The following is a 288,358-nucleotide window of genomic DNA, read 5'->3' as shown; positions in this document are numbered from 1 at the left end:
GGATATAGTTACGATACTGTTGTCAGGTCATTAAAGATTGCATATTTTGGCGTTAATATTGATTCATTTTGCATCGGAACTAAACACATTTATTATTAATAAACCAGTTGTTGGCATGACACGGGTTATGTTCTTCTCATATATGTTATGATGGTATGATACTAAACCCCTCACGTGGAGGATTGTGCCTGATATTCATATGATGAAGACATAATTTTTCAATCAGTTTAATTGAGGTCCGGAGCTGGCATGTCAGTTAACTGCTAGTAGTCTGATTTTATTTATGTATTATTGTCATTTTGTTTATTTTCTTTAGTTACATCTTCTAACATCACACTCGGACTTCTCTTGAACTGAATTTTAACACGTATTGTTATGCGTTTACTTTTTCTGCATTGGCTAGAGGTATAGGGGGAGGGTTGAGATCTCACAAACATGTTTAACCCCGCCGCATGTTTGCGCCTGTCCCAAGTCAGGAGCCTCTGGCCTTTGTTAGTCTTGTATTATGTTAACTTTTAGTTTCTTGTGTACAATTTGGAGTTTAATATGGTGAATATTTGTTTAGAGGCCAGCTGAAGGACGCCTCCGGGTGCGAGAATTTCTCGTTGCATTGAAGACCTGTTGGTGACCTTCTGCTGTTGTCTGCTCTATGGTCGGGTTGTTGTCTTTTTGGCACATTCCCCATTTCCATTCTCAATTTTATGGTGAGTGTATACTGAATTGTGATATTGCTCGTTAGAATTCCATGGTGTTTAGCTGACAATGGAAAAAACTGAAGTTGTCATGTTCATCATAAATCCAAGTTATAAGTTAACCTTAACTGTCCAGTATTTAGATTTTTATTTTGGGTGGGATTTTTCTGTTTGCTTGGATGTATGAATACGCATTCACGTCTGAACAAAATGGGAACATCCGCGCCGCAAGGGTTTAATGCTCTTGTATTATTTTGATTACAAAATAAGTGTGCGTAATTGACCGATTACTCTCCAATGCGCCTTTTTATACGTGTCCGTTCTAATTCATTCATTTAATTTCTCTTTGAAAAACATTCCTAGTTGATTGAATTTAGACTCGACCTGAAATATGATTAAATATTGGTCACTGCAAATTAGGCAAGGTGCAGCTCTCAACGTCTTAAGAATTATTTCTCTTTTTAAATATTTGAGTAAGATTGCTGTTTGCCCTTTACAAAATGTTTATTGAACAGCATATTTTCTTATGTGACTGTATCTGTGAAATGTTCACCTCGTTCCTCTGTTGATTAAAGTTTACCATAGACGTGCTTTTCTCGACATGGATTGCTTCGAGAGTAATTTTAACAATATTAACCCTTACGATATTGGCAAATACTTAATTTGACAAGGAAAAACATTAGCGTCAAAGAAAATGACTAAATTTGGGTTTTTTTAATCAAGAAAATCATTCATGAAGGGATTTGTTTTAAAGCGGATACGTTTCCATACAATTTCGCTTATAGTATAACGAATTTTCGTGAAAAGTTATACTAGCTGATAAATTAATGTTTTGCAGAAACTGATCACCAAATATTTCATATATTCTAGATTATCTAAGATGGAATCAATGTCAATAGGAGTAGAAGAACAAATTATACATGATACATAATTAAATAAATATCATGTTGATGACGCCACTGTTATATGTGTATAAATATCATACAATCTTTTTAAAGGTATTTAACCCTTTACAGTGAAGCTTTAAAAGGACATCTATTACGACTTTAACAAAGATTTGACATTCACATACAATTCATAAACAAAAACAGGAAAAATGAGCATGAACCAAAAGACTAATCATTTTATAAGATTCCTGCCTAAGTACTAAAACTAGCATGTGGCGAGTGACAATAACTTTTAAAGGTCCCAATTCTCAATGCTCACCTCTACAGAAAAGGTTATTAACATATAATGACATATACTCATCCTATGTAGGACGCAATGGAAAGACCTTAGTTTCTTATGGGAAATTGAAATAATTTAAATTTGTTTATTTTGTTCTTGATTCAACTAGATAAGAATCAAGCAGAATTAAACCAATCTTCCTAATGAATGTCATTTTATCACAATATTGACGACTATAAAAGTTAATATTTTCGCTATCTTTTTATGTAACAACTGAAAAGGATGTTATATGCAACAACTAAAAAAGATGTTTTATGCACCAAATAAAAAGGATGACTTGATTTTATTTTCCTGCAATGTCATCGTTTAGAAAGACTGTTTTTCTCTTCGTATATTTCCAAAGAAGACCCAAAATAAGTGTGTTAAAATTCATTTTTATCATTAGCAATGATTAAAACAGAATATAGATATCTACCAACGATACAACAAACAAACGATATTAAAACAAATGGTATAAATCAGCCATAATATTGGTTTTATATCATCTTTATTAACAAATTAAGTGTCTGACTAACATTTTCAAAACAATATATCAATCTCCAAAATCAGAGAGAAGGTCATAATGTGTAAATTCTGATTGATAACAAATGGAAATTATTAACGACCTTGACTGGCTATACAGCCCTCGCACGGTCGGTCGGAACAATATACCAAGTGATCATACTATTATACAGCCGTACGCAGCGAAAATTCTTACACGTCTCATCAATCGATGCAATTAGTAGTTAATAAAGTTATAAAGTAATAAATCAGATTTATTCCAACATAACCACGGCTTCAGTGTTATCTATACAAAAGAGAGATATGCGTCTTAATACGTTTATAACAGATCATATTAGCGCAAAATTAATGGTCTTAGAAATAAACAATATATACAAACATTAATCAGACGCAAGACTAACAAGTCTAAATGTAATATTGCTAATAGACTGTTGAAATGTAAATTTCTCTTTTCATATTAATAAATCAAAACTGACAAATATACTGAAAGGTTTCCATTAATATTATCAACATTTTCTTCCACAGAAAATATCATTGATCCAAGTATACAATCATATAAGACATTTAGGCATTTTTATTTGATGTAAAACATATCATTCCATGCTCTTGAAAACACATCCTGGTTGGATTTATTCATTTCGAGATGCCCAAATACTTTAAAGATAATTTAATTTTGTTGTATAAAATTGTTTTTATATGTTTTGCGGTTTTTAATTCAACAACTAGCGAACGATCTTGTTATGAAACTTTTAACCAGTGCGGATCAAGTTTTCTGCAGCTCTATGGAAAACAGTTATCAGTGAACACCAATAATAGTTATACTGCTAATATGATGACAAACAATATCTTTCGAATAGGTGGACTTTTCGAAATAGATTCGACCAGAAAACAAAATGCAATTTCAGAATATAAGGCTGTACAAGTTGCTTTAAAACATGTTAATGAGAACAGAGTCTTAGACGAGTACATGCTAGACATGGTTTCCAATGATTCAAAGGTAAGACTTTTTTTAATGCATGTATTCATGTTGGAATATAAAATAGTTAACTGAATTGCAATTCGACGTATACTATAAGATTTCTGTTTCAGTAAATATAAAGAGAGATCCTATAAGATTTCTATTTTAGTAAATATAAAGAGAGATCCCTTAAGCTAGAGCGAAATATAAGGCTATACTCTGAACAATCCTGATTATTATTTTTGTAGTATAAATTATCAATTATGAAGTCGAAAACATCTGAAACTCGTTAAATTATTCTTCTTGTTTTGAACATTTTTGACTCGTGTTAATTTTGTTCACTCTAAGTTGTATATTGTTCAGATTCAGTCACATGATTTGATACTCTTCCAAAGGATTAGGTATATTTAAGAACAGTTACAAAACATAGTTGTGGGGTTCATTCATCTTAGACATACATTGTTTCGTTTTTTGTTTTATTAATTTTCTTTCGCTTCTATCAGATGATACATATAGGCAGTATACCGAATGTGTTATATACTTTATAGATCTCATTATGATATATGAATGATAACTGTTGGAAGTTATTTCAACAACGTGATGTAATGTAAATGGCGTTATAGCAAAAACAGTTGTAAAAGCTTTGTAATCTTAACTTTGATTAGCTTCCTGTCAACAATGTAAATACGTCGTCATTCAATTGTAATTTGAAACTATAAGAGTTCCGTAAAACATACTCAGGTCTTTTTCATTTATGATTCTTGTTATGTTGTATTTGTAATCGCCTCTACCTTTTAATGCATATTTATTGTTTAAGAGAGAAGAAGCATCTACTAATTACGCGTTTTAATCCAGCACAAGGAGCGATTGGGGTAACTATTTCGATGCTGGCTTCGTTACTTGTCAAAATTCCTGTAAATAGCACTAAAACATACCCGTAGTAAACACAATTTTAAAAAAATGAATCCACATTATCTCATTTCTTTAATTCTGTAAGAATTATTTGTTATTGCGCACGAAATAACACATAAAAAATTTCATGTTCCGTCTAATTTGAGGTTATTCCGAAACAAAATTATATATAAAACCATATTATGAAAGTTATCGATACAACACATATCTATTATTTTATACTATTAATAGGGCGTAAAGAGAACACACAAATCAGTCTAATGTCAACTTTTCATGAGGGTGTCATACACCATTTCTTATCTTATGCATATTCGTAGGTAGGTTCTGACAGATGGGCTAACGAGATGATTTGTTGGTAATGCAGATTTTGTTTTGGGCTCTTATAAGGTATAATACCTTCATTTTTTACATCTATAAGTATTTGTTAATATGCCTTTTTAAACAATAATTATTCTTAGAGTTTATCTTTGATTCAAATTAAGAAATACTTAGGCAAAAATAAAGTTTCAATTAAATTCATCGCATATAAGATAATAAACATCACTGGCCATATTTTATCGCATATAAGATAATAGTAACCATGACTGGAAGATAACCTGTCAAATTTCACCCCAGTTGTTTCTGTGTACAAGCTTTAGTAACCATATAACCTCAAGTTTTCATTATATTATGTAGAATAAACACATAAAAAATAAATGATGCTAATTTGAAACTCCCAAGATACATGTTAAACTCAGAAACTCAGAAATTATATAATGCGATGAAACATATGATTATTTTCCTACAATTTTCAAAATTCAAAACCAAATTAGACGTGCAACTGGATACGACGTACAATGATTTAATTGTATTACATATTTGAATTGAAAGGAAAATATTAACATTCGAAAAGACTAGCAACTTCTCTACATTAGTTTTCAAATAATAACGAACTTACACAACGAATGTGGCTGGGCAAATACATATAACCAATACAGTCGAACTGACGACCCTTGAGGGAGATTACACGATATGAAATACATTGAATGACAGATACAAGTATTGTAGCAGTTACTAACAAAAAAATAAACAGATAAAGGAAGATGTGGTATGAGTGCCAATGAGACATCTCTCCATCCAAGTAACAATTAATATAAAAAAAAAGAAGATGTGGTATGATTGCCAATGAGACAACTGTCCACTAGAGACCAAAATGACACAGAAATTAACAACTATAGGTCACCGTAAGGCTGTTTGTCTCAAATTTTATCACATGCACAACTGTGCATATACATTTTTCTGCCTTTGGTTTTTGACTGCATAAATAAAGGTACAATCATTTCAGTATATTTAAGAATAAATAGAGATAAAGGACTTTTTTATACAGTTAAATCCACTGCGTTTTGAAAATGATGTCAGAAGAAAACGTTTTAATCACTTGACTATTATAAAAAGCAAACAAAAATCATTCGCCACAATTAATACTCATTTTTTTTGCTCGGAGCTAAACTATACGTGTAGGAAATACCTACTATAGAAAGTGTTTATCGTCATTTGTTCTCGAAGCTAAACTATACATGTATGAAATACCTACTATAGGAAGTGTTTATCGTCATTTTTTCTCGAAGCTAAACTATACGTGTATGAAATACCTCCTATAGGAAGTTTCTATCGTCATTTTTTCTCGGAGCTAAACTATACGTGTATGAAATACCTCCTATAGGAAGTTTCTATCGTCATTTTTTCTCGAAGCTAAACTATACGTGTATGAAAAACCTACTATAGGAAGTGTCTATCGTCATTTTTTTTTAAGTTAAAGTCAAAGTTGAAAAGTGTTCATGTTCACAGTTGAAATTGAGTCGAATTTGAATACTTATAGTATTTCCACTACTTAAGCTGCAGCTCTTTATAACGAATGGTATGAATAAATTTGGAGTAATGCATTCAAACTAAATAGGCAATTCTTGTGATGATCATCAGTGCAACCGAGGACACATTGAATCAAAATGAAGAAGATTATAGAAACAATGTCAATGATACCATCGCTTCTAAATTGGATATTGACTTAAATACATTCATAGTGTCGCTTGTCCGTTAATACGACAAACAAAGCTTAAATCAATTCAATTTTCTTCCCTATCATGGATAAATCTTAAACACAAACTCTTAAATTATAATTGAAGTGTCTTGTGTCTTTTGATTAAATTGTATTTTCATGTTGTCAACTTTGATACTATCAGACCAAACAGCCAATGAAGATGCCTGAGGAACAATACTATGTTTCTTAATGAGAATGTCGGGTCTGCTTACAGCTTTCTTCATCTGGATTAGTTTATTGTGTCGTGTGAAATTACCAACACAGGTTTCCTATTGAATATATCAGGATTACTATACTATTTCTGAATGATCCGAGGTACAAAATCTACGTGATTGGATTTTTTAAATATCTGTAGTAAACAAAAAAAACATTTTTTGATATATAACTAATACTACTAAAGCAAGGAAGCTAAAAGTTAATCCAATTGCGTACAATCCTGATGAAAGTGAAAGTGCTATTTTTCCTTTATATTACAAAGTAAATCAACTGTTTAATCTTGAATATCATGTGTAAAATTGAAATCAATGGGAACTGGTATCAAAATCGAGCACTGTTAAATTGGATAATTTGCATATATATTCACGTTACTGTTCTAAATCAGTCAATTTTAGGACATGCATGCAGTTCTAGTCTAATTGATAACGAAACGTGCTCTAACATTGTTATCAAAATTGGAAGTTTATTTGATATAGATGGTAGAAGACCGGATTGGATGGGGTTTTCAGAATTAATTGCTGCAAAAATAGCGGAAAAACATTTTAATGAAGCTTCGAACCATTACAAAATTGAACTGTTAGTCAACGATTCAAAGGTAGGAGTATAATCAATATAGGTCCAGGCATCAATAGAAATATAAGGATAAGTATTTATCCTCTGTTATAAAGATAAAGGTACTTCGTTCCTTCCAAACTTACTATATCAATCCAATATATTACAATCTGCCTCCCTTTTTACACGTCTTTAAGTCATTGGAATATTCGTTTAGTTTTGATGTTATTTGTATTTATCATTAATGTATATTCTGTTTTACTATTCATAGCTTTTATCTATGTTGCGAAGTTTAAAACATGAATATGTGTATGGAGAATAATGCGTACACAGACTCGAACCTTCAGAATTGTATAACTTTTCTGCTTTTGAGAAGCAATACTTTCATCTCTCTTACAAACTAGAAGGGATTTACAATCCATTAACTGTTAAACCAAGTTCAAACTATTATTTTCTTCATTCACACATTAAAAACAATTATTTGGATCATAGGTTGATTGCCGATCAGGGCTTTAAATTATTGTGAAACAACCTACTCTAGAGGTGGCGTTAATCAGATGTAGATACTAAAAATATCAAAAGATCCTTGAGGGTACATGCAATTTAATCAAACTGAGAAAGGAAATGGGGAATGTGTCAAAGCGACAACAACCCGACCATATAGCAGACAACAGCCTAAGGCCATCAATGGGTCTTCAATGTAGCGAGAAACTCCCGCATCCGGAAGCGTCCTTCAGCTGGACCCTTAAAAAATATGTATACTAGTACAGTAAGACTCTTTCATCTCGCAATAGTATAAAGACGTTTGAATTGTTTTCATTTTACTCAAATATTCCCGATTCCAAACTAAGAGACAAATAAAGGAATTTGTTCTGTTTTGTTTCATAAAAAGAGTATGACTTGTGATTCTAATTGTTAAATTTCCATTTCTATGTAGCAACCTTCCAGCAGCGCCTTCATACGGGGTACATATCTCCCAGTTAATACGATACCTAGACTTTGTGTTTCCTATCATGGTTTTCTTGTTAGAGGGTTGATACTAGCAACGAAGCTATTAAACCAACTTCTAAGTGGGGAAGTTTAAATTAAGTTTTACAGACGCCATCAGGAGTTGGATGACCGTTTTGGTATATCCGTTTCACAATGGATATGTTCATAAACTACAATCCTATCCCCCTTTTCTTGAATGTGACCAACCGAATAAGATTCATTACCGGGGTTGTACTTACATAAGTAACACAAATGGTGCCATGTGTGGAGCAGGACCTGCTTTCCCTTTAAGAGCACCTACGATTAGTGATACCAACAGTTTTTTGTGCTGTTCATGTTACCCAATTTATAGTTTTCTAAATTGTGTTTTGTGTATACGTGCTATTGCTGATCTGTTTGTCTGTTAACACTTTTAAACCATGGCATTGTCAGTTTACATTCGACTTGAATTCAATTTTAATGTACCTCTCATTTTTTGCCTCTCTTTTGCTTTTGTCCTCCCTTTATCTATACTTCAAAAGATTCATAAAAATACTAGGTATACATATATATGTACAATTTTCAAGAAAGCAACACTTCAAATCACTTTTCAAATTCTATAGATGTTGTGACTCTGAATCCATCCGGAAACTATATAAATACAAATAAATGGTGTAAAATATTAAATCCCAGAAAGTAAATAAACTCATTATAGATACCAGGACTCAGATTTTATATTTACACCAGACGCGCATTTCGTCTACAAAAGACTCATCAGTGACGCTCGAATCAAAAATGTTTAAAGGCCAAATAGAGTGCGTAGTTGAAGAGCATGGAGGACCGAAATTTCCTAAAAGTTTTGAAAAATACAGTTAAGGTAATCTATTCCTGAGGTAGAAAAACCTTAGTTTTTTCAACAAGTTTTGTTAACAGTTAATGTTTAATTATAATCATATCAATGATAACTCAAGTCAAAACAGAAGTGCTGATTACTGGGCTGGTGATACCCTCAGGGAAATATATTTCCACCAGCAGTGGCATCGACCCAGTGGTTGCAAATAAACTCATCATAGATACCAGAACTAAACTTTTATAATTATGACAGACGCGCGTTTCGTCTAGAAAAGACTCATCAGTGACGCTCGGATCAAAAGTTGTTTAAAGGCCAAATATAGTACATTATAAATCGTTTCTAAACGATCTCTATGAATTTAAACGTTCCGCTCTTCAAAGTCCAGATGTGACTAGTTTAGTACTACATATGAATGGAAAGGTTTTTTCCGTTCTGAACTGTTGTAAATGTTCTTTATAGACTTGGTAATGTAACCATCGATATAGATATATATATAAGAAATATCTGTCTCTGTCAACAAATTGAAGCATTTTGTTAAGTCTATGAAAAGCACAAAAAAGTGAGCATTATTCTTAATTGCACGATCCATTGAAAACATATTGTCCCCAGACGAACTGCTTCCCCTAAAGCAGTTTTGTTTGTTAGATAATATGTGGTTATTCCCTAAATAGTTCACAATCCTCTTACTAATGAACGCACCGTAAAATGTATTGATGCATTATATTAGACTATCATATTTATAATTTATAGGATCTGTAGCGTCTGTATTATAATCTTTTAAAAGATTATTCGCGTAGTGGGTTATTTAAAAGTGAGCACCTCATTTTGTATGTTATTACGAATAGATAGAAAAAAATATTACAGTTAATCCTTATAATTTAATTTTAAAAAGGAGTAAATAATGACAAAAACGTTAATGACGTCGCGTTCAAATGACAAAATTATGTCTATGAGCTGATATACAAAACACTTTTAGCCAACCACAAGACATGTTAGATCCAAAATTATTGAATCACAAAAAATCAGAAATATCTGCACTTCCATAAAATATCAGTATCATTGGTGGGAATGTTTTTTACAAACTTATACATAAAAAAACTCATTGAGATAATTTGAAAACTATGTAATTAGTGAAACATATATCAGGTTACGCTGTCCCTCTGGTATCTTTCGCACCTCTTTTACGGGTGTCTGTTGCGGTGTATGTTGCAAAATGCAAAAATTGCAATGCTTTTATACGTGTGATGATATTATTCATTTCCATAAGTTCTATAATATAGGTAGCTCCAAATCTGAACATTATGGTACAAATATAGCATAAAGTAATGACAGTTTATAAGGATTCTAAAATAAACTGGTTCAATCATTATCAAAATGATTTCAGTTTCCCTATTTTACAGAAATGTGCAATCAATAACCCAAGTTTTGCTGGCTTGCTTTAGAATAAACGTGATTAAGATATGAGTAATAGATTATGAACCCAAAATAAAAATATATTTGGCTTGTATTTGTTCATCTGCAATGTAAGTTATTGTAGATTTTAATGCGGTTGATTTGAACTTATCGATGCAGCACAGAGTAAGAAATTACATGAATCATTTAAATGAACCTTCAAAAAACAAGTGAAAAGGTTTCGATGGCGCCTATACGAATATACGTTTAATGAGAAATGTGCCAAACTGTATCGACAAAAAAGTACATTAAATGAACATGACTGACACTTAGTTTGACCTTATTGAACCTATAAAAGCAATCAGTTTCAAAGAACTCGTGTTAACATTAAGACATGATACGATTGGAAGTTTATTTATTAGTTTATTTGATGATTTTTGGATAAGTGTATTAAAATTCATCCGAACGAGAAAATGTAATTAATTTTTGTCTATCAAATCTCGTTAAAATTGACATGAACGCTTCTTTTCTTAAATTCTAACAAGATAAGAATTTATCTAGTTAGATTTAACTGTTAATATAACATCAATTAATTCATTTTCGGCAAAGAACGATAGGTTCGATTTTAAAGTATCAAATCAAAAGGTCGCTAACTAGATCTTAGTACATTTAGTACCACTCTTTATTGAATTGTATATACATCAGGAATTACTTGAAGGAATACATGTTATTTCTTTTTAAAAGTTCAAAAATTCCTTTTTCATTAATCGCTTCTATGTGTATTTATTGATATACCGTACGCGTGTTCCTCGGTTTTTTTGCCATTGTCTTATAAAATTATTCTAAATGATGCAAATGGAAAACATAATATATTGTTTTTCTTTAATGTTTATTTTAACTGTTTATTCTATTTGATACATATGACGTGCTCTGTACTTATACATCCCGTCATTGTGTTATTGATCCATGATAATTTTTGTATTATTGTCATTCATATTTGATTATATGCTTTATCTGTATGCCTTTTAGTGTTTCTGTGAAATATACGACGTCGGTCTGTATTACTTGTACATCCCTTCATTGTGTCATTGTGCTATGGTACGTTTTTGTGTTCTTGTCTCTATTTTATGGCGAATGAGCTTTGCCTGTATGCCTTTTTGTGCTTCTTTGCTACATATTTTTTTTGTTTTTATAGTGATTGAAATTATAACAAAATGTTGCAATTGACTGCTATACCCCTATTTAAACAAGTTTACGTATTGTTTTTGCTTGTTTTGTTCACACATCATTGTCAATATCATGGAAGTTGACTGTCATACAAGTGAGAGGTTAAGCTAGCTAATAGACCAGGTTTAATCCACATTTTTTTACATTAGAAAATGCCTGTACCAAGTCAGGAATATGACAGTTATTATCCGTTCGTTTGATGTGTCTGAGCTTTTGATATTGCCATTTGATAAGAGGTTTTACTTTATGAATTTTCCGTAGATTAAGTATTTTTGTGATTTAATTTTTATAGTGTGATCCAGGTGTAGCAACAGACGCACTTCTGGATTTGATATATCGAAAACCACAGATACTTATGGTCATGGGAGGCGCATGTTCAGAGGTGACAGAAACTTTGGCAGAACTGTCTCCATACTGGAATTTAATATTAGTAAGTTATTCGCCGAAATTAACTTTTCTTCAGAACACCAAAGTCTATCGTAAACATAGACATGAAGATTGAACCTGAACTTGGATATGTAAATGCTTGAAGATTAATACACGAACCGTGGCTTTAACCTACACAAAGCTGCACGGTTTTTGGTTTGTTGTTCTCGATATCTAACATATGAGAGCTCGAGGTACCGGGGTGAACTTGTAATATTCCACTAAAGTGAGAGGTATAAGAGGCTGGGTTTGTGGCCTGATATTAATATAATGCGAACGTTCCCGACCTCGTTTGTCATATCAAATTATCTTTGCGATATGTTAGATTTTCCTTTCATCCCTTTTTTTGTTTGTTTTGTGGATGAATGAATATGTGTCCATATGAAAAACAATTTTAAGTATTGTTTTGGTCGGATATATCCACTATAGCATTACTTGAAAATTGCTATATATGTTGTATAACAACGACAACATGACATGTATTTTTGTTCTAAATCTACCATAACTCGAATAATTCAAGCCTTTAGAATATCTCAAATAAGTAAACAGCCTTCTGATTTTCTCATATCTGATAGATTATATATAAAAAAAAAACTTCTCCATTACTGGTCTCGTTTTGTTATAACTAAAGCATGTAAGAAAATTTTGCATTTTAATGGTCGTTTGAAGGTTGTCCCCAGGGGTACTTTCCCTCCTGTTACTGCTGTGTTTTTCCACCTGTGGACACGTTTGAAAAATGGTTAATGTAGCCATCGTAGATCAGCGGAATATAACGACTGAATTATTCGGATTAAATCTCCATTAATACCCGCAGCTATTAGCTATGAAGATGAATAAGCTTTAAATCGCCATGAATAATCAGATAAGACATTAACATTTACCATAAGGTTTAATCAGTAATTGGAGCAACACTGCTGTTGATTATTCCATATATCCTAGAATTAGTGCATATAGATCCCAACACCTAATGATTCTACAAAACACGAAAAAACCGACTCATTTGATAAAACCTTATTGACAACACAGTTCTCAAGCTTGACCCAACATACGTATTGTGTTTTGTTTTTGTTTTTTTTTTTGTTTTTTTTTTTTGACATTTGTGTAACAAACAGCCCAAATAACTGGTAACTCCTCTCTTAGCTTGGATATTACTTTCATATTACGTATCGTTATGATTTCTCAGATATATGTATAAGTTTTTGCATCCTGTAACTTCATGGGTGTAATTGTTTGTTTAATTGCAGTTGTGTTTTTTTTTTATTTTTTTTTTTTTTGTTTTTTTTTTTTAATGGTGGGGTTTAACTTATGTTTTCTCTTTTAATTATTTCCTTAAATTCTTTTTTTTTCAGTCCGTTTCATTCCTGACTCAAGAATTATAACCTGGCTTTGTTGTATTAATTACAACCTTCACCCACTTGCATTTGATGACAATTTACACACAGGGCATGTCTTTGTCATATTCCATATGCTTATGACCTTCACCGCAAACTCCAATCAACTGACGAGACCACAAGATGACCGTGTTATCTTATATTCGAGGCACCCAAGCTTGAACTTGTAATACTGTTTTTACGGTTTGTTGTTCTCCATATCTAACATATGAGAGGAAAAGGGGTGAACTTCTAATATTCCACTAACCCATGAACATTTAGTATGAGCTTATTTATAAATATGTAGAATGAAATTTAACATAAAATTTTAACACTATTTACGAATGAACAAGGTTATGTAGTGTTAACTAAAACCTGTAATTTATATCAACGCGCTTTGTGTGCATTAATATCGTTATCGGACATTTCATGACATAAGTTAAAAACTTTTTGTAGGTTTCCTATGCATCAACCTCTCCAGCATTAAGCGAAAGAGAAAAATACAAAACTTTCTTCAGACTGGCGTCAACTGATTCGTCTAACAATCCAGCGAGAGAATTATTTATTCAGCATTTTAGATGGGATACTGTAGCTACTATATATGAGAATAAGGAAATGTTCTACCTTGTAGGTGAATATAAAACAGTTGTGTATTATGTTGTTTATATATAATTATCATTTATTTATATCTCATTATGAATACTTATGCATAAGCGGTCCCATCTTCAGTTACACATTTTACTTGACCTTTTAAGAGATACATGTATGTCATTATATTTACAAAACAGTATTACGTGTCTCACTTTATATAAATTTGAGAAAAAAAGTAAAATCCTAAAACTACGGAACCCCTGGTTCACACTTTTCGAAATACACACATGAAGAAAACATGTTACTTTGTAGATCTATCATGAAATTCAACCAATATTGTTTTTCAACTAGGATAAGAGACCTATTGTTGTAAATTCAGACACAAATAAGTTTTTTTCATAGTTTGTTTTATATGTGTTGCCAGATGGCTTTTCAAAAGTTTTCTCCTATTTTTTTGGTATACCAAGGCTGTACGGGAATCTTCTTATTTTACAGCCTAACGATTTGTCTTTTTTCATTTGTTGTCTCAATGGCATATTAAATATTTTTTCACTAAATACACTCGGAAAACAATTTTTATTAAAATATGGAAGAAACAGATGTAAACAAATTGCAGAAAACTATGAAAAAAGACACAATTCCCTATTTTCGATTTTAGAAATAACATCTGATATTATCACGTACAATGAGTAAAGTCTTTGAATTCTTTGAAGCAATGTATTTTTTACAGAAGAAAAAAAACATCACCTAGAAGGCGAAATGTGCAATACTGAAAAGATATGACGTTAGTTATTCTATTATATTTCTAGATTAGAATTCTCCCTGGAAATGAAAACATCGTTATGATTTATTTATGTCATACAATTGATTTTAAAATTTTTCAATGCAACACTGGGTGTTTTATCAGTATTTGCATGCACAATATTTATAAAATAAAAAAAACACTTTTATTTCAGAGTACTTACAAAGAGGACAACAACAAATTAAAGTTTTGCTTTTATATATAAAGTTACATTGACTGTTGATTGTCTTTTTGAACTTTTTCCTTTCTTAACATATCTACTGTCTTAAGCATTTACATACATTGAAAGCAATAATCAACACAGTGACATTTGAAACTTTATATTACATTTAATTCAAGCATGACAATACCCCCTCCCTTTTCCAAAATCTGATATTACATATGTTTATCAAAATATCTCTTATTTCATATAGGGTATTTCTATTGATCTGGTAAGTTTATATGATTCAGCTAAGGTACAACAGATTGTTTACTTGTATAAAAAATGCAGTGGTTGCAAAATTGTAAAAGAAATGCTGAGTTTTATCTCGTATTTAGTTTATTTTGTGTAGAACATCTTTTTTACTTTCTATACGAGGTTTGAAGACTAGGATTTCTGATTCTGTTCATTATTTGTCGGCCATGATGCAGTATTATTTTTCTTTGATCCTGGTGGATAATTGTCTCATTGACAAATTTCCTTATTTTTATTTTGTTTTCAGGCTATTGATGGACTTGCAAAAATATTAGAGGAGAATAAAATAACAATCAAAAGATCAGTTTCATTCAACACCAAAGAAACCGAAATATCATCAAAAATCCTAGAACTTCAGGTATTTTTTTTTTATTTTTTTTTAAATTCTCAATTAACTGTGATCAAATTTGCAAGAGACAAACTAAAAACATATGGTTAAGCTGCATGCATTAATAAATGTCTGCACAAATTCGCAAATGAGAAAAGTAAAGTGTGTCAAGAACACGTTTATTTCTTCTTTCTAAAATCGATCAAACCTTTGTGATTTCGAATAAACTAGAGCAAGCACTTAATTGGTATTGATGTTGTGTGGACTGTAACTTAGTCCATATGAATAGCCATTCAGAAGCTAGCTACATATAGTCATTCATAATCGTCTTTATCTGGTCAATTTTAACAGTGAGTATTCAGTTTAAAATCAATTTGATTTAAATTATTAAAAACGCATTCCGTTAAGACGCGAATGCTATTCTGTCTAGGGCTCTCAATAGTGAGGCTCTCAATAAAAAAAAATATATTTACTCCCGTTTCCGTTTTGTACAATGGTACATGACAAGCATTATTTCAGAACCATTTGTCAATTTGGTTACTTGTAAGTTGATAAACATCACTCGATCCATTTGTTGAAGAGTATGTATATGTTCCAGACCATATGAGTATTTGGACCGTACGCGTATGGTCGGACGGTATGTGTATACGCGTCTGGTCCAGTACGAGCTGACCATACATGTAATTGAATAATATGGGTTATATTTAAACAATTTATCACATTTTTTTATTTTTAGTTTTACAAATTGTTATTATTACAATTAGATGGATAAACTGAACAAACGAACAATTAAAATTAAACATTAGTTTAATTGTACAAATGTATATCTGAATCCTATTTTGGTACACTCGCCCAAGGTGACACTTGTTACAACAAATAACGTAATACATGTATTTTTCACATTTAAAAATGTAGATTTTTGCAGTTTATGCATGTTCCTTTGCATTTGCATTTATTTTTGTAAAGTTGCTAAACATTCTAAAATAACTGTCCTCCCATATTATGCTTACTTCAGACATCTTCAATTTCAGTGATCATAATTCAATGATGTACAACTGATCGATATGCTAAATACAAGAGATTGATTTAACAGAGTTGATTAGTGTGATTTTTTTTTTAGAATATAAAATTATAATTTCAATTACAATCGAACTTTTTTATATTAATTTGAGAGTTAAGTTATGTTGATCTGTAATATTCATTTGTATCTAATAAACTTGACCAAGTTCTTAATATTAGTCAGACCGTCCAGACCGTACGCGTACGGTCAAAATACTCATACGGTCTGAAATTAAAGTACAATGATAACTATTTTACCAATGAACAATGCCGATAAAAGAATAAGACAAATATGGTACATCAAACACACTTCTACCTTTTTTTTCTAGCGAGCGGATATTCGAATCATAATTGGAGGTTTTTCTGAAGTTGCAGCTCGAAAGGTTTTCTGTCAGGTTAGATTAATATGAAATTACTTGTAAACGTTTGTGTGTATCAAATATTGTTTATTTTACTATTAAAATCTCGTTAGATCACAAGAAAGCTGAGAAAATGTTCCTTTCCAAACAACAAAAGACGCTAGGCGAAAATAATAACAATGAATCCATATGTTAATACTGTAATTGAAAACAAAAATATATTACACTCGTTATAGTTGCGTTCTCAAAACTAATTGAAAGGCTTTCGACTAGTATAAACTGTAAATGATTCTGATGATAGCAACTTTAAATCAAACAGGTCACATTATGATCTTGAACTCTGAATGAGAGCCGAAACCATACTAGCTATGAAATAGCGTTTTTCGCTTAGCTTTAGTACTTCAAAGCTGTCGAGACCAGTGGTATGATTACAGATAATGTACAAAACGGTGCATTAAGGAAATTAAATTGTAGGTTTCTGTTTTTTTTTTAAATAGGTTTTGCGTGTGAAACAAAAAAAGATGATTTCAGTTTCAAATTGTGTTATACAGATGATATCGGATATGTTCCTTATGTCATAAATACAATCCCATTCCCTTTTCACGAATGTGACCCACCGAATTAGATATTCACAGGCTTTGTAATAACTTGAACAACATGACATGTGCCATATGTGGAGCGAGATCTGCTTATCCTTCCGGAGAACATGAAATCAACCCCACTTGTTGGTGGGGTTCGTGTTCCTGTTGTTAATATATTTGAAAATGCATGTACCAACTCAGGAATATGATAGTTGTCCATTCGTTTGATGTGTTTTATCATATGATTTTGCAATTTATTTAGGGACTTTCCGTTTTGAATTATACCATTCTATTCAATACAGAAAAAAGTAAATGTGTGTTTAAATATGTTTAGGCGTACAAGCATGGTATGTTTGGTTCCCGTTTTGTATGGATACTGATAAAAGAGACCGTTGAAAGATGGTGGGAAGCCTCAAATGATACTGAATGTACCGTAGCCGAGTTGCAGCTAGCGACAGAGGGATATTTCATTGTTACAAGCTTGAATACATTCAATAATAACCAAATGTCTGTTTCAAACATTGTGAGTAATATAAAACAAAATCAGTACATAGCTCAATAATTTAAAATGAGCCTCTTTTTTCCGTTTTTTTCCCTAATTTTACTTTTCTTTTTACTTTTTCCTTTCTCGGAAATCTGAAAATTACAAAGGAGAATTGACATTTATAGAAACGAGCCATATGCATTGGATTTCAGGTTGATTAAAAATTTTCTATTCTAAAAGATTTTTTTTAATTTAAATTTAAATCTAAATTTATCTGATGGTATTATTGAACCTCATTCTACTACATGTATGTTAACCCTTTTAAGTCTTATTAGTAAAAAAGTGAAATAAATGATAGGTTTGTCTCAAAAAGAGGACATATTTTACTGCCACATACCAGACAAAGTATTTGCAATGTACCTAAATATCACAATACAAGACATACTTTGTCTTATATCATTTCTAGAATAATGCTATAATGATAATAATGTAAACCATTAAAAGAGGGACGAAAGATACCAAAGGGACAGTCAAACTCATAAATCTAAAACAAACTTACAACGCCATGGCTAAAAATGAAAAAGACAAACAAACAACAGCACACACGACACAACATAGAAAACTAAAGAATAAACAACACGAACCCCACCAAAAAACAAGGGGTGATCTCAGGTGCTCCGGAAGGGTAAGCAGATCCTGCTCCACATGCGGCACCCGTCGTGTTGCTTATGTGATAACAAATCCGGTAAATAGTCTAATTCGGTAGGTCACATTCATGAAAGGGAAAGGGATTGTAGTTACGACGTAAGGAACATATCCGATATCATTTGTGAAACGGTTATTCCATAACGGTCAACCAACTCGTGAAGATATTGTTTACCATTAGATAAAAAAAAAAAAATTTCAAATCGTGGATTTAGTTAAGTATACACTAAAGCGTAAATACTAAATATACAGGGCTTATTTATTTAGATGAGGAGTTGTCGTATTGGAATTCATACAGCATCTTCTTTTTTCTACCTAATATCATCAAACTTTATGATTGTTAATTGCCCTTGTTTAGTTTCGAAATTGAATTTCTGTGAACATATAATTTTAATTTTATTTTTATTTTTATTTTTATTATAAAAACTATAGACGGCAGATAAATTTCTGACAGATTACAAAAGTATAAATGGTACAGTGCCTCTCAGTCCATATGCTACCAGTGCCTATGATACAGTTTGGACCATGGCGTTAACCATCAAAGAAACTTTACGACACTGGAAAGAAAATAGCTCATCACATAACATCTCACAATTTGATTATGATGATGGAGAATATATTATGGCAGATCTGCGACGTGTTATGCAGAATTTGAGTTTTGATGGTCTATCGGTAAGTTTAAAGAAGTTGAACAACAATTAAAAGTATTGGAACATATTCAAGACCCTGTTAATAACCGTCCTGTCATGGTTTAGTTTTGAGAACGGTGTCTACTTTTTTTTTACATATATCTTAACCTTTTGATGATACTATTGTATATAGATATAAGATGTGATATGAGTGCCAATGAGACAACTATCCATATCAGTCACAATTTGTAAAAGAAAAATCAGTATAGGTCTAAGTACGGTCTTCAACATGGAGCTGTGGCTTACACCGAACAACAAGCTATGAAGGGCCCCAACAATGACTAGTGTAAAACCATTCAGACAGAAAATCTACGGTCTACTCCATATAAAATAAAGAGAAACAATTATAAACCATATCAACAAACGACAACCACTGCACATCAGGTTCCTGACTTTGGACAGGTGCAAACTAACAACATCTAAATCCCCAAAGAAAAAATACGGAAAAATCAATGACAAACGGCAACGAATGATGAACGTGCACACAATGCTGTGTATGCAAATTTGTTTTTCTAAAATGACACAAATTAAGTTATTTTGTAAATTTTCTTGCTGTCTTTTTTTAAAACACCAATTACTGCTCATACCTGAATTCAACACAAATTTAATTTATCAAATTATATATTTTATTATATATTGATTTATGCACTTACCTGCTTGGGACTTTAAATGAGGGAGACTCATTCCACTTTGTAGACAACAGTTTTTGTTTTATTAAGTCATCTATATCAAATAATTTAGTAATGTCAAGGTATGGAGGTTCGTATTTGCTGTTTAGACTTAGAGTGAAATTTGAACTGGAGCTACATGTAGTAGGCGTCAAATCGGACGTAGCTGACTGTCCTTGTTTCACCTAAGTCAGTCTGACTCTAATCCATTACAACTGTTTCTTCTTTTTCGTCACTTTCCGGGATTTGTTTGATAGTCCAGCGGCGTTTCATTTTGACTTTCTGGAGATTCATTTTCTCTTATTTTCTTAAACATTTCGTCTATAGTTCTATTTTTTATTTTGGGTTTTTCTTTGGGTTCTGACATTTTTTCACAACTGAATTCAATTACTGGTAAATGTCTGACTCGATCTCTATAGTTAAAATACAGTTAACTTAATTACTGTCTGCACATAAATTATTCTTTCAAACTTCTTCAATCATCAACAATAATCAGGACATACTAGATATTTATATACAGTGTCATTTGACACGATGAATATAGAGTTGTGATGACTTCTCGTGTATCTCGAAATGGATGGGGAAGGAATTTAAAAGTCAGATGATTAAGGCCGTAAAGAGTAAGAAAAGTGTAGAATAAAAAAAAATCGATTAATAATGTGTAGGCACATGCCTATAGTATCTAACGGCAGCTACCCTCCTGGCTCAAGTCAAGCAAAAAACAGTAGTTAATAAATGTTGAAATTGCAGAAATTGATTGAAAAGACACAAATTAAAGTGATATACAAAATCTGAGAAAATCGGCTGAACTCTAAAAGAATTGATATATGGTGCGTCTCCTGCTACGCTAGCATCACCCGCCCTGTGGATCCACAATGAGTTTTAATGTCATAATCGGGAATGGACACTTCAGCATTTCATGTTTGGAATCCGTGTGATGGATATTTATTATACTGTTTACCCTTACTTTACACATTTTCAATAGAAATGATGGGTTTGCTTTTTTTGACATTCAAAATCAGTATAAATATTAATGAAAAATAAGTAATTCATACCGTTACATACAAATTATTATTAGTTTTGATCGTGACATGTGCCCAAACTCCATCTGTCTGATCCTTGTTATATTTCTTGTACACATTTGGTCTAAGAAAGGTGTGTTGGCAAAAAGTCCAGTAATAATCAATTATCACTTATACAATTAGTTTCCATGAAGATTTCGTGATTACAAATTAAATGACCATTTCTCAACAGTACTTGATATATCGATTACAGATCATGTATGTGACTGTACAGAATTGATGTATACATTATGTAACAGACTAGTAGACTGTAGTTACGTTGTCAATGAGTTTGTAATTGGTTAATGGCCAATATATCTTTCTTGTTTTGCACCGTTTTAGAAAAATTACTGAAATAAATCTTCATTATATTAAGTCGAGGCCAATAATTATGAAAAGCAATTAACCAACTGAAATGTGGTACCTCAATCATGCCACTACTATGTCGATTGGATTGATTGAACTGATAGTCCTTAGCTGTACTACCATAGAGGTTGTAAATGAAAACAATTCGGATATTTCGCAGAAAATTAAAAAAAAAAAAAAAAAAAGCAAAACAAAACAAAAACAACTCGACCTTACAATACAATGACACAGCTAAGATTCAAGGGTTATGTAAGCGTGAACAGATTTAATTAAAATCTCCCATAAAACCATAATAAAAATGGAACGAAATACGATACAATGGGTCGATAAACAAATTGTATCAAAAGGCTAAATTCAAAAATAATATATTCAGCGATACAACTTATATTATCTTGTAATGTTTATGAATGCAGTTTGAAGAATCAACAAGTATAATACTTCAAATTTTACAGACAAAATATCTATCAATCAACTATACATCACCACAAAGTGGCATACAGTTTCTAGTTCATTAGCTGTGATGATCATAGCAAACCACATTTGTCTCCCTTTGATAACATCGGAGTGTCATAAATAAAATATATTGACAACTGAAATGATTTATAGTGTTCCATACAATTCACTTTGCCCCGATAGATATTACTTCTGTTAAATGGTTACATTATTGTTTGTCTATTCAATTAGATGTAAGCAACCACAAATAATCTGTGACACTTTTGATTCTTAGACTCTGATTTATCTTGTTTTTCATCACTAAATAATAAAAATCACTCTGAAGCAAGACAAACGAGTGGGCGGAATTAGTTTGGAATGTTTTGATCTGTTGTACAGAAAAAGGTTCAGGAAGGTGGTTAGACAATATACGTAGAACGTTTTCATACTACTTCGTTGAAGTTAAAATTTTGAAGAAAAAAGTATAATCCTAATTCACATTTATAATGAAAAACTCAATACTTCTTTTTTTTGTGTGAAATGTTAAGTAATAACGGCAGTTCTCATTGTTTACTTTTATATATTTAAAGTGGGCTTGAAAAGAGTTACAATAGGTTCTCTCCTATATCCTTTTGAATGTAATTGTTTGAAATAATGCTGATGATACCGCTTGTGATTGGGGCATGTACTGCTTCATAGAAATAAAGTCTATAACTGTACAACTTCGTGGAAATCGAGTCAAACTGTATTGTTTTATTGTATATATATATATATACGTCTGAGTCAGTGACAACTCTACAACAGATGTATCCATCGGATCGCCATCAATGATGGTGATACATGGCTGTGTACATAATGTATATACAACTCGTCTAAACATCAACCCAACAATGTTGGGTTGATGTTTAGACGAGTTGTATATAATATATATATATATATATATATATATATATATATATATATATATATATATATTCTTTCTTAGAATTTAAAATGAAACTCAAATTAAGTTACCACTTTATTAATTGAAAAATATCGTCCTTTTAAAAGAGAACTATAGATACATTTTGTTTATTTTGATTGCAGGGACCAATATCATTTCAAGGCCCAGACAGACGAGGTATATCGGTTGTCTCACAAAATCAAGGTATTCGTTCTATTTTAATATCGTCATGTTTTTTATGAAGCTTTAGATCTTCATCGAAGTTTTAACACTTGTGAAATTATTTTGATTTTTCACTTCACTTTTCTTATCAGTATCCGTTTACAAATTTTATTAATGAACAACTAAACAATAATGATTGATAATAAACTCATCATAGATACCAGGACTAAATTTAGTATATACGCCAGACGCGCGTTCGTCTACAAAAGACTCATCAGTGACGCTGGAATCCAAAAAAGTTAAAAAGCTCAAATAAAGTACGAAGTTGAAGAGCATTGAGGACCAAAATTCCTAAAAGTTTTGCCAAATACAGCTAAGGTAATCTATTCCTGAGGTAGAAAATCCTTAGTATTTCAAAAAATTCCGAAATTTGTAAACAGTAAATTTATAAATATAACCATATCAATGATAATTCATGTCAGCACAAAAAGTGCTGACTACTGGTATTTCCATCATTTTGTCAATATTGATATTCATTTTTTGTTGTAGTCGGAAGAATGAAAACAGTTGCTATGTACGACCCTGAAAATCGAATTTTGAACTTCAATTGTTCCCTATGCGACAATATTCTGTGGAAAGGTAAATATAAGATTCTGTAAATTTTAAAAAAGTGATGCAAATTTGCGTTTAAAGGACTGGTGTATATTGAATTTCATTTTTCAAATCCACTATAATACATTAGAGAACAAGATTTGTGAAAATAGCGATGCACCAAATCATGGTACGTCACATCCGGTTGTATACGAAAGTTGGTAAAAAAAAAGATTCCCTTGAATTTGACAGTTGTAGGTTATCAATCCAACATTTTATCTCAGTAAAACATTTCTGTGTCATAAACATATGTCTTGGGTATTTCAAAACACCATTATTTTTTATTTGGGATTTCTATAGAATATATTGAAATCTTCAGGTTACATGGTGACTAAACCTTGTACACAGATAAAATTAGGGGAGACATTTGATTGGTTAACTTCCAATGATGGTTATTTTCTAATATGCTATGAAATATGTGATTTTTTTTTCTATAGTACTGGAAAGCATACAACTTTACTCATGCCAAGTATTTCTTTATTTGAAGCAAAGATAAATTCTGCACATTTTGTTTGAAAAGTGCAAATTTAACAAAGACTAATAGGAGAAAATCAATGGTGGTATTACACCTTAAGAGGAAATCGACACTACATGAAACCAACATTCCAAGCGACTACTTCTTGTTTCAAGAATAACCGGTCTAAGATCTCAAGTTACTAGACAAATGTTAAATATAAAGCATTTTCTTAAAGCAAATCTTGTTACTTCTCCGTTTATCATTGTTGTCATTACTTAGTTCAGAAACACACTTATATCAAAACTATCAATAAAATGTCCTAAAAAGCAAACAAAAAACAAACGGTAAATGATTGATTTACAAATGTTATAACGTGAGCGGACGTAAAAGCTTTATCTGACAAATATGAAAAGTTCGCATGTTCATCATTTGCATTTATTTCAGGAAACAGATTTCCTAGAGATAAAGTTCTGTTCATCATTCGACAGAGAGGGATAAATGATCATGCATTTTACGCCATAGTATGTGTCTCGCTGACAGGAATTATCTTTTCCGTTTGTTTTCTGCGATTCAACTATCATTACCGTAAACTAAGGTATAAACATGATTAACAAGCTTAACGATTTCATTTTTTTTTTGTTAATGGAATTTTTATTTGGCCATTTAATCATAAGAAAACGTGTGTTTGGTTGATATAATGGTAAAATACATTGAAATTGAGTATTGTACATTGATGTACTGGAGTAATGTGACTTAATGGAATAACCGTTTCACAAATGATATCGGATATGTTCCTTACGTCGTAACTACAATCCCCTTCCCTTTCATGAATGTGACCTACCGAATTAAGACTATTTACCGGATTTGTAATCACATAAGCAACACGACGGGTGCCACATGTGGAGCAGGATCTGCTTACCCTTCCGGAGATCACCCCTAGTTTTTGGTGGGGTTCGTGTTGTTTATTCTTTAGTTTTCTATGTTGTGTCATGTGTACTATTGTTTTTCTGTTTGTCTTTTTCATTTTTAGCCATGGCGTTGTCAGTTTGTTTTAGATTTATGAGTTTGACTGTCCCTTTGGTATCTTTCGTCCCTCTTTTAATGGTTTACATTATTATCATTATAGCATTATTCTAGAATTGATATAAGACAAAGTATGAGTTGCATATAAAATAAATACTGCATGATTGGATTTAAAAAAAAAGCGATGTTTCTATTTGACATTTCAGGTACATCAAACTTTCCAGTCCTAAACTGAATAACCTTGCCGTGTTTGGATGTATTTTGGTGTATAGTGGGATTTTACTATTAGGTCTTGATGATAACCGCCTGCAACAGAAAAATTATCCTGTTTTCTGCACGGTAACCACAGGAAATTATATTATTTATAATTATTATATTCAAATAAACTCATTATATATTTGGATTAAAATATGTTTTTATGCCAGACGCGCGTTTCAAAACGGTCTCTCTCTTTTTGGAGTTTGTGTACTCCCCTAAGTTTTTGTTTGTTTTCTTTGGTTTTGCCACTGACATGTCGATTTGCAACATCTGAACATCGATAAACAGCTGTCGGCTTTTCTTTATGCAAAATATAATTGGCCAAATTTTTATTTGTCTGCATCTTAACATTGAAAAATATCAGCTGCAAGTCACAATATGAAGTTTTTTGTCGAGTGAGTGCAGCGAACGAGATTACAAAGCCTTCAATTTATGTCGAGCAGCTAGTATTTTACAATATCAATATACAGATAACCTAATATCCGATCTATCGTGCTTTATTTGCGCCTATTGGAAGTGTTGTGTTTTTTTTTTTTTTTTTTTTTTGTTTTTTGTTTTTTTTTGGGGGTTTTTTTTTTTAAGTAAATCATATTTTATTGATCGTTTTGACTTTTTTTAGTGGATGCATCAAATATCGATGCCTTATCCCGGCCTCGTTAACCGTTAGTAGTATATAATAAATTTTGTAATACATACATTTATAAATTATGATATATCCAACTAAATGTTGTAATTAACTAACATTTAGTTGGATATATTATGGAAGTGTTTTCTTAGATTCACCAGCAACCGGAAGTTGACTTGATTCTGGTCAAACTTATCGACGTCGGTTCAAACATTATGACGTCGCTGACATGTCCGGGTCAACGTATTGGACGTCACAAAGCCGATATATGCAATTTTATTTAGAGCTGAGCAACGTGATATAGACAGTGGGACGACTATAGTTTATCTACTTATGTTTACACATTCGTCCGTTAACATCGCGAGATAGATTTGTAACATAAATACATTTGAACAATTTCACTTATGAAATACATTCAAAATGCTAATGAATCACCCAAAATATGCCAGTATGAGTTACAAGTCGAATGGTTCTCAAAGTGACTGGCAGCACACAAAAATTGAGATCGCGCATGGGACAAAAACTCCAAATAAAGATATTTTTTATACGTTTTCATTTTTAATTCTTTATTTATACTTTCAGATGCGTTCATTTATGTTTGCAGCAGGATTTTCATTAGCATTTGGATCAATGTTTACCAAAACCTATCGTGTACATCAGATTTTTACAAGGGCACACAGCGGATTAATTAAAAGTAAAGTAGGTTTCGTTATGAAAATTATTATCAGATCATTATTACTTCCAATTTCTAAGATATAAAATAAGGAGATGTTTGTATTTAGACTTAAGGAAAAATAAGAACTGAAATTATACAATCATCGTGAAAATAAACTAAGTAATGCAAATATAAATTTGGAGGTCAGTGCACTAACAAATTAAAAAGGATATCCGAGGAAACCAGACAGGTTTGGGATCAAACATGGGAAACTTTATTAAAACGAAAGCTTAGGGAAATACGACCTGCGATCGAATATTTATAAATAATATCGTACTTGAAATTAATTTATATGTATATTTTTTCCGGAAGGCGGGCTGCACTAATCCTATTCTATTTCCATATTGCGAACGTATCAAGTTTGGTATTTAAATTAACTTTGTGTATTATACTTTCAAAAGAAATGCTTACTATATCTTTAAAGGGAATTATAGTCATGAAATACTGCTTTATAATTTGTAGTCATATTTTTTATATTTTGTACATTCAGATACTACTAAAAACCCGTTTAAACTTTTTATGCCCCACCTACAAAAGTAGAGGGGCATTTGTGTTGGTTTTTTTTTCGTTCTTTCGTCCGTCCGTCCCGCTTCAGGCTAAAGTTGTTAATCAAGGTATTTTTTGATGAAGTTGAATTTCAATCATTTTAAAACTTAATACACATGTTCCCTATGATATGACATTTATAGCGCAAATGCCAATTAGAGTTTTATTCATATTGCACGGTACACTAAACACAGTGCGAGTTTGTCATCCATGTACTGTGGACACATTCTAGTTTTTAAAATGTAAGCCAATTTGTATATATCTTTTTGACAAGTGGTAGTTTTGCACAAGTACATGGTTTTTGTACATGTTTTCAGTAGTTTAATTAGTACATACCTGTTTTTACCAGATGATTCACTTTTATCGTCAATAAATAACACTCATACTTAATATCTGTCATAAATGTATATATCTTGTTATTTTTCTAAAGTAAAGATGTACCCAATAACCTAACGCACTGTCCTAGTGAGGTCCATTATTGTGATTTCAGTTGTTACAGGACAAACAGTTGATTATAATCATATTCGCCTTGCTATTTGTTGATTGTGCGATGATGGTGTTGTGGGTATGTGTAGACCCTATGCAACGACAGATATCAAACTTGACAACAGAGGTAGTTTTACAAAATAAAACAATTTTGAAAGAAATCTTAAAAACATCCACTTGGTACAGCAACATGACAACATTAATAGGCAATCGCAAACGCAAAACAAAAAAAAACAAATACAGTCACGGTGGATGTTAATCCGATTTCTCCGAAGGATGAACACTTTCAACTAAAAAAAACATGATTATCGTTGTTTTGAAACAAATTATTTATATACAAACGTATGCATCAATAAGCGTACAATTGATACTCTATTGGGTGCCATCTATCTGGCTTAAGAATAAATGCATATGAAAACAAACATAAGGTGTGGCATATCTCGCATAAATACGATACATATAATTGACCATAATTGTTAACAAAATATACAGAAGTATGTATTTATTTGACAAAATATCAAGAACAAATAACATCTATAATACAGTGTTTACCGAGTACTGGGGTGAATATAACCGTTTATAAAGCATAATTCACACAAATGACTTGCTACACAGTCAGTGTACGTGTAGCATTGATTGATTGATTGATTGTTGGTTGCTTAACGTCCAGTAGCAAATATTTCATGTATATTCAGGACGAGAACAAGTTCACAATAAACAAAATAGGTAGGTGGATACAGTAAAGGCCATCTGGGATGATGGTCGGGGAAATTCGGACTGCAACTGGAAAATGAGGGTATATTGGATAGGGACTGTACGTGTAGCAGAGTGAACACAAGTTCCATCAACAATATAAAAATCCCCTGATCTTTATGCATTACTCAAGATACGATTCCCGTCTTGACCAGTAAACACTTGCAATATGCTCACCAAAATTAGTCCTTGCTTAAGTTGTATTAGTAATCAAACAACATCATTTCACAGAACAAAATCATTATCAAATATTTGCTGTAAAACAAATTCTAAGGTATGATAAGTGCTTTGTTATCATGCTTGATAAATGATATTTATTTGATACAAAAAAGACGTACGAACCAAATATGGATCAAGTTTTAATTATGGTATCATATTGTGTTGAAGCCATCACCCGAAGATCCAGACATACTGTATATATATCAGTCCTCAAGCTGTCAATCCGTCCATATGGATAAATGGTTGGGATCATTTTATGCATTTAAAGGCTTCTTACTGATATTTGGCGTCTACATGGCATGGGAGACACGGAACGTGAAGATTCCAGCATTAAACGACTCCCAGTATATTGGAATGAATGTTTATAATGTTGTTACAATGACAATTACAGTGGTGGTAATGTCAAACATACTATCAAAGTCACCAACTTTGTCCTACATCATAGAGTCGACAATTTTGCTTGTATCAACAACTGTCACACTGTGTCTTTTATTTGTACCAAAGGTATGGATATTTTTAAATCAAATCGTCATCGTAATCAACTTTAGATTGACTTAGTGTTTTGTAGTTTTGTTATAGAAATGGTATACCATACTACACTATCCCAAGAACAGATACGGTCATACCTTTGATTTGCAGATCCTACAGTTTGACCATTCACAAATGAGATTTCTGTTAGACAGTGCATAAGATAGAAATACACAGCCACGTCTGGTTGGAACGGACACGTTGAATACGATTTAGCTTCCTCTTGTGTCGATATTTGTTTGTCCGTCACAAACCCTTTAACAACACCTTGAAGGGTCCATAATTTAACAGATTGTAGTCGGAATTGTAGTTTTCAAATGCCACATAATATTTCTTTTTTTTTTTCACATTCTCCAGTTGCATTTAAAATTTCCCGCCCTTCAGCCAGATCGATCTATTTTGACTTTTCCTATCGTATTGATTGTTTAATTGTTCTGAATATGTATGTAGAAAAAGATAACATATGTACCAGTTACTGGTCGATCAACAAATAACAACAAACCGGTCAGATTTAAGTCTGTATGCCGTTAGGTTGACGTTGGCTGTAATTTTACTGACAAAAAAAATGTTTTGAGTTATTTAACTTTTAGTAATAACATACAATTAACTTTATATGTGTTCATTTTGTTCCATTACAAAAACATAATTATTTTATCAGCAATATGAAACATATATTTTCTAAACATTTCGTTGCTGAATCTTCTACAATGTAGTGTTCGATGTCACTTTGCACAACAATTGAGTTAGAATCATATTTGATGTTGCAGTGCAATGGTATATCTTCATATATAACTATAATACAAGATTTTTACTATCTACAGTGTTTTTGCCAGAACTACACTGTTCTATCTTTACACTCGCAGTAGACAATAAAAGCCTAGTTGTATGTTCGTACAGAGAAAAATATTTGTATAGTTTTGTATCGCATGGTATTTCTGCTGTAACATGATCTTAATAACAATGATCTCAAAGTACTATTTTTAAATTGTTTGCAAACTCTTAGCAAAGCAAGCCGTCCCGAATTTAGAATAATACACAGTTAAAAAAATGTTGTTTATCTCCAATAAAAATATATATTGTTTTCTAAATGTTTGACTTCGTTTAAGCATCTGGATATTTATAACTCTTACAGTCTGTTTGTCTGTCTGTTTCATTTTTAGCCAGTTTATTTTTGATTTATGAGTTTGACTGTACCTCTGGTATCTTTTGTCTCTCTTTTACAGGACACGTCATGCATATGAAAGCATTAAATAATTGTATTCTTTTCTCTCAAGATTCTTTTTTCATATACCAGTGTTTAATTGATATACATGATATATATGTTTGTGATGCTATTTGTCCAGTTGCTCTACTTTTTAATGTGCCGATAATTTCTCCTTTTATGCATGAGAAAGAAATTTATATAGAATAACAGTTTTTTCATGGTTCTGCAATCAAAAGTTTGTTCTAGTTTTTGATTTCTAATATCGTGGCTTCAACCATTTTTTTAATATCCATTATCCAAGTCAAACTACAAATATTATCTATTTAATGAATTTATGATTTTTAATTTATTCGAGATTTTAATTAAATACGTTGTACTTTAGATATACTGTATTGTTATGGCAAAAGGAGCCCCAGTGATAGCTTCTTCTGGTATTCTAGTAGAGGATAAAACTAGACGATTTATTGTTAATGATAAAAGAGAAGTATATTACAGAGCAGAAGTCCAGAACAGAGTTTATAAAAGAGAAATTATTGAAGTAAGCCATGAATGTCTTTCTTGTTTACGTTCCGTTATCTACTTATATGAGAATATGCCACAATTAGTATCAGCAGCTATGCTTAAAGATCAAAAGTAAGGTACGATGAAATCAAATGATATCGTTGGCGTATATATACAAACCATTTTCTTCAATCATATTTATTACACGTCTTAACATAGACATAGAGGAATTTTATTCGAGCCTTTTTATCAAACGTTAACATTTACACCATAAAAAAGACAACAAAGAGACTTCAGTTATGTGACAATTGACATTTTTCGGGATTTCTTACATATGTAGGCTATAAAACATTAAGTCCCGGTAATGACAAATATTCAAGAGGAAAAGGTGGTTTGCTATGACAAACAGAATGTTAACACAAGAAATATATATACGTAAAGATCTCACAGATTGCCAATATACACAAAAGAAAAAGAAAAACATGGCATTTCTAAACGGATAATCATTCAGTCTATGTAGAATGTAAACTCAAACAGTATCACAAAAGCATTGAGAAAAATGGAAAGAACTTTGTCAACATAAAAGTAAATAATGGTATGTGTTTCAATTCTATGTATAACTTGGTATGCATATTTTTTTGTATGAAAATGTTATTTACAAAGTACTTTATGCAACATTTTGTATTTTTGCTAGCTAGAACAAGAGATTACAAGGCTAGAGAGATTACTTGAACAACCCCTTGAACCTTATCCTAAGATGACGCCCGGCCTTATGAAAGTCCTACCAGAAACTCGTATTGATTCTTTATCTCCTACCCAAGATATAACAAGGCGAATAAGAAGGTGAGTAATTCCATAATACTAATGATAAAAAGAAAAATCACAAAAATACTGAACTCATAAGGAAAATTTAAAACGGAAATTTCCTAATAAAATGGCAAAATCAAATGATAAAAAATATCAAACGAATGGACAACTGTCACTTTCCTGACTTGGTAAATGCATTTTCAAATGTAGAAAATGGTGGATCGAATCTGTTTTTTAGCGCTACACTACTCACTTGTATGACAGTCGTATAAAATTCCATTATATTTACCACGAGATGAACGCATAACAGTGTTGACAACATATTTTGTAGGGGAAAAACGACTTTTGTAATTCTTCTTCAAACAGTGTTACAATTATCAATCACTTAACTTGATATTTGTGGTTTGAATTATATATTTACTATTGAATACTCATATTCCCATCTTTGAACGAGCACACAAATATGACATCTTCCCTTTAAAATATGATCATCATCAGTTTCCCGAAAGGTTTGTGGTAGGTTTGCTTTTGTAGTGACACGTCTTACTCCTATTACATTAATATCCTTCCAATTTCAAATAAAAGGTTAAATACCTTAAGTAATCTGCTGTCGTCAAGTCGAAATAAGGAAAATCAAATTAGGTGTGTTCATAAAAAGATGCGCGAATGCAGTCGTCTTTGATGATAAAATAAATTCCTTTGTGTTAAGTTCAGTCAGCAACAAGACGAAACACGGACCTAACTACATAATTTAACCGATTATACCAAATGAAGAAGATTCGTAAAATTATTAACTCATGTTGTATCATTTTGTAGACGTTCTATTATTGTAAACGGAGAAGAAGTCAGTCTTGATGGATTTGGTTCCGACTCATCAGATAGTAGCTCCTCAGATAGTGATACTATTGCTTCTGGCAATATAGTTCAGCCATTTGCTAACAGACGAAATCCTTTGCGTATGAGCATAAAGAACGCGGCAGCATCAACTGCAAGACGATTGTCACTTTGGCGAAAAGCAATTACCGAAAAACATAATAGAGAGAAGCCGAACGCAAATAATCTTCAACAACGAAATCAACTTACATTAGACATCAAAAAACCTAAGAGAACTAACTTAGAAAATGATATTAGCATATCGGATAACCTCCAAGTTCCTAGTATTGTAAGTTATTCACATTTGGATGATATGAATCCTAGACAAAAATGGAGAATAATGTTAACACCAGAATCAGAAAGTGAAGATGTTATTGAAATTACTTCAATCTCTCCAGATATGTCTATTGAGACCTGCATTGCAGAAGATACAGAAAGCAGAATCGTAAGAGCGAACTTGCTAAAAGGGGAGATAACCCCTCGACGAATTGACAGAAAAGATGAATTGTTAAGTTTTCTTTTACTAAATGAAAGACGGAAAAGAATACAAAAATTACAAACTGATATTAAGCACATTCATGAGGAGCTAGTTAATTTAGAGGAATTGGAATACGTAGTTTCTAATGTTTAGAATCGTGAATTTACTCGTTATGTTTTGTATCGAAAAACACATGCCTAGAACATTGAACAAACAGAAATAATTAACTAGATAGTTATACAATATAACATGATTTGTAATTGTCATGTGACAGTTGTTATCGAATAGTCAGGAATATGGAAGTTGTTATCATATAGTCTGTTTCTATGTATGTTGGCGTCTATGTTTGTTGCAGTTCAGTGATGCTGTTGTTTTTTCTTAAAGTTGGTGTGAGCGCTCGTGTTTGGTTTTTGGACCCGTATTTGTGTTCAATTAATCGACGTATGACTATTGACAAAGGTATACTATTGTGTGTTTGTTTTAAATGTCACATCCTCAATAAGATCATTTGATTAATCCCTGAGTGTTATTTCAAACTTACATATCGATGAAAGTAGGTACTTTGATAACACTAAGTAAAAAAAATAGTTTACTGCTTTGGTTTCTTACATTTGTAAATCATAACAAAGATAACTAAAAGAGGACTAAAAATAAAATTAAAAACAGCCAACTTTCCCAGACGTTTACAGACCTTCAGTTTCTAAATACTTCTAATCTGTTTTGAGGCGATTTTTTTTTAACTAATGTTTTTTTTTTATATATAAATCAGTTGCGAGGCATTTATTTATTTATTCAAAAAAAAAAGTTCGGCAAGCCGCCAATCTATATCGAGTGGAGTAATGCCGTGTGAAAATAAAAAGATGGCTAAGAAAGAAGTTTGATAGTTATCCCTTGAAACAAAAAACGACTAGTCTAACATTTGAATACTACAATTAAAAAAAAACATCTTCACTTCCCCTCCCTTCACTACTGACAGACCCATCAGTACCTCTAGTACCAGAGTCAACTTGTATATGTGGTACATTTGTATTAGCCGTCCTCCTGAAATGAACAAACAATATAATAGTAATGACATACATGGAGACATAAACTAGATGTAAGATATATGTTTACAGAAATGAAAATAATGGCCAAAAGGACAGATTAAAGGTAAACAATTTACGAATATTGTAAAATAATCCACAAAAATAGGATATACAATTTTAAGTGAGGTGCTTCAATATCATTTTTTAATACAGTTTGTTTCTTGAAAAATATATTTACAAACACTGAACATTTTTTATAATTCTTAAATCGTGGATGATTAAAAACATGCAAAATGGAGGAAATTTAAAACATAAAAAGTGTATCGAAAAGAGTGTTTCGAAGTAAGGAGTAACACATGCGAAAAGTTTAAGGTGTTTGGTGTATGGGGTAATGGCGTATGTTATAACGGAGTAAGGTATATGGTGAATGGTGTATAGTGAATGTTTATAATGTATAGTACATTGTTTATGACGGTTGGTGTATGATTTATGGTTTAATGATGTACGGTGAAACGGAGTAATGTGTATGGTGTATGGTGTATAATGTATGGTGTATAGTTTAAAGTGCATTATGTATGGTGAATGATGTATAGTTTATAGTGTATGGTATATGGCGTCTGGTGCATAAAAAGTAAAAACTCAAAGGAAAATTTAAAATGGAAAGTCCCTAATAAAATGGCAAAATCATAAAACACATCAAACAAATAGACAACAACTGTTATAATGTAATAGTGTAAATGTGCATGGTATTAAAAAAAGTGGGAAACTTATACGAACTTAGACGAATTTGGCTATTTATTTTAGCTATTTTTTACATATACGGTTTCGGTACTTATACATCCTCGGATTTCAAATGTTTGGCTTTGAGCGTTTCTGATGAAGGTAAATCCAGAAAAGCGCTTCAGGCGCATGAAATTATCAAACATGTTGTTTTCAATTTTTTTTTATTATTTTATACAATATGAAAAACAATACTGTCGAATTCAGAACTTACATCATAGACATTATCATCATTCTACCCATCATTATCATATCCATCGTAGCAGCACTTGAGCCAACCGCTGTCCCAGGTGACGCGGCTGCTGTCATTGTTCCTTGGTTATTATTAACAGTCTGTGTCATCGTCATCATTATTGGCATCATTGCTGGCATCATCATTGGAATGAAAAATGCAGCAAGGACTAATAAGGGTAAAATTCCTAAAACTAAAACAATAATATATTTATTTATTAAACTGAAATTGTGTCATCGTAATGTGAGATTTGCTAGAATTTTTATTACTTCTCCGTGTTGTGATTTTTGTCGGACATAACCAATAAACTGTAAAGAAAGAAACTACAGCAATATAAATACATAAAGATGTTATGGTTGCATTTAACAGCAAATTTTCTTTATTTTAAGATCTAATACTCCACTGAAGACTTGAATGACTTTTAACTTGGCATGAGACTAGGGTTAATTAATTTTCGAGTACTCCTATTCATTCCTCCTCCCAAAAAACTTAATGACCGTTCGTGAAAGTCCTCGAAGACAAACACTTAATTGCAGCCAAATCCCTGTTTGTAATATGTTATCAAAAGAATTCCGTTTTTTTTTTTTTTTGGCAAATTTTAAAGTATTTTACAAAATTCCACATACATTTTTGTTATACAAAGACCTGGGTCCCTTCTGTATGTTCGATATAATATTTTATAATTAAATCATTTTTACAATCACCATCGTTTACTGATTTTGAAGAGTTTCTTTTAAATTAAAGCAACATTAATACGCATAATCTATGATAAAAATACATTATACGTGTAAAATCAAGGTTGACATTGATGCATATGTTAGCTAATACTATTAATTGCATGATGGTTAAACTGATCAATTCACTTACATAATGATTGTTTAGTTTTAATCATGTGTTCGTTTTTTCTTACAGAAAACCTTTTTTTTTTTGTCGAATTTAAAAAAAACGGTTAAAACAATTAATGATGACTATTACCTGTTTCATCCGTTCGTCCGTCCGTCTGTCCCGTTTTAGGTTCAATTTTTTGGTCGAGGTAGTTTTTGATGAAGTTGAAGTCCAATCAACTTGAAACTTAGTAAACATGTTCCCCATGATATGATCTTTCTCATGTTAGAGATTTTACACCATTTTCACGCTCCATTGAACATGGAAAATGATAATGCGGATTGGGCATACCTGTACTATGGACACATTCTTGTTGGTTCTAAAAAGGGATAATTTTAACTTCATTATATTAACCGGTCTAACAAGTTTGCTTCATGTACAGTACAAATGTATAAAGCTTGTTATGATATCTTTTTCAAAAACTAACGATTTTCTCATCCCAGGAATAGATTACCTTAGCCGTATTTGGCACAAGTTTTGGAATTGTGGGTCTTCAATGCTCTTCAACTTTGTACTTGTTTGGCTTTATAACTATTTTGATCTGAGTGAAGCTGCTGAGTCTTATGTAGACGAAACGCACGTCTGGCGTATTAAATTAGAAGTCTTGTACCTTTGATAATTATTGTTTACTATTGTTATAAATAAGTGTCTATTAGGTGTCCTTCATTTTTGTAATCTTTTATTTTAAGGTATTTTTCTATTCTTTATATTTTTGACTAATATTCTCTATTCCTTATATCAAAACACCTATCATTCACAACTGGTTATCGTTTTTTGCCTATTTTTCACCATTCCTCATGTAATGTCAACCTTTCCTAAATATTGAACCGTTAACCTCTATTCTATATTTCCAACCCAGACCCTCATAGCGTATGTGTTACTTACGCCCACTTGAGCCAGATGCAGGACGGCGTCCAGAATTACTTATTACTATTGTTGCTGGCTCTTGTGGTACATCGGGGACCTGAACTGGATATGCATAAGGGATTGGAACCATGTTCAAGGAATCAGTGCCGACTAATATACATGACAAGACTATGAAGCATGACATAAGGTAAGCCACCATTCCTGTAATATAGTTGAAATAAATTTACTGTTACGGTGAAATAGAATTAAAAGCTAATTATTTACAGTGCATGTATATATGCGATAGAAAAGAGGGAAAAGACACCAAAGGGATATTCAAACTCATAAGTCGAAAATATACTGACAATAACATGGCGAAAAATGAAATACGGTCAAAAGACAAACAGTATATATTGTACAAAACACTACAGAGAAATCTAAAGACTCAGTAACAAGAACCCAATCAAAATACCCGGGGTGATATTAGGTGTTCCAGTAGTGTTATCCTGCTTAATTTGTGTACCCGTCGTGTTGCTGGTTATAAAAAACAATGAAAATACAAAAATAAGGAGATGTGAAATGATTCCCTATGAGATATATATCACCAAAGTTCAAATGAATTGAAATCAATTAATTATAGACAATCGTACATCCTTCAACAATGAGCGAAAAAACCATACCGTATGATCGGCTTAAAAAGACCCTGACATGAAAAGAGTGAAAAAAGTTAAATTCAGAAAACTAACGGTATAATGGTTTCGACATCTGGAACATATCCGTTGTCATCAGTGAAACAGGTATTCGTTATATTTTAGCTAAGGTCCCTTTAAAGTTATAAATAAGTTTTGCCAAAGCCTTCTGACTTTATCTGGCGCTGCCAAATTCGCCTTTTTGTGCAATCGAATTTGTATTTTAATGTTGGTAGTGTGCAATCGAATTCATTTTTCGTTATTGCGTTGGGTTTTTGGTTTTTTTTTGTATTTGCCACGTGGTTTGCGATTTTGCGTTTTTGCGTTTTCTTTGTTTTTGCGATTTTTGCGTTTGTCAAATACTGCTTTGAATCATTACGTATGTTCAATCTCTAAAATTGGTATACCCTAAATGAGTCAATTTGAAAATAACTTGTCTGGATGATATAATTTTCAAATACTGTTAATTTTCCAAATGAGAACTTACATATGTAAGCTAATTAGTGAAATAAATGTTAATTAGCAGCATTAAAAAATGCTGAAGCAATAGTGAGGCCAATTTCTTGATTTCGCGTTTGACGTTGTCGCCTTGAGTTTTATAAATAAAAACATGAAAAGTAGAAAATCGCTTATTCGCGATACATAAACGCGAAAGCAAAAACGCAGATTCTATATCGCGAAAACACGAAATAACAAAAGCAAAAGCACTCAAAGAATTAGATTTTCGTTTTGGTATTATAGCTATCGCGATTTCGGGATTTTGAAAGAATATTTTTTTTTTAACCAAACTGTTGAAGGCCGTACATTGACCTATAATGGTTTACTTTTATAAATTGTTATTTGGATGGAGAGTTGTCTAATTGGCACTCACACCACATCTTTCTATATCTATCTTAAAAAGATTATATAGACAGAATAAGAAGTATACCTTACAACAAACTTATTTTCATTACCTGTGTATTATATGACGTATTTTTTTCCAAATTTGTTGTTTTTCTAAAATTGTTTAACATTTCACAGCAGTTTTTTACTTTTACTTTAATAATTCATCCCTTATTTTTATACTTATTCTGTATTTACATTGTATCACATATCACATTTATTCGTTTATTGTGTGTTTATTTGTGTCACTTCGTTTTTTGATTGAGTTAAATCATGCCAATTGATATTTTATAGTGTCTTTCTAGGTTGTGATGTTATACTACTGTTTCAGAAAAGGAAGAAGGTTTTGGTACCATTACAACGTTTAATCCCGCTGTATTATTTTGCATCTGTCCTAAGTCACGAATCGGATGTTCAGTGGTTGTCGTTTGTTTATGTGATTCATAAGTGTTTATCGTTTCTCGTTTTTTTTTAAGATTGGACTGGTGTTGTTCCCGTTTGAATGGTTTCACACTAGTAATTTTGGGGCCCTTTATAGCTTGCTGTTCTGTGAGAGCCTAGACTGAGTATTGAAGACCGTACCTTGACCTTTAATGGATTACTTTTATAAAGTGTGACTTGGATGGAGAGTTGTCTCATTGGCACTCATACCACATCTTCCTATATCTATCCTATAACTCTTGGGATATTTCAAGACTTTTGAACTAAATTATTTTAATACACCTCAACCTGAATATCTTTTTATTAAATAAGTTTAATTCGACCAATGCTTCGACTATTTGTTCATTTTTCTCTGTTTGGAACCCGATTTTTTGAAAACATATCCTCACCCCTATTAAGCAAAATAATGTTTCCCTAAAAAGATAGAGGACAGTTAATTTTTAATTACAACAAAACAAATTTTGTTCGTGTTAATTTTATTAGATTTAAGTCTTCTTTTTTTTGGTAAAAAAGAATAAATACAATCAATTGGTTTTTTTTCAAAATTAAAATATTTTTATTTTGATCTAAATAGATTTTGCATCAAATATATATTAGAAGATGTGCTATGAGTGCCAAATAAAAAACTATTTAAACGAGAAAACCAACGGTGTAAGTTCTCGAGGGTATCTTCAGCCCAGTGGTCAGCACTTCGGTGTTGACATGAATATCAATTATATGGTCATTGCTATAAATTTCCTACGGAAAAACTACGAATTTTCTTATGCAAGGAATAGATTACATAAGCAGTATTTGTCCCAACTTTTTGGAATTTTTGGTTCTCAATGCTCTACAACTTTGTACTTGTTTGGTTTTATAACTATTTGATTTGAGCGTCACTGGTGAGTTTTATGAAGACGAAACGCGCGTCCGGCGTACTAAATTAAATTATAATACTGGTACTTTTGACAACTAAATATAACTATATAAAAACGAAAAACGCTTATAAACCACCTCACCAACAACGACAAAGACTGCACAACAGATTCCTGACATGTGAAAACAAATACAGCGGGTTTAAACGTTTTGATAGGTACCGGCATTCACTTCATCTGAAACAATAGTGTCACATCACAACATAAAAAAGGCGTACTATGAAATATCAATTGAAATGACTTAACTCAATCAAAAGACATATGAACACAGGTAAACATACACTGAACGAATAAAATTTATCTATGACACAATGTTAATACAAAATCAATAAAATAAAGGATTATATGTTAAAGCCTATGAAACGAGTGACTTATGAAAAATAATGTTTATCCAATTCTTGAACCAACGCATAAATATATCATAAACTTAGTCTTCTGTGCACAATTTTATCATTTTTTACGCAAAAATACGCAAAAAAAAAAAAGTATAATCGTCATTTTTTTTCTCTGTCTGTAATGATCTAACAAATACGGCAGCTCATAAAATGCCGTGTTTTGAATCCGACGTTTACCGGTTGTCACCTCATACTGAACAATCAACAAACACGCATGGATATTGAGCACGTGTATAACATCTACAATCAGATAATAGCTTATTTTAATGATAGATCCACGTGTATTGTTATCACCGGATTTTTACGAGAGGGTCACACTAAAGTCACTTGCATATACGGAATATATATCAACGAATTGCTTCCTAGAAGCAAGCAATCAAAATAATGTAAGCTTCTTCTAAAGGGGATTAATTAAATGCTTTTCGTTAAAAGTATATGTACATAAGTTTGCATAATGAAAACTATCCATTTAGTTATAAAAATCATATACATCATTTTTTTTTAATTGAGGTTTCCTATGACTTTAAACAATGACAGAAAAAAAATGTCACACAAATAGAATAATGTACATAGATAAATGAAAATAATTATGTTATAAGGTATACAGTAAAACGGAAACGGTATTATTTTTCATAAAATAAATAATTTTGTTGTTCATATGTCATAGAATAGAAGTTAAAATTTAAAGTCATATCAAAGCTAATATATATTAAAAATAGAGAGACGAGATTTAACCCTTATCGAGTTAACCATTCAACAACAAAAAAGCATTACACATTGTATCAACAGGTCAAATTAACAATAACATACGATTTAAAGTATTGCAGTAACTGAAAGTGTGTTAAAAGCCAAACACAACAAACAATAAAAATCATGCAGGTTGTCGTTGGTTGCTGTATGTCTTATTTGTTTTTCGTTGGTTTTTTTTTTTTTTTTTTGTGCATCGATCAGCTCGTTAGTTTTTTCGTATGATTTGTTTAACTTGTTCATTGCGGGATATTTATAGCTTGCTATGCTGTATGTATTACTATGCTAACTATTCAAAGCCAAGGATGTTCTTTGGACTATTTACTCTTCATGTAAAAGGATAAAAATATTAACCCCAAAATTTTAGCAGCACATGTTACTCACGGTAAAAATAGACGCACGCACACAGACGATAATAAACGAAGATTTGAATTGATGGACGATTTAATTTTCTTAAATTGACTCGCAAATACGGTTTAAATATTAACTGACAAGATGTAACTAAAAAAGACTTGTATAAGTAGTTTTGATAAAAGAGTTCCAAATATTATTTAGTTGTGCAAATAAACAATAAACGCCAGCACATCATGGACAAACAAATGCGTAATTTATGCTCAAAACCTAGACATAAAAAGTTTTCAAATTATGACTTGGATGGAGAGTTGTCTCATTGACGCTCATACAACATCTTCTTATATCTATTTACACTTTTAAAATCACCAAACTTTCTGTAATAAAGTCTCTTTTTTTATATATTAAAAATAGAGAGACGAGATTTAACCCTTATCGAGTTAACCATTCAACAACAAAAAAGCATTACACATTGTATCAACAGGTCAAATTAACAATAACATACGATTTAAAGTATTGCAGTAACTGAAAGTGTGTTAAAAGCCAAACACAACAAACAATAAAAATCATGCAGGTTGTCGTTGGTTGCTGTATGTCTTATTTGTTTTTCGTTGGTTTTTTTTTTTTTTTTTGTGCATCGATCAGCTCGTTAGTTTTTTCGTATGATTTGTTTAACTTGTTCATTGCGGGATATTTATAGCTTGCTATGCTGTATGTATTACTATGCTAACTATTCAAAGCCAAGGATGTTCTTTGGACTATTTACTCTTCATGTAAAAGGATAAAAATATTAACCCCAAAATTTTAGCAGCACATGTTACTCACGGTAAAAATAGACGCACGCACACAGACGATAATAAACGAAGATTTGAATTGATGGACGATTTAATTTTCTTAAATTGACTCGCAAATACGGTTTAAATATTAACAGACAAGATGTAACTAAAAAAGACTTGTATAAGTAGTTTTGATAAAAGAGTTCCAAATATTATTTAGTTGTGCAAATATTGTTTAAAAGGAAATTATCGTTTTGGAAACAAATCAAAGGCTGTTGTTTCTTATCATGTTTGTGTAAAACATAATTAGATCAACATTTAAGTTGTTCACGAAACCGTTAGTTCTGGTTTGATGTATATAAACAAAAGTGAAAAAAAATAAATTAATGGGTTCACTTTTGATGTGTTAAAAACAAGTGAAAAAATACATCCATGTGTTATCTTTGATTATAATTACTACTTTCAAGGATAAAATTATGATTAATCTGTTAAAAATTAAAATAAAATAATTTACCTTATTACGTAATGCAACCAATGATTAAATTACTAGATTGTTGTAAATGTCAGTTTTTTTTTATAAATAGAAATTAATATTTATTACCTACTTTTTCTAGTACAAACATCCAAAGATGTTTTCCTTAATCTATATTTACTTTATCGTTCTACATTTTATGAACTCAAAATAACCAATTGGATATTACAAAACATGCATTTTACAGATCGATAGAGGCAACATCTAGGTGAATTGAAAGACAAAAAAAGGTATATTCTGTCAAAAGTGAGTACACTCTTGTGTGTGGTCTTCATGGTGTCAAAATGTCAAGAAAAAAGTTTCAAATAAGAAATAATCTTTTTGTTACTTTTTAAGAAGCAGGAATTATACCTCCTTATAATATTGAACTGTTTTTGATAATAAACACAATTTACAGCATTTCCCATTGAAGTTATATATTTTTAATAGATAGAGTAATTGCATGCAGTGCTAGCAAATAATTCCATAAAACAATAATATAAATTAAAGATATTGATCAAAACAAATATACAAATGGACTTACTCAAGTACACCTTCTTACTATATATTAGATGCTCTAGATCTCGACTTTAGTGGATCAGTAAGATATTTTTGTATAGTAAAGTTTGCCTAGACAATAAACGCCAGCACATCATGGACAAACAAATGCGTAATTTATGCTCAAAACCTAGACATAAAAAGTTTTCAAATTATGACTTGGATGGAGAGTTGTCTCATTGACGCTCATACAACATCTTCTTATATCTATTTACACTTTTAAAATCACCAAACTTTCTGTAATAAAGTCTCTTTTTTTAACATAAAAACTTGTCTTTACTTGCCACCGTATCCCAATTTTCTATTAACTGCAATATAATATTTGACCGTATTCAATTGAACGTTCCCATTGGTAAAGGAAAAAATGGTAGTTCACTATTATGTATTTTTACTGTTCTGATATTTTAGCAATGTGAATATATCGTAATACAAAGGTCTACAGAAGGGGTCATTAACAGTAGCCTACATCCTGCTGATGCCTTCAATGGCAGAACCAGAGGTCATTCTTGTTCAGACTAGTGTTAATGACTGGTTTCTACTGAATCTGTTGAGTGTGTTAGTTGTAGTGTGCTCTTCAATTCTGTGCTTTATTTGGCCTTTTTAATTATCTCGAGCGTCACTGATGAGTCTATTGTAGACGAAACACGCGTATGGCGCAAAAACTTAATTTTAATCCTGGAATCTTTGATGAGTTTATTTTGAACGGATATTCAGTAACTGCAAGCACTTATACATCGGTTGTCTGTGTATTTTGTTGTTGCTTCGTGTTGATCCAACGAAGTCATCCTTTCCCAACTGATGTGTGAGGTTTGTGATTAATCTTACCTGTTCTACCAATAGGTTAAACGAGAATCCTAATAATGTTTAACCCTACCTTATGCTTTAAGTGTTCAATGCCAGGGGCCTGTAATTCACTGGTTTTCGTTGATTTGTTTCTGCAATATATTTCCTTTAAATCGCGCCGGAACAAATTAATGTTATAATTTACAGTTTGGTCGATGCCACTACTGGTGGACATTTCGTCACCGAGGGTATCACCAGCCCAGTAGTCAGAACTTCGGTGTTGACATGAATATCAATTATATTGTCCTTATTTTATAGATTAACTGTTCACAAAAGTGTGAATTATTCGAAATACTAAGGAGTTTCTCATCCCAGGTATCGATTACCTTATCCGTTTTGGCACAACTTTTAGGAATTGTGGGTCTTCAATGACCTTTAACTTTATACATGTTTGGCTTTATAAATATTTTGATCTGAGCGTCTCCGATGACTCTTATGTAGACAAAACGCGCGTCTAGCGTATCAAATTATAAGCCTGGTATCTTTAATGACTACTTATACCACTGGGTCGATGTCACTGCTGGTGGTCGTTTAGTCCCCGAGGGTATCACCAGCTCAGTGGTCAGCACTTCGGTGACGATATGAATATCTATTTTATGGTTCTTATTTTATAAAATAACTGTTTACAAAAGTATTAATTATTCGAAATACTAAAAACTTTCTCATCTCAGGTATAGATTACCTAACCGTATTTGGTACAAATTTTAGAAATATTGGGTTATCCATGCTCTTTAACTTTATACTTGTTTGGCTTTATAAATATTTTGTTCTCACCGATGAGTCTTATGTAAACGAAACGCGTGTCTAGCGTATCAAATAATAAGCCTGGTGTCTTTAATAACTATTTACACCACTGGGTCGATGCCACTGCCGGTGGTAGTTTAGTCCCCGAGGGTATCACCAGCTCAGTGGTCAGCACTTCGGTGACGATATGAATATCTATTATATGGTTCTTATTTTATAAAATAACTGTTTACAAAAGTATTAATTATTCGAAATACTAAAAACTTTCTCATCCCAGGTATAGATTACCTAACCGTATTTGGTACAAATTTTAGGAATATTGGGTTATCCATGCTCTTTAACTTTATACTTGTTTGGCTTTATAAATATTTTGTTCTGAGCGTCACCGATGAGTCTTATGTAAATGAAACGCGTGTCTAGCGTATCAAATAATAAGCCTGGTATCTTTAATAACTATTTACACCACTGGGTCGATGCCACTGCTGGTGGACGTTTAGTCCCCGAGGGTATCACCAGCTCAGTGGTCAGCACTTCGGTGATGATATGAATATCTATTATATGGTTCTTATTTTATAAAATAACTGTTAACAAAATTATTAATTATTTGAAATAGTAAAGAGTTTCTCATCCCAGGTATAGATTACCGTAGCCGTATTTGGCACAACTTTTAGAAATTTTTGGTCATCAATGCTCTTCAACTTTATACTTGTTTGGCTTCATAAGTATTGTTGATCTGAGCATCACTGATGCGTCTTATGAAGACGAACTGCAAGTCTTGTGTATCAAATTGTAAGCCTAGTACTTATACAAGTGTTTGTCATCCTGCATCATATTTAAAAGTCGTGTACCAGTAACTGAAACTGCCAACTAAATTGAAAATATTGATTCAATATGAAATTAAAAAATCATCAATTACAAAAAAACACTTGATTAACATAAATAGCAAAAGAAATTATTAAGAAGGAGTTCAATCTTGTTCATAGCTAAAGGGTTTACAAATAAAATGTCTGATATGTGTGACTCTAACAGCAGATAAACTGTCTTTATTTACAATTTATTGACATGAGGAAGACAAAGTGCGAAAAAAATGCACAAACAAGGTGATTTGCAGGTGTTAAGTACAAATATCGTGTCGCTGTAGGACACCCACAAGAATTTTCTATTTACCACACATTCTGACTCAAATAATATGTTTGTCAAATTTATGATTATAAGTCAGCACAAACGTGAAGGTTAATCTTTGCCTTTTTCTTTTTAAATTATTTTTCTCTTTACATCTTCACAATATAAACGAAAAGCGTTGAAAAAAGGGTTTAATGTCATAATCTATACCCATTTTAACATGGGTAGGCAATAAACGTGTCAATAAATATTAATATCGAGCGTTATGAAATGGTGACGCATATTACGTTACCTATGATAAATTAGCATAAGAATGGCATAATAGAATAATTTCGATTTGTTGTTGTATTTTTTTTTTGGGGGGGGGATGGGTTTATCCAAAAATTGGTTAAAATATTCCTTACAGTGCAATAACTCATATATTCACTCGTCTGGCAACATTTTTACAAATTTGACATTATGTAGTTTTTGAAATTATACATTTTTGCCTAGTAGGTATTTTTTTTCTTTCTATTTGTAACGATTTTCGAAATAATATACAATAGTTGCGATTTACTAAAATATTCGATGTTAGTCCTTGGTAGCCGTCAATGTTATATGATATGTTTTTAAGCTAAATTACCAAAGGATGTTGCAATTTGGGTTCATTTTAGCCCAGAAAATATAGAGGAAAGGATTCGAAAATTAACTGTACAACGACAGACGACAGACTCCAAAGAGAGGGACGAAAGATACCAGAGGGACAGTCAAACTCATAAATCGAAAATAAACCTACAACGCCATGGCTAAAAATTAAAAGGACAAACAGACAAACAATAGTACACATGACACAACATAGAAAACTAAAGAATAAACAACACGAACCCCACCAAAAACTAGGGGCGACTCCAAATGATTACACGAAATCGTGTGGACCCATATGTGCAGGTGAGGTAAATGTTAAATGGATAACCAGAATTTCTGAAATAATAGGCATATAACATGCAACTAAACATAACAGATGCATGAACAAAAAAAAACATACAACAAAAACGCAAAGCCATTAGAAGTGATAACAGATTCATTTTTTTTATTAAATTAGCTCAGGAAGATGGTTTAGTTATGAACATGCAAAATATTACTTGTAGTTTGAAACAGTGCTTGTGTAATTTTTATCAATATTGAGTTATAAATTTGATATTGCGTAAATTATTTGAAAGAAAATATCTCATCTGTTGAACGAATTAAAAGCTCTCTTGGGGTATCACGTTTGACAGACATTAGTTATCTTAAAATTTAAGATGTTCATGTTATAAAACTACGAACATTTGCAATGGTAGTTTTCTTGATATTTTTAGTAGTGGCACAATAAATTATTGCGTTCACTTTTGATTACATTAGAACTGAGTTGATAATTTTAAGGCTAGGATTATGAGCAATCGCATTCAAAACTAAAAGAAACTAAGAAACATAAATACTAGGAAAAAACATGAAAAACTTTAATCATTAATGCAATAAATGACTTTTATTTAATTACGAGTTGATTAATAAACATCACTTTACCTTTCTCATATCAGCCACAATCCAAGGATGTTTTCTCCTAACCATCTTTACTTTCATAGTCCACATATCATGAACTCAAAATAAATGATAGAATATTATAGAACATGCATTTTACAGATCGTTACAGGCATATCAAGGATAATAATTGAAAGGATAACCTGGAATATATTCCAATGCATGATTATTTGTTTTTATAAAATTGTTACCTACCTTATCTGTTGCAACATTTCAAGGATGTTTTCCCAAATCTATATTTACTTTAATATTCCACATTTTATGAACTCAAAAGAACCACTGGAATAGTATGGTACATGCATTTTATAGATCTTTAGCGGCATATCAAGGTTCATTGTAAAAGGGGAAGCAGGTATATTCCGTCAAAACATCGTTACATTCTTATGTGGTCTTCATGGTATAAAAAAAAATGTCATGTAGCTTCCAATAAGAATCTATTCTACATGATTCAAGAAGCAGGAATTATACATATATATTGAAATATTATTTTTTTAACAGACGTGTCAAATTCCTTCACAACTGATGTGCAATGTTTGTTATAATGCTTTCCTGTTCCCAACTGCCCTAGGTTTAGGAAGGATCAGAATCATGTTCAAACCCGCCTTATTCTTTAAGTGTCTTAGTCATGAGCCTATGATTCTGTGATTGGTGTCCAAAATATATTTGTTTTATAACATTCATCGATTTAGCATAAATCTGGCCACTGGGTTTCTCACAGTTTCAATATCCCTCCTTCTGATTTGTAATGGACAGCATGCTTTCATACCAGTTCATTAAGTACACTCAGTAACTGTGCACATGTCTTTTAGTATTTACTTTTGATTTACATGTCCGCATGCATCAGCCAGTGTTTTCTTTTAGATCGATATCGTTAGAGTTGAGTACTAATTCTTGTTCACGTAGCTACCTTTCTTTCTCTGACTGACGTTTAAAAAAAGTTGACCGAATACTCAGTATTTTAAACATAATTTGAACAATGGCGGAAGAGCATGTGCCTCTCAAAGATTTAAACCTCCGTTTTTGCGATAATGTTATGCTTTTAATATCTTATAGTTTAGTCCTTGAGGGATTACACGTTGATGGCTGGTCATTTAGTTTATATTTTGTTTTATCAAAATATCAGCATTTGAAAATTTGCCATACTTTTCAATCAAATAAAGGCAACAGTTGTATACCGTTGTTCGAAAGTCATTAAACGATTGAGAGAAAACAAAACTGGGTTACAAACTAAAACCAAGGGAAACACTTCAACTATCATAGGAAGACAAAGAAACAACAGAAACACTGATATGCAACAAAAAACAAACGACAATGCAACACACACAGAAACGAACTTTAAGATAACAATTGCCATTTTCTTGACTTGGTACAGGACATTTTAAGAGAAAATTGTGGGTTGAACTTGGTTCTGTGGCTAGCTAATGGCAAACCTCGCGCTGTTATGGCAATGTTAAATATATAACACTAAAATGACATTACATGACAAGAATACAGTACAAATAAATGCAAGAACATTCAGGGCAAAGAAATACAAATAAACAATATAATAGTACATTTCGACATGTTAACCACAGAATAAAAACAAACACGTAAAACAACATAGAACAGCACATAAAAACAGCACAACAGAACCACGAACTATCCGTCACACGACTGGATCAACGCCGCAAGAGTGACGTCACAGGTAAATTTCTCAAAATTGGATATGAATCAAGATCAGGTTGTAATTATGGTTATGTTGATGTATTTTGTAACAGTAACAAGAATTTTAGTATAAATTTGTGTTAGTTATTAGTTAATTAATTTTATTATCTAGCTATGTCGGTATTTCTTCTAAATCAATGCAAACTGTTTAAAAAATAAATCGTGTACATATATATGCTTTAAACTAAAATCTTATAAATGAACTGGGTGATTAATTATCTACTTTTACATACAAATAGAAAATTAAAAAATTAAAATTACAACTACATACGATAAGACATTTAACAATATCCGATCAGAATTACGAATACAACATCATAACTAAATACATGAATGTTAGATAAACAAATACCGTGACTCGTCTTATAGCAATGCGAATTCACACTCAGCAATTCAGTTATATTTGGGAATAGGTCATGTTCGGTATTTAAAAGACCAGACGACGTAAATGGTAAACTACAATCAAAGACGTGGTAAAAATGTCCTTAGTTATAGACACAAACACATCGTATGGATCAACCAATTTGTGATGGTGTCCATTAAATTTACGGAGTGTCATTTTTAATCTTTCTTCCTCATAAAAGAGGGGCGAAAGATACCAAAGGGACAGTCATAAATCTAAAACAAACTGACAACGCAATGGCTAAAAATGAAAAAGACAAACAAACAACAGCACACACGACACAACATAGAAAACTAAAGAATAAACAACACGAACCCCACCAAAAAACTAGGGGTGATCTCGGGTGCTCCGGAAGGGTAAGCAGATCCTGTTCCACATGCGGCACCCGTCGTGTTGCTTATGTGATAACAAATCCGGTAAATGGTCTAATTCGGTAGGTCACATTCATGAAAGGGAAGGGGATTGTTGGAGCAGTTTCTGCGTAAGGTGCACACTCCTGTACATGACGTCCGTATAGTGTGAAAATGCACGAGCATAACGTATCAACTTAGATATGTAAACACCATACGATGGGGCAGAGGATATTTTACTGCTAGGAAATGGGAAATTGATAAGTGGGAAGTTGAAATCGTCCCGATTTTCATAGATTTTAGGATGAAGTCGTCCATCTATGTCAATATTGAGGAAAAGATCAAGGTTCGAAGCATCACTTCTGGTATCAGTAGTATCCTTAATTTCAAGTTCACTGGGATATATGAGATGTAAATATTGACTGAAAATGGGGTCATTCAGTGATAGGACAACATCAATATATCGGAAAGTAAAATTAAAGAATATTACCATGTGCTTTTTCTTTTTGTCTTTTAGAAGGGTCTGAATGAATTCTGATTCATACGAGTACAAAAACAAATCGGCCATTGGGAGTGCACAATAAGTACCCATTGGAAAACGACTGTCTGTTGAAATATTAATCTTCCAATCTCGACAAATACATTGACGATAAAAAAATGCAGCGTTTTGATAATTTCATCTTCAGTATATTTTCTGGTAGATTTAGTGTGGTTCATCACGAAATAAGCAATATTATAACCCAAAACAAAAAATGTGTATCTACGATTCCCTTTCATAGAAAAGCTCTGTTTAATGAGATGGTGAAGTTGTTCTTTCAATCAAGCATGTGGAATATTAGCGTAAAGCATACAAAATTGCAGAGATTGTGATCTAAGAATAAGCAGTAGATCTTTAGAATTTTTGAGTAAATATTTATCTCACTTTGTCAGTTTCGCTGTTTTTCTTGAAACGGCATTGTGATTAAAGTTTACAATCTATAATTGTCAATACGTACAATTCTCTAGTCGCTCTGTTGCATATTTACAGTCGTATACTAGAAATCAAAACTGTACCAACTACATTGAAATATGGATTCAATATGCATGTAAAATAAAGATTGCAAAAACCACTCTATTAAAGTATTGCCGTAAAGCCTAAAAAAGGAAAGGAATTCAATCTTGATTATAGCTAAAGGGTTTACAAATAAAACGTCGGATATGTGTGGTTCTAACAGCAAATAAACTGTCTTCATATACAATTTATTGACACAAGGAAGACTAGGTGCAAGGAAAAAGTAAAATCACAAAAATACTGAAATCCAAGAAAGGTTTATAACGGAAAGTCCTTAATCAAATGATAAAACACATCAAACGAATAGCCAACAACTATATTCCTGACTTGGTACAGGCATTTTCAAATGAAGAAAATGGTGGATTAAACCTGGTTTTATAGCGCTAAACATCTCACTTGTATGACAGTCGCATCAAATTCCATTATATTTACAACGATGCGTGAACAAAACAGACATAATAGGTAAAAGAGTTAATATATGGATACAGCAGTCATCAATGTGTCACAATCTCAAAACAAACATCAAATATTTAACAAAAAAGCACAAAAAGTGTTTTTGAACAGAAAAAACTTCTCAAACGAGCAATAAAATGCAGCTGTCGAAACAATTATAAACCAAATTTTAATCTATATATTCAAATAATTCAACATTACAACAATTAGTAGTATCGAAAAAAACAAAGAAACATACCATTTGTGAACAGCTACATGAAGTCACTGTTCGACTTTCAACAATAAGCAAAGAGTGTTATTACTTGAATATCAAAAGCGATAACAATTATAAACCAAATTTTAATCTATATATTCAAATAATTCAACATTACAACAATTAGTAGTATCGAAAAAAACAAAGAAACATACCATTTGTGAACAGCTACATGAAGTCACTGTTCGACTTTCAACAATAAGCAAAGAGTGTTATTACTTGAATATCAAAAGCGATACACCAAGACAGTTCATATGAAAGTGGCGACCAATTTATTGAATACCACAAATACAGAAGTATTAGTATTAAAGCAGACAAGGTTTTCTTCTTCTTAGAAATATAAGACACAACACTTGTCGCTCAGTGATATTGTATTCTCTACAGATCTAAACAATATAATTTTTATCAGGTTTTCCCCTCCACATAGATATTGATTCCGTTTCATAAAATTCTTTGATACAGTATATAAGACATTTCCAGCTTGGGACCCTCTATCAAACATTGGATAAGGTAATTTTTTTCAAATATTTGTTCAGTAATTTCGGGAAAAAATGCTTTCTGACAGATATATTTGACATCCAAAGAGGTTGTAAATTTCCGTATATGCAGATAACACATCAGTCAATTGAATAATACTCTCCGATACGCCCGAATCTCGTACAACAGATTTTTACAAACATATGCTGAGTTGTCTTGTCTCTATGTCTACTTGGAGATGATACAGGTGATGTAGATAGGTTTAACGAAATATATACAAAGCACGGTGTATGTATTAAGAAGACATATATAGAGTTCCTAAAAGCACGATGTATGTATAGTGAAGATGTGTACATGTATAAGTTTTTAGTTCCTTTCTAGATATAAACATCTTGCAACTTTTACGAATGATCGATCATCGAATTGTCTGCAATAATGAGTTAAAGCCATTACCATACAACATTAATACAGTGCTATAAATGGCGCCATTATGACATTTATTCTGTTCTGTGAAGCCATATATCTTCATCGTGTATGTTCAATGTACACACATATAGAAGATGGTTTCCTCTATGAGTTTGTATAGTCCATCTAGAAAATCAATGCATGAACAAATGCAAATTATGTTACGGTAGCCATCACAACAGTTTTTCGATAGTTCTGTGGCGAGATTTGCAGACATTACTAGTGTTCGTGTATTGATTATGGTCCTTTTTTAATCAAAATAACTCGTAATTGGCTTTCATTCAAATTCAAATTTCGAACAAGTCAATGTGCGTAGGCTTTTCCTAGTGAAGTGTTATTGTCCCTTTACTGGAAAGGCAAATAACAAAAACTAAACTAAACGCAATTGCTTTAACGATATACAATTATTTTAAAACAAATGATATGATCAATGCACAATTTAAACATATGCTAGGATCAAATTATGATCTAAACTAATGCTATGATCAATGTTATATGATCTCATGACAACATAGATCTGTTATCTAAGCAAATGCATATACATGTACCATGAATGTTTAATCTACACTTCCAAACGGTGAAGTTGAAATAATCCCGTTTACCGGATTTATAATAAAATGTGCAACCCGATAGGTGCAACATGTAGAGCAGGATTTGCTTAACCTTCCGGGCACCTGAGATCACCCAAGTTTTTGGTGGGGTTCGTGTTTCCTGATCTGCTAGAATGTTCATTTTTTAACGCAGTAGTCAATTAACCTTGAAATCAAAAAAAAATATTTGGTTCGTATTGATAAACTAAAGCAAATTAAACAAAAAGTCAAAGCTAAAAAGATTATGCAAGTTCATTAAATTTGTAAAGAAACATATGAGTCCCTGGATCAACGGTATATTATTTTGAAACCACTTTATTAGGTCTTTCCACTTTTCCGTGGAAAGACCTATTGATTTTGTTCTGATTATTAGGTCTTTCCACTTTTCTGTGGAAAGACCTATTGTTTTTCTTCTGATTATTTTTTTTTCTTCCGCCTAATTTTGTTCTTGCGATAAATATTTGTTTCGGAATATGTCACTTAGATATTTGATATATGATATCGAACAGTTTATGCGCTTTTGAAATTTACCCTGCGTAACCGAATACTTTTCTTTGTAGGAGTTATCTCCCCAAACACTGTTTTCCTTGTGTCCACTACTGCTTCGCAACTGTAAAAGATTACGACAAATTTATTTTACAAAATTGCTCGTTAAATCCTTTGCATGATTTGTCCAATTTTGACTGAAGCAACATGAACGCTCCATATGGGAGTTATTTCCCCTTTTGTATTTGAAATTTTGAAATGTATTTTAAACTGGAAAACCATAAGTGATAGAGACCTAGGGTGTTTTGATTTGACATCCTTGGTCCAAAAAAATGAAAATAAGGTCAAGGTCAAAGGTCAAGGTCGTATTTTAGATTTGTATTTGCCTTTGATTTCCCTATAACTTTGGAATGGTTATAGATACAGAAAATTTACATAGTGAAAAATGTTTGGTACTTCAAGGGGCAACTTTGTTACATTATGACTGTATTGGTTTTACCATTGTGTAAGGGGCATAATCCCCATTGATGGTTTATATAAAGCCATTATTAGGCATAACTCTTAAACAAAATGTACTTGACCCATAGGGTCTTTTGCAATGACATTGTGGAGCAATGACCTTGACAAGTCACAAGGTCAAAGGTCAAGGTCATGTACAAAGGGACAAATTATGTGGTTTTGGCACTACTTGAAGAGTTTTATATGTTTGAATGCCAACCAACCAACCAACCAATCAATCAATCAATCAATCAATCAATCAGTGCATGCATGTTTCCGTCTCATGTGTTTAATATAGGGTCCAAGATCTTCTTTGTTTCTTTTTCGCGGTTTCAAGAGACCCCATCCCAAGTGTTTAAGTTATAAACCAACCAACCAACCAACCAATCAACCAAACAAATCAATCAATCAATCAATCAATCAATCAATCAATCAATCAATATGTATGACAGTTTATTTATGACAGTATATTTAAAACAATATGGAAGAAAAAAACTCAATTATTCAAGAAGAATTGAATTTTAATATTGTTCTTACATCTCTTCTGAAAAAAAAATCCACATGTACTCTGAAACTACAAGTCCAATCGACCTCAAAATTTGCAGTCAGCAGGGCATACATGTACTAAAAGTTCATAAAACAACGTGCTGCAGCTACCTCTCAAGAATTTTCCTAGAGAAAAGAAATGGCAATGCCGTAAAAATCGCTTGCTAGGTCCGTAAATCTCAGTGAAATCCTACAATGAAATGTCCGCTCCTAGATTGAAATACTTATCTGTGTTACAAACAGGTGCTGAAAAATGTACATTATCAGAAACTTATCCTTAAATGTGTTTTAAAGTTACACCGGATCAATTAAATCCAAATCATGCACTGCTGGTGAACTTTGATAAAAAATGTCAATTTCCTACAATGACAAAAGAAATACATTGTGTACATTCCGTCTCTATACATGTTGTCTGTTCAACGTCCCCACCTAAAATTTAAAGGAATAAAAATACTAAAAATAGTTTTCGTTATTATAAACCCGTGTCACGTGATGTCTCCTCAATCTGGCGCGAGAGTCGCGCGCTGGACCTACCTGAAATAAATAAAAACTTTCCAAACTAAACATGAAACTTCTCCGGTAACATAATAATATAGACCCTTTACAAAAACAAACAAACAAACAAACAAACACCCCCCCCCCCCCCAATCAATCATTTTTCAAAGGGGGAAAGACCGTCTACAATTGCTTTTTGAAAGCAATTGATTTATATTTATTATTTTTCTTTTTCCGCCTAAATTTTTTTCTTGCGTAGTTTTGTTGTTTCATAAGATGTCGCTTAGATATTTGAAATATGATATTGTATAGTTTATATGCTTCAAAAATTTACAACCGCGTAACAAAATACTTTACGTTGTAAGAGTTATCTCCCCAAACACTGTTTTTCTTGTGGCCACTACTCCTTCGCAACCGTAAAAGATTACGACAAAATTATTTTACCAAATTGCTCGTTACATCATCAGGATTAGGATATTCATTGGACCGAAGCTTTACGGAGACTCCATATGAGAGTTATTCCCCCTTTTCCATTTGAGTTAAGTGATATGCATTTCTAAATGGTAAACCATAATTGATAGAGACCTAGGGTATTTTGCTTTGAGATCCTTGGTCCAAAAAAATGAGGTCAAGGTCAAAGGTCAAGGTCATATTCTAAATTTTGATTTTGGCTTGTTTTCACTTATTTTTAAAACCTTATAAGATTACGACAAATTATTTTTACTAAATTGTTAGTTGCGACATGTCCTAACACTTGAATTTTGATAGTGAGGGTACGTTGACCGTAAATTTGAGTTTTCTCCCCTTTTATATTTAGAATAATGTGTAAAGTGATATAACTCATTAACTATACATATTACAGACCTAGGGTCTTTTGATTTGAGGTCCTTGGTTTATGACCTTGAAATTCAGGTCAAGGTCATAGTCAAATTGGACAGTCTAGATTATGACCTTTGCTTTAAATTCATATTTAAAAATTACAAAGCCATCGGAACTGAAATTTAAACTGAATTTCAATGTTTTCATATAGAAATATATTGTAAGTGGTGGAAAGACCTTCAATTGTTCTCTGAACAATTGGTTTTTAATTGTATATATATTTTTTTGTATATAATCAGGTGCATATTCCTGTACATATTTTGCACTCTACATGAACTTTATATGTATTTGCATTGGTTATGAGAATAGCATTATTGCTATGGTACACATTATAATTTATCATATAGGCATGACTTTTGAATATACAGTATTATAAAAACATAAACACCTTCGATACAAATAAAAATAAACAGTACTAAGAAAGATAATTCTGTTAATTTCGAATGGCAATATCAAAACTAGAGGCTCTAAGAAGCCGGTGTCGCCAACCTTTGTCCATGTGCATATTCAACAAAGAGCACTCTTCAGCTTTGTAGGCGAGAATATAATTCATGACAAAAATCTTTATTTTGTTGATCTTGTATTGCTGATCATTTTGCTCCTCTCTGTCGTCTTTATTTTTTGCTCAAAACACGAAAGAAAGTAAACAAAATGCTCATTTGAGGACAATCACTCCTATAAAGACTGACAGTCTTCTAAATAAATAGGCAAAATTTGACTTGTTATGATTGTAATAGGTTTATGGCAAATCAGCATATATAAGATAATGCTATAGCATCAACTATATGTAGTATAGTAAGCTACATAATATAAATGAATTATAAATATAAACAAAAAGCAAAATAATAACACGAAAAAAAAACATATTAAACAAATAGTACCTTATAATCTACTTTATCAATTGTGATTGTAGTTTGCAGTTTTCATTTAACAGACAATAAAATTTTAATAGCAAAGTTCTTGAACAAGTTTGAATATTAAGTGATAAACATTTTGACATATTAGGCCAAGAACAATAATATTCAGGTAAAAGTCTTAATTAGATGCTAATGTCTGTAGGCTGGACAAATCATTATAAATTTTATTATGAACCAGTTCAATGTCCTTGGCATGAAGAAATCCCTTTATCTCATAATCAAAGCTCACTATCGATTCAACAAAACTATCGAACATTTCATAGTTTTGTTGAGTTGATATATATACAGCATCTTAAATGAATTAACAGGCGCGTAGCTACGTTTACGTCAAAACGCCCGGGCGTACACTTGAATTTTGATAAAATAAATATTTTATATCTGAAGAAAATAAAAAGAACTGGTTGAAAGAACATTAGCCTGGCAATTCTTCTTTAAGTGACTTGTCTTTCTTTTTTTTTTCGAGTCTGTGACATTTGTGTTGCAAAAGCAAGACGGAGATCATAAATTTCGTTGGCGACGTAAATAATAAGGTTCAGTTTGCGGTTAAAAAATTCAAATACTAGTATCAATAACTTTGTCAAATCTTCGTGAAATTATACGATAGTTGGACAGAAACTGTTTTTTGATCAAAAGAGTATCCAGAGCATAATGATAAAATTATATATTTACTTTTCCCGAATATTACAGATAAAATGAATTTCGTTTTGCAATTAACTAGTGGATACAGAGAGTGGTTAGTTTGTAACGCATCAATTTCTTTGTCAAAACTTCATCGAATTTTATCAAAGTTTGGGCAAAAGCTTTTTTATGATTAATGTCTGAAGCAAAAAAAAAAATCAGTATTACATTGACAGATATTAACAAACAGTCTGTGTTTTTTATTACATGATTTTTTTTAAACCTGTATTGATAATGTTGATTGTCATGAAACTTTGGCAAAAGTAAACATTACAGCTCAAGAAAGGTTATCGAAAGAAAATGTTTGATTTTTTAAAATGCTGTAAAGAACTGATAACTGCCGGATTCAGCTATTGCAAAACCCTTAACTAACTCTCATGTTGCACCTTAAAAACGTTTTTAATGATAGGAATGATATTTCTTTCTCAATAATTCGTTAAAATTCCTGGGGTGAATGCTAAGCGTCATTTTTGGTATTTAGCTGAATTTTGTCTCCAAATGACCTTAGATCGCCTCCGAATAACCTTTTGACGTCAAGCAACAATCATTTTTTTATTGTGACGTCAAATTTTTTGAATTGTTATGTCAAACTTTACGGGAACCTGTTTGATTCTACGTAATGGCATACAAGTGTAAATACGACCCGCTTGGGACCATCAGAACCCCTCACCAAGGTTCGGGCGTACACGTAATAAAGACCTAGCTACGCCAATGATTAAAGAGTGACGCAAGAGCTTTAATATCTTGTTGAGATAATCTCTTTTGGGTTGAATGAAATTTTTCTGCATTTTTAGTGAAATAAATTCCCTAGGTAAACAAAAGAGTTTTTAAAAACTTTGAGCTCGTGTTTTGTCGTAATACAAACTATGATTACGGAATACAATTATTTCGGTTTTATCTTTTTTCACTTCAATGTTCCATTTTGAACAACATTTTTTAAGTTTATCAAGAATTAAGTGGCTGCAGTGCCTCTGGTGTTTTACTAATTTTTCTCTTATTCTTCGTCAATTCAAGTTATCCCTTTCTGCACCCATAGTATAAAAAAAATTTGATCTCAGTACTTCATTGGTTAAAATCCGATTATGACGTCGAATTTTCTTGCTTTCCTCTGAAATTCCTATTGTGACGGCATGAAAAAAGGCGACCATGCTCTGATGACGTCACATAGAAAGAACAAATCTTTTTGCAGATCATTGGAAAAGAAGGAATAAGTTTGCCTGCATAATGTTAGAAAATCATTAGAGAAACAGATTCTACCACCAAATCTCGTGTAATACGATATTTATCCACTCTCGACAGTTAAATTTTAAATATTCAAAACGCTCAACAAGCCTCGCGTTTTAAATTTGAAAATTTAACTGTCTCGAGTGGATAAATATCGTATTACACTCGATGCAGTGGTAGAATCTATATCAGTTATCTTATTATTTGTTTTGCTACTTATTCCAGAGTTATCAAGCTTATATACCATAATATTCGTCTGTTTACATTGTTAAATGCTTTACAAAAGTCAGCAATGCCCAGAAAAAGTTTTCTTTATTTTGTAAAGTATGAGAAACATTGCATCAAATGTTGATTTATGCGGTCAAAATTCAAACTGGTTCGCTAATAGCTTTTCGTTCTCTTCAGCCAATGTTATAAGACGTTTTTTCAAAATATATAAGAAAATAGGTTTGAAAATATACTGACAAGTATGATTGGTCTAGAATTATTCTGGTTTGACAAATCGCCTTTTTCGGCACCGAAAGAACAATTCTATCACTCCAATTTTTAGGATAATAACCATTATAGAACAAAAAGTTTAAAAGTGTCAGTAGAATAGGCACAAAAATTTCGGAATCGGACATGAACATTTATTTCTCCTATTATAATCATTATTGTATCGAATCCAGGATTTTTAACAGCTCTGAAACTGCATTTTCAGATTCCTTACACGTTTTTAAAATTAAAAAAAAATCTTCATATATATTATATATGATAAGTGTTTAAGTTGGACGACAGATAGTACAAGTAATTATGACGCCTTGGATAGCTCTTTTTCTCTCTCTGACGTCTTCCTACTATACATAGTACAAACAATTACGACAGCTTGAAAGGCTTTTTTCCCTTCCTGTAAGATAGCCTTTAAGGCCTAGGTGAAAGAGTACATCCTTAAAGAAAAATGTTGAGGAATTCGTCTCCAGGATTTATTTCATTTATAACATTTATAATTATTTGCTTATGTTGCTTATATGATATGCCGTGGTAATCTAATATAATGTATAACATCCAGGGCCGTAACTACATTGAGGCAAATGAGGCAAATGCCTCATGTTAGATATTTCAAAAAAAAAAAAAAAACTTAAACAAAAGATTGTCTTAATATCAAATTGTTTTCACGGAAAGTGTCTAGCAAGAAGCAAGTTCTCTTCACTCTCTGGAGTCGCCCCTGCATGTTTTTGGTGATCCATGTTTCTATTTGATGGTCTATTGTTTGTACTTCTATGTGACTGTCCTGGGTTTTTCTTTTGTTCATTTATTGTCCTACTTTATGACTATAGTCTGAGTGATGATTTTCATTTGTAAACGTGTGGTTTTGCAATGTTGCATGCCCACCGATGTCCAGATATTGTTCGAGAATATATCTTAAGAATATACGATGCTGCAAGACACAAAAAAAAATGGTCGTTTCTGCATGGAGAATTGAACTGAACTTGATATCAAAGAATACAAAACTGGCTTTTTTTTTTTTTTTTTTTTTGGGGGGGGGGGGGGTAGATAAAACTAGAAAGCTTACATGGTTTAAATTAAAGTAAGGTCACCAATTTCCCGGATTCAAATAATTTGAAAAAAAAACGATAATGTATTGCCATATGACCTTTTCCATTGAAGGGTTTAACTTGCATTAAGTCATGTTCAGACCCTCTAACAGAAAATAAAGGAATATGGAGCAAATGTACACGAAACATAATCGCACAGACACAATGCATAGAAAAAATGCGTTATTTTCCTCAGAGCTTCTGGGGGCCTTGAGCAGCCCCCAAACCCCTCGTCAATTTTTTTTGCCTCCCTCCGCTCAGCGAATATATCTTGCCTCACTATTAGAAGAGGCTAGTTACGGCCCTGACATCTGGTATATATATATATATATATACAACTCGTCTAAACATCAACCCAACAATGTTAGATCTGTAAATTTGCTTTCGCAAATTTTTGTTCTTCCCTCGCCGGGATTCGAACCCATGCTACTGTGATATCGTGACACCAAATCGCCTGCACTGCAGCCGTCCCGCTAGACCACACAACCACCTGGGCTTTCAAAAAAAGAGCTTTCGCTGGCCGTGTGTTACCTTTCCTCGTCAGTTTTAATCTAGCGGCGTACTACAGTACATAATATATAAGGCATAAAGATGTTATTGTTACAGATCAGCTAAATTATCTATAGTAAAGGATCCTACAAATTAATGTAATATACAGTCACAGAAAATAATTATATTTATAAGTACGTCTGAGTCAGTGACAACTCTACAACAGATGTATCCATCGGATCGCCATCAATGATGGTGATACATGGCTGTGTACATAATGTATATACAACTCGTCTAAACATCAACCCAACAATGTTAGATCTGTAAATTTGCTTTCGCAAATTTTTGTTCTTCCCTCGCCGAGATTCGAACCCATGCTACTGTGATATCGTGACACCAAATCGCCTGCACTGCAGCCGTCCCGCTATACCACACGACCACCTGGGCTCTCAAAAAAAGAGCTTTCGCTGGCCGTGTGTTACCTTTCCTCGTCAGTTTTAATCTAGCGGCGTACTACAGTACATGATATATAAGGCATAAAGATGTTATTGTTACAGATCAGCTAAATTATCTATAGTAAAGGATCCTACAAATTAATGTAATATACAGTCACGGAAAATAATTATATTTATAAGTACGTCTGAGTCAGTGACAACTCTACAACAGATGTATATATATATATATATATATATATATATATATATATATATATATATATATATATATACAACTCGTCTAAACATCAACCCAACAATGTTATATATATATATATATATAACTCGTCTAAACATCAACCCAACAATGTTAGATCTGTAAATTTGCTTTCTCAAATTTTTGGTTCTTCCCTCGCCGGGATTCGAACCCATGCTATATACAACTCGTCTAAACATCAACCCAACAATGTTAGACTGTAAATTTGCTTTCGCAAATTTTTTTGTTCTTCCCTCGCCGGGATTCGAACCCATGCTACTGAGATATCGTGACACCAAATCGCCTGCACTGTAGCCGTCCCGCTAGATCACACGACCACCTGGGCTTCATATATATAAAAGTCCAAGGAAGACATTTGAATTCACATTGATGGTTTTTTTTTTGTAGCTTCAGCAACATTTCCAATGATACTTCTATCTAAAATTTAACATTGAAAAGTAATTAAACGTTTATAATCATTAAATAGTCCACACTTTTTTTAATACTTGTCTGGGTTGACATAAGATGGTCCAACGAGTCAAGGTTTTTTTTTTGTGACTTCAGCAGTATTCAGCGGATACTTTTATCTAAAATTTGACATTTTAAATTGATTAAAGTTTAATGTTTATAATCATTTATGTATTACCTATACTTTTATTGAATACTTGCTAGGTTGACTTGGATGGTTCAAAGTTGATTAAACAAATTCGGTCCAAAATTTCTTCGGACCGACTTGCACAATATTCATCATTAGAGCTTTTGGCAACTCATGATTATTTTGTCTGGTATTCTATTAAAGCTAAAACATTGGTGTTTATCTTTATCATTTAACCCGGAAGCCTCTTTAATAATGAAAAATGATGTATTCTATTATTAATCATGTAAATATTAAACAGAGACAGTGGTGGATCCAGAAATTTTCATAAGAGGGAGCCCACTCTCGTCATGCTTCAGTGATTCCCTATATAATCAACTTTTTTTTTTGCATCGATAATCAGTCATATTAATAGGGGGTAGGAGGGGTCCTGATCCCGAAATCCCGGGCTTTAAAACACCAGATCCCGGGCATAAAACACGAAATCCCGAGGTCCCGAAATTCGAAAAAAAAAAGAATTCCCGGATCCCGAAAGGGTCAATCCCGAAATCCTGAGCTCAAAAACACCCGATCCCGGAGTCCCGATAAAGATCCTATCCCCCCTCATTAAGATATTAGACAATTATGTAAATTAAGGGGTCCTACTAAAATGCGCCCGGGAGCGCCCGGGAGCGCCCGGGGAAAAGAAAAGGCGCCCGGGGAAGAACAAATAGCGCCCGGGGAAAATATATAGATATTTTATTGGCATGAGACAACTTTGTGACGATGAAATAAGTTATGTACATTGATTTTTTTTTAAATTTTAGACAAGTAATTTGCAAATTCAGATAATAGACATTTATAATAAAGCACAAAAACAAGTATGAATGTTTTAATTTCTATAACAATAATATATGAATACTATTTCGAAAGTCAGATAATAATAGATCACACTTTATGCGGAATATTTATAAAATGTTAAACTTCAAAAGACATGTTTTTCAAAAACGATATTATTGTAAAATGAAAAATGTAATTTTTTATTAAACAACTTAAATTTCACAGATAAATATTTATCTAATCAAAATTAAAAGAGTTACACATAATAAATCAGCAAATAAAGTAGTACTATACATGTACAGTAGTTAAATGAAGGGGGTAAAAAAACAGGAGTTTGGTTGAATTCAAAACTAAGCATTAAATTCCTGATAAGCATAGACATTAAAACAGTCAAAGTTTTAGTTTTATAAAAAGATATAAACAACACTTTCGATGTAGCATCGTACATATCCCATTAATCATAGTAGTGGGGAAACTACCGGTTCTGGCGACTTTTGTCTAATGTTAACCCTATGGGGAAAAGGTAGCCTCCTGAGAGGTAGCCTCCCGATGTGAGGCTAATTTCTATGACGTCAATTTAAGTATTTTGAAATTAATTAATTAAATTAATTAAATTAATTACTTTAGATAAGGTCATTATTAAGTGTTACTAATTAATTGGCGTTATTGAATAAGTATATATATATATTTTCTTTATATTTGATGAAAATTCCCAGTCTATAAATAGATACACAGGAAAACCCCACCTTAGTGTGTATTAACAGATCATTAATTATTGTATTATACATGTTATATGTCTCTGGTATTATTTATTCACCTACGGCTATTTATCTCTGATAACATGATTATTAAATCAATATTGAAAGCGTGTTGAAACTTGTCCAGTAGTGTACGTAGTGACCTTTAACATGTTGATACGTGTCAATACATTTAAATCCGCCATATTGAAAAATCGCGTTGATCTTTTGAAATCATTAAATCGTTATATTGTTGGCACTAATTAAAATAGTATAGCTTCATATTTATAGGATGATTTTTTTTTTTTTATTTTTTTTTTTTTGAGTATTTGAATTTTTAATATAATTGCTAAATCACTGAAAGCGTTCGTTAACTTGTCTGTGTCATAATCAAGTTTGGACTTGTCAATAATCCGATTTAAATGTAATCGCCATGTTGAAAATATTATAAACATAGTTATGCAGTCTTTTGAAATAAGTAAATCATAATATTAATTGAATTATATAGTATTATTCTTACAAAGATGAGATTTATCAAGTAGTTAATTTTAATGTGTTCGATGATACATACTGTTATTTATTGTTTTAATATCCAACTATAATCCCTCCGTTAATCATATAATATATTGTATGAATTGAAAACTTATTTTATTATTTCCTCGATCATATTCACTTTTAAACTGAAATCCTTTTACTATAAAATGCCAAACTGATAAACAAGACATTTCAACAGTTACTGTTGACCCCAATAACCTGGTGTGATTAAGTACATAGGTGAATGACCATTAATGTAAACATGTCAAGTAATTCTTATCAAATAATGATTATTTCAACCTTTTTTTTTTATTAGGCTGTACTTAATCTTTTAAGTAATATTAATTTTTGATAAACTTATTCATTAATAAATGCTTTTATTTGAAGTTATTTTGTATAACATCAGGATCAGAAATACAAAGAAAACTACGTCTGATCGCTCCAACAGGTAAATTAGACTGAACTGATGATCGATCGAAAAAATTTGCCGGATTTGAAATTAACCAATCAGATTACGTAAATTACGGAATTTCAACAATTCATGAAAATTCTGCTATATAAACGCTGTGAAATGCGGGACTCGTACAGTCTGATCGAAGACATTCTAAAGGTGAAATCAAGTTTACATTAACAGTATCTTAAGGATTTAAAGGTTTGGTATGGCTTATAATTTGTTTATTTTAAACAACTTTTAACGTTTAATAGTAAAGGATTATATGATACAAATTAAAGTTTTCTTGATAATTTTGTTTTTAAATTTCAAACTTATTTTACGAATAACAAATAAATGGAATAGACATATGCTTATTTTCAAAATAATGGGGGAAAAAGGGGGAGACCGAATTTTAATTTTGAGTTCTCGAAAGTTTGAAGTAGTCTCCTGCACTGGTAAGGTGTACTGACTTAGGGCAGTGTCATTTAGCTAACAATGGAGAGGAAGTGTCATGTGGCATGCCCCGCTATAGTCAGGAAGACCTCTCCGACCAAAACCTTTGCAGTCTTGCTTAACTGCGAGAGCAGCTCTGTTTCCAGTGATGGAAATGTTGACGGGCGGTGACTACTTTGGCGAAAGCCTTAGTCAAACATTCTTGAATATCAATCAGATCGTTATTCATTTCAGTATCAAGACTGGGAACCCATACGGTCGGTAGACTGAGGAGTCGTTTTTCCGACCCGTGGGCGAGTACCAGTGGCGATAGGCTCCTTTGAAATGAATAATAACTGGTTGTCCATATCATATTATGATGAATAATAAAAATAAAAGTATTGAGCACACTTTCACTTTTCAGAAAAAAGATGGAACCAGCGTCGAAAAAAGTCAAGATGGCAAAATCTCCAATCAAATGTGGTGTATGCGGAAAATCGTTTTCCCATAAAGAGAGTTTAATGCGCCATAAGAGATCGGTTCATACTGGAACGAAATGGCATTGCACCACCTGCGATGTGGTATTTTCAAGAAAAGACAACTACCAACGCCATAAGCGAAACCATGATAAACAACCAGTCCAAAGTGGTGCTGGTGTTACTATGACTAGTACAGAAACAAATGAAAACACGGATCCATGCAACTTTAAAGCGCTAAATGGAACAGTTGAAACACATACGATCGATGCAAAAGGATTGAATAAATTTGATCCAATGTCATTCCTAAAAAGCCAGTATGATGTTGTTAAAAATGTCATCAAGCGTAAAATTAAAGAAAGAGGTGGATTGAAGTGGTATCTATCCATGAAAGTTAAAATGAGCAGACGAAAAGAAGATGCCATAGAAACTGCAGAGCCGCATTTCCGGGGGAAATGCCAGACCAGTTTAAAATTGGAGGATATCGATACCGGATTAAAGGAATCTATCAAAAAGATGTATACATCTTTCATTGAATACCAGAGACAAGGGAGCAATTGGACGGTGGATAAAGTGGTAGATCTTACCATACATATGGCAAGGTACAGACCACTAAAAGGCTCAAGTTATATTCCTCTTCCAATTAAACTCAGATCTAAACATGCAATAGTCAATGTCAAAAACAAAGACAGCAAATGTTTCATGTGGTCGATTTTGGCAGCATTATACCCAGCAAAACGTGATGCAGAACGAGTTTGGAAATACAAGGAACACACTTCAAGCTTAAACTTTGATACCATCATGTTTCCTGTGAAATTAGCCGACATACCAAAGTTCGAAAAGCAGAATGAAATATCGATCAATGTGTTTGGGTTTAACAAAGGCGAAGTATTCCCTATACACATTTCAAAACATCGATTTGAACAACATGTTAATCTACTCATGATATCGGACAACAAGAAGTCACATTTTTGCTGGATTAAAAATCTTAATCGATTATTGGGCGATCAAAAGTCTTCTGAACATAAGCATTTTTACTGTCCATACTGCTTGCATGGATTTACAAAAGAAAGAATATTAAACAATCATCTACCAAACTGCCAGACCTATGGACCACAGAAAATCGAACTTCCTACTGAAGACAATAAGTGGTTACATTACAAAGATATTCGCAAACAGCTCAAGGTACCATATATTATATATGCAGATTTTGAATGTCTTCAAGAACCTATTGTTGATAGCAACAAATGTGACCAAAAGACGAAAAAGACTACAAAACACATACCATGTGGTTTTGCATACAAAGTGGTAGGTCTGACACCTGAAATGTCAAATGAACCAGTAGTATATCGGGGTGCAAATGCTGCCGATAAATTTGTGGAGTGTATGGTAAATGAACAGGAAGAAATAGAACAACGATTTAAACATTGCGAGCCCATGATCATGACAGGGAGTGATTGGCAATCGTTTAAGAAGGCAACTCTTTGTCACATATGTAAAAAAGAACTAGCAGACATTAGAGTTCGCGATCATTGTCACGTGACCGGAAAATTCCGAGGGGCAGCTCATAACGACTGTAATATCAATTATAAGTTTACAGGTCGAATTCCAGTGGTATTTCATAACCTTCGGGGATATGATAGTCACTTGATTATGCAAGCTATTGGAAAAGTTGAAGGAAAGCAGCTGAATTGTATCGCTAATAATATGGAAAAGTATATTTCTTTTTCATTAGGATGTATGGATTTTATAGACTCGCTCCAGTTTATGTCTTCCTCATTACAAAAGCTCGTGGAAAACCTTGCAAAAGAAGGTTCGAGTAAATTTAGACACATGACCAGCCACTTTGGAGAAGAACGGATAAGCCTACTTCTGCGTAAACAAGTATACCCATACGAGTACTTTGATTCCGAGGCAAAGTTTTTAGAATCTCAACTTCCACCGATTGAATCTTTTTACAGTACATTATCGGGAGAAGGTATAACCACACTGGACTATGCACATGCACAACACGTATGGCAATTGTTTAACATACAGAATCTCGGACAGTACCACGATCTATACGTACTATCAGATGTTCTTGCATTAGCCGACGTCTTTGAAAATTTCCGGGAGATCTGTCTCAACTACTATGGACTGGATGCTGCACATTTTTATACATCAACCGGTTTAGCCTGGCAAGCTGCCTTGAAAATGACAGGTGTTAAGTTGGAATTACTCACTGACATAGACATGCATTAGTTTATAGAGAAAGGTTTAAGAGGTGGAATATCAATGATATCCCATCGCCATGCCAAAGCTAACAATAAACATGTACCAAGCTATGATCAAAATCAACCCATTAATCACGTGATGTACCTAGATGCCAACAACTTATACGGATGGGCCATGTCACAGGCACTCCCAGTTGAAGGTTTCAGATGGATCAACGATTCTGAAATTGAGAACCTAAACATATGTGACATTGCAGACGACAGTGAAAATGGTTATATATTAGAAGTTGACTTAGAATATCCAAGAGAGCTACACGACGACCACAATGAATATCCACTTGCTCCAGAAAAATTGAAGGTCACAAATGATATGTTATCACCCTATGCGAAAAAGCTATTGGACGATTTAAGCTTAAAAGGTACCTCGACAGAAAAATTGATACCAAATTTACATCCAAAGCAAAAATACGTGGTACATTACAGAAATTTAAAGCTCTACTTATCACTTGGAATGAAACTAACAAAGATCCATAGAGTCATGACATTTGAACAACGACCCTGGCTAAAGACATATATCGATTTCAACACAGAGAAGAGAAAGCTTGCAACAAATGAGTTCGAAAAGGACTTTTTCAAACTCATGAATAATGCAGTCTTTGGAAAGACGATGGAAAATTTAAGGAAGAGAACAGATATAAAACTTTTGAATGACCAATCAAAGGCCAGAAAATTAATCAGTAAACCAACATTTCATGCCTTCAAAATATTCAACGACGACTTGGTGGCTGTTCACATGCTGAAACAACGATTATACTTAAACAGACCCATCTACGTGGGATTCACTATTCTCGATTTGTCAAAGACACTTATGTATGATTTCCATTATAATTACATAAAGGATAAATATGGATCTAGAGCAACACTTTTGTTTACGGACACTGACTCGCTATGCTACAACATCAACACTGATGATATATATCAAGATATGATGGAGGATAAACACTTGTTTGATACGTCAGAGTATAACCCTGAACATCGTCTTTATAGCACTTTAAATAAAAAGGTGTTAGGAAAGATGAAAGACGAAACTCATGGTATTCCCATACAGGAATTTGTTGGTCTCAAGTCAAAGATGTACTCATTGATATATGAAGAGAATAAAAAACTATGCGAGAAGAAGACAGCGAAGGGTATAAAGAAGAGTGTGATCAAACATGACACAAGACACGAACATTATAAACAAAGTTTATTCAACAAAGAAATCCACATGTCTACCATGACACAGATCCGTTCATATGACCATACGTTATATAATATATCAATCAACAAACTGGGCTTATCCCCTTATGATGATAAAAGATACCTACTAGATGATGGGATACAAAGTTTGGCCTATGGACATTGGAGAATATAAAAAGGATGAAAATCAATGTTTTAGTCACTCTAAGTCTGTCATTCGAAGGAAGTAGACGTGTTTAAAGAACTCTCAAAGATGTCGAATACTTGTCCAGATTGTGGTTCAGAATTTTCGAGAAAAGACGTCATGTTGCGACACCAAAGAAACAAACATAGAATCAGTCAACCATATCCGCAGGTCAATGATGCATATCCACCGCCGCCTCCGCCACCGCCGCCGCCGCCGCCGCCAAAGAATGTGATACTACATCATCCGTTCACTATGATGCTGGCTGGACCTACTGGTTCAGGTAAGACGTTTTGGATGAAAACATTATTGGAGCGAGCACGGACTATGATTACACCATCACCTGAGAGGATTGTCTGGTGTTATAAACGGTGGCAGCCACTATTTAGTGAACTGCAACAAACCATTAAAAACATTTTATTTGTTCAAGGTTTACCTGAAAATTTGAATGATGACTCATTCATTGACTCTAGATATCCAAGTTTAATCATCCTAGACGATTTAATGAGAGACGTCACCAATAGTAAGGATGTTTGTGAACTCTTTGTGGAGGGCAGCCATCACAGAAACCTAAGTGTAGCTTGTATACTGCAAAATGCGTTCTCGAAGGGAAAGGAGAGTAGAACCATGAGCATCAATAGCCAGTATATAGTCCTATTCAAAAACCCACGTGATCAAGTTGGGCCAGCCATATTTGCTAGACAGATGTATCCTAATGATCCGAAGAAATTCATGAATAAGTACAAAGAGGGGACACAACAACCATATGGGAGTCTATTCATTGATTTGAAACAGAATACACCGGAAGACGACAGACTAAAACTTAATATATTTGAAAACAAGAATATGATTGGTGGAGGTGTTTCTGAAGAGTATATCAGCAGAAAAGAACTAGAACCACCTCAGTTTGAAGAATCATTTCAAAGTGAACAGACGTATTTACCGGACGAGAAAGAAATCATGCCTTCATGTGATGATTGTGGTGTAGTCTTTGAAAGCGTTCCGGATTTAGCTAGACATATGAATAAGTGGTGCCCGGAAAATAATGATTTAAAAAGAAAAAGGGAATTTGAGGATGAAGATATACCCTCAAAGAAGTCTCGTGTAAACGAAATTGATATAGAAGATGGAGAAGATATGGCTTTTATAAAATTAGCTGAACTTGCCAGAGAGGCAAATGCAGATATATGGGAAGAAAAAGTTGATAAATACATGGATGGTGACATGAAAGAAGACCACGCCATGAGTAAGGCTAATCGCAAACTAAAAGACGAGGATATGGATCAGTTTTTGTCCAGATATAGTAGTTTAATTGAGTATTTAATACAGTTGCAAAATGGTAAACTGCATGGCAAAGTCATGAAAATGATTACAGGATTAGTTAACGATGGCATGGACTACGAGAAAGCCATTAAAATAGCCATCAGGAAATATAAACCTATGTTGGAAAGTTTTCTAGATGAAGCTATTGATAACGAAACAAATATTGATGGTTCTGAAAGTGAAAATAGCATTGATGACGATGAAGAGGAAGAGGAGGAGGAGGATGAAGACGATGAAAGCTCAACTATATAAATATGAGAACGTTGTACTCTGTATATTATTTTATAGTCATCATTCCATGTGTAAAGATGGCCTCTTGGGAAAAGTACTTGAGGAATATTTATTACAATCCAGCTAACCCAGCGAGTTTTGCAGGGCCTGATAAACTGTACAGATTTGTTCGAACAGATGGAAAATTCGTTCTCAGTAAATATAAAATAAGAAAATGGCTACAACGACAGGAACCATACAGTTTACAAAGACCATTAAAAAGGTCGTTTCAGCGGAACAGAGTCATCGTTATTGGAATAGACGACCAATGGGATGTCGATTTGATGGACATGTCTAAATTTTCGAAATTTAACAGTGGATATAATTTCATATTGGTGGTGATTGACATATTCTCTAAATATGTATGGCTAAGACCTCTAAAGAATAAGAAAGGCGAATCCGTGGCGAATGCTTTGAAACATGTTTTATCAGAAGGAAGATCACCAAACAGAATAAGAACGGATAAAGGACAAGAATTCAGATCAAGATTAGTAGAATCTCTCCTAAAACAGAAAAATATCCAACATTTATTTGCACAAAATACAGAAATCAAAGCTAATTACGTTGAAAGAGTTATTAAAACTATTAAATCAAAAATCATGAGATTTATCACCAGTAAGCAGTCATATGACTATGTGGATAACTTACAGAATTTTGCTAACAGCTACAATAAGACCTTCCATAGAACGATTGGCATGGCACCAGATAAAGTCAACATATCTAAAGAGACCAACCTGTGGTGGAAAATGTATTGGCCGAAAAGATTACAACCTAAGACAGAGAAAGCACGAAAACCTTTCCGTTTCAAAATCGGTGATAAAGTTCGGATTACATACATAAGAAATCCTTTTACCAGGGAATACGATGAGAAATGGAGCGGAGAGATATTTAAAATATCTCAAAGAATATTACGTGGTGGGCTTCCAGTTTATCGACTTATTGATTTTCAAGACGAAGAAATTTCAGGAACCTTCTACCAATCAGAAGTTCAGAAAGTGGATGTTCGGGAAGACGATATGTGGAAAGTTGAAAAAATCCTCAAAACGAAAGGCAGAGGACCCAACAAACAATATTATGTGAAATGGTTACACTGGCCAAAGAAATTCAACTCTTGGATTAAAGCTCGCGATTTATCTGATATTTGAGAGAGTTAACTATCCCGGAAAGACTAACTTCAAGTCTCGACAGTTTACACACCTGCACGAAAGATAGCATACTGTTGGCCCTTTCGTGAGGTTAGAGATACTGTTGAGTGGTAGACGATTCTCTAATCCTTTTATTTTGATGTATAAAATAGTTATATATAATTTTGTTATTTTGTAAAGGCACCATGTGGATGGCTCTCCGACCCATGGTTGTCTGAATTGACGGGGATATTAAATATTGTACATACTATTGTTATTATTATTACAAGTGTGGTACCAAGAAGCCGAAACTTAAAGGAATACAATCACACAAAAGGAGAATCAATTTGGATAATTCCTTGCTCATATTTACATAAGCAAAACTTTGAATCGATACATACAAACACGCACACACACACACACACACACACACACACACACACACACATCTATAAATTATCCAATAAAAACAATTAATTAATGTCAGAATACTTAAATTGACGTCATTAAAATTAGCCTCACATCGGGAGGCTACCTCTTAGGAGGCTACCTTTTCCCCATAGGGTTAACATTAGACAAAAGTCGCCAGAACCGGTAGTTTCCCCACTACTAATCATTGTTAATATTAAGGACAAAACAAGCTAATTTTTTTTTTAAGGAAAAAAATTATTGTTATAAAATATTATTATTTTATTCTCCCGGGCGCTAATTTTCCTTCCCCGGGCGCTTTTTCTTTTCCCCGGTCGCTATTTCTTTTCCCGGGCGCTCTCGGACGCTTTTTAGTAGGACCGAAATTATGAATTTCTAACCACAATTTACACATTGAAAAAGGATAAAAGAATATGTAAACATTGTATTGATAACAAATTGAAGATGAGTTTCATTTTATATGTGAATGCAACCTCTATCAAGACGAGAGGGAAACGTTTTATGATGACATTGTTAATACTATTCCATGTTTTTGTAATTTAGATCATTTTGATAAATTTAAATATTTAATGAAATGTTCGGAGACTGATGTTCTCACCAGATTTCTCATATATATATAGACAAATGTATTTTGAATAGACATTCATCAGTGGGAATAATTGCATAATATTGAAGTGTGAGTTTTATCTCTTGCTTGTTATTTAAGTGTAAAAATTGTTGGCTGTTATGTTTTATTTTTGTTTTGTGTTGTATATGTTTTTTTTATGTGTTCATGTGTTTCAGCGATAATCCTTTTGTACTGGATTTTATACTGAATAAAATTAGTTAGGTAGTTAGTTATTAAGATGTACAACAATATATATTATTTTCTCCGATAAAAAAAAAAGTTCATGTATTGCATTTCTTTCCTTTAAACTCGCCTGGTTGTAAGAAGTGCGCATGTTTCACTTTGTCTTTCCGGTTCTATTTTTGACTTTAATAATACAAATACGTAAAAAACATGTTTAGTTCCAAATATGAGCAACATAAATAGCGAGGACTGTGACAATAGCTCTAGGTTTGTAATCATAATACGTATATTATTTTATTTCTTTATCGTTTTACGCAATGGATCAAACTTTCCCATGCAGAAGAGCATTTGGTGATTTCTATGGGACGATTGTAAATAAATCATTGACATTTGACCTGCTTTCATTTTTCGGTCAAATATTGTAATACGACATATTATGTTTATCAACAACTTGAACCTATACATCACGATACGGTTATATATCAGTACAATTGAGGTACAAAAAGTATATTTCCTTTCAGTTTTCTAATTAAAATTCAGATTCTTGTTTATTTTCGGAAGTCTATATGGAAACAAGTATTAGCTTATGGAAAAGCTTTTCCTTATTAAAAGGTTTATGACCGCTTTGTACCCAAGTGTTTTACTAAATTTTCAGACCAAGAGCATCAAAAGAACTAAGATTATGATTAATAGAGATGTGCAATTTTGGGCATATACCATAGGGAAACTTTGACTAAAGCAATAATATTTCTTGTTTTATTGCAATTTAAGGATAATGAGGATTTTGTACCAAATAAAGCCAGAATTTTTGCAGAGAGTACACAGCATTTTATGCAGAATATTTCATTATGAGCAATTAACATACTCACTTGTTTGTCCATGATTGTTATTTACCAAAAGTCCTTAACAGCCTTTAAATTCCAAAAACATTGTGCTACATTTTGTAAGTCACTAAAGTCAAGCGCACCTTAGAAGGTATACTTGAATTGATCCATATTTATATTTGTTTTAACCAATACTGGTATCTTAATTTATAAACTTGTGTAAAGAAATCATTGCTACATGTAGCACTGCATGCAATAATACTATATCCATCAAGCACAGAATTGTCAAATATTTAGAGTACAAGTGTAAAGTCTGGATTTTCTATGAAATTTCCATTTAAACATCAGAAGGGTGCAATTATCCTTAATTATCAAATACAAGTGCATACTAAATGTTAGTGTGAGTTATGATAAAGGTATTTTAAAAATTGATAATTAAAATGTATAACTGGCAATGACTGGATTGTTTGAAGGAGATAAAGCAATAACAGGTCACATTGTACAGTTGTATTCAAGGTATTCTTTCAGCTCCATTGAAGACCTGTTGGTGACCTTCTGCTGTTGTCTGTTCTATGGCCGGGTTGTTGTCTCTTTGACACATTCCCCATTTCCATTCTCAATTTTATTTCAATTATTTACTTCTCAAGTATTACTGCAATTGTTTGTTATATTTTCTCTTTTAATTTATAGAGCTATCAATAACTCTAACCATACATCTCCTTTCCAGTGTTGTTCATTTCAATTAATAAGTTGGCCACTAAAGATAAAACCCCAAATCTTGACATCTGAACAATGTTTCAACTACAAATGTACAAGGATATTATTATAACTGTCACATGTGTCATATGAAATAATATATGAATAGATTCTTTAACATGTTTAATGATCATACCAGTGGCGGATCCAGAAATTTTCATAAGTGGGGGCCCACTGACTGACCTAAGAGGGGGCCCGCTCCAATCACGCTTCAATGATTCCCTATATAAGCAACCATAATTTTTTCCCAAAAAGGGGGGGCCGGGCCCCCTTGGGCCCCTCTAAATTCGCCTCTGCATACATAGAAATGTCCAAAAAAATCCCTAATTTTCCTTAATGAAATCTTTGAATGAAACAAATGCATTGAAAGTACCAAAACTTTTGTAAAACAAATAAACACACAAAAAGTAAGCAAAAGTTGAAGGAAAAATAGGACCATACAAAAAGGTATCAAATCTGCAATCAAATGACAAAAATATGAAATATACATGATTTCCTCAATATTTACCTAACACTTTCAAACATTTAAAGTACCACCCCTCCAACAAAAAAAAAACATATTTAGAAAACTAAACATGCTAAATGTAGCTATTTAGAAAAACTTTTATTGGTTCAGCTTTTCTAAAAAAAAAAAAACCAACATGCAATTTGTAAATTGTGCAGCTTTTTTAGAAATGCAGAAAAAACTATATCATGTATACTACCTTCATCTTTCATGTTCGTCTTCAAGAATTTAAAATAAAGTCCATTGCTGATATGCCAGAAAGAAATTTAAAAATGATTTAGAGTTCATGTCAATGTCAGGTAAGTCATTTCAAAAAACTCCATGAACAATTATAAAAATATTATTGGATTATTAAATTATTAAAGCATCTGAATAAGTGCTCTACTGATGATTGAAACAAACATATAAAATTACGCAGAACCATTCTCCTTTCAGACTATCAAGAAAGAAAGGAGAGAAACTTAGACGTGACAAATTGAATACATTATTTGCACAGTTAGCTGAAGAAAATCCATGGAGTGCCAAGTCAGAGAAAAGAGTTGACAAAGCAGCAATATTAAGACTAACAGTCAGCTATCTCAAATTTCATCATGGTATGTTTTATTTTTTGTGGTAGTTGCATAGATCTGTCATGTCTATTGGCATCTTACATGTATAACAGTTGCAATTTTGTAATGTAGATAATAGACAATGCAATTTCCATAGGAACTCCCTTTAACATGTTTACAGCTATAACTTCCACTTTTACCATGACTAGGAAGTTTCGTGAAAAATAAAGGTTACCAAAATAAAACCTAAAATGGAAGGTTTATATACATGATAAATCATGTATATATATACTACAATTTTATTCAATTGAAAGGTTAAAAACATAGGGCTGTGCAGCATATTTTCAAAATTTATATGCCCCGAAATTCATGAACTTCTAAGAGTTTTAATAACATATAATCATGATAATTAAATACTGTACTATCCCTACCTTCAGAATTCAAAATTCTCTGCAACTATGTGTATACATGCATATACTGGTAATTTTCCCAAGTTAAATCTCTATGAGCAGATGAGATGAAACATAGAGATCATATCTGAGAACCAGTATGTAAACAAAACAATATATCATATATCTATCATGTCTATGAATTGTTATAACAAATTACATATTTTATATCTCCCCAAAAGAGGTGTGGTAGCTATATTTTCAAGGTGCAACCTATAGAAAATGACACCATCAAATAAAATATTATTATCAATTCAATTTTGAACATGAAGGAGATATTGATACAATGTATGGCTGACTGTCTGAATAATCTGAATCAAAAGTTTTTTTCTTTATAAAGTTGTCCTTTTTCCCTCACACCAACATAATTATTTCCATAGAAGCAAAAAAATAATTTTGTTGAAATTTGAAAGGTTTTTATCATCTTTACTGGCCATTCTTGTCATGCATGTTAGATGATATATATGTGTGACTTGTATTATTTTATATACCTGTATATATTGGAAATACATGTACTAAAGAAATTTATTGATAAAATAAGTTATGAAATATTATATTTCTTTACAACAGTTTATGACTACTTGATGTACTTGAACATGTTGAAGAAAACTTGATATATATTTGCTTCCTGCTCCCTACATGTCCTACTGCAACCAAACTAAAAGTAGAATCTTTCGCCATAAAATGTCTTATTTCTAAAATAATTCTGGAATTTTTAAGACATTTTTCAAAAAGCCCTTTTAGTGGAAATAAATATGACAGTTTAAAAAAGCAATATTAAAAAAGATGTGGTATACTTTGCCAAAATGTTGCATCTATTCTTGTCAGTGTATGAAGTGCACCATTTGGATCTGGAATTGGTCCTGTTCAATAGCACACTAACCATGCTGACATACTTATTGTAAATTTGATGATGATGAATATGCCTGTTTCATTTTGTAGAGTCAAATAATGAGTTGTAATAATGCTAGAAGGGTTAAATGTTGATACCCTGCTGTTGTCATGGTTGTCTTTTACAGTAACATAATAAATGTTTTGATTTTCTTTGCAGGGATAAAGAAATTGAAAGTATCTGATGGTAAAAGTTCATCACATTTAAACAGTACCAGCATACTAGCATGTTTACAAGAGGTAAATACAAATTCAATATTCATTTGATAGTTATTTATACATGTACAAAAAATTAGCCAGATGGATAAAAATACATGTGTCTTAGTCTACCTATGACACATGTATGACATGTGTGAGTTAGAAAATAGCTCTTATTAGTGTTAATGTTGAATGAATCTTTTTTGGGCCCCCCCCCCCTTTTGTGGGAAAAATTTGGTTAATTATATATAGGGAATCACTAAAGCATGACTGGAGGGTTCCCCCATTCCTTAGGTCAGTCAGTGGCACACCCCCTTACAAAAATTTTGAATCCGCCACTGATATCTATTGGCTTTGATTGCCAATACCTGTCAACTTTTGCAAAACCCCATGTTTGTTTTAGTGAGTGACAACAGTTTCAAATTAAAGGTTATAATTTTTGCAGAGTGAAGATTTTTGTGTTAAATGTTTAAAGAGATGTGACTTTTGTAAACCATTAATGGTCAATGTACGGTCTTCAACAAGGAGCTTTGGCTCACACCGAACAACAAGCTTTCAAGGGCCCCAAAATTACTAGTGTAAAACCATTTAAACGGGAAAACCAACAGTAAAATCTACATAAAAAACGAGAAACGAGAAACATGTATAAATTACATAAACAAACGACAACTACTGTACATCAGATTCCTGACTTAGGACAGGTGCAAACATTTGCAGCGGAATTTAAACGTTTTAATGGTACCAAACCTTCTCCCTTTTTCTGAAACAATAGTATAACATCATAACATAGAAAAACACACGATAAAATATCAATTGGAAGGCTTAACTCAATAAAAAAACGTAAATTAACACACTAATGACTATGAATGAATAAATTTGATCTGCGATATCTGAATGCAAATACATAGCTAATAAAATATTAGGGACAAACATTCAAGGCCAAAAAGCAAACAAACAAGTCCAAACAAAGTCATGGCAAGACACCACCCCTTAGAAAATAATCATTTTAAAAAAAAATAATATAAACAGGTAAATGAAAAATAACTTTGTCGTTTTAGGTATACTACTTCTGTGTATATAAAATTATCCAATAATTAGGAATACCAAGAATGTTCTGTCCCGCTTCAGGTTAAAGTTTTTGGTGGTGATAGTTTTTGATGAAGTTTCAATCAACTTGGACTTTGAAACACATGTCCCTATGATAATGATGATATGATCTTTCTAATATTAATGCCAAATTAGAGTTCTAACCCATTTTCATGGTGCACTGAACATAGAAAATGATAGTGCAGATGGGGCATCTGTGCCCTATGGACACATGTTTCAATCATCCATGCTTTTCTTCTTAAGCTGTGTAAGAACCTTCTTGTAGATGAAAATTCATCTTCTATTAACTCAAATGTTCCAAACAAGTTCCAAATTAAGCTTGCTTGATTTGCTGATCACAATTATGACAAAATTGGAAACAATCATTTGTTTATGTAAAATTTCACAAAATCTTGTTTAAGAGCTTTTTTCATGATTGTACAATTTTGAGAAGGTGTCAGAATTGTGTAGTTCACACCTTATGAAAAGATGAAGGAATAGATTACACACACAGGTATTTTTTGGTGATTCACTGACAAAGACAATTACCTGCTTTCTTTGATGATTTTAAACTGTAACATCTTTTCTGAACATTAAATATTTATATGTCTTTTTTTTATTTGTCATTTTGTAGGCATTGAAGGGTTTCATGATGGTGATATCAGAAAAGGAGGTTATTGTTTTTGTGTCATCATCAATAACCAAAATATTAGGACTACACCAGGTAAGATTTGTGTGTGTCATCATCAATAACCAAAATATTAGGACTTCACCAGGTAAGATTTGTGTGTGTCATCATCAATAACCAAAATATTAGGACTACACCAGGTAAGATTTGTGTGTGTCATCATCAATAACCAAATATTAGGACTACACCAGGTAAGATTTGTGTGTGTCATCATCAATAACCAAATATTAGGACTACACCAGGTAAGATTTGTGTGTGTCATCATCAATAAACAAATATTAGAATTACACCAGGTAAGATTTGTGTGTGTCATCATCAATAAACAAAATATTAGAATTACACCAGGTAAGATTAATGTGTGACTTCATCAATAAACCAAATATTAGGATTGCACGAGGATTAAATTTGTGTGTTTTATCATCAGTAAACAAATATTGGGATTACACCAGGTAAGATCTATAAAAAAAGAAGATGTTTCATGCAGTTTTATGAACCCGCCCCATTTTTTTCAAAACTTTGGATGAAAATCTACTAATTAATTTTAGTTGGCCTTCAAAGAGATTATAAATAGTGAAAGTATTCTGAATGTAAATTCTTCATTATTTGAAATAAAACAATCTAATTAAAATTAAATCTCTCACTCGCTCATTTTTTATACGACTGCAAAAAATGAAAAAATTTTTGGTTGTATATTGGGATCACGTTGTCGTCGTCATCTGCGTCGTAGTCGTCGTTGTCGTCCGAATACTTTTAGTTTTCGCACTCTAACTTTAGTAAGAGTGAATAGAAATCTATGAAATTTCAACACAAGGTTTATGACCACAAAAGGAAGGTTGGGATTGATTTTGGGAGTTTTGGTCCCAACATTTTAGGAATAATGGGCCAAAAAGGGCCCAAATAAGCATTTTCTTGGTTTTCACACTATAACTTTAGTTTTAGAAAATAGAAATCTATGAAATTTTAACACAAGGTTTATGACCACAAAAGGAAGGTTGGGATTGATTTTGGGAGTTTTGGTTCTAACAGTTTAGGAATTAGGGGCAAAAAAAGGGCCCAAATAAGCATTATTCTTGGTTTTCGCACAATAACTTTAGTTTAAGAGAATAGAAATCAATGAAATTTTCACACAAGGTTTATGACCACAAAAGGAAGGTTGGTACTGATTTTGGGAGTTAAGATCCAAATAGTTTAGGAATAAGGGACCAAAAAGGGACCCAAATAAGCATTTTTCTTGGTTATCGCACCATAACTTTAGTATAAGTAAATAGAAATCTATGAAATTTAAACACAAGGTTTATGACCATAAAAGGAAGGTTGGGATTGATTTTGGGAGTTTTGGTCCCAACAGTTTAGGAATAAGGGGCCCAAAGGGTCCAAAATTAAACTTTGTTTGATTTCATCAAAAATTGAATAATTGGGGTTCTTTGATATGCCGAATCTAACTGTGTTTGTAGATTCTTAATTTTTGGTCCCGTTTTCAAATTGATCTACATTAAAGTCCAAAGGGTCCAAAATTAAACTTAGTTTGATTTTAACAAAAATTGAATTCTTGGGGTTCTCAGATAAGCTGAATCTAAACATGTACTTAAGGTCGTTTCTAAGGGCTTGCTTTCCGACTGTTAAATTGTATGAAGAGAGCAAAAATAAACAATAAAAAAGTTTTTAACCATTTTAATAAATTTTCCAACTAATAACAATGTATAAAAAACAAAGAAAATGATAAAAGTTAAATTCATTTTCAATTATTTCATTTCATTATTTGTATAAAAATTTGTGACTTAATTTCCAGGGGCAGGTTTTTTCTGTGATTATTTGAAGTGACTTTTTTCTGTACCTCTTTTTGCTGCAACTTTTTTTTAGTGATTTATAATCCAGTGTTATTTCCCAGTATCAACTAGTAAGGACAATAATGACCTACCATGCAGTGAACTTTATTATTTGCTGTTCGGTGTGAGCAAAGGGTCCGTGTTGAAGACTGTATTTTGGCCTGTACTTTTGCAAATTGTGACTTGAATGGAGAGATGTCTCATTAGCACTCATACCAAATCTTCTTATATCTTTTTAGAGATAACAAAAGAAATCAAGAAAGCCTGTGGTCTTTACATCTCTAAAATGTTTTAAATACTGAAATCTTTACTGTGTAAAACTTTATTATACTATAGGTTGATATGGTTGGATCTGACCTGAGTAAATTTGTCCACCCTGATGACCTCGAATTATTTAGAAAGCAGCTCAATGATCCAAATATGGATTTAGGTCATACCATGAACGATTCCCTTATGAAACCAAATGGAAATCTATATACAGGATGTAAGTATTCTCCTATATTCTAAACATTTCAGGTATAAGCTTAACTTCAACAATCAATACTGAAATTAGGAGATGTCTCAGATATGCATGATATGATTGTCAATGAGACAACTCTCCACCAGAGAACAAATGACACAGAAAATATGAACCATAGGTCATCACCCTATGTCCTATAATAATAACAACATACAGAACAAATGACACAGAAAATATGAACTATAGGTCATCACCCTATGACCTATAATAATAACAACATACTGCATAGCAAGGTTAAAAAGGCACACACCTAAATGACAACTTTATGTGATACAATTAAAACGAGGAAACTAACAAGCTAATTTAGGCCAACTAAAATTAATTAGTAGATTTTCATCCAAATTTTTGAAAAAAATGGGGCGGGTGGGAGGATTTTATTTTTTAAATTTTATTTCATATGAAACCTTCTTGTCATGTGTTATTCATATATGCAAGTGTAATCGAATAAGCATATATAATACATCCATATGGTATCGTGTAAAAGACAATAACAATCAAAACCAAGGAGTAACCAAAGACTTATAAAACCAAAAGACATTTACATCAACAGTTACAAATAATAAGTAGGAAACAACACGAACTCCACTAAAAACCAGGAGTGAAATCAGGTGCTCCAGAAGGGTAAGCACCGTATACGGCACCCGTCATGTTATTTCTATGTTCAGTTCGGTAATGATGAAAGGTTGTTATGACTGGGGAAGAATATCACTGAGATATGATTTCTGACACACTTTTGTCATGATGGCGACCATAAAATTTCTTGAGTGATGACCTTAATTTGATTGATTCATATCCCTGTCTTAGCAACTTTTGAGAAAGCAGTATTCCTCGTTCAACAAAACCAATGTACTTTGAGCTATCTCTAAAGTAACGTATCAATTGAGACACATATACTCCATATGCTGGTGCCGCTTTTTTCAAATTCATAAATATATATCTCTGATTGGCAACAACTGTGCTACATGTAATTGCCGCTTTAGAAACCTAATTTATAGTAAACAGCAGAAATGTGGAGAAATGCTCTCTTCAGTTGGATTACCTACATCAAATGTATTTTGCTTTCTAAGCAATGTTTTGTTGTTCTTATAAAATGAAGTAAATGCATTGGTATTCAACAAAAGTACGAAAAGTACAGCATAAAATGAAAACTCAAACAGTTTTTTAAATAATAGGGTTGGTCCTTAATATCATCAAGATGCAAATACAATTACAATGTAGAACATAAAGTTGTTTAATGACTCTATCATGGGTATTGGACAGAGGTTGTTTTCTCTATTTCTACAAAAAACGAAATTAAGGCTAAATCTAAATCTAAGACCTTGCTATAATTAATAAATTAAAAATGCGTATGTTTGTCGATTTTTTTTAACTCAATATATAATTATACGGTCAACAATCTAAAAAGTTCATGCTTGTGTTAATTTCTTTATTCAAGTCAAATGTGTTCCACGATTCTAACGCTTTTGGGTTTCATTCACAGGCCAGATTTCTTGACACAAAGTCATTGCATAAATAAAATAAATCCAAGGTGTTTTACTCACAAAATTTGTGTCATTTGTGACCGTACGGCGATTTGCGTTCTTGGACACGTCGTATTACTTGTAACCCGAATATTTCACGCCCTTCTCGTAATCAATCTCTATTCTCGGGAAATGATGTTGTCACCATAGATCAGCAGAATATATCGACTTAATCATTCAGTAAGAATACGAGAAATACGAAAACCGAAATTTGAGAAAGGAAGTTTTACATGAAATAAAATCATCGACGGTTACCGGTAACGGAAATGAACAAAATCCAGAAATCGTTTTTTTTTTTTTTTCAAAAATAAAAAAAATCGGGGCGGAAAGATTTCAGAGGGGCGGGCGGGGATGAAAATCTATCAATTAATTTTAATTGGCCTTATGTTCAAAATAATAAATAAAAAACAAATATGATATACAGCAACAAACGACAACCATTAGTCACTCTATGAAATGATTAAAAAGTACTGTAGGGTATATATCATGTATATCATTAAGTATTAGATAATACCAAAGACCTTTAGAGGTCAGCATTTGGCTTCCCAACCTTAAGAGAAGACTAGTATCTATAATTTGAAAAACTTAATGTAAGCAAACATTAAGAAAAGTTGGTTTGGCCAACAGGTGATTTATTCTGTTTAGTGGAAAAGTTATTGATAATCTATCACTACAAAAGTCTAAAAGTCTGAAAAGACCAGTTTTTGTCTTAATTTGCATGAACTTTTACTCGACATTCTAAAAAAGTATGACTTGTGTCTTAATTTTTCTTGACAAATTCTCATTTATATTAAATTTGTATTAAATTTACTCGACATATTCTCGACATATTGTCATAATTTAATTTTGGATGTAACGCGTCTTCTGATTGCCTGACGTTATTTTGTTATGAGCCCATAGACATAATTTAGTCATGTGACCGTGACGTCATCAACGTTTTTTCATGGTTTTCTACGGTTTAAAATTGAATTTAGAATTAAATTATAAGAAATGACTGTAATATTTTTTTGTCTATTCGAAATAACATAAAAAATATGGTGCACACTGTTAAATAACCCGCTACACGTGTTATTCAGTGTGCACCAAATTTTTTATGTTATTTCTTCATAGACAGAAAAAAATATTACAGTCATTCCTTAATTAAAATTTCTTGATAAATTCTTGACATTTGAATACCGTCTTGAAGTTTCTCGACATATTCTTGACATTCTTATTTTTTCTCAGTAGAGCTTGACATATTCTGAACATTTTAAATTGTGTCTTAAATTTACTTGACAGTTCTGAGCTCTACAAATCATAACCAATATACATGATATAACTTTATCTTTATTTCTCTTTATATGATATACTGTTGTTTCAAGTTACACTTCTTACAACAAAAAAAATTTGGATATATAAATATTTTTACAAATGCAAATATGGCTATGAAATCTAAAGTATGAAATAATTCAAATGTGGGTTTTTAAATAATTACAAATTTTGATTCCTAAATCTTATAAATTAAATGATTAAAACCAATCATACTGTAGACATATTTCATCAAACATTACTCAATGTTTATATGGTAAATAATTATTGAACCAAAATGTGGTTTAGCAAATTATGATGATATACAAATCATTCATTTAATAAAAGAACAATTTGTGTAATGTCACCTGTTGGAATACACATGGACAGGATGTTCCCCATAAAATTAAGGTATTCCACACCCCAGAGTACACGCAACTGTCAAATAGAAATTACTGACTTACCTGTAATCAGCCATACAACTTATCAGTTGACTGACCATGCCAATACAGTTTAAAAAGTTTGTTGATAGATGAAATTGAAAATCATCATTTCGATGATGAAAAATTTAATTAAAATGAATTTTCTTCATCAAAATTATGAAGTTAATTATTTTAACATAAAAACAAATTGAATAATTCCCAAAGATTAAAAATTAATTATTATCTCATGTATCTACTCCAGGAAAAATAAGTCTGTTCACATTTCAGGCGGAATTTTATTATACTGTTGAGATAGTGTCAAGACATATTTAAGACTGTCAAGAATGTGTCGAGACATATTCAGACATTATTTAGAATGTCAAGAATATGTCAAGACATATTCAGACATTATTAAGAATGTCAAGAATATGTCAAGACATATCGAGACAAATTTAAGACAGTCTAGAATTGGTCGAGACTAATCCAGACTCTTATCAGATGATACAGGAAGTGTCTAGAAATTTAAAGACAATGTTCATACTGTCAAGACACTTGTCAAGAAAAATCAAGAACCTTATTAGAAAAATTCATACTATGTCAAGAATGTTTTAAAATTATTCAGGCTAATTGAGAATGTCGAGTAAAAATTCAGGCAAATTCAGACAAAAACTGCATGGTCTTTTCAGACTTTTTGACTTTTGTAGTGTATTGTACTATAATAAAAATTATATAATGATTGAAATTTGTTCTATTTTCAAATAGGGTTTATACGACCACAAATTATATTTTGGGGTTCGTATAATGCTATTATGTTGTGGTGTGCATCGTCTGTAAAGACACATTTGGTTTCCCCACAATAACTTTAGTTGAAGTGTATGGAACTCTATGATTTAACAAGGAGGTTCAATACCACAAAAGAAAGATTTGGACTGATTTTAGGGGTTATGGTACCAACAGTATAGGAATTAGGGGGCCACAAAGGGGCCAAAAACAACCATTTTTGTAGTTTCTGGACAATAATTTGTGTTTTAGTGTATGGATCTCTCTGAAATTTTACCACAAGGTTCCATATCCCAAAGGGAAGGCTAGGATTGAGTATGGGGGTAAATGCCTCAAACATGCAGGAATTAGGAACAGAAAAAGGGGCCAAATACAAGATTTTTCTTAGTTTCCAGACATTAACTTGTGTTTAAGTGGATGGATCTCATACCTCCAAGGGAAGGCAGCTGGGATTGAGTTTGGGGTAATTACTCAAAAGGGGGGAAGGGGGGGGGGTAAAAAGATTTGGAGGGGGATTTTTTTCCCCAATTCCTTTTGGGGGGTCATATTTTTTTATCCTTCAGAATTTTTGAAGAAATTCCAGAAGAAATCTCCAATTGTTCAATAGATTTTTAAGATCTTTGACCACACTTATTTTGTGTCAGAAACCTACATTTATGTAAAAATTTTGATCATAATCCAAATTCAGACAGTCTCAAGCTTGAATATCGTGTCTAAACATGCCCCAACTGATAAGGGTTGGACCTCTGCAGTTGTATCAGGCTGTGCTCAGTGAAGCATTTTATTTTAATTTTATTTTTTACCTCACCTGGCCTAAAAGGCCAAGTGAGCTTTTCTCAACATTTGGCATCCGTTGTCCGTCGTCGTCGTCCGTCCTCGTTAACTTTTACTAAAACCTTCTCCTCTGAAACCAAACTTGGCCACAATCATCACTGGGGTATCTTAAGTTTAAAAATGTGTCTGTTGACTCGGCAAACCAACAAAGATGGCCGCCATGGCTAAAAATAGAACATAGGGGTAAAATGTAGATTTTGGCTTATAACTCTGAAACCAAAGTATTTAGAGCAAATCTGACATGGGTAAAATTGTTTTTTAGGACAAGATCTATCTACCCTGAAATTTCAGATGAATAAAAAAAACGGTTGTTGGGTTGCTGCCTCTGAATTGGTAATTTTAAGAAAATTTTGAAGTTTTTATACGACCGCATAAATTGAAAATTTTTTGGTCGTATATTGGTATCACATTGGCATTTTCTTGGTTTTCACACTATAACTTTAGTAAATCTATGAAATTTTGATACAAGGTTTATGACCACTAAAGGAAGGTTGGGATTGATTTTTGGAGTTTTGGTCCCAACAGTTTAGAAATAAGGGGCCAAAAAAGGGCCCAAATAAGAGACAATTGCCAATGAGACAACTCTCCACCAGAGAACAAATGACACAGAAAATATGAACTATAGGTCATCACCCTATGTCCTATAACAATAAAAAAAAACATACTGCACAGCAAGCTTAAAAAGGCACACACCTAAATGACAACTTTATGTGATACAATTAAAACCAAGGAAACTAACAAGCTAATTTATGTTCAAAATAATAAATAAAAAACAAATATGATATACAGCAACAAACGACAACCATTAGTCACTCTATGAAATGATTAAAAAGTACTGTAGGGTATATATCATGTATATCATTAAGTATTAGATAATACCAAAGACCTTTAGAGGTCAGCATTTGGCTTCCCAACCTTAAGAGAAGACTAGTATCTATAATTTGAAAACTTAATGTTAGCAAAAATAAAGAAAAGTTGGTTTGGCCAACAGGTGATTTATTCTGTTTAGTGGAAAAGTTATTGATAAAAAAAAATGAATAATTGGGGTTCTTTGATATTCCGAATCTAACTCTGTATGTAGATTCTTAATTTTTGGTCCCATTTTCAAATTAGTCTACATTAAGGTCCAAAGGGTCAAAAATTAAACTAAGTTTGATTTTAACAAAAATTGAATTCTTGGGGTTCTTTGATATGCTGAATCTAAACATGTACTTAGATTTTTTATTATTGGCCCAGTTTTCAAATTGGTCCAAATTGGGGTCCAAAATTAAAATTTGTTTGATTTCAACAAAAATTGAATTCTTGGGGTTTTTTGATGTGCTGAATCAAAACATGTACTTAGACTTTTTATTATGGGCCCAGTTTTCAAGTTGGTCCAAATTGTGGTACAAAATTAAACTTTGTTTGATTTCAACAAAAATTGAATCCTTGGGGTTCTTTGATATGCTGAATCGAAACATGTACTTATAATTTTTATTATGGGCCCATTTTTCAAGTTGGTCCAAATCGTGGTCCAAAATTAAACTTTGTTTGATTTCAACAAAAATTGTATATATTGGGTTCTTTGATATATGCTTAATCTAACTATGTATTTAGATTTTTGATGTTTGGGCCCGGTTATCAGATTGGTCCACATTGAGGTTTAAAGGGTCCAAAATTGAACTTTATTTGATTTCATCAAAAATTTAATTCTTGGGGTTCTTTGATATGCTGAATCGAACCATGTATTTAGATTTTGGATATTGGACCATAATAGGTAATGTCCAATTTAAAATTTAAAGTTTTTAAGTTTAAGTTCTTAGACCACATTCATTATGTGTCAGAAACCTGTGTTGTGTCAACTATTTAATCAAAATCTAAATTCAGAGCTGTATCAAGCTTGAATGTTGTGTCTATACTTGCCCCAATGTTCAGGGTTCGAACTCTGCGATTGTATAAAGCTGCGCCCTAAGGAGCATCTGGTTGGTTATTATCTTAAATATTATTATAGATAGAGATAAACTGTAAACAGCAATAACGTTCAGCAAAGTAAAATCTACAAATAAGTCAACATGGCCAAAATGGTTATTTGACCCCTTAAGGAGTAATTGCCCTTTATAGTAATTTTTTACCAATTTTTCATAAATTTTTGTAATCTTTTACAAAAATTTCTCCTCTGAAACTACTGGGCCAAATTTAACTAAACTAAGCCACAATCATTATTAGGGTATCTAGTTTGAAAAATGTGTCCGGTGACCCAGCCAACCAACCAAGATGGCCACCATGACTAAAAATAGAACATGTGGGTAAAATGTAGATTTTGGCTTATAACTCTGAAACCAAAGTATTTAGAGTAAATCTGACAACAGGTTAAATTGTTTATCAAGTAAATATCTATCTGCCCTGAAATTTTCAGATGCATTGGACAACTGGTTGTTGGGTTGCTGCCCCTAATTGGTAATTTTTAAGGAATTTTTGCCGTTTTTGGTTATTATCTTAAGGAGCATCTGGTTGGTTATTATCTTAAATATTATTATAGATAGAGATTAACTGTAAACAGCAATAATGTTAAGCAAAGAAAGGTCAGTTGACACCTTAAGGAGTTATTGCCCTTTATAGTAAATTTTTAACAATTTTCTTTAATTTGGTAAATTTTTGTAAATTTTTACAAAAAATTTTCCTCTGCAATTAAAGGGCCAAGTTCATTGTAGATAGAGTAAATTGCAAGTAGCAAGAATTTCAGTAGTAAAGCAAGATCTACAAACACTACACCAACTCCAAAACACAATTTTGTCATGAATCCATCTGTGTCCTTTGTTTAATATGCACATAGACCAAGGTGAGTGACACATGCTCTTAAGAGCCTCTAGTTAATTTTTATTGTCAATTTACGTGGGGAAATCTAAAAAATTATATAGGAATTTTATCGATAAAAGGGTTTGTGATCTTCCACTTATTAGGGCCCCGCCAAAGTCGGGTCGCCCTATAGTGATCAGTCTGTCCGTCCGTCCGTCTGTCCGTCCGTCCGTCTGTCCGTCCGTCCGTCCGTCCGTCCGTCCGTCCGTCCGTCCGTAACACTTTGTGTCCGCTCCATATCTAGAGAACCATTATGATTTCATACTTTATACTTTACATGTTTATTAACCACCACCAGAGGGCGTGTCATGATGTATGTACTACTTCCTAGGTCAAAGGTCAAGGTCAAAAAACTTTGGTTTCAGTTGACAACCCTGTGTCCTGTGGTGAAGATCGTGTCCGCTCTATATCTTGAGAACCGTTATGATTTCAAAGTTTATACTTGACATGTATATGAACCAACACCAGAGGGTGTGTCATAATTTATAAACGACTGCCTAGGGCAAAGTTCAAGGTCAAAAACTTTGGTTTCAGTTGACAACCCCATGTCCTGTGGTGAAGAGCGTGTCCGCTTTATATCTTGAGAACCGTTATGATTTCAAAGTTTATACTTGACATGTATATGAACCAACGCCAGAGGGTGTGTCATAATTTATGAACGACTGCCTAGGGCAAAGTTCAAGGTCAAAAACTTTGGTTTCAGTTGACAACCCTGTGTCCTGTGGTGAAGATCGTGTCCGCTCTATATCTTGAGAACCGTTATGATTTCAAAGTTTATACTTGACATGTTTATAAACCAACACCAAAGGGTGTGTCATAATTTATTTACAACTTCATAGGTCAAAGGTCAAGGTCAAAAACTTTGATTTCAGTTGACAAACCCATGTCCTATGGTAAAGATACAATTTTTTAATGCACATTATTCACAGCGGGGCCCACAGAGATGGCTCCCATCTCAATGATATCTAGTTATAAATGATATAGATTGTCTATTGATATTTCAGTTAATTCATCAGTTTCTAGTAAGAGATCTTTTTATGTAAGAATGTTGAAATCATTGGACAAAAATGAAACAGAAAAACAATATGAGATGGTTCATTTCAAAGGCCAAATGAAGGTCAATAAGACGTATGGAAATGATTGCTCAGAATCTGGAGGTTAGTATTGTATCTTTACAATATCAAGGTAAAAGAAGTTGTTTTTGATATTGCATGCACTCTGTCTCACGTTTGTGGCTTCAAGGAAATATGTATGTCACTATTCACTTGTAGTGCTTAACTGAATGACATTAATTTTGGTTAAAAAGTTAAAGTTAGAAAGCAATCTATGTCAACTATATATAGAAAATAGATATAGGAAGATGTGGTATGAGTGCCAATAATACAACTCTCCATCCAAGTCACAATTTATAAAAGTAAACCATTATAGGTCAAGGTACGGTCTTCAACATGAAGCCTAGCTATAGGCTCAAACGGAACAGCAAGCTATAAAGGGCCCCAAAATTTACTAAAATCATTCATACGGAAATGTATACTGTAATTTCTGAAAGTATTTCAAGGATTTCATTATTGCAAAAAGTGAAAATTGATGAGCTTCGCAATAATATGAACTCACATTCTGACATCTTCATACTATATTTGAACTTACTCCTTTGTCCATTCTTAAAGAATCACAATTATAAATGCACATAATTTTTAATTTACAGTACGCTGTCGTTGTTTATAAGTTAAATTTATATTATTTATTTTTCAGTTATTGATAACAGGTGGTTAATTGCAGTGGGACAACCTAGCAAGCTTGGAATTATAAATGAAGTACCCACACTTTATGCCAAAGACGATGAATTTGTTATGCAGTTTGATTTAAAAGGAAACATATGGTTTACTGACCACAGGTAGGGGATCAAGACATTTTTAGATGACCGCAAAAATTCAAAAAAAAATTTGGTTGTATATTGCTATCATGTCGTCGTTGTCCTCAGCGTTGTCTTAAGACCATTGATTTCCTAATAATAAATTTAGTATAAGTGAATAGAAATCAATAAAATTTTAACACAAGTTGGGGTGGTTATGGCTCAAACCATTTAGAAAGTAGGGGCAAAAAAAGGGAAAATCAAGGGTTTTTCTAGTTAAAGGACAATTGAGACAATTTAAAAGCAGTGTAAGGGAGGTTATCCAAATCTATTTAAAGAGTAATGTTTGATTACCTCCCTTACGCTGCTTGTAAATTATGTATTAAGAAATGATGATTGTCTTGAGGTGATTAGCTGGCAATTTATTTTTAGCAGTAACTATTAATTAATATTAAATTTAGCCATGACTATGTATGTCATATTATATTATAAAACTTTTATGATGTATTTCGAGTTCGAGCAGGGCGCCCGACAGATACAGATACAACTTGGTGAGTCCATTACTATATAGAATTGACTTTTCACCTGATGCTTCCTAAATAAGTAAACTGATCTACTTCTTCAATTGACACTGTTCCTCCTTTTCTGGTCTTTACTTTCATAATTTTCGTCTTCTTGATGTTGATTTTTAGCCCTAGTTTTTTTCCAGTTTCATGGAGTTCGGTGGTTTTGTCTCTCATGTCTTTCAAACGGTGAGATAACAGAGCCAGATCATCTGCAAAATCTAGGTCTTCTAGTCTTTGTGCGAAGTTCCACTGTATACTTCTTGGTGTAGTGTCTAGTTCTTGCTTTGTTACCCAGTTTATAGCTATCAAGAATAGTGATGGGGAGAGTAGGCAGCCTTGTTTCACACCAGTATTTACATGGAAAGGATTGGTGAATGATGATTCATGTATCACCTGTACTGTGAAATCCTCATACAACGCCTTGCTCATGTTCACAATTTTTGTTGGTATGTCATAGTGCCTTAGCAGTTGCCACAGCCCTTCTCTGTTGACACTATAGAATGCCCTTTCAAAATCGACAAAGTTGATGTAGAGGGATGATTGCCATTCTACCAATTGTTCAATGATGGTACGTAGTGTTGATATTCGGTCAGTGCAGCTTCTGTTTGATCTGAAACCTGCTTGTTCATCTCTCAGTACCCGATCAATTGCATCTTTAATTTGTCTGAGTATAATTCTGCACAGTATTTTACTAGCTACTGATAGAAGTGTTATGCCTCTCCAATTCTCACATAGTCCTAAATCACCTTTCTTTGGCAGCTTCACTAACAAACTATTTAACCATTCTGCTGGTATCTTTTCTTCCTGCAAGATCTTATTCAGGAGTTGTACATGTATTCGATTATGTCATTGCCTCCAGATTTGAAAACTTCAGGTGGTATTTCATCTATGCCTGCAGATTTTCCATTTTTGAGTGATTTGATGGCCTTTTTCACTTCATATTTCTTGATTTTATCTATTTTTATATTCAAATCTACCCCAGCTGGCTCTACTATTACTGGTTGATCTGGTTCTGGTCTATTCAGGACATTGACAAAGTATTCTTTCCATCTGTTCATTAGGGTCCCGCCAAAGGCGGTCCCCTATAGTGATCAGTCTGTCCGTCCGTCCGTCCGTCCGTAACACTTTGTGTCCGCTCCATATCTAGAGAACCATTATGATTTCATACTTTATACTTTACATGTTTATTAACCACCACCAGAGGGCGTGTCATGATGTATGTACAACTTCCTAGGTCAAAGGTCAAGGTCAAAAAACTTTGGTTTCAGTTGACAACCCTGTGTCCTGTGGTGAAGATCGTGTCCGCTCTATATCTTGAGAACCGTTATGATTTCAAAGTTTATACTTGACATGTATATGAACCAACACCAGAGAGTGTGTCATAATTTATGAACGACTGCCTAGGGCATAGTTCAAGGTCAAAAACTTTGGTTTCAGTTGACAACCCCATGTCCTATGGTAAAGATCGTGTCCGCTCTATATCTTGAGAACCTTTATCATTTCAAAGTTTATACTTGACATGTTTATAAACCAACACCAAAGGGTGTGTCATAATTTATTTACAACTTCATAGGTCAAAGGTCAAGGTCAAACACTTTGATTTCAGTTGACAAACCCATGTCCTATATATGGTAAAGATACAATTTTTTAATGCACATTATTCACAGCGGGGCCCACAGAGATGGTTCCCATCTCAATGATATCTAGTTAAGATTGGTTATGACTTTTCCATCTTTATCCTTTACTGGTTTAGACTTAGCTGTTTTACGTCTACTAAGGGTTTTGGTGATATTGTACAAGGTTTTGATGTCGCCCTTATATGCAGCAAATTCTGCTTCAGTTGCTAGATCATTTACATATTCTAAAATTAAATTTGTTTGATTTCATCAAAAAATGAATCATTGGGGTTCTTTGATATTCCAAATCTAACCGTGTATTCAGATACTTAATTTTTGGTCCTGTTTTCAAATTGGTCTACATGAAGGTCCAAAGGGTCCAAAATTAAACTAGCTTGATTGTAACAAAAATTAAATTCTTGGGGTTCTTTGATATGCCTAATCTAAACATGTACTTAGATTTTTGATTATGAGCCCAGTTTTCAAGTTGGTCCAAATTGGGGTCCAAAATTATTATATTAAGTATTGTGCAATAGCAAGAAATTTTCAATTGCACAATATTCCACAATAGCAAGAAATCTTTAATTGCACAGTATTGTGCAATAGCAAGAAATTTTCAATTGCACAGTATTGCGCAATAACAAGAAATCTTCAATTGCGCTGTATTGTGCAATAGCAAGAAATCTTCAATTGCACAGTATTGCGCAATAGACAGAAATATCTAACTGCACAATATTGCGCAATAGCAAGAAATTTTCAATTGCACAGTTTTGCGCAATACCAAGAATTATTCAGTTGCACAGTATTATCCCGTTTTCAAATTGGTCTACATTAAGGTCCAATGAGTCAAAAATCAAACTTTGTTTGATTTCAACAAAAAATGAATATATAGGGTTTTTCAATATGCTGAATCTAACCATGTATTTAGATTTTTAATATTTGGGCCCGGTTATCAAATTGGTCCACATTGAGGTCTAAAGGGTCTAAAATTGAACATTATTTGATTTCATCAAAAATTGAATTCTTGGGGTTCTTTGATATGCTGAATCTAACCATGTATTTAGATTTTGGATATTGGACCATAATAGGTAAATGTCCAATTTAAAATTGAAAGTTTTTAAGTTAAAGTTCTTAGACCACATTCATTAGGTGTCAGAAACCTGTGTTGTGTCAACTATTTAATCACAATCCAAATTCAGAGCTGTATCAAGCTTGAATGTTGTGTCCATACTTGCCCCAATGTTTAGGGTTCAAACTCTGCAGTCAAATAAAGCTGCGCCCTGCGGAGCATCTGGTTCTTTTTTGCCATATATCTAGAAAATTTAAAAGATAATTGCTCTCTTATGAATATTTTAATTAGTTATTTTGCGTTTTGCCATATATGAAAAATTTGAAACAGATAAAAAGAAACTTTAAATAGCAAAAATGATCAGCAAGGCAAGATCAACAAACACGTCCAATTTTAATTTGCTGATATAGTTAGTAGACTGTCACTCTTTATACGGGTAAGAGTGATAGCCCTTAAATTGGGAATTTTTTATGCCCCACCAACGATAGTAGAGGGGCATTATGTTTTCTAGTCTGTGGGTGTTGAGAATAGTTCTAAGTTATAACGTTACGTTTCCCGTATTTACGTTCACATGTTTGTGACGTTTCTTACACCTTGTATGGGCTTCGCCATTGTAAATATTATACGCAAAGTAAACACAACGCAAAGTACATATACGACTTATTTAGTTTATTCCACACATTTATGGTGCCGTAACCATTGAATTAAATGGAAAACAGCAGTAGTGGAGGAAGTTGTTACTGGTAACGATGGTTTAGTGCGTTCGGCGATAATCAGAACGAACAGTGGCCGAACTTCACGTCCGATCGTCAAACTCTATCCTCTAGAAATAAACGAAGTAACACCATCTGATGAATATACGGAAGAACCAAACAACGAAGAAATACCGACAAGAACATTGCCCTTGCGGAAGGCATCAATTCGTGCAAAGGAAAGAATAAAATCGTGGACTCGTTAAAGTTTAATTCAAATTCCTATTTTTGTGTTTTGAAGAGACAGTAATTCCTGCAAGTGTAAAATTAAATTTCTTTTCTTTATTGATGAACATTTAAAGTAATATTCTATTGTTTTGTACATAAATACACTTTGCGGGCCCCAGTATGTTGAGAATAGTTCTAAGTTATAACGTTACGTTTCCCGTATTTACGTTCACATGTTTGTGACGTTTCTTACACCTTGTATGGGCTTCGCCATTGTAAATATTATACGCAAAGTAAACACAACGCAAAGTACATATACGACTTATTTAGTTTATTCCACACAGTGGGTGAGTCTGTTGGTTCGTCCGTCCGTCTGTCTGTTCATCTGTCCGTTCGTCCTGCTTCAGGTGAAAGTTTTTGGTCAAGGTAGTTTTTGATGAAGTCCAATCCACTTGAAACTTAGAAAACATGTTCCCTTAAGATATGATCTTTTTAATTTTAATGCCAAATAGAGTTTTCACCCCAATTTCATGGTCAATTGAACATAGAAAATGATAATGCGAGTGGGGCATCCGTGTACTTGGGACACCTTCTTGTTAAACTTCTGTTGTGTTTGGGCAAAAACATAAGAAGATAGAGAGAAACTGGACAGAGAAAAACAATCAGCAATATAAGGTCAACAAAAAATCTTTTGTCATGAATTCTATTCTTGTCTACAATGTTGGATAGTGTTCTTCTTTGAATATGCATAAAGATATGATAGACCTTTAATCATGTTAACTAAGACTCAAATCTTTGGAAAACAAATTTTTCTCACAAAAGGATATAAATGATAATAAATCAATGAACATGAAAATTGTAACATTTCAGATACATAACACCTGTCTCTTATTATAGTTATGTCAATAAAACATTTTTTTATATTACTAGTATGTTTTTCACATGTTGGTAAAATTTCTGTCACTTATGATAATTAAAACACAATTCTATGTAGTAATTAAAACACAATTTTAAAAAGTAATTAAAACAATAAAACACAAAAAATAACATACATATATTTAATATGTTTTAGGTCAGCCATAGTCTTGTGTGCATTACCAAACCAAAAAGTTGGAACATCTTGTTACAATGATATACTTGAAGATGATTTACCTGCTGTGGCTCATGCACATAAACAAAGTAAGTAAATTAGTGTAGTAGTGGCAGATCAACGAGGGTGGTGTCTGGGGTTTGGCACTCCCTATTTTTGGGGGGAGGATAAATGCATTTGAATGGGGACAAATGGTTTCTCCTGGGTTGGGACCCCCCCCCCCTTTTTAAAAAGGCTGGATCTGCCCCTGTGTAGATATATAATTCTGTCCTTAACATAGTTGAACATTCAGATGCATTTAAATGAAAGTTGGCAATTTTAGATTTTGACATGTTTATGTCATGCATGGACAAAAATGAGACGACTCTCAACAAGAGACAAAAATGTTTTGGCTCAAATCATTTAGCAATTAGAAGCAAAAAAGGATGAAAAGAAGGGTTTTTCTGGTTAAAGGACAATTTAGACAATTAAAAAGCAGTGTAAGAGAGGTAATCCAATTCCTTTTCAAGAATACTGTTATATATATATGTTTGATTTCCTCCCTTACACTGCTTGTAAATAATATATTAAGAAATGATGATTGTCTAAAGATGATTAGCTGTAAATTTATTTTTAAAAGTTACGTACGTATACTATTAATTAATATTAATTTTAACAATGACTATATTTCATTTGATATTTTATGATGTAGTATCCATTGTTGCCAACTCCATTAGAGATTTGAATTGAGTTAACTTTATATTTGGAATATTGGAAAGGGGGAGGTGAAAAAAAAATTAGGGGGGGGGTAAAGAAAATATGTGGGGGTACAATTTTTCCCATTTCAGATTTCAGAAATTAGTAAAATGAAAATTTCTTTTTTTAGGGGATTAATATTCAACAGCATAGTGTAGGGTGTTAGATTAGGGGGTTCTGATCCCAGATCCCGCTTACTGTTTTGTCAGATTCCCATATCCCGCTTACACTATGTACGTAAGCAATTCTCATTTTTTTGTAAATTCCCGTGTCCCGCTAGACTTCATTTCCCGTTTTCACGGCACACTAATTTGACTTTTACGTATCACGCTTACAAAAAGTTGGCAATCCCGCGTCATGCTTAGACCCCAATTAGACCCACAGTGTATTGCTCAAAAGCAAATAAATAATATTAAGTTCGTTCTACCAGATTTATTCTGTGTCAGAAACCTATGCTGTGTCAACTTTTTAATCACAATATTAATTCAGAGCTATATCAAGCTTGAATGTTGTGTCCATACTTGCCCCAACTGTTCAGGGTTCGACCTCTGCGGTCATATAAAGCTATGCCCTGCAGAGCATCTGGTTTAATTCTTTATAAAAATCAGATGTCCTGATCTATCAAAACCTTTTTTTTCCTTTTTGTCAATTGTTCAAACTTTTGGCCTATGTTTTTGTACAGTGCATCTTTTCACTTACGATCAGGTCATGGTAGGATGATTGGAAAAAATATTTTTGTTTGTCAAATTAAATGTAAAGCGTAAATGTAGAGTAAGAGAATTGGTATGTTAACCTTTGTATATGGAAATTAGGTCATGAAAAGTATGTAGTGTTATTTACATTTGACATTTCTTGTTAAAAAGGTGACTGATGTACTCATTTAAATGTTTTGTTCTTTAAAAATAAACACTGAAGTTTGGTGACTAATTATTGATAACAAGATGATGCGCAATAGACATACATGTGCTTATTAACAGTGCACAGTATGCATACATGTGCTTATAAAAAAGTAATAGTTCAAAGCAACAAAAAAAATGAATTATACAACACCCTTACATTAAATACATGTGCATGATTCTATGTATGTTTGAAGCATTAAAAAGATTTTAACAGTTTGAAATTATAGATCTATACAGTAAGAAGGCCTTTAATAGGATTTTTTCAATGGATGCACAATTTTCTTTCGAATATACTATTCGACACTTCACACTCATTATAATGAATAAAAATAAATATACTTTCAACAAGTAGATAAAAGACTTGAATTAAACTCATGTTTTTTTTGTCGCCTGCGATGAAAGTCATGGATGGTGAGACATGGCAATTTTAGATTTTGACATGTTTATGTCATGCATGGACAAAAATGAGACGACTCTCCACAAGAGACCAAAATGTTTTGGCTCAAATCATTTAGCAATTAAAGGCATAAAAGGGTGAAAAGAAGGGTTTTTCTGGTTAAAGGACAATTTAGACAATTTTCAAGCAGTGTAAGAGAGGTAATCCAATTCCATTTAAAGAATACTGTTACATATATGTTTGATTTCCTCCCTTACACTGCTTGAAAATTATGTATTAAGAAATGATGATTGTCTTGAGATGATTACAAGTAGCTGTAAAAAAAAATTTAAAAGTTACTATTAATTAATATTAATTTTAACCATGACTGTATTTCATTTGATATTTTATGATGTAGTATTTATTGTTGCCAACTCCATTAGAAATTTGAATTGAGATTATATTTGGAATATGGAAAGGGGGAGGTGAACAAAAAATTGGGGGGGGGGGGGGTGTAAATAAGAATTTGTGGGGGGTACAATTTTTCCCATTTCAGATTTCAGAAATTAGAAGAAAGAAAATTTCTTCAAATATTTTTTTTTTAGGGGATTAATATTCAACAGTATAGTGTAGGGTGTTAGATTAGGGGGTTCTGATCCCGGTTCCCGCTTACTGTTTTGTCAGATTCCTGTATCCCGCTTTCACTATGTATGTAAGCGATTCTCATTTTTTTGTAAATTCCCGTGTCCCCCTAGACTTCATTTCCCATTTTCACGGCACACTAATTTGTCTTTTATGTGTCACGCTTACAAAAAGTTGGCAATCACGCCTCACGCTGAGACCCCAATTAGACCCACAGTGTATTGCTCAAAAGTAAAAAAAAATAATATTAAGTTCGTTAGACCAGATTTATTCTGTGTCAGAGACCTATGTTGTGTCAACTTTTTAATCACAATATTAATTCAGAGCTGTATCAAGCTTGAATGTTGTGTCCATACTTGCCCCAACTGTTCAGGGTTCGACCTCTGCGGTCATATAAAGCTATGCCCTGCAGAGCATCTGGTTTAATTCTTTATAAAAATCAGATGTTCTGATCTATCAAAACCTTTTTTTTTCCTTTTTGGCAATTGTTCAAACTGTTGGCCTATGTTTTTGTACAGTGCATCTCTTTTCACTTACGATCAGGTCGTGGTAGGATGATTGGAAAAAATATTTTTGTTTGTCAAATTAAATGTAAAGCGTAAATGTAGAGTAAGAGAATTGGTATTTTAACCTTTGTATATGGAAATTAGCAATGATTAGGTCATGAAAAGTATGTAGTGTTATTTACATTTGACATTTTTTGTTAAAAAGGTGACTGATGTAGTCATTTAAATGTTTCATTCTTTAAAACATTTTGAAAAATAAACCCTGAAGTTTGGTGACTAATTATTGATAACAAGATGGTGCACAATAGACATACATGTGCTTATTAACAGTGCACAATAGGTATACATGTGCTTATTAACAGTGCACACACAATAGGTATACATGTGCTTATTAACAGTGCACAATAGGTATACATGTGCTTATTAACAGTGCACAATAGGTATACATGTGCTTATTAACAGTGCACAATAGGTATACATGTGCTTATTAACAGTGCACAATAGGTATACATGTGCTTATAAAAAAGTAATAGTTCAAAGCAACAAAAAAAATGAATTATACAACACCCTTACATTAAATACATGTGCAGGATTCTATGTATGTTTGAAGCATTAAAAAGATTTCAACAGGTTGAAATTATAGATCTATACAGTAAGCAGGCCTTTAATAGGATTTTTTCAATGGATGCACTATTTTCTTTCGAATAGTATATTTGACACTTCATACTCATTATAATGAATAAAACAAATTTTTACTTTCAACAAGTAGATAAAAGACTTGAATTGAGCTAATGCTTTTTTTGTCGCCTGCGATGAAAGTCATGGACGGTGATACATAAATGTTGCTTTACAGGTGAAGTCTCCATCATTGGCATCAACAATTATTAAGTTTTCTGAATAATTTAGTTTGAACTTCTTGTGATAGATCAATGATAATTTGTATGAAGTTGAATAACTATCAATACATTATACATATAACAGTCAGAGCTCTGACATAAACAAGTCAGAATAAAATGACTTCCATAGGTCAGATATAATTTGATGTAAGTATTGTCTCCCTTCTTGCACTCAACAGAATATGACTTGTACAGGTCAGTTTATGTCAGACTTTAATTTATCATAAAATGACTTCCACAGGTCAGCTTTTGCACAAAATATTGTGACTTAATATCTTCATATTCTAATAAGATTTATGTCCCTTTTTTATGCATTTTGACTTATAGAGGTCATTTTTGTTCTGACTTGAAGCAGTCATTACCACATCACTGGCGGATCTAGAAACTTTCACAAGTGGGGGCCCACTGACTGCGCTAAGAGGGGGCCCGCTCCAGTCACGCTTCAGTGATTCCCTATATAAGCAACCAATTTTTTCCCAAAAAGGGGGGGGGCCGGGCCCCCTGGGCCCCCCCTCTAAATCCGCCTCTGCACATGTACCACTTTGTTATCAATCTCCATAAAAATATAGTGATTACTAGTTTCGAATCAAAGAGTTTAAAAAGTGGGGCTCATAATACCTTCTTCTTATCAGAATCTTAAAATAATAATATTTATCTCATCAAATTCAATCATTTCAAAATACAAACAAAAAACCAGAGGGGAAATGTATCATACAATTTTCTGTCAATAACAAAAGATTTACAAAATACAATATTGGATACATTTACTAGTACCATGACAATACTTCTAACTTGAAATCTTCCAAGGAAAAAATAAAGGATCTATTCTCGTCCACTTTTAGCTAAATTTATCAAGAGCAAAACATTTATTATTTTAATATTTCATTGAGGTAAATACTGTTGTTCAAACTGACTCAAACAAGTCACACTATGTTCTGACTTTAAAGAGTCAGTCAAAACAAAACAAGTCTAGACTAGTACTGTCATATTGATTTAAAATGTATGGGAAAGCCAGATATAGGTCAGAGGAAATACGGTCCCCTAAAGTCACAATGAGAACTATAAAAACATTATTTGGTATATATACTCAATATTTAAATGCATTTTCTTTTAAACAGGTCAAATCATGTTTTGACTTTAAACAGTCAGTCCAAAACTAAATTTATTGAAATTTTTAGAGTGGGGCACTGACATATGATATTAAATGAAAGTATGGAAACGTCAGAACATAAGACATATATGTAAGATCCCCTAAAATAAATAACCATTTCACTTAATTGCTTCTAAACATTTATCAAATAAATTCACAAATGGCAGATTCAGAAGCAGGGCTTAAAGGAAGTACATGTACACCTAGCTTTGAATGGAAAATTTGTTCTGCAATCTGACTTGAACAGGTCAAATCATGTTCAGACAAATTGACTTTAACAGGTCAAATGGACATGTTCGGAAAAATTGACTCAAACAGGTCAACTCATGTTCTGACTTTAAAAAATCAGTCAAAGACTAAATTTATGGAAATTTTTAAGTCAGGCATTGGCATACATTTATGATATTAATGTTATGTATAAAACAAGAATGCGGTGTCCCCAGTACTGGAATGCCCCACTCGCACTATCATTTTCTATGTTCAATGGACCGTGAAATTGGGGTAAAAACTCTAAACTCTAGATTGGACTATAACTTCATCCAAAACTACCTTGACCGAAAACTTTAACCTGAAGCGGGACAGACGGACTGACGAATGAACGGACGAACGGACGCAGTGACCAGAAAACATAATGCCCCTCTACTATCGTAGGTGGGGCATAAAAATGACAGATAAAAGACACAGAAAATACTTGCAAGATCCTCTAAAATGAATGACCATTTGATTTAATTGTTTCTTAAAAAACTTATTAATAAATAAACTCAACAGTGGCAGATTCAAAAGGTGGCTGAAGACTAAAAGGAAGAACACTTAGCTTTGATTGGAAATGTTGCTCTGCAAACTGACTTGAACAGGTCAAATCATGTCCTGACTTAAAAGAGTCCATCAAAAACTAAAAGCTTGCAAAGTTCACGAAAAGTCCGGCATTATCATGATTGTGATGTGATTGTTAGAATGTATGGAAACAAGTAGGGAAAAAAATAACAAAAATTAAGTCACAATTATAAGAACTATATAAAAAATGATTTGGTATATTTTTGATATCTTAATATTTCATTGAGGTAAATCCTGTTGTGAAAACTGACTTGAACAAGTCACATTATGTTCTGACTTCAAGGAGTCAGTAAAAAACTATACTTTAATTAAGTATTGCAACTTTAAGTTTGGGATTGTCATATATGCATTTAAGAATGTATAAGAAACTCAAGATAAAAAACACCAAATAATAAATTCACAAAAATGTGGACTATAAAAAAGTGTATTTGGTATACTAGTATTTAATATTCAAATGTATTTTGTAATCAAATTTCTTCAAATTATCTTAAAATTTTATTATATTTCTGTATTTTCATGACTTTTTCTGTTAGATTAACATTTGGAACTTTCGGTTTTAAAAAACATTATTTTAAAAACAATTTAAATTGATTCTTAAAAAAAATATGAATTAAATAACCCAACAGTAGCAGATTCAGATATAGAGGGGGCTTAAAGGAAGAAGACCTAGTTTTGATTGGACATTTTTTTTCTGTCAACTGACTTTAACAGGTCAAATTGTGTTCTGACTTCAAAGAGTCAGTCCCAACTAAACTTATTTCAACTTTTAAGTCTAGTTGTTTCATATTGATTTTAAAATGTACGGAAAAGCCAGATAAAAGACAGAGGAAATAAGGTCATACAGCGAATTAATGAGGACTATTAAAAAGTTTATTTTGCATATTCAATATTTAAATGTATTTTGTTTTAAACTGCCAATGGTCAAATTATGTTCTGACTTCAAAGAGTCAGTCAAAAAACTTCACTTAAGCTAATTATTACAACTTTTTAGTCTGGTATTGTCATATGCATTTAAGAATGTATGGGAAAATCAGATAAAAGACACCCAATTATAAAGTCACAATAATGAGAACTATAAAAAAAAATGTGTTTGGTATATTTTATATTCAAATATATTTTGTTTACAAATTTCATCAAATCATCTTTAAATTTTATTATATTTCTGTATTTTCATGACCTTTCTTTTCTGTTAAGTTAACACATGGAACTTTTGGTTGTAAAATATATTATTTTAAATCATTTGACTGAATTGTTTATAATAAACTTATTAATTAATTAACTCAACAGTAGCAGATTCAGATAAGGGGGAAAAGTGGACGGGGCTTAGAAGAAGACCTAGTTTTGATTGGATTTAAATTTCTCTGTAAACTGACTTTAACAGGTCAAATCATGTTCTGACTTCAAAGAGTCAGTCAAAACCAAACTTATTTCAACTTTTAAGTCTAGGATTTTCATATGATTTTAAAATATATGGGAAACCAGATAAAAGACTGATGAAATAAGGTTCCTTAAAGTTACAATAATGAGGACTATAAAAAAATGTATTGGGTATATTTTATATTCAAATGTATTTTGTTTACAAATTTCATCAAATTAATATCTTAAAAATTTATTCCATTTCTGTATTTTCATGACTTTTTTTCTGTTGAGTTGGCATGTAGAACTTTTGGTTGTGAAAAACATTAAACTGAAAACTATTTGACTGAATTGTTTCTTAAAAAAATTATCAATTAATTAACTCAACAGTAGCAGATTCAGATAAGGGAAAAGGGGGGAGGGGGGCTAAGATGAAGAAACCTAGTTTTATTGGATTTCTTCCCCCTGTAAACTGACTTTAACAGGTCAAATCATGTTCTGACTTCAAAGAGTCTGTCAAAACTAAACTTATTTCAACTTTTAAGTCCAGGATTTTCATATTGATTTTCATATTGTTTATTTCTGTATTTTCATGACTTTTTTTCTGTTAAGTTAACACATGGAACTTGTGGTTGCCAACAAAAATTATATTTTAATAAACATTTGACTGAATTGTTTCTAAAAAAACTCATTAATTAACTCAACAGTAGCAGATTAATATTTAAGGGGGAGGCTTAGAGGAAGAACACCTAGCTTTGATTGGACATTTTTTTCCTGTCAACTGACTTTAACAGGTCAAATCGTGTTCTGACTTCAAAGAGTCAGTCCCATCTAAATTTATTTCAACTTTTAAGTCTAGTTTTTTCATATTGATTTAAAAATGTACGGAAAAGCCAGATAAAAGACAGAGGAAATAAGGTCCCCATACGGCACAATAATAAGGACTATAAAAAAGTTTATTTTGCATATTCAAGATTTAAATGTATTTTGTTTTAAACTGGTCAAATTATGTTCCGACTTCAAAGAGTCGGTCAAAAATGTCACTTTAACTTATATTAAAACTGTTAAGTCTGGCATTGTCATATGCATTTAAGAAAGTATGGGAAAATCAGTTAAAAGACACCCAATAATAATTAATGTCACAGTAATGAGAACTATAAAAAAAAAAATGTGTTTGGTATATTTTATATTCAAATATATTTTGTTTACAAATTTCATCAAATCATCTTTAAATTTTATTATATTTCTGTATTTTCATTACCTTTCTTTTCTGTTAAGTTAACACATGGAACTTTTGGTTGTAAAATATATTATTTTAAACCATTTGACTGTTCAAATTGTTTCTAATAAACTTATCAATTAATTAACTCAACAGTAGCAGATTCAGATAAGGGGAAAAGGGGGGAGGGCTTAGAAGAAGAAGAACTAGTTTTGATTGGATTTAATTTTCTCTGTAAACTGACTTTAACATGTCAAATCATGTTCTGACTTCAAAGAGTCAGTCAAAACTAAACTTATGTCAACTTTTAAGTCTAGGATTTTCATATGATTTTAAAATGTATGGGAAACCAGATAAAAGACTGATGAAATAAGGTCCCCTCAAGTCACAATAATGAGGACTATAAAAAAAATGTATTGGGTATATTTTATATTCAAATGTTTTTTTTTTAACAAATTTCATCAAATTTATATCTTAAAAATTTATTTTATTTCTGTATTTTCATGACTTTTTTCTGTTAAGTTAACATAAAGAACTTTTGGTTGTAAAAAAACATTATTCCAAAAACCATTTGACTGAATTGTTTCTTAAAAAATAAATAATCAATTAACTCAACAGTAGCAGATTCAGATAAGGAGAAAAATAGGGGGGGGGGGGCTAAGTTGAAGAAACTTAGTTTGATCGGATTTTTATTTTCTGTAAACTGACTTAAACAGGTCAAATCATGTTCTGTTAAAAAAATGTTGAGGAGAAAATATAGAAAAATCAGACTAAGTTTGGTGACTTTGTTGTCCTTCAAGAAGCGGTATATATATGTAAATTATAATCAACTCAACAGTAGCAGATTCAGATAAGGGGAAAAGGGGAGGGGTCTTAGAAGAAGAAGAACTAGTTTTGATTGGATAATATTTTCACTGTTTTTTTTTAAATACATGTTAAAGTTGAAAGATAACTATCTATTGGGTGTTTTTTAAATAGATTTTATAGCAACATTTATTACTTTGTAATTTATGTTCAATTGTACACTTGTTATTCTTAATATATATATTTTTTTTGCAACAAAATATTGTAAGGGTTTCTTATGGTACTAGCAAGACAAGAACATTCATATTCTAAAATACTCAAAACATTAAAAATAAGTCAGTATCTTCAGATCATTCTGAGTCTTTCTGGCCTTATTAATTTAAAGTCAGAACATTCAGACTTTTATAAGTCAGAACATTCAGACTTAAAGTCTTTCATAAGTCAGGACATACTGACTTCCAATATTCTTCTCACTTCTTTAGAAACAAAGACTATCTATATTTCAAATAAAAGGTTATCTATATTTCAAATAAAAGGTTAATGCTTTATGTGGCTAAGCATCTGGGGTAAGAATTATAGATGTGTAATATAGCTTCATAGGAAAACATATATGCCATGTAATTAATAAGAAGTGATTCATGTGAGAGGAAAATAATACTGAATAGACAATTCTGTATGCTGAAACACTGATAAATATAATATGTAAAGGTGGTCTCATAGCAGATAAAAATAATTGTAACAGGATGCTGTTACAACGTCTCTCAAACAAAGCTCCAATAATTTGTCATTCCCATGGTCGCCTGACATTGGACAAGTTCCATTACAAATTAGTTTGGTCTAGTAAAGTGATATGCATAAAAGAGAGACGAAAGATACCAAAGGGACAGTCAAACTCATAAATCTAAAACAAACTGACAACGCCATGGCTAAAAATGAAAAAGACAAACAAACAACAGCACACACGACACAACATAGAAAACTAAAGAATAAACAACATGAACCCCACCAAAAAACTAGGGGTGATCTCAGGTGCTCCAGAAGGGTAAGCAGATCCTGCTCCACATGTGGCACCCGTCGTGTTGCTTACAATGTATGTGATTACAAATCCGGTAAATAGTCTAATTCGATAGGTCACATTCAGGAAAGGGAAGGGGATTGTAGTTACGACGTAAGGAACATATCCGATATCATAAGTGACGCCTAGGGATTGACCCTGTATGTCATTCAAATCTTCTTGAAATGATGAACAGGAATATTATATGGTTTAGGGGTGGTGATCCCGACCGTTTCAAAAAGGGGGATGGGGATGACCCCCATGGACTCTCCCTTTATTTCATTTGATTCGTTGTATTGTCCCATATAATAATATATAGGCTTAAGGGGTGGGGATCTCAACCGCTTACAAATTTACAAACATAAGGGGGATATAAGAACATTGTCAAATGACGGGGGTAGGGTGATCCCTGGACTTACTCTACATTTCATTTTATTTGGTTTTTTTTAAATATCATATTCCATGTTCATAACTGAAAACCCGTTTTCTGAATCTCTTGATGTTCTCAAGTTAAAATCATTTTTAAAATAAAAATAAAAAAATATTTGGGTTCTTTAGTTAAACCCTCCCTTCCTTTTTCCTTGATTAAAATTATTCCGATTTTCATTTCATTTTCATTAGCCTAATATCAATATTCAAAAGATCGTTTTTCTCATTGGGAGAAACGAAAAAACAAATTATATATTTATAAGCCGCAAACTCGGAAAGGTTTCTCTTCCTTTTTCCTTAAATACAAATATTCCGATTTTCATTTCATTTTCATTAATATCAATATTCAAAAGATCGTTTTTCTCATTTGGAGAAACGAAAAAAAAAAAACAAATATTTTATAAGCCACAAACTCGGAAAGGTTAAAAAGTCAATTCATGATGGAGTTTAAAAATAGAAAAATCACGTGTATGAAGAGGTATTTATGTTTGGTTTATTTGGATCTATCAAAGGCGTAAATGTAAGTTTTGTCAATTTCATGTTATCTGTAGCGAGATATTGTATCTTCAGAAGAAGGAATTTACTTAAAAATTTAAACAGTAATGTTGATCTTATTAGACTATTTAAATACACTGTAAAACATTATATAACTTACCTGTATGAATATTTGTGTGATGCAAAATGTATGAGAAATGTTTTTGAGAAACACTTTTTAAAAAATAATATTCTGGTACAAGAAACCGAAGGTGTCATAACATTTAATTTCTAATTATTGTGCTGATTATATATATGTGATTATACTTAAAACATTGCTTTGTGATATTTTTGTGTAATATGTAATATATCTGTTGTATATATATGTTGAAGAATTGAATAAAGATAAAAAAAAAAAAAAAAAGATGATGTTCAGCTCGAAGCAATAATTTTACTTTTAAATTGCACTGAGCACTGGTTATAATGTTAATACTGTTTAAGACAACACGAGTTGTCTCCCGAAAATAAGAGTTCATTATTATAACAACATTTTCTGACCTGAACAAGTCAAAATTGTCAGAGACCAGGTCATCTCAAAGGCCACGCGTCCGTATTTACAGGTCACGCGCCTTCATGAAACAGCAACAAAATCACTTGCAAAGACCTTCTTTACACGCAAAAAATATTAAAATGGCCATGAAAATACGGAGGTAATATGTATTACCTTCTGAAAATGACCACATTGACCTAGATTTTCACTAAAAAAACGTAAATAATCACTATATTTTCAATAACTTCTCGTTCGAGAAACTCCCAAAACAACGACTATCAAACACGTGATCTCTTTCAAAAAAACCACGTGATCGTATGTGTCTTAGATCGGCGGCAAATTCAAAATAACTTCTGGTTTGACGGACTTGATGGAAAACTACGCAAAACAAAAATTGACCCGTACAGATCAGAATTTCAAAACCTTTTCTGACTTGAAGAAGTCATTTTATTCTGACTTGTTTATGTCAGAGCTCTGACTATAAGCAGGACATGGATCATTGATAATGTTAAGTAAATGATACTTGTGTTATGCTTGTAGTGAATCCTTTATCAATATAAAATCAATCAAGATCAGTCAAGTAGGTGAGATGTTTCTGTCTCTTTTATGATAAAAGAATGGAGGAAATAGAAAAATATTATCAAATTGCAAACTCCAACAACAAACTCTTTAAATTTTCTTTTGAATATAAGTTTCAACTTCTGTTAGTTTAAACATATTTATTTATAGTGGATTAGTTTAAACATATTTATTTATAGTGGATTGGGAAACAAGTTTTGCAACTTATATTAATCCCTTTCCACTTTGCAGGTGCGAGTGCTGCCTTGTAGCGGCATTAGCCTGCTCTTTTTCGAAATCTAAAAGGGTGTCTTTAACATGCAAGAGATATGGCTCTCTCTTAACACGGGTCAGCCATTTATTGTCCCCGTTTGACGGACTATCATCGTTTCCTCAAGACCATACTCGCAAATGGTGTCAAGGGAGAGCCGAAAATTCAGTCCCTGAAATTTTCATCCCAGACGGAACCTTTGTGTTAGTAGTCCGATGCACTAACCACTACACCACGGCTCTCTTCTGTTGATTTATTATTGATATTAGTTGGATATCAATATTCATGGATTTCTTTGGTACAGGTGAACCACAAATGGAAATGTTCAACTAACTGCTAATTTTCCATTAAGACATTTGCAAAACCTTGAAATAAAAAAAATAAAAGTTTTTCTTAATCCACCAAAATAAGTGAATCCACAGTATTGCCTCAACCTTCTTAGGCACATTTATTGATAATGGTGGCTTGTTGAATCCACAGTATTGCCCAGACTATGCGAAATACGTCGGACCGTCGGACAAATCCGGTGAATAATGGATCGGTCTGGTAAAATTTTGTTGAATTCCGGTCCGAATGTCCGGTGTTTTTTTTCATGGAACATTCTAGCAAAATTGCCAAACGATCTCAAATTCATTTTCATCTTTATTATTCACCACAGCGATGTTTATTTTGTTCAACCGCTAGCTTTATGCCGAACATCGACAACCAGTAATGTGTAAATCCGGGTAAAAACATATCTGACTGTCAAAAACAACAATGGATGCCATCATTGGCACAACCGGAAATGTAAATAAAACCGGATCAGATTCTGGGAACGGATAAGGATAATTCCGGGTTTGCCGATTTAAATACAATAAATGAATAAACATCCAAGCAGATCACAAAATTTAGCTATGAAATATAACCACAAGAATTGAAAACCAAAAGATATATGAAAAAGAAAGAAGAAACAGGAAATAATATTTTATACAGAAACTTAAAACAGTAAATTATGTTTAGTTCACAAACATTGTCAAAATCCAATAAAATGGGACATTACTCTTCACTGAAATGCATTCAAGCAATTGTGCACAACTTTCATAACAATATCCCCTCTTGTTACATCATTTTGTTTTAATTTTTGCATTTCGGGGAGGAGTAGGGCACAACCAAGTCATATGTTTGTTGTTTTTTGTCGGATAATATACAATTAGATGTAAAAAAAAATTGGTCTGGTAAAATTTCATTCGGTCTGGTAAAGCTAGGATGCTTACCAGACCGAATGTCCTGTAAAAATAAAATTCATTTGCGTAGTCTGATTGCCTCAACCTTCTTAGGCACATTTATTGATAATGGTGGCTTGTTGAATCCACAGTATTGTCTCAACCTTCTTAGGCACATTTATTGATAATGGTGGCTTGTTGAATCCACAGTATTGTCTCAACCTTTTTAGGCACATTTATTGATAATGGTGGCTTGTTGAATCCACAGTATTGTCTCAACCTTCTTAGGCACATTTATTGATAATGGTGGCTTGTTGAATCCACAGTATTGTCTCAACCTTCTTAGGCACATTTATTGATAATGGTGGCTTGTTGAATCCACAGTATTGTCTCAACCTTCTTAGGCACATTTATTGATAATGGTGGCTTGTTGAATCCACAGTATTGCCTCAACCTTTTTAGGCACATTTATTGATAATGGTGGCTTGTTGAATCCACAGTATTGCCTCAACCTTCTTAGGCACATTTATTGATAATGGTGGCTTGTTGAATCCACAGTATTGCCTCAACCTTTTTAGGCACATTTATTGATAATGGTGGCTTGTTGAATCCACAGTATTGTCTCAACCTTTTTAGGCACATTTATTGATAATGGTGGCTTGTTGAATCCACAGTATTGCCTCAACTTTCTTAGGCACATTTATTGATAATGGTGGCTTGTTGAATCCACAGTATTGTCTCAACCTTCCTTAGGCACATTTATTGATAATGGTGGCTTGTTGAATCCACAGTATTGTCTCAACCTTCTTAGGCACATTTATTGATAATGGTGGCTTGTTGAATCCACAGTATTGCCTCAACCTTCTTAGGCACATTTATTGATAATGGTGGCTTGTTGAATCCACAGTATTGCCTCAACCTTTTTAGGCACATTTATTGATAATGGTGGCTTGTTGAATCCACAGTATTGCCTCAACCTTCTTAGGCACATTTATTGATAATGGTGGTTTGTTGAATCCACAGTATTGCCTCAACCTTCTTAGGCACATTTATTGATAATGGTGGCTTGTTGAATCCACAGTATTGCCTCAACCTTCTTAGGCACATTTATTGATAATGGTGGCTTGTTGAATCCACAGTATTGCCTCAACCTTTTTAGGCACATTTATTGATAATGGTGGCTTGTTGAATCCACAGTATTGCCTCAACCTTCTTAGGCACATTTATTGATAATGGTGGCTTGTTGAATCCACAGTATTGCCTCAACCTTTTTAGGCACATTCAACAAGCAATGTATATTCTTTAAGATTACATGGACATTCTAGTGCTTGGAACAAATACAGACTCTTTCCAAGAATTTTTAAACGTTCAAGCTTTAAATAAGGTTCTGATAAAGGTTAAATCGAACGTCACTTTCGCACAGTAACATTTTTTAAAATGCCAACAACAAAAAATAACTATGTTTTTTAAGCCTTTAAATGTAGATTTTTAAATTATCGGAAGAGGAAATACATCAAAAAAGTATTATTGTTATTGAGCGGACAATGAATACAAACAGAGAAGACCTGTTAAATTAATTTTTAGAAATAGTTGGGAAGGTATTGACATTTCAATTTCATCTTAGAAAAATAATATATCTATCGGTTGAACTCCAACAAAAAATAGGTGTCACTTTTATAAATTAATAAATCTTTTTTGTTTTTTTAGACATGAAATATTATTAGGAAAAAGGAAGTTTAAAGATAATAATTATTTTGCACTTTTACAATGTCACTTTTTTCAGCAAATGGAAAAGGAAAAGTAAGGAAAATGGTATAAAAACTTGAGATTGAAACAAATAATTGAAATAAGTTATACATTGTATAAATAGATGTTTTTGAAACGAAATTACCTAAAGACAAATGTACATGTATATTAAAATCTATGAATATCTCTAAAGTCTTAGTAAATTAATGTGACTGTGCTTAATTTATATGTGTTTTTTGTACATGTACATGATGTACTTTGATATTTATGTTCTTCTTTTATTTTTATACTTCTATTTTTTGGTCAACCTTAGTAACATGTCTGGGACAAGCTTTATAAATTTTACTGCAAAAGTGTATTCTGTGAAATGAAAAATGACCTTAAAGTTGCGTTTCTAAACAATGTTTCACCATGGGAGGTAAAAAAGTAAAAATGGCACTTTATCTGTTTAATAATGGGCATTCAGGTTAAAGGCCAGGGAAAGAGTATAAATAGCAGCCAATGAACGAAATAGTGGTAAATTCAAATTTCTTTGCCACATTCATATCAGGGACATATTTTTTAGAATAACCTTGTTCAAAGAGTGATTTTTAGAAAAAAAATTGTCACAGAACCTAGAACTGAACTATATTATCTGTTGCAAAAAAAATAAAAATTATTAACTAATTCTATTTTGTTATATTCCTAAAACAAATCATGAAGCAGAGGTACTTTTCATTTGAAATATACTTTGATTGATAGCTGGGCGGATATATACATTGTTTTTGTTTACACAGGAAGTAGATGTTGCCATGCATGCAGCCATGCTTCCATGCAAAATATCAACAAACACCTTACCTGTTGTGATAAATTCATTCCATTCCTATTTAATCCTCATTTCCATTTTATATTTCTTTCATAATCCAAAGAACCAAATAAATATGCAGCTAATTTGCCCAAAAATGTAATTACAGTCATAATATTGAATTTTATCCAGTCACAATCATTTTCCCTCCAAAACTGTGTTATATACAGAACAAAGGATTTCGATATAATTAATAAAAAATCCTGCAGGAGAATACAAAAAAAAACTATTCCCACATGTGTCCCATATATGGAAACCCACCAGGATTAGGAAACCAACAACGCACAAGTGTCACAACACATTTTGGCATAATGTCTCTCTTGTGCCAGTCAAATCTTTGGCTTCTGTGGTCCCTGGTCATGGCATCTGCTTTCATAAGCACATATCTATCATCATTCCAGGCACCACGATGGAGAAGCATAGTCCAAAATCTTTTGTAGTGTTCCTTTCTCAAACTTGAGTTTCTTTGATGGGCTACTTCTGACTGACCATGCCACCACATTTGTCTGTTTTGATCATCAGTTATGCATGGCCTACAAAAGCAATATCTGCATTCTTCTTTGGACGGGTCTTGCTGTATAACAAATCCAGGCTGGTCATTGTCTTCATCATCTTCATCCTCATCATTATTGTCTGTTTGAGTACTCTGTTCTGTGGTCATCTGTAGATTTTGTGCATTCCCGCCATTTTCAATAGCAACAGCAGAGTCATCAAGAATTTTAATTTCCCAATCATTATGCCCAAACAAATGTTTTATAGTTTCTAATTGAAGATCACTTAATTCCATAGTAACTTTCTTATCACTCATTTTTGTCGAGCCTGCAACTTTTGTTGCAGAAAGCTCGACATAGGGATAGTGATCCGGCGGCGGCGGCGGCTACGGCGGCTACGGCGGCGGTGTTAGCTAACTTCTTAAAAGGTTTATATTTTAGAAGGTGAAAGACCTGGATGCTTCATACTATGTATATAGATGCCTCATGTTACGAAGTTTCCGTCAGTCACATGTCCAATGTCCTTGACCTTATTTTCATGGTTCAGTGACCACTTGAAAAAAAAGTTCAGAATTTTTGTAATGTTGAATTCTCTCTTATTATAAGTAATAGGATAGCTATATTTGGTATGTGCGTACCTTGCAAGGTCCTCATGCCCGTCAGACAGTTTTCACTTGACCTTGACCTCATTTCATGGATCAGTGAACAAGGTTAAGTTTTGGTGGTCAAGTCCATATCTCAGATACTATAAGCAATAGGGCTAGTATATTTGGTGTATGGAAGGACTGGAAGGTGTACATGTCCAACTGGCAGGTGTCATCTGACCTTGACCTCATTTTCATGGTTCAGTGGTTATAGTTAAGTTTTTGTGTTTTGGTCTGTTTTTCTCATACTTTATGCAATAGGTCTACTATATTTGTTGTATGGAATGATTGTAAGGTGTACATGTGTAGCGGGCAGATGTCATCTGACCTTGACCTTATTTTCATGGTTCAGTGGTTAAAGTTAAGTTTTTAAGTTTTGGTCTTTTTATCTAATATTATATGCCAAAGGTGAACTATATTTGGTGTATGGAAATATATTATGATCTATATGTCAGTCCCGCAGGTTTTATTTGACCATGACCTCAATTGCACGGTTCATTGCACAGTGTAAAGTTTTTGTGTTTGGTCTATTTTTCTTAAACTATAAGTAGTAGGTCAACTATATTTGTTGTATGGAAGCTTTGTTAGCTGTACATATCTGCCTGGCATGGTTAATCTGACCTTGACCTCATTTTTATGGTTCATTGGTCTTTGCTTAGCTATCTTGGTTAATGTTAAGTTTATGTGACAGTTGTAATAAAGCTTTATACTTAGGACTATCAACATAATATCAATGATTAGTAAAGAAGGCGAGACATTTCAGTGTGTGCACTCTTGTTAGGATTATTTAGAAAGCACACAAACAAAATATTTATACTGACTACAAAGATAATCTGGTCTGGATTTTATCACCAGGTTATGTGTACAGAAAGTTGCTGACTCTGCAGGTGACCTCATAAATTTGTTCAATAGATGTAAACAAGTCCAGAGGCAATTAGGGGATTGCATGTCAATTCCAGAGGCAATTAGGGGATTACATGTAGTTATTCATTTAGCAAGAAATGAAATACTATTTTTTTTACAACAAATCACAGAAATTAAAAAAAAAAAATAATAATAATTTATTGAAAAAGCCATGTAATGATCAAAGAAATTTGCATAGATCACTTTTATTTATATAAAAATCAGTTATCATGAACCCTTGAGACACATTTTTCTAAGTTGAAACTGAATATCATGAAACATAATCCCCTGATTATTTCATATCCAATTTCTGCTCATTCCTTCAGTTTCTTTCGTGGTTAGTCATGGCTACTGAAAAACAAGATTCTTCACGAAAACGTCCACCCAATTTTAGAATAGAAATTCCTGGTGACGAAACTGTCAAAAGTAGAATTTTGGAAAAACTTCAAAAAGTAAAGGGTTATTTGACTTCAACTTTGAATAAGCCAGTTAACAATAGTTTAATTATAGAGGAACTTTTAGACTTTTGGATTAAACAACAACTTGGAAGTGACAATTTGAAAGAACTTCATCCTTTTCCATCCACCTATTCCCAAACAAGAAGCCAGGATGTAGACCAAGGACTGTTTGTTACTGCAGAAAAATCTTTGGACACATATGGAGAACTCTTTGAGGCACATACCAGTATTTGTAATGGAAAGCTAAAAGTATTGAAAAGAACTATGAAAGGACATGTAGCATCTGTTAGACTCATGTGTACCAAGGAGAAATCACATTCCTATTTATGGTCGTCATCATCTTACCTTCCAAATGATGAGTTCTTGGTCAATCACCGGATTTGTCATGCATTTTATAGCAGTGGACTTTTGCCAGTACATTACACTAGATTTGTTAATGGGGCAGGAATTGGCTGCATCACTAAAGAGAGAAGATCAAAATTCTTTAGAAAATATAAAGAACATGCTGAAAATGAAAGTGTTCAATCAGTTGACAATGCCATAAATGATGAAATTTCTTCATATGACGACCTAGATGGCATCAACATCATGACAGATGCTAGGCACGGTTGGAGGAAAAATGCGAAAGATACTACAGTTGTAGCATTAGGAGAAAAAACTCACAAAGTGATGGACTGTGAACATATTACAAAGTCACAGGATAAAGTTGCCCAACGACATGAAAGACTTGGAACACAAATAATTTATGAAAATTTGGAGAATAAAAATGTGTCCATAAAAATTCATGCACATGATAGAAATTTGGCTGTTAATAAATTTGTGAGGGACACTCAATTTACTGTCAATCAGAATGACTTATGGCATGCTGTCAAGGCTGTAAAAAAAGCTGTCACCAAGATTTCCAAAGGTACCAAACGTTCAGAGGGTATAAGTTGGAGTGTACAGCTAGGAGATAAAGTTGAACCCATAGCAACACACATTAACTGGGCTGTCCGTAATTGTGAGCAAAATTCTTTAAAACTGAAGGAAAGTTTGGATAACATTGTTAACCATTATTGTGATAACCATGAAAATTGTCATCATTCATCAAGGTGCAGATTTGATTCAAACTATGAACCATCTAGGACTGTACTTACAAATTTAAAAGCCAGAAAAATGTTAGAGATTGCTATAAAAAGTTCAACTATTTATAAATATCCTCAGGATTACATTCTTGCTAAAGACACATTTTATGTTGAAAGTTTCAATAATGTTGTGAACATATTTCAAGACAAAAGAATTTGCTTTGGTGATGATCAATATAAATTGAGATCAAATTTGGCAGTATGCCATTGGAATGAGAATGTGGACAGAGGCTTTACATCAGTGTGGAAATCAAGGAATCCCAATGCACCAGCTTCACAGAAAGGAAAGAAAATTTACAAAAAAACTAACATATAATTACAGGATAAACATTTGGAACCGCTACATTTCTAGTTTCTATTAAAAACAGAATAATTACACTAATGCATTGAATTTACAAGTGTTAACTATTATCATGCAAATATTTTTGATCATCATAATCTTGTTATTTGTTAGTTATTAATTTTAGTCTGGATTATAAATTTCTACACAAAGGTAAATTCCACATGTGTTTGTTTTCTTTTACCATGCTGACTTCTATAAATAATTGATAAGATAGTTAGGCCCCTCCCATTTCCTTATTGGCTTAATTGCTCTCCAACCGGATTTCTATCTAGGTCAGCCCTGGCCTTTAAGGATTAGAATAAATCATACACTTCTGCTTGTATGCAAACATCTGTTTTTGTCATCAGATCAAAGGATGTAGGCATTAAATGAATTAACTTGTTAAATGCATAATGTTCTCTGATATTTTGGCTATGTATAATGATGAATTGATTGTATTAACATATGAGGTGCATTGGATACAAATCAACCTTATGATGCAAGTGCACATATACATATACATATACATATACATATACATATACATATACATATACATATACATATACAACTTGTCTAAACATCAACCCAACAATGGTAGATCTGTAAATTTGCTTACGCAAATTTTTTGTTCTTCCCTTGCCGGGATTCGATCCCATTCTACTAATATACATATTCAGGTTATTGGAATTCCAATTGGGACTAACTGTGCATCACTTATTGCGGACCTGTTTTTTTGTATTGCTATGAGTTACAATTTATGACAAAAATCAGCAAAGACCCATTGGAACAACATTTGATAAACAAATTTTATAATTATTATTAGATATTTGGATGATATTTTGGCTCTCAATAATGACGACTTCAGTATGTATACTAAAGAAATTTATCCTGGTGAACTTACTTTAAATTAAGCTAATACTAACAATGACCACTGCCCTTTCCTCGATCTTGATATCTATATCTAACGGAAAGCTTGATATTAAAATTTATGATAAAAGAGATGATTTTTCATTTCCTATCGTTAATTATCCATTTTTAGATGGTGACGTTCCCTTGTCACCATCTTACGGTGTTTATATATATTTCAACTTGTACGATTCACTCATGTATGTTACAATGTTTTAGATTTTAACAAGAGAAATTTATGTATTACTGAAAAATTATTACACCAGGGTTTTCGATATCACAAACTTAAGTCAAAACATTTACTAAATTTTATCATCGGTATAAGGACATTCATTCCTAAATATAGCTCAACATGCAGACTTCTTATACGTTCAGGTGTTTCACATCCAATTTTTTATAGAATATGTCAATTATGATATGAAAGATTTGTCATTTTTGTTGAATCTGTAATAATTTGTTGAGGTCTTAATCCTATATTCCATCATCTAGTGCAGTGCCACATTCACTGGGGTTTTGTATATTCAAATATGGCGGACGAATCATGTTTCTGGTCAATTTTTCTTTTGTCAATTTTGTAATAACAATGTTATTATTCTTCGTTTTTTTGTGTCTTTTTAAAAGTACTACTTAAAATTTGAAACTGAAATACTAAGTGTTTTTTTTTCATAATCAAACCCCTTATAAATGGAGAAAACAGCCATCTAAAATATCGTGGTGATATGGGTAACTAAGGGAGCTACCATTTGATTTTTATGGGGGGGCTAGGATGAAAAATTTTGTCCTGCATTTTTTTTTAGTTGTAATCTCTGTCCTGCCTTTTTATTTTTCACTCTATTCAGTCCTGCCTTTTTTTTTATTAGTTTATCCTGACTTTTTTTTACCTAAATTGTCATCCTGCCTTTTTTTTTTGCAAAATGTCTCATCCTGCCTTTTTTTTTACTTAAAACTCCTGTCCTGCCTATTTTTTTCAAATTTCATCCTAGCCCCCCCATAAAAATCAAATGGTAGCTCCCTAAAGTCAATAAATTATCAATGATATACGTAACTGGAAATATTGATATCCGTAACCGATTTTATTTTTAAACAATTCAATCATGTCTGAAATGAAATAAATGTCTCCAGTTATTAAAAGTGTAATAAATATGAATCAGAATTGTTCTTCAAAGTCTTAGAATAAATATGTGAAAATATTGATCAGGCTACCAATTCTGTATTTCTATATAGTCAGCTGTATGGATAGCAAGGTAGAGGACGGAGATTTGGTAGTTTATTACAGATAAAATATATAAGTTATATTGAGATCGGACTCTCCTTTAGCAAATGAAAAAAAATCTCAATCACAACACACCAAACAAATTGATAACAACTGTCATATTCTTGATTTGGTACAAGCATTTCCTATGTAAAATATGGTAGGTTAAACCTGGTTGTATTAGCTAGCTAGGCATCTCACTTGTACGAGTCACATAGAATTCCATATTGTATTAACCATGTAAAAAGTTAGAGTACAAGTATCACAGTCGACATTATTTTAAAATCGTAATCACTTTAAAACAAAATTTTAATCCATTTCAACAGAGAAACACATTAACACTTTAAGGATAAAGTTCATAAGCCAAATTTGAAGGCAAGAGTACTAAATGACCATAGCACCGTAACACAGTGGCAGAATGTATGAATACTTTGTCACCCCAAAAAAATTAATCAAACAGTAACATAGAGTAAAGGTTAATTAACAATATACAAAGATGAAACAAAATAGCACAATATCACGTACATCAGATAACAAGTACCTAAACACTACAATTTTAGACCCCTAAAAGTGACTTTGGATTGGAAATATGGTCTCCATAGGTCTACCTCCACAAAAACCATAGCCAAAGCTAAGAGCATCCATTTAACTGTGCGGGATGCACAAGTACGCATCCACGTCTGGACAGAAAGGGGACTTTAAATCAAATGCCTCGTGTAGATGATACCGTGCTCTTTGTACATTAATAACCCTTGCAACAACTCTTTCAGGGGTTCATAGATGGCATGTGGCAATGATAAATTTCCGTCCCTATCCAATCTGCCATTACCGTGGCAGTCCAAATTTCTTCGACCTTCATCCAGGAAGGCCTCTGATGTAAGACTTTCATGTACCTACTGTAACGTTTGCTCGACCTGAAAATATATATAATAAAAAAAATAGAAGTGGTACGAGTGTCAAAGAGACAACTCTCCACAAGAGACCAAATGACACAGAAATTAACTTTTAAAGGTCACCGTATGGCCTTTAACAGTGAGCAATTTCCATACCGTATAGTCTGCTATTATTAAAGGCCCAAAAATACATATGTAACACAATTCAAACAAGTCAACTAATCGCCTTATTAAGGTATACACAAAAAAAACAACGAAAAACAAATATGTAACAGCAACAAACGACAACCACCGAATTGCAGGCTCCTGACTTGGGTCAGGCCTCGGAATGTGGCGATGTTAAACATGTTAGCTGGCGTCCAACCCTCCCCTAACCTGGGACAGTGGTGTAACAGCTAGTTCAACATAAGAGCAGACTACAAAATTAGTTGAAAAAGCTTAACTCATCAAATGGATACAAACAAAGTGAACGTGGGAGGTTCTTGTACATCCCAAAAACAAACACTAAAATACAGATATGAGAGTAATCTGAAATCTAGTTCAAAGCCAATAATCAAAGCCAATAATAAATCATGCATCTAAGTCATAATTTATTACACATCCAACATTCGAAGGATGTAGTGTGAAGACGTCATAAACCGTGAAATTTTTCCAATGTTGTCGTACGTAACATTGTAGGCATATATTTTTATCCCGATGATTTCGTATATTTTGACGAATTTATGGCAGTTTTATTTCCGAAAAAAATAATGGTCTGAACTATTAAATCGAAGATGAATGAATAAAGCACAAACAACGCAACTCAACAGTTACGGATGTCCTTCTCTTAAAGTTTATTACAGTTACAGATATCAGTCTATACAGTTACCCATATCCTCGCAATTTTTTGAAATTAAGATTTCTCCATTTAGAGGTTGAACTATGAAAAAAAGCTTTGTATTTCAGTTTCAAACTTAATAATACTTCAAACAAGACACGAAATACCGAAGAATAATACAAAATTATTATCATGATTATAGAATTAACAAAAGAAAAATTGACCAGAAACATCGTCCGCCATCTTAAGATATACCTAACTGCAGTTACGGAGATCACATTTACCCCAGTGACATTTAGGTCTAGTCTGATGTTGAATTTCTTTTAAACATCAATAACTTTGTCAAACTTTTATCATGTTCATGTAAATTAATGAAACTCAATCTACAGGAGAAGCATTTACATAATCATGTGACACTAATTGATAAGATAACACTAATTTTCATTTAGATGCAAGAAATAAATAAAAAATAACCCTGAAATTCACAATGTTTGGTGAATAATCATCTTTGGCCTCTTCATTTGTACATGAGTTTTCTCCCATGAAATGATGCCACTAAACAAACTGTTAATTGCAATGTTCAGGTTTGGAAATTCATCGTATAATTGCCAACGAGACAACTCTCCACAAGAGACCAAATGACACAGAAATTTACAACTTTAGGTCACCATACAGTCTTCAAAGAAGGGCAAAACCCACACCACATAGTCAGTTGTAAAGACCCTGAAATGCCATATGTATAAAAAGAAGAATTTATATAAGCTGTTCATTTAACAGCCATGTGAAAAAAAAATTGAAAATAAAGGGACAATACTTAAACATGTTAATTAAATGAACAGACTGAAAGAAAATGTCATTAGGACAATCCATAAAGTAAGATGGAAAGGTGTGCTAATTAGCTGTTAGATTAAAGAAAATAATTGACAAAAACTAGGAGGTATTGTAAGAACAAAATAGTTCTCTAATGTCAGTATTATGACATTCAATTAGCACTTATGTCTTTCAAAGGATCTTTACTTATATACCAATCTCTTATTTTATTAAGTGTGACTTACGCCTATTAACCTTGGGTCAAATATCATAAATGACATCATTGAACAATCGGTTCTGGTTGTTACCTTACAATATAAGCATTGTGATAAAGGAAATGCACAAATTTGAAAGTCGTCTTTTTTTCAAAAGGCCGCCATTCTACTGCTTGTTGGTTTGATAAAGCAACTGTGGCCTTTAAAAGTAATAAACAGCTCTAAGTTTCTGGGATAAAGTCTGTTTCTGAGATACTTATTTATAAGTGGTATGTTTAAAATTGCATTTGATGTACACATGAATAAGAAGATGTGGTATGAGTGCCATGATGAGACAACTCCCCATCTATGAGTCACAATGTGTAAAAATAAACAATTATATGTCAAAGTACTGCTGAAATCAAGAATCTACCAAACATCATAATCCTTATGATCAATTTATTATATTTTTTAGCCTAATAGTCTTCAAAATATAGTATTTCATTTTCATGGCATCTGATATCAGGTGTTGTGTACATTGCTATAGATATACCTATGAAAAATCAAGAGAGATTATTTTCCCGCCAATATTTCAATGGTTAATATCTCTAAAACATGCACATTGACCTATTTTTTTTTTTGCTCTTTTGTTTCCTTTATTAATCCCCTATCAATATTTGCTTGTGTTATGAAAAGCTTGTTATTTTGAAACTGAGTATCAAACCTCCTTAAATTGAAGAATAAAGCATGCACTATACAACATCATGACAGAAAGGGTCGGTTTAAAGCATGCACTACAACATCATGACAAAAAGGGTCGGTTAAAAGCATGCTCTACAACATCATGACAATAAGGGTCGGTTTAAAGCATGCACTACAACATCATGACAATAAGGGTCGGTTTAAAGCATGCACTACAACATCATGATAAAAAGGGTCGGTTTAAAGCTTGCACTACAACATCATGACAATAAGGGTCGGTTAAAAGCGTGCTCTACAACATCATGACAATAAGGGTCGGTTTAAAGCATGCACTACAACATCATGACAATAAGGGTCGGCTTAAAGCATGCACTACAACATCATGACAATAAGGGTCGGTTTAAAGCATGCACTACAACATCATGACAATAAAGGTAGGTTTAAAGCATGCACTACAACATCATGACAATAAGGGTCGGTTTAAAACAAAACAATGTAGACATACTTAGGTGGCTGCATTATAAACTTTGATGTGCTATGATAGTTGCTATAAATACTTTAGGAAAGCACCAAAGGAAGATGACCATACTGTCATTTGACTTAAATTGGATAACAATGCACTTATAACACATCATGCACATTGTAACCATTCAGTTCCCTTACCGAAAAATAAGCCCTGCGGCAAACATTAAACCATGCAAATGAAGGTTGCGGCAAGCTTGCTGCAAACATAACTATGCAAATTAGATTTGCCGCAAGTTTGCGGCAATTGTTTGTTGCAAACTTGCAGGAACTACACATATATCAATGTCATATGTGTTTAGACACATTCAATTTATCGCTTTCAAATTACACAGCAACATTTTTATGCAGTTAAGCTGCATTATGCGAGCACCCTAGATTTGTGTTCTACCCAATAAATGCTGAAATACTTGCCATTGTTATTATCTAGCTTGCTACTATGTTATATATAACTAATTGAACACTTTTTAACCGGATTTTTGTGACAAAAATGTCGGTTATTGATTTGGGGATGTACGGCGGGCGGGCGGTCGGGCGGGAATCAAATGTTGTCCGTGCATTAACTCATGAACCGTTCAACCAAAGCTTTTAAAATTTTAATATGTTGTTACTGACAACTAAATGAAGGTCAAGTTCAATAATGGCGATTTTGACTTTTACCGTTCAGGAGTTATGGTTCTTGAAAGATTGAAAAATGGAGTTTACAGTCGTGTCCGTGCATTTACGCATGAACTGTTCTACCTAAGCTTCCCAAATTTTAATATGTTGTTACTGATGACAAAATGGAGGTCAAATTCAATAATGGCGATTTTGACTTTTACCGTTCAGGAGTTATGGTTCTTGAAAGATTGAAAAATGGAGTTTCCAGTCGTGTCCGTGCATTTACGCATGAACTGTTCTACCTTAGCTTCCCAAATTTTAATATGTTGTTACTGATAACAAAATGGAGGTCAAGTTCAATAATGACGATTTTGACTTTTACTGTTCAGGAGTTATGGTTCTTGAAAGATTGAAAAATGGTGTTTCCAGTCGTGTCCGTGCATTTTCTCATGAACCATTCAACCAAAGCTTTTGAAATTTTTATATGTTGTTACTGATGGCAAATTAAAAGTCAAAATCAATTATGACGATTTTGACTTTTACTGTTCAGGAGTTATGGTTCTTGAAAGATTGTGAAATGGCGTTTCCATTCACGTTGTTGCATTTACTCATGAACCATTCAATCTAAGCTTTTCAAATTTTAAGATGTTGATACTGATGACAAATTGAAAATGGAGGTCAAATTTGATATTGACGATTTTCACTTTCACCATTCATCAGTAAGGCAGCAACCATTTGATTTTCTGGGGGGGGCTATGGTTTTTTTTGGAAAAAAAAGTTTGTTTCCAGTTTTTGGAGAAAAAAATAATTTGTTTTTGATTCTGAGAAAAAAAAATTGTTTGTTTCACCCTCAGCTGCCACTATATGTAATGCTAAAATTGAAAGAAAAAAATTGTTTTCGACTTGTCGCGAAAAAAATAGATTGTTTTTCGCCGCAGGCGAAAAAAAAAATTTGTCCAGAAAAAAAAACCATAGCCCCCCCCAGAAAATCAAATGGTTGCTGCCTAATGGTTCTTGTGATATTGCCAGGACACAAATAAATATTAATAAATCCGGTTTGCTGTCGTTGTGACAGCCTCTTGTTGAATATTTTTTATTCTGGATTACAAAAAATATGACCAGAAAAACCTTAAATGATCGTCGATTTATCCAAAAAGTTTGAAGTTACACATAGGAAGTAGTGCTTATTAAGAATCCTTGTGTAGTTCATTATGACTTGTGCTTTTAGCTAAGATGTCAAAGAACAATTGCATGAAATATTTAATCGCCGAAAATCTCTTAAGACAAGTAGTTTAGATTTCCCAAGTGGCAAAAGTCGTAGGGATATTGTTTGTCATCAATACGTAGTACAATTACGTCAGTAGTCTATTATATAATAAGTTCAACTGTTCATGCTGTTGGCGGCAATTTCAAATTAGAAAAAGACATTTTCGTAGCTTTTCAATTTGGAGGCAGGTGTGCAAATTAGCGGTGGTCCGAGGTCCTCGACCTTCCACTTTTGCAAGCGGAATTTCGACTAGGATAGTTGGTTTCTAGCTACGCCCGACGTAGTCACCTTCCACTTGAAAGAAAATAAGAAATTACTTTGCAAACCTTTTCACCATGTTCACCAAAGTCTCCAATTAAACGAGCTAAAAATTATTTTTATCATTATTATTTATGACAGCGATGTTCTTTTGTTCAACCGCTTGCTTTATACAGAAAATCGCCGACAAATATTGTATAAATTCGAGAAAATCGTATCTGATTGACAAAAACAACATTGTAAACACATAACAATGGCGGCCGTGAAGACAAAATTTTACAATATCGGATCCGATTCCGGAAGCGGATAAGGATAATTCCGGGTTTGGCGATCAATTACTAAATAAATCAAAGCAGGTGAAAAAATAAATCTATGCATGGTAAATGAAATTAAACACTAGAATTGTAAACCAAAAGATATATGTAAAAGAAAGAAAAAGCAGAAAAATATTTTATACAGAAACTTCTTGACAAATTTTAATTTAAAAATCAAATACAACGTGACAGCTGGGAACAGTATATCTAACAATATACATGTTCATGGTCACAGTCTAAATTTTCTTTATCAGTGATAAATGATGATAATGCATGTGAGATGCTTTTAAAGTGTAAACATATTACTGCAATTTCGAAGGGTTATTTGTTTTTCTCAATTTTGAAGGGTCAATTAAAGTAGCTGAAAGTTTCTTTCTTTATTTTCACAAATAATGCAACTATATTATATATACCTAAGGCAGCAACCATTTGATTTTCTGGGGGGGGGGGGCTATGTTTTTTTTTTTCGTGACAAGTCGAAAACAATTTTTTTCTTTCAATTTTAGCATTACATATAGTGGCAGCTGAGGGTGAAACAAACAATTTTTTTTTCTCAGAATCAAAAACAAATTATTTCTTTTTCCAAAAACTGGAAACAAACTTTTTTTTCCAAAAAAAACCATAGCCCCCCCCCCCCCTCCCCCCCCCCCCCCAGAAAATCAAATGGTTGCTGCCTAAATGTAAGTAAATCATATGATATATAGGTGGCATTCTTTGGGCCACTCTACCCCCTCCTGTTTGATAACTTGGAAACGGTCGAGCTCCCCACCCCAAAACCATATGAGGGGCAGATCCAGGATTTTAGGTTAGGAGGGGTGCAAACGTAAATTTTCGCCGAGCTGAGCGAGGCTAAAAAAAATTTGCGGTAAAATTATCGGAATATTCTTTATTAAGCTGAGAACAACCCATACTTTGCAAATTTAAGGGGGGTGCAATCATATATATTCATGTTTGTGACAATATGAAAAATCAAATGAAATATAGGAAGAGTCGCTGGGGGGTAACCCCATCCTTCCTGTTTTAGAATTTAAAAATGGTCCAGATCCCCACCCCTAAACCATATATATTCATGTATGGGACAATATAACAAATCAGATGAAATATAGGGGGAGTCCCTTCGGTCACCCCACCCCCTCATGTTTGAGAATTTGAAACCCGTTAAGATCGCCTCCCCTTAACCAAAAATTCATGTACAGGACAATATAACAATTCAAATTAAAGATAGGGGGAGTCCCTGAGGTCACTGTACACCCTCCTGTTTGAGAACTTGGAAATGGTCAAGATCCTTACCCCTAAACCATATATACTCATGTATGGGACAATATAACAAATCAAATAAAATATATGGGAAGTCCCTGTGGTCACCCCAACCCTCCTGTTTGAGAACTTGGAAACGGTTGAGATCCCCACACTAAAACAATATATATTCATGTATGGGCCAAATTATAACTAATTAAATGAAATATAGGTGGAGTCCCTGGGGTGAGCCTACCCCTCCTGTTTGAGAACTTGGAAACCAATGAGATCCCCACCCCTTAACCATATATATTCATGTATGAGACAATATAACAAATAAAATGAAATGTAGGGGAAGTCCTTAGGGTCACCCTACCCCCAGTGGCGGATCCAGAAATTTTCATAAGTGGGGGCCCGCTGACTGACCTAAGAGGGGGCCGCTCCAGTCACGCTTCAGTGATTCCCTATATAAGCAACCAAATTGTTTCCCAAAAAGGGGTGGCCGGGCCCCCTGCCCCCTAAATCCTCTGCCTACCCCTACCTGTTTGAGAACTTGAAAACCGTTGAGATTCCCACCCCTAAATTATATATATTCATATGTATGGGACAAAATAACAAATCATTTACATTTACTATGGGCAGGTCAGTCAGACCTCACCTTTGATCCCTGTTGTAGTGAACATTTGTCTGATTTGTGTCTAATTACTTTTGTACTATAGAACACAAACTCAGTTTTCTTTCCAGGGAAACCAGTCCATTCATACAATTACATGTTCATACTAAGTCAACTTGAACTTCTAGCAGTCAAATAAAACCAAGGTTAACTACCAAGTAGAACAACTGCAATCATTGGGAACTTGTACCACTGCAGACTCACCATAAAAAAATATACATTGATATATGCATTGGTTTTGAAACCTTGATAACAAATAAATTATATGCCTTAATAAATAAATCATAAGATAAACATGAATGTACTATATATGAATGTTTAATGTTGAGGCAACATTGCCACAGTTTTCATAATTACGGTAGCCTTGGTTTTTGGTTAACTGCCTTCAGCGCTTACAGCGCTTTGATTTAAGTCAATTCATACCTGTATACAAACAGTGATTGAAAGAATTTCCTGTAAACTTATCAGATTTAAGGAAATACATACATGCATTTGAGTTTTGAAAAAAGGCAGGGGTCATTCTCAAATGACATCATATACCTATACAAGAAATAAAAAAAGGATAAATCTCAAATGTGTATTGAGTATAACGCTTAAAGTTACAATTGCATTACAGAATTGAACTTAATTTTAATAATCATGGTACAGTACATAAGTTACAAAATTCAAACTAGCTTTCAGGAAGTGCCAACTAGGCATGCCCAGTCAATATTGTATAATTCTTGCAATGTTCTGACAAACATATAGAATGGTCAAAGTTTTCTGCAATCTTGCGGCAAACATAAAGAATGTTCAAAGTTTTCTGCAAACTTGCGGCAAACATAAAGAATGTTCAAAGTTTTCTGCAATCTTGTGTCAAACATTCTTTATTATTTTAAACTTTCTGGCAATCTTACAACAAACATTGATGTTTCTGCAAACTTGCCGCAAGCTTGCTGTTTGCCGGAAGTTTGCAGCTAGAGGCAAACATCTGCAAACACTATTTTCTGTGTTCCTGCAAACTTTTTGTTTGCTGCAAGTTTGCGGCAAACAATTCAGTTCCATGTTGTTTGCTGCAAGTTTGCGGCAAACAATTCAGTTCCATAAGGGTTTCTATTCTGATAGGTTGCAAATTTAGAAAAAGTGTCTCCATGATCAACTTTGCTGGCAAACATTATAATAGATTTCCCTATATAGCATGTATAGTTCAAGTTCAAGTTCAAAAGGTTTATTTATAGACGAAAATTTTATTTATAGAAGAAAATTTTATTTATAGACGAAATTTTTGTATGCATAAACAAAACATTGATTAGCTCTATAGAGTAAATTCCTTACACCTCATTTATCTAATTATAATTTTATCTAATGAACTTATTTCCCTATGTGCACTTATTTCAACAGGTATTTAATTTTGCATATAACAAATCATAATAGCTCTATAGAGTAAATCTTACACCTCATTTATTTAATTAGGATTTGTCTAATGAACTATTTCCCTATGTGCACTAATTTCAACAGGTATTTAATTTTAACCCTTTAAATTTTCGTTCAGGGTCTTGAAAGTGTTCTACTCCAATGATTGTATTTATCAGGAGAAAAGCTAAAAAAAAATTAAGAGAACAGATTTAATGTATAATTATGCAATTAGACTGAATGTCCTACCACTTGTGACGAGATAAAAATCTGATTTAAGCACAAAAAGGCAAACTGGGTGTTCACATATCATAAAACCCCATTAAATGTCGTGACTTAAGAGAAACATGCAGCGAGGTGATGTAATGATGTGGTTTCTGTTTTGTAGTTATGAAGTCACCTATGACTACAACAGTTTTCCGTGTAAGAATTAATGGAGATAGAGTACAGTATTTAATGTCAAGGTCGATTATAGCTAGAGACAGTTGGACAAATAAACCAAAATACATAGTCAGTTTAAACATAGCTTTAAGGTAAGAACATTTCGCAAGAAATTTTGCGCTTTGATATTATTTTTTATGCATATTTTCATCCGGGATGACCAATTATTACAACTTAACATAAACATTGTGGTGATATCAAATAATCAAAGCTATAGCTGCATGGACTTTTGACAGCACAATTTTGTGGTTGTCTAATAATGATTGTTTTCAAAAATTGTATTTAACACATATTTCCTCTTTTGTATAAGGTTATTAAGTTATGTAAGATGCTGACAGAATTTCTCACAATTCTGACCCGTTCGAGAATACTCATGTATAACCCGAACATTGATTGTCATGTACACAGTTGGACTCATGAACCAAAATATATTTACATTTACTCAAAGCCTAAAAGTTGATACATAATACATGTTATATGCAAGATTAACGCTTTTAATTTTTTCATCTGTCATTGTCTGTAACAAACATATTTTTTTTCATCAGATGAAATATTTTATTTTAAGAGGGTTAATACAATTACTCAATAGACTAATCTTTCCTGAGCCCCTTATCATAGAAAATAACAAATTGTTGAAAAACAAAAATTCTAACATGCACATTGCAAACATAAAAGTCGAGTATAATGTTTAGAAAAAATATATATAAAGATGATCAAATAATAAATATTCCACATTTTTTTTATTGATCGTTGAATTTTGATTTATCCTGATGACGCCTGGCAGGCGAGACAATGTCGGCCATGTTCAATAAAACTGCAGACTGAAGTGTTGTTGTGGAATAGATATTTTATGTATTGCAATAGTTGACAACTCTATATAAAAAAACAAAAAGTAAAAATCACTTACGAATCACACCAACAATCAACAACCACTTACAAACCACTGCAGGAGATCCTTACGAAAGTAAACACAAAATGCAGTGTTGATTTACCACAAAGTCAGTTATGATCTTTGAATTGTATGAGTGTTAACATTTGCTGCATGGCCATCACATTGGAGTTTGTCTAATTATTGTTCTAAGGTTTAAAAAAAAATCTCAAGTCCTTTGATCATAAATATAAAGCTTTTTCTAATTAAACTTAATCTCTGTAAATAATGAGTTTCACAAAAAATATAACAAAAATACCAAATTTACAATGTGGAAGTCCAAACACACTGAAAAAATCAAACTCTATCAATCAACTGAACAAGTGAAAACTATGGCAAGCCGTTTTACTATTTATTCGAATTTCAAGATATGTCCTATAATATATAAGATATCTTATATAAGATATCTCATAAAGTTTATATGATATCTTATATACTTTAAAAGATATCTTCTAAAGTTTATAAGATATCTTATAAAGTTTATAAGATATCTTATAAAGTATATGAGATATCTTATAAACAATTTTTATATAAGATATCTTATATAGTTTATGAGATATCTTATAAGACAATTATATAAGATATCTGATAAACTATATAAGATATCTTATAAACTTTAGGAGATATCTTATAAACTAAAAAATATATCTCCTATAATATATAAGATATCTTATATATTATATGAGATATCTTATATATTATATGAGATATCTTATATATTATATGAGATATCTTATATATTATATGAGATATCTTATATATTATATGAGATATCTTATATTTATATTATATGATATATCTTATATATTATATGAGATATCTTATATTTATATTATATGAGATATCTTATATTTATATTATATGGGATATCTTGTATATTATATGGGATATCTTATATATTATATGAGATATCTTATATATTATATGAGATATCTTATATATTATATGAGATATCTTATATATTATATGAGATATCTTATATTTATATTATATGAGATATCTTATATATTATATGAGATATCTTATATATTATATGAGATATCTTATATATTATATGAGATATCTTATATATTATATAAGATATCTTTAATGTTATATAAGATATCTCCTAAAATTTATAAGATATCTTATATACTTTATAAGATATCTTCTAAAGTTTATAAGATATCTTATAAAGTATATGAGATATCTTATAAACATTTTTATTTAAGATATCTTATATAATTTATAAGATATCTTATATAGTTCATAAGATATCTTATATAGTTTATAAGATATCTTATATAGTTTTTAAGATATCTTATATAGTTTATAAGATATCTCATATAGTTTATAAGATATCTTATATAGTTTATGAGATATCTTATAAAGACAATTGTATAAGATATCTGATAAATTATATGAGATATCTTATAAACTATATGAGATATCTTATAAGCTATATAAGATATCTTATAAAGGTTATGAGATATCTTGAAGTAAGAATAAATAGCAAAATGGCTTGCCATAGAAAACAACAGTCATATTCTTTACTAGGTATACAGGCATTTTCTAAAACAAATAAAGGGTTAAACTAGGCCACATACTGATATTCCCATTCTGACCAGACTTGGCTCTGCAATTACTTGTGCAACCCACTTAGCCAAACCAATGCCTATTTGGGCAAGGGTTTTACTGTCAGCCTTGTATACCCCAGACGAAGTAGAAGGGGCATGAAGTGTTACCTTTGTCTTTTCTATCTGTCCCGTCTGTCTGTCTGGTACCTCCATATAATTACTTTTTGTTCTCTAATTAAGTTTGCCTCAATCAAATGTTATCAATTTGTATACACAATGTGGGGTGGCCCTTTATCATGTTTATAAAAAACAAAGATGAGTTTGCCTCAACCAAATGTGTTGAAACTTATACACAATGCTTATAATTTCAAAATGGTCTTAAACTACTTGAATTCTGCATCTGTATATGGAAGTTGTGTTATGCATATTTACAAGCCGGGAATCTGTGCACGCGGCCCATAGACATTTTTATCCCCCTGCAGTAATGGAGGGGGCATTAAGTTTTACCCTTGTATGTCCTTGAAGTTAGTTTATATTCTCTAACTTTAGTTTACTAGTACCTCAACCAAATGCTATGAAACTCATACACAAAATGCTCATTACCACAAAACATAGATCTATTTTGAATTTGGTGGCGTCACTGTTATCATTCTAGAGTTCTGCCCTTTAATAATTTCCTATATTTAACTTTAGTTTTCCTCAACCAAATGTTATGAAACTTACACACAACGCTTTCTCACAATGCCCATTACCACAAAATACAAATCAAGTGTGAATTTTGGGTAGCATTACTTTCGTCAATCTCCATTTATGTCCCTTTATGATTTTGTATGATATGCAAGTAGGGGCAGGGCATATGATCTGTGTCCTATGGACACTTTCCCAATTTTCTCTTTTTTGATTTTCTGCCAATACTCAGGCAATATTTTCATATCTCTGTGTATCTCTGTACTTTCAATCCTGTGGTTGGCTTCTATATAATTCATTTTTGGTATTTTTTTTCAGTTTATTCTTCACCATTCGTGGGGTATAATTTCAATAAAATTTACATCCTGTAAACACAGATGGCCACATTAAATTCAGTCCTACTCAACATAATAATAGATAGGAACGTATCCAGGGGAGGGGTTGGAACAACCCCATAATTGCTTTTGAATGTGGACATATGGTTAATTGGAACACTCCCTTTTAAAAATGGCTCGATCTGCTAGAAATCATCACGGTTTTGCTACATGTATTATGAATAATTAAATGTTATCTTTAAGGTTAGAATACATATTTACAAGTTTAGACTTAAATCTTGTTTTTAATGTGCATTTGGGTACAATACTCCAAGAATAAAGTTAATTTACTGTTTAATAATAGATTTATCTTTCAAAATTATCAAGAACAAATCATGCAAATATACTTAACTTGAATGAGCATATTCTCTTGTACAATAACGTACTAATTGTTTTTCTGAAAAATTAACTTTGAGAATTGTATAAAGCCGTTGTAATTCATAGCATCAGCTAGAGGTACTTCGTGTACTTGGGAAGGAAACACTGCTCAGGCGACTTTTTTTGTCGAAAAAAATATAAATGCCATACTCGTGGTAAAGGTTTTTTTTTTAAATTGTGGTTCATCTTTCTAAAATAACTGAATAGAACTGATACAGAGATATGTTATGTTCATGTTATATGTATCTTAAGTGTGGAACTTAACTTATATATAAAATGAAGGGTTAATTTAGTCCTCTATTTATGAGGTCAATATGTTTTTGCATTTTTACTTATAAAAACATCCTCATACATGTGTACAAGTCCATGTCAACGTGTTCTACATTGTACTAGGAGTTTCATGTTATTTGTGTTCAGCCAGCAAAAAATGTAAAAAAACAAATAATCAATGTACTGAAATGCACATTAAGTAGTCTGAAGAAAACTACTTTATTACAAAATTTCATGTAAATAACTCCATATACATGACATTTATTTCTGAGGATCAGTGACTTTCAAGGTCAGTTTTTCCTGTTATGTCTTAACTAAATTAATGGATATTTCATGTCTAGTAGTCAATTGCTTAGATAAAGCTTTTTCCCACCTTATATTAACTCTTAATGACATCTGAGTACAGTCTATAATGATGAAGCTTTTCCCCCCTTATATTAACTCTTAATGACATCTGAGTACAGTCTATAATGATGAAGCTTTTCCCCCCTTATATTAACTCTTAATGACATCTGAGTACAGTCTATAATGATGAAGCTTTTTTTCCCTTATATTAACTCTTAATGACATCTGAGTACAGTCTATAATGATGAAGCTTTTCCCCCTTATATTAACTCTTAATGACATCTGAGTACAGTCTATAATGATGAAGCTTTTTTCCCCTTATATTAACTCTTAATGACATCTGAGTACAGTCTATAATGATGAAGCTTTTCCCCCCTTATATTTACTCTTAATGACATCTGAGTACAGTCTATAATGATGAAGCTTTCCCCCCCTTATATTAACTCTTAATGACATCTGAGTACAGTCTATAATGATGAAGCTTTTCCCCCCTTATATTAAATCTTAATGACATCTGAGTACAGTCTATAATGATGAAGCTTTCCCCCCTTATATTAACTCTTAATGACATCTGAGTACAGTCTATAATGATGAAGCTTTTCCCCCCTTATATTAACTCTTAATGACATCTGAGTACAGTCTATAATGATGAAACTTTTCCCCCCTTATATTAACTCTTAATGACATCTGAGTACAGTCTATAATGATGAAGCTTTTCCCCCCTTATATTAACTCTTAATGACATCTGAGTACAGTCTATAATGATGAAGCTTTTTTTCCCTTATATTAACTCTTAATGACATCTGAGTACAGTCTATAATGATGAAGCTTTTCCCCTTTATATTAACTTTTAATGACATCTGAGTACAGTCTATAATGATGAAGCTTTTTTCCCCTTATATTAACTCTTAATGACATCTGAGTACAGTCTATAATGATGAAGCTTTTCCCCCCTTATATTAACTCTTAATGACATCTGAGTACAGTCTATAATGATGAAGCTTCCCCCCCCCCTTATATTAACTCTTAATGACATCTGAGTACAGTCTATAATGATGAAGCTTTTCCCCCCCTTATATTAACTCTTAATGACATCTGAGTACAGTCTATAATGATGAAGCTTTCCCCCCTTATATTAACTCTTAATGACATCTGAGTACAGTCTATAATGATGAAGCTTTCCCCCCTTATATTAACTCTTAATGACATCTGAGTACAGTCTATAATGATGAAGCTTTCCCCCCCCCCCTTATATTAACTCTTAATGACATCTGAGTACAGTCTATAATGATGAAGCTTTTCCCCCCTTATATTAACTCTTAATGACATCTGATTACAGTCTATAATGATGAAGCTTTTCCCCCCTTATATTAACTCTTAATGACATCTGAGTACAATCTATAATGATATTTTTTAAGAAGCATGTTGTATGCCTAACAGATTTAATTCACATTTACTTTGGTCTTAATTGTGACTTGACTTAGCTATCCTCGACTCTGGTTTGGTTTATGTCCACAATATTTTGGTTCAGTCTATGGTTAAATTGAGAATTAAAACGGCCAGGGAAGCGTCAAAGAGACAACACCTTCACCAAAAAGCAAAAAACAGATACAGTGTAGTGTTTAAATTTGTGAAACATCAATATCCTTTTAAACTTAGCTTTGAAAACTCATTCAGGACCTTTTCCCCCCATTTTCTATATTTATACTACATGACTTATAGATAGACAGTCTTTCTTTTGCATTCTGTATCTAAATATATAGACTGTGGTTAAAGATTGAAACTGAATAAATTTGTCTAAGCTTCAAGGACTATTACATAACCTGGATTAATTTTTAAAAAAATTCTTCATCAAATCTAGTCATCTATGCAAAATTAAGATTTTCAAAGAATAGTTTTTGTATCTCCTGCGACGAAAATCAAAGAAAGCGTTAAGTTGGCTCCAGAAATGTTTTCTGTGAAAGGCTTTATATTTCAGAGGGAAGAAGACTTCATACCTTATGTATATAGTTACCTTATGATACAAACTGTTGGTCTGTCATGTGTTTCATTGGTCAATGTTCAGTTTCTGTAGTTAGGACCTCTTCAAGATACATGATAAAATGCAAATACTGTGGATTCATTATTATAATTTTCGTGGATTTTGTGGGTACACAAAATTTTATGTTCTATAATTAACAAATTTTCTTTAGGCTTGTATGCAGACCTCAGCAGGACCATGAAATTAGATATCCATGAACATTCAAGTTTTCTTTTATCCACGAAAATTGGTACCCACGAAAATAAACGAATCCCCAGTAGATTAATTATATTTGATAAAGGTAATGACTGTAAAATGTACCAAAAATATATAACTTTGACCCCATTTTCTTCATTCATTGGTTAATAATTGTTTAGTTATCCTTTATTAGTCTGTTTTCTATACAAACCAACTATATTTGGTGCATAAAATGATTGTCATGATTGTAGAATGTAAACCCTTGTCGTGCGGGGGCAGTAATATTACAGCCGTACCCAGACCACCGTTATTTTGGCATCAATGGCGCTCCATACATTTAGAGGTCATAGATTTGCCATTTAATTCGTAGTGTATGCACATTTCCTCAATCTAACACTATTGATTGTCATGTTTCTCACTTTTAATATTCATTTTGAGCTCAAATACGAACTTCAAAATTTGATATCTGACAAAATTGGTTTTTTTTGGAGGGGTGGGCTTACCTTTAAGGTCTGAAACACGGAGTTCAGAGGACTGAAACCTTGACAAATACTGTTAACCTAAAGGCACATAACGACTGATCGTGTTTATCATAAAAAAAACGCTGAGGAAACGACTACTTCCGGTTGCAAGTCCAGTTAAAGTTCAAAATAAGAAAAAATCGGAAATTTTGTGAACTTTGGTGCAAATGACCTTCTTTACTATGATGAATCCAGATCAGTTTCACTGCGACCTAACAACTGTTGTGATAAAAGTGTTCACTGGTGTCCATTCTACATGTAAACTACAGATGGATTCATCTATTAGCACTCTATTGGACTTACAGGATGAGGAAAAGAACGAAAAAACGTCAAAATTGACGCTTTTTGCACCTGAGAACCAACTTTGGGGCAAATTCCCGTCCACCCTGACCACCCCACCTCGTGATCCCTTATCTTAGATTTATTGCAATCAGTATGCATCAGCATCAGGGTACAGCACATTTGCATATCATTTGCATAATTTTGCAAATACTTGAAATTTAGACAATTTCTGAAAACAACTCAGCATGGGTTAAATTACATTTTTGTCTGGTATGTTTTATTTCACCTTGTTTTATTGGTTCATGTTAAATTTGCATGGTTTAGTCTGTTTGTAAGATATGTAAAACTATATTTGATGCACAAAATGATTGATTGTATGTTGTTCATGTCTGTCTGACCTTAATCATCTGTCCTTGTTCTAATTTTCATAGTTCATTGGTTAATGTCAAGTTTTCCTGGTCTGTTTTTTTTATGCAGTTAAGCTGCATTATGCGAGCACCCTAGATTTGTGTTCTACCCAATAAAGGCTGAAATACTTGCCATTGTTATTACCTAGCTCGCTACTATGTTATATATAACTAATTGAACACTTTTTTAATACTTTTTATTCTGGATTACAAAAAATATGACCAGAAAAACCTTAAATGATCGTCGATTTATCCAAAAGTTTTGAAGTTACACATAGGAAGTAGTGCTTATTAAGAATCCTTGTGTAGTTCATTATGACTTGTGCTTTTAGCTAAGATGTCAAAGAACAATTGTATGAACTATTTAATCGCCGAAAATCTCTTAAGACAAGTAGTTTAATTTCCCAAATGGCAAAAGTCGTAGGGATATTGTTTGTCATCAATACGTAGTACAACTACGTCAGTAGTCTATTATATAAGAGTTCAACTGTTCATGCTGTTGGCGGCAATTTCAAATTAGAAAAAAGAAATTTTCGTAGCTTTTCAATTTGGAGGCATGTGTGTAAATTAGAGGTGGTCCGAGGTACTCGACCTTCCACTTTTGTTTATTTTTATCATTATTATTTATGACAGCGATATTCATTTTGTTCAACCGCTAGCTTTATACAGAAAATCGCCGACAAATATTGTAGAAATTCGAGTAAAATCGTATCTGATTGACAAAAACAACATTGTAAACACATAACAATGGCGGCCGTGAAGACAAAATTTTACAATATCGGACACGATTCCGGAAGCGGATAAGGATAATTCCGGGTTTGGCGATCAATTACTAAATAAATCAAAGCAGGTGAAAAAATAAATCGAGCTCCCCATCCCTAAACCATATGAGGGGCAGATCCAGGATTTTAGGTTAGGAAGGGCGCAAACTTAAATTTTCGCCGAACAGAGCGAGGCTAAAAAAATTTGAGGTAAAATTATCAGAATATTCTTTATTAAGCTGAGAACAACCCATGCTTTGCAAATTTAAGGGGGTGCAACCATATATATTCATGTTTGTGACAATATGAAAAATCAAATGAAATATAGAAAGAGTCGCTGGGGGGTCACCCCACCCTTCCTGTTTTCGAATTTAAAAATGGTCCAGATCCCCACCCCTTAACCATATATATTCATGTATGGGACAATATAACAAATCAGATGAAATATAGGGGAGTCCCTTGGGTCACCCCACCCCCTCCTGTTTGAGAATTTGAAACCCGTTAAGATCGCCACCCCTTAACCATATATTCATGTACGGGACAATATAACAATTCAAATGAAAGATAGGGGAGTCCCTGAGGTCACTGTACACCCTCCTGTTTGAGAACTTGGAAATGGTCAAAATCCTTATCCCTACACCATATATACTCATGTATGGGACAATATAACAAATCAAATAAAATATAGGGGAAGTCCCTGTGGTCACCCCAACCCTCCTGTTTGAGAACTTGGAAACGGTTGAGATCCCCACACCAAAACAATATATATTCATGTATGGGCCAAACTATAACTAATTAAATGAAATATAGATGGAGTCCCCGGGGTCACCCTACCCCTCCTGTTTGAGAACTTGGAAACCAATGAGATCCCCACCCCTAAACCATATATATTCATGCGTGGGACAATATAACAAATAAAATGAAATGTAGGGGAAGTCCCTAGGGTCACCCTATCCCCAGTGGCGGATCCAGAAATTTTCGTAAGTGGGGGCCCACTGACTGACCTAAGAGGGGGCCCGCTCCAGTCACGCTTCAATGATTCCCTACATAAGCAACCATTTTTTTCCCCTGCCCCCTAAATCCTCTGCCTACCCCTACCTGTTTGAGAACTTGAAAACCGTTGAGATCTCCACCCCTAAATTATATATATTCATATGTATAGGACAAAATAACAAATCATTTACGTTTACTATGGGCAGGTCAGTCAGACCTCACCTTTGATCCCTGTTGTAGTGAACATTTGTCTGATTCATGTCTCATAACTTTTGTACTATAGAACAAAAACTCAGTTTTCTTTCCAGGGAAACCAGTCCGTTCATACAATTACATGTTCATACTAAGTCAACTTGAACTTCTAGCAATCAAATAAAACCAAGGTTAACTACCAAGTAGAACAACTGCAATCATTGGGAACTTGTACCACTGCAGACTCACCATAAAAAAATATACATTGATATATGCATTGCTTTTGAAACCTTGATAACATATAAATTATTTGCCTTAATAAATAAATCATTACATAAACATGAATGGACTATATATGAATGTTTAATGTTGAGGCAACATTGCCACAGTTTTTATAATTACGATTGCCTTGGTTTTTGGTTAACTGCCTTCAGCGCTTACAGCGCTTTGATTTTAAATACTATGTATAAGCAATATTATAGTGAGGTAAAAAAAAATTGTTGTATGGTTTGTTTGTAAGATGTATATATGTATACAGACTGGTAGGGTTTATCTTTATTTAACCTTGACCTCATTCTTCACATTGAGTATTGGAAAATGTTAAGTGTATACTTGTTGTAAAACCTATATCTTTAACACTCAATCTTGGTAAGTTAAAAGACTGCAGAGACTTTTCAGTGGAACCCATTTTTTGTTTGTTAATTTCGTAAAAAAACAAAATTTAAGAATTTTTAGGGAGAAAAAAACAATTGAAAGTTTTGTATTACATGTACTGGCTAATATATGTCTGCCAACATTACATATATATTTACTATATTTTGGAAATAGAATACCGGTACATATAAAAAAAAATATTTTTTATGGTTTGTTACAACAGAACAAAAAATAATGTTTAAATTCATTTGGACCTTCAAAATTGCAAATAAGTGTAAATTAAATAACACCATGAACATACAGTCATAAATGCTACTTAAACATTCGTCATATATGTAATTGAAGGCATAAAAAGTGTTAAGTTTTTTTTCCTGAATGACAGATTATAAAAACATTAAAAACATACTATTAAAAACTACTGACGCAAAAAAATTGACTTGTCAAAGTTGAAACAATTAACCTACATTGACATGTATGACTTGACACAGAAATGTATTGCTCACTTGTACCTTAATAGCACTTAGGTAAACTCTTTACGCTACATTATAATCCTCAGACTTTTTTAGGAGTGTATATATACATTAGTTCTGACCTTGACCTGTTCAAAATATTGGTTAATTATTGGTGTTTAACTGCGTTGTTAGCAAAAAATATAATATTTTCCAGGTAAACTTTACATATAAATACAGATATGATTATTGAGTTATAAATCACCTACTCATATGTGTATAAAAGAATTAATGAATGCAAAATGTTTGCGTCTTTTGAAAATCAATACAGAGCATTTTTAAATATGGAAGTCATGACGAACTTAAGATTCCTGGCATTCTATTTATAGATATAAGATCAATATTATTTTTTCAGTATAATTCTGTCAAGCTGTCTGTCATGACTTTCATTGCTATGTGATTAGGTGCTAGATCTATAATGTTTCTTAATTAACAAAAATGCTAAGAGGATTGTCTGAATGATAATTATATTTTCTCCTACAAGAATGTAATCAATTTGTAAATTGATTGTCAAAAATAATGCATTTTTGAAGTAATAATCATCATTTATGCTTTCATTTGAAGCAAAGAAGAAGGAGACAAACTGTTGGAAAAACAACAGCAGGAACTTGAAGAATATTCTATTACAGCAGGTGAAAACGAAGGAGTGGGAATTCAAAGCTGTAAAGATTTAAAGGTTAGACAACTAAGCATTGATGTCAGAGCTGATGAAAATAAAACACCTGAAACTGATAAATCAAAGGTGCAAATGTGTGACAAATTAAATATTTTATTGGAAAATATTGTGAACAAAAATTCTTATTCATTTGGATGTGAGACGTTAAGCAGGAAGTTTGATTCTGTGGAAGATACAGTGTCGTCATCGCCATATGTGTGTAGTAATGTCGAAGTAAATCCAATGAAAAGATCTCTACCCCTGGATTTCAATAATGAAAATAGTAATATCTTGCATGAGATAGAGGCTGATTCTATTGGTACGAGTTCCAGACAAAAAGAAGAATTATTACTCAAAAATGAAGTAAGTGCCAACATTAATTTTACATCGTTTCTAAACAATATGGATATGTCAAAATCTCCTCCATTTCATGGACATAGTTTTCAAAACTGTGACAGTAAATTTATTCCGAAGAGAAAATTCCACTTAAATCATGTACCGGTAAATGGTGATGCAGAAATGTTAGCAAGGTCATCATACGGATCACCTCATAAAAATAATGGTTGCAACACAAAGACTTCATTCGGAAACTCATTTGGCAATAATCATTTACCGAATTTGAATACATTTCATCCATATCATAGGGACATGTTAGCCACAAAAGCATTCCAAGGAACAAACGATTGTGTTCGATCATTTCAAAACGACATACAGTTGCAGCAATTTCATTCCCAAATGATGCCATTATCATTTCCACATACACTCAACGTAGGAAGTACGCACCAGTCGGCAGGATTGACGTCTTCAAATCGAGTATATTCTTCCAATATGTATCCAATTCCTGATTATTCTAGTGGTAATGTCAGTACTTCATTGACTGGTCCACAATCATACGACAGAGTAATTAATGAATTACCGCCAACAGGCAATAGACCTCCCTTTGGTCATGAACTTAACAGGGGACCACAGAAAAACTACGGGTATCCATATTTTGGGGTAGAGTCTACGGTGAACGAATCACAGTCACAGGGCTATGGTTTATTTGACAAGGAAAGTAGCAGGAACAATTCTATTTCCAAAACTAACGTGACAAATGTTGACGAGGAGTCATTTGATAAGTTTCCATATGATCCAACATTATTTGGAAATAAACCTATCAGGGTAACAGATTATTTAGAATTGGAAGAGGGTAATTCGTACCATAATTTTGGTAGTCATCCAGGATTCCCACAAGATAAACTCAAATATACAAATTTAGATGCTCATGCTCAACAAAGAGTCAATGACTGCTCTTCAGATGAAGACGCTAGGTTGTCAAGAAAATGTAATGTTCCTGGTAGATGGAGTGATGACTCTGATAATTCATGTGAGTATTTACTGTAAATTCTGTATTATTTTCAAAGTACATGTGAAGAAGAAAAACAAGTTTTGCAAACAAAAAAAAATGATAGCATTATTTGTAAAAAGCACTTTCAGAAATCACAATAACTTGTTTTATTTTTCCATTGTTTGTTCAACAATTATAATGATAAATGCTGACACAAATTGTCATAAATTCACAGTATTTATAGTAGTGAAGTTGTTTTAATTATTAAATTAATTAAATTGTATCATCAACACTTCTTATGACAAAAAGGTATGAAAAGACACTTTATTGACCTTTTGAAAAGAATATTCAATTACTACTTGAAACGTTAAAAGACGATTAAATCAGAGAACTATGTACAGCTTTTCTTAAAACTAAATATCGTAGAAAACCAGACACTGTCATGACTGTATAGGGTTATGCCTTTGCTATAGGACGCCTTTAATTATAACATCTTTAACATAAATATATATACAATAAGACATACATTAATACATCAAGTTTCACCATACACAAGTAGATACGAAAAGAGAATGTTACATAAATGATTATATGGCCTGGGAGGGTGGGGAATAGTATACCAAACTTAATTTGTCCTTACTGTCTCGTAACAAATGTTGCATTGGTCAAGTGCGCCTTAAATTTTCTTTATATGCTGACTGCCAAAATCATCTGTGCAGAAAGGAATTCAATTGATATTACCCTTTCTCATATAAATATTGAAAGACATAGGAACATAGGAATGTAAATAAATGTAATTGTTATATATATAGTTATTATAAATTCAAATTATCTATTGTATATTTGCATTCAAATTTTCAGGAAAAGCTACAAAAACTAAATATAATTAGTGATATTTTGAAATGTTTTTATTGATTCTTAGAGATGAGCAAAAATATATCCCAAAAAAATTTATGATGTTTATAAGATAGTCTTCTCAAAGGTGCAATGGACGGTCCTTTTTCTTTATAGGCTGTTTTTAATAGTTGCATTTACTGAAAGCTACATATATGGGCATACATATATGTAACCTAGCTTCATATTTGTGTTAAGGGCCTACTGCTGAAACATTTCAAATGTTAAATAGTCAGTAGTTATATTTCTGTGTCATTTGATCTCTTGTGAAGAGTTGCCTCATTGGCAAGCATACCACATCTTTGTTTTTTTATATCATGTATATAAGTGACAAATAGAATATGTTAGTTTAATTATGACCTGGTATTTGACATCATTATCATATTACCTATGACGTTTCTGCACTCAAATTTTATTATTCATATAAAAGATTTATAATTAGTTAATACATTTCAGTGTTTTCCCCTAGACATTTATTGAGCTCACCCAGATTTAAAAAGATAATGCGCAATATTGTATGATTGAGAGATGAAAGTATATATAGGCCACACAATTAAAATAACCTAGAGGTAGAATCTAAACAATGAAAACTATTTCTATATGTTTACCAGCTACCAGCTTCTTGGGTAACTCTGATAAGATATAGAAAGAATTTTATAAAAAAAAAAAAAAAAAGCCATTTGACAAATTATGGCTCAATTTATTCATCCCCCTTTTTACATGTAATAGCAGTCTTATATTAGCTGATGAAATTGAATTTCCTTAAACCCAACTTGAGGATATACCACTAAGTCTAAAATGAGCGATAAATTTACATATTTCCATACATTGACCTATAGTCTTGATAGTTATTTTTTATGTCATTAATAGGTCTCTGATAGAAAGTGACTTCTCGTTGCATATGCAATTATAACATACTTTATTTATTTGAAGATGTAACTAATATTTATTTATATAACAATATATAAGTATGAACTTGAAGATGATTGTTTTTTTTTTTTTTATAAGTTGAATGATCTACCCTTAATTTTCTCCAAAAGTTAACTTTAATAACAACAAAGTAAGTATTTTTACAACCCCATAATTATCAAGTTTTTGGAGGTCAAAACATACCTGAAAAAAAAATGTTAGTTTGCTAATTATTTTTAATTAAAGTCAAACCAGTTTTATCTCAAAAAACTATAAACAAAGAAATCTAGCTGTTGTGCACATATTTCATGTATATTTCATTGTAAGTAACTTTATATGTAGCATACTGTTATGACTGCAATTAGGCCTTAAAATATTGGTCCCTGCATGGTGCGCACGTGCGGAAGCTTGTACTAATGAGTAATATTTTGGAAGATAGCTGACATTTTTAAGAAGATTTTCATTGTCCATAAAATTTATAATTTTATGAATAGTTATAAGACAACTGATTGGTTTGCTTGGACTTTTTTTTAATTTGAATTCATGTTATAATGAAGCATGAAAATTTGGATGAAATCGGTGAACTTCAATTTGACACCTAACGCCCCTTCAAGACAAGAAGGAAAATTTAGGCATAACATGTATACTACATGTACTTAAAGAGATACTACAAGTACGACTGTATGATAATGATTGTCATCTATACCAGACAAAACATGACAGATATCATTTTAAAGTTTTTAATTAATTTAAATATTCATCATCTATGGCAACAAATTGAAATCAACCAAAAACATTTGATGTTAATTGACAGTTTTACATATCAAAAGATCTGTTTTATTATAAAAAGTTTGTTTCACAAACTAAAATTAATTTGTGTTATTTTTTTTTTCCACAAGTAAACGTTAAAATTTGCATGAATATAATTATATAATTCATGTTGTGTTACAGCAGATCAGGTGGTAGAGTGTTTCCCATTAAGCCATACTAATGTATTGATGAAACTATGAACGCAAAATTCTGAGTGAATGTGTTGCCTATAAACATACAGAAATTGTTTTCATCAAAAGAAAATAACAAAAATACAGAACTCAGAGGAAATATCAAATCAGAAAGTCTTTTATCATAAACTAGACCAATATGTTCTGCCTAAACTGATTAAAGAATATAAGCTATATAAGATAAAACGACATTTATACAAAGTTTCACTTATTATAAATAATAGATATGTACCAACTTTTTGTGTTGAATGCTGACCAAATTTACTGACTGCATGCTGACTGTGATATTTTGTGTTTTGATAGGTAAAGTAAAGGTACAGAGTCCTACCGTTGATTCAGTTACAAGTCCAAGTGATTCAAAAAAGGTAAGAACAAACAAAAAATATAGTGAAATGTAGAGAAACATTATTAAAGTCTACATTGTTATACTGAGCAATTATTATAACTGAACAAGTTATAGGGCCAAGATCATCATGGGTTTCTTAGTTTTGTTATAAGTTACTATCAAATCAATTACAAATGATAAAACATGAAGCTATTATTTCCTTGGAAAGACATTTACTTCCAAAAACCAAAACCACAAGCATTATTTACATACATGTAAGTGAACTACCACCTAATTTGATTGCAGGAGGATCACAGTTTAATTGCAAGATCATTATTTGCACACAGGGTTGGATGTTGAATTTCACTGCATGTATTCTACAATCTCATGTACCAGTACTACTAAAAATGAGTAAAAATGAAATTGGCAATCGGCTAATTTTGTAACTGAAAAGGGGTTTGAGTTATCATGGTTATTGTACAAAGTTTTGACTTTAAAATTGGACTACAGATCAAAATTGACTATGGGCTTTTCCAATTTTTCACTCTATTTGGTTTGAAACGTCACATTATAATATTGACAGCTGTTACACAAAATGGTTTGCACTCTACTGGTATTCAGTCTTCTTATGATCAATGTTTGTTACAGATCAGGAGACTGTGTAATGTCTTTTAAATATATACATGTATCGCGATCACCATCCATCATTACTTCATCTGCATGGGCCTATATCAAAAAACTTAACTCCATGCTGTTAGTACAAAATTTGTGCTCAAAACACCAAAGGCAGTATTTTGATTGGTTTAAATCTGAATCTTGAGTATAATATGGGTATGACTCCAAATATGTTTATGGCTGCAATAAAGGCCTGATATAACTCTTCTGAAAAATGTATGCATTACTACCATGACTAAAGTCAGATCAATCTGATAATGTAGACAAAAGATATCAAGTCCAAGTTTGTATGGATTTATCTTTCTTAACACAAATGCCAACATAATACCTACATGCTAAAGGAATAAACTTTTAAACTTTTGCCTAAAACATGTAAAATGAACTCATGAGGAAAAGTTTTGTATCTGCTACAAAATGTTATGACTTAATTATAAGGATGTACTTAGGTGAGGTTAGGTAAAAATTAAGAAATTAAAGTTGATACTATAAGCTGGTAGAGCATCAATTAAGGATAAAGATAAGCTAAAAATATTGATAGGTCATGGACCTCCTTTTCAAGATATTTCAAATTTAAGATATGGCGGGAAAAGGCTGACTCGGACTTTTACTTCATATTTGCATTGATATTATTTGGGTCTCAAACAAAAGAAAGAAAATCAAGAATCTTCTAAAATTTTGGTAAATGACTTTTCATGAGCTATTTAGTCTTATATGAAAAAATAAATGGGTGTTACGGGGCAAAATATTTTACATTGTATTGTATGGAAAAACACCAAGGAGTTTGAACATTTGACACAAAATCCAAAACCTTACCTAAGTACATCCTTAAGTGCAAATAGGTAGAGTTCTTTTAAGTACAAGGCACAAAAAAATAATGTATGTAATAATATAACTGAATTTGTTACACCTATTCAAAGAATTTAAGCTTTACGTAAAGGCTATTTAGGGAAGACCATGACTAAAATAATTGAAGGTTATCTGTTGTTTAGTTGTTACATATATTCAAAAAATTTAGCCTTATGAAACGGCTATGTATTTTTAGCCTTATGTATTTAGCCTTATGTAAAGGCTTCTTACAATCAAAAGGTTGGTAAAGGGTTATTTTTGTGCAACATGTTTTGCCCTTTTTATTTCACCTGCAGTCGTAAAAAGGGTTCGTTATTCACCGTGTTTCGTGAAATTGGTAAAAAGATCAACGTGCAGGAAATTTTAATTGTTCGTTCATCATCAAATGACAATTTTATTTCGCGTTCTTTCGTGCAAATACCCCCCTTTACGTCCCTCTGTTTAGGGAAGACCGCTCATGATTTAGTGAAGGTTATTTGTTGTTGTTAACATGCTAAGTGTCTAGAAGCGTTTGGTAAAAAGTTGTCTCATTTCCTATTTTATTATTATAGATTAAAAATCTTCTTTATACATAGATCACTGACATCACAAGGTGTCATGTTAAACCAATTAATCATCAACTTGATCTTTTTGCAATCAATTTATTTTGATTACAATAAAGTCTTAACTTATATTCATATGACGTACAGCATTACTGTCAAATGTACCCTGTGTTAACTCTTGTGTTTCCTTCTTAAATTAATATACAGGTAGAATTCTTCTTTTTGTCAAGCCTGCGACTTTTGTAGCAGAAACGAGACATATAGCGAGCCTACATTCCATCGACAGTGGCGGCAGCTGCAGTAGTGTCCACAAATTTTCACTCTACGATAAAAGTTTTATAAATTTTAATAACTTTCTTAAACCATCATTGATTTCTACCAAACTTGGACAGAGCTTAGCTAGTTTATAATCATTAGATAGTGTATCCAGAAGTAAGTTTTTTTTTTTTTTAAATCTGAATTTTACTTTAAAATGGACTTAATTTTTCTGCCAGTTAAACATTATATGCACTCTGTGGTTAAAGTTTTAAAAATTTAAATAACTTTCTTAAACTATCCTTGATTTCTACCAAACTTGGACAGAAGCATGTTTATGATCAAAAGCTAGTATATATATATATATATATATATATATATATATATATATATATATATATATATAGATATATATATGTATATTAAGATCAATTTTGTTACATCTTGTGATCAATTTTATTTGGCAATCGCCAATGGCAGTCAGCAGGGTTAAAGAACATCAGTTGTTCAACCTGTTAGTCAAATGCGTTTTGTTTACATTCAGACCTATGATTTCGTTGGATAAAAACTGACGTGTGCATGTAAAACAAATTTCGTTGTAGAAGGGTCTAAATACAGCAAAACAACATTTTCCAAAAGACCAAAACAGTGAAGAAGTATATTTAAACAAAACGCATTTGACTAACAGGTCGAACAACAGATGTTCTTTAACCCTACATACTGCCATTGGCGATTGCCAAATAAAATTGATCACAAGATGTAACAAAATGGATCTTAATATAAATTTAATACTAAACAGAAAACAATTAACTTCTGTTATGCCACAAACATAAGGTGTAAATATTTTTTTGTACACCAGATCCAGATTTTGACAATAAATGTCTCTTCAGTGATGTTAGAGATCGAAAAGGTATTTGGAAGGCCATATAAAATGTACCTTCATTTTTGGGATACGATTAATTGCTTTCAAGCAATCTGTAGACTTATACCAGTGGCTCAGGTCAATGCCCTCACGTCAATCGTTTTATTCTAAACACTAAGAAATTCTTATGATTGTCTTGCTTTCAAAGGTAAAAACAAACAAAGGGATTGAACTTAAACAACTTTCCTATCATGTTCTTTTCATAATCTTCATATTTGATATTTCCCTTGACTTATATGCCTGTTTTTAACAAGAAGGAAAATCAAAACTGAGCAGTTTTTATATTTAGTGTTTTTATAAATTTAGAAACACGTCAGAGGGAATTCCCAAATTTTGATAAAAATGCGAGAGTTCTCTGAATTCCGATAAATCTATTTCTGTTGTATATAAGATCTGAAGTGGACTTTTTCTTATATATGTCACCATTATGAAACTGATATTTGATATTGTACTTCCATAAAGAAATAGAGAACCATCTAGGTCGTTTAATTAACATGTAATATACGTTCTTGGTTTTTTTAGGTAATTATGCGCATGCGTATAGTTTACTTTACTTCAAGGGGTATTAGATTTAATGGTTGCTCTGGATTCCCCACTCAATTCATTAATTTAAAACTCATGGGATCCTTTCTATGTATGTCTGCTATTGAGGGTTATTGTTGTTGTATAATTTTAAATCATATTCATCATTTAAATTAAAACAAATGTATAATATGTAGAGACAACAACATCTGGGTTACCGCAAGGTGATAGTTTTATTGAGTCGACATGTTTCGCCGCTAATGCGGCGTCATCAGGACAAAATTACAGAGTTTACATGTTCATAAAGTGTATAAAATGCGGTTGTATTAATTATGACGTAAAAGAATAAAAGTGAAAGTGAAAATGTAAAATAGTGTTCATAATGTAGCAAGAATAAAAGTTAAGTTTCTGGTGGTAATATTGTAGAAATGATGGAAGTGGCTCATAAAATGTCAGTTCATTTCCAAATTGGACAACACCCCATTGGCCATCCCGTACCAATTCAACTGGCTTCGCTCCGAGGGAGGTACTGCTTCCATTGAATTAGTAAAAGGTGAAGTGTATGATCGCCGCAATTCTGGGAATGGTAAATCTTGGTAGATGTGTTCGAGGTATTGTAGGTGGTTCTGGCTGCGATGAAACATGTCGACTCAATAAAACTATCACCTTGCGGTAACCCAGATGTTGTTGTCTCTACATATTATATTTCCATGAGGTTTTAAAACAACCGCAGCATACTTCGGTATCCATCTTGGTTACTCTACCAGCTTTTCTGTTAGAAGGTGTTGGTTCACTCGTCACATAAAACAAATGTAGTCCACATCGTAGAAGTATTACTGCAACACCCCTTCAGGCGAAAGGGAGTCTTCCATATTATCGTTTCGAGTCGTCTCGCTTCCGAAAGTTACTTTCGTCAATTCTCAGAGATCAAAATAGTCGAGAAAAATTAACCCATTCTGTCGATAAACATCTTATTATATTGAAAACAATCGCAATTTAAACCGAGGAATGTGTACGGAAAGGAGTCATGACCACTGACCCAAGGGAAATTAAATATTTAAAGAGTTGGGAATGGGGTTCCTCTTAGAATTAACGTAGGAAAATAGGTGATAAGATACGAAGTGAAATACCTTCTCTCACTCTGAGTCTCGATGACTGCTGTGGAAAGTAAACTTGGAATTGAAAGTACGAAAATAAAACCCAAAAGGCCTAAGTTACATTGTTCATACACTTGTATCTGGGATTGGCTAAGCCTATTAGTATTATGCAACTATTCAGATTACGTAAATTACATTTTACAGGTGCAGTTGAATTAGTTTTGAAAATAATATTATCCAGCTACATGTATACATGTGTCAATGAAAACAATGGCAATCGTATCCCTCAGAGCAATCTGCTCTTTGATTAGATAGACTCTTGAATTTTAAGAGTCAATATAGGATGAACGGATCATATAAACCGGAAGGGAAAATATGATACAAGCCCAAACGAAAAAATATAAACGAGTCTGAATTGAAAACTACGTTCAAACCTATTATTGCGTTAGATAAAAACTGCAATTTTTATACGTGTGCATGTAAAACAAATTTTGTTGTAATAGGGTCTAAATACAGCACAAACAACACATATATACATATATATGTAGAAGAACATTTGGTAAAAAAAAAAAAAAATCCCTTTTATTATTAATATAGATTTATTGGACCAGGACTCAAATTAACTCCCAGTTAACTGTAATAATAACATACAGTCTGCAATTAAAGTTTTAAAAACGATTATGAAATTCATAAACCATCCCGAATGTTTTACCAAACTTTGACAGAAGCTAGCTTCTTACAATCAAAAGGTAGTATCAATAGGGAAATTTTTAATAATTTTTTCCTATTTTTGTTGAGCCTGCGACTTACAGTAAAAGGAGGGCAAGACACTGTGTTCAATTGAACCCTTACAATTTTTTTCAAATGACATTAAAAAAAAAAAAAGAACTTTATATTTCCCAAGATGGCTGTCAGAATAACACTGTTGATATCATAGATAACATAACCATTTTTCAAAAACATTTCAATCAAAATATGTTATGCAAACCATGTGCTACTAAAGCATCTTGCGCTCATTGATTTTCCACAATCATCTAGCTTTCAGCAAGTATCATGCAGTTGAAAAATTTGGCAGCATTCTAAAGCATTGAGCAATTAATCATCTTGAAATACAATCTTGAGATGTTTGCATGCAGTTTAACCTGGTCTGTATGTACCTATCCTAAGTTTGGAGTCTGTAATGCAGTGGTTGTCTTTGTTTGTTTTTCTTTCATTATTTTGTACTAATATTAGACAGTTAGTTTGCTCATTGTTTTACATTTTGTCATTTTTTGGGACCTTTGATAGCTGGCTATGTGATATGAGCTTTGCTCATTGTTGAAGACCATACAGTGACCTGTATAGTTGTTAATTTCTGTGTCATTTGGTCTCATGTAGAGTCTCATTTGCAATCATATATATATATACCACATCTTCTTATTTTTACATTGCGCAAGGTTGTAACAAGCAAACTTCAAATATGCAGTTTACAGTTGAATTTGTTTTGAAAATGACCAAATGACCAGAGCCATGTGGAATTCCTCCAAAGTTAAGTGATAGACATGTTATCACTGTACTTGGACTGATGACCTGATGACCTTAGTATTCTGAATAAAACTGACCAATAACTGATACACATTCTTGTAAATTATGTGCTAATTTGGAAAATGTGTTCAACTTTTGTTGGAAATTCCAAATTGACATGTTCTGACAGCATATCAATTAATTTCTTACACTTTTCAAAAAAATTACCATAAATGAACAATAAATCACATCCCACATGCTATAGGAAAGGTAATGCTATTGGAATGATTTAATGAATGTATTGCTTTCATAATATAATAACTAAGTATCATATTTTGAAGATGGAATCCCAACTCATTTTTGGTACAGTTTAATCTGTCAGGGCCAGAATTTCGGTTTTAAAACAAAAAATAACTAAACCAGGTTACTAATTTTAAAATATAGGGGGTTTAACTCTATATAATTTAAATAATGAACAAGTAATTCTGGTGATCTTGTTTGGGTCACATTTTTTTAATGTCAAATATATCAATGGGATGCAATTTTATAGAGGTTTAAATATATATATCAATGGGTAGAATTATTTATATTTCAATTTCCCATTCATTTTCTGTGAAAATGGGACTGTAAAAACTATGTTCTGATCTCTTTATATGAATCACACCCCCCATGGGTATTAATTTACTTATGAACTATATATATATATATGAATGCATGGTTGGAAATTTTTGCATAAATCCATATATGAATTGGAAGTGTTTTTTCAAACCACAGCCATTCTTCTGTACCAAAATTAGGTTGAGACTCCCTAGTGATTTTGAGTAAACCTACATGGCATAATTTTTGTCGAGCCTGCAACTTTTGTTGCAGAAAGCTCGACATAGGGATAGGGATCCGGCGGTGGCGGCGGCGGCGGCGGCGGTGTTAGCTAACTTCTTAAAAGCTTTATATTTTAGAAGGTGGAAGACCTGGATGCTTCATATTTTGTATATAGATGCCTCATGTTAGGAAGTTTCCGTCAGTCACATGTCCAATGTCCTTGACCTCATTTTCATGGTTCAGTGACCACTTGAAAAAAAAGTTCAGATTTTTTGTAATGTTGAATTCTCTCTTATTATAAGTAATAGGATAACTATATTTGATATGTGCGTACCTTGAAAGGTCCTCATGTCTGTCAGACAGTTTTCACTTCACCTCGACCTCATTTCATGGATCAGTGAACAAGGTTAAGTTTTGGTGGTCAAGTCCATATCTCAGATACTACAAGCAATAGGGCTAATATATTCGGTGTATGGAAGGACTGTAAGGTGTACATGTCCAACTGGCAGGTGTCATCTGACCTTGACCTCTATTTCATGGTTCAGTGGTTATAGTTAAATTTTTGTGTTTTGGTCTGTTTTTCTCATACTATATGCAATAGGTCTACTATATTTGTTGTATGGAATGATTGTAAGGTGTACCTATCTAGCGGGCAGATGTCATGTGACCTTGACCTCATTTTCATGGTTCAGTGACCACTTGAAAAAAAAGTTCAAATTTTTTGTAATGTTGAATTCTCTCTTATTATAAGTAATAGGATAACTATATTTGATATGTGTGTACCTTGCAAGGTCCTTGTGTCTGTCAGACAGTTTTCACTTGACCTCGACCTCATTTCATGGATCAGTGAACAAGGTTAAGTTTTGGTGGTCAAGTCCATATCTCAGATACTATAAGCAATAGGGCTAGTATATTCGGTGTATGGAAGGACTGTAAGGTGTACATGTCCAACTGGCAGGTGTCATCTGACCTTGACCTCATTTTCATGGTTCAGTGGTTATAGTTAAATTTTTGTGTTTTGGTCTGTTTTTCTCATACCATATGCAATAGGTCTACTATATTTGTTGTATGGAATGATTGTTAAGTGTACATGCCTAGCGGGCAGATGTCATGTGACCTTGACCTCATTTTCATGGTTCAGTGGTCAAAGTTAAGTTTTTGAGTTTTGGTCTTTTTATCTAATGCTATATGCCATAGGTCAACTATATTTGATGTATGGAAATATTTTATGATCTTTATGTCAGTCGAGCCGGTTTTATTTAACCGTGACCTCATTTTCACAGTTCATTGCACAGTGTTAAGTTTTTGTCAAGCCTGCAACTTTTGTTGCAGAAAGCTCGACATAGGGATAGTGATCCGGCGGCTGCGGCTACGGCGGCGGCGGAGGCGGCGTTAGCTAACTTCTTAAAGTCTTTATATTTTAGAAGGTGGAAGACCTGGATGCTTCATACTTTGTATATAGATGCCTCATGTTACGAAGTTTCCGTCAGTCACATGTCCAATGTCCTTGACCTCATTTTCATGGTTCAGTGACCACTTGAAAAAAAAGTTCAGATTTTTTGTAATGTTGAATTCTCTCTTATTATAAGTAATAGGGTAACTATATTTGATATGTGCCTACCTTGCAAGGTCCTCATACCTGTCAGACAGTTTTCACTTGACCTCGACCTCATTTCATGGATCAGTGAACAAGGTTAAGTTTTGGTGGTCAAGTCCATATCTCAGATACTATAAGCAATAGGGCTAGTATATTCGGTGTATGGAAGGACTGTAAGGTGTACATGTCCCACTGGCAGGTGTCATTTGACCTTGACCTCATTTTCATGGTTCAGTGGTTATAGTTAAATTTTTGTGTTTTGGTCTGTTTTTTTTTCATACTATATGCAATAGGTCTACTATATTTGTTGTATGAAATGATTGTAAGGTGTACATGTCTAGCGGGCAGATGTCATGTGACCTTGACCTCATTTTCATAGTTCAGTGGTTATAGTTAAATTTTTGTGTTTTGGTCTGTTTTTTTCATACTATATGCAATAGGTCTACTATATTTGTTGTATGGAATGATTGTAAGGTGTACATGTCTAGCGGGCAGATGTCATGTGACCTTGATCTCATTTTCATGGTTCAGTGGTCAAAGTTAAGTTTTTTGAGTTTTGATCTTTTTATCTAATACTATATGCCATAGGTCAACTATATTTGGTGTATGGAAATATTTTATGATCTTTATGTCAGTAGCGCAGGTTTCTTTTGACCATGACCTCATTTTCACGGTTCATTGCACAGTGTTAAGTTTTTGTGTTTTGGTCTATTTTTCTTAAACTATAAGTAATAGGTCAACTATATATGTTGTATAGAAGCATTGTTCGCTGTACATGTCTGCCTGGCATGGTTCATCTGACCTTGACCTCATTTTCAAGGTTCATTGGTCTTTGTTTAGTTATCTTGGTTAATGTTAAGTTTATGAGACAGTTGTAATAAAGCTTTATACTTAGGACTATCAACATAATATCAATGATTAGTATAGAAGGCGAGACATTTCAGCGTGTGCACTCTTGTTATCTAATACTATATGCAATAGGTCATCTATATTTGGTGTATGGAAATATTTTATGATCTTTATGTCAGTCGCGCAGGTTTTATTTGACCGTGACCTCATTTTCACGGTTCATTGCACAGTGTTAAGTTTTTGTGTTTTGGTCTATTTTTCTTAAACTATAAGTAATAGGTCAACTATATATGTTGTATAGAAGCATTGTTAGCTGTACATGTCTGCCTGGCATGGTTCATCTGACCTTGACCTCATTTTCAAGGTTCATTGGTCTTTGTTTAGTTATCTTGGTTAATGTTAAGTTTATGTGACAGTTGTATTAAAGCTTAGCTTTATACTTAGGACTATCAACATAATATCAATGATTAGTATAGAAGGCGAGACATTTCAGCGTGTGCACTCTTGTTTCCCAATTATATATAATGTCAAAGTATCCACTAGGGACGAATATTTTATTATACCTGAATAATTTAATTTTGAATGTAACACTTCTAATCTGATTGGCTGACATCATTTTGTTTATCAGCCCATAGAAATAATTTTGTCATGTGACTGTGACGTCATCAACGTTTTTTTCATGATTTACTCCGGTTTGAAATGTATTTAAGAATTAAATTATAAGAAATGACTGTAATATTTTTCTGCCTATTAGAAATAACATAAAAAATGTGGTGCACACTTTAAATAACCCACGTATTCAGTGTGCACCACATTTTTGATGTTATTTCTTCATAGACAGAAAAATTATGACAGTCATTCCTTAAATGGAATAGAATCTCTTCTTATTCTTCTTGAAACTTGGATGGGCTTTGGTTGGAATTAGCCAATCAGAGTTTAGTTGAGAAAGACTTAAGAACATGCTAGCATTTTATTTCTCAGCAATTAAAACTCATAGCTTAATGCTTTACATACATGTCACTTGCATGTTCATCTGGTTGTGTGACACCATGTGACAAAGTCACATGTGTTCTTTTCCATCGATGTTGCTAATTCCAGTTTGCTAAAAAAAAATATTTATACATGTATTGTCATACACATGCAAAATTTGATTGGATCCTGTATTTCCCACAAAATATAGTCAACAACATGAGTGAGCGAGGATATAGTTGAGGAAAATAGCTCACGGCACAACCCTGTGCTTAACTTTGATTACAAAAACTACTTATCACATTCTGATGTGTATTTTTGGATGAGCTGTTATTTTGAACTTCAAATTCTATATTTTAGAAATGAACACAGAATAATTCCATGGTTGTTTAAATATGTGGTTTGATGGGAAAAAGTAAAATCACAAAAATACAGAACTCCCAGGAAAATTCAAAATGGAAAGTCCCTTAATCAAATGGCCAAATCAGATAATAAAACACATCAAACAAATGGACAGCAGCTGTCATATATTCTATTAAGTTTTAAAGTTTTTTTCTTGTTTAGAAAAAGTAAAAAATGGATAAAGACCTTTATAAATACTATTTTGATCAAGAAGTTATGCAATACTCAGTTCTGAACTCGATGCCTTTAAATTCTTTGAAATAAGCTTCAAACACTCTCTTGTGGTGGCGATGATCATGAGTTCGTGCACTTCTGGTAAAAATGAGGTTGTTCATCAACAATATCAATTAGTTAATTTTGTAAATTAGTAGCCTATAATTCAGATACTCAATACTGTAAATTAAAAAAAAATAACACATCAAACTACTAGCCAAAATGACACAATTATCATTAAAATGTAATGCAAATTATGCAATTGTCTTGTTTGTTAATACGTGCAACGTCACATGAACATTTCAATATGTTGAATATGCATAAAAACATTTTAAAGTACATAAAGTTAATATATGCCTTTATAGTTACATGAGAAGTATTGTTATGATTTACCGATTACATGTTTACTGAGATTTACGGTACACGTGTTTGAAATGTGATTTACAGTATACATTGTTCCATAAACAGTAGTAAAGAACATAGCGTGCAACACATTTATTGCAATTTATGGTTCAGGATGTCTCCAAAAAATATATAAATGCAAATCCATTATTTAAACGTTAACCTAAATAATGGCTAAATTTAACTACAATATTATATAAAAAAAATACTTCATTTGTTCAAAAATCATTCTTATCAAGACGACTAGCCCAAAGCATGCTGAAGTGGTGTTAAACTACTGTCAGATAGGAAGGATCATGTTTATTTGGGAATGAGTGCTTGAAGTTTTAAGCCACATTAAGTAAGACTTGGAATGTTAAATCAAGGGCATGTTCATTTGGGGCCTGAATCCTTGCCAATATCATGGCCATGTTAAGTATTAAGGCATGTTTATTTGGAGAAAGTCATCAACATGCTAAAAGAAGATATTAACAACCATATTAAATGGCTTCTTATATAACCTTATGTGGAGCCTGATAAGATTCGTATAGTATATCCAATAAGTGCAACATTGTCAAACACAAGTTTTAAATTGCGGTCACTAATAATATTAATTTATTGCTAATTAAATGCAACTTTTCCTCAGAATCATCTCCTCTTGGTCAAGGTATTTAAACTTTTGTTAGTTCTATTGTCTCACTGAATAGATACAATAGCTGTTGTTCTCAATGGGACCTTGAAATCCATTAAACTCATTGATTAATTTCAACTGAGTAAAACAAATGGCACAGAGAACACAATTAGTAGGAGTGTATTTCTTTTAGACAATAAATTCAAATTAAAAAAATCCCACCTGCTCTTTCTCAAAAAGATTTTTACAGTGTAGTGTACTACCAGTGAGACAAATAATATCAAAATTATAGAAACTTCTACCAGCTCTAACTCAAAATATTGCCAATTCTGTGGTAAGGGGTCTAAAATTCAGTTTGACAGCTTCAGATGTACTAAAATTTGACCTTTATTAACTGGACCAAATCATTACTTAACATAAAGATTCAGCTTCCAATTTTTTTTTAGATTGGTAACTGCTTGTTATTAACCTAGTCATGCATCAATGTTATAAGCAAAATAGATGTAACAGTACAGTAACATTATTTTGCTTCATACTTACTTGTTCTACAAAATTAATCTCAGCAGATTAATCTGTACTGTAAACGTATTCTAATTTAATCAACTAACTCGTGCATAATAAACAAAATGTCAAACATCTTATTCTAATTTAATCAACAAACTCGTGCATAATAAACTAAATGTCAAACATCAGAGCAAACTCAATCAGGAAATTTAATTTCATTATTTTCTAAGAATTTTGACATGTTTAACCTAGTTTATTTTGGCATAATAAAGTTGCACTATTCCACATTAAGATTCATCATGTTTTGATCATGTTGATGTTATAATCCTGGCTTGATATGATTGGTTTTTTATGCCCCATTTATGGGCATTATGTTTTCTGGTCTGTGCGTCCGTTCGTCCGTCTGTTCGTTCGTCCGTTCGTTCGTCCGTTCGTTCGTCCGTTCGTCCGTCTGTCCCGCTTCAGGTTAAAGTTTTTGGTCGAGGTAGTTTTTGATGAAGTTGGAGTCTAATCAACTTGAAACTTAGTATATATGTTCTGTATGATATGATCTTTCTAATTTTAATTCCAAATTAGAGATTTAACCCCATTTTCACGGTCCACTGAACATAGAAAATGATAGTGCGGATGGGGCATCCGTGTACTGGGGACACATTCTTGTTTTCTGTAAAGATTAAAATGGGATTAACATGTTTCGAAAGTCTTTAAAAAAAAGAAAAAAAATGAGAACACTCAGAGAAGTGTACTTATATATAATTTCATAATCTTAGTTTTTTTTTCGACACTATAATCTATTACAGTAAAAAAAAATGTTTGTATGATATTATATGGTCACAGTAATTAATTACAAATGGAATGAAATTTTCTCATTTATCTATTGATGTATTATGGACCTGATTGTCTACAACTTTTCATATAACATCATGATAATGCAAAGAGTTTGCATCATTAGTCTTTGACTTTCTATGAGCTTTGAGTGTTTAAAAAGAGGAGACAATAAACTGACTATAATATAAAAAACAGAAACACAACCATTATCATGAATTTACTGTTTAACCCTCTTGCTGCAGACCGTTTTTTAAGGTTGTATTTCATATGCTGGAAAATATGACAGCTCAACGTATCATGATGTAACATGCCAAACAACGATGTCATTCTAAATATGAGGTCACGACATAATGACCATTACATTTGGGACCCATTGGAGAAAAACATAACACTGTTTAATCTTCGGTCTTTTAATTGAAAGAGATACAGCATTCATGAGAAACTTGAAGTTAACTATGGACATATGTGTCCCTCTGGCAGCAAGAGGGTTTAAGTTTACTTTATAATTATATTATTGTAAATGCTTAGGGTAATAGTGACATCCTATACTGAAGTTGACCCTAGATATAAAAGGTAAAAAAGCAACATTGTAACTCCTGCTGTATTCTCAGCATTAATTCTTTTCAATCATTTTGTTGCAGTTGAAATTCTGTGAAATATTTTGACGCAAATGTGATAATATAGTATCATCAAGGGCAAATAGTGCGAACTTTTTGAACTGATTTAAATATTTCAACACTTGCAATTTAAAAATAATGAAAATATTGAGTACATGTACTATAACTTTATATAAAAAATGATAACTAAGGTATAATCATTATTATTATCACATTGCTATACTTTGATTTTTCTATTTTATGGGGTAGTTATATCAGTTGTTCAATTATATCTGTTTTGAAATCAAATATTATATCGACATATAAGGATTGTGTGAGACATCGCTTTCAAGTCACTTAGCATATGTCAATAATTTGTATAGTCTGATACAAATGTTGATGTCCCATTTGCACTAAACATGCTTTAAATGTATATATAGTCTATAAATTACTTTAGGGCATCTGTTTCAAAGTTATGTTTTAACAATCCACTGTCATTATTATTTCTAAAAGTAGAATATTAAGGTATAATTGTGATACTACAAAGCCTGTTGGGGCTACATTAAGTTATAAATATTGAATTAATGGTTTGATAGATCTCATTACTGTAATTGATAGGATGAAGTTTTTTACTGACAAGTTAAGGGTCAATCAAGGTCAAGGTTAATCACGTTGTACTTCTAGAAGATGATTTCATGAAGAAAAAAAATGGTGAAAAAGAATTGTTGTAACCAAATGTCTTATAGACGATTATAGTCGTAAAGAATTTTATGATTTTGCCTGTTAAAGTTCCACAAGTCTTATTTAAAGGTTTTGCTCATAGTTTAAGTCTGTATTATAGTGACAGACAGCTGTTAACTTCTATATTGTCATTTGGTCTATTATGGAGAGTTGTCTCGTTGGCAATCATACCACAAATCTTCTTATTATACGCCTGTTTACAAGACGTATTATGGTATCCCGTTGTCCATCCGTCTGTCTGTCTGTCTGTCTGTCCACATGTCTCACAATAACTCAAAAACGCTTAATCCAGTTTTTATGAATGAGACGGCTTATCATGCGCTCATGGCGCAGCTCTTTATTTTTATATTTACAAACTAATTTTAGCAATATGCTGTCAATGAACTTAGTGTGATGTTGGACCTTTTGAAAGGGATTGCAGCCAACTCACTGAGCTGTACATGAAATTTAGACACATTAAGACTAAGTTAAGGCTATTATGTAAGTTTTATTTTTATTGCAGATAGATGAAAAAGAACTACAGATTCAATATAAACTCTCCCAACAACTTCATTCTAAACAGAATCTGATTGGAAATAATCTGACCAATCAGAGAGAAGAACTAAACATGCTCAAGGTACAACTTAAAGAAAAAGGAAGCATCAGCACCCAATGCTTAGAATTGTTACAGCGTTTACAACGTTTAGAGGTAATTATAAACAGTTTAATAACAAGCTATAAATCCACCATTTTTCTACAGAAGAAAATGTCTGTACCCATTCAAGAATATGACAGTTGTTATCCATTCGTTTGATGTGTTTGAGCTTTTGATTTTGCTATTTGATTGATGCCCTCCATTTGGAATTTTTCTGCTCTTGTCAATTATGTAAACCAAAATTATCTTGATAACAAATGAGTGTCTTTTGTTTCTGCCCTCCCCAAAATGCAGTTGCTTTATATTATTAATCTATTTACTTCGAGCTTATATTATTTATGTGGAACTTAAATTTTCATTGTTTTCATGGGTGTTATGTGAAACACAAGTTTAAATGCTATAAGTATAATTGCATTCTCAAACAATGAAATTAAGTATTAAAATATTAAATACAAATTTCCCCAATCCACAAAAATAGGTAACAATAAAAATAGATAAATGTACTTTATCCAATTTAGACTTGAGTTTACACAGTAACAGGTATATATATAAGTTTTTTACCAGTATTTAGTCTTTCCATGAGTCTGTCAGCCATTTTTGATTCCAAATACCAAATTAATTGCTTTATGTCAGAACAATAGAACCTTACATTGAAATGGTAACATTTGATATAAAGTTAATGTGATATGAAGGTTGTTATGTCCAAGGTCATGGTTAAAATGTGTGCAGGAAAGCTAGATTCCAGAGGCTAAATCAATATACTGGTCCGAGACCACAATTATTTCGTAGTGCATTTCTTTTAGAACATAAATGAAAATTAAAAAAATCCCACCTGCACTTTCTCAATGAAATTTTTACAGTGTATTGTACTTCTTTTGGGACAAAGTAGATCAAAATTATTGAAAACTTCATCGGCTCTAACTCAAAATATGGACAATTTTATGTTTAGAGCGTCTTGAAATCTTTTGATAGCTTCCGAAGTGCTAATTTTTAACCTTTTTCAGCTGGACCAAATTACTAGTTTCCTTTAAAATTCTGGACCCATAATTTTTTACAGTGTAATTTCACCCCGCTGCTTACAATTTGAGGCATTAAACATGGAGAAATAAATTTGAAAGGGGTATAAAAATTAATGACAAGTAACCCACTGCCAACACTAGTAGACTGTTTAAATTCCTCAGTCTTTTATGGAAAAAATGTTCATCAGTAAGTTCATTGTATTGACAGATTGTGGTGTATCGTGATTTTTCATCAATACTAGAAAGTAACTATGGGAGTGCCATTATGATAAAAACTTGAATTCTCAGGAATTTAGTAATAAATCACAGCTTCTTGAAGTTCGGCATCAAGTTTCATGTGGGTCAACACGGATTACTGTATGACGATTTTTCAGATTGACATTGCACATCAACAACTTCGTAATTACTGAATACTTGTATATATTTACATATAATCATGATAATGGCCATGTATGACATTTTTAGTGCAGTGTTTCACAGGAATTAATAATCGTTACTTTATGAAATTTGCAACCAGGCTTCATTTTAGCATGCTATACACTATGATGTGTTTTTACATCCATTTCACATCAACTTCCTGTTAACAGAAAACTTATAGCGGGAGTGAAATGAATTAACCATTGCAATGAAAAGCATCAGATTTTATATTAAATCATAGAAATTAAGAGTGGAATACAATGACTAAGTTTGAATTGATGCCATGAAATGAATAAATGATATGTGATGTCTTGCACTCTAAACATTATTCTAGTATAAGATTATTTGTTAACATATTCAGTGTTCTCCCAAGAAATTCATATAGCACAATGGAAATTAACATAGGACTGGATTTCCAAAAAAATAGCAATAGGACCCTTATACATTCTGTTATATAATCATTCAAGATAGCACCATGCATGGTAGAAAATATGACACAGGGGTACCATGGTGCTTTAAGGCCCTGGGGAGAACACTGATATTTTTTAAAATGTATTATCCATAAAAATTTGAAATAATTTCATTGATATTCAAATATATCAAATGATTTACTGGTGTAAAAGATATTACATTTGTAATAGCTTTTATGTTCACTAGTTTTTCTGTATTTTAATATTATTTCTTTGTAAATTTTTAAATAACCTGCAGTTAAAAGTCAGGAAAATCATGCATGAACAGATATCCATTGAATTAAACTCAATAAAGAAAAAATGAATACATAAATATAATTTTTTTGGACTGCCAGGTGCCAGGTGCAGTAACTGACTTTAACCCTGTGAAGTCATTCCAAAGCTACAGATATTTATTTTTTTTTTTTTTTTTTTTTTTTTTTTTTAAATTGATCATACTTTATAGTCAATTTGGTTAGTATTTGTTAGTTTTTTTAACTGTAATATATACATTTATAAATCATTGTAAATTATAATATATCCAACTAAAACATAATCAATACAGAATGATCAATAAATCTGAATAGATGAAAAAAATATAAAGAATAAATAAATAAAAATCACAGAAATTTGGAATTTTGGAAAAAGCAAAAAAAAAATAAAAATAATAAATATATTTTACTTACAGCATTCATAATGTAGCTTGCAGGATTTATTTATTCAAATATTTGCGTACAGGCAATAACCTAGAGGAACATACATGTAGTTATAAACATAGACTAAAACATCAAGCATATATATAAACCAACATATAACAGTATCAAATCATAACATAGGTGGTGATGTGGATAAGGAAAGAAATGTACATAAAAATAATTCCGGTACATGATGTACCAATTTTTATACGACCGCAAATTTTGAAAAAATTTTCGTCGTATATTGCTATCACGTTGGCGTCTGCGTCGTCGTCGTCGTCGTCGTCGTCGTCGTCGTCCGGCGTCCGAATACTTTTAGTTTTCGCACTCTAACTTTAGTAAAAGTGAATAGAAATCTATGAAATTTTAACACAAGGTTTATGACCATAAAAGGAAGGTTGGTATTGATTTTGGGAGTTTTGGTCCCAACATTTTAGGAATAAGGGGCCAAAAAGGGCCCAAATAAGCATTTTCTTGGTTTTCGCACCATAACTTTAGTTTAAGTTAATAGAAATCTATGAAATTTTGACACAAGGTTTATGACCACAAAAGAAAGATTGGGATTGATTTTGGGAGTTTTGGTTTCAATAGTTTAGGAATAAGGGGCCAATAAAGGGCCCAAATAAGCATTTTTCTTGGTTTTTGCACAATAACCTTAGGTTAAGTAAATGGAAATCTATGAAATTTAAACACAATGTTTATGACCACAAAAGGAAGGTTGGTATTTATTTTGGGAGTTTAGGACCCAACAGATTAGGAATTAGGGGCCAAAAAGGGACCCAAATAAGCATTTTTCTTGGTTTTCGCACTATAATGTTAGTATAAGTAAATACAAATCTATGAAATTTAAACACAAGGCTTATGACCATAAAAGGAAGGTTGGTATTGATTTTGGGAGTTTTGGTCCCAACAGTTTAGGAAAAAGGGGCCCAAAGGGTCCAAAATTAAACTTTGTTTGATTTCATCAAAATTGAATAATTGGGGTTCTTTGATATGCCGAATCTAACTGTATATGTAGATTCTCAACTTTTGGTCCCGTTTTCAAATTGGTCTACATTAAGGTCCAAAGGGTCCAAAATTAAACTTAGTTTGATTTTGACAAAAAATGAATCGGTTGGGTTCTTTGATATGTTGAATCTAAAAATGTACTTAGATTCTTGATTATTGAAGTTTTTTTGGTCCAGTTTTCAAATTGGTCTACATTAAGGTCCAAAGGGTCCAAAATTAAACTTTGTTTGATTTCATCAAAAATTGAATCCTTGGGGTTCTTTGATATGCCAAATCTAACTGTGTATGTAGATTCTTCATTTTTGGTCCTGTTTTCAAATTTCAAATTCTACATTAAAGTCCAAAGGGTCCAAAATTAAACTAAGTTTGATTTTAACAAAAATTGAATTCTTGGGCCTCTTTGATATGCTGAATCTAAACATGTACTTAGATTTTTGATTATGGGCCCAGTTTTCAAGTTGGTCCAAATCAGGATCTAAAATTATTATATTAAGTATTGTGCAATAGCAAGTCTTTTCAATTGCACAGTATTGTGCAATGGCAAGAAATATCTAATTGCACAATATTGTGAAATAGCAAATTTTTTTTTAATTAGAGTTATCTTTCTTTGTCCAGAATAGTAAGCAAGAAATATCCTATTTGTGCAATAGCAAGAATTTTTTTTAATTGGAGTTATCTTTCTTTGTCCAGAATCAACTTAAATCTTTGTTATATACAATATACAATGTATATACACTTTTTACTACCAACTGATAAATTTAAATAATCTTTACCATTCAGTGATAACAAGCAGTTTTTTTACATCTTAATATTTTATGATGTATTTAAATGAGTAGTTATTGTTGCAAACTCCATTAGAAATTTGAATTGATATCAGTTTTGAAAAAGGGAAACGGGGATGTGAAAAAAAAGGGGGGGGGGTTAAATTTTTCTCATTTCAGATTTCATAAATAAAAAGAAAATTTCTTCAAACATTTTTTTGAGAGGATTAATATTCAACAGCATAGTGATTTGCTCAAAGGCAAAAAAAACCTTTTAAGTTCATTAGACCACATTCATTCTGTGTCAGAAACCTATGCTGTGTCAACTATTTAATTTTAGATTTAAAAAGTTTGAAGAAGAAATCTTTAATTGATTTGTAAAATCTTGGCATTTGTTTTGTGTAAAAAAAAAACCATGTAATGTCAAAAATTTGATCACAATCCAAATTCAGAGCTGTATCATGCTTGAATGTTTTGTCCATACTTGCCCCAACTGTTCAGGGTTCGACCTCTGCGGTCGTATAAAGCTGCGCCCTGCGGAGCACCTGGTTTGATAATCAACCTAGTCTTTTAAAATTGGAAGCCAGGGGTCCCAGCAGATATTGGCCATATGAAAAGGTTTTCTTTTAAAAAATAAATTCTTTTCTAGTGCCAGAGATTCTTTGAGGTAGTTTTTAAGTCCTGTAAAATTTACCTTTTTTTCACAGAGTTTTGTTCTGTAAATATAGAATTTTGTCAGGAGTATTATTAAGTTTTTTATCATATTATTTCTGTTGTTACCTAAATTTCCAAATAAAATAATATCTATATTAAATGGAATCAATATTTGTGTTTGGTTATAAATCCAATCACCAAGTTCAATCCATAAATCTGAAATTTTATGGCATGTCCAAAATATGTGCTCAATATCTTCAATAGCTTCATTACAGAAAGTACATTTATCTGATTGTTTTATCTTAATTTTAAATAAAAATTCATTTGTGCCTATGATTCTGTGCACTATTCTGTATTGGAACCAATGAAGTTTAGAGCTTTTTGTGGTGTAGAAAGACATATTATGCACTTTTTTCCAATCAAAATTTTTATTTAATCTTAGAGACCATTTATCTTCACAACTAGGCCTTGTACTACTTTTTTCTAAGAAAACATTATACATATCTTTTGACCCTCAGGAAAATCATGCATGAACAGATATCCAATTAAACTCAATAAAGAAAAAATGAATACATAAATATAATTTTTTTGGGACTGCCAGGTGCCAGGTGCAGTAACTGACTTTAACCCTGTGAAGTCATTCCAAAGCTACAGATATTTATGTCCTATTTTAAGCAATAGACTTTATTGCCATGTTGGGTCTTCTGTTGATTAGCCAGGTCTACCAGTGATCAGAAATTAGTTGGAAATTGTTGAAATTTCTTATAATTTGTCGAAATGTAGATTTTACAAAAAAGTACCATGCTTAATATTTCAAAAATATAATTAAAAGTATTGGTTACCAAACTATTTTTTAAGTTTTAAAAGTCAATCAAAATAGAACAATTTTGCATACATTGACTTTTCATGATAAAAGAGACTTTAAAAAGAAATCTATGAGATAGAATTTTAAAACTAAATAGTATGAGAAGATAGAAATTATAATATGCTGATTATAAGTAAAAATAAAAGAGGGTTCCACCAATCATATTATCATTATTTCTTTATGAAAAAATTATTATTTGAGTTATCTCCCCTGAAATAAGTAAGATTCAAACAAACTCAAATACTTGGTCTTATAATGCAATAGATAACTTATTTTTCTTTATTAAAATGAAGTCTTATTGCTCAAATATCCCAAAATTTGCATATTTAAGCAAAGAACTAGGCTGATTGCTAACTGCTATTTTACAACTCCAGATGAAGGTATATGTGTAATCTACCTTTAATCTGATCCTCAATCAAATAGTTCCAATGTGTTTGAACATCTAACTTTGACTGAATAGTTGACCTAATATTATTATGATAAGTTGTAGCAATTACTTCCGTCAATATACGCCAATTCAAATTTGACTCAATTACCTGGAATAGTTTGATTAGCCTTGATCTTACAATTTTTAGCTCACCTGGCCCAAAGGGCCAAGTGAGCTTTTCTCATCACTTGGCGTCCGTCGTTGTTAACTTTTACAAAAATCTTCTCCTGAAACTACTGGGCCAAATTTAACCAAACTTGGCCACAATCATCATTGGGGTATCTAGTTTCTAGTTTGAAAGGTGTCTGGTGACTGGCCAAACAAACCAAGATGGCCACAATGGCTAAAAATAGAACATAGGAGTAAAATGTATATTTTGGCTTATAACTCTGAAACCACAAAGCATTTAGAGCAAATCTGACATGGGGTAAAATTGTTTATCAAGTCAAGATCTATCTGCCCTGATATTTTCAGATGAATCCGACAATCGATTGTTGGGTTGCTGCCCCTGAATTGGTAATTTTAAGGATAATATTCCGTTTTCGGTTATTATCTTGAATATTATTATAGATAGAGATAAACTTTAAACAGCAATAATGTTCAACAAAGTAAGATCTACAAATAAGTAAGATCTACAAATAAGTCAGCATGACCAAAATGGTCAGTTGACCCCTTAAGGAGTTATTGCCCTTTATAGTCATTTTTTACGAATTTTTCGTAAATTTTTATAATCTTTTACAAAAATCTTCTCCTCTGAAACTACTGGGCCAAATTTAACCAAACTTAGCCACAATCATTATTAGGGTATCTAATTTAAAAAAATGTATGTGGTGACCCACCCAAATAACCAAGATGGCTGTCATAGGTAAAAATAGAACATAGGGGTTAAATGTAGATTTTGTCTTATAACTTTGAAACCAAAGCATTTAAAGCAAATATGACAAGAGGTCAACTTGTTTATCAAGTAAATATCTATCTGCTCTGAAATTTTCAGATGAATTGGACAACTGGTTGTTAGGTTGCTGCCCCTGCATTGGTAATTGTTATGGAAATTTTGTCGTTTTTGGTTATTATCTTGAATACCAGTATAGATAGAGATAAACTGTAAACAGGAATAATGTTCAGCAAAGTAAGATCTACAAATAAGTCAACATGACCAAAATGGTCAGTTGACCCCTTAAAGGAGTTATTGCCCTTTATAGTCAATTTTTAACAATTTTCATTAATTTGGTAAATTTTGGTAAGTTTTTATTAAAATATTTTCCTCTGTAACTAAAGGGCCAAGTTCATTACAGATAGAGAAAATTGAAAGTAGCAAGAATGATCGGTAAAGTATGATCTACAAACACATCACCATCACCAAAGCACAATTTTGTCATGAATCCATCTGTTTCCTTTGTTTAATATGCACATAGACCAAGGTGAGCGACCCTTAGGCTCTTAAGAGCCTCTGGTTTGCATACTGACTGTACTTTACAAATATAATACAGGTAAATAAGTTCATTTTCCTATTGTCTGTCTGTGATTCAAGGTAATCAGTTTATATACAGCAATATACTTTTAATTTTACATTGATTTTAAGTGTAATAAGTTAAAGATGTCACCAAAGCCTGTAAAATAAAGATTGGGTTTTCCCAAAGCCTGGTTCACTTTGCACTGAAGACTTTTTATTTTTGTACGGAAGTGGTAGATAGATCTATATCTGCATCAAACTTTTACTAAATGTGCGTGATTTGGTGCAATTTGCATGTGATGGAATGTATTGAATACCAGTTTCAGGTCTGATTGATCAAATGAACGAGTAAAGATAATTGAATTACAATTAGATTAGTCTGGTTTGTCTCCAAGCTACACAGATATAAATCTTCTATTCTTCTGAGACACAGTTTTATTGTCTCAATGTAAGGCTTGTCTTTTAAAGTATTGAATATTTTTCCTTTGGTTGTCTCAAGTTTTTTCTCTCTCCTTGACAGAGTAAAATATGAAATTTAGGTATGCAGCTGTTTCCTACCATGGAACCAGGGGCGTTAACACTGTTTTTAAGTTTGTGATTATGTCAGTTTATAGGGAATCACTAGTGGTTTGCCATTAGTATTTTCTTAGCAAGTTTAAGCACTTAATTGCACATCTCAAATCCATAGAGATTATCCCAGTCATCTATATACCGGTACTCCTACATCTAAGATCATGAAGATACACGAACATCAGAATAGTTGTCTAAAGCATATTTCTTTTAAACCACTTTAATTAATGGCTATTTTATGATTTGCATTGCAGAAGGAAGTCCAAGAACAAGACAGCATTTTAACAGATCTCAAAGAGCAGTCATGCATGAAAATGAAACAGTTGGTGTCACAAGAATGATAAAAGTCAAAGATCACAGTTAATGCCATTCAGATGATATTTCTACAAAAGCCATAACATTATTTTGTTGATATTCTAGTAATGTTAATCAAATTAGACTAAGATCAGGAAATTGTGCAATATTTTTTTATGAGGCATGCAAAACATTTTGTGACATTTATCAAGGTACATTGCATTAAATGCACTGAAATGATACAAGACATCATGATGATATTAATTCTACACAGTAGTACAAGTAAAATTGTCAAATTTCTGTTATGGTGATTAAAAAAATGAGAGAAGAAAAAAATGTGGGCAATAATAAAATGTTAGGGATAAAAAGACAGACTGTGAACAGCAAGCAGAAAAAATGACAAATTTACAATTAACAGTCAACAAAATACTTCACAGAAAATTTAAGATCTAACTAAACACTGGGTTAGATAGGTACATCAGACAGGTGCTTGTCCCACTATTGGCACTCCATATAATTTTGTTTAAAAGGGGGTTGGTTGTTAACATGGTCAAGAGTAAAAAAAAAAGTTGTGCATATGGATTCCACTGTTGGTTATAGTATTTGTGTTGTATAGTTAAGTTTTCTGTGTTTTATTGTCATTCCGTCAGAATTTTCAATCTAATGCCTAATGCCAAAAACTATACAAAAAATTGTTGTAAATTCCTTTTATCTTCTCAAAACTGTTTTTGAAGGTCAAATGCTTGGGTTCAGAGGTCAAAGTTAATGATTCAGATTAATTTCAATCTATAATTTGAATTTTGTCTCTACCAATCTAGGCATTCCATATTAAATATTCAAATCAGTGCACCTTTTGTTACGTGCCTTTACCCAATTGCTCAAAAATTTAATATATTTACACGTATTTACATTTTTGCATTTCCATTCCCCACCTGTTTTGTCAGTAGATTCTCTATATTTATTATTATTTATTTATTTCAAAAGCAATTATTGATTTTTATACAACTACAGAGTGCTATTCATTATTGCAGGATAAGGTTTTAACAATACATTGTGATTGGCAAATGCTATTTCCTACATAATGTCTTTTCAACCAATGATGTTATTCTATTTTCATTTTGGCGTACAACAATGTACAAACAATGAAATTACATGTAGTCCTTTTGATTCTGAAATGGCAAGTTTTTTAATTACAAAATGACTGATTCAAGAAATTGAAATATAAAACCTTTTTTCCCATTTACATAAAACATGTCAATTAGATTTTCATCAAATTCAAATGAATTCCACAAATGTGTTTTTTATTAGTTTTTTTTAGTGATATTAGAGCCTAAATAGAAAATTATTACTGGATTTTGAAGCCTGATATGTATATATAAAAAGTCAAATTATATTTAATGTCTCTTTATGCTTATAGTTTGTATAGAGATAGTTTATGTTTTTTTTAATTGGGTTCCATGTGTGGTAAACCTAAATTATAATAGTGTTGAATTGATGGAAATAGAAGAAGACATTACTGTGTTTCCAATGACAAGAAAAGTCATTTATTTCTCATATAGTAAACATGAAAGAATTTTGTGATTAGATAGTCAATATATATTTTTCATAGCATTATGAATTACAGTAGTACAAAAATAAGAGCTGTTGACATTAATAGTCATTTTGAAATATCACTATTTATTTTTGACAATCATTTCCAGGATTTTCTGGTTATCTTAAAAAGTTTTGCTTATTACATATATACTATAGAAGATGGCATTTTACAACAAAAAACTAATGCAAGCATGTATATGAGGGGCCTGATGGTTGGGGGGGGGGGGGGGGGGGGGGGTGGTCTCATCAAAATTTACGAGTTAATTTTTTTGTAAATCAAGATTCAAAGAAAATAAATTTCCATGAACACGGATCACAAAAATATAAAAAAAAAATCTCTAGAAAAACGAATCACGATAGCAAAAATGTGCCACTCACATACTAAAATAACCCATCAGGCCCCTCATATATATACATGAGTATTGCATTACTGTTTTAATTGGTATAATATACTATTCAAAATCATTCCTGGTGTCAATAAATTAGGAAAAAAGACTTTCATGTAGCAACTGAATTATTTGTACCAAAAATCATAAGTTTAAAATATCTTTTTGTGATAGGATTCAAAGAAAATTGATAAATTGGTACTATGTGCCTTTGGTGATTTGATGTACTGTGGTTTCTTTTATTATCGTAGATTGAGGAAAAGTTGCATTTTTGTGGATGTTTTGCCCAAGTCATCATTCAAGCCTATAGAAAATTAAAAATTTGTTGAACATCTTAGTGTGTGGTTAACACAAAATCCACCAAGATTGGTATCCCAAGAATGATAATGAATCCACAGTATCGTGTTTGTATTAAAAACAAATTATTGGTAAGGAAACTAGTTTTGAGAAAAATCTTTTATGTGCTAGTATTTCAACACATATTGATAAAAAAATAATATTTCATTTATGAAATTTGTTCATACTTTCATATCAGCTGGGCCTAAAATAAAATATTGTTTGTTTCCCCAATCCCGACCGACCCTGCAAAAATGGTGCTACTCATAAAATTTTATAGTCAAAACTAAGTCAAATATTATTTTATTCATTTCTGATTTTCAGGGTTGCTGGATCGTCCAATAATGTTCAAGCTTTTTGGAAAAATAAAATTATTTCCCTACCTACCTACCCACCCACACCTGGCTCGGCAGGGTCGGGATTGGGGAAACAAACAATATATTAATCTAGGCCCTGTGAACAACATTATAGTTTCTGCAAGTATTTGAATCTATACCAGTGAATTTTGTTAACGAATTTTAAAAATTTTAAATCATTATTTGTATATAAAACATTATATATTTATTGAATATTTACATCGTTATTGTTATTTTGTTTTTTTGTAATGCTATTGTATGAATATATATATATATTTGTTATATAAAGTGTTGTGATATAATTGAAATGTGAATTTCAATTTTAATTATTTATAGGTATATAGTGCCGTCTCTTACCCGGTGTATATAAGAAGATTGACCAATAGATATACTTGACATAAAATAGCAGTTTTTTGCTATACGATTGATTTAGTGTTAACATATTTTCTTATTTGTATCAATAGCAATCTGTGCATCTCACAAGTTCATTCTGTAATAATTAAAATGCATGTATGTTTCATTATGTTACATTATTTTCATTGGCTAACAGCAATCTTGTGTCCTTCTGAAATTGACATTCATTCCACAATGAAATTTAACATTCATGATGACCAAGGGTCCTACAATTAAGTGCACAGGTAAAATAGATAAAAACTTGATAGAAATCGTGTTTTCATGATCCTAGCTAAAAAATGTATTTGTAAGTATTGAAAGCTTCTTTTTGTAATTTCATAGGGTTGTAAAATCCTTGACTGCGCACTTATTTTTAGAATGAAGTGCCTCTGCGCTTCATACAAAATGTTCTTCTGTTAAAAAAGAAGTATTCAATTTTTATATGAAATTATATTTATTTTAATTTTACACTAATATGGCAGTGTTAGTTTACAACAGCCTTGTCTGTCTGTCAGTTCTTCCTGTTTAACATTAACCTTATAAGAATCTTATAAGAATGCACTTTTATATATAATGTACATGTGTAAAATGTTGTGTGTTCTCAGCCAAGGCACTAAAGAGAACAAAAACTCATGACATTTATTTTATAAAATATGCTCAGATTCGTCTTTTTTCTATTCATTGATATATAAACTTATTTCTTTTTTTCATTTTGGTACAAATCATAAGTATTACTTTAAATCATTTGAGGAAGCAAGTGTATTAAATCTTAACCGTTCTTATGGCGGGATTCTTTTAGTTTTACATGTATTATATTTTAAAACGTTATGGCTAATGCATGATTAATACCATTCTTTAAATACGCAAAAGGAATAGACACAGGAAATATCTTTTTACTTGTAAGACTTGAAAATCTTATGCTTATGCTTTGGTCAGATATATGTTATGAAATTGCTCATCTTGTTGTGTATTGTATAGGTAGTTATTGTCCATTAGAGCTTTGTAATATAAAAAGTCTCACAAACTTTAAGATAGTCTCTAATTTGACAGCCCTCATAAGACTGCATCAGATATTCAGACATCAGATAGAAGGCAAGTAGATTATGCCACCCTGAAGCCCGCTATAGCCAAAGGTTAACACATTGTTCTGTTATTAGGCAGCTTAAATCATGTTTTTGTCATGACATTTGACATTTATGTGTGAGCTTCAAAGTACAATTTGTGAGATAAATTTGTATCATTTTATCATAATGCATTAGACATGGATGAAAGGTTTTATTGAAAAGACTGATACTAAGTTTTGGATGAAAGATTTTATTGAAAAGATTTATGCTATACATGTTTATTCCATTTGGACCATTTCAACACTTTTAATGTCTTAATTGATTGAAATGTATGGAACAAAAATTATTGACTACAAGTAAATTCTCTTAAGCCACTGAAATCATAGGAAAATATATGAAATTCTTTTACAAGACTTTACATTTTTACACACAGCCTGTTTATATCATATTAGAATAAAATTATTTTTTTCTATTCACGAAAATTCTTTTACTATTGTTGAAATATTACATTCCTTGTGACAGAATCTATCATATTTTAAAATTCAGGTCCTGATCCAGATATTTTATAAGGGAAGGCCTACTGGCTGACAAAGAGGGGACCAGCTCCAGTCATGCTTCAGTGATTCCCTAAATCAACATTGTTTTTCCCACAAAAGGGGGAGGGGGAGCACTTTCCCCCACCCCCAATTCTGCTTCTAAAAATCATCTTTCTGCTACAATTTTAAAAGATTGCAATATATGTACTAAATCTAGATCAGACAATGATTTAAATTTTTATCTGTAATCTGAATTTTTTTCTGTTATATGTGATTATCACCAGATTTTATAAATGTGTTAAGATGGATTATCCCATAGTCCATGATTCTATCCAATCATGGTTTTCATCTTTCCTAATAAAAGGTAAAATTACGCCATTTAATCATGTAGTAACTTTAGACATTATTGTTTGTACGACACATGACAACAACGAAAGAAGATACTAGTGGTTGAGGCCTTCATTTAATTGTTATGTGATATTGTTTGTTAATGTATTTGTGATTTGAAATGAAATAAATGTTATTTAATGTTTGTGTATTTTTTAGGTCTCTTTTTATACGAGAGCAAAAAATTGTTTGGCTTTGTATAATGCTATGATGGTGTCGTCTGAAGACACATTTGGTTTCTGGACAACTAGGGACCAAAAACAAGTTTTTTTGTAGTTTTAAGACAATAACTTGACATGTGTAAGTGTAATGATTCCTCTGGCATTGTACCACAAGGCTCCATATCACAAAGGGAAGGCTATGATTGAGCTGTTTTGGTGTAATTGCCTCAAATGTGCAGGAATCGAATAAAAAAGGGGTCAAAAACAAGCATTTTTCTACTTTCCAGACAATAACTTGTGTTATGGACCTCTCAAAACTCAAAACCCAATGTACAGGATACACATACATGTTTTGGCCTTTTATAGTTTACTCTGCAGTATGGGAATTGCTTATTGTTGAAGGCCACACAGTGATCTATAGCTGTTTTCTTCTATGTCATGTAGTCTCTGTTGGAGAGTTGTCTCATTGGCAATCCACAAAAAAATCTTTAGTGAATAATTTCAGTTAAGGTTGTGAAAAACTTATTTTTCATGGAATTGAAATGTTTAAAATACATACCCAAGTACCATACTTAATTTGAGCTCACAAATGAATACTGCCAGAATAACAAAACTTTTACTGATATTGCAGTATTGAAATAAGTTTGATTATGTCTCCTTAAACATTTAGGACTAAGTTTATATTCATTCATGTATGCACATCCTTAATAAGTTTCTACAACTGTGCAAAGTGTCTTCAATTTCCATGCAATCTGTTTGAAGGAGTTATGCTTACAAGGCACATGGATGGATAGAGAACATTGTTTCCATTTGGTGTACAGTTACTTAGTTTGTGCAATAAACACAATATTGGTTCCCTGCATAATACCAACACATTCATTCATTTTGCGCCTTTCCCAAGTCAGGAGCCTCTGGTCTTTGTTAGTCTAGTATGATTTTTAATTTTAGTTTCTTGTGTATAATTTGGAGTTTAGTATGACATCCATTATCACTGAACTGGTATATATATTTGTTAAGGGGCCAGCTGAAGGATGCCTCCCGGTGCGGGATTTTCTCCCTGCATTGAAGACTTATTGGTGAGCTTCTGCTGTTGTCTGTTCTTTGGTCAGGTTGTCTCTATGATACATTCTCCATTTCCATTTTCAATTTTATTCATAAGTTCAATACACACATGTTATTTGTTGCTTTGCAATGTGTTATTTGTAAACAGAAAGACTAGAACATGATTAGATATACTTCAATGAGATACAAAATGGTGATTACTGTAAATTTAGAAATTATTGCATGCATTTATTATTGCAATTTTGTCATTTTAGACTCGAATGTGATTTGAAATTATTGCGATTATAACCCTGTCACATTTTTTTGCAATAATAAAAACATCCTATTAATTTCTGAATTTACTGTACTCAAACTTATAAATCAAAATAAACAAACTGACAATACCACGGGAAAAAAAGGAATTAAATGACAAGCAACAGTACACAAAACTGAACAAAGAAAACTAATGACTGAGCATCATAAACCCCACCTAAAACTAGGGTTGATCTGATGACTGAGGTGCTCCAGGTGGATAAGCAGATCCTGCTCCACATACTGCACCAGTCGTGTTGGTCTAAAACTAGGGTTGATCTGATGACTGAGGTGCTCCAGGTGGATAAGCAGATCCTGCTCCACATATTGCACCAGTCGTGTTGGTCTAAAACTAGGGTTGATCTGATGACTGAGGTGCTCCAGGTGGATAAGCAGATCCTGCTCCCTTATTACACCATTCGTGTTGGTCTAAAACTAGTGTTGATCTGATGACTGAGGTGCTCCAGGAGGATAAGTAGATCCTGCTCCACATATTGCACCAGTCGTGTTGGTCTAAAACTAGGGTTGATCTGATGACTGAGGTGCTCCAGGTGGATAAGCAGATCCTGCTCCACATATTGCACCAGTCGTGTTGGTCTAAAACTAGGGTTGATCTGATGACTGAGGTGCTCCAGGTGGATAAGCAGATCCTGCTCCACATATTGCACCAGTCGTGTTGGTCTAAAACTAGGGTTGATCTGATGACTGAGGTGCTCCAGGAGGATAAGCAGATCCTGCTCCACATATTGCACCAGTCGTGTTGGTCTAAAACTAGGGTTGATCTGATGACTGAGGTGCTCCAGGAGGATAAGCAGAATCTGCTCCACATATTGCACCAGTCGTGTTGGTCTAAAACTAGGGTTGATCTGATGACTGAGGTGCTCCAGGTCAAAACCTAGGGTTGGTCCGATGACTGAGGTGCTCCAGGTGGATAAGCAGATCCTGCTCCACATATTGCACCAGTCGTGTTGGTCGAAAACTAGGGTTGATCTGATGACTGCGGTGCTCCAGGTCTAAACCTAGGATTGGTCCGATGACTGAGGTGCTCCAGGTGGATAAGCAGATCCTGTTCCACATATTGCACCAGTTGTGTTGGTCTAAAAATAGGGTTGATCTGATGACTGAGGTACTCCAGGTGGATAAGCAGAATTTGCTCCACATATTGCACCAGTCGTGTTGGTCTAAGACTAGGGTTGATCTGATGACTGAGGTGCTCCAGTCGGATAAGCAGATCCTGCTCACATATTGCACCAGTTGTGTTGGTCTAAAACTAGGGTTGATCTGATGACTGAGGTGCTCCAGGTGGATAAGCAGATCCTGCTCCACATATTGCACCAGTCGTGTTGGTCATGCAAGTTATAAGTATCATTCAGTAAGTCACACTGAAGTCAAATAAATGTAACAACACAAACTAGAGGCTCAAAAGAGCCTGTGTCGCTCACCTTGGTCTATGTGAATATTAAACAATGGACACAGATGGATTCATGAATCATCAAAATTGTGTTTTGGTGATGGTGATGTGTTTGTAGATCTTACTTTACTAAACATTCTTGCTGCTTACAATTATCTCTATCTATAACAGTACTTTCTGTGGAAAATGTTATTGAAAATCTTCAAATTTTAAGAAAATTGTTAAAAATTGACTATGTAGGGCAATAACTCCTTAGGGGGTCAATTGACTATTTTGGTCGTACTGACTTATTTTTAGTTCTTACTTTGCTGTACATTATTGCTGTTTACAGTTTATCTCTATCTATAATAATATTCAAGATAATAACAAAAAAACAGCAAAATTTCCTCAAAATTACCAATTCAGGGGCAGCAACCTAACAACCGATTATCCGATTCATCTAAAAATTTCAGAGCAGATAAATGTTGACCTGATAAACAATTTTACTCATGTCAGATTTGCTCTAAATGCTTTGGGTTTTGAGTTGTAAGCCAAAAACTGCATTTTACCCCATGTTCTATTTTTAGCCATGGCAGCCATCTTGGTTGGATGGCGGGGTCACCGGACACATTTTTCAAACTACTAACCCAAAAAGATGATTGTGGCCAAGTTTGGATTTCAGTCATGTTGACTTATTTGTAAATCTTACTTTGCTGAACATTATTGCTGTTTATAGTTTATCTCTATCTATAATAATATTCAAGATAATAACCAAAAAGAGCAAAATTTCCTTAAAATTACTAATTCAGGGCCAGCAACCCAACAACGGGTTGTCCGATTCATCTGAAAATTTCAGGGCAGATAGATCTTGAACTGATAAACAATTTTACCCTATGTCAGATTTGCTCTAAATGCTTTGGGTTTTGAGTTATAAGCCAAAAACTGCATTTTACCCCATGTTCTATTTTTAGCCATGGTGGCCATCTTGGTTTGATGGCCGGGTCACCGGACACATTTTTCAAACTACTAACCCAAAAGATGATTGTGGCCAAGTTTGAATTAATTTGGCCCAGTAGTTTCAGAGGAGAAGATTTTTGTAAAATATTACTAAGATTTACGAAAAATGGTTAAAAATTGACTATAAAGGGCAATAACTCCTAAAGGGGTCAACTGACCATTTCAGTCATTTTGACTTATTTGTAAATTTTACTTTGCTGAACATTATTGCTGTTTACTGTTTATCTCTATCTATAATAATATTCAATATAATAACCAAAAACAGCAAATTTCCTTAAAATTACTAATTCAGGGGCAGCAACCCATCAACGGGTTATCTGATTCATCTGAAAATTTCAGGGCAGATAGATCTTCACCTGTTTAACAATTCTACCTCATGTCAGATTTGCTCTAAATGCTTTGGTTTTTGAGTTATAAGCCAAAAACTGCATTTTACCCCTATGTTCTATTTTTAGCCATGGCGGCCATCTTGGATGGTTGGCCGGGTCACCGGACAACATCTTTTAAACTAGATACCCCAATGATGATTGTGGCCAAGTTTGGTTTAATTTGGTCCAGTAGTTTCAGAGGAGAAGATTTTTGTAAAAGTTAACGACTACGACGGACGACGACGGACGACGCCGGACGCCAAGTGATGAGAAAAGCTCACTTGGCCTTTTAGGCCAGGTAAGCTAAAAAGTTACATGACATTTAAAAGTCAACATTGAATGTCTCTATGGTATGGTATATCAGCTTTAAAACACCTTAAGTCCAGAAAATTTTGAATGACTTTAAAAAGATACTTTTGAACCTTAGATCCCATTTGTGAGAAGCAACTTTTAAGATATAACAAAATACAACCACTGACTAGGTTCCTTACATTGGAGGCATATAAATATATTTGTGTGTGGTGGGCGGTAACAAGGTTTTGTATATGTGGGCTGGAATATGCTTCATTCATAAACCAAACAAAGCCCTCCAATAAGTAATCCAATTGGTCATCTGATAGTCCAAAATTTATTATATTGAAATGTTGAACAATTTATATACTTTTGGAGAAAATAATACACATCAATATTAATATATGCATGTATTTCATAATCACATCAATAGTATAGAATCTAGAATAACAATGAAAACATAACTCAATAAACTACAGAAGTCATTTTCACTAAAACAAAATCATAATTATCACAGTAAACGAAACAATAGAAGCACCATTAATCTCTCTCTCTCTCTCTCTCTCTCTTTCTCACTTTCTCTCTCTCTCTTTCATTAAGCAAAGTAAAGTTTCGTAAATAAATCATTTCAAGACACATGTATTTAATTTAACGGTGTTTATTGTACAACTGTTATTTTGATACAGAATTTTCAGCAATGCCAACATTTTTTCAATGTAACTTGATGTAAAGCATGTTATCGTATGCTATATAGCACATTAATATTTTATGATTCTCAACTTTTAATCTGTATCAACTTAATTAAAGTAATTAAAATAACAGTTTGACTTTTCACTTTAAGAGATTCACTAACCATGATTTCAGAATTATAATAACATCATTAAGGCATGTACATTTTGTACTTTCAAATACTATATATGCAAAAATACTGAAGCTTTGTGTGGACAAATATCCTTCATAGAACTCTTTTATCAAGCTGGTGAATGTTATCATGGAAATTGATTTCCAGAAACAATAATGCATCTACATTTTTATTTTGTAAAAGAAATGTACATATTTAATGATAAAAAATCATTTCAGTTTTTTTTTAATTAATACCAATGCATGTAGTTGTTCTATATATATAAAAATTTAAATGTTACCTGCATTTATTTTTCTATTTTCACAATGACTTATCTTTGATAAAAATTAAAAGTGCAAACTTTTAAATATTCATGGATTTTTTTATAACTTAATGAAAAATACCTAAATAACTAAAAACAAAAGTATTTCTTGCATAACCAAGGTCTGGAGTGATTTATTTGTTATATTTTTAATGTAAAGTAATACTGTTTTATTAAGAGATCCCTTTACTATAAAAGAATTAAACATGATAATAACTGATTTACTACTATATAAATAACAAATAGCTGATAGAGTGGTTACCACAAAAATCACATTGTCAACTGAGGTGAAGTTAGACAATCTGAGCTCTATCACCATCTCGACTATGTGAAATATAATTTACCACACTGAATGTTATGTTATAACTGTCTATCAACATTCAAATTTAATATAATCAACTATGAGGTCTTGTAGATAACAACAACAATCCATAATATATAATGGCATATTCATATTGGATAAAGCTCATTATCGCTATTTTGTTCATTTTTCCTTTGATCTTTTTTAGTGATAATTTTTCATAACATGCTACTCGCTTGAGATGGAAAATTATCGCTAGAAACTAAGGAGCCACGTGGCGTTGGTAGGTTAAATAGCGATAAACAGATTATCATTGGTTATCTCAACTTCAATTACCAGTATCGAATAACAAATGTCATTTTTTGTCTAAAAGAAATGCACTTCCAAATAATTGTGTTCTGGGGCAAAAACACACCAAATTTGTTTAGTTTAAACTACTTAGAAAATAGTGTTGAAAATAATTGCCACATATATACAGTATTGCACAAAATATATTGATATGTTGATTTTACATTTTTGATCCTTTTGAGATCATTGCTGTAAAAGTGAAAGGGGTGAGTCTTTTAAATACAGCTAATAACATCAAAATGGCTAAAAATACAATAATTATCATGGAAACAAAAGTCACTCTAGGTCCATATGCATTATAAACTTGACTAACAAATATAGGTCCTACTGTACGAGCCAGACTCCCTGAGGCAGTCAGCCACCCCATCATCATACCCTGTAATTGTAGAAAATAATATATTAAAAATGAGATGTTTTCCTTTCCACAGTTTGAACTAAAATTTCAGAAGTTCCTAAGTGTTTCTTGTTTCTTGTTTTGTTATATAGATTAATTCTAGACTGTTTATCAGATTTTCCCATTTGAATGGTTTTACACTAGTTATTTTTAGGGGCCCTTTCTAGCTTGCTGTTTGGTGTGAGCCATTATCATCATTTCATCAAGCTCTGTGTTGAAGACCGTACCTTGACCTATAACGGTTTAGTTTTATAAATTGTGATTTGCATAGAGAGTTGTCTCATTGGCACCCACAACACATCTTCCTATATCTAAATAATTTCCTATCAAAGGCTTTTGACAGTGAACTAGCTATTTAAAATTTAAAAAAATCACCTTTTTTTTTACTTTTTAAACAACATTGGTTTTTCTCAACTTTATTACACAATTTTGTTTTTACAGAATGTAATGAGGTGTGTATTAAACACAACTGTGTACTACTTTGGATTGATTAATATTTGTTGGATACCAATTTTCGTGGATTTTGTGGGTACAGGGGAACCACAAATTTAAATGTTTAAAGAATAACAAATTTTTCAAAGGCATGAATGCAGATTTTTCCATCACCACGAAATTAAATATCCACAAACATGCAAGTAGTCTTCTATCCACGAAAATTGATACCCACGAAAATAAATGAATCCCCAGCTATATACAATTTTCTGAATGACTCTCAATATCTTAACTCAGTAGCCTGTATCAATTATCAGCAAAGATTTATGGGTTTACACTGCTACTGTTGCAAATCCTGATGGAAGGACCTAGTCATGCATCTCCTTTCCTTATTTTTTTTTAGCAGATTGAATAAATTAAGTTTTAATGTACCATGCTTTTAAATACAAATTGAATTTATTTACATTGTTACATAGTTAATTGGTGAATAATTTAATATTCATTTTCATTTTATGCTAATGTTTAAAGATGGTGCAGTTTTTCAAGATTTCCAACCTTACAAGTATTTGCAATGCATAGGGTAAAGATGTTAATTGAGATGAAAGAAAGACAACATAATGTCAACACTGCTTAAAATTCTATCTTTTGTCAAGAATGCATTAATTGTAAAATAAATATATTCATAAATTCATGAATAATTTGAATTATTTCTTTAATTGTTCCTTTAGGGATATCTTAGATTCATTAATATTCATGGGACACCAATTTTTATGGATTTTGATAATAAAGATTGATAAAAAATTAAATTTTTAATAGCTCAGTAGATAATTCATACCTAAATGCTAAACTTGAAAAAAAAGTAGTAAAATTTAAATGTTACCTGAGGTTTTGGTCCAAGTATTTTAGAATACAGTGTATAAGTCATCACATTGCATGTAGGATAACCAATTACAATCATTAGTGTACCAAATATAAACTGAGGAAAAGTAACTATGGGTGTGTACGAACACCACTTATAGGTATCAGGACATCCTGTTGATTCGTGTCCACTGTCAGAATTATTACTTTTTGCTGTTGTTAAATTTAATGGCATTTCAGTCGTCATTTTTGAAAGTGCGAAATCTGAATTTTCTAAATCTTCCAATTTGTTTTCCTGCTCAAAGTATAAAATTGAATTTCTTTTTTGACGATTTGTATCACTTATTACACTTATTTCATGTTTTCTTTTAACTTTGATTCTGGTTGGACCTGTTGAGACCTCCTTAGGTTTGTGAGAGACTGAAGTTGGTGGCATAGTAGACATACGAGTAAATGAATGAGAAGTCACGTTAATACTTTGTGATGTCACTGGCATTGTTAAATGAGAAGTTTTCTCTATAGTATTTGTGGATGGGTTTTTTATAGAACTATATTGCTGTGTAGTGAGATCTTTCCAGGATGGTGTTGTTAATTCAGTGATTTTCATACTTGTTGTTAAATCTGAAAGATTTTTTGCTGGACCAAGTGCTACAAAATAAAACAATATTTATTATTTATACAATTGGTATTTTATAGCACTGCAATAATCTGATTACATTGGAAGAATATTTTGCTATGTCTAATTTTTTTTTTTTATTTTTTTTTTTTTTTTTTTTTTTTTTTTTATGTTTTATTGAAATTTGTACAATTTGTTAGTTGAAAATCATCTAGTGCCCATACCTTATTCCAGCAACATTTCTTTGTGGTAATTTACAAATGTAGCTATGTTAAAACAAATATGTATTTATCTTTTTTGAAAGGTAATTAAAAAACAAATGTATGGATGAGGGGTGAAAAAAGATGATAATTTTTGGTAAGTTGAGGTTGCAATTCTAGAAGATGTCTTTTGGTTTTTTTTTGGTGTCATTTGGTTGCAGTCTCATTGCATGGTGTCACTCACAGTGTCAAACATCTTCTTTTATTCAGAAGAAAGTTAATTAATATTTATTGTAGTTAGTTCATACTGAATCTTACTATTGGTAGTTTTATTGTTATTACATATATATATATATTACTTAGAATAACTTCAGTTTTTCAATATATAAAGAAAATGCAACAGTTGAATGCAGCATTGACAACTGACTTTACAGTAGCCAAGTTTGACATCATAATATATGACCACCTTTTTGTGAACCAGGCTACAATGTTGTAATGTTGTAGTATTTACTCTGGAAGTATATATAAAGCAATTATTCTATTTCATAAAGTGCTTTGAGGGTGAAGACAAGAATTGAGTTGAGCTCTTTCTACTCATGGGAGCATATACATGTATATACTATTTAAGAAATAATTCATGGGGGCTTGAATATATCATGATTTTTTAAAAGAACGGAGCGAACTGAATTAGTGACATGCTGAAACTATATACAATAACATATTTAGAAAGATGTGACCTTCTGCTGTTGTATGTTCTATGGTCGGGTTGTTGTCTCTTTGACACATTAAAATGATTATTTTACATATATTTGTCTTATATAAAAAAAGAAGATGTGATATTTGTATACAAAAATGGCTTATATAACAAATTTTAGCATCGTTTGTTTACATTTCCTTGTTGTGATGATTTTCGGTTTCACAAGCATGTATTTTCCCGTAAAATGCCTATATTCTGATGTCATCGTTCTATGACGTCAGGTAGCTCATTCATAAAAAAGCATATGACGTGGGAGTACAATAGAAACAGCCCAATGTGTGTACTCAAAGTGTATGAAGGACGTCATGTTAGAATTAAGAAATAATTCATGATATGGAAGCCATATATTGTTAAAGATAAAGCTAAAATATCTGTATAAATATGTAGCTTGCGTAAGTTAGTTCGTGAATAGCTGCTAGAAAAAAACTTTTTACTTCTTTAAATTCTCAAACCCAACATTTGCCTTTTTTAATTTACATGTTTTTCTCGTAAGCTTCCGTTAAATCCAAAGTTGACATTTTGTAACTAAGGAGCCGCCATGTTGACTTGATGAAACGAGTAAATATGCGAATAATGCAATAGAATAGAAAATAAAACAAAACTTACCTCAAAAATCAGTTTTAATACAATATCATACGAATTCCGTTGGTTCATGCAACAGAAAACTTTCAACTTTAGCGGTTTCATTTGTATGACGTCATGTTTTGAAATGACTTAAATGCGCCAAAAAGATTAATAGACTTTCGCGGAATTTTATTTAATTTTTATTTTGTTGATTTCCCCGATCTCTTGTGCATTACTTTTCTTTATTATGCATACGAATAAGGAAAAAAGTTATTTTGTCTTTTTTAATTGCACTTTTTAAAACAATAAAATCAGCAGAGGGTCTGCAAATAGGTTCCAATACATGCAGATTTACGTGGCAAGTATATTGTAACAGCCATTATTATGTATATCTCTGAGTCTGCGCTAAGTAATTATTTTATCGAGAATTTTATCACAGTGTTGTTTACAAAGCTAAAGAAGCACGTCATATTAGAATGTCTTTTATCAATACCAGAAATACATGAACTATTCGACATTTAGGAAGTCTTTTCTCAAAAAAGTTTAAACTCTATGCCAAAATAAATTTCAGAAAAATATTCCTACAAAAAGTTTGATAATTTATTTTTCAACATATCATTAGATGCTAGTTCTGTATATTATATGTTATTCAGGTCTCAGACAGGGTATATACTGTGACATTCCCGGCTTAGAGTTTATATCCCCTGAGCCGAAGGCGAAGGGGATATAAGCCCTAAGCCGGGAATGTCACAGTATATACCCTTTCTGAAACCTGAATTACACATATATTACGGATTACCCTTGACTTAATGTTATTTTCCAGTGCAGGTATTTGTTGACAACACATATATTGAAAAACCCAACCTGATATGTTCGGCATACGTGAAGGATTTTCTAATTTGCTGTGAATATAATTTTATCGTGTATGTAATAATTTATAATAACACTTTTAACATTAAATTTAAGTATTAAAAGTGTAAAATGCGTGATTTTGTATCAAAAATGTATTATTGACTGAAGCACGTCATTATTTTCCCTCTGTGACCCTCTGACAGTCTGATAGCTTTTGACTACGTCACATAGTAACCGGTGTTATGATGACGTTTTTGAGGTTCCAATTGGGGAGAAAAACGTCGTATATACCCCGTCAGTTTCCTGAATATATACTGACATTTTTGTGTTGTTATCCAATCACAAACCTCGACACATTTGTAATCCGTAATATAAAACTATATCTTCAGGCCATTCATTAGGAGGCGGTACCCGGTACTTTTACCCTCCTATGCTATTGACAAGTACCGCCTAAATGTAGGAATTTTTATATAAGATATTCATGGAATAAATTGAAAAGTACCACCTAGAAACGTGGAAAGTACCAGTGAACATGAAAGATAATGAAACCCCTGATATCTTACCCGCAGTTTGTGAGGAAGGATAATTGTCTCCCCAAGGGAGATAAACAACAAATCCTAGTAAACACATTATAAAGCCACCAAGTAATATATATCTTTCATTAAACCTGAAAAATAAAATATATTCAAAAGTAGATAATCTCCTATATATAATACACATGTACAGTCATTAGTGCACTATTTTTGTGGTAATTTAACATGTTCATCAAAATTTTTAAAATACAAAAAAGTTAAAAATTACAGCATAAACTAATCATGTTTCTTGTATAAAAAAAACAATTCTCCTTGATTCAAAATTGTAGTGAAAATTTCATCTTGTCCATTATGTTATAACTTAAATTTAGGGGGGGATGGCAACAGTATGAAAAAAAATGGAAACGTGCACAAATATTTTTGCAATTGCTTTAATAACAACTGTAAAGAAATTTCTGTTCTTGTCAATCAAACTTCTATAGGATTTTTTTAAATATCTTTAATAGAAATTTTTTATTGACTGTGAGTATATTTTGTCTAAATCTAAAATAGCTATCACCTACCTTTTGGACAATATTCTTATGAGAATAAAAACCACTATAGATATTAATCCCCCTACACCTAGGATGATGCCATTGTACAGGGTAGCATTCTCCTTTGTCCATGCATACATGTGCATTGTCAATGGTGTACCAATTCTGTAAAATTATGTAATTTTTGATATCTTCATGCAATTATGTTCAGATAATTCTTAAAAACATTATTAAATTGTAATCATTTTCACTGATTGGAATAAAATATAAATGTAAAATGTGTCCATGGACACAGATGATAATCCAATGCATATATGGCAAAATTTGGGGTACTTTGCTAATTTGCATAGTGGCCATTTTGCCTTATCATGATGATGGCCATTACAATAAGATTATGAATGCCCCCTTTAATATAAATGCAAATATGTTAACTAAGGAAGTTTTCAAAGACACATTTTATATAATTAGTTTTAGATTAAAAACAGAAATAACTGGATTATCCGCAAAATTGATATTTTCAATCTACAACTCAGGGAAGTAATTTAACCAAAAAGGCCAAAGTCACGGTGTGCAAATCATATCAACAAAGTACCAAAGATTTTGCCATATGGCTTTATAAAGCTAGAAAGGAGCATACATCCAGAATGATTAAAGTGATAAACCCAAATTCATACCTGATCTGAGTTTTGTGGTTATAAGATTTGTGTATAAATTTCATATACAGTTGGTGGAGGCAAACTTAAAAAGTTTAGAGAACAGAATCCAATTTTTAGGACGCAGGGATGGATGGACAAAGGTTAACCTTAATGCTCCCTGCAATTAGGCAGGTGCATAAAAGGAAGATGTAATTACATTAAATAAATGTTTCATTGTGATCCCTCCATTTTGAAGGACAATATTATTTGTAGAACTATTCTGTTTTGTTACGTTAAATTTATTTTTCAAAGTTCAAAAAAATTATATAAGTGTTTAAGACTATTCACTGGTAGTATTATCACAATAAGTGGAGGGTAAATAAGACAGGAAACATTTTCCCATTTCAAAAAAACAATAAAGATAAACAAGAAAGAAAGCCTTGTACTAGGGAAAAATAATTGAAAAGAGTTATCTCCCATTTGGTTGGGTAATAAAGCTTTATAAATCACACTTGTAGTAAATGTAAGATATGACCTTTAACAAAAATACAACATTGCTATTATACACAAAATTATACTGTATAAATGCTAATTACTACTTCAGCACAATTTGTTAACTATGCATAGAACTGAAAATGATGATTCTTTGCATAAAACCTTTTAAGGTGAAAAACACACTTTGCATATATATATATATATGAAGAGTAATTAACTGCTAAGAAAGAAAATTATTGTAGAAACAACTAAGCAAGACATTTTTTATTGTACAATTCTATAAATGTTTGAGCAATATGAACATAATAACTAAATTGAGCTTAAAATTTTCAAAACAGTAAAATATTCTTGATCAATGCAGAATTGTATGATTGTCAAGAACATATAAAGATCTTTATAAAACCATGAATAAGTCAGATTGAATCTTAGTATCTGACACACAGAACTTACATGGAATAGCTGTCAAGGAAAGATTGAATCTTAGTATCTGACACACAGAACTTACATGGAATAGCTGTCAAGGAAAGATTGAATCTTAGTATCTGACACACAGAACTTACATGGAATAGCTGTCAAGGAAAGATTGAATCTTAGTATCTGACACACAGAACTTACATGGAATAGCTGTCAAGGAAAGATTGAATCTTAGTATCTGACACACAGAACTTACATGGAATAGCTGTCAGTCAGATTGAATCTTAGTATCTGACACACAGAACTTACATGTAATAGCTGTCAGTCAGATTGAATCTTAGTATCTGACACACAGAACTTACATGGAATAGCTGTCAGTCAGATTGAATCTTAGTATCTGACACACAGAACTTACATGGAATAGCTGTCAAGGAAAGATTGAATCTTAGTATCTGACACACACAACTTACATGGAATAGCTGTCAAGGAAAGATTGAATGTTAGTATCTGACACACAGAACTTACATGGAATAGCTGTCAAGGAAAGATTGAATGTTAGTATCTGACACACAGAACTTACATGGAATAGCTGTCAAGGATCTTAGTATCTGACACACAGAACTTACATGGAATAGCTGTCAAGGAAAACAACACAAATATAATTATTCCAATTCAAACAATGGTGAATTGAACTTGATTGAAGTTTTTACTTACGTTTCAAAAACAGCAAATTCAAACAATGGTGAATTGAACTTGATTGAAGTTTTTACTTACGTTTCAAAAACAGCAAATTCAAACAATGGTGAATTGAACTTGATTGAAGTTTTTACTTATCATATGTTTCAAAAACAGCAAATTCAAACAATGGTGAATTGAACTTGATTGAAGTTTTTACTTACGTTTCAAAAACAGCAATTTCAAACAATGGTGAATTGAACTTGATTGAAGTTTTTACTTACGTTTCAAAAACAGCAAAAATAAAAAGAATAGCAAAAAATAGAAGTATTGATGATACGACTGCTGCAAAATCTGGAGTATACTCTGGTATCACACTCTTCTCTGAAACAAAGAAACACAGATCATGGGAAAAGTTGTCTGGTTTGTGAATGATGAACTTAATAAAAAAAAACTGTGAAAAACAGGGGTTACTAAGGTATGTAAGATTCCATTGAAATAACTGTAAATTCAGAAATTATGGCAAGGTTTTTGAAATGGGAATAGTGATACTTGGATTTAGTATTGCAATAATTAGAATTTGCATTCTGATATCTGATATATGCATCTGTATGCAGAATTTCCTCAAATCCCAATAAATAATCTGGCATTCTTCATGAATCGCAAAAATAAATACACACAATAATTTCTGAATTTACAGTAATACTTCAAAAAGGAAACTTTCACCATTTAGGAAAAACCAAGAAAGAATTGAAATACAATGAATTTTAAGTCTTGTAATTTTTATTTTTTTTTGTAGAGAGTTATCTCCCATTTTGTTAGAGTTTTCAAGCTTGTACAAAAAAGATGCTAACTCCCACTTTTTGTTTGTTTCATAAGACTGCTTAAATAATACTGTGGTTGATACTAAATGTATGCATAGTGTCACAATAAAACATAACATTTGAATAATAAACAAGGACATATTCATTTATAAGAATGTAGGTAATGTTGTTTTTTTAGAATTACACTAAACATGTCTTGACATAAACATCAGGGGAAAAACTATTTATTTCCTTCTTCCTGGATTACTTAATTTGCTAATGAATCATAAATATACTCATTAAACTTGTTAGTTGTATATGCATGTAGTTTGTTTGTATTATATTAATAGCAGTTTATTCTATAAACCATATATATATATACATGTAATATGTAATTATCTGTCTTTTGTGTTCATTAATTTAGTATTTTCATTGATATGGACAGCCAAAAAAAATGAAGAAAAAAAAAGAGCCAAAACTTTTTCAGTGAATTATCTCCCTCTCTTTGACAATGATAAACTGAGATTTCAATGAAACTGCCCTATAACGGGATGAAAAACATTGGTCAAATGATTATAGACACTCTCAAAAGACCACACCAGGGATTGTTTTCAAGGCAATTAACTTTCAAATGATTTCTCATCATTTCTATGATATAGACTTTTTATCATGATATTTTTTAATATGTATTGATGCCAACTTACAAATCTGTTTTTTGTGCCTTAAATAGTATTAACATTCCTGGCCTATCTCTGTAACTTTGTGAGTAAATTAAAACCTACCAATGCTCTGTGATTCTTGTACACTAAAGTTAATATCATCATCATTATCTACACGATGTTCTTTGAACACAGCAAAAAGAAGTATAATGTTTATTACACCCACAATAGAACTGAGGATTGCTGGAGATGTATAAAGATCAAGATGAACAGATTCAAGATGGACTGGTCCTGGATAACCAATGGGAACCATAGCTATCTGGATCACTGAAATATAATTAGTATAAAATTCAAGATGAACAGATTCAAGATGGACTGGTCCTGGATAACCAATGGGAACCATAGCTATCTGGATCACTGAAATATAATTAGTATAAAATTCAATATAAACAGATACAAGATGGACTGGTTCTGGATAACCAATGGGAACCATAGCTATCTGGATCACTGAAATATAATTAGTATAAAATTCAATATAAACAGATACAAGATGGACTGGTCCTCAATAACCAATGAGAACCATAGCTATCTGGATCACTGAAATATTAATGAAGTTTTTATTTTTCACAATATGTCAACTGGAATATCCAAGGTTTTTTTTATTCAAGTAGTATTTGAGAATCATCATAATGGTATATCTCTATGTCAAAGTAAATGTCATTTAAACCACAGATATATTTGTACAAGGGGGCACAACTCAATAATCATTAAAAACAAATGTAAAAATCTTGAATGGAAGATAAAAGCATGGGACCATTGGAGGAACTTTTTACCCCAACCATGCATGATATTTAAAGTCTCATTTTCTCATAACTTTAAAAACTTTTGAGGGAAAATGCAACCACCCACAATTAATTAGTTTATTGCCTACTCTACCATAATCAGTTTAGGAAAAATCCTTATAGTATTATACAATGTTTATACTGAACGAAGAAAATGAATTAAAAATATTGACAATAAATTCAATCCTAAATAAAATTGAGAAAGGAAATGGGGAATGTGTTACTATGTTAAGTTCTTTATGTTGATATGTTGTAAAACGGTATGTTACAATTTTCACAAGAACAAATATTTATTGGTTTATAACCATTGTTAGGGTTCCCTAATATTATATTTATAGAAGTACACCATTATGTATAAAGATTTTTAGTAAACCATTTATGTATAAAGATTTTTAGTAAGGGACGACATCAAAAGATCAAAAATAGGAGAAAAAACTTAAATCAAATAGTTTGGGGGTGGGGGGGGGGGGGTGTCAACATTGCTACAAGTTTTGTTAATCAAAAATCGATTTTACATATATCCCTATTGGTCAATCAATTTTTCCCAAATTAAGATAAGAGGAGGGGTGTGGGGGTCAGTGAAAAAACTATGTGAATTAAGTTTTTTATCCTACATTGAACTTTTGATGTCGTCTCTAAACCGTTATGTATATTAAGATTTTTAGTAAACCGTTATGTATATAAAGATTTTTAGTAAACCATTATGTATAAGTCTTCAGTAAACAGTACATACTTGCTATTCAAATAAGCAATATTGTGTGCATATTCTTATAATTAAATGCTTTTTAAATTGACTTACTCTTTGATTTTGATACATATTTTTGAGAAAATGAAAAGACACTTTTCCTATTATGGCTTATTAGGCCAAAAAAATGATTTCTCATCCAAAATGATACATGTCATGATTTACATGTTTTAAAGAAGTATGATTAAAAATACAGTCTGAATGACTTGGTCTAATAATAAATTATGCAGCCTGAGACACTTATAAAATGTTGGTATAATAATAAAGCATGAAGCTTGAAAGACGCGGATCATTACAAAAAAACAAAAATAATTACACCTAAAGCCTCAGAAGTTCTCATTCATGAATCTTTTCAAATAAATAATAAAGCCTATATCCTAAAAAGTTGTCCTTTTTTTAAATCTGGTCCAGTGACTAATTAGGGCAAGAGTCTAAGATAGTTGTAATACATGTACTTGATTTATTTCACTTGACTGGGCAGGGTTTAACTGGTTCGCTTATTTAGTACCAGTCCATCTATAGACAGGTGTGTCGGGATAAATTCATCAATGAAGTGTCCAGTTATTCGTTCCATATCATACACACAGTTCATGTGTATATCCGTTTGGTGACACTGATAGGTGATTATAAATCAATTATAATTATAACGACCATCATCCTTATCACAAACATCTTCAAATAGACTGTCCTTATGCAAATTAAAACGTAAGCTCCACCCCATCAGTTGAAATAACATTGGTAATACATGTCTTACAAACCTGGTCCAATGATAAATCCTACTGCCTGAAAAGCACTCATTATAGCCATAGCTGATGTTCTTTCTTTCAAGGTTGTTGCACCAGCTACATAAGATCTAACAACAGCAACATTTCCTAGAAGATAAATACATCAAATGAATTTGCTAATCCTAACTATTATGGTAGAAAAGAAATAAGACATCCCAACCAAATTATTCCAAAATTGTTATGGCTACTGTATGTTTGATAACCACAAATGTATTGCTGCAAATTGCATTGATCTTTAAGACAAAATATTGACTTGAATACATTAATCTTAAGTTGCTTCCAATGTATAATTGTGATAGTTTTCTTCAGGAGAAATTCATGTACTGGTGTACCTTTATTTCTAATAAACTAGTTGATAGCCCTAAAAAAAAAAGCAGAGAGAAAATGAGATAAAGAAAAAAAAAAGGAAATTTGATACAATAAAGATTTATATTGTTTACAACTTTCAGGTAAAATTGATACCAATAATAAAGACGTTACGCGCAATGTTCGTACATGTAAGCGTAACACAACGTCGCGAATATTTCGTAACGTTCAAGGCAAAACGTCGGCTAGAACGTTGTTTTTAAGCATGTGCGACATTCTTGTAAGACTCCGCAAAATCGACGGGACTGTTTAACTTCTTATTGAAAATTGATGTATTTTACATTTTTGAAAAGTTAAGAAAAATAACATTTTAAAAAATAATAAAATTCTACCATTATACGAGCACTGATAAGCAAACAGTTGACGTAAAGTTGAGATGAGTTCGTTTTTACGTCAAAAAATGGCGGTGCGACAACCTTGTAAGCCTTTCAAAAATCGCTCATAAATTACCATTTATATCATTTTTCAGGATATTTGTCTTTAAAGTCATAAAATTAAGCAAATTAACATTGGTGTAGTAAATACAAATACTGATCTTTTTCCATTTTAGATAAACGTTTTTGATTATCAAATCTGGAATCCCATTTTTTTTCCCGCGTGGGACAGTTTTGCCCTTGTAGTATGGAACGCTTTTTTTTCTATGACGTCATCATAACGTCATTAAAAAATGCATAAGAGACTGCAAGAACCTTTCTGTTAAGTAATGGAAAAAAACGTTTTTCAAAATATTAAATAGTTTAGACGAAAATCATAGTTTAGTGGTTACAATAAATGGAATATGTTACGCGGGACAGTCTAAAAATAGTCGTTTTATTAAAATGAAGCTTGTCTCATGCAGCATAAAACATAGTTTCATTAATTATTTTTTTTATTTTTATTTTAAAAACCATTAATTTTTAAAATCCGTAATATAGCAATGAATATGATATCACAAAATTATATATTCTAAGTTTGCATCTTGCCAACTACACCGATTTTCCAATGAGGTACGAACAGCGCGCGTAACGTCAAAGCAATGCAACCAAAAAATACTACATGTATATAATTTGCATCTATATTTCCACAGGCATTGTTTCTATCCATGGGAATGTCAACTATCCATGTATAATAGATAAATATATAATATCATGTCTTACCTGCTCCAAATCCTACAAGACTCCTCGATAAAATGAGATATACAGCCTGGTGAGAGGGTATGCTCTCAAGGTATGAATACAGGACATTAGCTAATACATTTATCAGCATTGAAACAACTAGTGGTTCTCTGCTCTTATCTCTGTAAGTTGCCCATGCTCCAAACAAAGGGGAGGCAATTAGCTGTCCCACACTGTATGATGCTACTACCCATCCAAGGAAATCTGTGTTTGCTGAACCGTCGAGCTGAAACACAAGAATTACAAGTGACAACACAATAATTTCTTTCATTCTACATGGGATTTATAAGAAATTAGGGAGAGAAAAAAACAAAACATAAAGCAGTAATTACACTTAACAATACGAGATTAATACAGAATAACTTTGACTTTACGGTTCAGCTAGCAAGCAAGCTAACCAAAGATATTACCTTTAACTACATACTCATTGAAATCTACTGTAAAGCGGATACCTTTCACCGGGCCAGTGGCGCATTTTGGCCTATCAATGCATTTGAATGGGGACATATAGTTGGAACACCCTCTACGCCTTATCCTGGGTTGGGAACACCCACCCCCCTTTTTTAAATGGCTGCATCCGCCCCTATTTTCAAATGACAAAGAGTATAGTCTAGCAAATGCTAGACTACATCAAACGAACAACTATAAATCTTGTTCCATTATGCTACATTAAAATCTGATACCTCAGGTAGAGACGATCAAGACGGTTATAATTGTTAAACATGTAACATACGACATGTGAATCAAATTTACTACATCAATTTTAATAATCAAATATGAATCTTCTATTGAATTAAACCCATCGTTTAAATTATTCAAATACTTCTGATTTTTTCGCCAAAACATTGAATTTAGCAGAAGACGTTACTAAGTTATAAAACTTGTGTCTGATCCTTTTGTCATTTTTAACAATAAAATATGTTTAAACTATTGAATTTAGCACTTTAAAAAGATGGCAAGCTAGCTTCCACCAAAATAAAAACCTTTACGTCAAGTTTATCAAAACAATTTCCCTTTGCATTTATTCCAGAGTGATATGTGACCATATTTGGATCCGAACAACTATCAAACGTATTGTAACGAAAACTTACAATTTTTAGGTATGGCCATAATGAAGACATACAAATGGAGAATGATACACTGCTGAGGAACATAGTAAGGTACATAACTCGGATGGACCTCCACCGACTTTTATACTGGTTCGGTGGCTCCAGCACCGTGCTTGGTACTCCCACCACAGCATGGCCACTGAAATGAAAAGTTTAAACATCAACGTAATACAGATACAATGGGATAAGCTTAACAGAATATCACTCGCATCATGCATTGAGAATGCTTAAATAGACAAATTTCTAGCCTTAACAAAATTGTCTTGTCATTATTAACTAGGATTTGTTTATTCCAATGGTAAAACAGGATGATCGGAAACTGATGGTTTTTAAATACCCTCGACAACTATACCATGTGAAATCAGTTAAAGGCAAATATTTAATATCTAACAGATCTAAATGTCTAATCAGGCTTGTCATTACACGGTGGGTATGGTTGTCCTGCGAGAGAACGTACTGTGCTGGTGATTTGGTCCTGACGGGTGCTGGTGGGTCCTGATTCTGTGCTGGTGGGTTTGTTTACATTGTATCAGAACGGCAATAAAACGACTGTTTTGTTGCTTAATTTTTCTCTGATGTGTCATAAGTACCATGCAAAGTATATTACAACAATATTATATTGCAAAAGTCGTGCAAGTTCGTTAAACGGAATTGTCCTGACGCTGTGCTGGTGATAAGAAAAACGGTCCTGGTTCTGTGCTCCTATGTCCTGGTTCTGTGCTTTTATATTTTAGTTAAAAGTGGCATATATTCAAGAGCATTGATGCTGTACTGTTGTTGACTAATTAGCTGTTGTCTGCTTTCTTGAAATTGACATTGTTGTGAATCTGTTTACTGTTATTATGAGAGAAAAAATACCCCTATTTAAAAAAAAAAAAAATGAAATTAACTGTAATCTTATTTATTGGCCTGTTAATGGAACCCTTCTTGCCCCCTTTTAAGATAAGAAAATATGTTTACGATTTTCGGGATTACGATCATTTTGCAAGATCATCAAAATACGTTGTAATTTATACAATACTTAATATAATGTAGATGATGTGGTATGTTTGTTGTCAATGGACAAATTTCCATAAGAAACCAAAGGAAGTATGTGTTAACAACCATACGTCATCGTACGACCTTCAACAATAACCCATAAAATAAAAATGTGAAAGGTTTTGCATAAATATAGAACAAAGGACTTTCTGAGCGTTTGAATCATGTCTTTAGCAGTTTAAAACACATTTGTTTGTGAACAATTGAGTGTTGACTATAAGAATGACAATAGTATTGCGGGTTTGTTTGTTTGGTGTTTTTTTGGGGGGAGGGTGGGGGAGGGAGGGGGATAAGTTAGAGCGAGGTTACAGTGAAAGCTTGGAATAGTTTCCCGTAAAATTTTAAAGGTGGATTGTAAAAGAAAAATGTATCTTATATTAGCCTTGGTCACACCTTACCGGATAGCTCGAACGGACGCCTAACGGATAACTTTTTCTCAATCCGTTCATGTCCGTTGGACGTCCGTTCTTACCCGTTAGGCGTCCGTCCATATCCGTTGCATGTCCGTTAAGCGTCCGTTTTATCCGTTGACGTCCGTTCTGTCCGGTGGAAAATTTTGAGCATGTTCAAACTTTGAACGGACGTCCAACGGATAAAATGTCCGTTGAACGTCCGTTAGGCATCCGTTTTGTACGGTACTCGTCCGTTTTGTATCCGTTACGTATCCGTTATGCATCCGTTGGAGATCCGGTAGACCAATTCACCAACGGATGTCTACCGGACGCCTAACGGATAAAACGGATGTAAAACGGATATTAACGGAAGGATAACGGATAAAACGGATGACTACCGGATTTAAAATGGACAAATGCCAATTGAAATTTCTCATGGTTTATTGCCTTTAATTTTTAGATGGTTTATTGCCTTTAATTTTCAGATTATTTTGTTCATCCGTTTTATCCGTTACGCTTCCATAGCGGTGTCTGTTTTATCCGGTACTCGTCCGTTGGATGTACGTTCGACGTCCATTCTGTCCGGTACGTATCCGTTTCACGTACGTTCAGTGTCCGTTGTGTGTCCGTTTGGCATTCGTTAAATGTTCGTTAGTACACCAACGGACTCCCAACAGATACAAATTTTGTCAACGGATAACTTTTTTTTATCCGTTAGGCGTCCGTTCGAGCTATCCGGTAAGGTGTGACCGAGGCTATAGCTATTAAGAATCACTTGCTGTTAGATTTTTCCAACATATTTTTTTTTTGTCTAAGCGGTTATCAGGTATTTGTTTTTCGAAAATTAGATAAAACACTAAAAAAATCACTATTTTATGAAAGGGCAAGCTAGAATATGTCAGAGAATGAAGACGAGATAACCTAGAAAACACTAAAAAACCTAAGATTTCTTAGCTTTTTCATTTCAAAATAAATATTTTTGATAAAGAATTACGGGGGAGGAAGTGAACAATGTGTCCTACTATATTTAAATATTTTTCATGAATAAAAATCAAATGTGCCTTGATTATAATTGAAAATGAGTAAATGGAAAAAATGCCCAACTAAAATACACTTTTATTTTAATATTGGTAATACCACTAAGCTTTTAAGTTTTGTGTGTCAAACACACCATCTCTGTAGTTATGACTCCTTACTAAGATATTTCACTTCATTCATTTTTTTCTGCATTTTTTATATTGTGAATTCATAGAATTATTATATTAAAATGTAGCCTTAATTTATATTTAAAAAACATAAACACGCCTGGAAAGTAAAATGCGTACTCGGCTGTCTGTAATCGACCATTTTTAGACACCCCAGGCTCCTAAAAAACAAGCCGGGGTGGGGGTTCAAAGATGCAAATTAAGTACTTATATCAATATTTTATCTTTTCGTGTACGGTTTATGACAATGTCAATTACGAAATGTGCATATATCAAGGGGAAACTTCTTGCAAAGCATTATTATTTATTATAGTTCATTATTGTATTTAGTAGAAAAAAGAGAATTTAGTGAAAATAAAATCACTATTTTTGTAGAAAATTCACAGACCTTTGTACAGAGATTTTTGTTATGTTTACCATGGGATCAACACAAGGGTTCATTACCGAGTAAACAAATCAAAATGTCTATCTACCTTTCACATTTCAGAAAATTCGGATCAGATAACGAAACTAGGTCCAGCAACATTTATAAGCAATTTAAGATTTTGACCCTCACAGTTTCCATTCACCACAAATATTCTCGTTACAACGAATCATTTTAAATACAAAAATACCAGTTGCAGCCTTTCGTTTATCTATTAATATATGTATACGGATGAAGTTATGAAAGGCAGCAGGGTCATCAGGGTGAGGAGTCCATGTCATCTGAAATAAATGCTAAGCATAGATCTAGAAAGCGACAGATAATCATGACATTAACTTAAACTCTCTTCTTTTCGACTTTTTTCGAACAAATTGACACATAAAATGAATTATATAGTATTGTGGAATTTTTAACTTATTTATATACTATATATTGTTATCTGATATTGGACGAAAGATGTTGCCCTTTTATGTTATTATGTAATACAAGTTAAGATCATTTGAAAACACATATTAAACAGCCAAATGGATGCACAAGAGCTAAAATAGGAGTCATAGATCCTGTTGGCAACAAGTATCTGCCCAATTTTATTGATTTTGTAACATTTGTTTCAAATATGACCAACTTCTTATCCAAAATCACCAGCACCGTATCAGGACCCACCAGCACAATGACAGGACCCACCAGCACAGTATCAGGACATGCATAAATTGAGAAAATGCTAAATTTTAAGAAATTGCAATGTTTTTTCACAAAATTGTTTTGTCGTGTGGATTGCGGTATAGAAAGCGGACTCTATGAGCATTTTTGTTTTATTTTTTCAGTTCGAGATTTTCTGAAAATGAGCATTTTTGTGTTACGCTTACTGAAACAGTTTAGAGGGTCAATTTTTTAATGGTTTATATATGAACCCATAAGTAACGAAATTGAAAAATCTCAACTGTTTTCTTCCATTTTTTATGAGTGAAAACGTCAAAAATCATCATTTTCGTCTTTGTTTACATTTTTTCATTGATCACCAGCACCCGTCAGGACCGAATCACCAGCACAGTACGTTCTCTCGCAGGACAACCATACCCACCGTGATTAGGTACAATGCAAATTTAGCATGAAAAGACGTCATATTGCGATGTTTTTCATGAAGTATTCCAGACCGATGTTGGTCACTCATTTCAAAGAGATTTGCGGTGGGATGAAATAAACATGACTGGCAGACTACAGTCTAAGAAAGTAAAAAAGAACAACATTTGTAAAACTTTTATACAACAGGCTTGGTGTTACAACCCTGGAGAAAGACGACGAACATTTTATGCATCACCCAAATAACAAGAACAACACACACCATCACTTTCTTTGTCAGCATAGAATTAGAAATTACCAAATAATGTTATTGTCCGAAATAGGACCAAAATTGAATTAATACTTGTAACGTCATCTATGTCCAAAATGTATGTCAAATACCTGTCACTGATATCTTGGAGACGATAAGTAATCATATAGAATATTTTGGACGGATTAGTAATCAAATGGTATATTTTGGACGGCCTTTTAAAGCTGTCTATGCGGTATGGGCTTTGCTCATTGTTAAAGGCTGTACGGTGACCGGTAGTTGTTAATTTCTGTGTCATTTTGGTCTCTTGTGGAGAGTTTTGTCATTGGCAATCATATCACATCTTCTTTTTTATAGTAGTCATATGGTATATTTATACGGATAAGTAAATTAAACAAATGGTATATTTTGGACGGATTAGTAATCACATGGTATATTTTATACGGATTAGTAATCATAAATTATTTTGGAAATTCGACGAAATGTATTTTGTATCGGTATTTACACGATGACCACTACACTGTATGCAAATGTACCTTAAGTTAGTCGTCCATTAAACAGATTGTATAGATCTTTATTATAAGATATAGAATAAGTGTTCATGCATTATGGTATGTGTGATAAAAATGCTATTGAAGATGAATTTCATTTCATTTAGAATGTGACAAATATAACGATATCAGAAGTAAATACATCATGAAAAGTTATTATCCAATAAGCTGTATGATTTGCTTACGGAAATAAAGTATATTACTATTAGTATGAGTTAAAAGCTTGTTTCCGTATCCTATTAAATATCCAATTGTATTAATATGTTAATGTCAACGTGTGTACATTATTTAACTTGTCATGAATGAAATTTATATAAAATATACACTTATATCAGCCACAATAGTTGCAAAGCATTTCTTATAGTTTGATTGTATTCAAGACGTGTATATTTGTAATGTAAAACCTTTGCCTCGACATGAAGAAAAATATAGCTTGGCTATATAAAGAGGTGAAAGATACAAAATATAAACTCATAAGTCTAAAGAGCCTGTGTCCCTCACCTTGGTGTATGTGCATATTAAACACAGATGGATTCATGACAAAATTGTGTTTTTGGTGTTGGTGATGTGTTTGTAGATCTTACATTATTGAACAATATACAGTTTATCTCAATCTATAATAATATTCAAGATAATAACCAAAAGCTGCAAAATTTTCTTAAAATTGCCAAATCAGGGGCAGCAGCCCAACACCAAGTTGCCCGATTGGTCTGAAAATTTCAGGGCAGATAGATCTTGACCTGATTAACAAGATTACACCATGTCAGATTTGCTCTAAATGCTTTGGTTTCAGAGATATAAGCCAAAATCTACATTTTACCCCCTATGTTCTATTTTTAGCCATGGCGGCCATCTTGGTTGGTTGGCCGGGTCATCGGACACATTTTTTAAACTAGATACCCTAATGATGATTGTGGCCAAGTTTGGTTTCATTTGGCCCAGTAGTTTCAGAGGAGATGATTTTTGTAAAAGTTAACGACGACGGACGGACGACGGACGCAAAGTGACGAGGAAAGCTCATTTGGCCCTTCGGGCCAGGTGAGCTAAACACCAAACTGAGAAAAACAAACCTTCTAAAACTGGTGATGATCTGGGGTGCTCTAGAAGGGTAAGCAGCTCCACTAGTGGCATCCGCACAACTTTCGATTAACAATGATTAAACTGACAAATAATTATAAATAATTGCCAATGGTACAACTATATACGTATTACCAGAAACCAAATTATATGATTAAAAGCAACTCAAGGTCATCGTTCGGCCATCAACAATAAGTAAAATTCACTAAAAACAACTTTAAATCGTTCTGATTTCTGATGAATACAACATTAAACAAGAATGAAAACAAAACCCATAGACAACCACCGAAATTTAAGATATAAAAAAGAAGATGGGGTATGATTGCCAATGAGGCAACTATCCACAAAAGATCAAAATGACACAGACATTAACAACTATAGGTCACCGTACGGCCTTCAACAATGAGCAAAGCCCATACCGCATAGTCAGCTATAAAAGGCCCCGATAAGACAATGTAAAACAATTCAAACGATAAAACTAACGGCCTTATTTATGTAAAAAAAATGAACGAAAAACAAATATGTAACACATAAACAAACGACAACCACTGAATTACAGGCTCCTGACTTGGGACAGACACATACATAAATAATGTGGCGGGGTTAAACATGTTAGCGGGATCCCAACCCTCCCCCTAACCTGGGACAGTGGTATAACAGTACAATACAAGAACGAACTATAAAAATCAGTTGAAAAAGGCTTAACTCATCAGATGGACACAAATACAAGTGGACGTAGCCCGATAGACTGTGTGAATCACGTTTTCGAACGCTAACATAGGTCACGTGTTTATAATAGCACAACACTATGAATGTAATTCCCAAACAAAACACAATATTATGTCTGATTCAAATCCGAGACTACTATGTGTTAAAGTAGTCTCAGTTCAAATGAATTATTTATTATATAATTATAAATTCTGAATTAACTTTGAAATCATGTTCATGACCTATAATTTGATCTTAATAATTATCGTAAATACTTTTTTAACATACATTTGCAGGTAAAAACGACCAAGCACAACCTCCTATCAAAATCTATTAAGAACTTTACCTGTATCCAGGAGGATACGTTTTCAATAATCCTTGATTTTCATTATCCCCCATTTTCCATCGTCCCGTTCAATAAGTATACTTTTAAGCTTAATCACCTACATCACATGCTCAATGTATAGCTTATATCATACGGTAAACATTGAAATTTAGATAAAATTGCAGTGATATATATATATGAATTGATACAGTTGTAATTTACATGTATGTACACACATTATGTGTGAGTTGCCATACATGGTGCTATATTAGCTACTTACTTTGTGTTGTTGCCATTTGGAATTGGTGTTTCTGTTAATCTTATGTCATCTCCGATTATATACCTGAAGAAGAAAAATACAACATAACTGAAAAAAAGAGTATGACGCGTTCGTAATAGTAAAAATCCCGCTTAGGAAAGCATGTTAAAAAAAGTTTGTTTGCCTTAGGAACGAATATTTTTTTCCGATCAAAGGGAAGGGGGTCGAACTGGAATCCGTCATTGTTGACTATTTCAAAGCCTGTACAAAGGCAACATGAGTAAAACCGCTGTTTGATAGTCATTTACCGATTAAGCGAAAACAAATCCGGGTTACAAACTAAAAACTAGGGGAAAACGTCAAATATCATAAGATTAAAAAACGGAACAATAGAAACACTGAACTGCAACAAAAACAAACGCCAACATATGTAGAAACGGATATGCGTTTTTAACAACATACGATATACGGTTATGGGTATTTTAAAAGTTTAAGTCATTTTGAGGAAAGTAACATTTAGCGTTTTACTTTTTGGACAAGTTGAAAACAGCAATCATTTCCTGTTAGAATATCAAAACATAGATGCATTAGCTAATGACACAAATCATTTGTAAAAAGAAATATTAATAAGTAAGCATAATCATAAGTTGTAAACTCCGCAGTAATGAGGAAAACAAATATTTTGAAATTTGTTTTACCAAATTCACATGACGAAAAAGGGAGATTTTATTGACAATCTTCATTTTTTGTTATCTTCATTTGTGTTTTGACAATTTTAAAATTGTACGTTATTTTGTGTATATAAGATATAATTATCTCTTCATGCAGAAGAAAGATAACATATCACAACCATTTGAAAATGTCAAAACCAAATCTGTATATCTCGGTAAGAATTTATTAACGTTTGCTAATTATTTATAGTAGTAAAAGTGGAAAAATATGTACAATGTTGCTAAAATTATATTATACACGTATTCAACTTGTGTATGGCGTATTGAATATTTAAGATGCGAAAAAAACCTTGACATATGACCAAACTGTGATATATCTATTATTAGATTTATTGTTATCATTGTATGACTTGACTTCTAAAGTAGCCATTAGGTTTGATAATAGTAATTTTCGGCATATATATGCATATTGAAAAGGGGAAGTAACTCTCATTAGAAAATATGAATAACTTGACCTGTATGAGGCACACATCTTATATATCATTATGAATTGTAGGGTATGGTATGATGGTTATTCACCTAAATTGATAATCAACAAAAAAAAATATCAAAGAAATCGCTATCCAAACCAACTTGATAATCAACAATGAAATAAATGATATCAACGAAATTTCTATTCAAACCAAACTTCGTATAATAAAAAAAACTTCATATCAAACCGACAGTTCTCTGAAACTGATACTATTACGATGCTTTTTGTCGAGCCTTCGACTTAAGTAGAAAAGCGAGACATAGCGATCCTACATTCCATCGGCGTCGTCGTCGTTGTCGTCGGCGTCGGCGGTGGCGTCCAAAAATATTCAATCTGCGGTTAAAGTTTTTGAAATTTTAATAACTTGCTTAAACTATACTGGATTTCTACCAAACTTGGACAGAAGCTTGTTTATGATCATAAGATAGTATCAAGAAGTAAATTTTGTAAAAAAATAAATCAGTTTTTTTTCAGTATTTTACTTTTAAATGGACCTAGATTTTCTGTCAGGAAACAACACATTCACTCTGTGGTAAAAGCTTTTAAAATTTTTAATAACTTTCTTATACTATTTTTAATTTGTAACAAACTTGGACAGAAGCTTGTTTATGATCAAAAGCTAGTATCTAGAAGGAAATTTTGTTAAAATTTTGTACCTGTGTATCTGTATTTTGCTTATAGATGGACCTAGTTTTTCTTCCAGTTAACATTACAGACAGTATGCAGTTAAAGTATTAAAACATTTATTAGATTCATAAACTATCCTTGACTTTTACCAAACTTGAACAGAAGCTTCTTACAATCAAAAGATAGTATCAAAAGGAATATTTTTATTGATTTTTCCTCCTTTTTGTTGAGCCTGTGATTTACAGCAAAAGAAGGCCAGACACTGGGTTCCGTGGAACCCTTGCGATTTTATTTTTTTTATTATTGACAACATATATGTTACGTTTGGTTGACACGTTATATATCAGACTTATATTTCTGTGGCAGCTATAAATGTGTTCTCCTTCTTGTTGACTAGTTTCTGAATTCGTTTTTAGAAAAAACTTTGTACATGTAAGCTTCTCAAGAAAAATGTCATTGACATAAAGTTATTATAATATTGGACGTCTAATAAATATTTCTCAGCATTCATTAAAATGTTGACCATAATCTAGACATTGACAACAAGGGACAACTAACTGCGGCAAGATTCCGGCATCGCCAGTTTCTGGAATATATATATTCCTGATAACATAATTAAAGTTATCCCTTCGAAAGACCGGCTACTGAAATGACGATGATAAAGAGATGCAACCAACGACTGGTTGCAGATGTTGTCGATGCCAACGATAAACAATGACTATGACCTATTCATATGCCTGAGAATATTGCTCCACTGGTAGAATTAGACATACAAGTCCTTTTCAGAAGTTTTTTTAAAAATACGTTATTGGTTTCAGTATGAATTATGTGGTTTTACAAATTGGGCGGATGCTGTCATATGACTACCTAACGGTTTCGTTTAACAACCAGACATTTGATAATATAGTTTGCTAAACATTTTAGGACAAACCCAATTTTCATTAGTATAGTTATGAATATAAACAAACACATTTAGCCTTATTAGAGATATATATATGGAAAAATAAGGACAAATCCTGTATGTCTCCTTGAAAAAAATCTTCTTTTCATCTTCATATACCGGACAACTGTAGTAGTAATATGTTGTTCATCTTCAACCAAATTAAGAAAACATTTCTTACAAAGCCCTTGGTCTCTATGATTTATATATATATTTCTCTAATTCTTCGTCAATTTATCCCTTTCTGCACCCATTGTATAAAAAAAATTTAATCAACGTGTGGTTCGTTTGATCTCAGTACTTCATTGGTTAAAATCCGATTATGACGTCGAATTTTCTTGCTTTCCTCTGAATTTGCTTTTGTGACGGCATGAAAAAAGGGGACCATGCCTGATGACGTCACATAAAAAGAACACATCTTTTGCAGATCATTCGAAAAGAAGGAATAAGTTTGTTAGAAAATCATTAGAGAAACATATTCCACAACCAAATCTCGTGTAATACGATATTTATCCACTCTCAACAGTTAAATTTTAAATATTTAAAACGCTCGGGCAAGCCTCGCGTTTTAAATTTGAAAATTTAACTGTCTCGATGCAGTGGTAGTATCTATAGAGACACGTATAAAACTTATATATAAAATATATATAAGTTTTATACGTGTCTATTTTTATTTTAAGATCACGAGCACTGATATTGCACTACTCAATTGAAAATTGTTTAAAGATAGATTAATTTCTTTAGAAAAACGAGAAGAGATTGTCGAATGGCAATTGCGCAAATCTATACTACTAAAGGATGAGACCGAGTTCATTGAGCCACAACTCTTCTGAAAACATACACAAAGTCGAAAATATTTGTGATATATGACGTATAAATGTAGTGTTTTGTACTTCCTTTGAAACAATCTTTTTTCCCACAGAAATCGAAGTGAAAGTAAGAAGATGGGATTTTCCCCATTGTGTTACTCATTTTGATCACTTTCATTAATGTAAACGGAATGTACGTACAAAATGTAGTTCATACCAGCTTGAAACCCGGTTGAAATAGAACAAAAGAATCGAAGCTCTTTGTTAGAGAAGGCGATAAATGCTTACTGTAATGTTTACTATAGAGACAAAAATTTTAAAAGTTAATAGAAACAAACAAAATTACAATTTTCTTCTCAATTACGAAGTGTTTTATTTTAATAAACACCATTTGCATACGTTTTCAATTTATTTAGTACATAGTTAAGCAGAACAATTAGATATCAAGACGACGACATGGGTATCTTTCAAGTTGGATGTAGAAAATTCATAACCTCCGAATTTTTTTTTAATTTACCACGAACGGAAAACATATCAATCTATTAGTTCAGTAATTTTCGTGTGACTGTCTGTCCTTTCATTATATGACTCAAGAAAAAATTCCAAAAAATTGGTAACAATTGTATCGAAAAGAGAAAATCGAGTGCACCTTTTTATGTTAGGGCGTGTTTGAGTTAATATTTTGTTTTGATATCGTAAAAAGCAAGAATATTTCATACATCGTCTCGCTTCAGATTCTATCATTTTTATATATCAAAGCTACGGGTTGGCTTTATAACATAAACAAATCACGGTACTAAAAGATGAAATATATGGGTCAAATGAAATACCTATCTAATGGAATCACAAAAACAGAGCAGGTGTGTTCGAATAGCTATTTTTTACTCGAAGTACTTGACGAGTCTTTCAAGTATGCACATCTTCGAAAAATTAAATTTGTTTGTGTATGAAAACTAGGGTTTATAGTCTTCAACCACTAAAAACATCTAGTCTGCCCTTCCACGAAATATTTAATTAGAATTTTTTTGAATGTTTATGAATTTTCGAAAATTCCAACTGACAACCGACCAGACGATAGTTTTAAGTTGAATCAATGCAGACAAGATCATAAACTGATGCTCATTTGCTAGTTGATACATTTGTCTTTTAAAATACAACTGACATATAAGGATCGTAATGGTGCAATGTGGATAAATTTATCGGTTTCCGAGAGCAAAATTGGCAGCGCGTCATCCCTACAATGGCTTCCATTTCTACGATTTTGAAAATGAACTGGCGTAATGGGGAGATAGTTTTGAAGAAGTAGAATCCTGACTGATACAGGTCACAGAGTTAAAAGGTTAAAAAACAACTGAAAATCTCACTTGCCACACATTTCTTATGGTATCTAATATTTTTATTTTCTAATTGAGATGAATGGGGTCTTTTGCATAATGTTCATCATTTTCTTTACTTTAAAGAAATTGATTTCAATGAATCAACCGTGTCCAAATCTTTACTGTGTCCACACTCTTTATTTCAAAACTTGCCAATTTGTACCGCGATTTCGCGGGCGTCTTCTAGTTTTTACAATTTTGCGTCACAAGGTTATATTTCATTTGCACCAAAAAACAAAAACTACATTTGCTCCCTTTAACACACAGGCAACATATTATAACGAAAATCATGAATAAGATAAAAAAAAATTTAAAAGTATTCCTTCTGTGTAACTTATTTTAATTTGAAACAAGTTTAATGTTCAAGAGGAGTAGTCGTAGCATGCAAATGTCGTATGTTTTTTACGTGTTAAATTGACCTTTATAATGCTCGTCATAGTTCTGAATTATGTTTTATCACTTCATGATTCGACAAGCTATAAAATATGCACTCAATCGCCTATCTGTACTTTTGTAAAATAAAAAAAACCAGTATATTTATCTTAAAAATGTATTGATATCTTTCAAACTGTCACGTACGCTCTTCTGCATCCTCATCGTCATTAAATTTGACAATCCCTGCAATTTAATAGATTCAATGCTCAGACTGTTTTCTAATAAATGGACAGTCATCCATGAGGAACTTGATTGTTCTGAGTTCGGTAGAAATAAAACGCCTATTTGGAATATGATGGACAATCAAGTTATATAAAAAAAACAAGCTCCAAACTCTGAATCTCAATAGAGATTTGACAGGTGCGGATCCAATTTTAAAAAAAAAAAAGCTATCCCCTGGCATGTCACCGTTTAGAGTGATACTTGTAAAAAGTCTATACATTTATCATATATGAAGCTCTCCGAGGGGGTCCGGCCCCCTTGCTCCCTAACTCAACTTTTGATTGAACCAACTGGGTATGACAATGTAACATATATCCAACATGTATCATACTCTTATCAGTCAATTTATCATCAATGCAAGTTAAAATTCCATGGTTACATAGTAACATACGTTTGTTTATATAGCCATTAATCTGTCCCGTTTTAGTTTGTTTGTTTTTTTTAAATAAAATCGAATTTCAAATATATAAATATCTTAAAAATGAATTTTCCCAAAACCGATCTTACGGAAATAATTAACTTTGTATTACAAATTGCACTTTCTGTCTAAACCCAATAACAACAACATTAACACTTTCAATTTTGTATAATGTTTACTTACGGTTTTATATACTTCAATTCTATGCCGTCTTCCTTCATGACAAAGAAGCATTTTTATAAATGCAAAACATTAACATTTCGGATTACAAAATATTACCAATTATTAGAATTATGATCATGAAAACACTTTTCGTTAGTCCTCGGGCTTTTATGACATAATGAATACAAGTTTTTATCTTATCTGCGGTATTTTGAATTTTACACTCACCTGACATGGTTATTATCTCCGATATTGGACATACGGCTGAATGAAGTACAAAATTAAATCAAATTATTTAGAATGAAATGATCATTCTCATACTCATGTCTCTATTGATAACCAATTAGATGATGCAGATTTTCTTCATTTCCTGTAAGATCAAAAATTATTTTATATATTAAGCCCCACTTCCTTTAGACATGTTAGAATCATTGGCTTCTTTATTAAAAGGCCATTAAAACTGAGGACAGAGGTCTTATTGTAACATGGATATAAAATATTGTAAAATTGTAAATTTATTACTTATGTTTTTTGTGTCTTCTTGAGTAATTTTTCGTATAGTAATGTTCTGTTTTTATTTTTTTTTGTTTATTGTTTGTTTAAACTTGTTTTGCCACAATCATTGTAAAGAGTTTATTCCTTTTCTATCATATTTTAGTTATTTTTATTGATGCTTAACGAATAAACTCAAAAAATACATTTGAATCATATCAATATCTTTTGAAAATATACCGCTCTTTGGCGGATCTAGCCATTTAAAAAAGGGGGTAGTGTCGTCTCAGGATTAAAAAAAAGGGGGGTGTCCAACCATATGTCTCATTCATAAACATTGATCACCAATAAAAGGACTTTCCAACCCCTACCCCTACTTTTTCGAAATCTACAAGGGTGTCTTTAACGTGCAAGAGATATGTCTCTCTCTTAACACGGGTCAGCCATTTATCGTCCCCTTCCGACGGACTATCATCGTTTCCTCGAGACCATACTCGCAAATGGTGACATTATATTACAAGGGGGGAAATTAGCTTCTCGCACTAGTAGGGAGGAAATTGGTCACACCCTAATTTAAGCAGAAGGGGGCAAGTTGGATCATACCAATTATTTATTTTTTTTTGGGGGGGAGGGGGATTGATCCAGTCCTCTTCCCCCCCCCCCCCCCCCCGCAATTTGACACGGGGGAAACAACATATCAAATGAACCGTCATATTGGTGAAAATAATTAACGTCTCAAAATACGCAGAAGTCGATAATTACGAGATACAAGAAGTATAGACAATTTAATACAACTATTTCAAACATTATGCGTGGCACTAACGCTGAAACATGTCTGTTGTCTCCATCTTACGAATCTCATCAAAATCGGATCTTTCACCTTTCAGCTTTAGATCTGATTTTAATCATCAAATATACTTGCAAAACGCAAATAACAAAATAATTCATCTACATACGTCACTGGTATTGTATCTTCCCTCTCTTTATCTTAAATGTTGACATTTGCACTCGAAATAATGTTCAATTATGTAATTGCACAAGGTTGATGTTATTGAGGTACTTGATTAAAACTACAACAAAAATAAGACTGTTTTATTTTAAGGGAGCAACCATTTAACTTTAAAAAAAAGGGGGTATGGGATTAAGATTTTGACAATATCAATCAAATTAATTTTTTTTATGGGCATTGTGAGAAAAAAAACAGAACCCCCGCCTCTAAGTTAAATGGTAGTTCCCTAAATATAACTGTAAATGTGTTGTTCAGCAATATTCGTTGGGATAACCGGCCGTGCAAGGGTCGTTAAAAGAGGGGCGAAAAAAGGGGGGGTTATTAGCACGGAAGAACGCGAAATAAAATGCCCAATTCACTATGAACGAACAATTAAAAATGTCCTGCACGTTGATCTTTTTACCGATTTCACGACTGAACACGGTGAATAACTAACCTTCTTCACGGCTGCACGTGAAATAAAAATGGCAAAACACGTTACACGAAAATAACCCTTTGCTACCCTCTTAAAAACTTCCATCATCGTCAATATTCGTTTGTTCAAAGCAATCATTCTTCAGAAGATTTGATGAAGGCCGTACTGTGACCTATACTTGTTAACGTCTCTGATGGAGAGTAGATTGGCAATCCTACCACATCTTCTTATATTTATATATGTTACAATTTCAGGTTAAAGTTTCTTTTATCTCCAGTCGCCAATTATAAATTTTTAATTAATTAAAAATAGCACTCCATCAGTGCCTGCATACGAAGAATAAATCTCCAATCTGAGATGACATTCCTGGGGTTGTGTTCCCTATCATGATTTCCTTGGTAGATGGTTGCTGCTCATAAGGAGCAATTCAACTAAGAGTTTCAAATGTTTAAGTAGAAATCATTTATTTGTTAATTTAACGGCGCCATCATGAGTTAATTGATAGCGAAATCCTATATTTAAAAAAAAACAGATTTATACCCGAGAGCCCCCTTAACAATAATAGTTAGTACCTAAATGCATGTTTTTAATTTGTAACACCATTGACATGATTCTATCAAAGGATGGCCTAACATTGTTAAAAGTGATGGATTTTCCGCATTGCATATTTCTGAATAAAGTTTCTTCATGCATACTATAGAATAAAGGGACACATTTATATGTTTTAAACAATGACATCATTTCCCCAAATATTCCTTCATCGAAATTTACATGTTTTATTTATAATGACCAATATATATATTTATCTTACCTCCTATACATTTCCAGGAATATGATTGGTTAAAAGCGTCCGCGTGCAAACCGTGTATATTTGATATTATGTTAGTAGGGAGGCGGGGCTTATCTCATACACGGTTAGTAGTGGAGTTACGTCCCTTTATATTCCTTATTAGGTAAGAAGGGGGCGGGGCTTATTTCATACAGGTGTTATGTCCCTTTATAAAAAACAAAACGGTACTGAGAAAAAATCTTAAAAGTTCCAACAGACGAAGAAATTGATGATTAAGATTGAAACAAATTCACAAAACACATTCAAACCTTACAAGTCGTTATTGTTGGCATCTGTTTTTGTAGGATCAATGGAAGTATTTTCTTAGTGCTAACAGTATTGAAGACTTGCTCATTTTGAGAATCACTAGTCTTAATTTCACATGTTAAGATAGTCGGTAAGATAAATTCGTTACATAGTGTGTTAGTGACGTAATTCACTGGTTCTCCGTTAAAGCGCCCAACGTCAGAGTAAAAAATGATAAAATATAAATTTCATCAAAACTTGTTTATAAAGAACATGGAACATCCTCATAGGGTATTCTCCCACCCTATAAATTTCAGCATGTAATATTTTACCGTTAATTTGTAATGATCGAGACAGTTTAGGTGAAAGAAAATTAAAAGATATTTTAACGTCATTTTATTTGCTTTGACGTCGTGATTTTCAATACAAAAATGCTTAACAATTTTTTTTTTATTATGTCACGTAAACTTTTATTTCTTGTTTCTCGTTTTTCTTGTTAGTTTAAATTAAGCATAATATTCAGTCATGTCTGCATTATTATGTAAGTCTTTTTTATCTCTTCAAAACAAATTAAGGTGATAAATCTGCCTTTACGCTTTTTCCGTGTGAACTAGTATGCTAAACAATCCAGTCAGGATGTGAGACCTGTAAAAAGCAGGATCAATATTGATATCGTATTAACATGCTTTCAACCCGAATATATATATAATTCGCCAATGAATCCTCCTCCTTTTCATCAAAATGCACAAGAATGGCGTATAACGCTTGAATCCCTTGCTTTAGTCTAGTGCTGTTTTAAAAATTTCTTTCGAAGCCGAAACTCAACTCTTGTAACTTTGATGCGTTCAATGTGTCGGAAATTTGAAAAAAATAAGGAGAGAGACAAGAAGTGTCTATTAATTTTTTGTGCAGACCAATGGGAGTATGTCCTTAAAATTGAACACTCTAATATAACAATAAGAAGATATGGTATGATTGCAAATGAGACAACTCCAGTATACATTTAACAAATCAAGATAGTCGGTATTATAGAGTTAATTCGTTACATAGTGTGTTAGTGACCTAATACGATATAATACAGGGTCAGTAAATTCAACATGAGGTTTTATTTTGGCTCAAACTCCATTATGGAATTTACTGACCCCGTATATATCGTATTACATGTAGGTCCTTAACACACTATATAACTGACAATATCTGACCAAAGTTTAAACGAATCACTTATTTGATTATGTTTACAGTTTTTATAATACTGCAATTTACAAATATAGGATATAAGATTTATTGATATATGTTGTCTGAACGCACAGTGGCAAATATTTCATGTAGATTTATGACCGGGAGAAGAACATTTAAAAAATTAATAAGATCTTGCATGCGTTGTCGCGGGATCGGTGATAAATAATTGAAAAGGTTCAATATGAATATACAAAAAAAAAAAAAAACAACGATGAGAGAGACACGACAAAAAATAATCCAGCAAAATATGAAATATAAAATCATTTTCATGGATTATTTTTTCATCCTCTTTGTTGGTTTGCTGTAGTCTATTAATCTCACTGACTTTAACTTTAAGACAACCATAAACGACCAAATAAACAGCTTCTTCTAGTAGATCCTCTTCTGCTAGTAGAATTATGCATCCTATTCCGCTTGAATATCAGATAGTTATTTGAGATAATTCAAGATATATGAGATGGTTTACAAATAAAAAAAATAAAGACAACATCCCCTCCCCCCACCCCCACCCCTTAAAAAAAATAAAGAAAAAAGGCAATCAAGTTAAGAATAGCAAATAACATTATTTGGTTGAAAGGTATTTAAAAAAAAAATGAAAATTGAAAAAAGATAAAATAAAGGGATAAAAGGGATAAATGATTTGAAGAATAATGAAACTTTGCGTCTTCTGCATATTAAATTTATTATTGACAATATTCTAGTAGATCATTCCGGATGAAATGTTTAACTTTCAAATTGGTAGTAAACGCAACTGTTAAAATGAAATTACGATGCATATTTCATACATTCATAAACATCGGTGTTTTTCGCTTAACTCCTGATCTTGCATGAGTTAACGTATCATTTCGTCTCATATTGCATCCTCCTCCTGCATTGTGTCAACAATTATTTTTATAGTTTTGCACACTTTGAAAAAAATAGTTTGTGACAGATGTCAGACCACGATAATCATAAGCAACAAAAAGATCTGCAATAGTTGGTGAAAAAAGATATAAATTCCATGCGTCCGAAGCGTTTTTTTTTAAATTTATCTTCATCATTTACTTCCAGCGACGAGTATTTGAAATATAAGGATGTCAACGAAATGAATAAGTTGATGAGCTATATTACGAAAAGGACTGTGACAAAAATAGTCAAATCAGTCGATTACCTTAGGTATCTTTATAATTCTAAAACATATTAATGGACAATCGATTGGGATTGTAAGGATTTGCAAAATCAAAACATTGTCATAATTCTTGGTCCTCAGTTTCATACTGATGCTTGAGGAAGGTTGACATTGTCTTCGATTTTTTGGGGGTATAATACTTTTTTTAGTACCAAAAAATCTTATATAAATTTTAATATTCTCCCGAAACAATTGATTGATAAGCACTGTTTCTTTCTATATTGTGTTGGACAGATAAGTAATCAAGGATAAAATCTATTTTTGATGATCAAATTTGTATTATCTCAGATTTCAGATATCTTTCATGCCGGTTAACTACCGGTACTGTCTCTGAACGTTCAACTCCACATTACCAGTACCTCAGATCACAAGGAAAATATGATCAAATATATCTCATGTCATCTTTACTTTTGTATATTATCTAAGCTTTCCAACTTATTTTGATAAAAAATGAAATACTTGGTGTGTTTTTTCCTCCAAGTTTGATCTTAATTCTAATTGATACATGGTATCATTTAAGCAGTACAGCGAAAGAATAAAAAGGGGGTTACACGGAGTAGTGTCGTCATACGTGTGTTATTGATACAGGCAAGACAATATATCTTGTCAAAATGTTATCATACTATACAGAAGTTTTCAAATGCAGGAATTGAACATAAGAACTTTAAAGAAAAATTCATATATTTCTTACTGACTAGAGCGAAAAATGGCTAAAGAATTACAGAGTTCAGAAATGTAGATTCCCTCACCTAAAACAGTCCGTAATATATATATACAGTGTATCATTGTAACGGGTAGTTTTGTTTAATCTATTTTACTGTGTCTATTTTCGAAAAGAATGTTGTACAAGGTTTTGTTAACTATATATATAATGCCCTTTAGGCCGACGTCGTAATTTCATTTTAATAATGAAAGAAAGTACACTACAGCTCAGGTGGATTTTGCTTTGTCCAACCGTTCACAGTGGGAGTGGGCGCCGGTTGGTCAAAATTTCTAGCTTGACCCCCCCCCCCCCCCTCTGCCCACCCATAGCAGTGGGCATGCAATTTCTTTTGATTAATCAAAAGACTGGCAAGTACAGTCAATTGAAAAAAGCAGATAATATGAAAAAGAAGATGTGGTATTATTGCCAATGAGACAACTGACCAAAATGACACAGACATTAACAACTATAGGTCACCGTACGGCCTTCAACAATAAGCACAGCTATAAAAGGCCCTGATAAAATATTTGTAATCACTATTTTTACAAAAATGAGATTATAGCTAGGGTAGGCTGCCCACGGTGGGCCGGTGGAAAAAGCAAAATCCGACCGGGCTGTGGTGTAATTAAAAGCTTCCCTCCTTGTGCAATACGAAAACACTCATAAGGAAGAGCAATTTGTATGGCTACTTGCAGTTGCATAATTGTTAAATCTAGTTGAATTCGATATATAAAAAAAATTATATTATTCATAGAAGTTTCATATCTTGAATATTGATAACGGGTTTACATTATTTACTTGCTATACAAACGTCCGTTGTTTTCTTCTGCTTCTAGATTTAAGAAATAAGCAACTCTGTTACACTCAATTAATTGATTATTAAAATTGGTACATGGTGTCTTTGTATGTCTTCTGATAACAATATATTATTGATATTTAAGTGATATATCCACCATCCGTTATAAATATCTAATATGTTTATTTGGCATGCCATACTCGATAAAAAGTGCGGACGTGATAGAAAGCACCCTTTACCAAAACGTCAACGGAGATTACATTCCACGGAGGTTACATTTCGACGATTTCGTCATTTATCATATGAACCATAATATGAGTATCTGAAGATAAAAGTTGTTCTAAAATTAAATGTTGAAACCGTTATCGATCTGTTGGATGTGGAGTTTATTTACAAAATTGGTGTTTGTTAAGATTTGACCATTCCACGGAGATTACATGCTTAACAAATCTCTGCAGTTTTCAACTTTGTTTAGTTTTTCAGACTGATGTAATTTGAAATAAATGACCATTGTTATAAATAAAACTATTTATGGTAACCTTATGATCAAATATTACTTATATCACTCTCTGTATTGTACTAAATATTTTGTCCTGAGTGGTCTTTTCATCTACGGAAATTTCAGGTTTACGAAGAAAACATTATGGACGGCCGGTACGATCACTATCGTTGTGAAAACTATACTAAACTTTATTTAAATCAAACATATAGATAATAAAGAAATCTAAAAATTCTCAGATATAAGTATAACAAGCTACGGGTATATTACTCGAAGTCGTTAGGTTTGCTTTCTAACGGTGGGACAAAATAACGTCATAAAATGGGCGCTTTAAATAACGGAGAACTAGTGAATACGGTATATATATGGGGTCAGTAAATTCCATATGGGGGTTCGAGCTTCGCTCTCATCCCATATGGAATTTACTGACCCCATATATACCGTATTATAGGTCACTAGCATACTATGTAACTAATAGTAATACTGAATATTGCGACCGGCAACCAGTCTCAACGAATAACAAAACGACCTATGACTTCATAAAACTATTGTTTTGACCATGATATCAGATCGAACGAGAATTTCTGCCTTTTCATCACTCTAGTCTAGATTTTAAAAACAGGGTCATACTAATGATTGTAATATCAAAATTGAAATTATTGGATGTAACTTCTTTATGTAGGATATACATCTTATCAATTCGATATTAAATTGCAAAGAACTAGAAGAAATTCCAACGTTGTTCAGAACCCTATCGAATACAAATAGATATTTATATCTGTATGTAAATTATATTTTCCCCGGTTACCACTTAAAGAAATAATGTTATCTCTTTTAAGTGTCGTAAATAGAATATTTTAGGTTATCTAACACTAGTATTAATTTTGAATGAAATATCTATATTGCAAAAAGACATGGGTGCGGCGAATAAAAATTCAAAATTCCAACAATTTTGTACTGGCAACACATGCAGTTTTACACTTGTAGTAATAATTGCAGCAGTTATAGCTCTTTCTTGTGTTATAATTTTTACGGACAAGGATCTACGGGAAAAGCGTCAGTATGATCCATCAGATCTGGAATGGTGGAAAAAGACCATTGTTTATCAAATATATCCTAGATCTTTCAAAGATTCGGGTTCTGATGGAATCGGCGATATAAAAGGTAACTATGTTTTTGATTCCGTTCTTAATTTTTAAATTTGGCAACCATGTAAAATGACGTTCATTTTCGTTGAAAAAGTACACATTTTTATTTAAGGTCCAGCTGAGGCCCACCTCCGGTTGAGGGATTTTCTCGCTGCATTGAGGACCCCTAATGATTGTTGGCATTAGGCTGTTATCTGCATTTTAGCTAGTTGTTGTCTCTTTGACATATTCAACATTTCTATTCTCAATTTTAACATCATCAGGACTTGAAACAATTTGTTTTTAAAACTAAATTTAAATTAAAAATATTTGAAAGTAATCTAAATAACATAGTATGTTTAGGAGACCTAACTGTTGTTTTTGGCTTTACATCTTATCTTTTTAGATCTCCGTCTTCTGTATATCAAACACATATCGTATATTTATAAAAAAAAAAAAACCTCGAGAACTGTAAAAACTATCTATTTATGATATGGTTCTATGTTGGCACTCATTGTTTAGTTGTTTAAGAACACTTTGTTCGTAATTGCAGGCGCACTCTCAAATCATGATATCTTTTAATTATCTTAAAATATAGTCAGATCTATCCAATAATAAAATCACAAAAAGAAAAACGTACTTGTAAACAAAACAATGCTGCCTCAAATAATGCTCGAAGCTCCTGAAAGCAGTTTAAAAGATTCAAACATATCGATTTTAAGTCGTGCTGTCATACGCTGTAATGTCGGTGGCTGTATTTCTAAAGACAAAAAACTGTACCGCATCTACATTAATTCTATTGAGTTTTCATCATGATGTCTAAATTTAGAATTAAACGCAAAAAACATAATTTTGCATTTTTAGCTATCACTGAAAAAGGATTTTTTTGTTTGTTCAATTGAATACTTTAATTTTCATGAATTGAAAACTGGTGTCTTGTTTCATAATGCAAATACATGTAAAATTCATTAAGTTTGTTGATGCCGTAACGGTTCCATCTGATCATGGAAGTAATATTTAAATATTACTTCCATGATCTGATAGACTAAATGTTTGAGTGATATATTGGTATATGCATATTATCAAATATATATTAATATGAAATTTTCAATCTAAGTCAAATACCACAAGAAATTGCGAACTTAATATTAAACAAAACTTCAGACCATACATACACTGACAGTTGGACATCACACTGTTACTAATGGTACAAGTCGAGATAAATAAGATTATCTGATCGGGCAAAAATGTCGTTTCTATATATTTTATAAAGTACATCTCTCTGATAACGATGCTAATTTCTTAGTGACTTATTTACTTAGACCTGTTATCTAACAGACGATGGTGAATATATTATTTCTCTCAGTATGTTGGACAACATTTGTCCATTTATGATATATCCTGTACCACTCAGATTGTAATTCATGCGATTCCACCCTAGAATTTTATATCTTGGTTTGTATGCCCAAAATGCGAGATTTTTAACATCGATAACAACTGGTTCGACTAATTAAAAAAAATAGTGGGTTAGAAAACCTCGGTGGTTAACGTCTTTCGATGGTTAACTTTAAGTGCCTACCTTAGAAAACACCGCGAAGATATGTTTTGTATCAACCAAACCAATTCGAAGTTTGGTAGGGTTGTCATGACATTAGGGAGATCGTTTTATTCACGACCGAATGTATGTCATCATATTGTTACATAACCCAAAATAACTAATAACCAATTAGAACAGGCAAAACTGTCCAAGCCATCCTTGCTCGATAAAAAGGCAAGACAAATCATAATTTAACACAGCATCCAAAGCATACAAGTACCACCTTTGCCAATATAACTGATACAAACAAAACAGATCTAAATGAAACCAACACTTTATAAACTGTGCGCGTAAGACATTTTTTTCTGATCAAAACAAACAAGGTGCTGTTTGACTACAGGGACTGCAAAATAGATGAATTCGTCTTATGTAAACTAAGTGAGATCCAAACTATAAGTTAGTTCTTAATGTGTTCTTAATTTAACAACAAACAAGTAAGTTTGTTACAAATCACACCAGTACAAGACACCGACTACTTGGCTGTTGATACCATCAAAGTAAAAGTACACCAGCATTGGAACTGACCAATGCTAGTAAATAAAAAATAAACACTTTTTTAAATTTTATGCGTCCAAAGCGCTTTTTCTGGACGGATTTATATATAAGAGTAACAGTAAAGTTAATATGGGTCAAATCTTCATATACTAGCTTATACATCATTTAAATCTTACAATACTGATCAATACTTTTTTTAGCCAGAAACAACATACAAAACAGATCTTAACCTTTATACTGAACAAACGAGTTAATTGCTGACTGACCTATTTCAAATGAACTTGTCAAATATACGACCTTATTAATCTCATAAACACTTTTTTAAAAGCTTTCGTGATTATGTCTGTTTCCAGCGAAAAGTTACACATTTTCTTATTCGAATTCTCTACATAACACGAATATGAGTAGTTGATGGGTTTTCACTTGACTTGACATCAGTTTGAGAGTAAGTTGGTCTCCAAAGATAATCTTAATGTCGCAGGAAGCGATATATTTTGATTTTAGTATGAAAACTCTTGATAAGAATTGCACTCTCTATTATCTTATGTTTTGTAAGTCTTTTTTATATTTTTTTGTACATTTCATTGTTATTTTATTTAGTGCTGTATAACTGATTTTCGTATTTTCATTTTTTTTTTCAAATTTGAATTACATGTACATTGAAACTGGAACTTTGTATGGTCGTTGACACCTTAAGTTAGTGAAAAGCATTGAACAGTCAACAACATAGTACACAGTATGTGCAGAATATTATCATGTATACCCACTATACGACAAAACCATGTACTCATGACGACCTGTATCAAACTAATACATCACCACCAAATATGTATTTGATGATGCCCATAATCAGCCTATTACACTATTTAAGATTATCAGTAAACCATAACTTCATGTCTGATTTTGTCTTCATGACATATAAGCGCAAAAGATGCTCGTAAAGCTTTGATCATTCATTATAACTATACATATTTCAATGTAACGCATTCTTTTTGTGGCTTGAGTCTAAATTTTGAGAACAAGACTGAAGTATACTTTTTAAAGTTGTATCAGAAAACATTAGACGGTTCATGTACTAAAGGTGCAGTAAAAATCGTAACTGGAAGCAGCACAGACAACACAACGACCGCACATTCAAACTTTGCGATCTTATATATGTTTAATGTTTTGCAATAGACACAGTGTACAATGTAATACTGATGAAATAACATTGTTAAAAAGAGGATTGGCACTGTACAAAATCATTAATTTTATCGACCCACTTTCCTGCAAAAAAAAGTTACTGCACTCCGTCAAGAATGAGACAGTCATGTCTTGTTAATCATTATGTTACAGTACAATTTTTAACTTATTTTTTTTATTCTCATTTGTTGTTCAGTACAAACTACAATTACAATTTTCCAGGTATTACCAGTAAGTTAGACTACTTAGTTTATCTTGGCGTGGGAGCAATATGGATCAGCCCTTTCTATAAGTCTCCAATGCGGGATTTCGGGTATGATGTTGCAAATTATACAGAAATTGACCCAATGTTCGGATCAATGGTGGACTTTGATGAACTCATGAACGAAACTAAGAAAAGAGGTAAAAATCAAATAGATATAAAACAAATCTAGCTTTGAATCATTTTATTAACCTCTGCTACTACCTTTTACCATGAATTTTCACATGTCTGCGTTTAAAAGGTTTATTTGTTGATATATAATCTAGTTTTATCAGATCTCAAATCACCTTCTAATAATCTCGATAAATGAACTAACAAAACATATACAAATGTTATCCAAAGCTCTGCAGCTTGCAATATTGTACATATGCATCAAAGAATGCTAGCACATATAAATAAAGCAAGCTCAAACTAGGGGGAGCTATGGATTTTTTTCTGGCGACAAGTCGAAAACTCCTTTTTTCTTTCAATTTTAGCATTACACATAGTGGCAGCTGAGGGTGAAACAAACAAATTTTTTCCCAGGGTCAGAAACAAATTATTTTTTTCTCCCAAAACTGGAAACAAACTTTTTTTTTCTCTTTTCCAAAAAAATCCTTAGCCCTCCCCCTCCCTCGAAAATCAAATGGTTGCTGCATAATCATGTTGGTAGTAAATCGATTCGTTTATCATTTCCATTTCTTTGAGTTTCAGTGCACCTATTTTTGACGTACATTTTAGTATGAGCACAACTCGGGAGATCGATTGATTAGTCAAGACTGAAAATGAAATTGTCAAATCGATTTACGTCTGAGTTTATCCTAAAAAGAGATGTCTGTGTGTAACTTGCATATTGTAGTTTTACAATTTCAGATATAAAAGTTATTTTGGATTTTGTTCCAAACCATACCAGTAATGAAAGCAAATGGTTTATAGAATCTAGAAAGATGAACCCAGAATACAAGGACTACTACGTATGGGCTGATGGTAAACGAAAGGGAAAAACATATGAACCCCCGAACAACTGGGTAATTCTTACATTAGCATAGGCCTGCTAGCTATGAAATCAAATGTTCTATCATATATGATGTGAACTGTCTACATCTTATTATAAATCATCGATTGGTTTAATTAATACTACAAAATCTGTATTACATTGAAAATTTACAATAGGTTAAGTTTTAATTCAACGATATAATACAAAGAAATTGGAACACGTTTATAAATTCATCATTTGACGTTTTTTGATGTTTCTAGAACTTATTTGAATTGAAAATTTTGCCATAAGGTGTCTGCAGTGTAACATTGTAATTATTTTCCAATGGAGTATTCGTAATGTAAAAATAATTCATTTTGTGTTAATTATGGTAGTTTAGGGACAAAATACACTTTCACCTCTATTAGTAAGCAATTATATCATTCTTGTGATTTATTTCAGATAAGTGTATTTGGAGGTTCAGCATGGAAATTTGATCGTGACTTCCGATACCAGTACTACTACCATGCCTTCCTGGACTCACAGCCAGATCTTAATCTCAGGAACCCAAAAGTTAGGAAAGAACTAGAAGTAGGTTATATGAAAACGTATGAATATTATATATGGATATAGGAAGATGTGGTGTGAGTGCCAATGAGACAACTCTCCGTACAAATAACAATTTAAAAAGTAAACCATTATAGGTTAAAGTACGGCCTTCAACACGGAGCCTTGGCTCACACCGAACAACAAGCTATAAAGGGCCCCAAAATTACTAGTGTAAAACCATTCAAACGGGAAAACCAACGGTCTAATCTATATAAACAAAACGAGAAACGAGAAACACGTATATATTACATAAACAAACGACAACTACTGTACATCAGATTCCTGACTTAGGATATGACATGGTTGCCAATGAGACAACTCTTCACTAGAGACCAAATCCCTTCTATATGTTACCAACTATAAATCACTGTACGGTGTAGATATTAAACAATACAAATGCTCCCATGTTGATTTTTTAAGATTACTTAATTTTATTTTGTAAACATAAGGCGATGTGGTATTAATGACACTGAGACAACTATTAACAAGAGACCAACTACTCGCTCTGATTATGTTCACATTCGAGCTATTTCGTGACTTCGCAATATTTGTTTGCTAAATAAGCAAGTTGGACAGTATTCTGATAAAACAACTTTTCATTGAACTGCAACCATATGCCATCCTACAATACAGTCGTTTTGTTTTCTTTATCAAAATTATCAAACGTTTATTTAGCAAGTCGTGGGTGAAGTTGCAAGTCATTGAAGTTATGACAAATTTTTAAGACTTCTGAAATAACTCATGTTGCTACTCGTGGAAGCTGATTATAGCATTTCTGGGACAAAAACAAAATTAGGAAATTAGGAAAAAAATGGAAAACACTTCCAAATGCAAACATTTTTCAAAATGGAATGATTACATGATATTAGGGAGTAACGAAAAGAATACCAGAGGTAAGTACAGTTGGGCTCACGTTTAATAGTTCAAAGTTGTCTGTGTTATGCTTTGTCATATTATTTTTTTTATTTTTTGTTATAATTCATCTTTTGGTCCTTATCAACAACAGTTAAAATCTAAGCAGCAATTTGCAGTTACAAAAGCAAGATTTGTCATTTATTGTCACAAATTCACCTTTTCAGACAGATAATATTTTATATGTTCAAATAGTTATACTATAATTTGGTGGCATTTGCTGAAAAATATGTATTGTCGATCTTTAAGTTGTATTCGGTTTCATGAAACAGTCATATTGGTATATAAAAAATAAATATACCTAATGAGATCATTTTGTTCTGTAGAATGCGTTGAAATTTTGGTTAGATAAAGGAGTAGCAGGATTTAGGGTGGATGCTTTCAAGATGGCATTTGAAGTTAAAAATATATCTCTGAATGAAGATTTGCCTGTAAGTATTTCTATAAAGTTTTAAGATCATGGTCATTGGTCACACATAAAACATATACTTTCTTTAGAATTGGAGCAAGATATGATTTCCCAATGTTTGCAAAAGACGTGTATTTTGTTTTTGTTTCATTATTTCGTTGTATCGCTGGCTCATTATCGTTTACGAAATAAGTGGCCACTGAAACTCTCAACAAATGAAAATTTGAAGAAACCGAAGCATCCATATTTACAAAAGTGGATTAAAATACAATTTTTAAATGTTTGCAAATAAGATTTATACTTGTTTTTATTTTATTTTTTGTAGTACTGCTGGTTCATTGACATTTATGAAATAATTGGACTTTTTTTTTAACAATATTTGAAATTAAGAGAACAGTATTTGTTAACGGTGACAGCTTATTAACAATGACATATTAAATAAAAATATTTTAAAACTATATATATAAAGATATAAATAAAATATATTTCTCCCAATTCTTGATTTCATATGCATGTGTGCATGTGGCTTTGGCTTATGAAAATGATGTTCAAATGTTGTTAAAGACATAAAAAAATCCTTTTTAATAGAAATTAAAACAAGGAGAGAAATCAGTATTCACAGATGAACAAAATCACAGTTATACCACTAACTTACCAGAAATCTATGGCGTGATAAGTGATTGGAGGAAAATGTTTGAGAAGTACAAAGAAAAAGATGGCGTTTCAAGGTGAGTGCAATATGTTTAAAAAATATGGCCAAATTAAGAAATCTGATTTAAAAAAAAGTTTACCAATACTATATATTAAGTGTTTATATATATCAAATCTGGTTCGCTTATCACGATAGGAGGTTATTAACTATGACACAATAGCGTGAGCATAATACCTAAGTCCCTTAACTGCTAAGCTAGGATATGCTTAGCCCATACTGTGACCGCGCATGCTATTGGTAATCCTTTAGATAGTTCTCATTGGCAATACTAACACATCTCCTTATTGTATAAATATGGTTGAACATAGATATACATATTGTATATAACTGTGTAATACTTGTTTTTAGCTCACCTGGCCCAATAGGCCAAGCCGTGAGCTTTTCTCATCCATTGGCGTCTCGTCCGTCGTCCGTCGTCGTTAACTTTTACAAAAATCTTCTCCTCTGAAACTACTGGGCCAAATTTAACCAAACTTTGACATAATCATCATTGGGGTATCTAGTTAAAAAGATGTGTCCGGTGATCCGACCAACCACCCAAGATAGCCATGGCTAAAATAGAACATAGGGGTAAAATGTAGATTTTGGCTTATAACTCTGAAACTGAAGCATTTAGAGCAAATCTGACTGGGTTAAATTGTTTATCAAGTTAAGATCTATCTGCCCTGAAATTTTCAGATGAATCGGACAACCGGTTGTTGGATTGCTGCCCCTGAATTGGTAAATTTTAAGGACATTTTGCCGTTTTTTGGTTATTATCTTGAATATTATTATAGATAGAGATTAACTGTAAACAGCAATAATATTCAGCAAAGTAAGATCTTCAAATAAGTCAACATGACCGAAATGGTCAGTTGACCCCTTTAGGAGTGATTGCCCTTTATAGTAAATTTTTAACAATTTTCATAAATTTTGTAACTTTTTTTAATCTTGATAAAACATTTTCCTCTGTAACTAATGGGTCAAGTTCATTATAGATAGAGATTAGATTGTAAGTAGCAAGAATGTTCTGTGAAGTAAGAGCTACAAACACATCACCATCACCAAAACACAATTTTGTCAACAATCCATCTGTGTCCTTTGTTTAATATGCACATAGACCAAGGTGAGCGACACAGGTTCTTAAGAGCCTCTAGTTTTTCTTCATTCACAATGTTGAAAAAAACTATATCAGTTATGTAACATTATAACACCAATGTCAAGCATACGTATGCAACATAACGTCCCCTATCAATGCTTTTTTTTCTATATTCACAATGCTAATAATTCTTTGACAGTTATGTAACATTCTATTACCAATGTCACGCATAGGTATGCGACATATCGTCCTCTATCAATGAACACGTTAGATGCATAAAAATGTATTGTTTTGAATTATATGAACTTGGATCGATATCCTAAAACCCAGCATGTTGGATTTTAGGATATCGATCCAAGTTTAAAGGTTTTTCAATATCATTTTGCATCACTTTTTAGTATTTAGTGGTTGAAATGCGCACACAAGTTCAACCCTGATAAATTCCTTATGTGCCTGTTGAAATACAGAAGATTGAAACCCATGATTTCGTTAGTTGTTGTTTTTTTTTTTATATTAGACATTCATTTCATGCTATTAGCTTAAACCAAGCTGTTTTGTGTTCTCAATTGAAATATTTTTCGTTTTGTTATCCAATGGTCTTACTATAAGAGGTAACTTTATAACTGTATTGTGTTTTGTCATTTTTGAAGAGTAACTTGTAGTTTTAAACATCCTAGCATTTGATATAGATGTTTTATTGGCGATTATACCAGATATCCTTATTTTCTTTATCTGAAGATATGTGCGGAAATTGTACCTTATACTGAATGTTCTAACAAAGATGATAAACTTAAAATAAAATTGAAGTACAGGTATGTTAGTTTTGGACTTAGTATGGAAAGCCATATTAGTTGTTCAATTTTAGTTCAAAAATCGTTATTTGCAATATATCAATTTAAGGAAAGGGGCCTCGGTGGCCAAGTGGTATAAGTAGTTACTATTGTAATCACTAGCCAGTCAACACTGAGGTTGTGAGTTCGAAACCCGCTCGTGCGGGTGCACTAGACTCCAATCTTAATTAACTAGGATTGTCAGTTTTCCTATCGAAGGTCGGTGGTTTTCTCTGTGCTCTCCGGCTTCCTCCACCAATAAAAACTGACCGCCACGAAATAGCCTAAATGCGGTGTTTAAAAGTGGCGTTAAAACACCAAAAATAAAAAATCAAACCAATTTAAGGAACAATGATAAACGTTTAGAAAGTAGCATTGTATCTTATAATAAAAAAGAATAATACTTTAAAGTTATATAATACTTAATTAATGATTTATTATTCATTTCAATATAGGTTTATGACTACCGAATCATATGGCTTATCATCAGACATGGTAAACAAATACTACGAGGCCGGATCGCTTCCATTTAATTTTGATCTGATAATGAAAGTGAACAAGTCTTGTGATGGTCTCTGTTTTAAGACAATAATTGAAGGTGCATTAGAAAGCCTGCCGTCAGATGCATGGCCAAATTTTGTGGTGAGTTAAATTTTAGTTTCATAACCGTTGTACGGAAAGTGCGAAACAGGAAACTTTTGATTGAAATATGCGAGAGAAAAAATACAGAAGCTCAAATAAACCGATTGATTGTTTCGAAAATTACTCAAGTTAAACATATTGATAATGAATTTAAAATTTAAAATTCTTCATTCGCCCAGTCTCTATTGATGATATTGTTCCATCGAAATAATGACTATAAAGAGTAAAATAACAAAAATAACGACCTCCAAGGACTCAAAACGGAAAGTCCTTTACCAAATGGCAAAATCAAAAGCTCAAACACACCACACGAAAGGAAAACAAATGCCATATTCTTGACTTGGGTTGCTTTAATTTCGATAGATTAACTCAGATTAAAGGGGCATTAGCTGTCAAATTCATGGTCACCGATTCTTATCAAATTCTCATATTTGATTTATAACAAAGTAAAACATTTATCCAAACTATCAAAAGTCTAAAATAAACAGTTTACAGAGCATGGGGTAGATAATATATACATGTAGGTTCGTTTCGTGTTTGTTTTAGTCCAGACGCCATCTAATTAATTATCGATTTGACCTCAGATGACCATATAAGCGATGTAAGCATAAATAAAGATATGAATAGATTAAACCAACACGTGCAATTGGATTTTTATAGGTCTGTTTGATTTGATTTTATAGATTAAAAATAGATGTTTCTCATTGCTTTTAACCGTATAAGAATGATTTTATGTACATCGAATTAGTAATCAAATGATTTACCGTAGTTTCACTTTCATTGTTTTACATTCTTTTTCTTTAAATAACCAGTACACGTACAATGCATGCGTTGTCAATCTCTAGCTAGGGGTTAAATTGAAGTTCACATGAATACGGATTTAAAGAGGTCGACTCATTCACTTGCAAGTGAATAACTAATTATCAATGTTTCTTAGTGTAATTTGACAAAATTGAACCTTTTTGGCTGCAAAAAGCGAATGGTTATTTCACTATTTCACTTTCATTATTGATTGAACAAAAAAAATCAAACTTTAGATTTTTTTTATATATCTCGTAGCTAGTGCCCCTTTAAAAGAGAGGGAAAACACGTTTTACCTGAGCCAATTTTAAATACAATACCTTTCTCTCATGTATACCTTATTTAAACTCAATTTAGATGGGTAATCATGATAGACCAAGAGTAGCCGATCGCATGGGCACAGACATGATTGATGTTATGAATATGTTACTTTTGACGTTACCAGGGACACCTACATGTTACTATGGTGATGAACTAGGAATGGGAGACGTGCATTATACATTTAATGAAACTCAAGACCCTTATGGAAGAAACTACGGACCAGTAAGTTCTTGATAGTGTTTGGTCGATCTTCAATTTTATGATGATTCTATTTTGTTCAAAGGATGTCTATGTTATACGTCGATGATTACCAAATCATACGACATCTGTCTCAAAGTCATACATTCATTTATGTTAAAGTCCTAACCGAGCAATCGCGGAAGTCAGTTACAAAGGAGTTATACCGACAGCAATGCATTGCTTTGCTAATATTAAAACGTCAATAATACATTTTGATTGTAAATAATATTTAGTTTGAAACTAGAGACCAGCGTGTGTACTACTATCTTGTTAATCACACTTTGTATAAAATCATGAAATTCTCTGAAACTAACATCCTCAAGGTTCTTATAATAAGTTATTGGTTGACAACATATGTGTAACCTTTAGAGGATGTAGTTTCTAAAGTAATTCCATTGCCTATGTGAACCAACTATGAAACTCTTCTTCTAGACGGGCTTCACATAGGAGCTTCAAATGAAGAGTGAAAAGAATTATGCATTATCCTTTGACTGCACGTTCCTTTGTATAAATGACGTCCGCTCACTTTACAATTCTAAAGTTCGGTGACTATGTTTTAATTATCTTCTCAATCAAACTTGAAATAAAGGATACCCCAAGATAACGTTTATTTGCCTTACATCTTAATTTACATCTTGAAATTGACAATAAGGGTCGGTTTACATCATGATTTTTTTTAGACGAACCAAATGAGATCAGCTTTCGAATTGTGAATACCGGTAGTCCATTTGTATGTAACAACAGCAGCGGCTGCATATGCAGAATAAATTTCCCCTCTTGTGCCACATTACAGAGTTTGGGTATCCTACCATGTATTACTTGATAGAGAATTGTTGCTTATATGGAAACAAGGGTTCCAAATGGTTAAGTTGAATCATCCCTTCGAAAGTCTTACGGACACAATTGAACGTTGGTTGACGTTTAGAGTATCTTTACCACAGATTACCTTGGATATGTTCAAATTGTTGTTATCACAACCTCATCCTCTTTTCCTTGATTGTAATATGACAGGATTTTTACTACCGTAAACCCCGCTTGTCACAAATGGTTCTGCTTACATCCCCGGACCACCTCATTATAACTCCTGTTTTTTTTTTCTTTCTTGTTGTTAAGTCATTGTTTTAATGAAATGTTTTGGTTTATTTTAATTAATTGTCTTTTCATCTTCCTTTGTTTTTTTACCCAAACATTTGGTCGTTATGAATGTGTTTTAAAAACAAGTGTCTCGTGCACTACAATAGGTATATTACTTTTGAAATAAAAAGTTAAGCAATAATAAGGAGAACGTACATTGTCGGTACATATTAAAACTTTTTGTACGATCTAGAGATAAGGTCAGGCTCGCGGACCTTTTCTCGTGTCCTCCGATACTTTAAATGTTTATGTTAAAACTCAGATCTTCCAACAATAAATATACGTTTATTGATTATATATCATTAGAGAGGACGAACGATACCAAAGTATAAGTTGCAAACAAACTGACAACACCATGTTAAAAAACGGGAAACGACGAAAAACCATAGAGTACAAAACACAAAACATTACAAACCAAAGATCGAACAACATGCATCCCAACAAAAACCATGAGGTGATCTCAAAAACTCTGGACGGGTAAGCAGATCAAACTCTTCTTGTGGCACCCGTTTTGTGCTCTTTGTTCAATAGCTTCCTTGTGTAAACATCGATCTTCTTTAAAGGAACCATAGTAGGCAATCCGGAATATTATATTGCGAGACATATACTCTTTTTGCAAGCACTGCTAAATTGTTGTATAGAAATGGAAAATTTACAATTCGGAAGCTAAACAAATCTCTCATGGAATGAACTTTTGTTCTCAACTGACTCTCATTGTAAGGTATAGATGTTAGTCAAGATATGTGACAGATTTAAACGATTTTACTTTTTGTGGTTCGCGTGGTATGAGTGTCGTTGATTACCTGATAGTACCGTTTGACTATTTTCACATTGTTGAACAGTTTATAGTTAGTAACTTTACTTCGTTCAGTGATCATGCGCCTCTTCACATACGTCTACAATGCAAAACGCTGTCGTATACACATGAACAACAAAACCGTAATGTATCTTCAAGTACATTTGACAGTTTTCGGTGGAACGATGACTTAAAAGAACAGTGTTACGAATCCTTAATTTTGAATAGTGGGTTACTCAGCCAAATAGTTTTTTGTGATGCTAAAAAATCACAAGATGGTATTGACAATTATATTGAAACTTTTACTACTCAGTTAACGGATATTGTTGCTCCATTTTTTAGAATTTCCAGTAATAAATCAATTGACTCTCGAGCTCAACGTACTAGCCGAAAATTTGTATGTAAAACTACTGATAAGCCATGGTTCAATTGTGAGTGTAGAAGGCTTCGCCATGTTTATTTAAGTGCGTTAAATATGTTTAATAAGAACAAAATAGCAGAAAATCATCAGAGTCTAATCTCTACGAAGAGACAATACAAAGTGTTCGAAAATAAGTTAAAACGGCAGTATAAACGTCAAGAAGGTGACATGCTGGAGCATCTACGTAAAAGCGACCCTAAAAAGTTTTATAGAATGTTCCAAAAGAAGCGCGCTAATAATACAGAAGTCCCCCTTTCGTCATTTTTTGAACATTTTAAAGAGTTATCAAGTAACACTCCAATAGTCAATGACACACAGAGTATACAAGACACTACATACGAAGAACTTGACCGTGTTATCACGCAGGACGAAATTTTGAAATGTATTTTCAAATTGAAACGTGGGAAAAGTCATGGAATTGACGGGATTCTGAACGAAATGTTAATTGAATATAAGGATGTGCTGATTCCGTTCTTAGAGGAAATGTTCAACAGGGTATTGTCTTCTGGTTACTTTCCGACAACATGGACAGTTGCGATACTTGTTCCAGTTTTTAAAAAGGGCGATCCGTCTGATCCTGTAAACTATCGCGGCATAAGTTTGGTTAGTAATTTGGCCAAATTGTTCACGTCCATTATTAATATGAGATTATTACTTTGGTCCGATACCTATGACATTATAACTGATGCACAGTTTGGATTTCGGCCGGGCAGCAGTACAGTTGATGCGATGTTTAGTTTATTAACTGTCATTCAAAAAACACTCTCCAGTAAGAATCGTTTGTATTGCTGTTTTGTAGACTACAAACAGGCGTTTGATACAATATGTAGACTGAATTTATGGTTGAAATTGTCAAAAGTTGGTATAACAGGGAAACTTTTATCAATACTAAAATCAATGTATTCAAATGTGAAATCATGTGTACGAATGGATGGTTTTTATTCAGAGCAGTTCACGAGTACAGTTGGCTTAATGCAAGGGGAAGTACTCTCTCCAATCCTTTTTTCATTGTACGTAAACGATTTTGAAATGGAATTTTTAAATAACGGTAATGTACCGTATGAAGTACAGGAATTGTCTCTATTTTTGCTTATGTACGCCGATGATATGATACTATTTTCTGATTCCGTAAAAGGTTTACAAGATATGTTAGACACACTTGTATTGTATACTCAAAAATGGGGTCTAACTGTGAACAATGCTAAAACAAAAATAATGGTATTTAGAAATGGTGGTAATGTGAAGGTTGAAGAGAAGTGGTATTTTGATGGTAGTGTTATTGACATTGTTGATGAATTTTGTTATTTAGGTATTCTGTTGAATTATAACGGAAAATTTTTAAAAACTCAAAAACAAGCTGAGCAAGGCAGGAAAGCTGTATTTGCCTTGAAATCAAAAGTGTCATCCTTATATTTGAATGTTTTCACATACCTTAATTTGTTTGATACATATATAAGTAGTATTTTATGCTATGGCAGTGAGATATGGGGCTTTCATAAAGCTCCTTATATTGAAAAAGTTCAGTTAGATTTTTGCAAAAATATTTTAGGTGTCAAACAATGTACAACAAATGTAATGGTGTATTATGAGCTTGGAAGATATCCTTTGATATATTCTAGGTTGTATAATATTATAAGATACTGGTTTAAACTTTTATCAACGAATAATTGTATTCTTGAAAATTGTTACAAAGAGCAGGTACGGAATCAATGTAATAACAGAAATAGTTGGATTTATCAACTGAAGTATTTATTGTTTAATTTGGGTCTGAATGACTTCTGGTATAACCAAGATAATTTAGTTGTAAATGACACTCTTAAGTATTTTGTCAAAACTAGAATATTTGATCAAGCTAATCAACATTTGAATCAATTATTGGATGGCTCGCCAAAGTGTTTTTTTATATAAATACTGTATAAATAATGTTCGTTTACAATTTTACCTTACTAAACATGTGAATTTTAGAGTGTATCTAACGAGAATAAGATTGTCTTCACATAACTTATTTGTTGAAACAGGACGATATCACGGTGTTAATAGATCTGAAAGAAAATGCACTCTCTGTACTTTAAATACAATAGAAGACGAGTTTCATTTCATTTTACAGTGTGATTGTTATAATGCAATTAGAAGACAGTATATTAAGCCATATTATTATAAGCGTCCATCGTCATTTAAGCTTTTACAGTTGTTGAGCACAGAAAATGTAAAAGACATATGTAACCTTTGTAAATTTCTTTACCATGCATTTAAACGTAGAACAGACATGTTATAACCAATACTTAATATAGATTATTATTCTTCTCGGATGTATTCATTTATCAGTTATGTATGTTTTATGTATTTATTTATGATATATTGTATTTGCATATATATTATATTTGTACTGATGAGCATCATTTGCTCAAAGTAATAAAGAATTGAAATGTGTTTGCTGTACCCTTTATTTTTCAATTTCGATGGGATAGATTCATTTAACATAGTACCAATATTACTTAGTGAGAGGACATCATCTTTATAGCGGAGTATGAAGTAAATGGATAATGTTATTTTTTTTTTATTCCTCCAAAAAGTAAAATAACAACCAAACTCCGAAGAAAATTCTAAACGGAAAATCTGTAATCAAATGGAAAAATCAAAAGCTCAAACACATCAAACGAATGGACAACAACTGTTATATTCCTGACTTGGTACAGGCATGTTCTTATGTAGAAACTAGCTCCTGTATGCAATTCTTCTTCATATGAATAAAAGTTCAAGTCAGCAAGAAAATGTTAGTTCACATTAAGATTTCAATTTGTCTTTTAATTTGGTATTGGGAATACATGTGTACAGGATAAAAAAGATCTTTAAAAATTTTAATAATCCACATCCAACTCACGACTGCTCTAGAGTATGTATATTCACAATAACTATGATGCTGATTTAATTAATGTTAATGATTTAGAAAATTCTGGGAGCACTTGGCAGACTGTGCAATATAACGTTGTGTGTAATGGACATTGGATGGAGACAGACTGGAAGGGGATACTTGTATTGCTTATTGTATTTGCTAATTATATTTACAGAGCGGATACACAAAGTTTAGTCGCGATCCAGAACGCTCACCAATGCTGTGGGATACATCTATTCAAGCTGGGTTTACTACAGGAATTCCATGGCTTCGTGTTCATCCTTTACATAGTCAAACAAATGTCAAGGTAATACAGTTTAGAAAATAACAAAATCAAAATAAATATAAAAGACTTTGATTATACTTTTGATGAACAATGATTTTATAAAAATGATAATGTCTAAAACAAAACAAAAACAGCAATTCACAGAGTTACAGGGGCTTACAAATAGTTTGCAAGCTTCATAGAAATAGCTACTACATTTTTTACAATTCAATTTCATTTGCAATTTATAATTTTGCTATAACAAATTCCTTCTCTAAATGTGTACCTTATATTATCTTATGGGTTTTTACAGTTTCATAGTTAATGAGGATAATAACAGAACATAGATTGGTAGTTCGTTGCATTTTGAAATTATTTATCTTTTGTTAATTAGCCGAATTAACAAAGCTCGAACATGTGGAAAATGAGCCGTCATAAAGTCTATGTGATAAGGCATAACGCAAAATAAGAGTATTCACGACAATAATGTCGTTTACAGAACTTTTAATATATGATATAAATGTACGAAAAAGCTGTTGGTAAAATAGTCATAAATTACCTGTAAAACGTATATGTTATGCTAACATTCAATGTTCATGTAGATATATTTTGAAGGTTGAACGATACACCAATAGAAATACTCATATAAAAGTCTACAAGAAAGTGTCAGACATACGAAAGCTGCCATCATTTCAAAACCCAAATATTCAGTTTTCATACACAGACGACAACTTTCTGTCTTATATCAGAACAGCAGAAGGGCGTCCTAAATATCTTGTTATACTGAATGTTGATGCAGCAAGTAAGATAGGATCAATTGCAGACCTTAGCAAGGAACCAGTTTCATCGACAAGAGGAGAAGTTGTCGCCATGACGGGAACAGTTGACTTGGCATTTGATAGTGTTATCGATTTAACACAGATTAAATTACAGAGAGGACAGGGGCTTGTTGTTAAAGTACACCACTAGCAAGAACGAGTTTAAAGTGATATATATTTGATTTTCACCAAACAATACCAAGGATGAAGAAATCTATTTTTAGCTTTACTGATATACAATTATGTATTCAATTCATAAGAATTAAGGATTTTGTGACAGATACAATTCGTGTTACGTATCAAATTGAACTGAAATACTTGTCATGAGTTAAACAATATCCAGTGTAACAGACAGACAGAATACTTATGTCACAAAATAATACAATTTATGAATGCAAAGATAAATAATCAAGAAAACAAAATCAAGAACATCATCCTTTTTAATGGCAGCGATAAATATAATAATAAATCTCTAAGATCAACCCTATTTAAAGTCATGTTAACAACATTTGTATGTTAGTCAGTAGCATCTTAGTATCCTAGTAAATAATGTGTAAAAAAGTGTACATTGCCTTGCGAATCATACATAGACATGCAGCAGACCATTGCTTGTAGTATTGTAGTATGTATAGGAAACATGTTATGAATGATATGTAAATAGAATGTGAGATTTATTGTATAAGTAACCAGACTATATTTCCTTACGTCATACGTCCATATATTCATTATATATAATATATATATGTAACTAGTTTTTTTTTATTTTGTGTAAAATAAAACAAACAGAATTAAGCACGTAGAATTGAGCACGTCTCTGAAAAAATATTATATCTTTTATTTATCGTTTGAATTTGTTTAGGTAATGTTCATATGACTTATTACTCAATCTAGCTTTACTTTAAAAAAAACCCCTCAAAGGCACAATGGAAAATATCTAAAAATAAAATAAAAGGAAAGTCCCTAAGGAAATTGCAAAATCCAAAGCCCAAGCAAATTAAACGCATGGATAACAACTGTAAAATTCCTGACTTGGTACAGGCATTTTCTTTTGTAGAAAAAAAAATGGTGCTTAAAGCCTGGCAAACATAGATTACACAATAAATGTAATAATTTACAATGACAAATGAAAGAATTATATAACACGTAACAATAAGAAGATAAAAAACGTCAGTACCTAGAATCTATACTTCTAAACCACCATGACCACCGTGTACTCATTTGGAAGTTGATACAGAATATTTATCAACAAGATATTGGTATCTTTCGATGAAACGTTCTTTGACATACCCCTGGTTCATCAACATTCCTCAGACACTGGTACAAAACCACATATAAAGCAATCACTTAAGTTCGACCCGATCAGTTTAATGTAGTTTGATTAATTTTAAAAAGAGAAGTCTATCACCAAAGTAACATGGCATAGCTATTCGGCAATTGTAGTTTTGCAGAAATTAATTTGTATATTGGTCACAAAACGTGATAATCTTAACACACTCAGATTGTTTTGAAATCACGTTAGCTTAATTTCTAAAACAAACAAATACATAACTTGCAAATAATCATTAATATATAGTTTGTCGTTGTGTAGCTGTTCAAATTACGTACAACCTATATTCACTTTTATTCATGTTCAGAAATCGTTTAATATACATTTTTTTCGCAAGGATTTTGTTATTAAAAAGTCGAATTGATCATACACCTTTTGAAAAAATAAATGCAGCTTATACCCATTCAAATAAACAATTGAGGAGGTTTTATTAGGTGAATGTTGTTGAAACATATGAAAAACATTTTTTTTATCACAAGAATATTCGAGAAAAATTAAATTTATAATTGATAAATGTCAAATGTAAGACAGCTAACTAAATGCTTTGCAGAATGCTGCAAAAACATGTACAGTACATGACATGGCATTGTAACTTCTATTCAATATAAAAAGTATCTTGTTCTTACTTGCACATTTCAATTTTAAAGTGAAGTCCCTTACAACATTATAAATATATCAGTTCTTACTTTGCAACCTCTACTTTAATTTGCAGATAATTGTTGTGTGACCCACGAAGTCCTCATACATCATGCATACCTTTGTAACGCGACATAAACGGTATGAACACTTATAACAAACCCCAAACTTGATATCGTTTTTGATGTTTATTAGTATCTCTTATCTTTTTTCAATCAAAGTATGTAAATAACTAAAGTTCACACTGTAAAAACACACATAGCTATGGAGAAAACAGAGGTTGCGATCGCGGACGAGAAATTTCATGAAGGTGAAGCGACTGCTGGAAAAAAATCTATCTTTTGCACATCAAATAAATGTAGCTTTATTTTATTGGTGATAATTGCAGCAGCTATTGCTGCATCCTGTGTTATTATTTTTACCGACAAGGAGTTGAGGACAAAACGGCAATATGATCCGTCAGATTTGGAATGGTGGAAGAAAACAATAGTATACCAAATATATCCTAGATCATTCAAAGATTCTAATGGAGATGGCATAGGGGATCTAAAAGGTATGTGAAAAATTGAATTGTTTCTTTATCGTTACCTTACAGAAGGTTTCATGTCAGAATTGCGATTAACAAGACTGAATAACAAAGTAGTATAACAAAAGTACCGAAATTCAAGCCAAATTCAAAAAGGGAAAGTCCATAACCGACTGACAAAATCAAAAGCTATCAATCACACGAACAAGGGAAAACAATTGCTATATTCCTGACTTTGTACAGGTATTTCCTGAGCTAGATAAATCTCCCATTTGTATGCAAAGTTGTTTTTATTTTACCAAAGTATTAGATATTTGCATTGACACTGTTACTATATTTCCTTCCTAGATGTTTCATCTACGTAAATAAAATGCTCTATTTGTGATATAATTAAAACGACGAATTTACCTAAAATCCACAATCAACAACAACAAACAAGGAAAAAGAAGGTTTTGTTTTTCATCAATTCATATTTTCAATGTTCACATTTTATACAATTTTCCTTTTAAAACTTTTATATAACAAAAGGTCATAATATAGAAATACACTATAGCTTCTCCTCTGCTGATCGTTTTTACCTAGTTTGATATAGGATCAATGTTTGTGATTTCAAAAAGAACATAAATTACCTTTTTGATTCAAAGTTTGTAAATACTTTTAAATTGTTGTATGATAACAAGTCGGTCTAGTCAACACACGCCGATAGTAAACATACCATTGGTCGGATATTTAAAACGGTTACTATAGCTCTGTACTGAAAAAATGCGTACTCAGTATTTTACCCTTTTGTTCATGTGATACTGTTAAAATAAGCTACAGCATTCTCGGTACATTGATTTTGTATTAGTTTTCAAAAACTCCGGTGCTTATAGGTATATATTCAAATCACTGAACAAATAAAAGTACAAAGATAGAGCAACTCAGCCATTATCAAGGTATAGGCCGTGGGTGAGATGGTAATAAACTAAATTGATATATAGTAATTTGAATCTTTAACCAACGATAATCTGAATGTTTCTAAATGATTCGTGGAACGACAGAATATGTATGCTTAAATAGGAAGGTATGTTGACGACATTCAAGTAACAGCATCATTTGGCGGGAAAACAATCGGAATCACATGGATTTAAAGGAGAATAAGAGAAGCAGTGCCACCAGACCAATCCAAAGTTGATCTTGTAGAAATTTGAAATCAGAAACACAACCAAAATGCGAAAGCATGTCTTATATTTTTGTCGAAACAGTGGATATTTGTACTTGATAAGTTAAATAACGATCAAATAAATCTCAATGATTATCTTAAAACATCTTCATGGTTGCAGTTTTTTTTCATCCCTTGACACCGTATTTGGCAAAATATTTAGGAATTGTTGGTCCTCAATGCTCTTCAACTTTGCACTTTATTTTTTTTTTTATATTCGAGCGTCACTTATGAGTCTTTTTTTTTTTTAGACGAAACGCGCGTCTGTCGTAAATACAAACTTTCAATCCTGGTATCTATGATGAGTTTTTCAGAGTTGGAGTTTGGTTAAAGGTATACTTCCGTATCAGTAGGACAACCGAATGTGCCTTTTCGATCAAAATGTGATTCGGCGGCGCTCAGTAGTCCTACGCCGAAAATTGGACTATTTTGCGTCGGCCGACGTCAACTGAAAAATGGCGCGCTTTTGTATTTTTTTTTAAATTCGTTTGCGGCAAAGTGCGGACGATAAATACTGTCGATTTTAAGCATATCTACATGAGAAAAATATATGAGTTTACATATTATTTTCATTTTTGATCATTGAAATATAAGGAAATCTTATTTTTTTACATCTGAACATAGAATTTCGGATTTTGATTTTCTGCACTGTAGGATTAAATGGCTAAATCAAAAATGGGAACAAAAAAATACCTATCCTTCGATTTGCTAAATTTTTTTACAACCTATTCTCGCGAGTTTTTGACATCAAAATTCGTAAAGAACATAGGTGTCCAAGCCAGGGCAAAAATTTGTTCCCATTTTAAAGTAGGGGTCTCAATCTTTTTAGGTTTTTCCTCGCGTGGTCGGTAGATTTGAAAATTGGAAGAGTTTCTGTTTTTAAAGTAAACATTCATTCAAATATCATGTAAAGTTGAATCATTAGGTATGAAACCCCTTTAAATATAACAATATGTGTCACTGAATTGTAAAATTATAGATTTTTTTCGAAATTGAAGAAGGCGCCATTTTCGGCTATTTTTCCATTACGTCTATTGATATGCTAAAATTATGAGGTGTTTCTATAAAAATCTCCGCCTCAATTTTTTTAAAACTTTCACATGCTAATCTTTGGTACAAAATGTATGTGTAATGAAAAAATTAGGCACTTTTATCGAGTAGAAATGGAGAACGGTCATCTTTATTTTGTATGTCCCCACTATGGGGGCGTTGTCCTCCTTTTACCTTGTTTCTGAAGTACACGATAGTAATTCATCTTTTGAAAATAATTATCCACTAAAAATAGTTGAAACATATCAAATATATGTGAAGACATCAATAAATTTTACCTGCTTGTGATTTTTTAAGCAGAATTGCCGGAATCGACCTCAACCGAAGTTGTGTCAGTATATAGATAAACGTTGTCGATTTCCGGCGCCGAAAATGCCAAATGTAAAATGTCATTAAAAGTTCGATTCTTTTCTTCTTTGTAGCAATTTTGTTAATCTTAATGTAAAGGGAGTCATGCAATATGTTGAATCCATACCAACGTTATACCATACTTGGTTCCCTAGAGTGTTAGGCCTACACACCATGGGACCCCGACTGATTTGTTAAAATCATGATCGTACTTTAACTTAAAGTTTACAAAGTAACTTATAAAAAACAAGATTCATTCCGTGAATATTGTTACCTGCCGCTGAGTTTTTAATGAACATCTAATCTGATTAGGTGACGTCATAGAAAAGCTATTGATATTCCTTTCGTTAATGTAATTATCGTTATGTGTTTTGTTTGGTTACTTATTTTTAAAAAGGGGAGGGGGCGTTGGCAGGGGCATGCTCTTTTAATTTTGTCAAAGGCATGTGTCAATTTTAGGGCTCATGGTTCTCAATCTCTGGTTGCAGTGGAGGTTCAAACTCATCATGACTTTAAAAACTTTTGTTAAAAATTCATTTTGCAGTTTCTTGGGGCATTGACATAATGAGTATCAATATACCCAAGTATAGGAGGGATGACCAATTTCTATTCTAAGTAGATGGTGGGATTTCAAAAGAAATCCTGGTCCGTTCACAATAGTTCTTGTTCGTATGTGAAATAAGAATAACGAACTCCAATGTAAATTCAAAAAGGACGAAGTCAATAAATCCTGAAAAACCCAATAGTTCCACTGTACTAATCAATGGAACGAATGGTTATTAATGAGATTCCTAACTAGATACAGGCCACTGTATTAATCAATGGAACGAATGGTTATTAATGATGAGATTCCTAACTAGATACAGGCTTGATAACGATAAAGACATATAGTTTAATAATCAACTGTCAATGAGAAAACTATTCAGCAGAGACCAAAAGGACCAACATAAGCACCTCAAGATTTCTTTCTGATTTTAGTCTGTATAATTGTTTTTTTTTAAATTTATAAGAGCGAACCAAAAATTTCTTTTCTCAATATTTTGAATCAAACCAGTATTGTGTTGATCTACATGTTGTTAGAAACCAACGCTCCTTGTCATTTATATTCTTAGTACAAATGATTCAAATTGTTGACACTAAAACTGTTCGAAAGAGCTCTACTAAGAGCATTATTGACGGGGATATTAGTTTCAACGAATGATTATATTTATTGTTTATTATTATTTCAGGGATTACTAGCATGTTAGACCACCTAACATATCTGGGTGTAGGGGCAATATGGATAAGTCCATTCTACAAGTCACCCATGCGAGACTATGGTTACGATGTCCAGAACTATGTAGAAATAGACCCAATGTTTGGCACAACGAAAGATTTTGATGAACTCATGAAAGAGGCAAAAAAGAAAGGTACTAAAGACATTATTGATAACCATTGATTTGTTCAAGCATAGCATACACTTGAAAACAGGGACATAATGTATTATAGAATACTCTTCCCAGGTTGCAAATAATTCATTTATATTCAAGACGAGAACAAATAAACAATCTCTTTTTGGAATAGAGTAAAAATGAGTGATTAAAATCTTGAATAGAAAAGTGAAAGTGACCTTATATATAACAAGTATATATTTGTTTAGGGGCCAGCTGAAGGACGCCTCTGGGTGCGAGAATTTCTTGTTGCATTGAACACCTGTTGGTGACCTTCTGCTGTTGTCTGCTCTATGGTCGGGTTGTTGTCTCTTTGACACATTCCCCATTTCCATTCTCAATTTTATTATTCTAATACCAAAGTCAGTCTTTTCTTTTAAATAGAATATTTCATATAAATCACTAGTAGTTGGTGATCAAAACAAAAAGAAGAAAATTGAAATACGTTGATGAACTCATTTATTGACCTTAAGGTCAACGTAGATGACAAAATACATTTATAAGTATAGTTGGCAGTCTTTCGTATTAGAACGTGAAGACTAATAGTAACGAACAAATGTGATGTGTGGAAAAAAATAAAAATATAGAAATTAAAAAGATTGATTTTAGAATTAAATAGTATTTTTTCAAACCATATACTATTTTATTTCAGATATAAAAGTTATTTTAGATTTTGTGCCAAATCATACGAGTAATGATAGTGAATGGTTTCAGAAATCCAGACAAATGGATACGGAATATAAAGATTATTATGTATGGAGCGATGGAAAATTAAATACACAAACACGCAAATATGAGCCTCCTAATAACTGGGTAATTGTTTGATTGATGAGTACCATTAAAAGGGAGATATTGTCGTATAAACGGACTGCTATGTAACGTCAGGTAGATCTAACACGAGAGATGTTTCTGATTTATCAGTCATACTTTCTTGAATATTAACATCATACAATCATTAAAGACTTGTCATGACTGTTAAGAGATTGCCAAGTCATCAACTTTGTTCCAATTTTTAATATAAAAAAGAAGATATTGTATGATTGCCGATGAGAGACCAAAATGACACAGAAATTAACAACTATAGGTCACCGTACGGCCTTCAACAATGGGCAAAGCCAATACCGCATAGTCATATATAAAATTTGTATAAAGACCACTATTTATCTTTTTTTGGTTTCTTCTGTTGGTTGATTTGTTCTATTGTCAAATACTCCACATCTCCTTTTGTTTTGACACTTGTTACTATTTTTTAATAAATACACGCTGATCTTGGTTACAACTGCATAGATTAAATGAGTGGAGAGTAAATAATAAAAATCTGTTATTGAAAAAAAAACTTCGTAAATATGCATCAGTACTTTTCACAGTGTTTAAGTATTTTTAGTAACAATTGATTTGGAAATGAGGGTTTGCATCAGTAATTTAACAAAATATCCAAATCTTCTCTTGATTTATGTAGTTGGTGACGTACCGTACAACATGTATGTAAAGGTCATAAAAAAAAAACTGGACTCATCAGAGAGTCGACCTTTGGATAAGGGTTGAAAATGCATAGATATTACTACGTCGGGTCGTGACCTACTAAGGCAGCAACCATTTGATTTTCGGGGGGGGGGGGGGGGGGGGGGGGGCTATGGTTTTTTTTCTGTACAAACTTTTTTTTTCGCCTGTGGCGAAAAACAATCTATTTTTTTCGCGACTAGTCGAAAACAATTTTTTTCTTTCAATTTTAGCATTACATATAGTGGCAGCTGAGGGTGAAACAAACAATTTTTTTTTCTCAGAATCAAAAACAAATTATTTTTTTCTCCAAAAACTGGAAACAAACTTTTTTTTCCAAAAAAAACCATAGCCCCCCCCCCCCCCAGAAAATCAAATGGTTGCTGCCTAAAGCAGACTGGTTTTCCAATAAAAGAGGTGACCTTAATAGTAGAATACATAATGTATATAAAAACTAAAAAAAATGAACAAATGTTTCAGCTTAGTGTATTTGGAGGTTCTGCATGGACATACGATGTCCAACGCAGCCAGTACTACTACCACGCTTTCTTAGAGACGCAGCCTGACCTTAATTACAGAAATCCCAAGGTTTTAAAAGAATTAAAAGTGAGTATATGTTGTTGTGCAAGAATTGTCTAGTGTATCTATTGTTTACATGTTTTTTTTTTCAATCTAAAGCAATGTGTACACAAGAGCTTTATTTTCTAATTATTCATTAATCAATAAGGAATTATATAGGTCTAAGAATTGTCGTATGTTAGTATTATCATTCCTTCCTGTTTTTTTGTTTTTTGTGAACTGCTGAAAAAAGAACCAAAAAAAATGTGAAAAAATATACATGGTAAATTATTGTTATTCTGATCATGATAGTTCATTCATTTCATTTGTCCATTGAGGACTCCCTTTAAAAGTTCATTTAATTTGAAGAATTTTTTGTCCTCAATGCTCTTCAACATCATATTTTATTTTGCCTTTTTAACTTTTTTTATTCGCGTCACTGCTGATTCTTTTATAGACGAAACGCGCGTCTGGCGCAAATACAATTTCAATCCTGGTATCTATGATGAGTTAATTAATCATTGCAAACAATATGTAAATATGATTGTTCTCTTCAAAGGAGATATAAAAGACCCCATGAATTTATCCTTAAAACTAGTGAAGTTACGGCAATTCAAATGCAAAACATAGCTTAAAAAGACGAGACTCTACTGTTTAATTTAATTGTTTACGTTCCCTTACAGAAAGCCATGACATATTGGTTAGATAAAGGAGTGTCAGGTTTCAGATTAGATGCATTCAAATTTGCATTCGAGGCAAAGAATCTATCCTTAGACGAAGCCTTACCGGTAGTTATAAAAACATAGTTTTATTTATATATTAGTTAGTTCACATATAATATTACTAATAGTTTATTAAATATACTATTAAAGGGGAACTAGCAGTCAAATTCATGTTTACCGATTTAAATCAAATTCTCATATTTGATTTATAACAATGTAAAACATTTATCCAAACTATAAAAAGTATAAAATAAAAAATAAAGAGGGCACGGATATAGAATACGTATCTTCGTTTCGTGTGTATTTAGTCTAGATGCCATATAATTAATTATCGAGTTGACCTCTAAAGTCATCCGATGACCATATAAGCGATGTAAACATAAATATAGATATACATAGATTAAGCAAACTCGTGCTGTTGGATTATCATAGGTCTATTTAATTTTATATTATAGATGAAGTATGGATGTTTGTCATCGTTTTTACCTGTATAAGAATGTTTTTTGGTGGATCGAATCAGTCAATCAAACGAGTTACTTTTGTTTCACTTTCAATGTTAACATTCTTTTCCTTTAAATAACTTTACACATACAGTTCAGGTGTTATCCATCTCAGGCTAAGGTGTTAAATTGAAGTTCACATTAATACGGATTGAGGTCGAATTATTTACTTGCAAGTGAATAATTTATAATCAATGTTTTTTGTTTTTTTTATCTTATTTTGACAAAATTGAACCATACTCACTGTTAAAAGCGCATTATTATTTCACTATTTGCATTTTATTAATGATTGAGCAAAAAAAAAATAATATATCATTTTTTTATATATCTCGTAGCTAGTGCCCCTTTAATAAAAGTTTTCACTTCATAAAAAAAACAATATGCATGAAAACTGTCTTTCTTAAATCGATCTGTACTCCTCATTCTACTCCTGTACAAAGTGAGTGTGAAAAGAGAGACAATCTAAGAACCTTTGAAAAGTCGGCTTTGTTAAGTTCCTGTATCAGTAATTATCAATTGAACTGCAGACAGGGTCAGTATGGTTCAATTTTAATTTATAACACAATAATCCTACACAATTTTGTTATAATCTTTGCATGAATATTTGTAAATTCAACTCCAAGAATTGTATACGGTTTAATTGTTAAAGGGCATACAAAATACCATAGGTACAATCAATGAAGCACTGTCCAAATAGGATTATCTCCCGTTTAGTACCAAACAAATTTCAACTAATTAAAACATTACTTAAGTATTGAATAAAAAGTTATCTAGATATCTTCCTGGAACATCTACAAATATTGTGACGTCGATCATATTTTTCTTTCTGATGTATATGTATGTTGCCTGTTCTAATATATCTAATGTCATCTTATGAAATGATAAAGAGGAAATAATCTATCCAATCGAACTAGAGATAAAGGATACTACAGATACAGTTAAGTCGGCCTTGTATCTTGACTTACATCTAGAAATTGACAATGAGAGTCGGTTGAAACAAAACTTTACGACAAAAGAGATGATTTCAGCTTTCCAATTGTGAACTTTCCATTTCTAAGCAGCAAAATTACAGCAGCACATGCATACGGGGTAGATATCTCCCAATGGATACGATTTTCTCGCGCTTGCATTTTTTATCATGATTTTCTTGATAGAGGGTTGCTGCTCACATGGAAGCTATTAAACCAAGAGTTCCAAATAATGAAATTGAAATCATCCCTTCGTAAATTTTACGGACGCCATCACGGGTTGGTTGACTGTTATGGAATTACCGTTTCACAAATGATATCGGATATGTTCCCTACGTCGTAACTACAATCTCCTTCTCTTTAATGAATGTGACCAACCAAATTAGACTATTTACCGGATTTGTTATTACATAAACAACACGACGGGTGCCTGCTCACCCTTCCGGGGCACCTGATTTCACCCCTAGCTTTTGGTGGGGTTCGTGTTGCTTATTCTTTAGTTTTCTATGTTGTGTCATGTGTACTATTGTTTACCTGTTTTTTTTTTTTCATTTTTAGCCATGGCGTTGTCAGTTTATTTTCGATTTATGAGTTCGACTGTCCCTCTGGTCTCTTTCGTCCCTCTTTTATGAAATAAATAGAATCGAAAGCAGACAAACCAATGCGAATGGGTGCTGTTCCAAGAACAAAAATGTTGCTACATGATAACGACAACAATTATAACAATATCAGCATTGACATAACTATAACAATCATATATAAAATGAATACAACGTATGTGACGGCATTGTCAATTTATTTTCGATCTTTGAGTTTGAATGTCTCTTTGGTATCTTTCGCCCCTCTTTTGTAGTATTCAATTTGATACATAATTTGCGTTTTGGTTTTGTTGGTATTTCACGTTGTAATAGTACTACAAGGATATACCAAGGTATTGGTGAGTACTAAATCACAATAAATCGAACTGACATTATCAGTCTATGGAAGAAGCGAATCGATAAAAACTTTTCTTATATCACATAGCGATATTGTCTAATGTCAACTGTAAATATGCAGATATTCCATGCGGAAAATGTTGTTTTCGGCAACGAAAAATTAAGAAAATACTAACTTTAAAACTTATTGTTCAAATATAAACAACAATTGAGTCTAAATATCTATTCAGAAGTTAGTTAGAAGCAAACGTTTATGTCCGTGTAAAATTTGAAGTGCTGTGTTTTTCTTATATACATAAATATACAAATGCTATTATTTCTAATATCAATGCTATACTTTTAAAATATCATAGCGGTGTTTTTCTTATATCAATATTAGTACTTATTAGTATTAATATTTGACTGCTGTACCCATATTTTGACAATTTTACCTATTATGTCTGTTTTGTTCCTGCATTGTTGTAAATATGACAGAATTTTATGAGACTGTCATACACGTGAGAGGTTTAGCGCTATAAAACCAGGTTCAATCCACCAATTTCAAAATTAGAAAATGCAAGTACCGATGGGGTTTTATAAACAATGTCGTAATCAAAAAGCTACATGTAAGTATCAAAATTATTGTTCACATATATATATAACATTTAGCAAATTTTATAATGAACGAACCAAAATAATATATATCTGATATGCTCGCAACGCACGCATGGAAGACTTTCTTTATTGATAACAATGAAACTTACTTGTGACAAAGATGAATCATACTGTCCTCGTTCAGATTGATTCGACAAAATCTGACCTGTACTTTTGAATCTCCTTTTTTATACAAATTAGACCGTTGGTTTTCCTGTTTGAATGGTTTAACACTAGTATTTTTTTGTTCCTATATAGCGTGGTGTTCGCTGTGAGCCATTGCTCCGTGTATGGGGCCCTACTTTGATCTATAATGGTTTACTTGAAACAAATTGTTATTTTGATGAAAAGTTGTCTCATTCGAACTCGTGCACCATCTTCTTATATCTATAAATCTTTAAAATTTCCCCTTATAAATAACTGCTTTCCAGTTCTCCAAAAACGTTATTTGGGTGCTGGATCTTTTGTAAAGTACAATATGAACTAGCACACTTCTAAAGATTTAACGGTAACGGCAGTTATGATGGTACAAGAACGATTACGTCATTAAAATAAACAGCACTGAACGATCTTAATTTATAAATATAGAAAAGATACGGATTGTTATTTTGCACTAAGAAATGTTCGCGTATTTATACGATCGGTTACTGGTAAAAAACGAAAGTCCAATCTGTATGGCAACAATACATCGGAATACCCTCACGATGTAAAAGAGCTGATTATGTTCATAGAGATATCGATTTATTAACGGGAAAAGTCTTTGATATCCAAAAAGAACTGTTTTCCCTGTCAATATTTTTTTCTATGTTAATAATAAACACATTTTCTTTTTGACAAGATTTTTGATTTTTGTTGTATCTGAAGTTGTTCAATTCGTAGTTTGAGGCTTCTCAGTTGGTATCTTCAATGTTCGGGACATCAGCATTTGTACATTTTAATTTGTTTGGAATATTTATTTTACCATTTGAATATTCATTGTAATTTGGAGCTGTATTGGATTGGATTGTTTGAATTAATGTTTTTTTTTCCTTATAAGTAATGATATTTTTTGTCTATTTCGATATTAACCATGTGGATAGGCTATAGCAGTGTGCCCTCAATGGTGGATCCAGCCGTTTTCAAAAGGCGTTCCTTACCCAGGATAAGGGGTGTCCAACCATATGTCCTCATTCAAATGCATTGATCGGCCAACCTCCGGACACCCCTTCCCCCCTGGATCCACCAATGGACCTATATATAAATCTAATAGGTCGGCAGGCTATTTACAACCGCATATAAATTTCGCCATTGCATCATCACTTCAAATAGAATTAGTCGGTTAAACCATGTGATTGAAAGCAATAGACTGAACAGGTTGTTAACACCTTCAACTATCAATAGAGTCAAGCAACATTTTCGAAATGATAAGTTCATGTAAGCGTTAATTTTGTTACAGATACGACTTTTAGTGATATTGATCCTCAAACATAAAGCCGGCCATGAACTAAATTTGTGAATTATGTTTGCGGTTTTCTTGACATGCATTGTGTCATCGTATTCATTTTATATTAGAAAACTATAGCAGTTATATTAGAAAAGTATCGCATTCGTAAATTTTATATTAAAAAAATATCGCTTTGATATAAGACAAACATCGCATTGATATAATGAATTATAGCAGTATCTTTGACTTAAAGGTGATTTTGGCTTAGCAAAAAAATTGAATTCACCTCAATTGCATTCCACTGAATTTGCTACGTGATATTTATTGAATGTGTACATCTACAAATGATAAATCGATGATGATATCAATTTTCTCGTTTAAATACACTTTGCTTGTTATTACATAAAATAATTCATGGAAATTATACAGCAGACGTATGTCGTGTTAAATGTCACCCTATTTTAAGAAAAGAGAAATCTGCCTTTCTTCGTTCAAATGCTAACACTCGTCTGAAATTTCCCACAATGCAACTCGTTGATATAAGACAATATCGCTCGTTGATATAAGAAAAGTTTTTATCGAATCGCTTCTTCAATAGACTGATTATCGTCTTTTGTCCAGATAAAATGAACAAATTTCGATAAACCTTTCATTTATCTTTCAAAAACATTTAACTTGTCAGTATCTGTAGTTTTTTAGTTGGTGCATTACTAACTAATAGTTAAACTGATCCTGATTTAACCTTGTAAATTCACAAAAGTATGCCTTATTTTCAAACTATATTTAGACATACAGAGACCAACTAACCAAATCCTTGTTTAACAGACGACAATAATGTTTGGGTTGTTTTTGTTTTGTAAAGTCAGAAATGCATGTTAAATCAGATTAGATATATAATTGATTAATTTATCAATTTCAATTAGATTCTTATATTTTAAGAAAGTCAGTTCTAATGAAATTGCCAAGTGGTCAGATGAGCAACCCCACAACTATACAAATAACTTACCAGAACTTTATCCAATCATAAAAGACTGGAGGAAAATGCTTGAGACGTACAAAGAAAAAGACACTATTTCCAGGTAATTTGCAGATTGATTAATGGCTGACAATTCATTTTATTAACAAATGTGATTAACTTGTATTTTTGATATAATTTTTTTTATGTTTAAAAAAAATTAAGTTTGATCCAAGTATTAATTATAACATTTGAATATATCTGATTGTTCAATATCTAAATGTGTTATTTGCTAAATTTCTACTTTTACACCTTTCAATAATGTGTAAGTACCTGTGCCTCGTAACTCTTCTCTTCTTCAGAAATCTATGTTTTAAAGCAGATCCTACAAATGAACTTTCATGATGTTCAAAACACATTTAAATTGAATATTACTGCAATAGGTTTATGTCAGTCGAGTCCACTGGTATAACACAGGCTATTCGAGACCAATATTATCAAGCCGGGTCGGTACCATTCAACTTTGACCTCATAACCAGTCTGAAAAGAACATGCAATGGTTTATGTTTTAAAGAAATAATAGAACGAGGCATGAAAGATCTTTCCGAAGATGCTTGGCCGAATTTTGTGGTAAGCAATAGTGTACAATGCAATTGATTTGGTAATTTCATATCTTCGAATTCGTCAGTGTGTTTTTTATTGTAATCTTTAAACTCCTATCTGTTTTTGAATTCCTACATTTAATATAAATTAGTCATAATGCTGTACCCGAACAAAATGATTAAATTGCAATAATGCATTTAAAGGGGTAACCGGAAATGACGAATTACAGACCAAATTACAAAGTCATCACCCAACAACACTTTGAAGAAATACCCATTGTAACAAGAAAACAATCAACGAACGTTGTTAGGGTGAAATAGAGCAAAGTGTTACTCAGACATGTCCGAGGAACATTGTCAATTGAAGCGAAGCTAATGTTGACATTGTCTTTTCGAAGGGTAACAGTCTGCTACTAGTTGTGGATCTAGTGTGGATCTAGCCGGCGTTAATATTCATGAGGCTAGCCGTCAATAATATTCATGAGATCAAAACCGCGTTCGATGAAATGTTTTGGGTAGTTATTAGATTGTGAAAATAAAATAAATTTTGCTGTCAATATCCATTATGGTTATGCTATTTATAGCAATGTAAAGTAATTAAGAAATATTAAGCCAATAGGTGTCTTCTGTAAGGTCCGCGTCATTTAAAATGAAAGTAAATGAAAAGTTTAATTGCATTGCCTCACACAACACAAAACAATTATGATCATTAAAATGTTGTTATTATTGAATCAATGTAAACTTTAGTAATTAAAACAAGATGATTAAATAGAGAGTAATTAAATGGAATTATTTGTCATATGGGCATTCCATAATCTGTCTGCTCTATCTACGTCTCAGATATTTGCTACTTAATTTTTTATACTGAATGTTCTATTATTACTGTCTATCATTATTTTCAAATTCAAATTGATAAACTATGGCGTCTTGTACATACCAACCATCCGTATGGGCACATTTGATCAAGAGTCTCCGTGAATGATAATAGAGTTGTTGCCATGGGACTGAGTCATTTATCAACCTTGTATTAAGCAATCAGAGGCGGATTTAGGGGGGGGCCTGGCCCCCCCCCCCTTTTTGGGAAAAAATTTGGTTGCTTATATAGGAAATCACTGAAGCGTGACTTGAGCGAGCCCCCACTTATGAAAAATTCTGGATCCGCCACTGGCAATCAAAACCTGGCACTTTTAACATGAAGTATAGTAAACATTAAAATGTACTGAAACTCTGAAAAAGTTCAACATAGCTGGTTGAATTCAACTTTGAAGTTTATTTTTTGACATATTCCTTGACTCAAGATAACAAAAACCAATACAAAATCATTTGGAATAACAAAGATGGATTTTGTCGCAACATACGTTTAAATGCATCTGAAATTTTTACGAGCGGACAAGAAAGAAATTATTAGATCTTTTATTTTACTTTCATTTTACAGATGGGAAACCATGACAACCACCGGGTTGCCAGTCGAATGGGCCTCGACATGATTGACGTGATGAACATGCTACTGTTAACGTTACCAGGGACACCGACATGTTACTATGGTGATGAAATAGGGATGGTCGATGTTAATTATACTTTTGCAGAATCCAAGGACCCTGCAGGATTAAATTTCGGAAAGGTATATTTAAGGCATAATAGAAGGTATCCATAATTTTGTTATTCCGCATTATGGTGTATGACTTGGCAATTAAATGAATCCTTAAAATATCCATTACTAGTATATTTATGGATTTCTACATTTTTTTTGTCATTTTGTGTATTGGTTGTTATCAAAACAAAGTCTTATTTCAGGATTTTTGGAAATATAGTAGAGATCCTGAAAGATCCCCAATGCAATGGGACAACACCCTAAATGCAGGTTTCTCCAAAGGTAGCCCTTGGCTCAGAGTTAGTCCGGATTATTCTTCTAAAAATGTAAAGGTAATACCAGCTTTAGCCTTATGTATAAATTAATTGTTAATTTGTAAATAACAATGTTTGTGATTACACAATCGACATTTCTTTGAATATTTATTCCAATAATGGAAGGCAATGATAAGTAAGATTTTAAATTAAAAGCAAGAAAACAATATTAATTGAATGGATAATATGATTGATGGTTGTAAAGATAATATCTATGGTTGTAGCAGAGTTTTCCTACACGACTGTGTTTCTTTTTATATCATTAATGGGTAATACTTAGTTCAGTGCCCAAGAGTGCGTATCACATATGCGTTGATATTTTTTTACGTCCGTTTAGTTGACGAGACAGAAAAAAAACAAGTTGATCAAATACGAACGCAATTGCATACCAAAATATATTAGACCTTTGGACGCATTTTTAGACGTTTTATTACAATGGTAGCAACATTATGCCATATTTAACTACGGTTCTGATATACTTAGTATACAAATACGAAAATGTGGTATGATTGCCAAAGAAACAACTCTCTACCAAAGTCCAAATTTTTAAGTGAATTGTTATCATTTTTCTAAAATTCACGATGATGCCAGAAGAACAAGTCTCTGTTAAAGTGAAATTAACAGATCATTTATGATGTTCAAACGCAATCGATGGGATTTTCTAAAATGAAAACAGATAGAAATAAGTCCATCCCAGGGATCTTGAAAGGAGTAGCAACGAAGGTACGATAAAAACTTTGTCATTGTCTCTTTCAGATGCAGAAAGATTCGAAAAGAAATACTCACATTCAGGTTTTCAAGAAAGTAGCAGAAATCAGGAAGCTTCCTTCTTTCCAGCATGCTGAAATCCAATTTTCAGTAACAAATAAAAACTTTTTATCATATGTAAGACAAGCTGAAGGACGTCCAAAATATTTAGTAATAATGAATGTAGGGCAAGATAAAAATGCAGTGTCAGCAGATTTCACCAAGGAACCAGTCGGGTCATCAAGAGGTCAAGTTGTTGCCATGACAGGAACAGTAGACATCGCTTTGAACTCGATATTAAACCTAAAAGAAGTGTCTTTGAAAAGAGGGCAAGGACTTGTAATCAGAGTTTATCACTGACGAGACATAACGTCATTCGTTAGTACAACAAACGGTAACCTCATACCGAATAATGTTGTTTATGATTTTCAGAATTAGTGCTTATATATAGCTTAATGTATTTGTTGGGATAAACACAATTTGAATATAATAACTTGCGATTTAATTGTAGCTTTTGTTTCTCGTGTTCTCTTACGAGACACGTCAATTGTTTATCACATTCACCATAAATGTTTTCATAATTTCCTTCAAATAAATCATTCGAAATAAATCCAATGCATATAAAAGCTTACAATGATATTGATAAAGTTAGACTATTTACTAAAGGTTGAGCTTAACACCTTGAGTAAACCCATATGCTCGGGAATAGTAGACAGGTTCTTCTCGACTGGTGGCATTCTTCACTGCTTCAATACATTTGTGTGTCTGATGTGGCGAATTGGCATCATAGAAAACAGCCTTTTAAACATACCCAATACTACCCTAAAACATAAAAAAACAATGTTTCCCCAGTACACGGATAGCCCATCCGCACTATCATTTTCTATGTTCAGTGGACCGTGAAAATGGGGAGAAATCTCTAATTTGGCATTGAAATTTGAAAGATCAAATCATAGGGAACATATGTACTAAGTTTCAAGTTGATTGGACATCAACTTCATAAAAAACAAAAACGTACTTTAACCTGGAGCGGGACAGACGGACGAACGGACGAACGAACGGGTGGATGAACGAACGAACAGACGGACGGACGCACAGACCAGAAAACATAATGCCCATAAATGGGGCATAAAAATCATAAACCATCGATATATTACATATTACCTAATGCTAGAGTGTGTACATGTACAGTTTTCAGGACAAAATAAAGACGAGATTAGTACTCGTAAAAACGCCACAAACATTGAAGATGGTTTTATGCTGTATAAAGTTAAAACAAATCTTTGAAACAGGCGAACACCTAAATAGTTCTTACAATAGTTTAATATTGTGCAGAGCATGCATTTTGCCTTAGCAAGGCAACGGATTCAACTCTTTGTGACGCCTTCTTTGTGACGCCTTCTTGTTAGTTATATCATTGAAAAATTAAATAATTTCCACATTTTCATAGTTTTTATAAGCGAAAATGTGATATTTTTAAAGGCTGATCGATGTTGAAGAAAGTTTCTATCGACAAAATTATAACCCGTATACAATCGACAAGTTTTTATTTAATTTTCAAAACTTGCTTGAATTATAGTAATATTGAAAGCATTACAGCAACTTCATTGTTCCGTGTTCAATGAAAACAGGGTTTCTTTGACAAGGAATCAGATTTTAACTGGAATTGCTTTAAAGTTATATTTTTTAAGTTCATTAATGAAGAACTCCTACTTCCTGAAAACAAAACAAAATTGTTTTTCGTTTTGAACTGACAGTTGTTTGTTTAACACAAACTGATTTCACCGCATGTAAAAAGTTTTGTTTTTCAGTGCAAGATTAATTTTCTCTCGCCGTTTTTAATCCATGAAAAGGCTTGATCTTCTAGTAGTTTTGACCGCAATAATTATCCAACTCGATAATAAAGACTTTCTGTTTTTTTGCTTTGTTATGCATGTTGAATTCCATCAGTTTTATTGCTAGTCACAATGAAAATCAAACAATGACCAACACCAGCGTTACTTGTTACGTAGCTGTCTTATTGGTAATCTCATTGGTTGATTGTTCAACTTGATTGATTAATAAAGAGGGGTCCAACTATATCCTCCCATTCAAATGCATTGATCGGCCAAAAAAAGGGGGGTTCCAACACCCGGACCCCCCCCCCCCCCCCTTGGATCCGCCACTGGTGTTATCAACATTTGTTTGAATAGTAAAATTTATTACAGAATTAGAATTTCATTGATTTTCTGTTATTACAACTTGTACAAACTTAATGTTCAAAGTAGGTGCAAAGTACAGTATGTATCACTTCATCTTTACTGTTGCTATACTGCAACTATATAGAGATATCCTTCATTTACACAGACTTCTAATTTAGCTTAAATTGTCTAAATGCACATCAAAAGTAGCAGATAACTTGCTACGTTTCTCAAGCATAATATTATGTACTTTGATTTAACAGATACATGCAATAGAAGCTATAAAAACCCATTTATTTCAATATTGGTACCAATATCTCACGTCAGAAGAGTGTTACTTGTCGAAAAAATAGGTTAACCCCTAACATCGACTCTAAACAAATTAGTGTCCGTTTCTGAATAAGAATAACAGTATTTAACGCCATTATTACATATATCAAGTATCATTAATTTTACTGAACATAAATTTACTGCATATTAGTTTTCACATTATTTTTTAACCGTTTTGAGACTTTAAATTTTCAAATTAGGGGCACTGTGTCACAGGGTTAGATAACAAGTTATTATATAAATGCTCTCTATGTTTAAAGATTGAAATCTTGTTAACAAAAAATGCGCAATTACAGCCAGTTCTGTTCGCTGCAACAAATAATAATTGTTTTTAGTTTTCGTGTCAATCTCTAAACTGCAAAAAATATTCTGAATTCATGCCAAGTGTTATTCAATTCAATAGATTCACAATTATTGCAAATCAAAATTAATAATAAAATATATTGAATTATGAATTGTTTAAAAAGCAATAAAGGTTATCCGACTCATTTCAATTTGATACACCACTGCCATTTAAATACAAATTATTTATTGTTCTACCCATTAAAATCAAACTAAATCAATATTTGCTGGATATAGGTATCTCATTTTCATATCGATCTTTTAAAAGAGAAAACATTTATAAAACTGGATAAGCAAAATAAATATTTATCCGAAACCGGATTTGACTACTACGTTCAAACCGTCAGGCAGTCTGGATAGTCGTAACATGGTAAGATTATAGGCACTTTCGTAATCGACGAGCTACCTTTTATAGCTTACCATTTTCTATTATTTTAGTTAATTACCCTATACGGACCTCTGTGTATTGACAAAATATATTCCCCGAGTGATTTGAACTGTGACAGAATTACAATAAGACGGTATAATTCTTTTGAAGTACGTAAACTAAATCTCGGGTTGGAATTACTTTACAACGAAGTGCATATTATGATAATTTAACAAAACTGCGTTAATTGATAAAATTTTAAATATCGACTTTAAATGTCGAAATTTACGGATTCATCTTTAATTGTTGAAGATTATTCTGATAAGAGAAAGTCTGATGAAGCGAGATGGGTAAGCATTTTTAACCTACAATTATTTAATAAGAGAATTCAAATTAATGCAACGATATAAGTTTGTTTACATGTTGACAAATTAAATACCTTATTATCTTTAAGATATTTGTTTATTTGACGATTTCACACCTGATAATTTTAGAAATTAAATATATTTAAAATTGAATCCTTTATGATAAAGATGTTGAACTTCCACTAATGATTGACCGTCATCATTTTTCATATAAATAATTGAATGATTGTTTTCACAAGAAACTGAATTAGGATATTGTATTATCGTATTTGTCAATAGGAAACAGTTTGAAGTATTATAGAAGGTACAAAGGAATTTCTGGCCTACTCTGTTTCACTGAAAATGTGCATGTCATGAATAGAATTCCGATAGGCAAAAAAATCGATGTGTTCATTGTTTTAAACGGTATAAAGGAAATTGTAAACAATAACGTTACAAATTATAAACTTTTTTTATAATAACATATATTGCATGGTTACGACCAGTTATTACCATCAAACATGTAAGGTAAAAAAATTGCTGAGTCGAAGCAAATAAATTTGTACATGTATAAAGGTCATAATTAAGCAATAATAATTTTGTTTGTTATATGCCAATTTGCAATTTGCAACTTTGCCAATATCTAGTTAAATTATTATACTTTAAGACAGTTAAAATTATGAGTTAATTTATCATGCACATTTGGCACAAATTCAAACCATATACTTGATTGTGCATTCAATTGCTTGAATGTAAACATTGTATAGGGAGATTTCACCTTTTCAAATACCCAAGATAACATTTTTGTTGACTAAATACGAGCATATCCTTCTTTTATATTATATTGCAATCAGGATAAGTAGAATGCATTTAAAACATAAAGTTTTACATCAAAAGGTTTACGACCAGATTTATGGATTTGGTTATAAGCTATTCTGACTATTGAGGAATGCCAAATAAATACGGTAGGAGTGGAAATGTTTTGGCATAAAATAATATGCATTATAATGTGACCTATACTTGATACTATCATTGTGTGCTCTGGTGGATACATGATGTAGTTATCCCTTAAAGTTTGACAATCATATCCCATCCGCCAAGTTCTTGTTTTCATATTATTTTTTTTAACATGTTGACATTTTCGTAATATTAAGGACTAAGATTGAATATCAATACCCCTATTCTTTTGATAAAAAATGCAGCTATTTTGAACTTTAAGCAAGTTAGTGTTTACGAGATTTGACAGTGTTGCTAAATGTTAGATACTGTATTATGACCTTAAATAAAAAAACATGCTTTAAGCAAAAGGTTTGTAAATTTCGTACTTCCAAAGCGTCTTGATTTACGTAATCAGAAAATTTGAAAGCCAGGACCATGCGTAAATTCGTTGAAATTTGGTTAAATCTGTTGTGGGATTGCTGTGTCGTTGGTGGAGGGTAACTTTTTACTCTAACGAAAATGTTTTCAAGCCTCTTCCAGTGGAATCGATGGAAGAGTTCATCATGACAACTTCACCATGCACAATAATACTGTACGTTTTACATTTTCTGTACTCCAAGGTCTAGACCATTACTTTACAATATCTGTATTGGACATATATAAATCAAAGGAGACTTTAGCTACCGCCCATGAGACAACAATACAAAGAAGAACAAAAAACATCTGCAGGTCAGCACACAATCTATATCACTACAATAGACAACAGCATAGAGGAAATGGGGATTGTGTCAAAGAGACAAATACCCGACCATAGAGGAAATGGGGATTGTGTCAAAGAGACAAATACCCGACTAAAGAGCAGAATACAGTCAAATGCAACCATTGGGTCTTCTGATCCACTATCAAGAATGTATAGTCGACATCACCAATGTCTACAGAAGTGTTCAGATAGTTTTTACTAAATTTAAGACAGACTTTCAAAGAGCTGCCATCAGTTAACACCAATTTCTTTCATGACAAAACAACTTAGATATATATCAAAAGATTTAAAATCGGATAAAACACATTCGTTTATCTATGTACATTTTGAAATTTGAATAAAAACAAAAGTGTCAATAAATTTGACACCTTTAAAAATCTGCTAAGCGAAGGAAAAAGTGAAACAACGAACATGTTAAAAGAAACCATGTAACAATATCTATGTAGGACCGAATACACAAGATATTTAAGACGCTACATTCCATTTGTCTTCCGAACAATGAAACGTTTACAAATTATCTATTTATTTAAGGTCTATCTTGATCTGGTACGGATTGTTGATTTAGGTGAATTGGATTAGCTCGTATCGATCTTTGACAAATAGGTAGAATAACGGTAAACAATATACATATCTTGTAATTTAACTCTGATTTATAACGGATCAATAGTTCGAACGATCAGCTACTAGAAATGTCGGGTACGTGAGGTCTTTATCTTTCCCTAGATGAACCGTTAGGTGCCGTGACGCTCCGAAATGTCAGATTGTTTGTTTGTATTGTTAAAGAGATACAGATAAACATGAATTACTGGTACCGTCCTGTTGTTTGTTGTCGATGAAGCATCTATGATAAATGGACCAGGTTACAAGATGGACGAATTATGTCGTTACGTAGTTCAATTAAAACATAATCATTGACATCATCAATCAATACTATAACATATTGTCTTGTAATCATGTTACAATTTTACAAACAATTATAATTAAATAATACTAGACAAATACAAACGCCTCGTCATTTGGTATTTGATGAACGATTGTCTTATTGGCGATCGATCGTGTCACAGTATCTTGTCCTTATAAAAAAAGTACTACGTACGATTATCATCTTTTGTGATGGAATGCGGTAGTGGTTGACAGAACAGGCGGCGTCATATTACACGACTTTATTTAAAGAACATTTACAATGAAGCAACACTGTAGCTTGAATTATTTTTATTTCAACTTTTCCAAGTGACATGTACCTCCTTTATAGGGGGTCGGGATATTGGAAGACGGCAGCATGATGTAAAACACAAATCTTCTTGGCCTTCAAATATTCGCTCTTGATCAAACTGATGAAGGCATTTCCAAATAGCGCGTTGGACGCATGGAAATAACGTTTTGTTTTGTTTTTATTTTATACAGTACTGGGTCGATGCATCTGATAGTAGATAATCTGTTCACGAGGGTACTATCATTATTTAACTTGGTAGTCAGACATGAGTACTTCGGTACTGGAAAGATTTATAACAAACCTTACTGGCTGTTTACTAATTTTTAAAATATAGAGAAATGTGAACCAGAAACCGAGAATATCAATAAAAAGCATGCGACCAAAAAAAAAAATTCCCATTCCCGAGATCTTTTAATGAAATTTATATAACCGAGATTTTTGTAAGTAAGGTTTGAAAGTTTACCTTACTTGTAAAATATAAACTTTAGCCCGTCTGATGCAAGTCTTAAAAGAACGTAAAATAAGCACGAGTTTCGCACCCAATGCAAGCGCAGCTACGTCTAGAACTGGATCAATAAGGTAGTATCAAGACCTGGAACGATAATTTTGTCAACAATTAAACAACTACGTTTGTAATCAGTCAAGTTAATTTAATAGAATCAAGCCACAGTTGTCAAGTTACATTTTAATTTTTCAAATCCTAAAATCGCATTCTATCATCTATTGCATTGTATGGAAGATAGCACCACTATTTTTCATAGGACAATTTGAACCTTCTGCGTTAACGGGAAGACTATATCCATTTATACACGTATGAGACCCGAAATGAAGTGTTGTCTTTATTTTACCTTATCAGTTTTATCACTGTTGGTGTGTGTTTGGCCTATAAGCCTATTCAACGCTTCTGGTCACGGTACTGAATGAGTTCTGGAAAGGGATTTTGAACATAGTCTTATTCGATCACTAAATATGTTAAATGGGTGTGATTAAAAATTTCACCTTTTTTATGGTGTGACTACCAACTTCAAGATTAAAAGATAAGCAAGCTTATTAATATTTGTAATCTTAAAAATACATGCTTATTTAAGTATGATACTAGAACGAATTCTATCGTACAAACAATTCAGAAGACGTCGTATGCACTTAAGCTATCTAATAAAAATACCACAATTTTCAAAAATAAACTGGAATATCATGACATAAGAAAAATATTGCAAGATCAAAAACATTTTAAAACACTTATTATAATTTAATTAAGAATAATATCTACCAGTTATTGGTTTAGATTTTTAACACGGCAGATTTGAGGGTATTTATAACACACTGGCTTTTGTATTTTAAATTGTACAAGATCACGCTATATTTAGCAGGTAAAAAGAAAGTTAACAAGTAAGAAACATTAACGGATAAAAATTATTTACAAATATGTGGATTTTTAAGTTAATGAAGGAAACATAAGGTTTGATAAAATACAGTGGCATGGAATACATATTGTTTTGCTATTGTACTAATAAAACTGAGCTGTGGTATGATTGCCAATGAGACAACTATTCACTACAGACAAATCGAAGAAGAAGTTTATCAGCTATAAAGATCACCGTACGGCATTCAACGATGAGCGGCGCCCATACCGCATAGCAATCTATAAAACTATAAAACATGCGAAAACAAATACAATATACAGCAACAAACGGCAAACACCAAATTACAGGCTCCTGATTTGGGACAGGTACAAACAGGTACATACAGGTACATGCATAATGTGGTTAGTTTAAACATGTTAGCGGGCGAGACCAACCATCCCTGGGACAGTGGTGAAACAGGACAACACCAAAACAAACTGTCCAAAACAATACAGACGACAAATACTGAATTACAGGCTTTGTATTTGTTAGACTTGCCTGCATGTAAGAATATAAATTGCGCCAATTAGTTTTGGTGCCCAATTTGTTTTCTCATCTTTCTTTTGTCGGTTCATTGTATAAAAACTGTTTCGAAATGCATGTATTTAAAGTTATACAAAAAGTCGTGATGCTAGTACGTTCAAACCTTATGAATATGTATTTAGATTCGACATGGTAATAAACAATGAAAAGTAAATCAACCTCGGCTTTTAGCATCGATATATATATGATAGTATAGAGGTATTAAATCCTTGTACCAATATCACAGATAGAATTTAATTGTACAATAGCATTAATCTTAAAAATTTCGAATGTAAACTTACTTAATGCTTGTATGATATCGAATTACATGGACATGAATTGTGTCAAGACATATGGTATACGTTATGTAGCCAAATTAAAGAAATATAAAACTATTTACAAAGACATCCTAATCTCCGAACATATCTTTTAAATGTTTGTTAAATACTTGAATGGTAGGCTGTCAAATTTGGATAATTATGGTCGTAATATATACCAGGAATAAAATATCTGGCAACAAGAAACTACGAGTTGTATCCAAAAATGTCCCATAGTACGTATATAAACAAATTATGTAGAGGACCGAATAGTATTACGCATTTAGGCTTTTATGAAGGTTAAATACTTCCATTAAATTGATCAAAAACTATCTTAAGGTGTTTTAAAGGTGCATAAATGTTATCTACTTATTTTTTTTTTAAATATAAAAAAAATGGGTTCTCGCAGTTTCATGAATCTAAATTTTAATTTCAATTGATTAATAAACCATGTGATTTTAGACTGTATGTCTATTTGTACACCTCCAACGGATTTAGTGCAACGGCGTCATAAGCAGTTTGAAGAAAGCATGACATTGTGTAATACAACTTTGGTCCATTGATTGCTTGATTGTTGGTTTCTAAAATATATCATGCTGGTTCAAAATAAGTACAAATGAAGAAATATGCAATAGGTGGTTACTGTAACAGATGTCGTTCAGATGGACGATCGGGGACGTTTCGACTGACACTGAAAAATGAGGGTATATTGGAAAGGGACTGAAAATATGTCTTGCAAGCCAACAGACCACCAACGGACCACACAAAGATTTTTTATGATGTTTCTTAATATCTCGCACAACCAAACGGACGCCAAACTTGGCAAGGGTTTTGCTGCCGGTAGGAAGAAGACTTGTAGTGACCATATTTTTATTTCCATGTCACTCATTGGTTCATAAAATTTACACATCGATGTAAAAATTAAGCGAAGTCTTGCACATGAAAACATGATAAAATAAAGTGTTAACTTTAATACAGCAATTGTTGTATCAACTAATACAGTGTGTTAATGTTATGGATGCAGAGAGTTGATATTTAACAAAGAGGCGGGTTGTATAATCCTGCAACATGTTGAGTTGTCTGTCGAAGTCAGAAATCTCTTGTACACATAGTAGTTGTCTTTGTAATATCTTAATGCTATCTTTTTGTTATGTAATTTTAGAGAATTTGATTTAGCAGACACTGATGCACATATCTCTGGTATAGTCTGATAAATGTTCTCACTACAATTCTGGACATCAGTCTATAGTTAAAACCATATGTTAACCTGAAGATGCCTTTTTATGTGTTGTGTTGTTTGGTTGCTGTCTCCTTGACATATCACTCAAATCTCCGTACAATTATATGATTTTTGTATTTACTTGCGCTCGTGAAAACCATTCCGATAACTAGAATCATCAGAGCAACTTCATATAAAAGTCATTTAAGCATCTCAATTGTCAGCATTTATTCCAAAAACAAAAATTCAGTATACAATTGTGAATGTCTTATTTTTTTCCAATTAAAGGAGTAGGTCCAGTAAGACCCCTTTTTGGCCCCACAAATATAGCAGTTTTACAAAATTGTTAAAATTTAAACTATTAGTTATTTATTGGAAAGTAGAATGCTTCTGCTACATAAATATGGGCTGTTTTTTGACAATACATTGCATATATATCGGGTACTAGCATCTCATGCTGAATTACTGAAATCTTCACAATTCTAGCATTTTAGTTAAATTTTTGACGGTTTCCGTCTTAAAAGAAAGTGGCTGCATGTGTGTTCATTCTCGATATTGAAATTTAAGTTGTATTTGATGATAATGCATACCATATACAAAGGTTGAGGATGAACACGGATGCGGCCACTTTCATTTTTGACAAAAACAGTCTGAAAAATGACATTTTTTGGCATATTTGATAGATTTTTCATATTTAAGCTTAAATCGGAGCGTTTTTAATGACTAAATCAGTAAAAGTCTTTCACATAAACTTATTGAATCAAATGAAATAGACACTTAAGTGTTTAAAAAGTGTCAAACATCTTTCGTCAGATGAACTTGAAATTAGAGGCCATAATCGGCCCTTACCGGACCTACTCCTGTGTTGGATGCAGGTTAAATCAATTGTTATAAAATAACTATACATTTTCCCCTTTAAGCAAATTGGCACTTTATAGTGTATGCCAACCCAATCAAGTGGTCTATATCTGACTTAAAGGCATACTTTAAAGTATTATCAAAATCCTCTTTGTGAAACCAAGATATGATACGGATAAATAGTAAGTCCCTGCAATAAAATAGTTTGAATACTCTATGGATTCTAAGGTCAACGTGCGATTTCATAGTTCAATCATAAGATTAGCCGCTTAAGTCATGGTATTATTGATAATTGCCGACACTTTTACTTTGAGTTTCAGATACACCGGTGTTAGATATGAACTAATGATATAGAAAGTTTATGATATTATGCATTATTTAGCTGTATCGTTTTCTTCAGAAAGCATGCCACTTTTAGTAAAATATTAAAAGGGCATATTTAAATTAAAGAATATTAGAACTAATTAAAAATTAAAAAGTTGATGATGCTATTCATTCAAAGAAATGATACAATTTTTCCATCGTGTAAGTTGCATTCGGTGTTTTAGCGGCGTTATTGTTAAATTTTACCAAATTTTGATTGGTCCCGTTCCAAAACTTTGAAAATTGATGCTTTGGATTTCAAAACTTCAATTCAAAAACACTTGTCCTAGTATAAAATCTCTATTGAACGTTCATAATAAAAGAAATTATTTTCAATTTTACTTAACATCGGAACGCAAAATTTAAATCATTGAAAAAGGTATTAAATTTTCTTCTATTCAGAACGATAAAATTGAATATTGTGTATTATGACAATCGAAGGTAATTAAAAGTTTAATTGCCGTATTTAAATGAATATTTTTTATAAATAATTCAAATAAATAACGACCACAACTTTGACAGACCTGGTTAAAATGTATTAAAATGCTCAACAACACATTATGAAGGCATTGAAAACACACATATATATATATATATACCCCTAATTAGCATATTTTAAACTAAATGGGATTTCTTTAAAGAGATTCAAACACGTTTGTAGATTAATCTTTTTTCGGTTAAATCTGGGGCCAATAGATAAAAAAATGTAAAAGTTCCAGGTTAAATACATTAATTCTACGTAACTCAAGTTGAGTGTAATTATACAGTAAAATTTTAATCATATGCTGAAAAGCGTTTGATTTAAATAAAAATGATCATAGTTTAATGTTGATAATATTTATACACACACATACATACACATCAATGTATGGTAAAGTCTTGTTTCACGATCCACTGGTGGCCTTGTTTTCTGCTCTTTGGTCGGGTTGTTGTCTCTTTGACACATTCCCCATTTCCATTCTCAATTTTATTGTGTACCATGAAGTTGCCTTGTTACTACTTTCTATTTACTTAACCAATAAAGTGAACTGTGTACCCCTGAATCTGTAAAGAATATGATTCTTATTTGTTATCAGTCTTTAGTTTTCTATGTTGTGTTCTGTTACTATTCTTAGTCTTTGGTCTTTTTCTTTTATTTTGCCATGGTGTTGTCAATGAGTTTGAATGTCAGTTTGGTATATTTCACCTCTCTTTTATACACAAAGCTTTTGTATAAATAAAAACAAATATCTAGTTCCAGACATGCACGATGTTATTTGATACATTTAAGCAAGTTCTGACTTTCGAACCAAAAACATAGCTTAATCTTTCTATGGTCCCATTATTTTCTGTGCATTTTTGTGTCCTTCAAAAACCAATTTCTTACAATTTCTTCAAGCAAACATATGTACATCCCTTTAAACCAAATAATAAATACTGAGGATAAATATGTCCATTACCCTACCTCGTCCATTACATATATTGACGACAAATATTTGCTCAAACGTTAAGTCAACGATGAATTAAAATCTTGTTGAAATATTATTATACTAATTGTTACTTTGTTCTTTTAAATATAGGAATAACTAAATTGTATAAATACAACTAATGTTTACGCCAAATAAGATAAGTTTATGACATTTTTATGTTTAATGACAGTCACACTAACTGTTGATATATCAACAACAAAAGACGTCTCCAGTTTTGTTTTATCTCTCTGACTATGGCTTTCCTACTGTTTTTTTTTCTCTCTCTCTCATAAAGTGATAGTAATTTGAACATGGATTTATTCTCGTTGGGCGTGAACAACCATCATGTTATTGAAATTTAAAGGCTATTATGCAATTACGTAAAAACAATTAGTGTACAAATATGACCATATAAATGATATGTCAGGTCAACTCAGAAGTGCCACGTTAAAAACACAAAATGAATAAAAAAAAAAAACAGAGTTGTAATTGGTTTTGATTCAGCTTTCAGTAACTGTTGGTACTCATTGATTGTCAAGATATGTCTTTTTTCTTCTATTTTTTTGTGTATGTTAGTTTTAACCTTAAAGTTTTGCTCCGCTTTCAGAGTTTATGAAAGTGTCGAGCCACATCATAGTTTCACCTGCCACATTATGTTCATGTTCTTAGTTGGAATCCTGTAATTCAGCGGTTGTCATGGGTTGTTGTCTGTCCTATTTGTATGTGGTTTATTGTTTTATCATACTTGTAAAAATGGACGTTAGTTGTCTCGTTTAAATTGTTATATATTTTGTCATGTCTGAGCTAAATATACGATATTGAATGTTGAAGGCTACATACAGTTGCCTATAGTTTGATCCACGTCACTTAGTCTCTTGTGGATAGTTGACACATTAACGATCATATCACATCACCAGATTAAAACCAAGAGCCGATCAAAAAACACATTTTGTATCAAGTATTTAGAAGAGAGTAAACATACAATGGCCAATATTAAAGACGTATTTGAAGTTTTCTATACATATGGCATAAATTCAGACCATATGAGTAAAGAAAGTAAGCTAGAATAAGAACTGGAGTAAAACGTAATGTACTTGGTAATAAAAAGAACCAATTAACGACTGGTTTGCTTTGAATGTTGTTTGCGTGAGTCAAGAGTTGAGGATTTATTTTTATAAATTCTGGAGAATTATGATTTTGACACAATGTAATTCTGAGTTTAACACTCATCTTTCACTTAAACGACAGTTTACAGAAGACATTAACGTGTATAAATCATTATATGATTATCTTTATTTCAGAGAGAAGACCTTACTGAACATTTTAGAAAGTTAGGCTTCCACAGAGAAGTTCCTACACCTGAGTTATTGAGGGAAGCCCAGGATGTATACCGGAGGTTGGATTGGGAGCGGCCAGTTGATGACGATGGAAACGTGCTCCCCTCACCTCCCATGACATCTAAAGAGGATGTCCTGGACGAGGAAGCATTTGCAGTTTTAGATGAACACGCAATTAAGGTTTGTTGTAAATATTTGTTAGTTTAGTACTATTAACCAGGCTAAATTCAAATTAAAGTGAAACATTCACAAAAAGATTAAAAATGTTTAAAGCCATGAGGGGCAATTGTTTTATTCTATTGCATGTCACGCAATATTAATGCGTCATACCACGTGTATATGGTAATGGCTGGATTTTAAAAGATTCCATAAAACAGTATACATGTATTATAATTGCAAAGACATGTTAAATATATTTAAGTCTTAATGAAATTGTGTCGAGTTTACTGAACATTTTATTTTAGCGTTGATAAAATCCTCAGGTGCATTGTTCCAGAGAATCATAGGATAGAAACCTTAATTATTGTAGTGTTGAATCACAAAGTCTTTTCGAACTTAGTTTTATCAAATGGCTTTACTGCATTAATTAAAAAGGCGTATTAGTATACAACTAATGTTATGCTTTGCACAATATATTTATGAAACTTATGTCTCACTTTTCACTTACAGACACCCTTCACATACATCAATCAGCACATCCGATACTTAGTAAGTTACCTACTCCAACCAACAGACACAGATGTCGACAAAGCCAGAGTTCTGACAAGGTAAGTTACCCTAACCAACCAACAGACACAGATGTCGATAAAGCCAGAGTTCTGACAAGGTAAGTTACCTTCTCCAACCAATAGACACAGATGTCGACAAAGCCAGAGTTCTGACAAGGTAAGTTACCCTAACCAACCAACAGACACAGATGTCGACAAAGCCAGAGTTCTGACAAGGTAAGTTACCCTAACCAACCAATAGACACAGATGTCGACAAAGCCAGAGTTCTGACAAGGTAAGTTACCCTAACCAACCAACAGACACAGATGTCGATAAAGCCAGAGTTCTGACAAGGTAAGTTACCTTCTCCAACCAACAGACACAGATGTCGACAAAGCCAGAGTTCTGACAAGGTAAGTTACCCTAACCAACCAACAGACACAGATGTCGATAAAGCCAGAGTTCTGACAAGGTAAGTTACCCTAACCAACCAACAGACACAGATGTCGATAAAGCCAGAGTTCTGACAAGGTAAGTTACCTTCTCCAACCAACAGACACAGATGTCGACAAAGCCAGAGTTCTGACAAGGTAAGTTACCCTAACCAACCAACAGACACAGATGTCGATAAAGCCAGAGTTCTGACAAGGTAAGTTACCCTAACCAACCAACAGACACAGATGTCGATAAAGCCAGAGTTCTGACAAGGTAAGTTACCTACTCCAACCAACAGACACAGATGTCGACAAAGCCAGAGTTCTGACAAGGTAAGTTACCTTCTCCAACCAACAGACACAGATGTCGACAAAGCCAGAGTTCTGACAAGGTAAGTTACCTTCTCCAACCAACAGACACAGATGTCGATAAAGCCAGAGTTCTGACAAGGTAAGTTACCTTCTCCAACCAATAGACACAGATGTCGACAAAGCCAGAGTTCTGACAAGGTAAGTTACCCTAACCAACCAACAGACACAGATGTCGACAAAGCCAGAGTTCTGACAAGGTAAGTTACCTTCTCCAACCAACAGACACAGATGTCGACAAAGCCAGAGTTCTAACAAGGTAAGTTACCCTAACCAACCAACAGACACAGATGTCGACAAAGCCAGAGTTCTGACAAGGTACACATATTTCCTGTATTATTTTAATAGACTAACTTGAAAAGATACCATTGCCTTAGCATATATTTAAATATATTTCCAGAATGTGCATCTGCTGCACTTCGTTGTAAAAAAAAAAGAGGAGTATAATGAACGTTTATGTTTAGGGTAATGTAATAAACTAAGTGTCCAGTGTTTTTGTTACGCTTACATTTGTACGTTTTCTGGGGGGAAATGCTGACGTCGTAAATGATTTCAGTTATTTGAAGACGTTACGTTTGTGGACTCAGATTTATGCACTCCGTCATTATAGTTTTATAATAGTTTAAGAAGAAAATTGATATTTATTAGAAATAATAAAAGTAAAATAATATACAATTTTTATCATTGATGATAAAAATCAGACATGTTTATATTGAATACAGTGTAATTGTTATAAGCCCAATAACAGTATGTAGAGTTGAAATTAAACCATCTTGTAAAATCATAAAATTTGATACAACGAGAAGAAAACAAATCAAATCAAATTGATCTCCATGCGCAAATTATTTGCTGGAATAAAAGTTTGAGGCCTTTAGTTTTGAATGCTAAATATAAAATGTTTGGAGAGCATTGATATTAAATGATTTTTAACAGGATAACAAAACACAATATACAATAATTTTGACCTTAAGGAATTGCAACAATTGTGAACTAACCATCGACTTTACCAGAAACACACCAAACGAAACCTTTGTATGTAGTAAGTAATGATGAATTTTCTTTTAAAATGAAACGCTTGGAAGATACACTGTCTTCAACACCCTTCAAAGAAAATCTTAAGTGAACTTTTCGATTTGATTCGGTTTACGTGTATTTCAATGCGTTGATTTTTCTTGACAGATGGCTTGCCCGATGTTTGGAGGATGACTATGTACGACATTTACCAAGAACAGAATGGACAACAGACGATTCTACTGCAAGTTATTTGTGGAAGCTTCGACGTCGGACAATGGATTACGACGAACTATTCCATGTACTCTGCGAGTATGTTGTTTGACTTCTTTAATATAGTTTGAGTTACTTGTACAAAAAAAGCTTGCAATGAAATACTAGTAACGTTTTGTAGTACTCCGTCTTGACTCTTTATTGTCCGAAATTATTGTGTCGCTTATCTTCGTGGAAATATTATGAAATGAAAATACGTTTAATTATAATTACATTCTTCAACATAAATTTTTTGGGGCTCTTTATAGCTTGATGTTCGATGTGAGCTAAGGCTACGTGTTGAAGGCCGTACTCTGACCTATAGTTGTTTACTTCTACAAATTGTGACTTGGATGGAGAGTCGTCTCATTGGCACTCACAACAAATCTTTTGATATCTATCTAATTTAAATAATGCTTTTGTAAACGCAAACTCTTTTGTATCTTTAATTGGGGATAGAAAGGAGCAAGTTATTTCCAACAAACAGAAACCTTATCAACCAGAACCATTTTATTTTACCTTTTAATACATAGTCAATATTTTTTCCAGACATGCAGATATAAAATTTGAGTTAGTTAGAGGTTGTGTACGTAACACGATCAATTACGAGGTTGGCGCTGATTTTAAGAATCAAAGAAAAACCTGGACTGCGGCATTACTAGATGGGGAATGGCGTCTTATTGATGTACGTTGGATATGTGAAGCAGCTTATGGTGTTACAAAGAACAATTGGAGGCTTATTGAGGACGAAAAAGGAAAAGTTAGCACAAAGCGTGCAATGCAAGAAAACAGAGGAACATATAAAACGCACTGCCGATTTCGTGAATTTTACTTTTTAGCTGACCCAGAAATATTTGTGTTTGACCATTTCCCCGACGACGACAAATGGCAGTTGTTAGCTCGAACTGTAACTTACGACGAGGCAAAAGAATTACCAGCAATAAGATCTGACTTCTTTCAGGAAAAATTGACCTTGAAATCACATCCAAAGTCAAACGTGTCAAGTAATGACGGACAAGTCACATTCGAAATCGGATTTGACACTAGCAAGCGTATGACGTTTGCTTACAAACTGTACAGGTCAAAAGGTTGTAGAGAGCAAGTGGTTTCGACAAGAAGCGCTTTAGATAGATTTGTCTTCTTGGAAAGAGATCTCGACGAAGGAGTTATGAGAGCTGTAATTCGATTTCCGTTTGTAGGGCAATTTCTGTTTGAACTTCATGGTAGTGAAAAATCAGACACACATCATGCGTTGCTAGTGACGTACTTCCTCACTTGTCATGATATAAAGGAAGATTGTAAACCACTTCCTCCAAATATTCGCGAAGAATGGGGTCCAGGGGAGGATACGAAAGATATGGGAATGGTACCGTTAACTCATCGTAAGGGTCAAATCGAAGCTGATGATGGCGATGCAGAAATTAAATTTTCATTGGATAGGGAACTTGAATTTAAACATGATTTAGTGAAGGGCGAAGTTGATATACCTGTCACTGAAGGTCATATTCTTCATACAATTGAGAATGGAGAAATGTCTATAAACGTGAGACTTCCGGAAGCAGGCGAGTATGCACTTAATGTAATGGCAAAGGAAAAGAACAAGAAAACAAGATTTGCTCCAGCCTGTAGTTATCTTGTTAGCTGTCAGGACGAACCCCTCGAATCTGATCCCTTTCCTGATACAGAAGGAAAACAGTTAGGTCCAACTGCAACATTTGCTCAATTGGGATTCTCTGAAGATGACCCTTGGCCGTCCTTTGTAACTAATCTTGTTACGGGAGAATATAAAATGGCTATCAAACGAAAAAGAAACATACTAGTAGCCGCATCGCTGGAACTGGAAGAGGGTGACACAACAACAGATTACCATAACTATGTCTCAGTTGATACAAAGGGAGAATTGGTTTTGATTTGTGCCACTTTCCCCAAGATGGGAACATACACATTAACTGTGTTTGCACGAAATACAGATGCAGTTGACGATTCAGATTTATTCTTGCCACTATACGTCAAAATCATTGAAGTCGTGTTGCCAACATTGACCGGAACTCCTGTACCAACAACTGCACTGCTGCCAGCCTGGTGTCATGGATACAGCATAAAAGAGCCTGAACATTGCTGCCTACCTTCCAATGAAAAAGTTATGATGTCGATTGCCATTCCTGAAGCAAGTGTTGTCTTAGTAAAAGGTCACCCAGAATGCAAGATGAAGAAAAATGAAAATGGGTATTGGGAGGGATTACTTAAAACCGGGCCGCCGGGAAGTGTGATAGATATCATGGCAAAAGAGACAAACAGAGATCAAGCAGAAAAGATAGTATCATACGAAGTAAGTGTTCAATTCTTCAGATTAGTGCCTTGTTTTGCCTATTTTAACTTTTGCGATTCGGGCGTCACTGATGAGTTTTTTGTAGACTAAACGCGCGTCTGTCGTACACAATTCTAAGCCCGGTATCTAATTGTATATACTAGTACTGTAACAATATACAATATGACAATTAGTGCAAATAAGCCAAATTCAACATAGGTGAAAGTGAAATCAAAACTGACATTTTGTGTATATATATTTTTTTAAAATTAAAACTAACTTTATCTTACTTTTAATCCCCTCGAGGTAACCATCCACTCATCAGCAGGAGATACTATTCTCAGTGACTTTGGTATCATAAATGTATATTCGCCATTAATAGAATAGTCTTGATCGTTCACATTTCTATAGGACAAAGTTAACCATGAGACAGTTATGGTTTAAAATATATATGTATATTGAAATTAGAAGATCTGGTATGATTTCACATGATAAAACTCTCCACAAGTGACCAAATGACACACAAATTAACAACTATAGATCACTATTTGACCTTCAAACACTATACAAAGCGCATGGTACCGCATAGTTCGCTGATCTTTTAAGTTTCTCTTTCAAGATTTATTTTGTATATTCCTTAAGGTTGTGTCAAAGGAGGACCTGTTGCAAATGGAAATGAAACAAGAAGTCACCTTTAGAGATGCATTGAACAGACTAGAATCTAAGGAAGCTGAAAGTAAGTACACACCCTTACACACGTGCACAGACACACAATTAGTGATACAACGTAGAAACCCGATAGTTTAGGAGACATTAATTTGAGAGAGAGAGAGAGAGAGAGAGAGAGAGAGAGAGAGAGAGAGAGAGAGAGAGAGTTTCCAGATAATCTACCGACGCAATTTTAATGCATTGCATTTATTGGTTATTTTCTTCATTTTCAGAACAAAGTCGTATAATAACACGTTTGAATCAGGCTGTTGATGACAGGAACCGGCCAAAATTGGAAAAGTGCCTTGCACGTGCTAAAGAATTAAACCCCAAGGGTGCTACTGTTGATATAACTCGTGCAGAGGTTCTTTTGCGTGAACTTTTAGATGAAGAAGGTATAGTAAATGAATGATGTTGTCAAAATATGCAAAACTTCTTCTAAAAAATAAGTCAAATTGTCTATGCAAAAATTAATAGTGGGTATTGAATAATAATGCATGTAAATAGTTATATAAAAGTGACAATTATTGAACGATTTGAAAAAAAAATCTTTTTAAATAAATTTTGTTTTCATTATAAATTTAAAATAATATACTTTTAAAGTATGACTTCAATTGGCTTTTGTATACTACTAGAAAATGATAAGATGATATTCCCAAATAAACGAATTTGTTTATCTTCATTTTCAGGAAGACTCATTGCTAGAAAAGAGCTGAGAAAAGCTACCAGAATATCTGATATACCGTCTTTAGAGTCAGCTGTAAGAAAATTTAAACATTTGCAAATGGTTGAGGAAGATGGAGATTTCTCAGCAGCTGTAGAAGTATTACGTAATTTGTTAGATAAAAAAGGTAACTATCTAAAATTAAAATTTAAAACTTGTAAACATTTTGAGAATCTGAAGCGATTTGCTTGATGTACCTTCACTAAACTATATAATGTATTATATAGTGATTTTTATACTGATCGTGTACAAAGATCGAAAGTACAACCATCAAATTATACGTGAAGTAGACATTCAAACTACAGTTTTAAAAGTTCGATGATAAATTGATAAATTGTATTCACGTCAACCCACCTCAATGTTTACAAAACATGAATCAATAATAGTGCATGATGCAAAATATAATATAACCTTTGCTTCTTTTGCGTGCAAAAAACATATACAAGCTACGTGAACAAATCACTGGGTTGGAACTAATGTGAGTAGAAACTACTACTTCACAAAAACAAAAGATACACGATAAATAATACATGTTGAATTACAAATGTTTTAAGAATATGACAAAAGGGTATTTTGAGTTTATCTACAAACTCTTGACTCTGGACAGTAATAAAAATAAAAATTAAAGTAAAATAACAGAAATACCAAACGGAGAAAATTCAAAGCGCAAAGTCCCTTATCAAATGACTTAATCAAGAGCACAAACACATCAAACAAATGGAAAACAACTGTCATATTCCTGACTTGGTACAAACATTTCCTTATATAAAATATGGTGGATTAAACTTAGTTTTATAGCTAGCTAGAGCTTTCACTTATATGACAGTCGTTTAGAATTACACGATGTTGTCAACAATGTGTGAGAATGAATGATTTGCTTTTGTTTTCAATAATTCAAGAAATGTCATTGCAGTATAACTATACAGAATATGTATTTGAATAAACAAACTTATTAACTTTTCGATAAACCAACAGGAATGTTGCGATATTCTCCACCATCACGTACGTTGTAAATCATGGTGGAAGCGTGGTTATGCATAAATTCATAATGATTATTAAGCACAATTGGTTTATTGTTCACTTGTTATGGTTTATAAACATTCACTTTCATTGTATGAGGGTAGAAACGGTTCATTTTTTTGTAATGGTAAGCAGTTCGGTAATTTTCACATAAATACATGGTTCACATTGTACACAGGATTGAGTTTATAAAAAAAACACATGTTTATATACCATTTACAAAGTCTCTCTCTCGTATGTCATTTTGGAGGTAAATGAATTTCAGATGATTATGTTCTTCCCTCGATAATTATTGACGGTAAGTTTTGATATAGGTACTCTGAAATAACCCTCACGTACTTCACTCTGTATTTAAAATAGTGTTTGATGAAACAAATCTAACATTTCACCTTCAGTTGTTTTCTGAAATTTTAAGATATTTTCTATACTTTTTAGATCAGAATTTGTTGAGTCTTCATCTACCAAGTAGATCTAATACTTTTTCTGTTATTTCTTGTTAGCATATTAGTGAAATTCAAAGCTATACAAATTCTTGATATACTATACATTATAATTGATCGATATAAATAAATAATTGTATACCACTTTTTTTTTTATACGGACAATTTTTTCATAAATAAAAAGAGACAAAAACCTTTTTCATAATACAGTACACCAATCTGTAATGGGTATGAACTTTAGGAAAATATAATGACAAAATGGATACTAAAGATCTCGTGGCAAATAACCTTACAATACATGTAATTGCTTTGATCTGTCACCTATAGAGAGCAAGCTTGCAACCTTAACCTTTTATTGTTTTAGCTTGATAGTCTAAAATTAGACGTGTGACTTAATGCTTTTGAAAACTACCATTATTTTTGTATTCTTTTTTTCTCTCCTCTATTAAATACCTTGCTTTATATTTCATGTACTATAAACTCATCATAGATACCAGGACCAAAATTCTATATTTACGCCAGACGCGCGATTCGTCTACAAAAGACTCATCAGTTACGCTCGAATCAAAAAAGTTTAAAAGGCCAAATAAAGTACGAAGTTGAAGAGCATTGAGGACCAAAAATTCCTAAAAGTTTCGCCAAATACGGCTAAGGTTAATCTATTCCTGAGGTAGAAAAGCCTTAGATTTTCAAAAATTCAAAGTTTTGTTAACAGTTAATTTATGATTATGAACATATCAATGATAACTCAAGTCAACACAGAAATGCTGACTACTGGGCTGGTGATATGTATACATCTTTGTAATTTTACATTTTTCAATGTTGTTGTCAGAAAACCTTCAATTGTTCCATGAAATTTGAATTTTTATGTTTTATAAGATGATGTTAAGAAAGATGTAACCTTGCACACTGCCACTGGTGAAAACCTTTTCCATGGTAGAAATACAGGTGGGGTACACATATATGTTTTACCTGATGGACATGTGCAACAGCAAGAGCTCACTGGAGCAGGTAAGAAAAAGAAAATACATATACAATGAAGTAGCTCAACTGAAAGGAAAAAAGGAAAACTGCTTATGAATATTCAATCCTCCTTTTGTTTTTATATATAATCTAAGGGTTATTTTGTAAGCTGTGTGTGTTTGGTATGTTTTTTCACCTTTTATATACGACTTTCATCTCTTCATGGAAGTGCACTTTCACTTGTTATCTCTTCTTTTCACTGTGGTGATTGGTCTTTTACCGGTTGTTAGATTCTTTACATAGAACATTTTAATCCTTGTATCTATGATAGCTTTATTTATTAGTCAGTTTTAACAAAGTTACACTGAAGGTTAAATTGTTGAAAAATTAATATTGTAAACAAACTTTGACAACTGATAGAAAGAAGAAACAAGAATAACCATGCAGACAACATTTTACCAACATCAATAGTTTATTAAATCCGTTTTTTTTTATTTTGTTCGCTTTGTCGTTCTGTATTTATAGTTTATGCTACGAACACAGCTCTTTCTAGTAAAATTTTAATATAAGGCTATGCATTTCTGTAACAGTATTTGTATCTTTACATTTATATCGCATTATCTTGCTTCCAGTATTCAACAACAGATTTATTTGTATAGTAATTATATGTTCTAATAACTGAAGCACAATTTGAACTCTGCATTAAATATAACATGTATCGTTTAAAACATAGAATCAAGTTTCCTACACCACAGTATGAGATCATTCCACAAAGACACGACCCAGCTCACATTCTCTGAAATACCAGAATCAAAGGGAGACGATAGCTTTACCGGACCATCGCATCATTTCAGTGGACCTACGCTTGGTAATTTAAAAATATTTCTAAATAACATGTAGGCGCAGATCAGATGTAACGGTGTAATGATCAGATTGATCACTGCAAGTAATCATTTTCACCAAATTTAATATGCGCATTCCGTCTTGCGACTAAAGGATATTTTTTATTAGAAAGTTGTAAGTACATTTTTTTTTAGATTAAAACCAGGGAACAGTATATTATTCGATCAGTATTAGCAATTCAACTTTGTTTAATAAATTGTGTAGTACCATATATGACTTTTAATTTTGATGACAGTATAATACATGAATCAATATTTCTGACATCAATGCTCTGCACAATGGAATATCACGAACAAAACACTTATTGTTCTTTTAATATATCAGGAACGTCAACACCGCAAAAGCCACACAAAAGCAGCGCTAGGGTCCCAGAATTGTTGAGAGAAGCCCGGTTAAAAAGTAAGATGGCACAACAGTCAGATGATGAACCTGATCAAGACGAGGTTGAAGCAGCACTCGATGAAATAGAAAAAGAGGAACACATTTCAAAAGGTAAGTCGCGTCCATTTGTAGATGAATTCTCTTCATTTTGCTAGTATTCTACGACATTTCTCATTTGGAAAATCACCAATTAACTGGGTTTTTTTTTAAATCATTTTTTGTTTTGAAAATGCTGTATTTCGTGCTTTAAATTGCAACTAGTACATTTCTGAAATTTACCAAATTTTACAGACTGGGGAGGCCGTCGCACCTGGAAAAACAGAACTATGAATGTTTTCAAGAAGTATTGGCACAGTATGAAAGAAAAGTCACAAGTCTCAGAGGAAACACTCAATGATGACATTGAGAAAGAAATTCAGAGGCTACGACATATCAATACGATGTGTCGAAAAATGTCACAAGCAGCAAGGAAGATTGGTCGAAATTATGGAACTCTAATAAGCAGCGAGAAATCATTCCATGAATTACTTGGGGATATTCCGGACCTGAATGAAAGTTTGGGAGAGGAACTAGCTAACACATCTATTACTCAACAAGACCTAATAGGCGTAGAAGGAGTAATGAAAGGTAAGTACATTGAACACTTTAATACAAAAACAAGTAATTTAATTTTGGATATAACGCATCTTCTGATTATGAAGTCAACTTTGAATTTTTTTAAAACTCAACGCCTATTGTTTTTATGTCTTATTGTATTGTTAGGGAGAACATTAAATATTCTTGTATGAAATGTTGAAAATGAGTGATTATTTCTGGTAAAAACTGAGAATAACACGAAATTAATATATATCCTAACCCGATGCATGAAATAATTGTGCAAAAAAGTGAGAGATAAATTACCTTGACTTGCTTAAGGTAATTATACATATACCCTTTAGAAAACAAACCTAAGCCACCCAGATTATGAAATGATCTGTTAAATGTATAATTTGAACCTAACTAATGTGTTCATCAATGCAAACTTATGAATCTAACGAAAGTAATCAATTTTTAATGTTTACACATACAACAACTATGAAGATATGGCTTGTCAGTATTTGAAGCTATCTAATCTTATCTAATATACTTTTAGAAATCAAGAGTTCAATCGTGCACATGTATTGCATTTAATGAATTCAACCAATAGAAAATCTGCATTGTCAATAGTACTTTAGAATTGAAATTTTTTTGATTTACAGAATCGGAAGGTATTTTTAAACATTTGTCACATTTCCTCACTTACACATTTATTGTGACTTTTTCAGCACAGATACCAGTATAATATAATTTAGGAATATAATCGGAAATAAAACGTAGTTACGGAATGATGTTGAACCATGAGTTAAACATGTCTAACAAGAAGTATAGGAACATCGCACTTTTTGTTTCAATATTTCTTATGATGTTTTCAGAATCGACATTTCTTGTCACAATATACTTTAAAAATTACTAGGCAATGAGTGAAATGTAATTTGGAAAATTTCACCACTCACAGCAGTTTATTTACCACTAAATAAACAGTCTTCATACAAATTACACCTTTTCGTGCATTCAGTTTCAACACTCATAACAGTTTCAGTTCACAACACAGTTTAAAATCAGAAAATAGTTTCTAACAAGACGGTGCAGTATCCAACTATCAATCTCCTATAATTTCAATGAGCAAATCACCTGCTAAAAATAGAAACTTATTTCAGCCTAAGGAACTTTTTTCACCCTAAGAGGGAATAATAATTGTAGATTAAAGAAAGGGATCTTTTTAACGTTCGAGCAAACATTGCTGTGGCATTATAGTTATAATTATAATGTATCATCATTTCAAATACAATCATAAAGTACAATGTTTTGAACTGGTCTTATATCTATACGAGCTTGAAGAAAAGTCCATTCTAATATGTTACATTTCACCGATTAGAAAAATACAGATAAACTTTCAAATAAATTACCAGATTTACATACTTTTGTTTATACTTGGTGGGATGATCTTAATACAAAATAAAAACATACTTAAGTCTTCATGTTTGTCTTTGTTTTCAGGATATGTAATCATTTTACACTTAAGACTGAACAAACGTGTCTTTATATCTCATTTCAGCGTCATTTGATGACTTTGCGAAATCTATTGACAAGCTTTGTACCCATATGGTATCAAAGGCAGAAGTTGCAGCACGTGATCTCGAAAAAGCCAGGTAAATCTCACAGTAAAACCTTGTAGATTAGTACATTCAAAATTAAGGGGAATCATGTTTGCCTGAATCAACTTCGTTTATACTCTCGTGTGTAATTGGCAATACTCTAATATCTTATACAATTAAAAATACTGAATTTTCAATACAATTAAAAAAAAAACTGAATTTTCCATACAATTTAAAAAAACAATTGAATTTTCAATACAATTTAAAAGAACTGAATTTTCATTTTGGTTCTTGAATTTTACTATTCAAATACAAGTGTGTATTGGATTCCAAGCAATGAGCAATCAATCAAAAATATGTATTAATTTCATTATTTAATTTAAGAATTGACATGGAAACAGAGGAAATATTGTATGGAAACCGAAGTAGTCCTAGTTTTGGAAGTTATGGACAACAATCAAAGCAGAGTGCTATAAGGACTTCATTCTTTGCTCTTCGCAACAACATCCTAGAGGACCTCCAGGAAACGAATTCTGAAACGGTAATATAGTTATCTCGTTATGCAAAGGTTTTTCTCTTGGGATATACCCAGACCAATAGTCCACACTTTTGTATTGACATGAAATATCATTGATATGTTATTTTCTGTTGAGTTACTGTTTATAAATGTTAAACTACTCGATATAATATGGTTGTTTTACACCCAGTATATTTTGATTTATTCGTGTGCCGCACAAAATTCGAAAATTTCATTAATAGCAAAAGTCATTTATATCCAAGATTTTTTTTAGGAGGCAACTGTTAAGTCCTGTTTAAAGTGGTAATAATTTTCTGCTCATTTTAGATATACAATTTTGGACTTAAATCTGATGTAGTTAATTTATATTTTAGGAGGAAGAAATAAGAAGAAATCTTTCCGGTCTTCACAAAAAAATGGCGGAAGTGCAAACAAGTAAAGGAAATACTTCGAGGACTGAACATGATGTATCAATGGATTTTCTGTCTTCATGGAAAATGTAAATGATATTCGGTTATGATTCGACTGTTGGCATATACAAAATATGACCAAGTATTAAGAAATCTGTTATTGTTAGGTATTTTTTTATTGAGTTGGTATGATTTATTTAATTTTCGAGTAGAACTGTTGGAAATGGTTTGGTGAAGAGATAGTCTCGCATTAAGTACGTGAATAATCGAGAAACAGGACAATGCCTAGACAGTAAAAAAGCTAGCATTGCTTGGTTAAAACAATATAGGTTACAACAATTCACTAGGTACCTTGTGATTATATGAGGAGAGTACTTCTATAATAAGTATAAGATAATGTGAATAAATAATTGACAAAGGACATTTTTTACGTAGAACATTGGCAGAGCATCCTTAGTAAAACGCAGTAAAATAAGGAATAAGTATTTGAAATACCCAGCTATCCGTTGAAGGTACTATACTAATTTAGTTTAAATGCATATTATTTTTATCAATTTCTTCTGCAGTGAACTTAATAGTAATGCTTTAAAACATTTCAGAAGTTGACCTTACTTTTGTTCCATTTTGGGATTAACTAGTTTTTTAACGTTTGAACGAAGTTTTGATAATTCAAAAATTATCGTTTCGAGCATCACAGAAGAGACACGAATTGTGAAAATGCGCATGTGGTACAGTAAAATTTATATCGATAATTTTATTTCAATTTACACAAGAGATTTATTTTACATATACAAATGTAGAATAATTTGCTAAAACAAATCTGTATACATTTGAATTGCAATCAAACCTTTCAAAGTTGTCGAAACCCTTTCAAATCTCTTTTACTCAACAAGCCAGATCTAGTATGTTCATCAGATTGGCGTTTTTCATTTTTATTTTCTAACATACGAAAGAAATTTTGAATATAAGCATGATGTTAATCATTAAAGGCTGCATTTAATTATGTTTCTAGTTCTACCATTTATTCATGGTCGCTATTTCCATCAAAATGAATTTTGTTAGCATTTCCACCAGCATAATTAGTGCTATATTGTGTACATCATTTGCTTATCCAGCAGATATGTATGAGTGATAGAAATTTACATTTTTGTGTGTTTTAATCAGACTATATTATGGTTGGTTTTATTCTATCAGAATATCAGGGTTTAGGTATTAGTTGTTATCAACACTATCCCAGTGACTAGTTAATTATCTGTGATATTTTGTTATTATTATTGTTGAAAATATGTTACGTAACTTTAAAATTCCTGGTATATTCATGTATTTGTTATAGGTTTTTGTTTGTTCGTTTGAAGATATATCACTTTATGCAACAGCAATCATAGACACTACCCAAGTTATTCAATACAATGCTTGGGGTTTGATTAGCATTAGCAATATATATGGGTTTCAGGTATGATGAAATAACACATTTCACTTTGTTTGATTTATTATCTAATAAATAAAAAAATAAATAGTTTGTTATTACTCTTTTTTTCTTTAATGTCACTCAACCTTTGCATAGTACAACGTTTCCTGCTTAGAAAACTTGCAAGTTGTAATTTGACATGAATATGAAACGGTCTGCTAAGTTCCGACCAAAACTTCGGATTCGACAATGTACGTTTGGACATAGATGCCCAATTGTACAATTGATATGTGAGAATTGTATATTGAAAACTTTACAGCTCAGCCTTCATGCTAAATTGTATAAAATGTTCATTTTGAAACCTAAAAATTATTGTTTGTCCTCAATAAACGTGTTTTGAATTTGTCAATTTGAAAAGATGTAGTAGCAATGCAATTTATCACTTAATTTGTACTTGTCATGAGGAATATGATTAGGCCACTAGTGGAGCACAAACTGTTTACTCTTCAGTATCATCAGAACTCCTTTACAATTTTTACGGTGGTGTTAGTATAAAATGGAAATAAAGGATTGAAGTATGTAACTTGGACAAGCAACTTCAGTTCGAACAAGTTAAACCTGCAAAGAACAAGGGTCTTTGAGGTTTGTACTTGACCTCAGACAAACACATACTATACACGAGGCTGTCCAATCAACAGCAAATAGGATTTTCTGCAATAAAATGATATTTGCAAATCTAGACTCAATCAGGATCAATTGAAAAACAAATTGAATGTGGGTAGGTCTTAGAAATAGAAAGGCCAAAATGAATCTAAGTATCACTTTTCGCTACTTAAAGGTGTTCAACTCAACAACGATAACAGCTAAAATCATGAAATTCAAACTTAATCTTCATTTAGTCATAGGAAACAACATATCTAAATATGAAAAGATATCGTCAAAGTGCTTTCAAGTTATTGCGGGGGCACTGGTTGCCGCTCGCGTGTCAGCTTGCTGTAAATCACCAAACTAAATTAATAACAAATATTTTCAAATGCCGATTAAATATCAAATAGTGATGTAAAATGATCAAATTAACATATTCAGCTCACAGAGAGGCATGAAAACAAAAAAATGAAAAAATATTAGACATTTGTGAAAAAGGTAGTGTATATGTTCCAGACCATACGAGTATTTGGACCGTACGCGTACGGTCCGGACCGTATACGTATACTCGTACGGTCCGACCATACGCGTACGGTCGGACCGTATGAGTATACTCGTACGGTCCAGCTGACCATACATGTTTTAGTATCTTCTTCTTCCAAATCTTCACATCCTTTGTAGGACAACCACACCGTTAAGGCATGTAAAACAAAACCCACCACCATACAAGTAGGAATATATTTACACTATAATTTGAATAATTCCATCCTCCACCGCTATATACAGGATCACTTTTGTAGTTTCACATATATCTTGTTGTATGTATTCTTAGTTGCGTTTAAAATTGTTAGGCTAGTTACCGGACATATATACAATGGGATTATATATGTTTACGTAGTAAAATAGTTCATTCTTAAGAGACAATGTAGTAAAATAGTTCATTCTTAAAAGACAATGTTGTAAAATAAGTTGCTACACTCAAATTCGCACTAATAAAAAGAACAATAGATTTGCAGCAGTAAAATGTAAAATAGTTCGCCTTTCGTGATATGATAAAAAGATCTAAAAGCTAAAAGAAAATCACTTTTTTTCCTTTTCATATACTTAAAATTGATTAAAATGTTCATATTGCCTAAAAACTTAATCCACGCATATAAATAGACAATTTCACATCATAAAATATAAAACAAGATTTTTAAGATTTCGTTGCATCTATATATTAGCACTTTGTGCGACGTTTACGATCTAGGCACGCACTGTAATGTAACAGCAATTGTCATATGTTTATTAATATAGTTCTAAAAGCTTGTCTTTAAAAGGTAAAAGATTTTATCTCACATCTATATTGGCACCGGCACACCCATATTACGTATTTGTTGCAGCATTCTGCATAATGTTCATTGTAAATATGGTCAAAATACACCCATGAATTCCGACGCGTTTGAAATTACCATGTTATACAGTGAGCTCGACTTATTTGGAATTGGCTGCCCTACACACCCAGACCCAACCCTACCATGAACCCTGATCAAAGCATCTTCCAATCAGCTATGGTTGAAGTAGAAGTTTACATCTGGCGCTGTGTATAAGGTATATGAGACGTTTTGCTTGGTGTTCTATCTTTGAGACTTCTTCACTGTTCAGACGAAGTTGTCGTTGTACCATGGTTATGTCCATCAATATCTGTATTTTGGTCCTGTCATTAAGAGATTCCCACTCTATTTTGCTGTTGCTTGTTAATATGTTCTCTATCTCTTTAATTACAGGTCTTCTGATGTTATCCCAAGCTTTACATTTGATCAATAGATGTTCAACCGTTTCCACTTCCTGGCTGCATGCATTGCATATTTCCTGGTATCCTTCTTTGTAGATTTTATATCTCAGGGGCTGCAGTGAGTAGGTTCCAGTGAGGAGTTTTAGTTTGATTGGAATTCTAAAACGGTCTTTGTTGGTGTATCTTTTAATCTTCAGTATGCTGTGGATTTTGCCTGCCATGAAGTTGTCTGTTTGAAGGTATTTTAGCCCTTGATACAGGTTGGCAATAACTGATATTTCGTTGACCCAGTGGTTAGCAATTTGCCTTTTTATTTGATTGACAGTGGTTTTAGTCACATCTGCATTATTCAGCATATCAATGGCTCTGCCGAGGTTGTATTTGAACATGACCCTCTGTACTTCAATATACCAGCTGTGGCTTCCTGAGGATTTTACAGCTAGTTGTCTTTTACCAAGCTGTTTTTCAACACTATTGTCTGATTGCTGACATATGTTACTAAAGAATGTCATCATTTTGGTATGGATTTGTGCCTCGACTGGTAGGATGCCGGTTAGAATGTACACTGCTGGATCAGGAGTACTCATAGGGACTGAGAGAATTTGTTTGAGCATCTTTTTCTGGAACTTCTCTAGGGTTTCCAAGTATGCTGATTTTGGTGTCAGAAGCTCTATCCCGTAGAGTAGTACTGGTGATATGTAAGTCTTGTATAGATGAATTAAGCTTTCAGGATCTAATCCGTTTTCTCCATGGAATCCACTTCCGAACAAGGCATAGGCACTTCTTCTTGCTTTCTTGACATTTTCTTCAACATTGGACTCAATGTTTTGTCTCATTGATGTTGTCCTTATTATACCAAGATGTGTTGATTTTGTGACGTTTGGCATTGGATCTTTTCCTAACTGGTAGTGTTCTGGTTCACAATTGTTCTTGGTTGGCTTAGGTTTGATGTGTATTGCCACACTCTTCTGGGGTTGGAGCTTATAGCCTTCCATTCCTGCGTAGTCGGCAGATATATTTATTTGTACCTGCATATCAGGTGGTCTTTTTCCCAATAATGCTATGTCGTCTGCACATGTTGTAGTATTGCAAAGGACATTGCCAATTTTGCATCCAAGGCCTGATTGTTGTAATCTATTCAGTAGAGGGTTAACAAATACCTTGTATAAGTCAGTGCTGAGGATTCCTCCTTGGCGCACACCTTGGCTCACTGGGAACTCGTCAGCAATCATTCCTTCCCATTTGATGGCACTAGTTGATTTCCAGTGCATACTCTGTATTATCCTCCAGAGAGTGTCGTCGATACCGCAATGAAATAGTCGTCGCATTAGGTGACTGTGTACCACTACGTCAAATGCAGACTTTGCATCTAGTAAAACCAGCTCAAATTCTTGGTTACTGTCTACACTCTCTCGATAGACTTCTTCCACAACCAGACCTGCGTTCAGTGGCGATGATTTTGCTGTGAAACCTCGTTGGGTTGGATTTTGATCTTTAAGGACTCTTGGTTGTATTCTATCCCTGATTATTGCCTCTATTATCTTGTTAACGACTGGCAGTACTGTTATACCTCTGTAGTTGGCAGCATGACATCGGTCTCCCTTGTTTTTGAAGACAGGTGTAAGAAGTCCTTTCTTAAGTATGTCTGGGACACAGCCATGTTTAAATACCAGATTGATGAGCCTTAAAAGTAGTTGTTCTAGCTTTTCTCCTGCATAGATGAGGTGCTCAACAGTGATGCCATATATGTCTGCAGATTTACCTCTATTTAGTGACTTTATGGCCTTCTTAAGCTCTGTCTGGGTTGCCAGGGGAGTTTCCTTACTTTTTACCATGTCGTTGATTAATTTGATTTCATATTCAACCAGTTCGTGATAGTGTTGGTCCTTCAGCTGGGATGATTTTTCTGCTGATGCTAGATTTCCAAAGTGTTCAGTAAAGCCTTCGATTACTTGGTCACCAGAGTAAAGATTATCATTTACATGTAGATCCATTATACCAGTTCTGTTTCTATTCCTGTTGCCTTTTACTAGTTTGTGATACAGCTTACTGTCTCTTGTTCTTGCCTCCAGTATCTCTTGTTTATCTCTGTCACGCTCTCTAGCCTGCTCAACTTTCACCTGCTTTTTAAATTCCTTTCTGCTGTTGACTCTGTCTTGATAAGACTTGTCATCTGGGTTGATGGGTTTCCCATTTCTACTCCATATATCATAGCATTTTCTCATCTCTTTCAAGCTACTTTTGATGATTGGTGTCCATACTTTCAGTTTTGGTTTTGCCTTGTACTTGGATTTATTAGATGAGCTCTCATTTGCTGCGTTTGTTAGCATTTGGTGCATCTTACTGATTAGGAGTTCGGCATCATCTGCTGTCTCGGCTGGGCTTTCTGCCATCGTGTCCACCTGCCTGTTGATAATTGCCAAGTATAGATCTTGGTCTACTTTGTCCCATTTTATAGTTGGTTGAAGTTGCTGAAGTTTGCTGTTTTGATTTGTATCTCTTCTTGGAATCCCTATCTTAACTTCACATTTAATAGGATAATGGTCGGAGTGGTTACTTATGACATCTTTCAGGACCTCTTTTTCTGCCATCTCCATATGTCTGGACTTATACAGGAAGTAGTCAAGTTCGGAACATTCTTGGCCATTTGTCTTAATAAATTAAGGTCTTCCCAGTATTCTCATAGCCTAGCCTGTAGTCTTCGATTAGTTGTTGTAAATACTTTTTCCGTTTGTTTTGCCTTTCATCATTTCCCAGATCTTCATTGAGGTCTCCTCCAATTATAATTTCATGTGTGCCTTGGTATTTAGTGATGATCTCATTTAGTTGGTCAATGGTGTCCAAGAACTCATCTGTACTGTTTCGCCCTCCTGTTGAAGGTAAATACACTGATACCACCAGAAGTTTTTGATCTTTCCCTGATATTTCTACACATTGGATCCTCTCTTTACCATCGTCCAATGGTCTGACTTGACTGTCTATTTCGTTTTTCCATATAACAGCAACCCCTCCATGTCCCCTTGGTAGAAATGTTGGTTGAATTGGGTCATATTCATCACTTCCTTTTGCAGCATAGTTGGTACATTTGCCAATTTCTTGTAGATAATGTAATTGTGCATGAAATAGCCAGTGTTCTTGAAGCAACAGTATGTCGTTATTTTCCATTAGATCGTGCAAGGCGTATATGTTGGATTTTGCATTTTTACAGTTGAATGATATAATTTTCAGAACTGTAACGCCTTCTTCTTCTGCTGTTTTTGCTAACTTCTGTTTTTTTGGAGGCTTGGCTGGCATAAAAATCCTCGTTGTGGGTTCTGGTTTTGTTGAGGGGCTCTTGATTATGGCTCGTTGTTGTCAGTCTGGTATTATTGTGCCAATCATGTATACCCTGGTTGTTGTGTTCAGCATATCTTCGATCTTCGATCTTTGACGGTGACATGTCTCCTATCAGGTGCGTGTGTTGCTCTGGGTTGTAGGGTGTCAGCTTGTCTGTTGTTGCTTGGCTGTGATACTCTCAGTGGGATGGTGTTTACATATGGAACACTTGGCTGTACAGTATGACGTATTAGTGGTATTCCAGCTAACATAGGTTGTGGGTGGCTATTTTGGTTGATAAATGTTGCCATATTTGGTTGCTGGATATGTTGGTTGATAAATGCTGCCATTTTAGGTTGATGGTAGTCTTGTCTGGATTCAGGTTGTTGCCTATGCTGTACAGCTATTCAGCTTCTTCTGCATTTGTTCAAAGATTCCGGGCTGTTCTTCTCCAGGTTGCTTCTTATTGTTTATTGTCTGCTGTGCTACTGTTTCCCTGCAATTCCTCAAGGCGACGTCTCATTGTTGCTACCAGTGATTCTAATTCAAAGTTGCGGGCTTCCAAGTATTGTACTCTTGTTTCAAGCAGTACTGATTTTGCCTGGTCTTCTTTTAGAGTTTTTTCCCTGATTTTGAGTTGTTCTTCAGCTTTTCTTAGTTTCAGCTCTCTTTCTCTCATGACTTTTGTTTTAGTATCTGTTTGGTCTTGTTTAGTCTTTGAGGCTTTTGTAGGGGGCACTTCAATGCATACATCTGCTGGACGCAATATTGTCTTTGAGTTAGCATGCTGGTGGTTTGGAGGCTCAGATTGGGGCTTTCCATTTATAGTTGTTTGCTGTTCCTTGGGTGTTTCTCCCAGTTTGACGTAAGTTTGGTGCTCATCTATATTGCTGTTAACCTGAATTTTGCCAGTTCGTTTAATGGTGTCTATACATGGGAAGCAAGTTGTTTGACCATCACTGCATACTAGACAAGATGAATGGGCTATGTTTTGGCAGATCTCACATGAGTCAGCATTATCTTCTATTGTGTCTTCACATATTCCACAAAATTCAGCTTCACATACCTCTTCTTCTCTTGCAGCACCTGCGTCTGCTAGTATACTTGAAGCGTTGTTACTACAGGTTGATAGGGCGAGCTGCTGATATTGGCTGTCAATTGGTTGTGATGTTTGGGTGTTTTTTGCCTCTCCCTCAATAGCTATATTACCATTGCATATCTTACATGTATAGTTGTCGTCATTCTCCTCCTCTAA

At 32.5% G+C, this 288,358-nt stretch overlaps 6 protein-coding genes and 4 long non-coding RNA genes across 16 annotated transcripts; 9 read left to right on the top strand and 1 right to left on the bottom strand.

The window, feature by feature from the left end:
* The first annotated feature begins 17,903 nt into the window (after positions 1–17,903).
* LOC143043163 (uncharacterized) lies at positions 17,904–23,098 on the top strand. Its single transcript, XR_012968233.1, has 3 exons — positions 17,904–18,069; positions 19,168–19,407; positions 23,038–23,098. It is a non-coding gene; the product is annotated as an uncharacterized LOC143043163 (long non-coding RNA).
* Positions 23,099–23,616: 518 nt separating this feature from the next.
* On the top strand, positions 23,617–25,523 carry LOC143043162 (uncharacterized). The gene is made up of 3 exons (XR_012968232.1): positions 23,617–23,695; positions 24,609–24,759; positions 25,394–25,523. It is a non-coding gene; the product is annotated as an uncharacterized LOC143043162 (long non-coding RNA).
* Positions 25,524–30,926: 5,403 nt separating this feature from the next.
* Positions 30,927–33,612, top strand: LOC143043161 (uncharacterized). The gene is made up of 3 exons (XR_012968231.1): positions 30,927–31,059; positions 31,717–31,865; positions 32,646–33,612. It is a non-coding gene; the product is annotated as an uncharacterized LOC143043161 (long non-coding RNA).
* A 34,388-nt stretch (positions 33,613–68,000) lies between these two features.
* On the top strand, positions 68,001–69,353 carry LOC143042983 (uncharacterized). The gene has a single exon (XM_076215483.1). It carries the CDS (start codon positions 68,001–68,003, stop codon positions 69,351–69,353), a length of 1,353 nt encoding a protein of 450 aa, XP_076071598.1.
* A 4,114-nt stretch (positions 69,354–73,467) lies between these two features.
* Positions 73,468–171,287, top strand: LOC143085278 (uncharacterized). The gene is made up of 13 exons (XM_076261538.1): positions 73,468–73,565; positions 75,819–75,976; positions 77,432–77,511; positions 79,190–79,279; positions 81,406–81,553; positions 90,272–90,424; positions 91,020–91,161; positions 96,363–96,469; positions 129,095–129,239; positions 140,787–142,243; positions 145,312–145,373; positions 160,728–160,913; positions 169,432–171,287. The coding sequence occupies exons 1-13, from the start codon at positions 73,525–73,527 to the stop codon at positions 169,516–169,518; spliced, it is 2,856 nt and encodes a 951-aa protein (XP_076117653.1). The 5' UTR covers positions 73,468–73,524; the 3' UTR covers positions 169,519–171,287.
* Positions 171,288–171,290: 3 nt separating this feature from the next.
* On the top strand, positions 171,291–174,667 carry LOC143085279 (uncharacterized). Its single transcript, XR_012981289.1, has 2 exons — positions 171,291–173,807; positions 173,847–174,667. It is a non-coding gene; the product is annotated as an uncharacterized LOC143085279 (long non-coding RNA).
* Positions 174,668–179,427: 4,760 nt separating this feature from the next.
* On the bottom strand, positions 179,428–209,012 carry LOC143085277 (major facilitator superfamily domain-containing protein 8-like). Of its 2 annotated transcripts, XM_076261535.1 has the most exons (11): positions 208,858–209,012; positions 202,666–202,728; positions 195,318–195,474; positions 194,209–194,452; positions 192,680–192,793; positions 190,458–190,661; positions 189,157–189,256; positions 186,684–186,818; positions 186,151–186,254; positions 182,621–183,246; positions 179,428–181,290 (listed from the first exon to the last, which is right to left on the bottom strand). In XM_076261535.1, the coding sequence occupies exons 1-11, from the start codon at positions 208,893–208,895 to the stop codon at positions 181,075–181,077; spliced, it is 2,001 nt and encodes a 666-aa protein (XP_076117650.1). In that variant the 5' UTR covers positions 208,896–209,012; the 3' UTR covers positions 179,428–181,074. The 2 variants fall into 2 exon arrangements, with proteins under 2 accessions (XP_076117650.1, XP_076117652.1); XM_076261537.1 differs by lacking the exons at positions 202,666–202,728; positions 208,858–209,012 and adding an exon at positions 202,407–202,537.
* Positions 209,013–217,030: 8,018 nt separating this feature from the next.
* On the top strand, positions 217,031–235,524 carry LOC143085276 (maltase 2-like). The gene is made up of 10 exons (XM_076261534.1): positions 217,031–217,396; positions 220,856–221,035; positions 221,748–221,902; positions 222,313–222,441; positions 223,698–223,802; positions 224,369–224,508; positions 226,856–227,042; positions 228,201–228,386; positions 233,824–233,955; positions 234,529–235,524. The coding sequence occupies exons 1-10, from the start codon at positions 217,147–217,149 to the stop codon at positions 234,880–234,882; spliced, it is 1,818 nt and encodes a 605-aa protein (XP_076117649.1). The 5' UTR covers positions 217,031–217,146; the 3' UTR covers positions 234,883–235,524.
* Positions 235,525–236,908: 1,384 nt separating this feature from the next.
* On the top strand, positions 236,909–253,215 carry LOC143085275 (salivary alpha-glucosidase-like). Its single transcript, XM_076261533.1, has 10 exons — positions 236,909–237,247; positions 241,049–241,228; positions 241,902–242,062; positions 243,230–243,355; positions 243,991–244,095; positions 249,428–249,567; positions 249,887–250,073; positions 251,481–251,666; positions 251,840–251,968; positions 252,707–253,215. Exons 1-10 carry the CDS (start codon positions 236,959–236,961, stop codon positions 253,055–253,057), a joined length of 1,854 nt encoding a protein of 617 aa, XP_076117648.1. The 5' UTR covers positions 236,909–236,958; the 3' UTR covers positions 253,058–253,215.
* Positions 253,216–255,789: 2,574 nt separating this feature from the next.
* On the top strand, positions 255,790–281,480 carry LOC143085273 (uncharacterized). Of its 6 annotated transcripts, none has more exons than XM_076261530.1 (16): positions 255,790–255,919; positions 266,604–266,819; positions 267,309–267,406; positions 269,330–269,473; positions 269,963–271,742; positions 272,364–272,457; positions 272,663–272,824; positions 273,119–273,280; positions 274,439–274,471; positions 275,493–275,624; positions 276,310–276,444; positions 276,804–276,971; positions 277,152–277,487; positions 278,995–279,088; positions 279,419–279,575; positions 279,926–281,480. In XM_076261530.1, the coding sequence occupies exons 1-16, from the start codon at positions 255,917–255,919 to the stop codon at positions 280,052–280,054; spliced, it is 3,843 nt and encodes a 1,280-aa protein (XP_076117645.1). In that variant the 5' UTR covers positions 255,790–255,916; the 3' UTR covers positions 280,055–281,480. The 6 variants fall into 6 exon arrangements, with proteins under 6 accessions (XP_076117645.1, XP_076117646.1, XP_076117647.1 ...); XM_076261526.1 differs by lacking the exon at positions 255,790–255,919 and adding an exon at positions 255,949–256,266; XM_076261528.1 differs by lacking the exons at positions 255,790–255,919; positions 274,439–274,471 and adding exons at positions 255,949–256,266; positions 274,129–274,155.
* The last annotated feature ends 6,878 nt before the right edge of the window (positions 281,481–288,358 follow it).

This window comes from Mytilus galloprovincialis, chromosome 8 (assembly GCF_965363235.1).
Source record: "Mytilus galloprovincialis chromosome 8, xbMytGall1.hap1.1, whole genome shotgun sequence".
Lineage (NCBI taxonomy): Eukaryota > Metazoa > Mollusca > Bivalvia > Mytilida > Mytilidae > Mytilus > Mytilus galloprovincialis.
This window is presented reverse-complemented; position numbering and strand designations above follow the sequence as displayed.

Bases quoted from the DNA above. Each gene is read 5' to 3' on its own strand.
- LOC143042983 (XM_076215483.1), top strand. From the start codon at position 68,001: ATGATATCCCATCGCCATGCCAAAGCTAACAATAAACATGTACCAAGC.
- LOC143085278 (XM_076261538.1), top strand. From the start codon at position 73,525: ATGAGCAACATAAATAGCGAGGACTGTGACAATAGCTCTAG. The intron at 129,240-140,786 runs GTAAGAACATTT...TTTCATTTGAAG, and splicing joins AGTTTAAACATAGCTTTAAG to CAAAGAAGAAGGAGACAAAC. The intron at 145,374-160,727 runs GTAAGAACAAAC...TTTTTATTGCAG, and splicing joins GTCCAAGTGATTCAAAAAAG to ATAGATGAAAAAGAACTACA.
- LOC143085277 (XM_076261535.1), bottom strand. From the start codon at position 208,895: ATGAAGGAAGACGGCATAGAATTGAAGTATATAAAACC. The intron at 195,475-202,665 runs GTAAGTAGCTAA...TTTTCATTTCAG, and splicing joins CCAAATGGCAACAACACAAA to TGGCCATGCTGTGGTGGGAG. The intron at 189,257-190,457 runs GTAGGTTTTAAT...TCTTTGTTTCAG, and splicing joins ACAAGAATCACAGAGCATTG to AGAAGAGTGTGATACCAGAG.
- LOC143085276 (XM_076261534.1), top strand. From the start codon at position 217,147: ATGGGTGCGGCGAATAAAAATTCAAAATTCCAACAATTTTGTACTGGC. The intron at 227,043-228,200 runs GTGAGTTAAATT...AACTCAATTTAG, and splicing joins ATGCATGGCCAAATTTTGTG to ATGGGTAATCATGATAGACC. The intron at 233,956-234,528 runs GTAATACAGTTT...TATATTTTGAAG, and splicing joins ATAGTCAAACAAATGTCAAG to GTTGAACGATACACCAATAG.
- LOC143085275 (XM_076261533.1), top strand. From the start codon at position 236,959: ATGGAGAAAACAGAGGTTGCGATCGCGGACGAGAAATTTCATGAAGGT. The intron at 237,248-241,048 runs GTATGTGAAAAA...TTATTATTTCAG, and splicing joins TGGCATAGGGGATCTAAAAG to GGATTACTAGCATGTTAGAC. The intron at 249,568-249,886 runs GTAATTTGCAGA...TTACTGCAATAG, and splicing joins GAAAAAGACACTATTTCCAG to GTTTATGTCAGTCGAGTCCA.
- LOC143085273 (XM_076261526.1), top strand. From the start codon at position 256,192: ATGTCGAAATTTACGGATTCATCTTTAATTGTTGAAGATTATTCTGAT. The intron at 256,267-266,603 runs GTAAGCATTTTT...TCTTTATTTCAG, and splicing joins AGTCTGATGAAGCGAGATGG to AGAGAAGACCTTACTGAACA. The intron at 269,474-269,962 runs GTATGTTGTTTG...TATTTTTTCCAG, and splicing joins CTATTCCATGTACTCTGCGA to ACATGCAGATATAAAATTTG.